Source organism: Notechis scutatus, chromosome Z (genome assembly GCF_049901735.1).
Source record: "Notechis scutatus isolate UNSWTSFEM ecotype Mainland chromosome Z, rNotScu1.2, whole genome shotgun sequence".
NCBI classification, from domain to species: Eukaryota; Metazoa; Chordata; class Lepidosauria; order Squamata; family Elapidae; genus Notechis; species Notechis scutatus.
In genome coordinates, this window is record NC_142025.1 from 34,397,133 (window position 1) to 34,651,894 (window position 254,762).

At 38.8% G+C, this 254,762-nt stretch overlaps 5 protein-coding genes and 2 long non-coding RNA genes across 14 annotated transcripts; 3 read left to right on the forward strand and 4 right to left on the reverse strand.

Moving 5' to 3' along the window:
• The first annotated feature begins 27,080 nt into the window (after positions 1 to 27,080).
• LOC148128816 (uncharacterized) lies at positions 27,081 to 29,511 on the forward strand. The gene is made up of 3 exons (XR_015745610.1): positions 27,081 to 27,418; positions 27,848 to 28,410; positions 28,808 to 29,511. It is a non-coding gene; the product is annotated as an uncharacterized LOC148128816 (long non-coding RNA).
• A 21,005-nt stretch (positions 29,512 to 50,516) lies between these two features.
• On the forward strand, positions 50,517 to 128,292 carry IGF2BP3 (insulin like growth factor 2 mRNA binding protein 3). Of its 2 annotated transcripts, XM_087946410.1 has the most exons (16): positions 50,517 to 50,643; positions 51,013 to 51,212; positions 52,901 to 52,961; positions 79,218 to 79,266; positions 91,568 to 91,619; positions 91,707 to 91,770; positions 95,775 to 96,053; positions 97,688 to 97,822; positions 104,543 to 104,665; positions 110,741 to 110,876; positions 111,907 to 112,038; positions 114,995 to 115,114; positions 119,480 to 119,554; positions 120,597 to 120,728; positions 121,518 to 121,631; positions 125,662 to 128,292. In XM_087946410.1, exons 2-16 carry the CDS (start codon positions 51,038 to 51,040, stop codon positions 125,767 to 125,769), a joined length of 1,755 nt encoding a protein of 584 aa, XP_087802536.1. In that variant the 5' UTR covers positions 50,517 to 50,643; positions 51,013 to 51,037; the 3' UTR covers positions 125,770 to 128,292. The 2 variants fall into 2 exon arrangements, with proteins under 2 accessions (XP_087802536.1, XP_087802537.1); XM_087946411.1 differs by lacking the exon at positions 50,517 to 50,643 and having other exon boundaries at positions 50,692 to 51,212.
• Positions 128,293 to 133,328: 5,036 nt separating this feature from the next.
• Positions 133,329 to 142,149, reverse strand: MALSU1 (mitochondrial assembly of ribosomal large subunit 1). 2 transcript variants are annotated; one of them, XM_026677994.2, is made up of 4 exons: positions 141,739 to 142,149; positions 140,892 to 141,070; positions 138,366 to 138,447; positions 133,329 to 134,208 (listed from the first exon to the last, which is right to left on the reverse strand). In XM_026677994.2, exons 1-4 carry the CDS (start codon positions 141,992 to 141,994, stop codon positions 134,051 to 134,053), a joined length of 675 nt encoding a protein of 224 aa, XP_026533779.1. In that variant the 5' UTR covers positions 141,995 to 142,149; the 3' UTR covers positions 133,329 to 134,050. The 2 variants fall into 2 exon arrangements, with proteins under 2 accessions (XP_026533779.1, XP_026533778.1); XM_026677993.2 differs by having other exon boundaries at positions 141,712 to 142,099.
• Positions 142,150 to 144,310: 2,161 nt separating this feature from the next.
• GPNMB (glycoprotein nmb) lies at positions 144,311 to 175,173 on the reverse strand. 3 transcript variants are annotated; one of them, XM_026677992.2, is made up of 11 exons: positions 174,887 to 175,173; positions 169,188 to 169,340; positions 157,375 to 157,518; positions 156,805 to 156,978; positions 154,592 to 154,750; positions 153,936 to 154,241; positions 151,732 to 151,866; positions 150,110 to 150,212; positions 147,909 to 148,114; positions 147,034 to 147,127; positions 144,311 to 144,973 (listed from the first exon to the last, which is right to left on the reverse strand). In XM_026677992.2, exons 1-11 carry the CDS (start codon positions 174,963 to 174,965, stop codon positions 144,820 to 144,822), a joined length of 1,707 nt encoding a protein of 568 aa, XP_026533777.1. In that variant the 5' UTR covers positions 174,966 to 175,173; the 3' UTR covers positions 144,311 to 144,819. The 3 variants fall into 3 exon arrangements, with proteins under 3 accessions (XP_026533777.1, XP_087802009.1, XP_087802010.1); XM_087945883.1 differs by lacking the exon at positions 157,375 to 157,518 and having other exon boundaries at positions 174,887 to 175,164; XM_087945884.1 differs by lacking the exon at positions 169,188 to 169,340 and having other exon boundaries at positions 174,887 to 175,085.
• Positions 175,174 to 191,879: 16,706 nt separating this feature from the next.
• On the reverse strand, positions 191,880 to 198,876 carry NUP42 (nucleoporin 42). The gene is made up of 7 exons (XM_026677998.2): positions 198,613 to 198,876; positions 196,417 to 196,612; positions 195,864 to 195,958; positions 194,615 to 194,691; positions 194,429 to 194,515; positions 193,100 to 193,178; positions 191,880 to 192,970 (listed from the first exon to the last, which is right to left on the reverse strand). The coding sequence occupies exons 1-7, from the start codon at positions 198,734 to 198,736 to the stop codon at positions 192,450 to 192,452; spliced, it is 1,179 nt and encodes a 392-aa protein (XP_026533783.1). The 5' UTR covers positions 198,737 to 198,876; the 3' UTR covers positions 191,880 to 192,449.
• Positions 198,877 to 210,354: 11,478 nt separating this feature from the next.
• On the forward strand, positions 210,355 to 210,992 carry LOC148128817 (uncharacterized). Its single transcript, XR_015745712.1, has 2 exons — positions 210,355 to 210,439; positions 210,877 to 210,992. It is a non-coding gene; the product is annotated as an uncharacterized LOC148128817 (long non-coding RNA).
• Positions 210,964 to 224,410, reverse strand: KLHL7 (kelch like family member 7). Of its 4 annotated transcripts, none has more exons than XM_087945882.1 (12): positions 224,103 to 224,410; positions 222,767 to 222,869; positions 221,745 to 221,838; positions 220,240 to 220,364; positions 219,631 to 219,806; positions 218,603 to 218,777; positions 217,314 to 217,426; positions 216,348 to 216,588; positions 213,668 to 213,869; positions 213,274 to 213,371; positions 211,351 to 211,553; positions 210,964 to 211,099 (listed from the first exon to the last, which is right to left on the reverse strand). In XM_087945882.1, exons 1-12 carry the CDS (start codon positions 224,220 to 224,222, stop codon positions 211,040 to 211,042), a joined length of 1,710 nt encoding a protein of 569 aa, XP_087802008.1. In that variant the 5' UTR covers positions 224,223 to 224,410; the 3' UTR covers positions 210,964 to 211,039. The 4 variants fall into 4 exon arrangements, with proteins under 4 accessions (XP_087802008.1, XP_087802005.1, XP_026533781.1 ...); XM_087945879.1 differs by having other exon boundaries at positions 217,314 to 217,456; XM_026677996.2 differs by lacking the exon at positions 210,964 to 211,099 and having other exon boundaries at positions 211,131 to 211,553; positions 217,314 to 217,456.
• Between the last annotated feature and the right edge of the window lie 30,352 nt (positions 224,411 to 254,762).

Consider the following 254,762-nt stretch of genomic DNA (forward strand, 5'->3'; position numbering starts at 1 on the left):
TGTGCAGAAGCATGTTTTGATAATCATTTCTCACAAAACACACTTATTCCATGCAACATACATACCATGCATTGTAATTCTACTATGTGCATATTGTAATTGATCAGCTTTTTTCAGTAAATATTCTGACATTAATTCACTTGGTGTAGTTTTTTCCACAATTTTTATTAAATGGCAAACATTATGGTTTTATTTGTAACTTTTTATGGCCTGAAGTTGCTCAGCATGTGGGCTGCAACAGAAGAGGTCTGCCATTTTGTTTACTCCCCATGCACTTCTTGCCTGAAGAAGACTTACAACAGGCAGTCTCAATCCATGCTAGGATTGGATATACTGATACAATTTTGTCTAATGTATTCTCGTGCTGTGTTGTAGAAGACTTTGTAAGTGACAAACAGCTACCACATAGGAATCTAACATAATCAGGAAACAGGCTTTTCAGTCATAAATAACCCTTGATCTTCAATATGTTTATTTATTTAAATTATTTATAAAATTTATTGGCTGCCCATCTTACCATAGGATAACTTGGGGGGACTTAAAACACAAAAAGACATTAAAACCAAACACGCGGGGGCGGAGGTGGGATCTGTTACTACTCAATCAACTATCTCCGTCGTGCTGTTCCCCCACTGGGGCCCCAAACCAACTGGCACAGCCATGACTTTAGGCCTATATGAAAACATGTCAAATTCATACTCCTTGTTGCATCATTCAGTCTAACTCACTGCTAATCAATTGTGTTAAATCAACAAACATACAGTTAAGCTTCTTATATTTTTCAATGACTTGGTAGAGAGTAAAAGTATGTTGATCCCTTTTGACAGGGGTTCAGCATGCCACTATTATTCTTATATAAATCTTTATAAAGGACTTCTAGCATTTCATCACTTTCATTTCAAATTATTTCATCCTATTTATTTTCAATATTATTCATTCTGCTGATGATCCACTCCATCTTTTTTATTTTCATCAAAATCTCTGCATGTTCTCTGTCTTTTTTCTCTATCCACAATACGTCTTTTTCTTAAATGCATTTTTGCAGCAAGTCATTATTCTTTGCATTTATCTTCAACCACAATGATAAAGCTCACTTCACTTTTATCAAAGACCTATATTTCTCATTAGCAGGACCCCACAAAATGGTGTAGCACTCTGTAACATAATTTTTAGTCTGCTACAGACATATATCAATCTTCTTTCATTACATCTACTCTTGAAAATACTGTTGACTGCCACAAACAAACAAAAGGATCATTGAACAAATTGATCCAGAGTTCTCTCTAGTTACACTAGACTATTTCCCCCAACAATCTGAGTTCTCATTTTATTGACCTTGGAAGGATGGAAGGCTGAGTCAACCTGGAGTCAATGAGAATCAAACTGCTGGCAGTTAGCACAATTAGCCTGCAATACAGCATTATAACCACTCTGCTGGGATGTATCACGCCCAGAATGGCTTGCATTGGGGTAGGTCCTACCTAATATCTAATGACTGGTGGAATTTGCTTAACCATGGCAATGGGAAATGCTGGGTTTGCCTTTGTTAAGGGATTTGGTTATACGACATCAGACTTTATAAACATCACAGTGATGGAAATTTCAGAGCCAATTGGGGTTTAGGTTGAGATCAACTTGTATATATTTTGATTCTAGTCCAAGATAGTAAACAATTTGAACATAATCAGGGGTGGGATCCCACCGGCATAACAACTGGTTCGGGGAGTGCCTGCATGCACGCCTGCATGTGTGCCAAATGCGCGTGCGTGCTACCAGCTCCGGCGAGCATTTACCTTCTCCAGCTGATGAGCAGCACTCAGCTGTGCTGCGCAAAGCAGCTGAGAAGGTAAAAGTATAGGATAAAGGACAGCCTAGAGCCCGGGCAGGTGGGTGGGCCAAACAGATAACCAGTCTTTGCAGTGAACTGGTTCAGTGTCAGCTGCTCTTTGGAGCTACCAGTTCTATAGAACCAGGTCGAACTGGTAGCATTGCACCCTTGAACATAATCCAGAAAGGGATGTAAAGTTGTGCATTCTTTACCCTAGAATTACCAGGTTATACCTTTATTCACTGACTCATTAACATTTGTTTGTTCCTGAGTACTAAGTCTGTTGCGTTAAATATTTTGTGTTTAAAATTTATGAGATAAATATTTGCTGTTAGGTTTAGCCATGACTTTAGCTTATTTTATCCAGCTTTTTAATATAAGATGTTTATTTCAATAATAGCTTATGGAAAAAAAATACTGTAGGAAGGCAATCTTTAAAACCGTTGTATATTATCTATTGGAAATTAATCTCTTTAAACTTGAAATGTTAATGTATATAGAACAAAATATACAATTTTATTTTAGACAGAATGAATGTCATTCTATTGTTGATATTAACCAAAGCAGAAAAAAGTTATATTTTTTCAGAGATATTGAGAAAGCTGGGCAGGGAACGGAAGAGAGTGCAAACAAAAAAATAAAAAAAAATAGTGGACAAGTCAGATGATAGCTTATCTCATAAATGGCAACTTTGCGCAGGTGAAAAGGCATTCAGAAAGAAGTGTTTCAAATCATTCAAAGGCATCTTTGTAATTCACTACAAATAAGACTGGACAGCCTTAGTTTCCAAGATTCTATATTTAAGATTAGCATAAAAGGTACTATGCTGAAATATGTATAGTTTTTGTTTCTTTAATCTTGCCTAGGTATGTGAGGCTTGAGATGTAACCATGACTGGTGCAAAGCAGCAGTTAAATAGTATATATTGCTAAGTTACACTTTCTTATTATAGTGATTGTTTACAAGTAATCTTCAGCCCACAGTATTTTTTTTCTTTGCTTCTCTTTACAAAGCCCTGTGTATTCTGATTACTAGTGAAAATATGTGCAAATAACTGTCAATTTTTGTAAACAAAAACAAATCACTGCTTTTTTGATATTCTTTCCAACCACAATAGAATGCTATGAAGGCATTATATAAATAAGCTTGACACATTTACAGTACACCTGCCATCAATATGTTAAATCTCTATACAAATAGAACAGAATAGACTAGATCTGATGTAGAGAGAAGCCAGAAAAATAAAGACTGACTTCACAAAGAGGTTGGCTGGAATTGACTGGAGACTGTGGAAGAAAATATTCTGCAAAACATTCTCCTGTGCATCCATATGGGAGAAGCAGTTAGTGATATTACCTTAAATTGTAGGCTTTATTGCTATCATTTTAATAAAAGTTATACTTTAGCATGGCATCCATTCTTTTGAAGTTTAGGAACCATATTTTTCCTTAGAGCCACAGCCATTTCCTTTGAGGAAATGGCCCTTCCTTTGGCCCTTTCAGGAATTGTGAATCAAACATTAGGGTTGTATTCTGTCATCCTTGAGTGTTATAAGTGGTAACAAAACAAACTGGTGCAAGAAAGGAGAAGATCAGAGGTGGTATTCAGCAGGTTCTGACCAGTTCTGGAGAACTGGTAGCGGAAATTTTGAGTAGTTCGGAGAATCGGCAAATCCCACCTCTGACTGGAGATTTTACAGTATCGTTCCCCTGCCACGCCCACCAAGCCACGCCCACCAAGCCACGCCCATAGAACCAGTAGAAAGAATGTTTGAATCCCAGCACTGGAGAAGATGCAACACATATTTTAAGGGTCACATCTAATCAATGTCTTTTCTTGTTTGATTTATTGTTTTTTGACAATCACATCTATTAAATGTTGTTTCTGAGCCCCATATAATACTTGATATCCCCACACCCCACTCCTTTTGGCTGAAGAACCTATAGCTTGCATTAGATAAGGAGATGACACTTTGCAAAAGTATTGGGTATCTTTCATATTCAGGGACTAGACTCTTTCCAGCTCCAAGCCAAATCAGATGCTTGATTTTTGTTGGCAACAGTGGTATCTCAGGAACTGTTTCCTCCATCCTAAACTCCTATCCAAGTCTCCTTATTCAGAGCTGGACCTCAGCATGTACTTCCTATTTCATAGAATATACGAGATGAAAGCATAAGCATGTGTACATCAAAATGGAATGTAGATGCATCTGCTCCCAAGAACATATAGGCAAGATGTGCACAACCTTAGGCCCCAAAGAGAAAGTTCATGCCTACATACAGAGGTATAGATGTAATGTGTCTTCATCACACGGAAGAAAATAAAAATGTTTTCTGTGGCCACAGCTGATAATTCAATTGGAAAAAATTCCAGAAGCCATTCTTGGCATGCTGTCCCCAACTTGCTTTTAATGCAACTAATAGGATCATTTAGTGGCAAAAACATTTCCTGCTTGTACGTTATACTGCTGTGCTGTCCAGCCCATCCCTCTCCCAACATCAACATCTGCCAAATCTCTGATAATCCATGTCCAGCAAATGCATATTCATTCATACAATAAACACCATTGCAAAAACCAATTCCAACCACAAAAAAATTCACTCAAGACCAGACTTATCCATACTGCAAAGAATCCACTCCCATGAACTCCGCGAAGAACTCAAAAACCATCTAGACAATGGAGATAAGGATCTATACATTGACTACCGAGCTGATTGCATCAACAGAAAGTCACACAACCCACAACTCCGCATCCAACTCCATCCCATCCAATCCAACATCGCTCAAAACTAGGCATGCACAACCCTAACTACCTCTATTCCAACAACAACTGGCCTTAAATGCAAACTACTCAATACAAGAAGCCTTGTAAATAAAATGCCTGAATTTCTCCTCTTACTAAATATGGCTAAATTCAACATTATATTTGTCTGTGAAACATAGCTCAACACATATCTCCCTGACTCCATTACCTCAATAAGAGACTATCATGTTTACCGATCAGATCGTGAAATCCGTAGAGGAGGTGGTGTTGCTATCTTCTATAAAAAGTCCCTACATCTAAAAAACATCCAAGTTACCCAGGAGCTTGCTATTCCTGAGACCATCGTCTGTGAACTGTCCTTAAATACCACATTTCGGTTCTTACTGTTACAGAGCCCCTGATTATGACATTAAACATGCAAACAAGCTAAATGCACTACTAACATGGGCAGCATCCTGCGCACACGCTTTTATCTTTCTTGGTGACTTCAATCTACCTCATATTAACTGGACCCTTAACGAATGTACAACTGAACCCACACATGCAAACTTGTACAATGCAGTAACAAATCTGGGACTGGAACAACTGGTAACCAACAACACTAGGCTTAACAACTGCCTCGATCTCATCTTCTGCAATAGTTTGAATTCAATTTACGGAATACAAATTAAAGAACCCTTTTCCAACAGTGACCACAACATGATAGACTTTTGTATCAACATACGTCCACACAAAAATCATCACAATGACAGAATCCCCAATTATAATTTCAAAAAAGGCAACTATGATCTTATAAACAACGATCTCTCATCCCTTGATTGGCAATTTCTATTCACTGGATGCAATACTGTAGAAGACCATTACAAGATATTTTTACTTGAAGTCAAAAGAGTCATCAAACTATATGTACCATTAACAACTCCCAAACCCAGAAAAAAACAAATTACCCAAAACAATAAGGAAGCTTCAATCCAAAAAGAAATCACTTTGGTCGAAAAACAAATCTGGTCACGTTGCCAACTTCAAAAGCTGATACAAAAATTGATGCCACCAGATAAAGACTGAATGCACCAATTATCACATTAAACAAGAAGAAAACCTTCTATGCACCAATTCCACCCACGCTTTCTACAATTTTGTAAACAACAAACTAAAAGACTCAAGGTCCATCCCACCCCTGAAAGGACCTAATGGTAAAGACTGCAACAATGGCACTATTAAAGCCAACCTCTTTAACACATTATTTGGCTCAGTATTTGTAAACAGCAATGGATCATGCCCAGTATTTCCTAGACAAACCACAGACAACTACAATGAGCTAATACATATCAATTTTACAGAAGACAATGTTGAAAAAGCACTATGCTATCTAAAACCATCTCTATCTATTGGGCCGGATGGAATATGTGCCTACTTCTTAAAGCTATCCACTGCCATAGCTGAACCTCTAAGCATAATCTTTGAAAAATCTTTCAGGACCAGCTCCTTGCCAAAACTACGATCACAAGCCACGGTCATCCCCATCTTCAAAAAGGGAGACCTCAGCCTAGTTGAAAATTACAGACAAATCTCTTTATGCTGCATCACCTGTAAAGTCATGGAATCAATTATTAACCAATCCATCATCCTCCACTTAGAAACAAACAACCTACTCTCTAATAAACAATTTGGTTTCAGGAAAAAACTATCATGTAATCTACAACTTTTACACTGCAAAAACATATGGACTACACAACTCGATCAGGGCAAAGCAATAGACGCAATCTACATAGACTTCTATAAAGCCTTTGAATCAGTGGTACATGACAAACTACTCCTAAAACTAAAATCTTACGGTATCTCTGGACACCTGCATAACTGGATAGAAGCAGGCCTGTCAAACAGAGAACAAATGGTCAAAATTGGGAGCGTCCTATCCAATTCTGTATCTGTCAACAGTGGTGTCCCTCGAGGTAGTGTTCTAGAACCAACTCTTTTCATACCCTACATAAATGACCTCTGTGATCATATTAAGAGCAAGTGCATTCTCTTCGCTGATGATGTAAAGCCATTCAACACCACAGACAATACTGCTACCCTTCAAAAAGACCTTGACTATGTATCAGAATGGTCAAGAAAATGGCAACTTCAAATCTCAACAAATAAATGCTCTGTCCTACATATTGGCAAAAAAAAATATCAGAAAATAAATAGTCTGAATAGTCAAGACCTTGTTGATGATCCAAACTCTGTCAAGGATCTTGGAGTGCTCATCTCTAATGACCTCAGTGCTAGAACTCACTGTAACTACATAGCCAAAAAGGCGTTAAGAATTGTTAACCTAATCTTATGTAGCTTTTTCTCTGGTAATAGTACACTAATAACTAGAGCATACAAAACATTTACTAGACCAATACTCAAATACAGCTCATCAGTCTGGAACCCACATTACATATCTGATATTAACACAGTTGAGAAAGTCAATGTCTGGAATAGTCTACCTGACTCTGTGGTTTCTTCCCCAAACCCCAAAAACTTTAATCTTGGACTGTCTACTATTGACCTCACCCTTTTCCTAAGAGGTCTGTAGGGGGTGTGCATAAGCGCACCAATGTGCCTACCGTCCCTGTCCTATTGTTTCTTTTTTTTTCTTATATGTATCCATGTATTCATAACTATGTTTTTATTTATACCTATTATCTTGTAAGCAATTGACAAAAATAAATAAATAAAATGAAATAAATAAACATTCAAGGCTTTTGTCTAGAGCTGGATGTGCAAGTGTCTATCCTTGCAACTATTCACTGTGTTGGACACCAAAGAGAGGGACTAATTCACAACCCAACACAGGAGAAAGGATTTGAAGAGGCATACAGACAATTCTAAATTTGATGACATACCTCCTTTCACAAAATGTGATGCTTCTTCAGAGGAAGCTATGTGAAAAGAAATTTTGAGAAAATGTACAGGTAGTCCTTGGCTTATAACCACAACTGAGCCCCAATTCCCATGGCTAAGCAACACAGTTGTTAAGTGAGTTTGCCCTACTTTAGGACAGTTCTTGCCACAATTAAATTAATCACTGCGGTTGTTAAGTTAGTAACACAGTTGTTATTGAATCTGGCTTCACCCTTGACTTTGCTTGCCAGAAGGTCACAAAAGGTGATCACATGACTCATGGGACACTGTAACCATCATAAATACATGCCAGTTCCCAAGTATCTGAATTTTGATCATGTGACCAGATGGATGCTGGTATGGTCATGTGGAAAAAAATGGTCATACGTTACTTTTTTAGTGGTGTTGTAACTTCCAACGGTCTCTAAACTAATGGGTTTAAGTTGAGAACTACCTGTAGCCATGATAGATTGATACTCTTCCATTAAGCCATTTAATTAATGCCATTAATTGACAGGTAGTTTACTATCTTGAAGTCACCAAACCTTCAAGCATCCGAATTTCAGTTGCTGCCAACTGTTAAATAGTGATATGGTACTGAAGTATTGTATGCCTTCATTTTATTGTTTTCCAAAATAAAACTCCCAGTTCATCAATCTGAATATCTCAGACCAGCCCACTTGAAGAGTTTGAAGCTGAGGTCCCCCTTGTTTTGGCCCTTTGCACCATCTGTATCCCCACTAAAAATTTTATGTAATGATGTTTAAACCAACTTATAAGGTTAATATCATGCTAATCACATTATAAAGTTTATCTTAAGTGTCCTCATCTTTTTACTTTTACAAATTTGTAGCACAGCTACTGTTGGGGACAGTACTTTTTTTCCCCCTCCACTCAGCATTCTGCTTGCAGTAACAATGAGACAGATAGGGAATAAATCCTTTTAAAAAAAAAACCTTTTTTCTGAAAACAAAGGGATTGTGTTTGATGTATTCCAATAACTAAACTAACTGAAAGCAAGGCAGAAAAAAGTTATAGCAAAGGAAGAACAAGAAGGTTCAATGGTAGCAAACTATTTATGATTCTGAATGTTACCAAAAGTCCCAGCAGCTGAATGAGAAAATCTTTCCATGTTAGGCTGAAAGGACTTATATAGGTTCTAACAACTTCTTGGTACATTAATGTTTTTTCTTAAAGAAAAATTACTCACTAATTGGATTTGCCAACAAATATGTGATTTACACTAAGTAAATCCATTGCTTTTGCATTTATATACTTTTGTAGGTTCCATTACCAAACGAGTATAATTATCAGAATTCAAAACCGGCATAGTTGTGTGCTCCATGATACCTAGCAGTAGCAACTTCTAACTTCTAATTACTTATTTCAGAGTTATTTTAGGTACTGGCACCAGAAATATAGCCATAACTCAGCGATATTTTATTTTAAACAAGTTTTATTCATTTTTTCCGAAACAAATAAAAAAAAAAGCTCTTTTCAGCGTACAACATAATTCCGGGTCTACTACTCTTACATGCAAATATGACAATAATTATATATTCATTTTCTACATTCAACTCCCTATCTTATCCATTTTTAACTTGATTCTATTATTACCTCTCCATTCCAACCTTTACATAAGAAAAGGAACAAACAAATTAATCCTGTTCACCGATATTACTTTCCTTCTAAACATCTTCTCAGTTCATTTCAATTTATTTCAAATATTTCTTAAACATTGACATTTCTTTTAAGCGTGACCTTTTCTGTGATACTCTTTTCTCATTTAAATCACTAATAATTCCCATATCTTCATACTTATTACCTTTTAATTCTTTTATCTGTCAGATTTGCAATTCCATCGCATATTCTTTCCATAGATTCTAGATTAATACAAGCATTTACACACAAAATAGAACATCAATTTCCCCTCCCCTTACTAATTTGGAAGTGTCACCTCAGTGGTTTAGATATACCTTAATTCTCTCATCTTAATTCCCAATAAAGATGTATTTTAATTAGTTATAGTAATAATCATTCCCTAAAAAAAGAACTACATAACATTGTACTTTTTAGTCAGATTCCGCAGTGTATTTCCCCCCTTTACTTCCACAAAGTTTTATTTATAATACCAAAAAAAAATAGAAGAAAAAGAAACAATTAATCCATTTAGCTAGTCCTGGTCACTGATATTAATCTCATTTTTAAACATCCTCACAATTCATTTCAATCATTTCAATATATATAATAAACATTGACCTTTCTTGTAGCAATAAAAATAAGAATATACATTCATCTACTAAAAGTATCAGTGTCCCTCCCTCCTCTCAATGGTCTATATTCCCCTATTTTCTAGAAAATTTGAACTCAACAACATCTTAAAGACCTAACATTGTGAAGTATACTGTTTCTAAATTTTGGGATACAGTGGTAGTTAATGGTATAATGTATACATTATTCAAATGTTTAATCATTTTACATTTCATTCCAGTGCCAGTCCTTAAAATAATCCTATTGTTTTCCATATGGGGGTTGTTTGATAAATTCATGGGAGAAAGAACTACTGAACTAAGAATCTACTTCATAGTTCATACTGAGTTCAGGGGTACTAAATACAGCAGTTCTCGATATGTTTGCCCTAGAAAGAGTCAAGAAATGTCCTTTAACATGCCACAAGCCAGTTTTGTCCCATCACATTTTCACATTGTATAGGCTATTTTTGTTTGTTGCCAGGTTTATCTGCCTAAATAGTAGAGCCATCCCTGATTCTATGCCGTTAAGAAAACAATTGCAGAAGTTAAGCAGCAAGAGCTCTGTTATAAGATACACATAATCCTCAACTTACGCCTGTTGCTTAGCAGATATTTGAAATTACGATGGATTTCCCAAAAGATACTTAACAATCAGTTCTGAAGTTCTGACAGCCCCCTCCCCGTTATGTGACTACATTTTGAACAGTTAGCATCTCACTTGCATTTACAGTCATTTGCATGTCCCATGGTTATGTGATCGTGATTTACATTTTTGCCAAAAAAACAACCTTGACATTTACTTCTGGTTTTTGGCAGCAGTACCTCATAGTGAATAATAAGTTAACTTAACAGCTACTGCATTCACTTAATGACCACAATGAAAAAGTCTGTAAAATTGGATCAGTCATGGGATGACCTGCCTGATGACCATCATGACCATTTACCATAATGGGCATTATGGTTGTAAGTCAAGGACTGCATAAATATGTACATTTATACAAACCCAAACAAGGTTGGTGTGCTAGGAAAAGTAGACCATAGATCAACCACAGTAGGTGGAAAGGGTTAGGATCAGTGGTGGTATTCTACCGGTTTGGTCCGGTTTTGGCGTACCAGTAGCGCCGAAGAGCAGTGGAGACTGAATCAGTTCTCTAAGACGCTCTGCTATTGGGCCTGCCCGGGCTCCCATACAGACCTTTATTTGCTGCTTTTGAAGTGTAGCTGCTTTGCCCGGCACAGCAGATTGCGCATGTTAGCTGCTGAAGCAACAGGGAGAGTGCAGGATTGCAGAAGGTGAGTCGGAAAGCCTCTGCGCCAATGGTGGGATGCAAATATTTTTTCTACCGGTTCTGTGGGCTTGGCTTGGTCGGCGTGGCAGGAGAAGATTGCTGTAAAATCTCCAGTCAGAGATGGGATTTGCTGGTTCTCCAAACTACTCAAAATTTCCACTATCGGTTCTCCAGAACTGGTCAGAACCTGCTGAATACCACCTCTGCGCCTGCACCTGTGCAAAGTGCGCATTTGGCACACACGTGCATGCAAAGCACACCCACCAAGCCATGCCCACCGAACTGGGAGGTAAACGTTTTTGAAACGCACCACTGGTTAGGATCTGGACTGAGAAGTTCTGGGAGTTGGTCCATATATTTTATAGATGCTGTTGGAGCAAGTGGGTCTATAGGCTGGGAATCCTAGCACCAAGTTTCTTCTCTTCCAATATGAACAGGTACATTGACTTCACAAAAGAAAGAAAAAAGGATTGGTGTGTATGTTTTAATAAAAGAAACATTGCTTCTATTTCTGCTCTGGAATAATTTAGAATGGATTCTATTTTATACTGTTAGATCATCAGTCCTTGATATTATCTATTCCAGTACTTAAGTTGAGAGTACTATACTCCAGTTACAGTACTAAATTGGGAAGAATATGTATGAGAGAACATGGGAGTGTGTTATTTTTACCTTTACCAGTTTTTTTTCCCAGAGTTCCTTTCACCAGCTTTTGCCCTCTGGGATAATTAAGCTTTGTCATGTTTTTTGTTGTGGGCTCCTACCCATGAACTGTCAAATCAGCAAGAACACATTTCTTTTTAAATAAATTCCTTGGATTTTGCGTTATCTGCACGAATCTTCTAATTTTTCACAACAGTTTCTGTACCTTAAGTAGAGCAAATGTAGGAAAACTTTCTATTTGGAGCAGGAGATAAATCAACCTGGAGGACAAAACAAGGCAGCACATATGAAAGACCATCAGACTTTGATCTTCTGGAATTTCAGGTTCAGGTTTAAGGTTTAAAAGTAACTCCCTGCAGATTGTGATTGCTTATATTGGAATAATTTCCTGGAACATTAGGCATCCTGAGTATTAGTATTAGTGGTTCGTATTGATCAGGTTTACAGAGATGGTATATTTGCGTCTTAAAATTGGACCTGATTGAAGCACTCTATAAGCTTGAATAACATATATGTAAACAAATACATACATACATACATACATACATACATACATACATACATACATACATACATACAGTACTGGAGCAACTATCGTTAGGTCCAATAATCCTATAGCAGGTCTTTTCAGATACTATCACAAGATATAATTTGAATGCTTTCAGGCTTCTGAAGGAGGTGGCAGATGTGATCTTGGAACTACTGAACAAAATCAGAGTTTCTGGAGCATGGGGGAAGTGCCAGAAGCCTGAAAAGACCTAATATGGTTCCAACTTTCAAAAAAAGGAGGGGGAAGCGGAACTAGGAAACTACAAACCAATCAGCTAGCCATCAGTACATGGGAAAATCCTAGAAAATATAATTAAGTAGTGGATTTGTGGGCATCTAGAAATGAACAAAGTGATCAACAGAAGCCAACAACAGATTGTGCCATACCACCTTATTGCTTTCTTTGACTAAACTAGTGAATCAAGGAAATGCTGCGGATGTAGTACACTTGCAGCCTATTTCTTTGTAAGATAGAACGCGAGACAGACAGTATTCTGTCTTTTGATTCACTTGCTGAACATAAAGACAGATAGAATAACTCTCTTTTATTGGATTATATTAGGTTTCCTCAAGGTAACTCACAGTTATGTCGAGATGCATCTAATGTCCAATTATTGCATAGTTGAAATCATAGTGTAAAATGATAGTAATCTTTCTATCTCATATTTCATCCCATAGTAGTAGAAGCAGGGGGTAGAGATGCTACCATGAGGCTGTGTTCAGGCAAGAGTGAAGAAACCTCCCTCACTCCACCAAGGGTCAATTCAGTGACCAATCAGGGTTACAGATGTGGCCACATGACATGAACTACATTTCCCAGGAAACCTTAACTACATTTACCATGATGCATTCCCTTAAGGGGACAGCTCTCAATTCCTAACTAACTATCCCAAATCCCATTAACTCTAAACTGTCTGGACAGCACAGACAGTATCACTACCAAATGGCTGAACAAACACACTCATTACATAGACCTCAACAAAAGTACATCAACAATGAGAAAACCATATAGTGGAGTACCTCAAGGTTGTTTTGGGCCCAGTGTTCTTCAATAACTTTATAAATGATATAGATGAGGGGATACAAGGAGAACACATCAAATTTTCAGGCGATACCAAGCTAACCAGGGGATTGTTAACATTTTGGAAGATAGACTCAAGATTCAGAAAGATGTTAACAGACTTCAGCAAAGAACCCATCCAATAAGATACAGTTCAGTGTTGAGAAAGATAAAGTCCTGCACTTAGACAGGAAAAATCCAATGCATAAGTTTATAATAGGCAGTAGCTGGCTTAAGCAGTAATTTTGAGGGATCTAGGAATCCTAGTGAACCACCTCTTAGGTATGAGTCAGCAATGTGCTTCAGCTGCCAAAAAAAGGCAATGAAATCCTAGGCCGCATCATCATGATTATAAGACTCAACAGTATCAATCCATACTGCACTAGTGAGGCCACACTTGGAATACTGGATCCAGTTCTGGTTGCCACAATACAAAAAAGATGCTGAAACCAGTGGTGGGATTCAAATTTTTTTTACTACCAGTTCTGTGGGCTTGGTGGGTGTGGCTATGTAGTCATGTGACTGGGTGGGTCAAAAGACAGAAACTCACTTTAACAGTGCTCTTGCTTAGCAACCAAAATTTTGGGCTCAATTGTCATAAGTCAAGGACTGTCTCTGCCTAACTCTGCATGGCAGCCTTGCCTAGTAAACTCCTTCCCTTTTCTGGGAATTTCTCCTCTGTGTTAGAGGCATCAAAATAACCGAGATGATATAAGGTCTCCTGCTGGAGCATGGGGTTGGACTAGATGACCTCTGAAGTTCCTTCCAGCCATGGATTGCTGTGCTGTTTCAAAGCATCCTCTGAAGCTGTTTCTAGTGCCAGGGTTTGTAGCCTTTCCTTCTTCTTTTTCTCTCCCTCCTTCCTTCCATCTATCCATCCATCCATCCATCCCTTATTCACTTTCCCTTCCCTTTCTCTTTTCCCTCCCTCCCTTTCTTTCTCTCTTCCCTGCCTCTTTCTTTCTCATTCCTTCTCCCCTCCCTCCCTCTTTCTCCCCTCCCTCCCTCCCTCTTTCTCCTTCTCCTTTCCTTTCCTTTCCTTTCCTTTCTTTCTTTTCTTTCTCTTTCTTTCTCCCTTTCCTCTTTTTCTTTCTCCTATCCCTCCCCCTTTCTTTTTCTTTCTTTTGCAGCATCCCCGTGCCCTGGTTTGGGTCTAGTAAGCCTCCCTCCTGGAAGCAAACATGGGATGTGGGAGGGCCACACCCCGCCCGCACCCTGTTTTTGTTCCCAGGAGCTGCAGGAAGGCCTACTAGGCTTAAAATGGGGCGGGCGGTGGGCTGCACCACACCCCCGTGCCCCATTTTGGGCCTAGGAGGCCTCCCTGCAGCCACAGGAGAGTGAAAACAGGGTGCGGTGTGCCCCCCCCCCGCACCCTCCTCCGTGCCTCATTTTGGGCCTAGAAGACCTCCTGCACTTACCTGGAAGCCAGAATGGAGCACGTGGGGACTCCTGGGTGGGAGGGGCCAACTGGTTGTAGGAACTACCTATGTGCCGAACTGGATGAAAAATTAACATCCGGTTCACCCAAACTGGCTGAATCCCACCCTGGCTGAAACCATAGAAAGAGTGCAGAGAAAAGCAGTAAAATGATAAGAGGTTGGGAGACTAAACATTATGATGAATGGTTAAGGAAATTAGGTATGTCTAGGTATGAAGAAAAGGTTTAAAGGTGACATGACAGCTGTCTTCCAGTGCTTGAGGGGCTGGCATAGAGAGTCGGGGCTTGACTTATTCTCCAAAGCACCTGAAGGCAGGACAAAATGGAGGTTGGTATAATTACCTGAGAACACCCTTTCTATCTCCGCTGCAAGAGAGTCCAGGATGGTATGACTCCTCCCTCTGATGTCATAGAGCTGAGTGCGCCACTATATAAAAAGCCAGCCCCTAACTGGCTCCCCAGCTTTTAGGCAAAGATGCGTGACAAAGGTAAGGTGCCTCTGGAAGATAAATCACAACAATTAATTTATCCCCCTCCCACCGGGACCAGTCGCCTAAGGGTGGGGCTGGACTGTCTTGTAGCATAGATAGAAAGGGCATTCTCAACGCCCATTCTCATCCATGCTGCAACAAGAGTCCAGGATGGGACATACCAAAGCCTGCATGTCCACGGGAGGGTCATCGTCTGGTCCACTCACTCCGACTGTGGGATAACCTTCTGTGGTACCCTTTGTCCAAATGCCGCCTCAACAGAGGCAAAAGAATCCAAGCGATAGTGCCATATGCATCAAATGGTCAAACAGACATCAAATGGTCAAAATTGGGAGTGTCCTATCAAATTCTGTACCTGTCAACAGTGGTGTCCCCCAAGGCAGTGTTCTAGGACCAACTCTTTTCATACTCTACATAAATGACCTCTGTGATCATATCAAGAGCAACTGCATTCTCTTCGCTGATGATTTATTTATTTATTTATTTGATTTGCCAATTGTTTACAAGATAATAAGTATAAGTGTATACATAGTTGTGAATACATGAAATGGATACATATAAGAAAAATAAAAGAAGAATAAGAGAAACAATAGGACAGGGACGGTAGGCACGTTGGTGCGCTTTATGCACGCCCCTACAGACCTCTTAGGAAAGGGGTGAGGTCAATAGTAGACAGTCTAAGGTTAAAGTTTTTGGGGTTTGGGGAAGAAACTACAGAGTCAGGTAGAGTATTCCAGACATTGACCACTCTATTGCTGAAGTCGTATTTCCTGCAATCAAGTTTGGTGCGGTTAACTTTGAGTTTGTATCTATTGTGTGCTCTTGTGTTGTTATGGTTGAAGCTGAAGTATTCATTGACAGGTAGGACATTGCAATGTATGATTTTATATACCATGCTTAAATCAGACCGAAGACGGCGTAATTCAAGGTTTTCTAGTTCTAGAATTTCAAGTCTGGTGGCATAAGGTATTCTACAACGAGTAGAGGAGTGGAGAACTCTTCTTGTGAAATATTTCTGGACTTTCTCAATTGTGCTAATATCAGATACGTAATGTGGGTTCCAGACTGATGAACTGTATTCGAGTATTGGTCTAGCAAATGTTTTGTATGCTCTGGTTAGTAGTGTGATATTACCAGAGAAAAAGCTACGTAGGATTAGGTTAACAACTCTTAATGCCTTTTTGGCTATGTAGTTGCAGTGGGCTCTAGCACTTAGATCATTAGAGGTGAGTATTCCAAGGTCCTTTACAGAGCTTGGGTCATCAACAAGATCTTGACTATTCAGCTTGTATTTTATTTTCTGATTTTTTTGCCAATATGTAAGACAGAGCATTTATTTGTTGAGATTTGAAGTTGCCATTTGTTAGACCATTCTGATACATAGTCAAGATCTTTTTGTAGGGTAGCAGTATTGTCTGTGGTATTGAACAGTTTTACATCATCAGCGAAAAGAACGCAATTGCTCTTAATATGATCACAGAGGTCATTTATGTAGAGTATGAAGAGAATTGGTCCTAGAACACTGCCTTGGGGGACACCACTATTGACAGGTACAGAATTTGATAGGACGCTCCCAATTTTGACCATTTGTTGTCTGTTTGACAGGAATGCTTCTATCCAGTTATGCAGGTGTCCAGAGATACCATAAGATTTTATTTTTAGGAGTAGTTTGTCGTGTACCACTGAATCAAAGGCTTTACAGAAGTCTATGTAGATTGCATCTATTGCTTTGCCCTGGTCGAGTTGTGTCGTCCATATGTTTTTGCAGTGTAAGAGTTGCAGATTACAGGATAGTTTTTTTCTGAAACCAAATTGTTTATTGGAGAGTAGGTTGTTTGTCTCTAAGTGGAGGATGATGGATTGGTTAATAATTGATTCCATGACTTTACAGGTGACGCAGCATAAGGAGATTGGTCTGTAATTTTCAACTAGGCTTGGGTCTCCCTTTTTGAAGATGGGGATGACTGTGGCTTGTGACCATAGGTTAGGCAAGGAGCTAGTTTTAGATTGCGTAGTGCTTTTTCAACATTGTCTTCTGTAAAATCGATATGTATTAGATCATTGTTGTTATCTGTGGTATGGCTAGGAAATACTGGGCATGATCCATTGCTGTTTACAAATACTGAGCCGAAGAATGTGTTAAAGATGTTGGCTTTAATGGTGTCGTCGTTGCAGTCTTTACCATCAGGTCCTATCAGGGGTGGGATGGACCTTGAGTCTTTTAGTTTGTTGTTTACAAAATTGTAAAAAGCATGGGTGGAATTGGTGCTTAGAAGGTTTTCCTCTTGTTTAATGTGATAATTGGTGCATTTGGTCTTTATCTGGTGGCATAAATTTTTGTATCGGCTTTTGAAATTGGCAACGTGACCAGATTTGTTTTTCCACCAGAGTGATCTCTTTTTGGATTGAAATTTCCTTATTGTTATGGGTAATCTGCTTTTTTGTTTTGTTTCGGGAGTTGTTGTTGGTACATATAGTTTGATGACTCTTTTGACTTCAAGTAAAAATATGTTGTAATGGTCTTCAACAGTATTGCATCCAGTGAATAGAGATTGCCAATCAAGGGATGAGAGATCGTTGTCTATAAGATCATAGTTGCCTTTTTTGAAGTTACAATCGGGGATTACATCATTGTGATTTTTGTGTGGGCGTATGTTGAGACAAAAGTCAATCATATTGTGGTCACTGCTGGAAAACGGTTCTTTAGTTTGTATTCCGTAAATTAAATTCAAACTATTGCAGAAGATGAGATCGAGGCAGTTGTTTAGTCTAGTGTTGTTGGTTACTAGTTGTTCCAGTCCCAGATTTGTAATAGCATTGTAGAAGGTTGTGTGTATGATTTCAGTTGTACAATCATTTAGGGTCCAGTCAATATGAGATAGATTGAAATCACCAAGAAAGATAAAAGGGTATGGGCAGGATGCTGCCCATGTTAGTAATGTATTTAGCTTGTTTACATGTTCGATGTCATAATCAGGTGCTCTGTAACATAGTAAGAATCGAATTGTGATATTTAAGGATAGTTCACAGATGATGGTCTCAGGAAGAGCAAGCTCCTGGGTAACTTGGATATTTTTTAGATGTAAGGACTTTTTGTAGGAGATAGCAACACCACCTCCTCTACGAATTTCACGATCTGATCGGTAAACATGATAGTCTCTTACTGTGGTAATGGAGTCAGGGAGAGATGCATTGAGCCATGTTTCACAGACAAATATAATGTCAAATTTAGCCATATTTAGTAGGAGGAAAAATTCAGGTATTTTATTCACGAGGCTTCTTGCATTGAGTAGTTTGCATTTAAGGCCAGCAGTAGTTGGAATTGAGGTAGTTAGGGGCGTGCATGCCTAGTCTTGGGTGATGGTGGATCGGTTGAGGTAGGGTTGTGGTTGAGGGTTAAAGCTGAGTTGCAGGTTGTGTGGCTTACTTTTGATACAGTCAGCATGGTAGTCAATGTACAGGTCCTTCTCTCCATTGTCTAGACGTTTTTTGAGTTCAGCGCGGAGTACACGGGAGCGGGCACGTTGCTGTATGGTTAGGTCAGGGCGACAACGGAGGTTCTTATGGTTGGTGTTGGTTTTGGCGAGTGAATTTATAGTGTATAATGATGTAAAGCTATTCAACACCACAGACAATACTGCTACCCTTCAAAAAGACCTTGACTATGTATCAGAATGGTCAAACAAATGGCAACTTCAAATCTCAACAAATAAATGCTCTGTCCTACATATTGGGGAAAAAAAATCAGAAAATAAAATACAGGCTGAATAGTCAAGACCTTGTTGATTCAAACTCCGTCAAGGACCTTGGAGTACTCATCTCAAATAGCCTAAGTGGTAGAGCCCACTGTAACTACATAGCCAAAAAGGTGTTAAGAGTTGTTAACCTAATCTTATGTAGCTTTTTCTCTGGTAATATCACACTAATAACTAGAGCATACAAAACATTTGCTAGACCAATACTCGAATACAGCTCATCAGTCTGGAACCCACATTATGTATCTGATATTAACACAGTTGAGAAAGTTCAGAAATGTTAGATCGTGGGAAAGGAGACTCGAGACCAGTGTGACTTTTCAGCTCTTTATTTAATATATAGACCTGTACAAGATCTTGGAGCCACGGCAGCCCTTCATATAGGGATTGTTCGTGGCTCGCTAGCCAATGACAGCTCTTTGAATCTCCCGCGATCAGTCCTGCCAATTGCGGTTGATTCATAGCGAGCCAATCACGGTAGTTCAGTTACCCAATCATCTTGTAGTGTGTGTGGACCAATCAGATAAGCGTATTTGGCGTATGCTAATATAGAACAAGAAATATTTCACAAGAAGAGTTCTCCACTCCTCTACTCGTTGCAGAATACCTTATGCCACCAGACTCGAAATTCTAGACCTAGAAAACCTAGAACTACACCGCCTTCGGTCCAATCTAAGTATAGTATATAAAATCATACATTGCAATATCCTACCTGTCAATGAATACTACAGCTTCAACCATAACAACACAAGAGCAAACAATAGATACAAACTCAAGGTTAATCGCACCAAACTTGATTGCAGGAAATACGACTTCAGCAACAGAGTGGTCAATATCTGAAATACTCTACCTGACTCTGTGGTTTCTTTCCCAAACCCCAAAAACTTTAACCTTAGACTGTCTACTATTGACCTCACCCCTTTCCTAAGAGGTCTGTAGGGGGCGTGCATAAGCGCACCAACGTGCCTACCGTCCCTGTCCTATTGTTTCTTTTATATATATTTTTCTTGTATGTATCCATGTATTCATAACTATGTTTTTACTTATACCTATTATCTTGTAAGCAATTGACAAATAAAAAATAAATAAATAAAATATATATGGCGAAGGAGATGCCCAGGTAACCGCCCTGCAGATTTCTTCAAGTGACGCCTGAGAATTCCAGGTAGCGGAAGTAGCCGTACTTCTAGTGGAGTGGGCCATAACGTTCTTGGGTACCGGCAAGGACAAAGTCTGGTAGGCCTTGGAGACACATTCTTTTTTTATTCTTATATAAAAGTTTTTATTTTTTAAGACAAACATATAAAAACATAAAGCCATCTTCCATTTTATATACATACAGTGTGTCATGTCTTTTTGTCCAACTATTGATAAAACAAATCCCATATCATATAAAATTGTTTATCCTCTTGTCCTCTAATTTCAAAAGTCAATTTACTCATTTCGGCATAGTCCATAATTTTCTTAATACCACAGACACAGATCTAAGAGGTTCAAACAGGCTTCCTGTAAGGGCCTGCAACACTTTAGGGCCGTGGTCCCCAACCTTTTTTGTACCAGGGACCAGTTTCAAGCACAAACACTTTTTCAAGGACCGGGGGAGGAGGGGAATCCGAGTTTGGTGGTTTGCTTGCAGGCGTTTCATTATCTGACTAGGTAACATCTGATGTTGTTACCTAGTCGGGTAATAAAACGTCTGCCAGCAAACCACCAAGTTCAGGAGCGCCTCGGCCCTGCCTCCTTAGCCCCATCCCTCAGGTGTCTCCCTCCCTCCCTCAGGTGTCTGCCTCGTTCCTCTCTCAGTCGCTCTCTCGCTGCTCCACCAGCCCAGGAAGAAACTACTTTAAAGAAGCCGGGGTGGCTTTTCCTGTCGCCGCAGCTCCTCCGAGCGCCCGTTTACCCCCACCCGCCCGCCCGCGTGCGGATTCAATCCCACAGTGCTCTGTTCTGCCTGCCTGCCTGCCTTCTTCGTTTCGGAGCAGCTTCGGCTGATAAAAAGAGGCGAATAGTTATTATTCTCAGCCGAAGCTGCTCCGAAACGAAGAAGGCAGGCAGGCAGGCAGAACGGAGCACTGTGGATTGAACCGTCTGGCGGGTGGGCGGGGTGGGGTAAATGGGCGCTCGGAGGAGCTGCAGCGACAGGAAAAGCCACCCCCGGCTTCTTTGAAGCAGTTTCTTCCTGGGCTGGTGGAGCAGCGAGAGAGCGACTGAGAGAGGAACGAGGCGGAGGAAACCGAAGCTGCTGAGCCAGAGAGCAGGACAGGCTTTGGTTGCTTCCTCCCTCCCCTTCTCTCATTTGTGTCCTTGATCCCCGATCCCAGCAGGATTCACCAAAGGCGAAGAAAGCCGCCATTTTTAAAAAATTTTTTTCTTTGTGGCCCAGTACAGAGTGCTCCACGGACCGGTACCGGTCTGCGGCCCGGTGGTTGAGGACCCCTGCTTTAGGGAGCTCCCATGTGGGATACCTATGAACCACCAGGGGGCAGAGATTAGAAGCTCCCTTCAAAAACCTGCGAACTGAAGGTGGGATAAGGACAAGTAATTTTCCCAGGACAACACTGATGACAGAGCTGCCACCTGACGGTGAAGAGTCTTAGGTGCTAGCCCCTGATTTAACCCATCTTGAAGAAACATTAACACATCTGCAAGAGATGCTGAAGAGGAGTTTCGGGCTAACCTAGAACACCAAGTACAGAAGATCTTCCAGGTAGCATCGTATATGTGGTAGTGCAAGGCTTACGGGAAGCCTGGATGGTGTCCGCTTTGGAATCCTTATTAAAAGCTGCCACACACTGGTGGAGAATGGAAGTAGCGGTGGAGGATGGAATAGAGGATGAAACTATTGTTGTTTCAGTAGACAAAATAGAGGGGGAAATGCCAAGGTCATTCTCTATGGCTTAGTAAGAATTATAGCACAAGGTTGATTGGTACATGTGATTTATGAGGGGGAGAAAGGGGTGGAGGTAGGCTTAGTCTTGTGGGAAGTCTGGGAGGAGAACATTAGTTCTGGAATTCCACAGACGTGCCATGTTCCTGTTTTAATAAATCACTTTGGGATTATGCCTGTCTCAGTCAGAATGATTGGAATGGATAATTCATGGAACCCTTACATTATTCTGGAACTGTTTTGCTACTAAAAGGGGCTGCTGAAAACCCCAGGACTTTTTTTCCAGAGATGGAGAAAGCCCAAGAATCAGCCAGCACTGAAGGTGAGACAGAAGGAACTTGGGGAGGGCCTTCAGAAGAATTACCTGAATCCCTCAGCTCCCCTTTGGAGGAGATGATGGATGCCTTTAGAATTGCAGAGGAGAGACAGGAATTAGAAGCCAGACCAAGATGCTCAAACTCATGGGGGGAGTTGTCGAATGACATTAACCAGATGGCCTGAGGAAAAATCCTTCTTGAGCCCTCTGTATACAGCAAAGGAGGCAGACTGGGGGGAGGAGGCCAAAATTGAATCGGAACCATCTCAAGATGACAACCCCCAGATTTATTCTGGGATTATTAGCAGAATTACCACAACAACTCCAGCAATTGAAAGTGGGAAGTTTTGTCTCAAAGCCACAACCTATCTGGCCGAGTTGGAGCCTGGCACAACCCACCTTCTCTTTCCCAAGTGTTATAAGGGAAGAGAAATCTACCCAGATGCCAGTTGGAGAGGCTCAGTGTGACAGCCCAAGGCCACAAGAGGTGCTGACTACAAGAGGTAGGTTGCAACCTCAAAGTCAAACTCCCCAATACCCAGAAAGAAGTTACCCCCTGCATAAAGTATCCCTTCAGGGTGGGGATTTCATCCAAGCCAGGGGTGGATTCAGTGCCAATGGATGCCAGCACCAACAGAACCTTGGTCCAAAAGGGAGTCAGAAATCCCTGCTCCACAAAGGGATCTGCACAGACAGCAGACAGCAGCCACTCCCCCTCCAACCAGGCAGAGAACAAGGCAATACCCACCTTCCTCATGGCAACCACCCATTCAAACCCCACTTGAAGCAACCCTGCAGGGGCCCCTCTCCCAGAGAGACACAACCCAGCCAGGCTTCAGAGGACCTCCCCAATCTAGATACACACCCCATCAGGCTCCTTTCATTCCAGCTCAACCTGCAGGTGCCAGGCCAGTACCACCTCCCCAATCATGACCCAGACCAGACCAGATGCAGTTCAAGGCCGTTTTTGATGGCCGCCATGATCATTTTAATTATTTCATCACCCGAATCTGGTCCCACATAGACCAATTTGGAGACCAATACACAACAGAATGAGATCTGGTTACTGCGATAACAGATGGGATGAATGAGGGGGATGCTTCTGACTGGGTGGCCCAACTACACAATGAACAAGCCCCATAATTACAAGATGTCAATGGATTTATTCGATTATTGAGACTCAGATTTGAAAATCCAGATAGGGTGGCAGAAAATGAAGAGAAGTTAATGGAAATGAAACAGGGCAAGTGACCCTTATCGGACTTTATTTGGGACTTTAGAAGAGTCGCAAGCCATCTCATGGATTGGCCTGAAAGAATGATCTTACACTATTTTAAGAATGCCATTGACCCAGAAGTAAAGAAGGCCTGTAACATTAGAGAGATACCAGAGACTGTGAAAGCATGGTTTGCCACCACCCTCAAATTAGACCTTATACGCTTTATAGTGGCTCTATAAAATTAGTCATATTGGGACTTGCTTGGCTAGATAAATGGGCCTCTACCATCGTGGGAGGATAGGTTCAGAAAAATCATTATTGGGGTGGGCCCATTGCCCCTACTTCCTCCCACTAAGAAATCACCACCCAAATTGGATCTAACCGCTGAAGCAGCAGCCACAGCCTCGAATCTTCTTCCAGGTACTCCCCAAGTACCCAGACAGTATAGAGACTTAGCTGAGGCATTCAGTGAAGAGGAATGTAATGTTTTACCTCCTCATCGACCCATGGATTGTGCCATAGAATTAGAACCCAGGGCAAAGCTGCCAAAACCAAAGATGTATTCCATGACACCAGCTGAAATGACTGAATTGAGGAAATACATTGATAGTAATTTGGAAAGAGGTTTCATTGAACCTGCCAAATCTAAATTGGCTGCCCCCATGCTGTTCAAAGAAAAGAAAGATGGTGGGTTGAGACTATGTGTTGATTTTAGGGGCGTGAATGCCATATGCGTCAAAAACATGTATCCTCTCCCACTTATGAAAGACTTATTAAACCACCTGTCTAAAGGCAAGGTCTTCACCAAGCTAGATCTGAGAGAAGCTTACTACCGAGTCCACATAAAAGGAGATGAATGGAAAACAGCCATTAACTATCCTTTGGGTAGTTTCCAATTCAGAGTCATGCCTTTCGGACTTCAGGGAGCCCCCGCAGTGTTTATGCAACTCATCAATGAAGTGTTACACCCACACCAGTACCGGGGAGTTCTCGTATACCTGATTGACATCCTTATATTCAGCGAAACCATCAATGAACACGTCAAATTGGTCAGACAAGTCCTGAAAAAACTTCTAGCCACCAAATTATATGTGAAGCTGTCAAAATGCAAATTCCACAAGGAGCCGCTGGATTACTTAGGCTACTGAATATCCAACCGGGGAATTGAGATGGACCCTGGGAAAGTGAAAGCCATGCTGGACTGTTAACCCCACAAAACATGAAAGCAACTTCAATGCTTTTTGGAGATTGCCAATTTCTATAGACAATTCATTCCTTCCTTTGCTAAGGTTGCCCTCCCTCTGACAGAGTTATTAAAGACGGACCCTTCACCCACCAAACCGAAACCCAGTCAACCCCTTGCTTGGACCATGGACTGTCAGAAAGCTTTTGAGATGTTAAAATCAGTTGAGCCCATACTCCAGCACCCAGACCTGAATAGACCTTTTATAGTCCAAGCTGATGCTTGTGATGTGGCAGTAGCAGCCATCTTGCTACAAAAGGACTCTCAGAACCAACTGATGCCTTGTGCTTTTGTGTCCAAAAAGCTAACGGACACAGAGAAAAGATGGGCGGTCTGGGAAAAAGAAGCATTTGCAGTATGATGGGCTTTGTTAACTTGGAGGCATTTCTTAGAAGGGGAGAAGGAGCTGTTTGAGGTGTGGACTGATCACAAGAACCTCAAGGCTCCAAAGACCCCTCGAAAACTATCACCCAAACAAGTCCGCTGGGCTCAATACTTCAAGTGGTTCAACTTCAACATGAAATATATCCCCAGAGGGAAAAAATATTGGCAGATGCCCTGTCCAGGAAACCCCAGTTCGACAATCACCGAGAGGAAATAGTGCAGGCTTTGATATCAGAACCTCAATCGGCAGGTCAAGTAACCACTTGAGGCCAAGCCAACCGCAATCCCAAGCGCCTGGAAGACAAATTGACCTTGGAGTTGAAAGTGGCCCTATTGATTGATCCCTGGTTTGTGGAACATCAAACCAACTTAACAATGAATGAGGGATTGGCTTGGAAAGGGACTAAACTTTATGTACGCGTAACCCTGAGACTAACAGTACTAAAGTGTAGCCATGACTCATGGCTAGGGGGACACTTCGGGTTCTTAAAAACCCTACATCTAGTCAGGAGACAGTTCTGGTGGCCAAAAATGAAACCTGATGCCGAGGACTATGTAAAAAGCTGTTTAATTTGTGCCACAATGAAACACAGAACTGGAAAAACCCCTGGTCTCCTCCAACAAGTAGCTGAACCAACACAGTCCTGAGAAAAAATCACAATGGACTTAGAATCGTAGAATTACCTGAAAGTGGAGGGAATACAATCATTTGGACTGTTATTGACTTGTTCTCTAAGCAGGCCTACTTTATGGCCTGTAAAGGGCTTCCATCTGCAAAAAAGCTTGCAAAACTGTTCATGAAGCATATTTATAGACTACATGGAGTACCCCATAGAATTATATCAGACAGAGGGGCACAATTTACCGCTAAATTCTGGAGGGAGTTTTTAAAGTCTATTGGGTCGTCCCAAGGGTTATCCTCAGCTGTAACGGAGCAGCAGAAAGAGCAAATGCCATGGTGGAACAATACATTAGATGCTATGTAAATTATCAACAGTAAAACTGGGCTGAGTTATTACCATTTGCAGAGGTTGCTTATAATAATGCAGTACATAGCAGCACAGGGTTTACTCCATTCCAAATCAACACTGGCATGGAATTTGTCACTATGCCGTAATTACCTAGAGAACCTCCTACATCCATGTCTGTAACAGAATGGATGAACATTAAAAAAAGGTTGGGGTAATATGAAAAAAGCTTTAATTTAAGCTGCAAAGAATTACAAAAAGCAAGCAGACAAACATAGAACCCTTCACCACCATTTAAAGTAGAAGATAAAGTATATTTGTCAACCAAATACCTTAGATTGAAACTTCCTAGTAGGAAGTTGGGATCTAAATTCTTAGGTCCATTCCCAATTTCGAAAATAATCAATCCTGTCACAGTCCAATTGAGTCTTCCCCAGCTGTTGGGAAAAATCCACCCAGTGTTCCATTTTAGTTTATTAAAACCAGCTGTTACATCAATGATAAGACCAATCCCAATTGCTCCCCCTAAACCTTTTATAGTACAGGGTGAGACACATTATGAAATAAAAAAAATCCTTGATTACACCGAGGACAGTTACAATATTTGATCTTATGGAAAGGTTATCCAATATCAGATGCTACTTGGGTAAAAAGTTGGAATGTACATGCAGATAGATTGGTTAACCAGTTTCATCAGGAATTTCCCAACAAGCTGAAAGGTCCTCTTGGAGGAGAGGGGGGGTTAAGACATAACATTAACCCATTTGTATTTGTTCTTTATGTTCTTTATGTTTTTTTAGGAGGCGAAATTTTCAAGGGGTGTTGAGGTAATTCCCCATTAGGAGAATGAGCGCACACAGCGAGACATAGTGAGAGTGGTGAAGAATAACACACAAACAGCACACAGCTACACTGTATAGTAAAATGTAGGTTTTTACTTCCAATAAATGTTTAAGCAAAGTCCAAACAAGCAGTCCAAGTCATTCACAGTTAAAGTAGTCAGTTTTCAGTCCAGGGATAATCCAAATAACAAAGTCCAGTATCAAAAACAGTTCAGTAACAGACTTTCCCATGTCAATTAATAGTTGTTTATAGAGCCTCCTCGCCGACGGACGGTAGATCGCAACTCTCTGCGGCTATCGTTCATGCTCTTTCATTGGAGAGCCCCAATCATCCTGATTAGGGGCTGAAACTGCCTTGGAGGGGCAGCGGAGTAAGAGGAAGCAGCAAGCCTGATTGTGGGGAGCCGCATCTCCCCCCCCGGGCTTGGTTTTTTTTCCTCCTGAAGACGACTGCAGCAATGGTCTAAAATGGCCATCCCGAAGAGGATGACTCAGCTCGACTAAGATTTGTGTAGGAGGGAAGAAAGAGGTGGATAACATCTGAACCGGGACAACTGGGCAATATAACCAAATAAAAGTACCCCGGGATTAAGGTAACATAGAATTTTTAAGAAAAGAAAAGTGAGCGGCGAAATTACAAAGGGACAGAGAAAGGAAGAAAAATATTTTTGACAGCTAGATGGGGCTTCGAACCGGGAAAGGAAGAAGCTGGAATTAAAGATTTAATGAAATTGGACTAAAATAATTTGGGAATAAACAAGTATAAAACTAGAGCTGGACTTAAGATTGTCAAAGAATAATAATAACAAAGTTTACAAATTGGAGACTGGATTGTGTTGGAATATTGAGGTTCGAAAAACCTTAAATAAAAATATAGGGGGGAAAAATGAAGACTTTGTATAATGGAGAGTGTCACCTTTTGATAAAAATTTAGTTCAAATAAAAGGGAAAGCATCTTGTTTTTGAATGAACTGGTGTGGATATAACATTACAGAAATGTTGAAACAAAGTAAGAATTTTAGAAAGTGAAAGCAGAACCAGAATAAAGGAAAAAGCAAGGAAGGAAAGATTGTTTGTGGGACTGATTGATGTTTTTGGTATAAACCCTGGACTGGAATAGCTGAGAACTTTAAAAAACTGAAAGAAGAAAGAAGGAAAGTAAAAGTGGTTTCTTTTTGTGGACTTTAATGATCATAAAATATAAGAATGATGATATCTCTTCGGGAATTAAAAATGGAACTTAAAAATATGAGAGAATTACTACAGGAAAGAGGCGAATCACTTTGCTCTGTGCTAGAAAAAATGGAAATGGCGATTGAAGAACAAGAAGAAAGATTCTCAGAGGAGGAGGAATCGACTCAAGGAGAAGACATTTTAAATAGACAATTAACACAAAGAACGCTACAAAGAAGTGGGGAAAGAAGGAAGGTTAAAAAGTTGAGTTTCAAGAAAGCAATTAAAAGAGGGAATACCTGTGAAGTCAGAAAAGACAGGAAGATTCAGCAGAAAAGGGGAAAGGAAGATATTAAGAAAGAGATAAATTGGAATGAGAAAAGTTATGGGGAAAAGAGGGGGAGGAGAAGCAGTAAGAAACAGGCATGTGAAAGAAAGAAACACAGAACTACCGTGTTTCTCATATAATAAAGCTGGGTCTTATTTTTTTTTGAGCCCCGAATAAATGACTAGGCCGTCTTTTCGGGGGTGACTTAATTCCCCCCCCCCCTTTGCATCTTCGGGAAGGCGGGCAGCGATGGCTTGGATGTTGACCTCGGCGTTGGTGGGGCACTTCGTATTGGGATCAACGCAGGCAGCACCATATCGGGGTGTGCAACAAAAGTACTTCCTAATGGCAAGCCCCCCCACCATTCCCCCCATTTCGCATGTTTTAATATAGGCCTTAATTTGGGGGGAGGGCCTTAATTTCATTTCATGCCTATAAAACATGCTGGGACTTGCTATTGGGGGAGGCCATATTGTTGGAGAAACAGGGTAGTAAAAGGTTGAAAGGAAATTGTTTCTTTACAATTAAAAGAAGGAATACTTGTGAAGTCAGGAAATGCAGAAAGACTCAGCAGAAAAGGGGAAAGGAAGATATTAAGAAAGAGATATATTGGAATGAGAAAAGACATGGGGAAAAGAGGGGGAGGAGAAGCAGTAAGAAACAGGCATGTGAAAGAAAGAAACACAGAACTAGTAAAATGCTGAAAAGAAATTGCTTTTTCAGAGATAATGGTTGATGAATTAAAAAGGGGATTCTGCAGGGTGACAAGGGGTAATAAGAATATCTCTGCAATTAAAAATATTTAGAAAATAGGGTAATATAGATACTGATAACTCTTATTAAAGGGGGAAAAATATGCTGTGGAATCCAATTGAAAAGATGTAATGACTAATGGATTATTGGGAATTAAGATGAGGGAATAAAGGTATATTCTAATCATTAAGGTGTCACACTCAAAATAGTAAAAGAGGGGAAACTTATACTTGTTCTTTTTTCTTTTTGTGTGGGTGTGTTAAGATCTGTATTAATTTAGAATTCATAAAAAAATGTGTAATGGAAAGGGAATATGACAGACTAAAGAACCAGCTAAATTAATAAGTTTAATATAGATTATTAAAAGCAAGGAGAGACATTGGTAACTTCATTATTACCACTATTAGGCAAATGTATATTGTTTATTTTTATTTTTAAAATAAATATTAAGGATTATATTTGAAATAATTGAAATGAAATAAAAAGATGTTTAGATTGAGATTAATGAAAGAATTTAGAATTAAACTTTATTATTATTTATTAGGCAAACACATATTGTTTATCTTTATGTTTAAATAGTTGCTTATAAAAAACTAAATCTGTACACAATAAAGACAAACATGAGAATTCAGCCTCCATTGTTGAAAAATTTAAATGTTTCTGTCGAATAGACCTCCATCCAATCAACCCCTTTCCCAATAATACTACAGTACCCAATGTTGATTTAATTGTATTTATGTCTGTAGCAAAACTTGCATCAGCATATGCAGTTAAACTCAGTTCATCTTTAGGCTCCAAATACAATGCATAATGCATTGTTTGTTTCAGATATCTTAACACACGCTTAGCAGCTTGCCAGTGCCTTTCAGTTGGCTCAGCGTTAAATCTAGCTAATAGGTTAATACAGTATGCTATATCTGGCCTTGACCAATTACTGAGATAAGATAAACTACCAATCAAGGACTGACAAATGGTCTTTTCAAAAACAGGACTTTGAACATCACTATGGTTAAACTTCTGGCTCATCGGTGTTTTAGCTGGTTTACAAAGTTCCATTTTAAAACTTTTTAGCAATTGGTTAATTTTATCTGCCTGTGAGATCTTGTATCCTCCCCTAGTTCTATCTATTTTTAATCCAAGATATTGTTTAATTTCTCCTAACTGTTTTATCTTAAATTTCTTTTCTAACAGTGATATTATTTTAGTAGCTTCTTGTTCAGTTTTGGTGATTAGTGCTATGTCATCACTAAACCATAGCAACAGTGACACTACACCATTACTTTCCTTTTTAAACAAACATGGATCAGCCATGCCAGCTACAAAACCTATCTTAGTTAATTCTTTAACTATACACTGGTTCCACTCATATCCTGATTGCTTCAAGCCATAAAGACTCTTTTTCAACCTCCAGCAATCAGTTGTATTATCATTTTTGATACCTAAGGGTTTCTTTAAATATATAGTATGTTGCAATGGTTCATGCAGATATGCTGTCTCTACATCTAAATGATTTATAATGTATTTCTCCTTTGCTGCCCACACTAATGCTGCTCGTAATGTAGTAGCCTTCAGACTAGGTACAAACACCTCATCATAGTCATTTGCTGTTTGATTGAACCCTTGTGCTACTAACCTGGCTTTATGGGTAACAGTCCCATCCACACTAGTCTTAAGTTTATAAATCCATTTACATCCTATGGCATGTTTACCAGATGGTAACTTAACATTTTCGTATACCTCCAACTTTTTAAATAATTCCAGTTCCTTATCTATTGCTTCCTGCCAAGCAGCCTGATCCTTAGCAGGATACAGTTTTAGTTCATTATAGTTATTTGGAACTGTATTCACTTGGCATACAACACTAGCCTGATATCTATCAGGTGGTCGTGTTACATGGGTTGAACGTCTTGGTAATACAGGGCTAACTGGTGGACTTTTCTGTGCCACCTGCTTCTGTTCTTCTACCTCCTCCTGTGCCTGTTCTTCCTCTTTAATGGATATTCGTGGTTTAATTATTTCATCTTTAGGGACCATTTTAGTGTCAATAATAACATCATTGCTGGATTCCTGTTCCAGTTTATTCCACCCAATGTGCTCAAGAAATTTTGCACTAGCGCTACAATAAACATGAGCTGTGCCTGGATCCCAAAATCTAAACGATCTATGATTGGTTCATAACCTACAAAAAATAATTTCTTAGCCCTATGTTGCCCTTTCATTCTTACTTGTGAGGGAATATGCACCCATGCTGGTGCTCCAAATGTGTGTAGGTAACTTAAATTTGGTTTTCTGACATGCCAATGAGTGAATGGCACTTCTCCAGTTGTTGTGTTAACTACATTGTTTAAAACATGATTGCTACACATTATGGCCTCACCCCACAGTGTTTCAGGAAAACCTGAATCAGATAACATAGTGAGAGCCATGGCTTGTAACGTTTGCCCTCTTCGTTCTACAAACGAGTTATGTTGTGGTCTGTAAGGTGCAGAAAGTTTATGCTCAACACCAGCCAATTTCAGGATTGTTTGGAATCTCTTGTTAATAAACTCAGTCCCGTTAGCAGTAACTAAAGTAATTACTTTACTCCTGATTTTTCTCTCAGCAAATCTTAGCCAGTTAAAGAAATGTTGGAATGTTTCTGTTTTGTTTTTCATGAGGTAGCAGAAACCGTACCATGAGTAATGGTCCATTATACTCAAAATATAGCAGGCACCTCCAAAACTAGGTTTCTTAGGACCAATTATATCAGCAAACACCACCTCTAAAGGTTCTTTGGTCTTAAACCCACTCAGTCTGTTTGCTGGAGTAACCTTACTCTTCTCCTGGCTACAGGCATTACAGTTTAAATACTTGCTACAGGGTTTCAATTTTACTCCTTCTAACAATTCAACAGTTTGAGCATTTTGAAATTAATGTGCCCCAGAGGTCTATGCAATAAATGTATGCATTCATCATGTGGCTTAACATTGTTATAAACCAAGTTAGCCATCTGCAACTGGTCATCATGTATCACATATAAATCATTCTCTAAATTAGCAATAACAGTTTTACCCTCTTTCTCTATTATACAGTTATCTCCCCTAAAGGTTACTACATAACCAATATTAACTAAAGCCCTTACTGATAACAAATTACATTTCAGTTTAGGTACATATAACATAGTTAAATGATCATTTATACAAGAACAATGTGCAGTACCTTCACCAGATGCGTTCATCTTCCATCCATTTGCCAATGATACATGTTGCTTACTCATGGACATCTTTACAAACCTCTCTCTATTTTTAGTAATGCACTGCGATGCTCCACTATCAACAACCTACAAATCATGGTTTATAGTTGAATTGCTAGACATAGCTAAACTAACATTCTTCTTAGCCTTCTCGTGATTACCAGTATTCTGTTGTTTTCCCTTCTTACAGAATTTAGCTATATGTCCCCTAGCCCCACAAGAAAAACATTTCCTAACAGTATAGGCAGTTGAAGACAAATCTTCTTCTTGTGGTTGTTCCTTCCTCAGTTGAACCCTATCCAGCCATCTTCTTGCCTCTTCTAACAACCTTCCGGTTATGTCAGTCAATGTCAGTTTATCTCTGGGCAGGACTTCCAGTAAAGATACGTAATTATCATAACTTCCATCCAATGAGGAAAGAATTATGTAAACTTGATGCAGCTCTGAAAATATCAGTTCCTTTTCATGTAGCTCTTGAAAAGTTCTTTTCATGAAGTTCAAATGAGCTAACATATCTCCACCTTTCAGAAGAGGTGCTCTAAACAGTTTACGTGTAAGATGTATGTGTGCACCTACACTGTCACAAACATAAATCCTCTTCAAATTGTCCCAACACCTAGCAGCAGACTCTTCTCCACAAATATGGACTAGCTGCTGGTTACTCAGTGTTAGTCCAATTATACAAAGAGCTCATTCATTGTTCTATTTAAAGTCAGCAAGCTTCTTGGCATCGTCCTCATTTTCTGGATCCCAAGCATTTACATCTGGTGGGTCTTGAACTACATTGCATAACCCTTCTCTACGCAGAAGTAGACTGCACTTCATAGACCAGGAAACATAGTTTGTTCCATCCAACCGGGTTATTAGTGATAGACTTGTTGAAGTGTCTTGTGCCATCTTTACCAGGATAGTAACCCACGATTAAACAGTAAACAGCTTTCTGTATACAGTACTGTGCATTCACACCAACTCACAGTTATCTGAGCCAGGTATGGCCTGGGCCCATAACCAGTGTTGAGGTAATTCCCCATTAGGAGAATGAGCACACACAGGGAGACATAGTGAGAGTGGCGAAGAATAACACACAAACAGCACACAGCTACACTGTATAGTAAAATGTAGGTTTTTACTTCCAATAAACATTTAAGCAAAGTCCAAACAAGCAGTCCAAGTCATTCAAAGTTAAAGCAGTCAGTTTTCAGTCCAGGGATAATCCAAATAACAAAGTCCAGTATCAAAAACAGTTCAGTAACAGACTTACATCAAATCCAAGACGAACTATGATCAGTAACATTCAATAGGAACGGCAACATTCTCCAGAACAACAGAACAGGACTAAACATCCCAGGTTTCTGGCTCCATCTTATGGCCTTTTGAGGAACCACACCCAATTACCATTTTAGCATTCCCTTAAAGAGACAGTATTAAAATGTCTATCCTGGTTTATATATTTTCCAACCCAACTATTAGGTGACTTACATTCCTAACAAGGGGGGACACCTTTCAGCTTTGGAATCCTTATTAAAAGCTGCCACACAGCGGTGGAAGATGGAAGCAAACTATTGTTGTTTCAGTAGACAAAATACTTGGAAAAATGCCAAGATCATTCTCTACGGCGTAACAAGAATTATAGCACAAGGTTGATTGGTACATGTGATTTATGATGGGGAGAAAGGGGTGGAGGTAGGCTTAGTCTTGTGGGAAGTCTGAAAGGAGAACGTTAGTTCCAGAATTCCACAGACGTGCCATGTTCCTGTTCTAATAAATCACTTTGGGATTATGCCTGTCTCGGAGTCATTGATTGGAATGGATAATTCATGGAACTCTTACAGATAGTGTCTGTCAGGGAGGTTAGAATCCCTCAGAGATTGCTGCTCAAGCACCAAATGGCTAAGCAAAACTACTGAGGGTCCGGGTGGAGTAAAGTTCCTTGATGGAGGAAGATCCTGTTGGCTGGAATCCTCCATGGCTGGGCTACAGATAGATTCACCAGGTCAGCGAACCAGGGTCTCCTGGGCCAATGGGGCACCAGAAGTAGTAGCTCTGCCTTTTCCTCCAACATCTTCTGAATGACTGCTGGAATGATCAGAAGAGGGGGAATGGCATAGACGAGGCCTGGAAGCCATTTGCTCCAAAGAGCATTGGTCCCCTCTCCTCCCTGGGTTGGAAACCTGGTGAATAATCTGCTTACCTGAGCATTTTGAAGAGAATCAAAGAGATCTACTGTTGGAGTTCTGCACCTGTGGGACAGATCCCAGAACAAGGAAGGATGGAGACTCCACTCTGATTGGTTGACTCTGGACTGACACAACCAGTTGGCCTGGGTGTTGTTCACCCTCAAAATGTGGTCCACCTTGATGGAAAGAAGGTGAGTCTCCGCCCACTGCCCCAGGCATTCTGCTTTCCTCATCACTGCCCTGGACCTGGTCCCCCCCCGCCTGTTGACATGTGCCTTTGTAGCCACATTGTCAGTCATGACCAGTATGTGACAACCTGCCACCCTGCTCTGGAAACGCTTCAGGGCTAGGAAAATGGCCAATTGATGGGACAGGCCCTGTCTACCTGAGACCAAGTCCCCCGGGCAATTTCGCTGGCTAGATGGGCCCCCCAGCCCTTGAGGCTGGCATCTGTGGTGAGCAGGATTCTGTCTGGTTCCTTGAATGGAAATCCTTTCTAGACTGCCAGAGATTGCCACCACCTGAGAGAGCGAAGGATCTGTGGCAGAACCTGAACCCTGGTGGAAATGTGAAAGGGCATTGAAAGGGCAGCAGGAACCATTGAAGAGCCTGGGCATGGGAGATGGACCCACAGTACAATGCCAATGCAAAAAATCATTTTCCCTAAGAGATTGGACAGGTGGGACAAGGGAACTGTGCACTACCGTTGGATCTGAATGATGAAGTCGTTGAGGCTCTCCCCATGCTCTGGGGAAAGAAAGACCTCGCAGAGAAATGAATCGATGATCACCCCAAGATGAAACAATCTGATCATTGGAAAAAGATGGCTTTTCTTGAAGTTGATAGGAAACCCATGGTCTTGCAGGATCTGCAGCGTGATGTGTAGGTCGCGATGGGCGGATTGAAGCAGTGTTGACTAGATCAAGATGTCATCCAAGTAACACTGGACCCTCACCAGAATTGCTCGAAGCGAAGCCGCCAATGCTGCCAAGATCTTGAAGACTCTGGGGGCCAATGAAAGCCCGAAAGGCAGGGTCCGGTACTGGAAATGCTTGTTCTGGTAACAAAAATGAAGAAACTGGTGGTGATGAGGCCAGATAGGGATACGGAGGTATGCCTCCGTAAGGTCTATAGAAGAGAGGAGAGCGCCCTCCTGAATGCTCTCTAGTATAAAATGCAAGGTCTGTATCTTAAAACATCTGTAAGGGATGAATTTGTTCAAAAACTTGAGGTCAAGAATGGCTCGCCACCCCCCCAAGGCCTTTGGGATCACAAAAAGGCAAGAGTAAAAACCTAGCCATTGTTGATCCACTGGAACCGGCTGAATGGTTCTGATGTCCATGAGATGTTGAATAGCCAATTCCATCAAGGCCCATTTCAAACTGTCCCTAGAAGTCAGGCAGCAGACAAAAAAAGCTGGTGGTTGGAACAGGAACTCCAGCCAGAGACCTGACCTAACCATCCTGAGCACCCAGGCACCTGATGTTGACTCCTCCCATCTGGAGGCGAGTCAATGCCAAATGACCTCCGATTCATGGGGAGAAAGGGCATTCTCTTAGAGCGTTGGAAAGAACGACCTCCTCCTCCTCGAAAGGGCTGTTTACCTGTGGTCTGGTGCTGCCTGCCTGCAGCCTCAGGTTGTTGTTCCTGATGAGGAAGAAACATTCTCTGGCCCCTAGAGAAATGAGTAGAAGACTCCAGATGGAAGGAAGAAGGTTGGTAGTACGGTGCAGGACGATACTCTGACTTCTTCCCTACCAAGGAAGAACTTCTTCCCTACCACCTTTCTCTTGTCCCTGGTTTCCAGTGGCATCGCCAAACAGCTTTTCTCCAGCACATGGAGCAGAGGCCATCTTCCATTTCCGGTGAGAATCAGACTGCCAATTTCGCAGCCAGAGGAGCTTCCTAGCTGCCACCAATGATACAATGGCTCTTGATGCAAATTTGGCCAAAATCAGTGTAGCATCTGCCATGAATTCTGCCACCACAATGATTTTATTAAGGTCTTGATAAAACCTAAAATCGGTGGTAGGAAGCTGATCTTGCAGTTGGCATAGCCATCACAGAGATGCCCTCATAAAAAAATGAGGCTGCTGTGGAGGCCCGGACTGCCCAAGCCGCAGCCTGGTAGGTGATCTTGAGAGTTTGCTCTGATCTTTTGTCCGTCACCTTGAGCATGTCCTCTGGCTCAGTGGGGGTGCCTGAAGTTGAAAATGAGGCAACCACCGGGGCATCCATAGTGGGAACCAGGAGACCGTGGGCCAAGGAAGAGCCCACATTGTAAAAATGCCTGTTGTGTGATGAAGGCTGAGGCCCTGTCCCCAGGGAGGCACACTGCTCCTTGAGTAAATCCAGAAACAACAGAGGAGATGGAAGTACTTCTGTATGGACCACTGGCTTTGAGAAAAGAGAGTCATTGTGACTAGAGGAAGCCAGTTGGGGTTCAGGAGCCACCTCCTCAGGACCTAATTGGGCGGTGACTAGGGCCTTGTGCAGGAGCAGTTTGAACAGTTTAAAGACCACTGCTGAGGGGCATTGATCAAATCTAAGTCCCTCTTCTTCAGATAAATTGGGATCCCTGATCTCCCCTTCCTCCTTCTCTGACATGGAGGAATGACTGTGATCAGAGGGGTTGGAGTAATCTGTCTCCTCATCCTCACCCCAATCTGATTGGGTAGATGGGTAACTGAACTGTTGTTGTCTGGGAAAACCCCTCTGAGCTGGAGTGACCCCTTGGGAGTAACAAGGAATCAAAGACTGACCTCCCTGATGGGTGGAAGAATTGCTGAAACCCCTCAACGAGACCCTGTCTGATGGCACTGAGACCATGTCTCTGACATTCTCAGGTCTGCTCCACTGGACACAAGCCTGCAGCAGAGGGGGTGTAAGTCGCCTCAGGTTTAGGCCTAAGGCCTCTTTCAATAACTTGGCCTAGGGAGTAAGAGGGACCAGGGCCCCAGGCAATCTGTCTGAAGTTGGGTCCAGACCTGCTTAAATCCTGGGGTAAAACTTCTTCCTCCACCCTCCCTGGAGACCAAGCTAAAAGATTTCTGGCAGAGTTAGATTCAGCCTCCCCTGCCCTAGTCGTAACTCCTGGGCAAACCTGTACTTCCCCTGACTGAGAAGTATGTTGGATCTGGTTTCTCATCTGTTCCAGTGTCTTAGCAAACTGTTTTTCCAAAGTAGCATGTCTTCTCTTCTCAGCCCTGAATTCGGATTTGGATGTCTTTTGGGGGGCCAGGGCCTTGGCCCTGATCTTTGCTGCAGGCTTTCTTTTTGCTGAATGGCCTCTTTGTCTTCTTCTCTTCCTCATTGGGACTTGAGAACCTTGAGCTTCTTCCAGGCCAGTGAGGTCTGACTGGGCCATTCCACTCTCCATTTTGCTAACAGAACAGATACAAGAGGTGCCTGAAGCTTCCCCTGTGAGAGTGCTGCCTGTTGCATGGGCTGGGTGATCAGTAAAAACTGTGAGGCCCTGGTAAAGGCCGCTCCACAAAACAAAATGGCCACCTGGCTTCCAAAATGGCCACCTGCCGTGTGCGCTGGTCCTGGGATGGCCTGGTCACCTCCTCGCTCCCTAGGCTCTTACCAACCTGGAATTAAGAGGAAATTTCCTAACAGTGAGAGGAATTACCCTCTGGAATGACTTGTCTCTAAGTTGTGGATGCTCCATCTCTGGAGATTTTAAAGAAAAGATTGGATATCCATTTGTCTGATATGATATATAAGGATTCCTGCCTTGGACAGGGGATTGGACTAGAAGACTAAGGTCCCTTCCAGCCTTATGATTCTATGTTTCTTTTCATTACAAAAGCATGGCAATTCAGGAGTAGGTATTAGTTCTGAGGTTTAAAATATAGAATTTAAAAAGAAAAGTCACAGCAAGCATTTGACTTCCACCAAAAGGAATGTACCTCTGTAACAGAGTACAATCAGGATTCCCACAATTTTTAAGCTATAAAAATGTACAACTCCACTTTGGGGATACCCTGTATATTAAGGTGACCAACTTTTTTACAATGAAAAGGAGGACATAAATAAATTGAAGAAAAAAAACAAAGCCACTTGCGCATGGCGCACTATTGTGCATGGCGCATCCTTACACATGGTGCACTCTTGTGTGCTACACACTCTCTCAAAACAATTCTCCTATGTGGAGCACATGCATCTCATAATCGCGTTTCACCGCACTGTACCGAGCCTTGATGAATTGTCATGTCAAATACAAATACGTCACATCACACACAATGGATTGGATCAGCATCAATCAAATATGGAGATTTACAGATTAGTCTTCAAATATCAAAAAGGAGGACATGTGGGAGGACACTTTTTGAGAGAGGACAGAACTTACAAAAGGACTGTCCTCCTTAAAGGAGGTTACCTTATGTATATTATATTGATGACATACTTCCAGTTACAAGTAGGTCCATGATGAAAAAACATCCAACCAAATTTTAGGCAGCTTCGAATTATCCCATAGGAAGAAGAGCAGGTAAAGGTAACTACCATAGATCTGGTTATGGGAAGCAAACCCTAGAAAATTAAGTGACAGATAGGCAGACAAAATATGGATAAGCAAAGTCAGTTTTTATTAAGCAAATTTTATATTTATATATTTACTCAGTGCACATTGCTTCCTAGCTCCAGGGTTAAGGTGAATGCTAGTAAACAAGTTAGTGAAAATGAGCAATCAGCAAGTGGTCACTTTATATACCCAATTAAATTGGCAAACCCCTACAGCTAATAAACCCTTGGAACATGTCGGTTAAATAGCTCATTAGGGCAATTAAACCTGAATTAATTTGATTCTATAAACTAGTTGGCAAGCAAGCATTTATCATATTTAAGTATTTCTGAAATTTCCAAGGAGAGGGAATGTCAAATGTTTCTGTCAAAGCTAAATATAAAGATACCATGTTCTCTTCAAGCACACACAGGGGTAATGAAATACAGTGTCATTTTAACATAGCACAACTCAGAACATATGGAATTGCGAACTTGTTTGCTTCTTTAATATATTTCTTGATTTTTTACTGCGACCAAAATACTTCGATGGGGCTGAACTAAAAAGAAAACATATAAATATGTATTCATCAAAACACCCCATTAAATTTTCTGCACCAAAAGCGTACAGAAATAAAAATATGTTCAATAAGTAATGTAAGTAACCCCAAATTTCCAGCTGCCTTTAGATTACCTGTACAATTGGCTTTAAAACATGGAACCTGTTTCATAGACTTCCCAATGTCATTAAATGTGCTGAATTTTAGCATTACGTGTAGTTTTAATTCAGCTTCCATTCAAGGGTGAGCAATTTAAATCTTGACTGGCAGAATTGCAGTTTTATAGATCATACAAGACATTGTGGTTACTATTTTTTAATGGTTAGGAATTTATCACCATACTTACATTACAGAGAAAGCCACAGTTGTTTCATATAGCATCTAACTTCAAAACATGCTACCGATTAAGCATGCTAAATTCTCTAAAACAGAGGACAGCCAATCAACTCCTCAGGCACAAAACTGACTCTGATTTTAGTCTTATCAATATACTATCTGCACATTTTTGCTAGACTAGAAAGAGAAGAATTAATCTGTTTCAAAGAATTGTACAGGTAGTCTTCAACTTATGAAGATAACTGCGCCCACAATTTTTGTTACTAAGTAAGACATTGTAAACTGAATTTTGCCCCATTTTATGACATTTTTGCCACAGTTGTAAAGTGAATCATTGAGTTATTAAATTAATAATTAAATATTAAATTAAATTTATTAGGTCATAAAAGATGGACATATGTTCCTGGTATATTGCAATCATCATAAATATGAACCAATTACCAAGCATCTGAATTTTGATCACGTGACCACGGAGTTGCTACATTGGTCTTAAATGTTTAAAAAATGGTCATAAATCACTTTTTCAGTGATGTCACTTTGAATGGTCACTAAATGAACTGTTGTAAATTGAGGACTGCTGTAATGAGGCAGAAGATTTCAAATAATAAGCATTTCCTTTGGAAAGTACAACTTTATATTTCAATACTGGTAAACTGAGTAGTAGATTTATAGCAGATTTATAAAATTACTTGTAATAAATAAATTAAACCTGCATGCATTTTCCATTATCTCTCTGGTGAAACTGTTGAAAACAAGCATGCTATCTGATTGTTTGAGAAAGACTAAGATTTTAATTAATTCTTATTTTTGTTAATTATTTTATTCATTTTTTATTTTTTACATATGTTATATTTGTAGGGTTTTCAGGAGAGTTTTAAATTTGTTCTGCATTAAACTATTACCATTCATGATTGCAATTATTCGTTACTGACATTAACATTTGAGAAATGCCTCAAATGTCTTTGTCCCACTACCACACAGCTGATCTTCAACAGATTGATTGTAGTTTCATTCTTTCAATTTATACAGCTGTCCATCTCATTGTCATCTCTAGGCAGCCAACAGTTTTTTTGTGTAACAAAAAAAAAGGCCCACAAAATTGGCAGCTGAGATAAAACCAAAACCAATCACTAATATAATGATCTTCCATACATTGCAACCCAATGTTGCTTGGTTTCATAGCCAATTCCATAAAAGACTAAATATTTTTGAGACCAATGTAATCTCTAGGGGCATGTTGTTCTAAGCTAGGGGTGTCAAACTCAATTTCATTGAGGGCCGCATCGGGGTTGTTTTTGACCTTGGGAGCCAGGGTGGGCGTGGCCAGGATAGGTGTGGCCAGCTCAACGTCCCTTGTGTTGGCACCTGTGGTGGTCCGAGTGTTCTGCCAGCGAAAACGGGCTCAATTTTTGGCTGCAGCAGCCTCCTGTAACCTTCTGCCAATAAAAACGTAGCTTGGGAAGGCAAGTCTGTGGTTGTTGTATGCTCCATTTTCAGATTAAATGACCTCCTGCAACCCTCTGCCAGTGAAAATGGAGCTCTGGAAAGCCAGTCCCTTGCTGTTTCCAGGGCAGCCTCATGGGCCATATCTAAGATCCCCCGGGCCAGTTCCAGCCCCTGGGCCTTGAGTTTGACACCTGTTCTAAGCTAAGGAATAGGCACTATGATAGAAAAGGTTCTCTTTTTCAGTTTAACCCTAACAGGAGCAATTTTAAATTCCTGGAATCAATTTGAAAATACCTTTTTATAGTTGCTGATTTCTGACTGGAAATAAGTAAAACAGTAATGTCTGTTCATTAATTTAAACCTTCTTTAGGGAAAACAGAAAATATGCAGCAAAATCGTAATATGATCATCGAAAGATCGAGTGCATCTATGTGGAGCTATACAATTCTGGAGGAACACACAATCAGACAATCCAGTTCTATATTGTTTTAATTTTTCCAAAATGACATGTCTGTTTATGAATCCTATCTTTCTGTATTGTAGAAACTAACCTAATTTAAATTATTGAAAATATTTATATGTTGATATTATTTTATTACAATTAGACAGCTTACAATAGGAATAGAACAAAAAGGAAAGTATATTTAAATTCGATTATATGAAACTCCTTCTACAAAGAGTGTTTGAGTCATATTTGTGAAGCATCAGCCTTTGAAGACGCTGTACACATTCTCATCAACTGCAAATCGTACAAATCTCCAGAAGGGGTTGTTTATTTAGAACTTTATTTAAAAACTAAAAAATATTGGGGCATTTGGGAGAAACAATCTTACTTATTGTAAGGAACAAACCTGCACCTCATCACTAAGATTGCAGTGTTCATTTCAAAAGCCATAACCATAACAGAAAATCCTGATTAGATTGAAATTAATTGTAGGCAATCTATTATGAAGTTTTCTTTTCTTTTTGTCTATTTATACTTTTGTATCACTTTTATATATTTGACACAATTGACTTAATAAGTCATCTTCTACTTTACCTTATATGATTTTTTTTATCTTTATCTTACTTACTATATTTGATTCTATTTTATGTCATCATAGTTATTTCATCTCATCTAACTCTATCTGTTCTCATTTTATTGTATTTTACTGTGGCTGATGCTCATTTTTGATATGGTCAATTGATTAATCAATGAAGTATATTGTATCATATAATGTTAATGAAGGTATTTCTTATCTTTTGTAATATAAACAATTTCACCTGAACTCCCCAGAGGTTAGTACTGCTTTTAAATCTGGGCAATGTATTTTCCTTGTTCAGCAATAACATTTCAATAGAGCTACAACTTACAGATGGAGAAAGAATGGAAGCATTCCCTCAGTTTCAAGTTCCAAAATTATATTTTTATGTTTTGTTGTGTGATCCAATTGTTTTAAGGTTGGTTTAAGGTTGGTATTTGAATAATAAATGGTGAAATCAATACATGTTTACAGCAGCATAAACAAAATACTTTCATTTATTTTCATTTAGTGAAAATAAACAATGTTGTTTGAGATTAAAATTAGTAAAGCAGTTGCCTCCAAAGAATATTGAACATTTTTTCTATATATCTGTATCTGTTAATTCCACTATTAAACCATTTTAATTTCAATGGCCTCAACAGCTTGATGATCTTTAAAGTCTCAGACTTTATATATAAGAAATGAAGGCAATGAGAATGATTTTACCATTTTTTAGTTTAAAATTTGATATAAAATGTATAAATTGACCAGGTATGATTCCTCCTTGCTTATTCATACTGAAGAAACACTTAAAACTTTCGTTAGTGTTTAAGAGGAAAAAACTTTTTCTAGTATTTAAGTGAAAATTTGAAGAGTTTTCTAGACGTTGAATCATGACAACTGAAACATTTCGTTGCTTATCCAAAGTAGCTTCTTCAGTCTAAAGAAGTGACTTGGAGGAGCAGCGAAATGTTTCAAACCAAAAAGAAAAGAAGTCCAGTTGCCATGATGCACCTTCCAGACAATTCTACCTGGATGACTAATAGTCTTCATCAGCTCAAGGAAAAAAGTAGTTACTCACATGAAAAGATGACAATAATATAAAGAAACTATTTTTGAGTTCCATTTTTTAAAAAATATTCTACTGGGAGCATAGAGGAATAGGATTTTTATATTAACTAAACTGCCTATTTAAAGGAATCAGGTTCTCTAATATATTATTCATGTATATACCAATCCATGCTATTAATTAAATTAGATTTGGTTAAAAACTTGACACTGATATCCCTTAAACAGCATTTTAATCAAAAGGGGAAAGTTGGGTTTTTTTTCCTTTGCATTATAAATCTGCTGAAACAAAACAGAATTTCCTGTGGCCCCTTATACTATTTGAACTTGCATTCTGATAAATCACTATCCAAGCTTGAAAAATATTGAAACCAGAGAATATGTTTAGCTAAATCAAAAATTCATTTACTGTATCCCAGGTCATTTACTGTATCCCAATCTATATACAATTTTACCTTTAAAATGGCTTTATTATTAATAAAATAAATTCCTACTTATATAAAAAAATTACAACATTTAGATTATGTAGATTGGGAGGAAGGGAATTCAGAATTTTAGAATTAAATAATAATAATTTAAGTGTAACAAAGTGCTAGGAAATGCTAGCCAAACATGTACACTGGGAAATTTCAGAGTGTAAAACCTATCATCTGAAATGTGGACATATTGTTTTCAGGAAATTCTAGTTACAAGGTTTCATCTATCTGTCAACAAATTTGAATGTAGTGTTTTACATTTTAGAATTAAATTTTATTTAAATTAAATTAAATTTAGCTGTAGTGTTTTACATTTTAGAACCTAAGTAAATCAATAGTACCTAGCTTTTAATACTTATATTGCTGAGATCACAATTAACAAATGTGTTGTAATCTTTTTGTTTAGTTTTTTTCTAGCTGAATTCATCCCATTTGCAACTTAACACATGAGAATAAATTAAAAAGAAACCTAAATTAAACGAATTAAAGATTTTCAGAGAGTTGTATTTGAAACTGATAAAAATAAAAAGCTTGCTATTTGCTAATTCAGTTTCAAATAATCAAGCTATGAATTATCTTATTTTATATACTCTCAAATGTAAACTTCAGCTGGTAACAAAGACAGAATTCATTTGAAAGGCATTTATTATGCCTTTTTACTAAAGTACATAGAACATTGTTGTATAGAAAATTATTCCTTGAATACAAACTACATAACCAAAAGTCCTAGTTGCATTGCAATTTCAAGCTCCAGATAAGTGGCTATTCTGAAAGCAAGAGAAAAACCACATTCCCATTCAAAATGGTTCAGGTGTTTCTTAAATAAACCTGCAAAACACTGTATTGATAGTCTTACTTTTCCTGGAAATAAATTGGGAAAACACTTAACAATTCTTAAATCCATGCAAGTAACTTGATCAGAGACAGATCCACTTTCTGTCTTAAAATTGCAACTCTACAGGTATATGCTCCACTAACTCAATGGATTTTGTTTCTAACTAAATGCGGTTAGAACTTTAGTATTTTTTAGTAAATTGTGCAACAATACATTATTGTACCTCAATTTACCTGTCCCTTTATTAAATAATGCAACAGTATATTAAAATGTTAGTGATCTGGTATGTTGAGCTATTCTTGATCTAATTGCATAATAATGTTTTGAAAAAGCATTAAAATATCATATAATGTATTCCCAAAAGTATTAAAATGTTTTCTGAAACTTGTCACTTACCCATCAAATCAAAAATAATTTCTAATAACTTAATTCCAGTCAGCTATCAAGCATTCACATTGTGAAGTTCTGACCTTCTTTTTGACAGCACATTTCACTGAATAGGATATACTTTTAAGCAAATCTTCACAGGGTTCTTCCACATAACTATAATCCTAAACATATTTAAAGTTTAATGAAATTTACTCATTATATCTGAAATAACAAAATGATTCTTAAGGATAGCGGGGAGCACATTCATTTCAATGGGATTATCAATTAAATATCCTCATTTTCAAATCAAATAATTAACATACAAAACAGGCTAACGTTGTCTTTATTCAAGTACAAAACAAAATTATGTTTAATTTCCAGACATTTGTGTTGTCTGCACCAACCCAAAACAATGTTATTTTATAAACTTCCATGTAAACCCCACACATTTCAACAGATAATCAAAATGAAATGCTAGGTAAATATTTATGATTTCATAGTAATCTTATTCATTACAAATAAAAATTATGTTTTCATTTCTTCTGCAGCTTCATAACATGAGTTTGTTTTTATTGGGATCACTTGTTTCCAATATTTTCAATATTTTGTTACGTGCAAACCTAAAGATTCAAACTGAAATTAATTATACACAATTTTATTTTACATTTGGTATCCAAACTAAGTAAAAGAGATATATCACACACACACAGCAACATGGCTATTAGTCCATTAAATAATCTTCTGTGTAAATACAAATTTTTCTTGGATAGACAGAATATCAGTTTCTTTCTTATAATGGTTTAAATTCCCATTATTAAAAGTAGATTAATATAAATTTTAAAATAAATTTAATTTCTATATTTAATAAAATATACAATTATTTTGATGTGTTTTTTGCTTAGATTCTTCCCATAATAGCCTCTTTACATAGCCCAAAATAAAAATTAGACAAATATTCATAATGCAAGTGAACATGTTATGGCTAGAGAATAGATTATACAATTAACTAATGCTCTATGTTCATATTGCTCCAACATTAAGAATTTTCCAGGTTTTGTTTTTCCCCCTTCTCAACTTAAATAAAATGTTCAAAAATTAACGTATTTTAAATTCTTTCTAGTCTTCAATTGTCTGTGAAAGTCGAATGTTTTGTAAAATATTTCTGAATCTTTAGTGGTCTCATTCCCTTCCCCTATCATTAACATTTTCTTGAAGATTTTGCTATGAACTTCTTCTTTTTTAACTCTGGCACATTTTTAGATTCACAGTTCTAAAAAACTGTCCCAAATTCCAGACTCGTGGAACATTTTTGGTCTTTGCTTACGAAGTATTCTTGATGACAAACGCATTAACAGGCGATTCGTCTCTTTGACGTTTGCGATCCAAGTAAATCGCACTGAATGGTAGAGAAGACACTAAACCATTTTAGCGAGGTACAAGCTCCATTCTACTTAGTATTAAAGTCCTTCTCTAAGAAAAAGCCGAGCAGACACAACTGTATGTTCATGTAACACTGCAAACAACCTTTAAGCCCCGACAGAACCGCTCCTCCATCAGAAGTGCGAAAACGACATTGCAGGAAAAACTCCTAAGTTACAAACGTTTCCATCTTTCTTCCATCAATTCGTTCATTCCCCTACCTGCTTTATTTAAAAGGAGGAGGGGATAGATTTTGCCTTTATCAGCATAAACAGGGTAAGCCTCTAAACCACCCTACAAACCATTACCCTATCAAACAAAAGAAGTCCCAAGAATACAAAAGCACGACCGCGCGAGGAGAGACAAGCGACTTTCGCGCCACAGCCTGAACAGCACCAAAGACTGCCCAAAAAGCCCGTGAATGGAGAGAAGCGGGAGCGAATCAGAAAGCTGCTGTCGCCAGCGCTACTGTGATTGAGCACTGCGATAGGTAGACGCATCGACCAATAGGACGCGTCCCTGTTACACATAAGCAAGAATCCGATCCTAGCGCAAACACGCGGCTTGCTACTATTACTACGGCCACTTCCCTGCAGCTCGCGTTGGCTGGTGAAGTGCAGCCGAGTGTTACGTGACGAGTTTGGCTGAGACCTTTCCCACCCCTTCATTTCCTTCTCTGGGGGTGGTGGGTGGTGTACTTCAGTATCAGTTAATGCTCAAACCAGAAAGTAAAACAATAAAACGGAAGGGGGGGGGGGAATAGCTTGTTTTTAATATGTCTTTTTTCAACCTTGACAAATTGGGGGAGCACGAAGCCATACGTACTTCTGGTTTGCATTCAAGGCATTCTCTAGTTTTCTTAATAGTAAGCTACTTGGAACTCGGAGGCCCTTAACTTTTAAATAGACTCGCGTGGGATTATGCTTTGTGATATTAACACCGAATAAAGAACGGATGTTCATATGTGAATCAGCAGCGGATACTTTTGAGCCGATTAAATGTATCCATGACCTGCTATGGGAAGTTATACTTATGCTAAATTCAGGCTGGAGGCGGAGAGGAAAATAAGGAAGAGGAGGGAAAGCAAAGCTGACCAATGAAATTTTTTCCAACACTTGAGAGTTCTGCTTTAGGGTTATTCCCCCCTCCCCACTCTACCCCCATCCCTGTAATTTCGGGAATCCATTTTCTCCTGTTTTCCTTGTTTATCTGAAATCAGAGGCTTTAAAAAAATTCTATCTTTGCCCCAAGAATTATCTGTGAACCGATTTACCAGACTCCTAGAAGTAGCACTAACGATAGCTATATTAAAATATTCATCCAAGGAGTTGAATTCTGTAAAAATATATCAGAATTCATTATAAATCTCAGTTCTTCAAATAGAGACTTACCTTTTCCGATTGCAAGAACCGTTACTGTACTTTGTGTGCCTATACCTAATAGTAAATTTTAGTGTAACTCAAATTTTCAGAATATTTTTAAACATTCTACCTCAGCTTTGCTACTGTTCTTTCAGAACTCAGATCCTTAAGATAATTAAAAATTTAAAAATGTTAATTAAAATGTAAAACAACTGAATCAATTTTGACATCAAACTTTATTACTTTCAAGTATAAAAACATATTAATATAAAAACTTGTAATTAGATTGTTAAAAAGTAAGAATGGAAAATTCTGGTATTGTTTTAAAGTAGTCATTCCATTGTAATTTCAGTAACCATGTATTTTTTATCAACTGAACATTTTAAAAGCAACTGAATGACACATTGAAATGTTAATCTATAAACCAGCATTTTGATTGTAAATTATGTGAGCAAATATTTGAGATGTACCTTGTAATTTGTCATTTGAAGGAGTTAGAAGAACAATACATTTCTTAGAAATAGGATCTTTCATCACAAATGAAAAATACTCTTAATCATTAATATGGTAAATCCATATTTTATATTTAAAAATATTGTCAATGAAAATATAAGCTACTTATTTGATAGAAATTAATTCGTGGGTCTTACCATGTTCATCAATTCAAAACTCACCCAAATATTTCATAAAGTAGCTGATTTTATAAATGCCTGATTAAATCTAAATATGTCCTAAGTTTAGTTTTTCAGTTTAGAAAATATTAAATATTAACAAAACACCTGAAACTGTTAATTTTTGTGTCACATTTATAGAAACATAATTGCATGTATATTGTATTCATTGTTTCTAAAATTACAACTTTGAAATATGATAAATTCCTATTTTAACTTGCTTTTATTTAGAATGTTATAGAAAAATGTAGCATTCAAAAAGACTTATGTTCACCTAATGTTTTTATTGGAAATTGATCTGACCTAGAAGTTTATCTGTTAAAATACATGCAAATACTTTATACCTAAAAAAAATGTTCCAAAACAGAAAAAGAATGTTAATTAATAGAAAACTGTTTATTAATAACAGTGCTAAAAGATATCAATTTATCCATACACATTTGCTTCTTAAGTATGTTCTGATACAAATGTTATCAAAACTATGATGAGGTATAAATTCTATTTGATTATTTTGACAAAAGCATAGACATAGCAAAAGTGTTAACTAAAAAGTAGAGTATTTTTTTTCAAACTGTCATTTTGTTTACCTGCAAATATATGTATTACTATTTTCTGTATATTTACACAAAAAATAGTGCAGGGATTGTCATTGTAAACTAAATCAAGTGCTGAACCGTTTTAATTTACCCATTATAACTTCCTCCATCTATGCAGAATAAATGAACCCTTTCAACTAAAGGGAATTCTTAAAACCTACTGGATTCCTAGCTATAAAATACAGTGCTGGCTTTCATTTCCATACTCTTCATCTTCAGGCTTCATTTTGTTTGCCCTGGAACCAGGCTCCACACATTCTACTCCCCCCACCACAAACCCACCATTGTACATGTACAAATGTTGAAAATTATGAATGGTTCCTTGAACCAAAGAGGAGAGGAGACTGGGGGTAGATGGATTCCTCTGTTCTATGGAAATTGCAGGGCTATGTGCTCCAATCACTCCCATTTTCTGAGCCAGAAATCACCATTACTTAATTTGAAATAATGGAGGAAGGAAACAGCTTGGGAAGGGGGAGACATCCAGAGGAGCACATTGTCCTCTCCCCCTGCGCACTCCCACTTTTTAATCACCCTCCAACTGGCCTCCACCCCCTTTGTCCTCCGATTCATAATGTTGAGCTCTAGTGTCGATGCAACGAACGCACATCAAACTGCCAGAAACATTATTATGCAGGAAGGAAAGGGGTGGGTGGAAGCTGTTTCAAGGAGACGTCGTTCCTCCTCCTACCGCCCCCGGCAAGACCCCTTGGTTTTTCTCTGGCGTGTAGCCAATTGCGAACAAGGCACTACACAGAGCCACCAAACGTGAAATCCCGGGCAAAAGTGGCGGTAGCGCATCGTCCATGAATTTGTGTGAAAGGCGAGCTCCCAGTGTTTTGCCGTTGTTATCCCACGGAGGTTCCTTAGGAGCTACAATAACTAAACTCAGCAGACTCAGGCACACTTTGGGGAACCTCAGCGATTGCGGGGAAGGCGAACGGGTGGCCTTTGTGTTACATTTGACCTCCTCCCTGCTCTTCTGCCTTTTCCCTTAGATTAAAGGTAGGGAGGAATTTCGCCTCTCTTGACCCTTTGTCCCGATCCAGTTGTACAGTTGTCGCGATCCAGGCGAGGGAGCTTCTGAGCCTCGGAAGGCAGAGAAACTTGGCATACAGGAGATAGTTCGTATACACAACAACTAAATCCGAAGGAGAGTAAAAAAACAGGGGAAAGAGCACGCGGTCAGGAGTCCTAGCTGATCAAATATCGCTCTTTAATAATAATTTTTTAAAAAATGCTCTGAACGGCCAAAGCCAACTCGCTTTCTACTCCTTTGTGACTCCCCGAGCTTAAATCTGCTGTTATCTAATTGAGGCGTTCGTATTCCTCACGTGAGAAGTTGATTGGTAGTATGAACACGTGGCTCATTCAAAAAGCCGGACTATTCAAGTGATTTCCCCCCCCTTTCCCCTCCTCCCCCGCTCTCTTTTTAGAAGAGGCGGTGCCTGCGTTCTCGTATTGTAACATTTTCATACTCCGCCTGCTGCTTGCAAGGGGGCTTGGGGGTAAGACAAAAAAAGTAGTTTCCCCCCCACCCTCTTTCTCCTCCCTTTCTCTTTTTTAAAACCGCCATCGCAGTTCCGATCGCATCGTGATTTCTACCGTAGCTTCGGGTAGCGCAGCGAACGTTCAGTATTTGATCACAGGCTCTCTCTTTTTTTTTTTTTTTAACTCTGTGAAGCGGGAGGGAGGGATGGGTGGGTGGGAGACGGACGGATAAAAGCTGCAGTTATAAGTCTTCTTTCTCCCCCCTCTCTTTTTGAACCCGTCCTCTTATTTTGGTTGCAAGAATCATTTGAGGGTGGTTTTTTTTTTTTGGTTGTTGTTGTTGCTTCAAAGTCAGCCTGTACATGTTTTCTTTAATTGTCGTTAAGCAAAGGTCTATTTTTCGCTAAGAAGATGAACAAGCTCTACATCGGGAACCTGGGCGAAAACGTGTGCCCTCTGGACCTGGAAAGTATCTTTAAAGAGTCCAAGATTCCTTTCACCGGTCAGTTTCTTGTGAAGACGGGATATGCTTTTGTGGACTGCCCCGACGAAAATTGGGCTATGAAGGCCATCGAGGCACTTTCAGGTGGGTGAAGTCCCCTCAACCACCCCAGTCTTAGCTTCCTATTACCCGTACGCTCAATTAAGGGCGATATCCGCTGCCTTCCTCTACTCCAATAATCCCCTAGTAAGAATTCTTTCTGCCCCACCCCTCTGCGTATTGCCCTCGTCATTTTGGTTTAAAATCCCTACTCCCGGATTATAATCCCTCAATTTGGTCCGAAGACTCCTCCGGACGGGTTTATTTCGGTGCAGGGTTCGGGTATATTAGGCTGCACTTATTCTGAAGGACTTCAGCCGCGCTGTTCGGGGGCCCCCCGAGAGAAGCACTGCTTAGATTCTCTCGAGGAGATTGCTTCTCTTTCCTTGCAGCTTGTCAGGTAACGCGGTAAATGGCTGGGGTTCCAATCCGTTTCTTTGGGGTGGGGGGAAGGATTGCGACTAGAAATTGCAAGACAGCTTGGCTCGGAGAATTTCCTGCTCTTTCTCTCCCACCCCTCTTTAAATGCTTAAAATAGCATTCCAAATGTGTTCGAGAAAACGGCATGTTGGAGAGGGAGAGAAGACGCGCTAAACGTCGCCTACAGTAGTATAGAAAAGGGAGGCGCGCGCGCAGAAACGCACAAGCCAGGGCCCAACTAGCAGCCACCCATTTCGTGGCGCAGGGACTCCTTTCTCTGCCTAAACGCTTGCATACGGAATACCGCGGCAGAGAGAGATGTAAGTTTCCAGTTGTCCGTGGGGCAGGTGGAAATGGAAACACGAGCCTTTCCATGGAGGCAACGCGCGGCGCCTCAGGCTTTGCTGGAAGTGCAAAACGTGCGCGTCCGGAGATTCTCGCTGGCTTCTCTAAATTACGTCTCTCTCTCTCCCCCATTTATTTCGAATTTGTGAAGTGAGAGTTGTCGAATGTGGGGCTGTTGATTCTTTTTCACATTAAAAGCCAAACTTTAGCTGTTTAAAAGAAAAACAAAGGGACCCTCCTCCTCCTCCTCGCCTCTTTCAGGAGAGAGGTCGAGGCCTGAAAGCCCAATTCGCCGCTGCTTCTGGGTGTCATTTCGGTTTTCCTTTGGCTCTCAGGCATTAACTGGGCATCTCGACCATCTTCTACATCTTGTTTTTGTGTGAAAGACGACTTGGCGGATTGAACGGGGGTGGGGGGAAGGCTGGTTAAACTGAATGATTTCATTTGAGTCCTGTTTTCGCTCTCTTCCACCTCTGAGTTGGGGTGGGGAATCTTGTCTCAGCCGGTGACTGTGGGAGTAAGCACATGAAAGAAGACATGAGAGGGTGTATTTCCAGGAAAAAACGCGTGGGGAGCGCGCTCATTTTTCACTGAAACCAGCAGTTCCTGTTTCCTCGTGACAAGTTATTAGAGGCCTGTTCGTTTAGTCAAGGGAGACATACATATGTATATGTCTTTGTGTCGTTAACGTTTCAACGTATCATTTTGGAAAGCATAGGTTAAATAATAAGCATCCACTTTGAATTAAGAAAGACTCTTAGTACTAGTTCGAGCATTTATCTTGGAAATTGGCCTCTTCTAAAGTTACTTTGTGACTTTCCCACTACCCAACAACATTTTCAAAACACATAAGTTGTTTTTGTGATGTTTTGCATCATTACATATTCCGTTCAGGAGGGCATTAGAAGATCTGAAGGAGTGGGAGAGCACGTAATTCATTCTATAATGAGTTGTGTTACTGTTTGCAGGTAAAGTGGAGCTGCATGGTAAATTCCTAGAAGTTGAACATTCAGTTCCCAAAAGACAAAGGTATTTTATTACATACGCATAATAGTTTAATGTCTAAATTGAAAAGTTCATTATTTATAAGAGATTAAGAAATTAATCTGAAATTAGTAATTATATTTAACGGGAAGCTATCAAGAGAGTTGTGATTGTAGAGAAATTTGTTACAATTTACAATAAAGTTTAAATATTAAAATATTTTGTAATGCAATCAACTTAAAAGAAATAATTTAACATTAAGAATTAGCATGTTAACATTTTAAAAGATAAATGAGGTCTGTCATCTTTCAAAGTTGGTGGTCTGAAATTGGAGAGGATACTGTTATTTTGTAAAAGGGCCACCTTGAAGTATTTTCTCATCAAAAGATAGTCTTATATAGTAGACAGTGATTAAATTTTTTATGGCAATAAATGCTTATATATAATTAGCCTTTTCTGAACTTGGTGAAGGGAGTAGGTAGTGATACAACTTTTATGGTGCTGATACATTTGAATCTACCTATTAGAGCAACTTAATCCTAGGACAAGTATATCTGTTTTCAGTTCCTGAATGATCAGGGTTATAAAGTATTTCAGTTTTTAGAGAACATAAATGTAGCATGGTTGTTGTTATTCTTATTAGGATTCCTAGTTATGAATATTAACTAAATGAAAAATCTTTTTTAAAAAAATCTTTAAAGAATCTTTTAAAAGACCTTTAGAAAAAGTTTGAGGCCCATAAATTGGATTATCTCACATTGAGAATTAAAATATATAAAACTTATTTAAAGAATTTTAGTTGGAAATGTAAGAGTTAGGTAATTGGCAGAATACCAGTGTTATTTGCCATAGCTGTTGTATGTTAAATCTACTAGTATTTATTTTGCTATGCTTACTGAATACTTCTGCACTCATATTTCATTTGTAAACTCACAAGTGATATTCATTATATATAGGCTTATTTAAAAGTTCATTAAAAAATAAGAATGTTCCCAAGTATACACTACAGATTTTGAAAATATACACCATAAATACATTTCTTAACATACACAATTCAAATTGGTATCATGCAAAGTAGTACAATAGCCAATATTAACATTATCATATGCTATAAAATGAGAAACTATAATGATTTTATAATACATTTTTATTACTATCAACAGTACCAAATATTAAAGGATTGAAAATTTATTTGATACATTTTCATTTTTTCTTCATTGTGTTAATTGCTTTGAACCTGAGTATGAAGAAAAAGTATACCAAAGCATCTAGTTGAAAAATATTTGCAAATACAGTTATTTTATTTGCAAATTCAACGGCTTTGCATGGGAAATATTTTTGCTAAATTTATTTAAAATGCCATCAATGATTAAAATATTTTTCAAAATACTATTTAAATGTTTAAATGCTCAATGCATATGTATAATATCTCATATGAAGACCAGATAAAAAATATAGCCTATAACTCTATGCACATTTGGAAATAAAGTCTTGTTGAATTCAGGAAGACTTCCCAATGAAATAATGTAAACAATTTACAACCATGTACGTGGTAAATAATGTTTATTGTTACCACTTAAAAAGTGTATAATTCTCTTTAAGTAAAACACTAACATTCTCTGAGAAGAAATATTTTTCATTGCTTGCTAATAACTTTTATAACTTCTTTTAAGTTCTTTGTATAAAGATCTGTATAAATAATTGAATATCCTTACAGCAAAATATATGTTTAATTGATATTTTAGATATTTTAAGTTGGCTAAGTTTATTACTAAGATAGTAATAAAAATGTATTATAAATTCTTCTTCCTTTTTCCATTTCTAGGAAATCTATATAGTTGGTATCAATTGATCTGGGATCTGATCTGATTGGCTAAATATTTCAAATGATCATTTGACAACTATATATATTAAGAGAAACAGAAACATACAAAATTGTTTTAAAAGTATTTTTTGGTGAGATAAAAATTCCAAACAATTTAGTGATAAGTCTATTTCCATATAATTATTCTAGTTTATGTTCCCCTCTTTTGGGTGTTTCACTTAGTCACCAAGGGTATATTGTTAATCCATCTATTCTCATGTTAATGGTTTCAGTATTGTTAATATTGTTATAAATATAAATTACATTTGTAGGGCCAGTTATTGCAAGAAGTACATCTTTTTCTATGGAAAAAGAGTTTCAAGAACTCATTGCATTCCACTAGTTTGAGCTCCTAAATTAAAAGAATGTTGTATCAATATTTACAGAATTAACCTTTATATTTTTTTATGAAAAGCAGTATAGAACTTCAGTGTTCTTGAATGCTCATTGAAGTCCTCAGACAGGGAAATTATAAATTTTGTGGGATGAGAGTAGTAGTGGTTGGCATATTCCAAATATTCCAAAAGAGGAAACACAGGAAATGGAGAAGAACAAAGTATTTATAATATAGTTACATTAAGAAAGCAATTTCTGTCTTACTTGGAAACTTCAAGGGAACACAACTTTATAGAATAATAAAAATACCTTACTATATTATGTAAATTTAAGTTAAGGTTCAGGACTTGGAAATGACATTGTAACAGTGCTGCTATTTTAGCCACATGTTTGAAAAGAATGTGGAGTTTAGTTTGCTTCAACAGCTGTTACTTGGTTGGGTGATATACATACCAGAGACTGATTGTTCAAATAACCTTAGTATCATCTGAATAGTATAGCTTTGGAGTGGAACCTGATTCTTGCGGACTAGGGCTACTTTATATTGAATCAGTCCTTGAGGAGTATAAATATTATTTAATCCTTGCAAATTTCACAGATATGATATTTATCCCTAAAATTAGAGTCTTCTTGAAAGTACTACTCTTATTTTGAGGGCAGATGCTAATCTACTTTACATGTCATGGTGTGTTCTGGGGGTGGGAATGTGTATCTGTGTTACTATCCTAACCATGTACCTTTAGTTTGTAATATATGATTAGAAGTGAAACAAATATGCTCAGCAATCTCTTTTGACTCCCAGCTCATGTATAACAGTGCCTGGTGGTATTTTATGAAGTGTTCCTGCACATTAAAATAAATATACAAACAATCTTCTAATTCTTATAGTTCAAGTACTAAGGCTAAGCCTTCCTTTTCTTTGTCTCAACATTTTATAAACTTCTCTCCGCCACCCAAATTTCCAATATTGACTAGTGCTCATAAAACGTAACTTAGGAAGTTGGAAAAGGGAGATGACTCAAGAGATGAGACTCTGCTTGTTGATCTCTTAATTTAATTTTTTTTCATAGTAATCATGTCAAGTGTTGTATAGGCCAAGAACAATTATGAGAAAAAATTGCTGTCTTCATCTGCCATTTCATTTGGTAACATTTATATGACAGATATAAATTTGGTGATAAAAAACAAAGCAACTTTAGTATTTGTACAAACCACTTGAAGGATATACATAGACCACAGGTTGCCACATATATACTGTATTCAGATCAGATTTCTGCACAAAATGTGGTGTGTTCTGGTTGACTGAATAATTAAAAAGCCAATTTAAACTCTCTAATAATTTTTTTAAAATATATGGGTGAGAAAAATAATGAAAATCTGATTGATCTTTAAAAATATTCTTAGGAAATATAGTTCTATGAAAAGGATTAAAGGTTTTGAATGGTCTCCCCTTATTCACTTTCATATTAGCAAAATATGTCTAAAGGAATAGCACTGCCCAACTGACTGTGGATAATCCCAATAGATACGTTTTGTTGGTTCTGATTAGTACATGGAGGGAGATTGCCAGGGAATGGTTAACTGGACTGGAATTGGAAAAAGATAACAGTACATTATTTTAATAACACAGCCAAGAAAACTGCCAAAATGCAGTTACTAGTGTCAAGAGCATCTTTATCTTTTACTTTATAATATACATAACCAGGGTTTATAAAATGCAAGCAATTGAAAATACCGGTATCATGTTTTCATAGAAATACAGTAGAATAGCTTTTGACATACGTTATAAGATATGCAATATACTTGCAGAATTAATCAGTAGTATCTGTGTATGCTAATACAAAATTTAAAGATTGGCTTGTATACTTAGAAGGCTTGTATACTTAGAAGTATACTTAGAAGGAAAAGGAGGTTAACATTCATCCCATACTTCCTATATGAAACAGACAAATATAGCCAAACTAGTTCCATCATTAGTACAGTCGCTGCCCTTTTGACCTATAAATTAGTTATATCCTGTAACACAGAGTGATTTTCTATTTAAGTCAGTTACATCATACACTGTAAGCCTGCTGTTCTTACAGTAACTTTATCCTGTAGAATGTAATTCCTGAGCAAAAACAACAACAATATAACTATACACATTCCCTTAATTTTCTTGTTCTTTCCAACGTTTTGAAAAAAGCGAATCTAAAATCAAAACTGCTTTTAATGCAAGTACTTCTTAGAATAGGATGGTTTTACAGATATGAAGTGGAAATTTAAATATTAACTCAATTTTGTAAATTAACCATAAGTAGTTATAGTGCACTGACCTGTTTAATACTAGTAGATTACAGCGGTAATCCAGGAGGAGGTATTTCTAGTATACTTAACTTGCTTCTGCCTTGTAGCCATGAATAGAAATATGGAGAAAGAAGTTGGTCAGGCTTTGGTTGTATGTGTGTATTAATGTTGTAAAAGGATTTTGTGGTAGTCCCTGGTTGTGCATTTGTGTGTCTTCTAGTCTGAGGAAACAGACATAACAGTTCTCACATAATACTAAATTTCACTAGTGAGGTTAACTTAGCAGAATGATCAGGTTTTATCTATTTATTAAAATATTTTAAAAATATATATTCAATCCAATTCATGTAACAAAACATTTCAAAACTCAGTGATATAATACAGCACCATAGGGACTGCCACAGAAAAATGACAATGTTGACAAAAAATATCAATAGCAAAACACTTTTATTATTGATAACTAATAATTGGGAAATAGATTTGGGGGCTAGTCAGTATAACAGGATTGGTAAAATTATTATTTCTTCTGTAATGGCAATGATACTGTATATAAATAGTTTGAAATTGCTGTTTTCAACTATAGACCTCTGATAAAATGTTGAAGGAAAGGACAAGAATATTATGCAGGGAAAACTAAAACAAGGCAACCATTTTACCCACCTATTCTTCTCCATTGCCCAGCTCCCATCAGCTGCTCATTTATTTGGCAGAGAAATTGAAGTAATAGCTGTCCAGTTTTTCTGAATGAAGGGTAAATGTATGAACTTCCCCTCTCTCCCCCCAGATTTGGCTTCAGGACCAGCATAGTGGTTCTTATTGGGAATTAAGGATACACACATCTACTGATGTAAGGGCATTCAAAAAGGATTCACTGGTTTCAACTTTGTCATATTCCTAGGAAAAGGAAACTAGTTTACAGAATAAATGTAAAATAATTTTGGGAAATGCACCTTTTCTAGAATCAGTTTCTCTTTGTAAGTTGGAATTTTCCTCATCATATGAGAGATTCTGAATGTAGGGACAAAAAAGGCATCTTGCTTTCCTCTTCTGCACTTGGAGGCTAAGCAGGATCGCAACAGGTTAATGCTTGGATGGGAGCGACCAAGTAATACATATAGTTTTCAGCTTAAAGACTGTTCATGTAATGATGATTTGAATTATGATGGCTTTGGAAAAAGGTACTTTGAAATATTATAAGCATTTCAGGCCATGGAAGAATAATTGTACCACCTCCACAGTCATGTGATTGTAATCTGGATGCTTTGCGACCTATTTTGTACTGATGATCAATTACCACGCACCACAATATTAAGTGATCACCATTTGCAATCTTTCCTGACACTTCTCCCAAAAATCAGGTGGGAAATGGATAGGGAAGGTTGCAAGCTGCTGCTGCCTTTTCAGAGGACTGACTTGTCTCTAAGGCGGGGGTTAGGGGTGGGCATTAATTTTCCCAAGTAGCAACATGAAAAGCTAGGGTACTGTGAAGAGTTGAACCAATGTAATTTAATTTGATCCTCCGTTCTGAACTTTAACTGTGCCAGGTGAAAGCGCTGCACAGGTGCAGAAAAGCACTTTCTGCAGCCACTAGCCAACTGAAGGAGTGCACAGTGATTGCACAGAGCTGGATCACACCGGGTTTCTCCTCTTGTCTCCTGCAGCGTGATTTACATTTGATCTCTAATTTCCTATTGCCCTCAAGTGAGCTGAATATGGCCTGGGCTATAAAATGCCCAAGTCTGCTCTAGAGGCTAAATGAAAATCCTGCCAAAAGAGCTGACTTATGACTATAAGATATATCTATTAAGTTTTATATTAGATTGAAAAAAAATATAATGGTAATCTATTTATAAAACTGCTAAGACACTACATAGATGTTTCCCTGTATTTACCAGGAATTGGTATTTGATTTAATAAAGTACTTTTACAGTCTGTGGAACCATTTCTTCCCTGAATTGGCAGAACACAAGAAATAGGTTGCCAATTTCAACAGACCTAAGCTCTGTGATTTCATGCAGGTATATGGAGACGTTTATTTATTTCGCTTTGGATGTGGCTGGTATCTTTTCTTACTTCTGCTTGATAATCCTATATCTTATATAGAATAGCCCCCAATCCTTGATGGCCATACTTAAAATACAATTTACACTTCTGCTTTCCCATCCTAAAAGAATAAATGTAGAAATTTTAATAAACTGTTTCCTTATAAAGAAATGCACATTGTTGAATCCTAACAGTGAATGGAAGTGGAGAATGGCACCATCTTTATAGAACAGGTTTCTTTTTGATTTAGATTTTTCCTTCTTGGTGCAGGTTTTTCAGAAAGCAAAGAAGGCATTTATTTAACAGGGACTTGAGTGGTCTATTGTCATTTTGATGGAGGAGTTTCTTGATTTTGTTAGGACTTGAATTTATTGATTTGAGTTTACTGAAGATGGTTTTACTTGGATATTTTACCTATTGTTTATTGTTTCTACTTTTAGATATGTTTCTTTTGTTGTAAAATGGCAGGGTCCTACTGGATTTGATAACATAATTTTAATACAAAAATAAATAAAAGAAATTATTGAAACTCCTATTAGGGATAGTTATAAATTAATGATAAACTGTCTCCATTATGAGTTTCCTATGATAACTTGCCTAGAAATCAGACTGGACTGGATTGTTGTAGATCTGTTTTTCCTCTCTTGTTGAGTTGTGTCTGCACAAGTAATTTATAACTTTCCACGAGTAGATCTATGTTTCATGTTTGCAAATCATGTTTGAACCAAGATTCAAAAATGAAATAACAATTTTAATTGTAATCAGACTACTTAAGGTACGTTATGAAAAGCCAACCACAGCTTTGTGATGCTTTAAACTCACTTTTATATAATAAATATAAATATTATCTAAGATTAATGGAAATGAAAATATGGCTATGTACAAACATTGCTCATGTGAAAAGATGCATAAAATTTAAAAAATAAAAAACTTTTGGAAAAAAAATAAACTCACTTTTATATCCAAGTTTGTAGATCCAAAGGCTCCTCTTTGGATGAAAAAAAATTGTTTTACAGGTATCAACCTACAAGTTCCTATAAAATATATATATGGGTTTGTCTTACGACTATTTGTTTTACAACCATTCAAAGTTATGGTGCTGAAAAAAAGTGGCTTATGACTGGTCCTCGCACTTACAGCAATAGCACTAAGATTTATATACTGCTTCACAGTGCTTTACAGCCCTCTCTAAGCTGTTTACAGAGTCAGCATATTGCCCCCAACAATCTGGGTCCCCATTTTACCCACCTCGGATGGATGGAAGGCTGAGTCAACCTTGAGCCTGGTGTGATTTGAACTGCCAAATTGCAGGCAGCTGGCAGTCAGCAGAAATAGCCTGCAGTACTGCACTCTTAACAACCACTGCGCCACTGCAACTCATTATATGATAATTGCAGCATTTCCATGGTCACATGATCAAAATCTAGGCATTTGGCAATAGATATTTACTCTGGATATGTAATCCCAATTTGTGACCTGCCTAGGAACTTTCTGACAAGCAAAGCCAATGGAGGATTCGTTTAACGACTACATGAAACAACTATGGCAAAGAAAGTAAATTGGTCGTAATTTATTTAACCAAATCATCATTTAGTGATGGAAATTCTAGTTCAATTGTGGTTGTAAATCAAGGATTACATGTATCATACTAATTATATCACCTGCTTACTGATTTGAGATAAACACGATATAATTATATAAACAGGATATAATCAATTTTCTATATGTTAAGTGTTTTATGCAGATGCATGTCTTTTAACTGAAGTAAACAGTATTAAACATGCTCAATGCATACTCTAGACTAGCTCATAGAATACAGTACTTTTTATCAGTGATTAAACAGATCAGTCCAGGAAATCAATTCCATTAGAAGGCTAAAACTACTTTTATTGAGACTGGCTATTATAGCAGAACCTTGTAAGTTTGTTTATGATGTACTTCCTGATCCTCCTTTTTATAGTTTAGTGAATTAGAGGGGCACCTGTCTGAGCTATTTCTGAATGTTACCTGCCTGTTTAGACTTCAAAAACAGTCCAGTCCTTTGGGTAAAGAGGGTTCATAGAACCTCTTACATGGTACTTGACCATGGCATCCTTTTGGAAACAGTCAGAAGATTGGGGGTGGATGGCACAGTATTGATTCAACTCCTTTCTCCAGGATTGATTCCAGTCTTGTGTTAATTGGAGAGGAAAGATTCTATCCTAGGTCCCTATTATGTGGGCTGCTGCAGAATTCAGTGCTCTCTCCTTTTTAACATTACATGACACCATTGGGTGTGCTCCTCCGTTGCTGCAGGGTGAGATATCCTGATGATATCCTGCAGGGTGAGATATCCTGATGATATCCTACTTTAAGGCTCTGACCTGATGAATTAAGAAACTCCATGAATGTCTTAAACCATTGCTTGAAGACTGTTAGGGATTGGATGGGAAACATCAGGTTTCAGCTGAACTCTGACAAGCAGAGTGGCTCTTGGTTTGGGGGTTGAGTGATTCCAGGATTATGCCACCTTTTCGATCAGGTTGCAATGTCCCAGGTAAACCCAGTGCAAATTCTAGAATCTTCCTGACTCATGACTTTGCTTGAAGAAGAAGGGACAGTTGCATTTGGGAAGACTGTTCCTGGATCAGGAGACGCTGCTAACAATGATATACCCCCAAGTTAGATCCATATTGGATTACTGGAATGCTTTCTACACAGGGCTGCCCTTGAAGATGCAGAATACTGTGGCCTGTGTGCTTCTAGAACATCACATGTCAAACTGGCTTTGATTGCCAGTTTGCTTTCAGGCCAAATTCAGATAGCTGGTTTTAACTTTTAAATCCTTTCATGATCTGAGGGACTGCCTCTGCCTGATTATATGAGCCTGTCCCATTAGATCAAACAGAGATGGTATGCTGCAATTATCATTTGCCAGGGACTTAAATTTGATGATTTGAAGAGATGATCTTTACCATGCTTGCAGACTTGTGTAGCATTCTCTCCTCAAAGGTTTGGTTAACTCCTCTAACCAAACCTTTTTTTGGTCTTCTCTAGTTCCTTAAATCATCAGGTTTGTGGTCCAAGGGAACCAGGGAAATGGTCAGATGGTTACATTACTGAGATAGATATATTCTCTTTCTCCATACTTTGGGTTTATATGTTTTAATCTTTAACATTATTTTAGTCCTGATTTTTAAATTTCAAAAAAATCAAGGGAACACTTAAACAACACAATGTAACTCCAAGTCAATCGCACTGCTTTGAAATCAGACTGTCCACTTAGGTAGCAACACTGATTGACAATCAGTTTCACATGCTGTTGTGTAAATGGAATAGACATCAGGTGGAAAGCATAGACATAGACATCCCCAATAAAGGAGTGGTTCTGCAGGTGGTGACCAGAGACCACTTCTCAGTTCCTATGCTTTCTGGCTGATGTTTGGTCACTTTTGAATGCTGGAGGTGCTTTCACTCTAGTGGTAGCATGAGACGGAGTCTACAACCCACACAAGTGGCTCAGGTAGTGCAGCTCATCCAGGATGGCACATCAATGCGAGCTGTGGCAAGAAGGTTTGCTGTGTCTGTCAGCGTAGTGTCCAGAGCATGGAGGCGCTACCAGGAGACAGGCCAGTACATCAGGAGACACGGAGGAGGCCATAGGAGGGCAACAACCCAGCATCAGGACTGCTACCTCCACCTTTGTGCAAGGAGGGACAGGAGGAGCACTGCTAGAGCCCTGCAAAATGACCTCCATTGGGCCACAAATGTGCATGTGGCTGCTCAAACGGTCAGAAACAGACTCCATGAGGGTGGTATGAGGGCCCGATGTCCACAGGCGGGGGTTGTGCTTACAGCCCAACACCGTGAAGGACGTTTGGCATTTGCCAGAGAACACCAAGATTGGTAAATTCCCGCCACTGGTGCCCTGTGCTCTTCACAGATGAAAGCAAGTTCACACTGAGCACATGTGACAGATGTGACAGGGTCTGGAGATGCCGCGGAGAACGCTTCTACTGCCTGCAACATCCTCCAGCATGACCGGTTTGGCAGTGGGCCAGTAATGGTGTGGGTGGCATTTCTTTAGGGGGCCGCACAGCCTCCATGTGCTCGCCAGAGGTAGCCTGACTGCCATTAGGTGCCGAGATGAGATCCTCAGACCCCTTGTGAGACCATATGCTGGTGCGGTTGGCCCTGGGTTCCTCCTAATGCAAGACAATGCTAGACCTCATATGGCTAGAGTGTGTCAGCAGTTCCTGCAAGACGAAGGCATTGATGCTATGGATTGGCCCACCCATTCCTCAGACCTGAATCCAATTGAGCACATCTGGGATATCATGTCTCGCTCCATCCACCAATGTCATGCTGCACCACAGATTGTCCAGGAGTCGGGGGATGCTTTAGTCCAGGTATGGGAAGAGATCCCTCAGGAGACCATCCGCCACCTCATCAGGAGCATGCCCAGGCATTGTAGGGAGGCCATATAGGCACATGGAGGCCACACACACTACTGAGCCTCATTTTGACTTGTTTTAAGGACATTACATCAAAGTTGGATCAGCCTGTAGTGTTTTTTTCCACTTTAATTTTGAGTGTAACTCCAAATCCAGACCTCCATGGGTTGCTAAATTTGATTTCCATTGATAATTTTTGTGTGATTTTGTTGTCAGCACATTCCACTATGTAATGAACAAAGTATTTAATAAGAATATTTCATTCATTCAGATCTAGGATGTCTTTTTTTTGCGTTCCCTTTATTTTTTGAGCAGTGTATATTTATATGATGGTTATTTTTATGTATGTTGCTTCATTAGATTATTGTACTCTGCTCAGTCACTTTTAATGAGATAAACATCCATATAAATCTAATAAATACCAAATAAACATCAGAGAAAAGAATTTCAGGGAGGAACATTCATGGAGGAAATCTCCCCCTTCGTACTTTTTATATATTTTATTGCCAAATCATCGTTCATCTCTACATCAGAATTCTCTCACTTGATATCTGTTGTGTTCTAGTCATTTTGAATGCGTGGTTTGTATATTGCTATGGATTTGGGTTATTGTCTGACTTTTTTAGCACTCCTTTCTTACTGACTCAGCTGTGGAGGAAGATGAAATTAAAGATTACTCATTACAATCAGGAAAGAGAATAATGTTCTTTTCTAGTAGTCCAAATCACAAACTTCATGATCTGAAAAACATTTCCAAATCAGAAAATGAGTACCATTTTTCTATCTGGGACTTAAAAAATGCTCGTTTTCAGGAGTCCATTACATCTGTTCCTTTTATGTTGATATTTTCTTAGCATTCTATTTTTGTTATCATATTCATAGATTGCATTGATTAAAGTCATGAGAAATATTTTGTAAAGATAACAGGCCTAGAGAGAAAGACGGTCGAAGATGATTTTTTTGATATGAAGTTAATAATTTGAACTAATGTCATTTTCAGTTACCTTATACTATATATGATGCTCAGGATAATCCTTGCTTGAAACAAATGTAGCCATATGTTTTTTCACTCACCACAGTCATTTGGGCATTTTCTACTGATATTCCTAAAGTTCCTGTGTAAAACCATACCGAAAATTTAGCACACTTGTTTTAATATTCACAATTTTTATGGGCTTGGGTATGCAAACTATATGCTGAAACAGCCTGTATATCCTGCATAATGATACACTAAATGTTTTGGATGATAAAACTTACATGTACTTTTCAGAAAATTAATCTTTTGTTCATGAAATTGGTGCTAGGATTATGTGTTTGTTTTTAAGGACTAAATAAACCAAATAGCAAAAATATGATAAATAATCATGTAACAACATGTGGTTGTGAATCATAATAATACGTAGATAACAGAGCAATTTTTCTTCTTAGTTATTGCAAAGGGATTCACGGATTATATATGTAGTTAGATTTTGGAAGATGGATGATAGTTTTTCAATATTTTTAAAAATATTACTGGGAATCTTGTGGCTTATGTGAGATTTATGCTATAAGAAGAGATGGAAAGCTTGCAGGTCATGTTTAATTTTGTAGTAATTTTGAATGGGAAGGAAAACTCGCAATCAAAGAAGCATCAGGACCACTCTCATCAACATTGAGAAGGCAAGCCACTAGTATATAAAATGAGAGCAAACCCCACTCCCTTCTAGCATTGATTAAGTTACCTAGCTTGGTAATGAAATGTATGCAAGAAAACAACCAAGCACAGAGGATACCAAGGAGCCACACAATATATATGTCATTTTTAATAGTGATAAGTCATGGTACAATTGTGGTTCAATGCACATAGTTATTAAAAGTTTGAAAAAGAATATGGTAGAAGATCATTGTGAACAAAAATGGAGAAGATAGCAAATCCTGAAGTTTCCTTTCTTACACTATTTTCTCTATTCCTTTCTTCTGCCTTTTTCATCTTTAATTTTATGGTATGTTTTTGGTTACTACAGAATAGAAAATGTGATTGGTAAATTTAGATTTAGGTCCCGGCCAGTATGTTTCAAAAGGCAGCTTAATTAATTCCAATATATGTGCCTAAGAGGAATTGACCTTCTGCTCTGTGCACACTGGAAATCATTTCTGAAATTGAATCAAAGCATCTGTGTTACAGCACAGTGAGAATAAAAAAAAAATTAAGTGTGTGCCTTGGGCATGTCTAAAGAAACTATTTGGCTTCCATCCAAATTGTACTTATAATTGAGCAAAAAGACTTGCAAGTTTCTAGTATAATGTTTTATTTTTTTAAAAAAGTAAAAAGTGAGGATGGTAACTATCCAAAATTGAAATTAAAAGAGATAAAGTATGTAAATTTCAAAAATTATTATACAGAATTTATCTTCAGTGCTTTAAGAATAGCATGTCAACAAGGGATTGTACACACAGGTACTTTAGAAAGGGCATTTCACAGCATCTTTGTCTTTAGAAAAATGTTTTAAGTGCTGAATATACTGTTCTGGGAAGTAGGTCTGGTCTTGTTCTTTCAGGTACATTTTTAATCTAAGGCAGAAAAATAATGATAAAATATAAGATAAAAATATATTTAAGTAAAATACCATTATGATAAAACAGAAATGTTCACAAATGAGCAAAGACAATAGGAATTATATTGTGCAAATCAATAAATGAAAGCATGAGATACTTTAAACAAATGTTTCTACTGAAATATATTTATGCATTTGTAATAATTAACTCTCAGGGAAAGTCTTTTTCATCAGATATAAGGACATGAGCAGGCAAGTACACAAGGAAGTTATCCATAAGAAATACTGAGACCAGATTATTTAGGATGTGGCAGTGTTATTGATAAATGCTTGGAATTCCTCCAAAATAAAAACTAAGTCGTCTGCAAATGCTTGTAATTTAAATGTTTCTTTCTTGATTTCTAGATCTTTTTGTGTTTTTTTCCTGATTATCCTTGTTAACACTTCCAGGGTTAGTATGAATAATAGTGGGGATATAGGGCATCCTTGTCTTGTTCCTTTCTGGATTTTATTTTATTTTTTGTCATCTCTCTGTTTATTATTATTTTGGCTTCTTGTTTGGAATATATTTTATTTTGGAGGAACCACAACAATCGGGACCGAAACTTATAAAGATACTAGAAGATTATTGTGTGATTAAAAATAAAGAAAAAATCAAAATGATAGTCAAGAATATGACGAACAAACAAAAAGAAAACCTCGCCAAGGGAATAGATATTTAAATAGTTAAAAGAAATGAAATATTTAGGGATTAACATGTTGGCAAGATGCACAACAACCAAAGAGGATAACTATGGTAAATTAGTGAAACAAATAAAAGAAGATCTGGAAAGATGGAGAAATCCGAGGCTTTTCCTAATGGGCAGTATAGCTGTAATCAAGATGAATGTATTACCAAAACTACTTTTTCTGTTCCAAAATATACCCGTAAAACTAGATAATTTTTTGGGGGAAATTTGAATAAAATGACACTAAATTTCATATGGCAAGGAAAAAAAACCTAGGATCAAATTAAAACTCCAACAAGAAGCTAAAGAAAGAGGTTTTAGCTTACCAGATTGGAAATATATTATCAAGCAGCAAAGCTCACCTGGGTGAAAAATTGGATAACCTTAAAAAATAGAAGATTACTATCACTGGGTTGGCATGCATTTTTGTGGTATGGTAGGCACATAAATATTTTCAAAGACATCATATTAGATAAGCATTGTTTATGGTATGGAGTAAAGTCAAACAGCAAAATTATATGGAAATTCCAGCTTGGTTATCCACTTTAGAGGCGTTATTTGAACCAGTAAAAAATTATCACATACAAGGATATTATAAATGGAAAAAGGGAACTGAAATCCAGACAAGAGCTAAAAGAAGGGGTAGAATTGGAATGGTGGGCCTACTTACAAATTCAATCAAGATATGGGAAAGACCCAAAAGAATATGGGGGATTAGTAGACAAGCCACAACACTAGATGCAATTATATTGGGGACAGATAAAAAAATTGATAAGGAAAATTGATATAAATTGATAAGGAAAATTTATAAATTTTTATTGAATTATAAGATGGAGGAGAAACAGGTAAAGAAAACGGTGGTATGGGTCAAAAATTTTGGACATAATATAGATTTGGATAAATGGCAAGCACTATGGGAGCAAAATAAAAAGATCACATTGGCCACATTGTATAAGGAAAATTTATATAAGATGTTTTCCAGCAAAATTGGCTAAAATGTATAAAAGCCTGTCACCAAACTGTTGGAAATGTGTAGATTATGAACCAGAATTACTTTTACTTGGAATTATGACAGAAAGATATAGTAAAGAGGAGATTATCTAATTGTACACATTATCACGGCAGCAAGAATGACTTTTGCCAAAAAATGAAAAGATAGAGAAATTATCGACAAAAGTAAGGTGATAAAGAAGATATTGATATGTGTTGAAATGGATAGATTGACTCTGGAATTAAAAAATAAAGATGGGACAGAATACTACAAGATATGGAATAAATTTTATCAAAGGTGGGGGAAAAAAGGAAGGACCCAGAATAAAAAGTAGAATCTAGAATGGGTAATTATGGATAGAAACGAATTGTATAAATGTATATAAAATATGTATTCTATATTATAACATGTATGGCAAAAAGGAATGTCAGGAAGATCACACCGTGTCCAATGTTTTAATAATTTAATCAATAAAATATGTTAAAAAAAGATAAATGCTTTGAATTGTGCTCAGAAGACATAAACATTTCAGAAAAACAGATGATTCCATGTACAGAAAAATATATAACTCCATTGTTACTGCCACACTCTGAACTAGTTGAAGTTTCAGACCATAGTTCAGTACTTGCTCAGTGTCACTCACATTGTCCATTTAAGTATAACCAAGGCATGTGTCACCAAGTTACATTTGGCTTTTTGGAATATAGTGGTGTTTAAAACTTTGTGAAACCTTTTGAATTTTCAATATTTCTGCATGGTTGACTTAACATGTCCTCTTCTCTCAAATCCTAAAACTAGAAAAAGACAATGCAGTTAAACAAATACATCAAAAACAGTGTATACATATGTATTCATTGATTTATTGAAAATGATCCAAAACTACATATTTGTGTATTGCCAAAGTATGTGACCCTCCAGGAATACAGAAAGTACTTAATTCATATCAATTCATTTAGTGATCATTCAAAGTTACAACCACATAGAAAATGACTGTTTTCACACTTAATCACCATTGTAGCATCCCCATGGTTACATGATCAAAATTCAGACACTTGGCAACTGACTTACGACGGTTGCAGTATCCCGGTGTCATGGAATCACATTTTGTGACCTGACAAGCAAAGTCAATGATTCACTTGACAACTGTGTGACTAATTTAACAACTGCAGTGATTCAGTTAATTGTAGCAAGAAAAGTTGTAAATTGGGGCAAAACTCACTTAACTACCTTGCTTAGCAACATAAATTTTGGGCTTAGTTGTGATTGTAAGTGAAATACTACCTGTATCAGGTCATTTAAAGGGGAAAATAGAGACAACTGTTTCAGTCACAGGGATGATAATTTGGTAGGAATGTGGAAATCTTACATTATTTTAAAGAACAGAATTCTGGATATTCGCTATCCTAATCTTCACAATCAAGGAATGTAGAAGCGGGTCATGGCTCAAATTATGGAAATTTCTGAGAATCTCCCAAAAACAGTTGATTCTCACCAGAATAAAATTGATTATAAAACTATTTCCAAAGATTCTACGATTCCACTGCCAGACAGATTTTGTACAAATAGAGGGAATTTAAACCATTGTAACTCTTCCTCAGGAATGTCTGCCAAGATCACAACAAAAGCAAGGCTTGTAATACTCAAGGAAGTTTCAAAAACCTCAAAAATAATGTCTAAGGACTTCCTGCTTTGAGCTTCCCCAAAGACGGACTGCTGACCGCGATCATGCGTAGCTTTGGTTCGTGCTTCGGCATCGGAGAGCCCCAATCCTTTGGATTCGGGGCAGAAGCTACCTCATAGGGGTGGCAGAGGAAGGGGAGACAGTCAGCTGGGTAGAGGGGAGTCACAAATCCCCTCCCCGACTTGGCAATTGCTCCCCCCCGAAGACGCCTGAAGCGGTGGTCTAAAATGGCCACCCTGAAGGGGAAGATTAGACTGGAATAAGATTGTGCAGGAGAGAGAGAAAGAAGCAAACAGCAGGAGGAATGGGACAATATAATCAAATGGAAGATACCCCCAGGATTAACATTTCAAAGAATCTTTAAGAAAGGATCTAAGCGACGAAGAGAAAGAGAGAGAAAAAGTGTGAATTGCTTTTGATAGCATCAGGGCTTCAAAACCGCAAAAGGTAGAAGCTGGAGAAGGAACTATATAATCAACTTGGATAAGTATACTTTGATTTTATATTGGCATTAATAAAGCTGAACTATAGACTGTTAAAGAGGAAATTTAATATCAACTGGATTTTATCTTTTTCTTATTGGAAAATTGTGGTTGAAAAAGGTCTGAATAATAGAGAAGAAAAAAGAAAAGAGGGGGTGAACACTTAGCACAATAAAGAGTACCATCTCAGTTAAACTCAACTTGTTTTTCTTTTTTAAAAAATCTTGTTTCTTGAAATTGCATGGAAATTGATACAATAAAGCAAGAACTTTGAAAAATTGAAACATTGTAACAAAGAAAGAATTAGGAAGATTCCGCCTTTGGATTAGTTGCAGATTCTGACATGAATTTGGCACTGGATTAGCGGAGACTTAAAAACTTGAGAGGAAGAAAAGTTGACTGTTGGAAATAAACTTTAAAGATACTATTTGGATTAAATTGTGAATCAGAAAGTTGTAAAATGACGATTTCTCTTCTGGCATTAAAAATGGAACTCATAAAAATGAAAGAAACACTACAAGAACGAAGTGAGTCGCTGGGTTTTGCTTTAAAATTTATTGAAAATGCGGCAGCAGAATATGAACAACAAAGACAAAAGGCAGAAGAGGAGGTGGAGCAAATCATAGAAGAGACCATCTTTAGTGATCATCAAGAACCAAGAACTCTTGAAAGAAAGAAGAAAAGAGTTGGAAATAAATACAGGAGATTTAAGAAATTAAATAAAAAGGGGAATATCCGAAAAATTAAAAAAGGGAAAAAGAGTCAGCAGAAATTCAAAGGGCAAAAGGAAGCTATAAATAGAGAGAGGGATAAAAACTGGAGTGAAAGAACAAAGGAGAAAAGACAGGGAAAGAAGGGACAAGAAACAGGATTTGGAAACAAAGAAATATGGGAATTGTAAAAAAATGGGGAAATCCTAAATTGGACACAGACATAATGGGTGATTATTGTATAAAAAGGGGATTCTGCAAGGTCTTGAGGGGTAATAGCAATAAATTTATAGTTACGAAATAAGGACTTATAGACTGACAAGATGGAAAAACAGAATTGTTATTTTTTGGATAATGGAATCTAATGCTCTTCCTCTTTATGTAGAGAGATACTTGTAACAAGTAATGGAATAAGTATATATATTGAAATATTTATAAGATTGGAATGTTGGCTTTTTTGGTTTAAATATGGAATAATTAATGGAATATGTATATTAAATAAATGGAAATAAATGATATAGGAGGAGAGCTGAAATGGAATTAACTTTAGGGCTTAGGATTGTTTTACTGTTTGAATGAGTAGATTAATATGTCCTTTGGGGGGGGGGGGAATTTAATGAAATTTAAAAGGAGAAAAATCATGCAGAATCTGATTTATATATGCTATGTAGGGATTATTTAAAGGGATTATTAAATTTAATGTTTTAGGTAATAATGTTAAACGTTTCAACGAGATGTAAAAGGGGTGAAAATAAATGAATTTATAACTTAGAGGTGGCGCACTTATATTGAGATTTCAGGGGGGAAACCAATTTATAGAAGAAGTATCTTTTAAATTAGAATTTAAGATGAAATATACAAATGTGACAGTTAAAAGTACTAAAGTATAATGATTATGAAGTTATCATAAGTGAATTAAATAATGAGATAAATATTTGGAATAATACAGTAAAATAGAAAATGTATAAAAGCACTGTTAAGATAAGGAATTGGATATAAAAATTGAATATGTAACCATGGTCATATTTGTATGTATATGTGAAACCTGTAATCATGCTGTTCACTAAAAAGAGATGTTAAAATATGGAAAACTGAATAAAACCTGTTTTTTTAAAAAAGAATAATGTCTAAGGAATTAAGGGCCTCTTTTGTATTGGCAAATGTTAGTGTTCATAAGCCCAGCAAGGAGAAAGATACCACTCTTCAAAACAGCATTGTTTTCCATCTGCAGTTTGTGAAAGACCAGAAGAATAAGACACAAGGCTTTTGAAAAATTGTTCTATAGGCAAGAGAAGATCAAAACGGAGCTTTTTGGCTTGAATGAAAAGCATTATGTTTAGTGAAGGCAAATACAGAATTGTAACGTAAGTTGTGAAATATGGTTGTAATATCATTTGGGCCTACTTTGCTATCAGTGGGCCAGAACCATTTGCCATTGTTGATGGACCTATACATTCTGAATTGTAGTGGCAAATATTACGGGAAAATGTCAGAGGAATCTGTCTATAAACTGAAATTCAAAAGAAAGTGGGTCATGAAGAAGATCCAAACCACACAAGTCATATGACCAAAGAATGATTACAGGGCGGCGGGGGGGGATTAGTGTTTTGGAATGATCAGGTTAAAATCCTGATATTAATTGTATGGAAATGTGTTACGGAAAAACCTGGAGCCCATCAAAGAGTTGAAGCTATTCTTTATGGAATAATGGGCTAAAACTTCTCAAAGCCAATATGCAGAAATGATTGACAGTTATTGGAAACATATTACTGCTTCCCAAGAGGTCACACTGCTTATAATACCAGAAGCAAAGATTCACATAACTTTGCTATACAGAAATATGGAGCTTTGGACCATTTTCCTCAGTAAATCACTGAACCACATTTTTGTTGTTGTTTTGATTCATTCATTGAATTTGCCTAGTTTTAAGACTTGGGTAGAGAATAGATTGTTTTAGCAATAGCAGTAGCACTTAGACTTATATACTGCTTTATAGTGCTTTACAGCCCTCCCTAAGCTGTTTACAGAGTCAGCATATTGCCCCCAACAATCTGGGTCCTCATTTTACCCACCTCAGAAGGATGGAAGGCTGAGTCAACCTTGAGCCTGGTGGGATTTGAACTGCCAAATTGTAGGCAGCTGGCTGCAGCAGAAGTAGTTTGAGGTACTGCACTCTAACCACTGCACCACAGAGGCTCCTTAAATAATTTTATTTTTATATAATTTCTTTACATAATTATATGCAGAAATATTGAAAATGTAAACAATTCACAAATTTTAAAAACCATTATAGATTCAGCCTAAAATGTCAAAAAGTATACCTGCATAGAGTTACGCCTGAGCAATCTGATATTGTCACAAACCAACAGAAATATATACTGCTAACTTCTTCCTTTTAATAAAAGATATCGTATCGCAAGAATCTTGAATTCCTATAACTTCATTTATCTTCTGATGCTGGCAATGACATCAGGGAACAAAAATACAGTCAGAGCATCCAAAAATCTTTTTAACCCAAATGTTTGGGAGGGACTGATTCAGTTCTTTTATGGCCTGTTTAGAATACAATAGAAAGTAAAATCTACTGATAATAATCCACAGATTAATGAAAAGCCATTCCTAGATGAAGTCTCCTAGAAATGTTATGAATGTTATGAAATCCTGTATATCAGAGTCCCCAACTTCCAGTCCATGAACCAGAATTAGCCCACAGCCTACCAGAGAGGATCACACAAAAGTGTGAAGCCCCATCTGTGAGATACAGGCAGCACATGAAACCACACCCCTTCTGGTCCACAGAAAAATTTATCTCCACAGAACTGGTCCTTGATGCCCAAAAGGTTAGGGACCACTGATCCCAAGAAGTTTTATAGTGACGCTTTTTCAATCCTATTCACAAAGAAGGGCTTTGCTAAAATTACCTCCCGTAGGACAACTGATAAGATCAGCAATGTATATTAAGACTGACTGTACACCTGTCCTTTTAGGATTTAGTTTAAATTGTTACTGGGTATAGTCCTATTAAAATATATCAATATTTGGAAGATTTTTGATTTCTGTACTTATTTGGTACAAGCATTTAAGAGTGGTATAATTTAAGCTTCCCAAAAAACTCATTACACAACTGCATGGATAAGATATTTTTTTTGCCAAGTTGTACATCTTTAAGACATTGTGAATTCAGAGAAGAAAGGAAAGAAAATATTTAGTGTTTTTCAATCATGAATTAATATTTCAATGTATAAAATCATGCCTAAACATTTATATGAAATCCTGCTGATTATTGATGAATAATGTAATTATAAGTGCATTATTGTAACAAAACATCTATTGAATATTTACCAATTTACTATATATATATCAATAGAAAAATTAATGGAGATAGTGAAATATTGCATGAAAAATCCTTCACTTCTCAAATTACAATGATTATAACTCAATCAGCATTAATTATTTTGGTGTCCTTATGTTTGATCTGATTACTGGTGACTATACGGACAAATGCCTTCCATCTTGACTAGTCCTTGTCTTAATCCACAGCCTTTCCTGGCTATTTCCACTGATATCATTGATCCCATTTGTTTATCTTATCTATTGTCTGTATTCCCTACTTCCCTTACTAGCTTACCAAACACAGTTCTTTTTTGTACTCCATCCATTCACATGCCCAAAAGAATGTGAGTTTCTGCTTGCTAATAATTTGTCTCAAGGGAGCAGTCAATCTTTATTTCCTTCAGGACTGAAACATTGGCTGTTCTTGTGCAGGCTGTTCTTAGTAACCATCTCCAAACAACAATTCAAAGCTGTCTCTCTCTGTTTCTCAGTGTCAAGTTTTCAGCCATACATGACTGCAGGAAACTTGTTGAAACTATTCTGTTTTTGGTTACCAAAGGAGAATCTTTATCCTTTATCAGCTTATCTAAGATCATCATGTCTTCCCTTATACCAATCTCTTACTTGACTTCAGCATGTTATCCATCTGGTTTCTGTTCCTAAACACAAGAAAACAAGTGTCTAGCCCCAAATTTCTTCTTCAGCAACTGAATCCAATAAATAAGCATACTTTATAATATCAGAGACCAGTTTTATTGGGTGGGTGGGATTTTGCACGCAACCTACCGTGTTTATCATATAATAAGGCCGGTTTTTTTTTTTTTGAGCCCCGAAAAAATGGCTAGGACGTCTTTTCGGGGCTGAATTAATTTCTCCCCCCGTGCACCAGCACCATCTCCAACAACAGCATCTGAGTCGCTCCCGCTTTTCCCCCATCCCTGTAACAACAGGAAAAAAAAGATTTTGAGGTACCTGGGAGTGCCGCGTGCTGCGTTTCGGTTTAATCCCGAGCGGCTGGGTGGGCGTGACGAGTAGCCGAGCGAGTGTCTCTGTTGCTGCTACCCTTGGTGCTCCAGCCTCAGGCTCTGCAAGTTTGCAAAAGTCCCGCTGCGCAGCCCGTTCCTGCATTCCAAGCACCCAGGCCGAGCTGCAGCTGTCCCTCTCTCACCAGCACCATCTCCAATAACAGCGGCAGCAGCGGCGGGAACCATGGAAGTTATGGAGGTGGCTCCCTCACCCGAGAAGTGGCTGAAATGCTTCCACGGTTCCTGCCGCTGCTGCCACTGTTGTTGGAGACGGCGCTGCCGAGGAAGGGACAGCTGCAGCTCAGCCTGGGCGCTTGGAATGCAGGAACGGGCTGCGCACTGGGACTTTTGCAAACTTGCAGAGCCTGAGGCTGGAGCACCAAGGGTAGCAGCAGCAGAGACGCTTGCTCGGCTCTTCTCACGCCCACCCAGCTGCTCGGAATTAAACCAAAATGCAGCATGCGGCACTCCCAGGTACCTCAAAAAATTTTCCTGTTGTTACGGGGATGGGGGAAAGGCGGGAGCGACTCAGATGCTGTTGTTGGAGATGGCGCTGGCGAGAGAGGCGCCAGCACCAGTGGGAACCGTGGAAGCTATGGAGGCCTGAGAAGTGGCTGAAACGCTGCTGGACATCCACGCCGACGCCACCCGCCTGCTGACCTGGGTAAGGGAGCCCTCCGCGCTCCACCATGTTTGGCTGTTAGGAGCGGCTGATGGTTAGGCATAGCTGCCCGTGGGGCACTCCTAATAGCAAGTCTCCCCACCTTCCCCCCCCCCCAATTTCGCATGTTTTAAACTAGGCCTAAATTTGGGGGGAGGGGCTTAATTTCATTTTATGCCTAGAAAACATGCTGGGTCTTCCTATTGGGAGGGGGCATCTTGTTGGAGAAACGCGGTAGATTCTGTGCATGTGTAGATTAAGCGGTAGATTCTGTGCATGTGTAGATTAAGCTTTGCTCAGTCACCTGCTGCTTATGCTGCTCTGTTCCTAGCAGGCCTTGGACCAGTACTGGTCCATGGCCTGGAGGTTGCAGACCCCTGGTTCATACTGTTTATAGAATAAAATTTATTCTTCAGTTTTATTAAGAAAAAAATGTCATTCTTTTGAAGGTCCAGTCTTTTCTTTTCTTGGAAGTAACAACCAACTTTGGTGAACCAGCTGAGTATTTGTATCTTTCTTCAAATACCTGTTAAGAGCAACAATATTGCAAAATCTGTATGTGTGTACACACACACACACACACACACACACACACACACACACACACACACACACACCAAACTCGCAAACAATAAATCACTCAAACAAAGGCTGCATATTGTAGAAGTGCTGTTTCAGAAATGCGTAATTCTTTGATGACAAAGCCTATGTAAAAAATGTATGGAGCCACTTTGGAATCACGTAAGGCTTTTAAATGTAACAGACTAATGAAGCTGTGTTCTACAAATTAATGTAAATGTTGCAAGTACTTAATATCAAGCAACTTTCCAGAGATAAATGAAGTTCTCTGAAGTGGTTTTTCTGCTTTAGAAATGACCATGAAGGAAAACAACACTTTCTTTCCAAGCTATAGATTGTATTTAAGTCAAATGAGAATTGACAGTTCCCCAGGGCTGTACCTGTAGCAGATACTTTTATCTTTCCTTCTGGACTATATGCCATCAGCTAAACTATAGGAAGAAATCTAGAAGAGAGGGAGCAGCCAAGAAAATACAGTCTTAGGATTCCTCTGCCTGTCCTATACAAAAGAGTTAGATGATTTTTTATATTAAGAGCATTGTTTCAGTTTTCTCTTGTGCCATCACTTTGCTGAACACAAGCCTGTCTTATGTCTAAGTATATTTACTCATGTTGTATAGCTGTACTATTATTATACTTCCCGTCTTCTCTGTTGGTATCATGGTTATTATCATTTGCATGTACATTGGTGCCTTTTGCACGGGAGCTGAATTCCTTTTGTGTCTAATCACACTTGGCCAATAAAGCTCTTCCCTACTGTACATTATTGTGATGTTGTATTGTATCTAGAATATACACATACATTTAATTTAATTGCTTTTTATATTCCAGAATAGATAGAACATAAATTCAAACAAATACTGGGTTGATTGGTTGGTTGATTGTTTTCAGAACCCTTAATGTATTAAGATAAGGTGTAATACAATCTTAAGTTCCATGCAATTAATGCAGCTAGCTAGAATTTCTTAATTTATTTTCGTCTTGAAATGCTGATGCTTTGTTACATTTATGTAAAAAAAAGAGCAGGCTGCCCAGAAAATGGCAAACACTGGTGCTGCGTTTGTCTTGTCTCTTTAAATTCTCTCCTGATCAGCACTGCAACCTTGACTATAAAAGCTGTACTCAGAGACAGCTGGTTGTGGTGTGTAGGAGACAGCAAGAAGAAGGTATGTCTTGATAAAGTAGTCTGAAGCAGCTAGAAGGAGATATTTTTCTCTAGAATACTCAGTGAAGTAGCACAACTCACAAGGGATAATACCTGAAGTTGTAGGAATAATAATAGCAGTGGGGAAGAATGGACTAGTGGTGAGTAGTGATCAATAGCTGTGAATGCTTCTTTGTGTGTGTTTGTTAGGAACTTGTCTTATTGGTCTTTTTATGTTTTATGTTTGCAGCACAGTAATTTGGATATAGTTAAAAGAACTTATGACAATTTTGTCTAGTGACACTAGGAACAGCAGAACTCACTAGGGTAGTAATTGGAGTTGTTGAAGGAGTAGGAGTAGCAGTGAGAAAGAATGGCGTAGTGGTGTCTAGCGAGTAATAGCTATGAATGCTTGTTTGTGTGTATTGCCTAGGGATCTATTTCTTGTTGGCTCTTTTGTGTTTGGAGCTCAGTAAATTGGGTATAGTTAAAATGGGTATAGTTAAAATGTGACAGATTAGAAATATCTTCAGCATTGTTGCTTTATCTCATCTCTCTCTCCCTCTCTCTTTCTAAAGAAGAAAGAAAAGATTAGATAAGTAAAAATAATAGTACTGGATATATCTTCTAAAAACTTACTGAAAGGTATTTCTTACTGGATTCTTTGTAATAGATGTAATATGTAACAGAACATAAATTTCAAAAAAAAAAAAATTCAAGGACTTTTTGTTTCAAAGCATTGAAACCTATTATATCCAGTATGTTCTACTCTTATCTGTGTTTATTTATGACTTTAAAACGCATTCATTTCTTGGATGGTGCTATAACATGATTCCATGTTCTGGTAGGTCCTTGAGGTTACAAGGTACATGAGTTTGTTTGAGAATAGATATCTGGTTTTTGGCCAAAGCAGTTATGAGACAAGAAAAAAAAAATATTGTAAGATCTTGCTGTACTGTTAGAGATAAAAAGCTTTCATATCTGGATGTGTGTTTAAGAACAGATGAGAATGTAATAGTCAATCAGAATATGAGAGACATGAAATCTTAAAAATTTAAGTGCTAATTAAATTGATGCCATTTTTGGGAACTTCAATCTTGGCAATAAATTACAAATTATTGTTTGTAAGTGCCCAGAATCACTGAAAGTGGGCAGCCATACAAATCCTCTAACTAAACAAACTTTTATAAGTGTAAAAAGCAGTTAATTGCATATCTAAACAATATGCATGGGGAAGTTATATTGAAAGAAATGCATTTCTAGAAATCAATATTAGTACATCAATAAAACAGTATGAAAAGCAGTATCTTAGATAGTCCATTCTGTAGGATATTTTTAAAGAAGCTTGAGATAGGACATACTTTCTGTCATAATATTTTCCCCATATATTGTTTGAAATATTCAGTAGTGCTTTAAATTTATAAATTGTCTTAACAATATTTCTCTCCCCACCCCCAACTTCTATCACTAGGAGTCGAAAACTTCAAATCCGAAATATTCCACCACACTTGCAGTGGGAGGTAGGCATTCATCTTTAAATGTTAAATTTTCAACCTGTTTATAAGAGGATTAATTGATGGTATGCCTTTTGCCTATCAACTTGCCTCTTGTTCTCTCATTTTTTTTCTCTTCTAACTCTTCGCATATGCAAAATTTGACAAGAACAGTTTTTTGTTTTTGAGATGTTAGTTTGCAACTTTGAACAACAGAGACATCCAAGTATTTATTTCAATTGCCCTCAATTGGACAGTTGAAGTTAAATGGAGGGCAATTAGAGTTAAATGTTTTCAGAGTTATACAGTGCAATCCTAGGTGATTCTGATTTATTCCCATTTTAAAGGCTCGTTAGTGCTTTCCTGATCTTTAGAAACATGAACATTGTGATGGAATTTGTATAATTAATTTTCTGTCTCTAAATATTTTCAAAGCAACATGCTGGCTGAAGATTTTATAAAATCAGGATAGAAATTATCACAAGAATATGAAAATACCTTTCTATTTGTGCCTCTTTCTCATGCTGTAGGTCTCCCAGATATATTTTGTAAAATTTATATTTGTTTGCCTAAATAATTTATTTGATAGGTTTTGGATCCTGAAGAGCTGTTGAAGTCTTTGAATATTTGTATTTATCAAAAATAGTATCTTATTATTCCCCACTTCCCCCAATTTTTAGGGAGACTGTACCGTGTAATAATAGTAGGATGTGTCAGTTGTGTCAGTAAAAATAAAATACTTAAAATATCTGGAAAAAACAGAATTTTTCATATAATAGTGGTAACACATTGAAGCAGTTGCCATTAAAACATTCGTATAGAAAGGTAAAAATAATGTGACATAGTGGGAAAGGAATTTAATTGGGATGAAAGAAGGTTCATAAAATAAAGTTAGTGTATATGCAGATTTATTGAAGATAGGCAGGTAAGTACCCACAGGTGGTGTCTCACCTATATTTATATCCTAAAGCTTGCATGCAGCTTTATTGACAAATTACTTTTGAATGTATGAAATTGTAAGAGATTGTATATATACATTCTATACGCATACCATTTAAATAACCGGCATTAATGCTATGAATTGAAATCTCTACTAAGCCTTACAGATCTGAAATAAATATACCATATATCACAATTTGTACATAATATACATTAAATATGATGTGTTGAACAAATCTGGGATCATAAAGAGCAACAAAGTTTGTATGCTTTGTGATTTGTTTACTTGACAACATTTCAACAATCCCCAATTTGATCATGAGTACTCAGTATCTATATTGAGACAATTAGCTCTGGGGCAGGAATGCTTCCTGCTTCATGATGTTTATATGTAAGATACTGCTTAAAAGTTCATAAATTCTTTCAAATTTTAAATATTTTTGCATAAATGTGACCACAAACATCTATTCTCCATATAAATTCTGAAAGTAGATAAAAAGAAAACAGATAAACAAATTTGGGATACACATTCTTAATCAGCTACCTAAGATACAAGAAGCATTTGACTGCAATTACTGAGCAAAAAGCTAGAAATGATGCAACTAATTCCTAAATCGAAAGGGTGATTATTATTTTTTAAATGTGGGCAGTAATTTAACAAGCATGTTAACTTACTTGTTTATAAAATAAACGAACAATGCATAAAACATTGCTGTTATTTGTTCATTCATTTTCTTTATGTAGAACTCACATGAAGAACACATAGATGCTCAAAAACTGACGAAATCTAAAAGGGCTGTTGCATTTTCACAGAACTATATGTTTGATTTCAATACTTAAAATATTAATACAGTATTTGCTTAGATAGCTCTTTGTTAAAGATAATTGTGGCTTTTGAGTGGGTATAGGGTAACACTGTTTATAATACTATATGACTTGGCTTTCATTATCTGATGAATGAAAGCCTATAGTATAAAAACTGCAGCTTCTTGTGTGCAAGAAAGGTATCTGTGTTATAACAAGAGGAGATCCCAATTAGACAAATGCTAGAATTCCTACATAAAAAAGGAATACATTATTTTCTAGCTAGAGTAAATACTCACAAAAACAAACTTTGCTGTTTAGTTGCTCATCAAGATTAGTATCTCCCCACTACCAGCTTGGCTAGAAATTCTGTTATTGCCCAACAAGGCTGCTGATGTAAAGATTGAGAGGCAGATGAACAATTTAGACAAAATTTGTTTTTAGAGTTAAGTTAGAGGGCTTGTTTTTTTAGGAATAAAAGTAAAATGTATTGCACTTGATAAAATCAAATAGGAATTGGGAGTAGTTATAAAGCATAAGAAAGATCTAGTTAGTAAGGAAGTTAGAATACCAATGCAAATATTTCTCATGCTTTTCTTGGATTTATTCATGTATATTGATTTAAGATGTGAATTTAGAGTATGAGGCTAGAATTACTAAGGTTATGATTTGAGATTTAGACAAGAATATAAATTCCTTAGTTATTTTTCTTTATTTTGTTTTTGCATTCAATCTTTAGTAATTTTGTCTTTATAGAATGCTGCTTATATTGGAAATGGTTTTCACATTTACTGATGAAAAGTATGTCTATTTATAAACTGATTGCACTTAATTTCTCCCCATCCTTCCACAAAGACAGAATTTAAGAATCATGATGGATTAAGCCAATATTAGACAAAGATTAGTATTAAAAGGAAGGTACTGTGTCTGATTCAAAAATAATGGCTGGATTCAGGTTTAAATTTGCATCCCATTGACTTTGGGTGTTTATTGTAGACATGAATTAAGTGTTAATCTACCCAATTGTTTTCTTCCTTTGAAGGAGTGGGCAACTAGTAGGCATATGATTTTTCATTTCTTCAGCTCAAAAAACAATTTAACTTAAAAACTATGCTTATTATAATTCATGTTTTAGTGATCAGCTTCAAGGCATTAGGAAAGATGCTTTTGATGGGTTAAAAAAGATTGTAAATATATCCAATAAAGTCCTTTCAAGAGGTTTCCTTCTACATAAACCTTATTTGTTGCTTGACCAGACTAGGTTGCACTTGTAAAAGGGAGTAAGGTGAATTCTTATTTAAAATGAACGAAGAGAACCCAATCTTGCCTCAGAAGACTATTCTTTCTGTCTCTCTCTATGAAGTATTTAAGTCATGGTAAAATTGCTAGCTATTGTAAAATTTTAAAATAATTATAACTACTGATTAAGCGCTGCCTGACTTGAAAGGTTACATTCCAGAATGTAAGGAATTTTTCAGCCTAATGAAGTTAAAAAAATAATCACTTGCTTGTTGCTTTCCCATCCCCCCCTTTAAGCACACTAACTCAATTCAGCTTACTTTTCAATAAATATTCCTGTAAATATTGTAACTAATTGTAAACACCTCTATATTTATTTATTTATCAAAATATATTATCTATTATCTATTAAATTCTTGACTATAATAAGCAGTTGAAATATTTTTAAATACCATTTTAATACAATTTTAAAAACCATTTTTCTAAATAAGCATGGTTTATTTTGAGTTTGAAGAAAATTATAGCAATTAGAAAGCCTGCTTCAATATGTGCTGATTTAAGACTCAACCCTACTTTTTCCTGTGTTAATCCTGTGTGAAGAAATGTAACTTAAATGGTCTGTGTTCAATTGTATGTAATCTATTAGACATCTTTGCAGTCCCTTTAATTCTCCTATGAGCTGCTCAGAGCATCCAGTAGTGGGAGGTGCTTCAGTCTCTGCATCCATAGGCTGAGCTTTAATTGAGGAACGCTCCTCCTCCTCCACATGACTCCTCCATGCGTTCCCCAGTTTTGGCTCAGCCTCGTGCGAGACAGGCAGTGCTTTAATTAGATCCTTGGCCGAATCAGGATTTCAATTGCATTTTAACCAGGTTTGATTCTTACAACCTTTTCTTAAGCGTCTTCACAATTTCTCAGTTTGCCAGACTGTTTAACTAGGGGAAGCGCCGTTGCGCCCCCAAGGAAAGCGGCGGGAGGCTCCGTAGCAGCTTCGCGCTACCCACCCCACAGCCGGAGCGTTTCCTTCTGCCTTATTGTTTACCGCTCTGTTTATTTTCGCTCGTTTTGTTAGCGGCTTGTATTTCTCATTCGTGCTGAGTCGTATCGCTTTCTCCCCCTCTCCGAACGCCGAATTAAGTGGAGAAGATCTAATCTCTCCATTCTCTGGCCGCCTTCGACTTAAGAGCTTTGGCTTCGTGTTTCAGGCGGGAAGCCGTCGCTGAGAGGCGCACGAAGTAAACTTTCGCTGGCGGACGCCATTTTGAGTGCCACCTCGTGGCTGTGCGTTTTTTTTCTCTTACACTCCTGAGCTGTGTGTGGCAATTGGACTCGAAGTGGAAGGATCCCTCCTGGATTCTAAGAGTCTTTTAACCTCGTTTTGGCCAAGTTGCACTTGAGGTTATTTCTCCTCTTTAACATCTATTGGCTTAACCCTCACAGCTTCACCCTCAGCGGCACAGCAGCAAGCACCCAGGCCTGTGCCAGCCTGTGCGGGAAAGCTGCTATAGGCCCTCCTTTTAATTTTCTACCTGGGCCTTGGTGTTCGAAATTTGGCTGATTGTTGTTCTCTCAATAATATATCCCTGCTCATAGGAGCAATAATAAGCACAATCGTACCAACAATATTATATTATTTATTACAAGTATAATAATCAACAATACATTACCTGACAGTATAATATTTTAATTCGATAAAATATTATCACTGAGATACGACTATATATATATATATATTTATTTATATTTAGGTACCAGTAAAAAAGGGGGGGGCATTAAGTACTTTATCAGGGCAACCGTTCTTGACTCAGATCGGACCCTGGGCGTGCCAACCACCGTATCTTGTTTCATTTCCAAATTACTGCAATACAAGTTAACAAAAATGGCAGATGGTAACACCTCTCAGACCCCTTGAAGGCAAAAGCCAAAACTCATCATAAACGCAGAGTAAAGAGACTTCTAAAGCTTCAGAAAGGGACGCCTTAAGGCGCCATAAGGCCTTAGAAAAAGAGATTGCCAAGCGTACCAGGGAAGCACACACTGTGCCTCAGGGCTTCCCACCCTCCAGTCCATCTACTTCACACACCCCTCCTCCCCCAGATCTCTCCTTCTCATCCAGGCGCAGCTTACCCCCACAAGGACAACAGATCCAAGTTCCAGGGACACTGGCCAGAAGGACTCCAGAGGCCACCTTCACCCCAACAGCCGCTGGCCTCCGCCAGGGTGAAACCCTCATTGAGGAGGTACCGGAAAAAATGAGAGCCTGGATGGAGCTGGCCATTCGCCAGGGGATCGCAGCTGGGCTTCAACAAGCAGCCATGCCCAGACATTACCCCGGGGTCCCTGACCTAGAGTCACAATCTCTGAGGTCCTTGCCCAGGTCGGACCAGCACCAGACCCAAGTATATTTACAAGGGGAGAACCCCTTCCAAGGGCGGGAGGAGGAGGAAGTAGATCAGATCATGCAACCAGATGAGTCCGAATTGGGGTTGATGCAGGATAGCGAGCCCCTGTCAGAGGCAGACCCCTTAGAGGGGGAAATGTCTGAGGACGAAGGGCTTATCCCTGACCAGCCCGTTTTTACGGGCTTATTTCGGCCACAGCTCTTCAAATCCCTACTGTTTAAGGCAAAGAACATCGCACGCCTAAGCAAGCAATCACCATCTGACACCCCTATCCAGAAGACCTGATCTTCAACCAACCGGTTGTTGAGGCAGAGGTCATCCCAATCCCACCCATGTTTTCTGACCGGGTGCAAAAGCAGTGGGCTTCTGCAGCGGTGTACTCAGCCCCAACGGGCTACGATAGGAAATATTTCAACCTGGACACCGATTTTTCAAAACTGCTCAGTACCCCCGAGGTAGACGAACCCATAGTGGGTTTAGCGTCCTCCTCTATTCCCAGCGATGCCCTGGAGGTCTTAAAACCAGAGGAAAAACGGGCTGAGCTAGCCCTGCGCAGAGCGCATCAATCTGATGCATGGGCTATCAGATCTTCTATGGCCGCCTCCTTTTTCACGTGGTCATCCCTTAGATGGCTTCGCCTTTTGAAGCAACACGTCCCTACTTCCAACATTAGGACGCACCAAGACATCGCCAAGCTCACAGCTGCCGCTGAATTCTCCGCTGACGCCACATACCACGCGGTCAAGTTTTCAGCGAGGGCCATCACATCTCACATCACAGCACATCGCTTGCTATGGCTAAGGCACTGGCAAGCAGACTTTAAACATAGATCCAAGCTGGCTTCCTCCCCCATAGTGGGAGACAAACTGTTTGGCCCTTCCCTTGATCCATTGTTAATTGAAACCCACAGCAAGAAGAAATTCCTTCCCTCCTTCGCTCAAGGATCAGATCCCAGAAACCCCCAGTCCTTTCGGAGGCGATCCTTCCGACCCCTTTATCAGGGACCGTTCTCTCCCAGATACCAGAGACCCCCATCCTTCAGATCAGGTCAACAACAGGATAGGTCCGACTCAGGGGACAGGAGTAGAAGGGGTAGCCAACCCAAAAGGGGTTTTCGGGGAGCAGGAAACAGGCCCTTCCGGTGACCAAGATAACTCAAGGAACCCATCTCCCATTGGCGGACGCCTTAAATTATTTGCGGACCAATGGGACCTTTCTACCTCTGATTCTTGGGTCAGAGACACGGTTAGATTTGGCCTTGCTCTGGAGTTTCAATCCACTGCCCCAGATTTCTTCATGTCATGTCCTCTTTCCAGAGATCCGATTAAGTGTAATCTCATGGATTCCGCTATCCAACATCTTCTGGAAATAAGAGCCATCCAACCAGTAGCTACCAAGCAACGAGGGCAAGGTTTTTATTCACACCTTTTCGTTGTGCCAAAAAATTCGGGTGGGGTGGGGTGGAGAGCGATATTAGATTTGAAATGTCTCAACCGTTTCCTGGTATATCGCAAATTTAAAATGCATACCCTCCAATCTATATTACTGGGCATCAGACGGGGGGACGTGCTCACGTCCATAGACTTGACGGAGGCGTACTTGCATATCGCTATTCGGCCTTCCCATTATAAGTTTCTGAGATTCTGCTACAATAATCACCATTTTGAATATGTGGCCCTCCCATTTGGATTAGCCTCTGCCCCCAGGACCTTCACCAAGGTCCTCGCAGCGCTAGCTGCCCATCTCAGGAACATCCCCGTTCGCCTCCAGTGTTATCTGGATGACATCTTGATTTTATCTCTTGTTATAGACACTCAGACCACATTAAAATCCCTACAAGAGCACGGATTCCTAATAAACTGGAAAAAGAGTCAATTAACACCATCCACTCGAATAATTCACCTAGGGGCTGTTATAGATACAGTGGAAGGCAAGGTTTATCTGTCACCAGATAGACTAAATAGCATTCAAAAATCAGTTAAGGAGATCAGGTGGCTTAAGAAGGTGTCCTTATTGGATCTATCAAAATTGTTGGGCAAAATAATATCATGTATTTCTATTATCCCTTGGCCCGCCTTCACACTAGATCCCTCCAGTGGTTCCTGCTACTGTACCAGAGATCCGGCCGAAGCAACTCCAAACTCAAAGTCAGGGTACCACCCAAGGTCCTCATGTCTCTCCTCTGGTGGTCCAAGCCGGTCATCAACAGAGGCTGCCTCTTCAAGGAGCCACAAAGGCTCACCATCACCACAGACGCCAGTCTGTTTGGATGGGGAGCCCACGTCCAGTCGCTCACAACCCAAGGCAGATGGTCTGCAATAGAACAGTCGTGCAGCATAAACTGGCTGGAACTTCACGCAGTACACCTGGCCCTTCGCAAATTCCTCCCCCAGGTACGCGGTCAGCACATACTGATTCTGACAGACAATGTGACAGCCAAAGCTTACATAAACAAACAAGGGGGCACACAATTGAAACAGCTAATGAGGGAAGCGGAGCGTCTATGTGTCACTGGGCGGAGAACAACCTCCTTTCCATCAAAGCAGAACACATTTCGGGCCTGTCAAATACACAGGCAGACTGGCTAAGCACGGCCACCATAGATCACTCAGAGTGGCGCCTCCACCCATCCCTGTTCCAAGAAGCAGTTCGGACATTTGGTCAACCGATGGTGGACCTATTTGCTTCCCCTCTCAACACTCAGCTCCCGAGATTCTTTTCCAGGTACCCATCCCAAGGGGCGGAGAATTACAACTCGCTCCATTGCCGATGGCCTCCGGGGCTCCTGTATGCATTCCCTCCACTGGCTCTGGTTTCCAGGGTCATCCAGAAGTTACTAGACGAGAGAGTGGAACTACTTCTAGTGGCGCCTTATTGGCCCAGACGGCCATGGTTCGCAGACCTCTGCAGCCTCTCAGTAGCCCCACCCTGGAGAATCCCGCCAGACAGAATCTCACTAACTCAGGGGCCCCTTCATCATCCAGACCCTCAATGGTTACAACTGACCATCTGGAGGTTGAGCGGGGTGGATTGAAGAGCGAAAAGCTCTCCAACAGAGTTATCAACACCATCCTAGCTGCCAGACACCCCTCAACAATTCGCATTTGCAACGCCACATGGTCCATGTTCTGCAAATGGTGTAGTAGGTTTCAAGTTGATCCTGCCTCCCCATCTGTCGCTCAGATTCTAGAGTTCCTACAGGAAGGACTTGATAAAGGGCTGTCACCTAATACACTAAAAAGACAGGTAGAGGCCTTGACATCAGTTATCACTTGCGAGGGTCTCAGTTCTCTCTCACATCACCCACACATAAGGTCCTTCCTTAGAGGAGCCACCAATTTACGCCCTCCAGCAGTGCACCGTTACCCCACATGGGACCTTAACAAGGTCCTTGTCACCCTCACTAAGGGGCCCCTCGAACCCCTGAGGAAGTCAAGCCTCCAATTCCTGACATACAAAGTAGTTTTCCTTGTAGCGATCACCTCCGCTCATCGTATCTCAGAAATTGCAGCCTTGTCTGTCAGACAAGATCTCTGTGTGTTTCATGCCGATCGAGTGGTCCTTCGTCCCGATCCCACATTTATGCCCAAGGTCAATTCGGCCTTCCATAGGGCACAAGAGCTCATTCTTCCAAATTTTTGCCCCAGACCATCACAGGCGATGGAAAGACAATGGCATAAGCTTGATGTAAGACGCGCACTGTGAATTTATATCAAGCGTACAGAGATCTTCAGGAATTTGGAGGCCTTATTTGTGTCCTTTCAGCCCAATACCCAGGGTCACAAGGTATCACCATCTACGATAGGCCATTGGATACGGGCGGCAATAGCTAAATCATATCAGTCTCAATCTCTGCAGGTGCCTAAGGGCATAACAGCTCATTCAACTAAGAGCGCAGCAACTTCGGCAGCTTGGGCCACACAGGCACCAATAACTGAAATCTGTCCGGGCGGCGACTTGGGCTTCCCCATCGCCCTTCATTAGACATTATAAAATTGATGTGTTTGCCTCTGTGGAGGCCTCCTTCAGCAGAAGAGTTCTGCAACGGGTCCACAGGGACCAGGAGGAGATTCCAGACCAGACGGAGTCCCTCCCATAGGACAGGCCAAGCTTTGGTATGTCCCACTACTGGATGCTCGGAGCAGCTCATAGGAGAAGGGGCGTTGGTACTTACCTGATACGCCCGTTCTCTTTGAGCTGCGAAGAGCATCCAGCCCCACCCCTTTTCCGTCTGGTGGGGCCCTGTTTCAGCCAACGAACGTTTTTAGGTCTTGAGGATGAGAGCACTTATTTCTCTCGTCTTTGCAAAACCTGGGGAACGCATGGAGGAGTCACATGGAGGAGGAGGAGCGTTCCTCAATTAAAGCTCAGCCTATGAATGCGGAGACTGAAGCACCTCCCACTACTGGATGCTCTTCGCAGCTCAAAGAGAACGGGCATATCAGGTAAGTACCAACGCCCCTTTTGTTTAAATCTTGAATAGGATAAAGATTTATTTAGTATGCATTTAAAACAAAATCAGTATGCTAAACTATTATGGATATAATCTAATTCTACCGTGTTTCTCCAACAATACGGCCTCCACCAATAGGAAGCCCCAGCATGATTTATTGGCATAAAATCAAATTAAGCCCCTCCCCCCAAATTAAGGCCCTTTTTAAACATGCAAAATGGGGGGGGGAATGGCGGGGGGGGCTTGCTGTTAGGAAGTACTTTGTTGCATGCCCGGATATGGTGCTGCCTGCGTTGGTGGAGCACTTCATATCGGGAGACCTTCCACCACCGTTGCTTTCCCTTCTCCCTTGCTGCCGTGGCGTTACAGCAACGCCGCGGTGTTTGGCGCAGCCATGTGCAGCCAGTCAGGGCTCCTCCCTGCAACCGGAGCCCTGAGGAGACACTTGGCTTCAGGCGCTCCTGTGGCCGCCTTCCCTTTGCCTTCAAAGGTAAGCGAATTATTTTAAAAACCTCCGCTCATCCCATCAGGGCCGCGCCGGAGCCGTGCGAGCTGGGCAGAGCCAGGAAAGCAAGCCGCGGGTGTTTCCTGGTTCTGCCCAACCCACACGGCTCTGCCGCGGCCCTGGCGGGATGAGCGGAGGTTTTAAAATAATTCACTTTACCTTCAAGGCAAAGGGAAGGCGGCGACAGGAGCACCTGAAGCTCAAGTATACCAACAACAAAAGGCAAATCCTCAAGGTGGGCTGGAGGGAGGTGGCTACGTGCCCCCGGGCTGCTTCAATGCAAGGTCCTGACTGGCAGCATCCTGCCGTTGCCGCCGCGTCCTTTTTGCCGCCGCCTCCCTCTCCGACTGCGAAACTCGTGTGCTCGAGGTGAGCTCTTTCATACATAGAGAGAGTGGGGGGGAGACGCCGGCGTGCTCCGAGAGGCTGGCTCTTTTCTCTAGCCGAGGCTGACATCTGACTGAATCTCTATCCCGCTCCTTTATCCTCACGACGGGGTCAGCAGCGACGCTCTCTGGTGCGGCCACCTCAGCTTGCCAGCCTTGCCCGCTATGAGATGATACTGTGACAGCCGCTCCTGCCGCACTGCCTTCTCTTTCCTCATCTCTCCTCCCTTCGCCGGCAGGAGTGTGCGCGCCTGCTGCCACTGCCGCCGCTCCTGAGGCCGTCTGGGGCGGGCAGGTGGGAAAGCAAGCAAGGTGGCTGCGCTGTCTTCTTTTTCCCTCAGCGAAGCGCCGCCGCCACCGCCACCTGCGATGGGCGAGGAGGCGGCGGAGGCACCCGAAATGTCACCAAGGCAGCGAGTGCCTCCCGGCGGGCCCTCCGCTCATCCCGCCAGGGCCGTGGCAGAGCTGTGCGGGCTGGGCAGAACCAGGAAACACCCGTGGCTTGCTTTCCCGGCTCTGCCCAGCCTGCATGGCTCTGCCACGGCCCTGGAGGCACTTCCTGTCAGCCTCGGCTAGAGAAAAGAGCCAGCCTCTCGGAGCATGCCGGCGTCTCCCCCCCCCCTCTCTCTATGTATGAAAGAGCTCGCCTCGCCTTTGGCGAAGCTTACCACGAGTTTCGCAGTCGGAGAGGGAGGCGGCGGCGAAAAGGACGCGGCGGCAATGGCAGGATGCTGCCAGTCAGGACCTTGCATTGAAACAGCCAGGGGGACACGTAGCCACCTCCAGCCCACCTTGAGGATTTGCCTTTTGTTGTTGGCATACTTGGCTTCAGGCGCTCCTGTTGCCACCTTCCCTTTGCCTTCGAAGGTAAAGTGAATTATTTTAAAAACCTCCGCTCATCCCGCCAGGGCCGCGGCAGAGCCGTGTGGGCTGGGCAGAACCAGGAAATACCCGCGGCTCGCTTTCCCGGCTCTGCCCAGCTTGCACGGCTCGGCGCGGCCTGATGGGATGAGCGGAGGTTTTAAAATAATTTGCTTTACCTTCGAAGGCAAAGGGAAGGCGGCCACAGGAGCGCCTGAAGCAAGTGTCTCCTCAGGGCTCCGGTTGCAGGAGGAGCCCTGACTGGCCGCATGTGGCTGCACAAACGCCGCGGCGTTACTGTAACGCCACGGCAGCAAGGGAGAAGGAAAAGCAACGGTGGTGGAAGGTCTCCCGAACATCCAAGCTGTCGCCGCCCACCCACCCGAGGATGCAACGGGGATTAAGTCACCCCCGAAAAGACGGCCTAGCCGGTTTTTCGGGGGTCAAAAAAAAATAAGGCCCGGACTTATTATGTGAGAAACACGGTATATTTATCTACTCAGAAGTAACTACATACAATTATCGGATTCATTTAATTCCCTGGGGATCAAATTGAATGTGGAAGCTTCATATTCAGAAATAAAGATTATTAAATTTAAGAAAAACACAGAAAAAGCTATGTCACTAACTTTGTAAAACCCAAACATAATGGGATTTATATATATTATGCTGAAAGGTTATTATATAACTTTGTATAACTTGTGTAAAGTTTACATTGTACTTTGTTTCTTTTTAATAGGTCTTGGATGGTTTGCTGGCACAATATGGAACTGTGGAAAACTGTGAACAAGGTGGTATAATATTTAAATAGTTGTTTAAAGGAAATGATCAAAGGAAGTTTTAATTTATTTTTTTCAATACATCCTTTTTTATTCTAGTGAATACTGACACAGAGACTGCTGTAGTAAATGTAACATACGCCAATAAGGACCAGGCCAGGCAGTAAGTTCTCATTTATTCTTAGTTTTTTTTCCCTACGTTTAAAATAATTTTTCTCTTATGTGTTAACATTTGGTACAGTCTCTTATTTGTCATTTATTTGATATTTACTTTTTAAAATAAAAATACTAAGGTTACACTCTTTATCCAACTGCTTATATGTAACCCTGCATGTTGAGCTTAGCTGGATTACCTTTTGAATAGAAACATATCTAGTTGCACTGGAGAATTGCACTTGTAAACTTTTATGAGGGAGTAAGGTGATTTAACATCAAACATCTCCCTTGTTAATTGATGTATTCAGTTTCCTGATGTCTCTGACCAGATGTCCTTTTAAGAAGACTTGATCCGTGCAAGTGAAAAATGCTCAGATTGAAGACAACTATAGAAGGATTTGAGTTTCGATGAACACTCATAGAATTTCTTTTTAATAGTAACAAAATCAAACTTTGGGAAGATTATAGTGTCTTAAAGCAGTTGAAAACTGTTGGCATTTGCCTAAAACGGAGGTATTTCTTCTGGTTTATATAATATAAATAATATAATATGTGTGCACCTCCACACATTCCAATTTGACCCTTATTTAACTCTGGGTTTACTGTACTTTATTATTATTTTAGATGCAAGCCCTTTTCACTTTCTAATTAAATATTTCAATATTGCTGAATTGGAAGCAATAAAACCTTCATCTGAATATTCGCTGACACTTTATTAGATTTATAAGGCAACCTGATCAAAAAAAGACTCAATGTGGCATGTAAAATTAAAAAAAAATGTAAAACCAAGCCAAAGAAGTAAAAGCAGAAATACCAACATATTACTGTAGAGAGGTGTAGAAGTTAGCAAACCCATTCATCCTTTATTGGATTTGCTATTTTATGTCTGTAGTGGTTTATTGAACGTTTGGTGGAATTTATATTTTAAAATCTCTTCTGCCACAAATGCACACATTAACATAGGAAACTGGACTTCTAGTTGGTATAGTTGGTTGCATAAAATAACCACAGTTCAGAATTGGCTATTACTCTAATAGAAGCAAATTCTACAGCAGTAGGCACCAGTAAAAGTTATATTTGTCTACATGCTCTGCCCTATTTTTGTTAAGTCAAGTGAGGAGCCACATTTTATGGTTTAGAGATAGTTCTCAACCTACAAGTGTTTGTTCAGTGACTATTTGAAATTATGATGGTACTGAACAAAGGGACTTGTGATCCCTACCCAAAGCTGTGGCTGAAATAAAACATGATCACATGACTCTGAAATGTTGCAAATGAATATAAATGCAGCCATTTTGCTGAGTATCCATAGTGCAGTCATGTGAACACTGGGTGAGGAAAAGAACTGTTGTAACTTTAGATCCATGTCATAAGTTCCCCAGTTTCTGAACCGAAAAAGCTTTTTTGATGAGAAGTGAAACGTTTTTAAAGAAAACACCCAAGAATGTCCAGTAACTTTTTGGGAAAAACACCTTTGGGACAACCACAACCTGGATGATTGAGAATATCTGTAGATAAGCCCCTTTTTTCTTAAAACACTGACTGGTTATAAATCAAAAACTACCTGTACAGCCTTTATAATATAAAAGTATTATTGGTGATAAACAGTTGTAGCAAGGATACATTAACTTTTCAAAAAATGTGATATGGACCCAAAGCTGCATCAAAGAAAACCATAAAATTACAAATGTAGATGTGTAGAGATACCTACATATGCACAACAATTTTAGTACTTGGGTATATTTTTTTTCAATTTTATGACTTGTAATATTTTGATGTCTACATTTGCTTGGTAAATCTGGTGTCATTCCACTACAAAAGGAAAATATTAAAATGGAACTTTGTGCCACCTAGTGGCTAACTGAAATTAATAATTTAGTTTCCTTTTTTTCCCTGTATGGTTCCCTACACATTTACACTTGCTTTTTGCAATAATTTAGTGCTATGGACAATTTTCAAAGAGCCTTTATAGAAGTAAGGTTCCTAGAATTGTGTGTTGTAAGAGTTGGATGAACAATGTATCAGATCATTTCCCTACAAGGAACAGTTTACCTGTTAAAGTTAGAAGATTCTTTAGTAGACCTTGCTTTCAGTACATATGACTCTCAAATGGGTGAAGTAAGCTGCTGTTCACATCGGGTTCTGTCTCTCGTCTCTGGGAAATACATATGTGGGTGCATGCGTGTGCATGTGGATTAAAACTTTAATGCTGAATCATAGATATTTAATGATTTTTTTTGTAGTGTACTATGATTTCAAAGTCATAACCATTTTCCTAAATTCACTTTTCATATAAGGTGAGCTAGTTGTTTGGTTAGGTTTCAAATGTACCAAGACTTTTTTTAAAAAGTTACAAATTGGCCAGTACTAACCAATTGATAATTTCAATTAATTTATACATTATTGTAATTAGATATTTGCCTAAGTGAGTAACACTTGCCCCCAGGCTGCCAGGTGCAGTTCATGAACAGCTGCATATAAGCAGAAAAAGGGGGAAAGAGCAAGTTTTGCCAAGACAGATTGGCTGCTTGCCCTTCGAAAGAAACAAAATAAGGATGCTTTCACTACTTGTATTAGTTCTCTTGTCTGAAATGAGCTTGGTATGAGTGAAGGATTAATGTTATAATATGTTGCTATACTGATTCAAAAATGAGTTATGGAGGAAGCAGGAATTGTTCGGTTATGAAGACAAATGGTTTAAATAGACCCATAATAATATAAATGGGGAACTCTGAGAAACTCATGTTTGAGTTGAGAGATGTTGGATTAGATATTTTAATTGTATATAGGTTTTTCTAAAACTTGGTGATTTGGGAAAGGCAGAGAAGGAAAAAAGAAACCTCTTTCCCTTCCTATTCATGCAGGATTTGTAGTTCAAATTAAAAGGCAAATTCTTCACTTAAGAGCATGCAATAAAACCTTACTTTCAGATTTGTTGTCTAAACAGTCATATAATGTGAAGGAAAAAGCAGAAAGGAAGAGGAAAGAATGACAATTCAGATTTAGACAACTAACTCAGAATTATCTTTGAATGATCACAGCTAAGATTGGCAACTCTGCTGTGTTATTGTTTCTAAGTAAAACGTGAACGTGTCCAACTTCCAACTTGAGTTCTATCATTGTTAAGTAAATCACCCATGGTTGCTAAGCATAGTCACATAACCACAACTTGTGACTTGCTGCCGGTTTTCCCAATGACTTTGTTTGTTGGAAGCCAGCTGAGAAAGTCACAAAAGGTATGATTACATAACAGCAGGACATTTCAAATGTCAGAAATGTGCACCAATTGCCAAGTGCCTGAATCAAGACCAGGGGGATGTTTCAACCATTGTAAATTCAAGTACCAGTTGTAAACCTGCTTTTTAAACTCTGTAGTAAATTCAAATATTATTAAACAGGACAGTTTCAAAGATTATTGAACAGAACTGAGGATTACCTACTTTTAGAATTTGAATTTCTTGAGCATGCTGGAGAATAGGATCCAGACCAAAGTCCAGTTCTTTTCCTTCTACTTGTAATGTCATAAATTAGGACCCAGAGTCCTTTCCTGTTATCATATTGCCTACCTGCCAATGATAAGCAGTTTTAAGATTCCAGCCAATCATATCTTCATTTGCCAAAGGGCTCTTTTTTGCCAACTTATGCCTATCTGTAAAGAGAAAGGAGTTAAATGTGACTCTTCAAAAGCCAGCACTCAAAACACTTTAGAAGTGGGAACACTTTCAGATGCTGGCTCCCAAAGTACTTTTTGCTCTAAGGAAATAAGAAAAAGGCAGTACTTCAGAGAAATTCTGCTTCAAGTTGCTATTTATGCTGCTTTTGAGTCATCTTAAGGCATTTCCCCACGAGGAAGGAAGGAGATAATATTTAGGAATAAAGAGAAGGGTTATTTATGATCTCATGAGTCAGATGGGACAGCTTACCATTCCCAGTGAAATGCTATACCATAATTGATTGGCTTTCTGTTCTGCTTCATCTGCAACAACTTACTTTCTTTGCAAACTTATACAGAGCAATAGAAAAATTGAACGGATTCCAGCTTGAAAACTATTCATTAAAAGTTGCATATATCCCTGATGAAATGGCAGCCCAACTACCTCCTCAGCAGCATCCTCAAGGTAGACGCGGATTTGGGCAGAGAGGTCCCCCTAGACAAGGTTCACCAGGTGCAGCAACAAGACCACAGTCTGATGTTCCATTACGGATACTTGTTCCAACCCAGTTTGTAGGAGCTATTATTGGAAAAGAAGGAGCCACAATTAGAAATATCACAAAGCAGACACAGTCAAAGTAAGTCACTATATGAAGTATTATTTTTAGTATAATTTAAAGTGTTACATTGTTGCATTTAAATTATTGAAATACAATTTTTAATTGGAAAAGAAGACTGACTTCATATGATCTTGCTTCATGAGTATTCAGTTGAACTGAGATGTGCTAACTGGATTGTAGTGCTATTAAGAGTTCTTACATTTAAGAATCCTGATAAACATTAGAATGTGTCACATTTCATTATATTGTCTTGCATCTATATTTCCCCAATCTGGATATTAAGGAGTCAGGTAGTCAAGAGGATAGAAAGGAGGAAAACATTAGGGTCATTCAACAGTTCATTCTTTGATCAGCACAACGTGGTTAGAAAGACCGTGTTATTACTGATTTGGCCATAGCTGACATTTTTGCCCAGTTGTTCTATTAGTTAAATTTAATAATATTTAACTTACTTGTTTGGTAGATCATTGTTAATTATTTTTAAAGCTTGAATGGGTATTTTAATAACTTTTGAGGTAGAGTTTTTTTAAAAAAAATTAAAAAGTGCATTCAGTACGATATTTTAATACATACTTTCACTTCTTTTAAGAATAATTTAAAAAAAATAAAAATAGACTTCTGTAAGTTGAAATGGTAGAATACTGAAAGCATAATCAATTTGTGAATTGAAAATTGGAGAGCTGTAAGATGTTTCCAATTATCAAAACCATAATCTAGCAGAATGAAATCAGCCAATATGGAGATGTAGTATTTTTGCATTGAAGAATGTCCAATGAAAACTATGCATTTCATTGTACTTTTCCTGTACTGTCTTTTTTGAAGCAAATAAAATGAAGGATTTTTTTAGCTGTATTTAACTGTATTCAGGTTTTTGTATTTTATTGCTTATTTTGATATCCATTTTTGAGTGAACTTTTAGGATTGTTTGAAAGCCAGACATAATGTCCTGTTCTTCACTGAAAATGGGTCTGAAAATGGCACTGAATTAAGGTAATTCTAGAGGTGCAGTACAAGAAGTATTGAGATGGATGGTAAGCAGTTGATGAAGGTTTGACACTACACTATGTTGGCACTACAATGAGAGAAGAATTTGAAATTTTGCAAATCCCAAAGTAGGGAAAATATAGCAAATCATTGATATTTCTTCATATGTTAGATGACTGGTCAAATCACTTCAAAACTTTAATTTTGATAAGCAGATCTTATAACAGTGGATGAATATGAGTTATTGTGGCTTTAAAAAGGTAAGTGTAATAGATCATTTGAAAGTTACAGGACTTCTGGGGAAAAGAAATCCGAAAATAAGATGGTGGCAAATCATTTCCATGGATACAAGCTCAATTTCAGAGGGATTTTGTCTAAAATTTGATTGGATTAAAATATATACAAATTACACTTGAGGATTTGGTTTCATCCCTCAAAGGAGTTTTTGGATGAGAAACATCTTCTGTATGCATATTCATCTTATGGCAGATGCAAACTAAATGAGGTTAGACAACAAGACCAAATGGATTGAGCTGAACGTATCATGGTATTAATGAAAAGGCATTAATCTGTCAGTATGACGTTTGAATTTGGTTCTATTGGTTTATTTTCAAGGACTCGGATTTTGAAAATCACAAATATTTTTAGATTTTTTTTTCTCTTTTCAGGATTGATATTCATCGTAAAGAAAATGCAGGAGCTGCTGAAAAACCAATTACAATCCATTCTACTCCAGAAGGATGCTCAACTGCTTGTAAAATTATCATGGAAATAATGGAAAAGGAAGCTCAAGACACTAAATAGTGAGTACAGGTGTTTTAGTAAGTCTACCTTCTTGTGTGTGTCTCAAATACAGGTAACCCTCGAGTTATGTCCATCATTGAGCCCGAAATTTATGTTGCTAAGTGAAACATTTGTTTATTGAGTTTTCCCCATTTTACAACTCTCCTTGCCACAGTTGTTAAGTGAATAACTTCAGTTGTTAAGTTAGTCACACTGTTGTTAAGTGACTCTGGTTTCCTCTTTGACTTTGCTCGTCAAAAGGTCGCAAAAAGGATCACATGACCCCAGGACACTGCAACTGTCTTAAATGTTAGGGATAACATTGGTTGCCTAACTTAGTTTGGGTAGAATAATATATAAACTATGTTAGTGAGTTTAAGTGTATGTATCACTTTAAACTGTAAACCAAGTATTTTGGGTGCGGTTGTAAAATCACCATAGGAGGGAGCAAGAGAGCTCACTGTTTGCTTGGCTTTTACTGGAATGCTGACAATGAAGGATTGATGGTGATAAACTGCGTGTTTGCTGAAAGAAGAAAAGGGGTTTGATTTTTCTTCATATCTCTGACTGCAAAAGAGATATATCACTGGACTGATTGATTGTAAGTTTAATGAACTCTTTTTCGACACTGGACTTTGCAAACTGAATAACCCCCGGACTGACTGAACTTAGTGTATGACATATGGACTATTTGACTATGCTATAACTCTTGCTGGAATAAAAACTATTTAACTTGCACAGTGTATCTGTCTTACTGAGTGTAAGCTACTACAATGTTTTATCTCACATATCTGCCTGTCTGCTAGACTGCCGTTGCACGTTCTGCTAGGGTGTATATCCCTAACACTGGTTACGGGCCCAAGTGCATAGTCAGACTAACCAGGATATTACAGGCTTATTTAAAGTGAGAGTTTGTGTAGTTACACAATACTGTAAACAGACAGCTGTGTTTTATTAATTATAGTTTTCATATCCAGATAAAGATGGTACAAGTCAATTTACAAAGTTTGTCTCTAATATCCAAACTGGATGGAACAAACTATGTTTCATGGTCTATGAAATGCAGCCTACTTCTACGAAGAGAAGGTTTGTGGAATATAATTCAAAACCCACCAGAGGTAGATGCATGGGATCCGGAGGATGAGAATGATGCCCAGAAAATACAAGAATATGAAGTGAAGAATGAGCAAGCTCTCTGTATAATAGGACTGACACTTTCTGACCAACAGCGTGTCCATATTCATGGAGAAGAAACAGCTGTGAAATGTTGGGAGAATTTAAAGAAGATTTATGTTCGAGACAGCGTAGGAGCACATATAAATCTTACACGGAAGCTGTTTAGAACACATCTTCAAAAGAATGGAGACATGCTGAATCATATAAACTCTATGAAGAGAATTTTTCAAGAACTGCATGAAAAGGAACTTATCTTCACAGTGCTACACCAAGTTTATATAATTTTGTCTTCTTTAGACGAGAGCTACGATGACTTCGTAACTTCACTTGAAGTTCTGCCAAAAGATAATCTTACATTAACTGACATTACTGGCAGATTAATTGAAGAAGCCAGGAGAAGGCTTGAAAGGGATCAACTCAGAAGGGAACAACCACAATGTGAAGAAGAAAAAAATATCTTCGTCAGCGTATACAATTAGAAAATGTTTTAATTGTGGAGGAAAAGGACATTTGGCTAGATTCAAGAAAGCAAAAAGCCAAAAAGCCAGCCAGAATGCTAAAATGCATCAAAGGGATAAAGAATGCATAGAGTTAGCCATGTATAGCAACGAAACTGTGAATAGTAATTTATGGGTGGTAGATAGTGGAGCATCGCACTGCATAACGAAAGATAAGAAAAGATTTGTTAAGATGTCCATGAGTTCACAGCAAATATCGTTAGCTAATGGATGGAAACGTAAGGCTAAAGGTCAAGGTATAGCATATTGTTCTTGCATAAAAGAAAATGTAAAAATGTTATATGTACCACAGCTTAAGTTTAATTTGCTTTCGGTTAGAGTTTTGGTTAAACTAGGTTATGTAATTACCTTTAGGGGAGACAATTGCATAATTGAAAAAGAAGGTAAAAGAGTGACTGCAACTTTAAAAGGTGAATTGTATGTGTTAAATGATAATTTAGAGGTGGCTAACACAGTTTATAATAATGTTAAACCTCATAATGAGTGCATACATCTGTTACACAGACGTTTAGGGCATATAAATTTTAAAATGCTTAAACAAACGGTAGAATTATCTAAGGGTATAAAACTGAAACCTTGCAGTAAGTATTTGCACTGCAATTCTTGTAGTCAAGAGAAAAGCAAGGTGATACCAGCAAATAGAGTTAATGGATTTAAAACAAAAGAGCCTCTAGAGGTAGTATTTGCTGATATTATAGGTCCTAAAAACCAAGTGTGGGAGGTGCTCGATATATACTAAGTATAATGGACCATTATTCCAGATATGGTTTCTGTTATCTAATGAAAAGCAAAACGGAAACATATCAAAATTTCTTTAATTGGCTTAAATTCGCTGAAAGAAAAACTAAAAGGAAATTAATAACTCTTATCACTGATAATGGTACGGAATTTACAAACAATAAATTCAAAAATAAACTGAAAATGGCAGGTGTTGAACATAAAAAGTCTGCACCATATAGGCCACAACATAATGCCTTTATTGAGAGACGAGGCCAAACATTACAAGCAATGGCTCGAACTATGATGTCAGATTCAGGATTACCTGAAACTTTGTGGGGAGAAGCAATAATGTGTGGTAATCATATAATGAATAATGTTGTTAATTCAACAACTGGTGAATTACCATTCACAAGGTGGCATGACAGAAAACCTGACTTAAGCTACATGCACAAATTTGGAGCACCAGCATGGGTGCATATCCCTACACAACTGAGAAAGAAAGGGCAACATAGGGCTAAAAGGTTATTCTTTGTAGGTTATGAATCTAATCACAAATCATACAGATTCTGGGAAAAAGGTACATCTAGAGTTTACTGTAGCGCTAGTGCACAATTCCTAGAACATGTAGGATGGGAAAAACTGGAGCAAGATTCAAATAAGGAAGTAATTATAGAACCCTACAAAAGACCAGAAAAAATCAGTAATAAGAAGAGTACAATTAAAGAGGAAGTAAAAGAAGAGCATATAGGACCAGAACAGGAAGAAATACCAGAACAGGAAGAAATAGATAATCAGGAACAGGTAGAACATGTAAGTCCACCTGTAAGCCCTGTAATATCTACACGTTCTACACGTGTAATCAGACCACCTGATAGGTATCAAGCAAGTGTAGTTTGCCAAGTTAGTAAAGTTCCAACTAGTGTTGAAGAACTAAGGATGTATCCTGCAAAGGATCAGGAGAATTGGCAAAAGGCAATGGAAAAGGAATTAAATTCATTAAAGGAAATGAAAGTATATGAAAATACCAAATTACCTCCAGGTGAAAAGTCCATTGGTTGCAAATGGATATTTAAGTTAAAAACTGGTAAAATGGGACTGTTACCCATAAGGCTAGGTTGGTAGCTCAAGGATTTAATCAAACTGCATGTGATTATGATGAAGTATTTGCACCAAATTTAAAAGCAATAACCTTGAGAGCAGCTTTAGTGTGGGCAGCTAAGAAAAATTATATTATAAATCATTTAGATGTAGAAACTGCCTATCTGCATGCACCATTGCAGCACACTATATATTTAAGAAAACCAGTAGGTATTAAAGATAATAAAAATAATAATGACTGTTGGAAACTGAAAAAGAGTCTCTATGGATTGAAACAATCTGGTTATGAATGGAACCAATATATTGTAAATGAGTTAAACAATATAGGATTTAAAGCAGGTTTAGCTGATCCATGTTTATTCAAGAGAGAGACAAATGGAATAGTGTCATTATTATTGTTGTTTACAGATGATATTGCTTTAATAACGAAGACTAATGATGAAGCTACTGAGATAATATCATTATAGCATTTAGGAGAGATAAGACAGTATTTAGGATTGACAATAAACAAAACCAATAGTGGCTTTAAGATATCACAAGAAGATAAAATTTACCAATTGCTAAAAATGTATAAAATGGAACTTTGTAAACCGGCAAAAACTCCAATGAGTCAGGATTTTTGTCGTACTGATGCTCAAAGTTCAAAATTTGATAAGACTATTTATCAGTCATTAATAGGTAGTTTATCATATATAAGTAATTGGTCAAGGCCAGATATTGCTTATGGCGTTAATCAATTGGCGAGATTTAATGCTGAACCAAATGAACGTCACTGGCAAGCGCTAAAGCGTATATTAAGGTATCTTAAAAAGACAATGCACTATGCATTGTATTTAGAGCCAAAAGATGATTTGATTTTAAGTGCATATGCTGATGCAAGTTTTGCAACAGATATAAAAACTAGGAAATCAACTTCAGGCATGGCTATACTATTAGGTAAAACACTGATTGGTTGGAGGTCAATTAGACAGCAACATACCGTGTTTCTCACAAAATAAGGCCGGACCTTATTTTTTTTTGACCCCCGAAAAAACGGTGAGGTCGTCTTTTCAGGGGTGACTTAATTCCCTCCCCTTGCACCCTCGGGTGGGCGGGCAGCGACAGCTTGGATGTTGACCTCGGCGTTGGTGGGACACTTCGTATCGGGAGACCTTCCGCCATCGTTGCTTTCCCTTCTTCCTTGCTGCCGTGGCGTTTAGAGCAATGCCGTGGCGTTTGGCGCAGCCATGTGCGGCCAGCCAGGGCTCCTCCCTGCAACCGGAGCCCAACAGAGACACTCGGTTTCAGGCATCTCCAAATGCGCCGGCAGCTCCAAATGCTGCAGCGGAATGGGCATCAGGCAGAGGTGCTGACTCGGCACGGCTCAGCTCGGAGGAGGACGCTGGGTGGGCGCTATCACTGTCTCGGGCGGCTTCTCCCGGTGGCCCCTTCGGGTTCGGGCTGGAGGGACTTGGGAAGAAAGCCAAGCTTCCTTCAGGAATAGGACAGGACAGGATTAAGACCTAATATTCCTTTGTATATGTTTGCCATAGTTAAGTATAAGTGGTCCTCAACTTACAACAGTTCTTTTAGTGACTAAAGTGACCTTTAGTAAGTAAATGAACTCACAACAGTTCATTTAGGCTCTGAAAAAAGTGACTTATTACCCTTTTTTACATTTACAACTGTTGTAGCATCCCCACGGACACATGATCAAAATTCAGGAGGCTGGCAACTCATATTTAGTGTTAGGGATATACACCCTAGCAGAACGTGCAATGGCAGTCTAGCAGACAGGCAGATATGTGAGATAAAACGTTGTAGTAGCTTACACTCAGTAAGACAGATACACTGTGCAAGTTAAATAGTTTTTATTCCAGCAAGAGTTATAGCATAGTCAAATAGTCCATATGTCATACACTAAGTTCAGTCAGTCCGGGGGTTATTCAGTTTGCAAAGTCCAGTGTCGAAAAAGAGTTCATTAAACTTACAATCAATCAGTCCAGTGATATATCTCTTTTGCAGTCAGAGATATGAAGAAAAATCAAACCCCTTTTCTTCTTTCAGCAAACACGCAGTTTATCACCATCAATCCTTCATTGTCAGCATTCCAGTAAAAGCCGAGCAAACAGTGGGCTCTCTTGCTCCCTCCTATGGTGATTTTACAACCGCACCCAAAATACTTGGTTTACAGTTTAAAGTGATACATACACTTAAACTCACTAACATAGTTTATATATTATTCTACCCAAACTAAGTTAGGTAACCAATGTTATCCCTAACATTCTCCCCTTTTGGTTAATATAATAATATATATATATCTATTTACAATTTCAACCCATAGTTTTCACAATGTCCCTTGTGCTTTACTGCACCTGGGGCTTTTGTAAATCCATCTGCAAAATTTTCTTCAGTTATGCAATAAACCAATCTTATCAGACCATTTTTTTACAGATTGTCTAACATTCAAATATCTAAGGTCAGTGTGCTTAGATCTAGTCTTTACAGCAATATTTGTAGCCAATCTTATGGCTGCTTGATTGTCCTCATAAACTACAATGGCATCTTTAACAGTTATTCCCATATCTAACAACAACTGTTTATACAGAATTAAATCAGTACACAATAAAGATAGACATGAAAATTCTGCTTCCATTGTGGACATACTTATACCCTGTTTCTCCAACAATACGGCCTCCCCCAATAGGAAGTCCCAGCATGTTTTATAGGCATGAAATGAAATTAAGCCCCTCCCCCCAAATTAAGGTCTATATTAAAACATGCAAAATGGGGGGGAATGGTGGGGGGCCTTGCCGTTAGGAAGTACTTTTGTTGCACACCTGGATATGGTGCTGCCTGTGTTGACCCCGATACGAAGTGCCCCACCAACGCCGAGGTCAACATCCAAGCCGTCACCGCCCACCCACCCGAAGATGCAAGGGGGGGGAATTAAGTCATCCCCGAAAAGACGGCCTAGCCATTTTTTCAGGGCTCAAAAAAAAATAAGACCCAGCTTTATTATATGAGAAACACGGTATAAAGGTAAATATATTCAAAACAATTTGGAAATGATGGGCTTAAAGCTTCAACTTTTATTCTTGAGCAAATTTAATTTTCCAGGATAGTTTGAGAATTTCTTGATTATATAATAAACTTATAAACTTGATCATGAAAAAAATGACTGTTTCTTAATTTGAGCTTGCTAAATTATGGGACTTTCATTTATACACCTGTCTGGAATGTTTACAGCACAGACGACGTTCCCTTGAAGATACTGGCACATAATAATTTTGTTGGTCGACTCATTGGTAAAGAGGGACGGAATTTGAAAAAAATTGAACAGGATACCGACACAAAAATCACAATATCTCCGTAAGTATTTGGTCTTTTATGGAAGTATGTAACAAATCTATCCTAAAATGCTATACTTGTTAGATCTACTAACTGCCTGCAGGCTTTTAGAAAAAAAAAAAATATTAACTGCATTCACAGAGTTGCTAATTCCATTAGGTTATATCTACGCAATAATCAATATATTTTATTTGCATAGAAACATCACGTTACACCATAAACCTATCTTATGCACAAAAATGCAAATAAAGATTATGATTATATATATATATATGTATGTATGTATGCATGCATGCATGCATGCATACATATATATATAGTGTTTCTCAGGTATGCAATTCAATATATTGCATTTGAAAAATGTTACAGAATTCCCAAGAGATATGTTTTCAATGCAGTGCATTCTATTGCATCTAAATTTGAGTAGAATTTCATGACATACTCATTTGTATATTATCAAATTCCATATTTTCCATTACTGCTTCTGTTAATATGGAAGTTCTTTGCACTAGTTTTGATTTCCTGAAGTTTTTAATCTTGGGTTACTTCAATTTCCCTGTTCCAAGGAAGGTTCTTGTGAATTCATAGTGAATTCATAGGGATCATGGGGTTTATTGCAAGCAATTGCATCCCTGGAACACATGACAAGGCACAATGGAGCTGGTCTTTACTTCAGAGCAGATGAGATGTTATCTCAAGATGAACGATACTGACATCCGTGGTCAGATCACTTCCTCATCAAATTACAGATGAAAAGATCAGGACTTCTGCATGGAAGCCAGGCCCTTTAGAATAGTCTACTACTGCAAATAGATTTAGAAGGATTCCAGAAAGCACTTGGAAATTTTCCTGGCCACTGGCAGAAAGTTCCATTGCTTATCTAGGCCAGTTTCTGTAGGCTAGAGAAGAAGGACAAAAATGTGCTGGATAGAGTGGGTCCATAAGGCGTCTTCCTAGTTTCTCATTCCAAGCAGTTCCTGAGTTTCCATGAAATTGAGGGAAATGAAAAGAAACTAGTGTGATGGAAAGTGGTATAAAAATCAGAAGTGAATGTGAACAGAGCTCACTTCTGAGCTTTCATGGTAGTGATAAAAGGGGCAAAATATTGCACCTACATATTTTTGACCCTGTTTCTTTTAATTTGGATCTTTTGAAGAAAGATAAACAGGCAAAACACATACAGGTTCAAAGAAGAATTTGACAATTTCTTGACAACCTGCTTTTAGCTGGTTATCAGAGATAAAGGTATAGGTTGCCTCATTAGCAAATACAGTTGGAATTGACAACCCAATCACTAAGTGAAGCAGTTACTAAGTGAGAGATCACATACCCCATTTTGCTTTCTGTCTTGAAAATGACAAGAAACCTTAGCTTTTGTTTGCCTTCTAATTATTTTCCTGTCCTTTAGAATAATTGGCCCCACAGATAATTTATAAGTTTGTATTTATAAGTTTGTATAGTCTTTGGAAAGAAATGAATTAGAAGAGTGTAAGCAGGTGCACAATGGGGGGAATGCATATCGAAATCAATCTGTCAGTAGCCTGAAGTGCACTCAGCATTTTCAGAAAATTGGGTGGGGGCATTGCCCAAAGAAATGGTTTGATAGGCGTTTCTTTTCCAGGTGGACAAATGGAGAATAGGAGTTGTGGTTGGTATGTGGAAGGGGGAAAAGACCAGGCAAGCACTAAAGTGACTTTGGTGCAGGAGAGAGTGAGGCAAATGGAGGTTTCCTTTTTGGCAGACCACAGGAGATGGTGTATTTGGACAGGAGGGAATCAGTGAAAAAAGAAGTGGAGGCATCCCTGGCTCCTTATGGGGGAAGCACTGAATGGGGGAAGCACTGAAAGATGGGCTTCACAAAAGCTCTGTTGCACAAACTGCCTTGCTACTCTATTTTACTTGGGAGCTGCACAGTAGGGCCCTTGGCAAAATACTGTCCTTCACTGCTTTCCCAAAAAGTTTGTGACATTGGGACTGAGACTCTCAGCTGCTCCTTAATTATTAGATTTTTCTTAGGGCAAATAAAGGTCAGGTTTCAAGCAGCTTTTTAATTTAGGCTATGCAAAAAATTTGAGCCGTGGAATGGCCAGTTTGGATGCCCAGAAATAAGAGGACAGAAAAAGCAAGCTCAGGAGTGTCCTATATTGGTAGTTAAGGAGAAAGAAAGAAAAAGGAGTAAGGAGCAAATAAGCCTGTTAGGTAAACCACATTTTATTTAAAGCATGTTGGTGGCGATGGAAAAGAAAGGAGCTAGCAAAATTAGAGGGTGGGCTGGTGCACAGACTATGTTGACGAAGATGAGGTGGAAAGCAGGACAAGGCCTTATCTTATTCATCACGCCAGAATTTGTCTTAGCTGAAGCCCAAAACCAAATAGTATTGAACAAATGAACTGACCAAATGTCAAAACTGTTTTATTCACAAAACATTTTTTTCCATGTCATATGCATCTATATTTGTAATTGTTTACTATTTTAACATAATTTATTATCTCTTAAATATTTTTATTTCAGTGCTGTGTTTGTTTTTTTATCCACCACTATGAAGTTACAGTAATTGGTGGTATTCTTTTACATAAATCTCATGTTAGGGAAAATAACAGCTGCTGTTTTTCTTCTGTGTTAGTGAACTTTGACTCAGTTTGACTATGACTCAAATTTCATAATCACCTTTCAGGCATTGTAATTTCTGAGTCATATTAGAATGGAGCCGATGAATGAGATTTCATCTTTATTTTCCAGATTCGTATCTTGTTTTTTTTTTAAAAGAAGTCTTAATCCCTCAATGTAGCATATTTCCAGATTCTAGAAAGCTCACTAGATAAGTGTTTGGTACCAGTTTGAAAGACCCCATAGTGTTACTTTCTCAGCTATAAGCCCATGTGTAGTGAAATGCCTGCAATGTTATCATGATCTCACAATACAAAACTATCAATAGAAGTATTGTATCTGTTACGTATTTTACTCATTATGAAGAGAGATCTCATTCTACCCAGAGTTCTGCATCTGATTTTGAGAGGATCTTCCCCCATTCCTGACGTGCTTACCCTGCAATTAAAAGATTTATTCTCTCTCAAAAAAACGAATAGTTTGTGGAACAGTTTTTCTCAGCACTGGGAATAGGCAGAGAAGGAATGCTGCATTTCTTGTTTGGGTTAGGTGTAGAGTGTTTCCTTCTGAGGAAATAGACAGCTACCAAGGCAACAAAAATCTACTTGAATGCCTCCAATTCGAATGTGAAAAGGATCACGGAAGGTCAAACACTTCTCTAATAGCTCTGTTTCATTGGGTATTCATGGTTTAAGTCCGAGGAAAAGAATGTCAGAGGTTGCTGGCAGCCCACAGGGAATAGTACTTTATGTTTGCCAGTAGGGATTCTTCAGATTTCCTAGTGTAATTGTGTTTCAGAGAAATGGCTGTTGCCTGAACGTTGCATATGTTACTAGAGTTTATGGTACTGAGATTTCATATCAGCAATGTAGTCACTTTGTTCTTAAGTTGCCTGGGGGTTGGTGTCTTGACATAGTTGCATTGGCTCATAGAATTGGAGATGGAATCTGCTTTTTTTTTTTACAGATGCAAAAAGATACATTGTTTTACAAGTGTAAGTAACCTAAAAATAAAATAGTTGTTCAGAAACATCTGTTCATATTTTATGTTAAAATGATGTGCTCTTCTGGGTATTAACTGTCTCTCTTGCTTCTGTTTTGATACTTGAAAGAAGAAAAATTGGATTCTTATACAAGAATCCAAACTATTGGGGTGGGATGGGGATATATTGTTTTACGTAATTGTCGGTTTCATTTTGTTGTGAGTCAGGAATGACATTGTACTCACCAGTAAAGAATAATTTGAACTAAAAGTATCTACAAACATCCATGTCTTAAGGGTGGATGTCTGAGACATCAATGCATTATCCTTTAGGGCAGTGGTCCCCAACCTTTTTTGTACCAGGGACCGGTTTCAAGCAGAAAATTTTTGCAAGGACGGGGGGAGAGAGAAGAGAAGGGGGGCTTTTCCTGTCGCCGCAGCTATTCCGAAGCACCCGTTTCACCCCCACCAGCGCGCGCTTCGCAATCCACAGTGTCCCGTTCTGCCTGCCTGCCTTAGTTTCTGGTTGTTTGGGAGCAGCTTGGCTGAGAATAATAACTATTCGCCTCTTTTACTCAGCCGAAGCTGTTTCGATTCAACCATTAACGAAGGCAGGCAGGCAGGCAGGCAGGCAGAACGGAGCACTGGGTTGAACCCAGCGCGGGCGGGCGGGAGGGCGGACGGGTGGGGTGGGGAGAAACGCAGGCGCTTCGGAGCGCTGCAGCGACAGGAAAGCCCCCCTGCTTCTTTGAAGCAGTTTCTTCCTGGGCTGGTGGAGGAGCGAGAGAGCGACTGAGAGAGCTGACCCAGAGAGAAGGACAGGCTTCGGTTGCTTCCTCCCTCCCCTTCTTTCATTTGTGTCCTTGATCCCCGATCCCAGCAGCATTCACCGAAGGTGAAGAAAGCCGCCATTTTTTAAAAAAAAATTCTTTGCGGCCCGGTAGAGAGTGCTCCACGGCCCGGTACCGGTCCGCGGCCCGGTGGTTGGGGACCCCTGCTTTAGGGTATACATGTAAGGCCATTACTGTATTCAGATGTTTCTCAAATCCTTTCACCCAGCTGTACATAATTCTGTAGCAAGTTCTAGCAGTAGACACTGATACATGAGTTAAGGGGCAGTGTTTTCCAACCTTTTTGAAAGAAAGGACATGAACCTATTTTCATCAATCACAGTTTTGGGGGCTACTGCAAATTATTAAGAGATATTCCTTTACCACAGCTCCCTATGCCCCTCAGAATAAAAAAAATTAAATAAAATTTCTTTTGTTTTGTTCTCCATTTCTCTGCATTGTTCCTCGTATGTTTCTTTGTTGGAGTTGTCGGATAATAAAAGAAAACACTTCAGTGCAGTTTTCTTAATTTTTTTTATGGCACCCAATGGACTACAGCTCTCAAACTGGGTGGGAACTCCCTCCCACCTCCTGAGGCAGGAAATCTAGTAAGATCAGCTTTGCTTCCAAGTACATGGGAGGAAGAACTCTCCATGACACATTCTGCAGTAAGTCCAGTATTCGGTGGTAAACTCCACAGGGATGCTGAAATGATTTAAACTATACATTTTAAAGGTCTGCATCTGGAAATCCAGGGGAGTCTCAAGTTTTCTCCCATCTTTTAAGTCAGTAGCACAGAGAACAATTGATCCTCACTTTTGTGAGGGAGGTTTTTTTGTTTTTTTTTAAATGGAAAAGTTGTAACAGGTAGTACGGTATCATTTGAATTGGCCAGTATGTTGTAGTTAAGATATATTTTGTCTCCAGTCTATTTTAATAATTATTATATGTGTATGTCTGTGTTTGCATGTTAGATGGAACATGATTAGGATTCCATATATTTGTGAAAGCAAAAGTAATTTTATCCTAGTGTGTTTTATTGTCAAAAGACTCATATTTTGATTTTTTTGTAATTGTATTCATTTTTGGATTTGTTCAATTTTGCAATAAATTGTTCACATCAGTAACATGAATTGAACAGCGAAGCCCTTTGTCCTTGAAACAGCTATAATGGTACATATAGCTTAAAATGTTAAACACTGAACAACGTGGTGACATGTTAAATATGAGGTTTTTAATATGCATGAATACAACAATCACTTAAATAATCAGATTTAGAAGAGTAGAAAATTGTTGAACATTATCTTCTGAAGGTAGAAGACATTAAAAGGGAGGCTACATCTTACTAGCTTCTTGCCTACTATATGCTTGTCTTCTCAACCAATCCATGTCTCCACATTACTGCACTAACAAACCATATTTTGTTAAATGACTGGCATTCTAGTTGACTATTCTAGTTGACTATATCACTCATGAAAATGGATTGGCTGATGGTCAGGCATTCTTGGACCTGAGTTACTAATGATACATCTAGGGTCTATATATTCTAAGATTTTGTCTACAGTTTATCTGAAGAATTATAAATACTTAAGTTTATTTGAAGAATAATTATTTTCAGTTTCAGCTTTATATATTAGCTATTACATGCATATCAGTTCACCCCTTTTTGCTATGAAGATTGCAGGACTTGACACTATATAACCCAGAACGAACCATTACAGTTAAAGGCAGTATTGATACATGTGCCAAAGCTGAGGAGGAAATAATGAAGAAAATCAGGGAGTCCTATGAAAATGATATTGCTGCTATGAATGTAAGTGAATTTCTTATGAATGTAAATTCTCTCTCTCTCTCTCTCTCTCTCTCTCTCTCTCTCTCTCTCTCTCTCTCTCCCTCCCTCCCTCCCTCCCTCCCTCCCTCCCTCCCTCCCTCCCTTTTAGTATTAGAGCTAAATCAATTTCAGGAAAAAAAAGTTTGTATTTTGTCCTTTCTACTGAGAAAATCTAATAAGGCATACATATAGATGAAATCCAAATAGAAACCATCCTGTTATTCCTAGTCGCAGTTAGAGAATCCCAATGAATCATCTTAGAAAAGCCTTGGCTGCTTACTTCTGTTTTAAAAGTAAAGTTCTATATATTCCTGATTACATTATTAGGGTACTTGGGGTCTTTGAAAATAATTTGAAAGATGCTATTCGAACACGTGTGCATATGAGTGCAGCTTTTCTTTAAAGGCATGCCCTTTTCAGGCTAATACCTGAATCAGAAAAAAAGATATAACTCTTGGAATGGGTCACATTGATGTATTGATTATGATACTTTGCTAATGGTCCAGAGTAGTTTGTTAGGTAATCCAGTTGCAAGTGCATTCATTCTCTCTTGATCATTGTGATTGAAAAGTGCTGTAAGCCATTATATTGAAAGGCATAATAAGCAGAAAATTTCAGCCCAAGGTGATTTCATGATAATTTCAACTCTTTTAAGAAGACAATTTTTATTTCTCCTTAGTGAATATTGTAATAATCTTTCTTTGTGTATTTAATTATCTGTGAAGGCTAAACATGCAGATTAAAATGTACAATAGGAATTTAATGGAAATATTTCATTAATATGTTACATTATTTCATAGAATCAATCAGTAATTGGTTCTGACAAAATAGTATATATATTGTTAGATGTTGATACAAGATTATATTAATTTTTAAATTAATTATCTACATGAAATTTCACTCCATTTAAATTATTTACATTTTGACTTCTAAGCAAGAAAGAATCCTTTATTTAAGATAGTAATTATTTTTAATTATGTTGCTGAACTAATGATCTTCCATATTATTCCAGCTTCAAGCACATTTAATTCCAGGGCTAAATCTGAATGCCTTGGGTTTATTCCCACCTTCATCTTCAGGGATACCACCTCCCACAGTGGGTGTTGCTCCAGCCACTGCTTCCTCTTCATATCCTCCATTTGGGGTAATTCTATCTCTTTGTAAATTTTGGACAATAGGTTATAACTGTTCCTATTTATATATTGCATGACAGATATGTTAGTTTTCCAATTTAATGAAAATATCTAGGATGACATTTTATAATATTAAAATCTTGAATTAGAATAGCACAGCATATAAAGAAAATGACAATTCATAGAATATTTAGCGAATATATATATCAAAAGAAAGTATCTGAAACCAGAAATAAATCAAGAAAAATTGGTTTTTATGAGAGCATAATTCTTATTCATATACATCTTGTTAAAGAATAATCAAATATGAGCCAGCAAAAAAGCCAATGAGTCCTAGGATGCATTAACAGAGGCAAACAATCAAGATCACGTGAAATATTAATACCGCTTTATAATGCCGTGGTAAGACCACACTTAGAATACTGCAGCCAGCTTTCGTCACTATGTTATAAAAAACAACAATGTTGAGACTCTGAAAAGAGTACAGAAGAGAATAACAAAGATATTAGTGGGCTGGAGACTAAACTTATGAAGAACGATTGCAGGAATTGGGTTTTTGCAGTCTAATGAAAAGGACTAGGAGTGACATGATAGAAGTGTTTCAATATTTGAGGGGCTGCCACAAAGAAGAGAGGGTCAACCTATTTTCCAAAGGATCAGAAGGCAAGACAAGAAACAATGGATAGAAACTAATCCTGGAAAGAAGCAACTTAGAACTAAGGAGAAATTTCTTAACAGTGAGAACAATTAATCAGTGGAACAGCTTCACTTCAGAAGTTGTAGGTACTTCATCACTGGAGGCTTTTAAGAAGAGACTGGACAGCCCTATACCATAGGGTTATAGGATTTACTGCCTGAGCAGGGGGGTTAACCTAGAAGATCTCCACGATCCCATCCCATTTTATTATTCCATTATTCTGATAAGTTTATTACCATTTGAAAATTATAATGTTTATCACTGTCCTATTGGAATGTACAACAGTTATTTTCCATTATAGCCTAGCCATACTCCTTTGTCTTGCACATTGAAGTTGTTTGTTTAAAACAATATGATCAGGGTCCTTTAATTTTAGTGTTTGTAATGTGTTTGTTTGTGTGTGTGTGTGTGTGTGTGTGAGAGAGAGAGAGAGAGAGAGAGAGAGTCAGAGAGTCCAACAAAGAGTTCCAGGAAAGTAGTCCAGGAGTTATGTCATTATGGCAAGAATGTTATGGTTCAGTGTATCTTGTATAAGGTACTTTTGTTTGGGATTATATTGTGCTCTCATTTCTCTTGGGAGAAATGACTTCCAATAAACATGATTTGGGTTAAAGAAAACACAAGAAACTCTCTTATGCTGAAGAAGATGAGTTATCTAGTTCATGTGATCTTCTCTAGTTTTCCTGAATTTGAACTTTAGTTTCCAGAATTTTCTAATCAGGACAGCCATTATTTAAAATGACTGTTGGCAGCTTTCTCGATTTCTGACTGCCCTAAAATCCAAGCCCATATGTGATTTATTGCTTTTAAAAAAGGAATATGTTGCACCAGAAGCTTCTCAACCAACAATCAATAGTGGTTAGCATTAAATAAGGGTCCGTCGCTATCAAAAGGAGTTGGACTTTGTGGCTACATAATAACTCAAAACTTTTATTCCTTCCCCTAGTTCTGCCATTTTCTCTCCTATAGCTACAGATGCCAGGTACTGAATCAAGGATTTTTTAATGCAAAGATTAAATCGTTAAAAGTATTGTTAGCATTTGCATAGGTTTTGTTAGAGACAAAAAATGTATATGTGACACTTTCTTTTCATTTTCCTGTGTTTATATAAGTAGTCTTTTGGTGAGATATTGTTAAGGATGGTTATTTCTATAGTTAGTCTTTCAGTCGTTTTTCTAAAACAGCTTTGTTGATTGTAAAGGTTGATTACTTGTTTCTCTTTGACACAAAGAAATGCAACATACCTATTAAAAAGATAAAAATTAAATGCCATGCATTTGATCTTAATACTGGTAGAACAGCTGTTTTAATTTACTACAGATGAATAGGTTCATCCATTTGAAAAACTTGTAAAATGATAAAACAAGTATTTAAGTATACCAAAAATGGTCTTGATTAAATTTTATAATAAAAATAAAATCAGACTTGATTATAAAGTAAAACCCTTATGCCTGAATATATTTGCTGTGCAAAGAATGGTTAAAATCTCACCCTTGGTTTTAAATAAACCAAATTCAGGATGGTCTTTAGGTTTTCTTATATCCATTAATAATATTTGAAAAATGGTGTATATGGGCTTTTTTAAAAATCAGGGGAGTGTCCTAGCATTATGTAAATTATTAAAGATCTCTTGAAAATCTTAAACTTTAATATGGAATTTGCAATTTGTATCATTGGAATTCTTAGTGACATTTAATTCCTTTAAAAAGTGTTCTTATAAATCACATAGAATTGATAAAAGAGTTTAATGTGGCTCTGCTGCTGATCGAATTATGTGTGTGTGTGTGTGTATGTATTTATGTGCTTTAATGTAATTGTGTTTGGAATGTTTACAGTTTTTATACCTTTTTTTTAACTGTTTCTGCCCAGAGTGACATCTTGTGAGACGGACAGCCATATAAAGACATTAATCAATCACAACTGTTATGGCCTTTATAAAAATTATATTAAAAAAAACATGAAACATGTGAAAGACATTAGCAAAAACTGATAAAATTCTCTATTGAAAAGGCTGCAGCTATTTTAAATATTTTTACTGCATATATTCTGAATTTACTGCCCACCCTTCATTTTAACCACTGCTTTTTTGAAGTTAATGATTTGTGTGTTTTTGTCTGTAATTATCCCTCTCCGTTATGTCTTTGATTTAAATTGTATATTTATTTATGTTTTTTAAACCTAATGTTTGTAGGTATAATCTTGTCTTAAGAGTAATTTAGCCTTGTGGTTGTTCATAGCCTGCCTGTGTTTTCTTTGATTTTGCATTCCAGCAACAACCAGAATCTGAAACAGTGCATCTCTTCATACCAGCCTTAGCAGTGGGAGCCATTATTGGCAAGCAAGGGCAGCACATCAAGCAACTTTCTCGTTTTGCAGGTGCATCTATTAAGGTAATGTAAGTTATTTATACCACTGTCTTCTTGACTCTTACGATCAAGTTTTTACAGGCCCTCTTCTGTGGCTACCTTAGACTCCATGCCTTGCATATCAAGCAAAAACTGGTACTTCCTGTTTCTAGAATGGGTATTCCTGGCTCATTTAGAGACAAGATAATTACAAGAATATTTTAAAAAGTTATTTGAGAGGTGAAATAGAAGTTGTTTTAAAAAACCGTCTTGGTGGTCGAGACTTTTAGATAATTGTTCTTAGCATGAAACCTTTAGGCCATGTTTTTGAAGTACAGCTTAATTGTTTCCACACAACTTTTAATGTTTAATTCAAAACAAGACAAGCAAATGGTTTACTATTTGAGAAGTCCATTTGCCTAGACTTCAGTTCATTTCACATAGTTCAAGTTCAGGCATGTCTGCTCTTTGCTGATTAAAGAAAAGCTAGTACCAAAATGGTAGATGTCTGATAGCAGGATGTATATTTATATAAAGATATGTTTGATTCAAATGAAGAAGTACCTTAGAAAGACTGTTACTAATAGCTGTACTGTAAAAATCCATAAACATATTTTAAAAATAATTTTATTAAAGAAATTTTATGAATAAAAACAATGCAGATTTTGAAAGACAAAAGTAAGAAAAGTAAAGAGGAAGTATGTGAAAAAGTACAAAGAAAGAAATATAAATATAAAAGAGAAAGAAAATAGCTTCTGGTCATATAAAGTTATATAGATGCACTTTCCACTTGTTTAAACTTTCAGGTATTCTCTGGAATAAAATGACCACAACTGATTGTGTGAGAAAAATCATGTAATGTTCTTGGAAATCTTGGTCAACATAAATAACAGTAATCACAATGAATGTAAAAAAAATCCCTGGTGATACTTTATATTGAGCTAAGTGTATTTGTCCGATTGATTCCATATGCTTTCAACTGTTAAGCTAGATTCAATGGGGATTCCCACTCTCCTGTTTCCTGAGGCACAGATCTGGCTCTTTCTGGACAAACAAGAGTCTTCGTGTAGCATATTGTAGTAAAAAGCCAGACTCTCTCCAAATTTGTTCCCTTTCTTGACCATTGATCATACTGATTGGAGGACTTTGTTCCAAACATAACTCTCCCATAAAATATTCTGAAAAGGCTAGGTCATGAATCTAGGATGGACAGGATCTGAGGCTCAACAAACTTAGGATGGCACAATACCTGTAAGTTAGCACAAAATATAATATATAAAAAAATCACAAATTCCTTGAAAGAGCACACTAGCATATCTTGTTCTCAAGTCTGCCTATCACTTTTGCTTTACCCTAGAGATAGATTCAACCACTTTCTCCAGCAAGCTGTATCTGACTAGTCCCTATGTCTCAAAAAGATTGCAATTTTGAATAAAAGTTTTAGCAGCATTGACTCCCTAGAGATATCCGGACAGTTGTTTGGCACTTTTTTTTACCCCCAGCCCAGAAATATATAACAGCTCTTAGCACTGGTCTCAGATTTCTTAGGGCTGAGCTGAGAACCTGTTGGACAAGCCAGGGCAAGTTTCTTTGTCTGTACCCCTTGAGATTTGGATTTTGCAGTCTTCTTAACAACAGTTGTAAGTAGATTTATATTTTATCCCCCCTCTTTAACAGTACAACATAATTTCCTTCTATCCATAGTCAGTCCTTTCTAATCAAACCTATAAATCATTTTTTTCTTTTTCTTTGTCCAACAAAACAGTTTATAAGGAAATTCCAGTCATTAATAAATGTACTTATTAACTTTTCTCTAATCCAGTGATCTGCAACCTTAAATACTCAGAGAGCCACTTGGACCCATTTTCCAAAGAAAAGAACACACGGGGAGCCACAAAACCTGGGTGGGTGTGGCCAGTTTGACATCACTCACTCCCACCCAGTCACATGACCCCCCCCCCAACCATGCCTACCCAGGTTTTGTGGCTCCCCATGTTTTCTTTTCTATGGGAAATAAGTATCTACCCCCCACCCTCTCTTTCTGCCTGCCTCCCTCCCTCCTTCCCTGCCTCCCTTTCCTCCCTGCCTCTCATCTTTCTCCCTCTCTGTCTATCTCGTGCTATCTCATCTCTTTCTTTCATCTTCCTTTTTTTCTCTCGCCCTCCCCCCCTTCCTTCCCTCCCTCCCTCCCATCTCTCTTTCTCCCTGTCTATCTCCCTCTCTCTCATCTTTCTTTCTTTCTTTCTTTCTTTCTTTCTTTCTTTCTTTCTTTCTTTCTTTCTTTCTTTCTTTCTTTCTTTCTTTCTTTCTTTCTTTCTTTCTTTCTTTCTTTCTCTCTCCCTCCCTCCCTCCCTCCCTCCCTCCCTCCCTCCTTCCCTCCCACTCTCCACTTCCCAATCTAAACACCCAGGGAATAACTGTAATGAAATTTGACCATGTTCTCTCTGTTTCTAGAAAGATACAAAAATAAACCTTGTGTTGCCAGGCTTAAATCACCGCATGCACTTCAGAGAAGCATTATCCCAAGCAGCAGCACACTCATACAAGCACGCATATGCAACTTGGTCCAAAGTGGCCAGAAAATATAGTCCCTGGGTGTCTCCAAAGATGCTTGGCAGGCAAAGTATGGAACAAAACTCCCCACACCCATCACCAAGGCAGTATCTGCTGAATTCTTGCAGAAGTGGACAAGGCGGAGAGAGAGGAGAGCAGACAGAGACAAACCAAGCCAAATCTGTCTCCCTCTCTCTGTCTCTCTCTCACTGCCTGATTGGCGGGAAATGGTGGGTGTCTACTTCTGGCTTTGTTGGTGCTGGACGCTTTACCTGCTCTCTGCCCCGAGAGAGAGAGTTGCCAGGGGCAAGTAGAGCAGGGTCACATTGTGTTGTAATGGACTCCAGGAGGAGGAGGGGATCCAGTCTCCCCCATTGTGAAGCGTGCTTTCACTGTGCTGTGCAAGGTACAGCGGGAGCAGCGGACAGGCCATGTAGGGCGTATTGTAGAGCGTATCTTCCCCCTACCCCACGCTAAAGGAAAGCTAGCCAGGCTTCTCCTTCCCTCCATCCTTCCCCCTGCTCTCTTCCCCCCACTCAATCCTACTTCAGGACAGAGGAAGGGTGTCCTGGAAACGCATGTTGAAGCGATGTCGGAGCACATCTTCTGACCTGGTGCTCGCCCACAACTCTGTGCACTCCTCCAGGCCCAGCTTGCTGTGGGGGAGGAAGCCCTGACGCCTCTGCTGTTGCCCCCCCTCCGCCCCAGCCATCGCTGCCCGGGAAAGGCACAGGAAAAGAAAGCGAGCAGAAACATAGCTCTTGCTGGGGCGAAAGAGCCGAGATCTTTTAAATTTGTACAGTCCTCTTTATATTTTTATAACTTAGTCAAAATCTTGTTAAACTCTGCTGTTGTTTTAAATTCTGTTAAAAATATTTCATTTTTTGCTTTAGTTTCTATAATTCAGAAAGAAAGTTGAGAATCACTGAAAGTTGTTTTCTTTGTCCCACTGTTTTCAAAAGCTTCAATTGGTTATATTCAAAACTGAAGGTTTGAGAGTTTGTTATCCCTTAAAAGGCTGTGGCTTGTATAAGGAAGCATACTTTCTTCCTTGACCTTCTGCCATTCTACTCTCAAGAAAACCTTCCATCTCCTCATGATAAACAGCGGTCCAGGGGGCAGGTGGACAATTTGTTAGTTCTTTATCTGGAAAAACTACCAGCTATAAATCAATGCTGACTGCTGTTCGCTGCCACAATCACACATCTCTGCTTGTTTGGGGACATCTGGTCCACCATTGAATCTTACCTGGATGCCCACTCTCATGAAAAGGTTTTTAACCAATGTTTTTAGAATTAAAATAAGTGTGTTTTTTAAAGTGATTTTATTTCCCTTTAAAGCAGCACGTTAGTCAAATAACCATCCCCAAAATCAGAAAGCCATTAACTTCAGCATGCTACAATGCACTTCCCACAACAGTTTTGGATGCCTAATACAAAAAAAAAGTGCCATATTAGCTGAGACTCTGCCCCTGTGGACAAAGGGCCATTGAAACTATAGCTCAGATCCTGCTATATTACATCTTCTATAAGGACTCATGGCCTCAACTTATAACACATTATGTAATAAAATATCCAGGAAATACTGATCTCTCTTACATACTACAGTTGTCAGATCAATATAAATAGTTTCTCTGAATGTGGCCAAATTCTGTTTTGCTGTATGTAGAATTAAGCAGACTCTGACTGCCCACTGATAATCCACCATGAATCGTAATGTATTATTGTGTCTTTTATTTTTAATGCTTTTTATTTGTAGTGCTGATCAGTGGCCGTAATAAACATTGATTGATTTTGTTAGAGTCCAGGGAATAGAAAAGGATCTAATAATATCTTAAATATATCACGTACATTCCAGATAGCACCTCCTGAAGGACCAGATGCCAAATTGAGAATGGTGATAATTACTGGACCCCCTGAGGCACAATTCAAGGTAACATTTTATAGTTTCTAATGTTTTTTTGTTTGTTTATAGCGCAAAGATATGCAAATAACATGTCACCCTCTTTTGCAGTCTTCCGTACCCTCCCAATCATCAACCTAACATTTGTGACAAATTATCAAATATGTGATTTCATTTCATTTCTAGATCATGGGAAGGAAAACTCTCTGGCCATCAGAAAGGCTCTCAACTGCTGAGAAGTTTTCCTGTACCTGGGATAGAGAAACAATGGCTATCTCTAACTATAGCATTTTGGATACCCAAAAAAGCTGGGCATTACTACATTTCTGAACACAGTTTCAACATTCTGCTTGAGTTAGATAATCAGACACTACTAAGCTGCTTATAAGTACAAAAATGTTGCACGGTAAACTAAAACTGCCATTGTGATTTTAAAGGTGTAAATGTTGAGGATAATTGGAGAACTTAATTCTGTTAAAAGATGACAACAGTGCCAAAATTGCATAATTTGATTCTGTTAAATAAAGGCCATATAAAGTCTTTAATACAATAGTAAGATATGAAGGATTTTTCTACATTTCAAACAGTTGCCTGAGGCAACCAATGGTTTGGAATTAATTAAAGTTTCGGATATGTTATGTATGAAGCAAAATGTGCCCATATTTCTTCACTTATGGATAACTTTTAATATTTATTACTGGGCATTTTTTGTTGTAACATTCAAATTGGAGATTATATCTTCCCAAAAGGTGATTTTAAAAAATATTGAGAGGCATATTCTATTGATCACTGTGCCATTGGCTGCTTGCAGATTAATCTCTGGAAAATCTGCTCCAATGTTCCATTATCCTTATAGGAAATCACATTCTAATATTCTTGAGCTAGTTGGTGGGGGGGAATTATTTAAAACTTCTTAAGGCTTGGGATTTATTTATGTTGTTTGATATTGGAAAATGAAAAGGCTGGAATGATGAAAAAAAACCCATAATCTTATCTTTATGTACTATGTTCTGGAATTTAGTGTTTGGTAATATTGACTTATTTTTATTTAATTTTTTTTTTTTACTTAAAGGCCCAAGGGAGAATCTATGGGAAACTTAAGGAAGAAAATTTCTTTGGACCTAAAGAAGAAGTGAAACTTGAAGCACATATAAAAGTGCCATCCTATGCTGCTGGTAGAGTTATTGGTAAAGGTGGCAAAACGGCAAGTATTAGAACATGGAAAAGTATTTTATAAAACAAAAATGTCTGATTTGAGGCCGAGGAACAGACTTTCCTCTCCCAAAGCTAGCTAACAAGCCTGCTTGCATGTTTGTGTACTTATTTCCTAGCTGCCATGTATGTGTCCTGTCCTTTATAGATTCTGGGTGACAAATTCCAATCAAAATAACATAACATCATAAAATTATTTATTACTGCTCTGAAAAGGGCTACCACAGGAATACCAGCCAAAGTTCCACCTATTGAAGGAGGCACAATCCAGAAAGACCCCATTAGTTACAGACTACCTCCTTCATATGGAAGGCGACCCCATACATAGTGAGTGTAAAAGGAAGTAAGAGAATCAATTGGACAGTTGCTCTGTCTTGTCCAGCTCCTTACAGCCTGAAGTAATTTTTGGGATCTTCAGATGGACTAGGCAGACCTTTGTTGCTATCCCTGTACTTTGGAACATCCTATATTGTAGTGCAATTTTAAGAAATTTGTTCCCTCCTGACAATTCATAAAAGTGTTACAACAACACAATTGTTTTTACTTGAGTTTTCATTCTTCTGGGAACCATTTATGGAATTTCAGTGATGAGTTTATTCTAGTTTGTATGGTTCTTTTACTTTATTGTATGCTATCCAGAGTCTATATTGATTCACCTTTCTTGCAAACCTTTTTACTTCCACATTTTTTACATCTATTTTCTTGAAAATATCCACATGTAGGTCTCAGTTACAAGATTTGAAAAGCCAATGCAATAATTTTACTTTTTTTTTTTAAACAGGTAAATGAGCTTCAGAATTTAACAAGTGCAGAAGTTGTTGTTCCTCGTGATCAGACACCAGATGAAAATGATCAGGTGGTTGTGAAAATTACTGGTCATTTCTATGCATGCCAGGTTAGTGGAAGTTTCTGTTTGAAATAGAATTCTTTCACTTTTTCATTGTTCAATAATTACAATCTCAATTGCATTTCCCATTACAGGTAGTTCTTGACTTAACAACCGCAATTGGGACCAGAATTTTGATCACTAAGTGATACGGTCTTTAACAAAATCATGATCGGACCCACATAAATGCAATCTAAAGTGCCCAAATTGCAATTACATGACTGGGGATGTTGCAGTGGTTATAAGGATGAGCCATCACTTTTTCAGATCCATATAACTTCAAATTTATCTGTCTATCTATCTCTATCTATCTATCTATCTATCTATCTATCTATCTATCTATCTATCATCTATCTATCTATTGAACTTATATTGCTGCCTATTTGTCCATGGCGACTCAAGACGGCTTACAAAATATAAAACCTCATTTAAAACAAAATTAATGAAAAGAATGATATAATAATATCATATAATATCACCGTCCATCCCTCACCCTGGCAACAGCAGATCACGAGTCATTTAATGGGCTCCATCCTGCTCTGGGTTCCCTAGGCCCGCTGGCAGAACCAGGTCTTTAGCACCTTCCGGAAGAGTATTAGGTTGGGGCCATTCTAATCTCTGGTGGAATGATGATCTAGAGCAGCGGTCGCCAACTGGTGAGCCGCAGCCCACTGGTGGGCCGTAAGAAAATTTTGGTGGACCGCAGAGAAATCTCACCCCCAGAGCACCTCCCCAAAGCAATTAACCCAGGCTGTGCAGAAACACAAGGCTACTCAGCCCACATGGCCACAGGAACCCTCCCCACCCACTCACTCCTTACTCAGTAAACTTGTCTGCTAAGTTGCTATTTTTCCTTTTTCCGACCGTCATCTGTTCTGCTGTGCCGGGAGATTTGGATTGAAATGGTTGGATTTCTTGCTTTCTAGCTAAGCACAGCCGAACCTCCCTTAGGACTGAAGGTTTGCTTGCAAGCAAATTCAGTGCAGACTCACGGCAAGCAAATTTGAGAGACTGAGCTAGCCGATGGCAGATAGATCACTGAATAATTCTGTGAACAATTCAATCTGGCTGCTTTGCCTGATTTTGGATAAAAGTTGCTTTTTTTTATAAAAAATTCAATATTTACATACACGGTGAGTTAATTTTGTGAGTTTGCTTGCAAGCAAATTTTGTGTGACAGACTGAGCTAGCCAATGGCAGATAGATTTCTGAATGAATCTGAATCTGTGAGCAACTCAATCTGCCTGCCTGCTTTGCTGATTTTGGGTAAAAATTTCTCTTTTTTTATTAAAAAAATCTATATTTATATATTTATAATATTTACATAAAAGCCATGCCCAGCCAGTCACATGACCACCAAGCCACACCCACAAATTAGGCCATGCCCACAGAACCAGTTAGTGGTCCCTGGGATCTAAAATTATGAGTTTGGTGGTCCCTGAGGTCTAAAAGGTTGGCCACCCCTGATCTAGAGAGAGGGAACCACCATGGAGAAGGCCCTTCTTTTGGGTCCTACCAGGTGTATCTTCCACGGGGATGAAACCTGCAGCATTCCCTGCCTCCCCGCTCTGATGAGTTGGGTAGATGTGACCCACAAGAGATGGTCCCTCAGATAACCTGGTCCCAAGCCATGAAGGGTTTTAAAGGTGACAACCAGCAACTTGAATTGCACCTGGAAGCAAATCGGCAGCCAGTACAGCTCCTGCAGGAGAGGTGATACATGTGCACACTGGGATCTGCACAAAACCATGAGCGCTGTTGCATTTGGCACCAGCTGGAGCTTCTGGATGCTCTTCAAGGGCAGTCGCATGTAGAGTGCATTGCAGTAGTCAAGATGTGAAGTGAGTAGAGCATGAATGACTGTAAGTAGGGATTGTTGTTCCAGGAAAGGGTGTAATTGGCGCACAACCCGCAGTTGCACTAAGGCCCTCCTAGCCATGACCACCACCTGCTCTTCAAGCAGGAGCCGTGAGTCCAGGAGAGTCCCCAGATTGCACACAGGGTTGGTTTGGGGTGGTGCCACCCCATCCAAGACCAAAGGTGGCAATTCTCCCTGAACCAACGAACCCCAAACCCAGAGCTACTTGGCAAGGGTTTAGTTTCAACCCATTGCTCCCATCCTACCCCTAACAGCCTCCAAGCACTGTGAGAGGGAGGACACAACAACACTTAACTCACCATGGGCTGAGACATACAGCTGTCACCTGTATGGAAGCTTTCACAAGCCAGGAGGGACGTGGGTCTAAAACACAGGTGCTTGCATGCATACTCCCTATGATCCTGTCCACTTCCTCAGGAGCAACATGGTCAAACTGTTCCCAGATAACAGGGCAAGAACCTACCTTGGGAGCTTCCACCGGACCAACAACCATGCCAGCATCTAACTGGGAATGAAGTCAAGCGATTTTGTCTTCCAGAAAATTCTCAAATTCCTCAGCATGCCCCTTCAGGTGGACCTCAATCTCCTCCTTCCTCAGGAGGATGTGGCTCACCTTAAAGAGGGTCACTGGGTGATTATCTGCACGCGCAATTAGTGTGGAGAGGTATTTACACTTCGGCACACAAATTGCCTCAAGATAGGCCTTAATAGCAGTTCTTACCCATGTTTGATCAAGTTCATCCCTTGTCTTCTGCCAGTGGTGCTCTAGAAAACTTCTCATGTGTTTCATTCCTCTCACTTCCTCTGTATGCCATGGTGCACAGAGAGGTCTATGTGTGAAGAGAGGTCGCATGGGTGCAATTCTATCCAGAGTCTCAGTCACGTTCCTATTCCAAACGGTGACTAAGCTCGGCTGTACTGTACAGTAATAACCCCCAGCTATAACCCCAAACTCCTGGAACGTATCCAGGTCCATTAGTCAATGCGACCCAATCTAATGGGTCCTGCCTCCCTGCAGTGGGTTACAGCTCTTATGAAACTCATTGCCATCAGACTGTGATCCGACCATGACAAGAGGACCAAGGACAGGCCCACCAATTCCAGGTCACATAGGCACTGCTCTGACAAGAACACCAAATCGGGTGTATGACCACTATTCCTATCGGTCCCTGGATGACCTGGGACAGGCCCATAGAAGTGATGGTTTCCATGAAATCTTGGGCTACCTCCGCCTCCAGGGATAGCAGGTTGAAATCCCCCAGTACTATAAGCCTGGGGAATTCCACCACCAACCCCGTGGTGAGGTCCACGGTAGGGAAGCTGTCATGCAGCAGGGAGGCTGGTACAGCAGCAGCAATCCTACCTGATCCTTGAGCCCAACCTAAAGGGTCTCACAGCCAGGCACTTGTGGACCAGTGTCCCCGGAGGCTACTAGAGGTTCTCTAGTAACAACAGCCACTAGAAGTTTAGAGTGGTGCCATATTCGATAACCCACTGGGCACATTCTATGAGGGGAATGCCTCCCTCAAGCCAGATCAGCCTTCTCTTCGAGGATCAAATCGGCAATAAGGCTTAGTCTTATTGCAGCCTGATTTAAAAGCAGCAGCCTAAGACAGGGCCATCACAGATCTGCTGACTAGGTAAATGAGGTCAGTGCAAGGGGGCAGAACATGAGATTGGTGCTAAACACCAGGGTCACACTTCCCATGTGTTAATTGTTGTAAATGGTTGTAAATTGAGGATTACCTGTATACTAATTTTTGCATTTTCTTTTGAAGTACCTTTTAGAAAAGGGAGTTTTAAAAAGTTTTTTAAAGTAGCGATCTATGTGTAAATGCCAATGGGTTATTTTAAATCATGAAAATCTTTCTTGCCCTCCTGTTTTGTCTAGCAAGGCTCACTTTGACAATGTGGTGGTATATGAATTTCTTATTTAGGTGGTTTCTTTTTTATTTACTATTTTTTTTAACTTGTCCAAAAATGGGTTTAAGAATTGGAACAGTAGTTGTAGTCATTCTTGATGAAGTATTTCAAACACATAATGTGCTGTGGGTTACACAATTAAAAGTTACACAATTTCAAATGTTTTTGAGAAATGGGATAGCAGTTAGATGAAAAAGGCATTAAATTATCTAATGACAATTCCTCTCTGTCACATAGCTTGCCCAACGAAAAATTCAGGAAATACTGGCTCAGGTAAGAAGACAACAACAACAACAACAACAGAAAACAGCACCAAGTGGACAGCCCCAGCAGAGAAGAAAATAAAGATTTACTAAAAGACCCTTCAGAGACAGATGCCAAACCAAAGAGAGAGAGAGATACACACACACACACACACACACAGAGAGAGAGACTAAACTGTAATGGACAGGTTATGGGCACCTGTTGGAATGATATATAAAAGTTTCACCAAGCCAGTTTGTTTGAGGACCAGGCGCTGTTGGCATACTGTCTCTGAGAATGTATTCTTTAGGCTCTCTTTATTTTTGAAACCCAGCTTTAAACTAAGGATCCCTTCACTTCCCTTTTGTTCTATTCTCACAGTTTAACATAAACTTGCTAGTTTTCTTTCATGGTTCTTACTATTCCCCAGCAATATTAGGCATTGATTTAATGAAGCTTTCTCTTTCGAGTTCATTGGTATAAAAGTAAAGGCATTGCTCTTCTATTTGACTTGTAAAAGAAGCAAAAATAATGGGAAGGTTTGATTTGGGGATGGGACTGGAGTTTAGATAAGGGCATTAACAAAGAGGTTAAGTGTTACTCCCAATGTTAACCAAGTGGCTTTTTCTTAAAAACCCTTTTGGCTGCATTTATACACAATACTGCCATGTATAAACTAAGAGGTTTCAGTGAAGTTGGCCAGGCATAAAAAGATGAATATGCATTTTACTAAACTACCTCAGGCATTTAATACCTCAAATAAGAAATTATTCCTTTTTCGCCTTTTTTTTTTTTTTTTTGCTTTTTTGTATTTTGTATACTTTATAAAGCTAATAGTTTTTGAGCATTTTATTTTTTTAAAAAATGATAAATTTGATCAGCCAATAATCTAGGAGTGCTGCAGAATTTATTGAGATGGAACAAATGTTGTGGGTGACTTCTAGCTGTTGGCTGACTGGAGTGAGATGGAAAAAAATTAGTTTCAGATTATATATGAGGGTGTCAACACAATCATTTTTTGGGGGGTGGGCAGGGAATCAGTGAATGTTCAGATTAACCTAAACAAATGCCAATATACTCATTGCAGCAATGCCATTATTTTTCTGTTAAGATGGGATTAAAAAAATTGATGGTACGTTATTGGGAACAGAACAAGGAAGTGATGGCAAGAGGCTGGGACTTCTGGGTAAACACTAGGAAGTCTGTTAAAACTGGACTTTTTTTTCTTGTATTACTTGATTGAATGCATGAACCCTTTGTGCCTTTGACCATCACTCTCTGCCTACTAATACTAGAACATTTGCAGCCCATTTATATGTTCTTTTTCAAAGAGCAAGCTTCATCTTGAGTTTTTGGTAATGTGCTTGATCAGTTAGAGCAGTTTGGAGGCATGGGTTCTCTGCTTTCCAGCAATTGCTTCATACTCTTTTCAGTTGTTGTATTGGGTGTTGGATGAGGGAGGTGAGATCAACATTGTTTGATGATCCTATTGAAAGATAATGAAAGGCTAAGTTTACATATCCTCTATTAAAGGCCACGCTAAGCCACTTCGAAGGGTTTTTTAAAAATAAAAATAAATTCATACAACCTCAAGCTTGGCTTACAAACAAGGTACAGCAGCATTTATGCACATTCTGCAACAACCACAAACTTAAGAACATGTACTAAAAAGCAGGGATCACAGAAAAATTATATATTTTTTCTTTAATTTCAGAATGTAATTTGAATTGTGATTGTGGTAATATGCATTCAAGTTTCTACACAAACTTCAGTCTACCTCAGTTTAACAATGTGGCAACACATGGTGCATAAAGACTGCTGTGCGTGTGCATGCCTCCCCGGGTGCACGAGCCATGCTATTACCTCGGACCCTTTTGTTTGTAATGTTTCTGTGCATGAGAAGATTGAGACTGCTATGCTGCACTGTTTGGAGGGGCACAATTAGCAAAAACAGTTTGTTTCACCATTTTGTTGATCTACCTCTTAGATTGATAAGAAAATAGAGGCATTTCTACATAGAATAGATCATTTGCCCAAAGATTATGATTATACAGATTAGATAAATGTTTTTTTGGGGGGGGAGTTTCTTTTATTTTACTGCATTTTTCTTTACTAATTGGCTTAAAAATACAAGTATATGTTGTAGTTTAGCAGAAAGAAAGAAAAACAAGTTTCTTGGGGGCTTGGAAGGGGGAACAATACTTTACCTAAACTTTAGAATTTTTTTTTTCTTATAATGAACTTTTACAATTACTGAAGTAAGAAGATGGACATAATGATTTTTAAAAATCTGAGTCCAATATTATTAATTTTGGGAAAAATTGATATGATTGTTTTCCTTAATAGCTTTATTTTTCAAAATAAGTGCTACATTTACACCTGCTGACATGAATATTGTCATTTTTCTTTAAATTTGTAGGCTTTAGTATGGTAAAATCATGCCTTTTAGTTTCAGTTGATATGGCAATATGAAGTATTTCATATAGCTAGGAAGTGATACTTTAAATGATTTCAGTGTTCAATAAAGTATTGATCATTTCTTCTCTGTAATGTGCCCCCTATGCAGCTTCACTTGCCAGATGCCTCTGAATGGAATAAAGACTTCAGTTCCTACTATCAGATAAATGTGTCTTTGTTTTATTTGTAAGAGTGAGAGGTTAAAAATCCTGAAAGAATAGAGATCTTAAGCGCTTATGTCCATTTAAAAAAAATGTATTGATTGATTCATGGGGTTGAAATGGAAATCCTTGCCGGAACAGAATAATTAACAGGGCAATTCACAGACTGGTAGTTCAGATATATTGCATATTTACTCTTATTTATAAGATGCCTACAGAAGAGGCTATACTAACAACTATGATTCTAAATACACACAACACACAACTGCAAGATTCTGAAGTTTGCTTCATCAGAAGTAGAATGAACTGAAATTGATAATGTCCTAAGCGAACTCAAATGACTCAATATTGATATTGTAAAATTGTGGGATCAATTTGCCTTCATGCCTAAAGACTTAATTTGGAAATTTTAATACTGATAAGAGATGAGTTCTCTTATAGTTTCCTATAATTAGAGGAGACTGGCAGGCTGCTTTGTGTGCACCTTTGAGCTTAACGCTATTAAACATGTAAATAGTTTTGTTAACTAAACTTTGTGAGTTTAATAGCTTGCAGTGATAATAAAGCAGAAGTTGAGCAATTTGTTTGATCTGCTTAAGCAATTGGTTGTAAAATTAGTCTGAGGTGACTTTAAATTTTATGTTTATTATCAAATTTAGATATTACCTACCAAGCTTTCACAGTGACTTTGAAATATATCTGTAAGCATTAGTTTATGTATATATAAGCATTTTTCAAATATAGTTTTATTAAGAATTTAATTACAATAATATAAACAGCATAAACTGATACAAACATAAACTTAGAAAAAGCTTTTTTCTTTCTAGCATGAAGAAAAAAGAATGTGATAAAAGGGATATATAAGAAGTGACTTGAATCCTCATTACAAGAAGTATAAACAAATAACTTCATCCTCTATAACAGGTGTGTCAGGCTCTTGTCATGTGACATATGACTCTCCCCCACTTCCCTAAGCCAGGCATGGACATGGCTAGTAGGTGATGCATCTGGGCTGCGGGCTGCGAGTGTGACATCACTGCTCTATAAGGTTAAATAGAGATCAACTTTTCAATCTTGTGTCAGCAATCATTGACATTTTTATCTTGATCAAATAAACCAGTTTTATATTCTAACAATTTTTAATTCAATCAAATGTCAAAATAGGATTTTATTTCTCTTCAATTCTTTTTCCCACAAATTTTGAGATTTTTAATAAATCTATTTTGTGTATCCGGTAAAGGATTCTTTTCCAAATAATTCTCCTGGCCTATCATTTGTTGTTCTACATTCTGTATTACCTCTTTCAGATAAAATTTGTTCCATTTCTGTCATTCTTTGTATATTTTAGGCATAGTTTATCCATAGAAGCAGACATTATTATTGACACTGTTTATATTGCAGTTACTAAATTCTGATTCTGATCATTTTTCAAAAGTATTTAATATTTTGACTTATAACATTTTGTAAGTTGAAACATTGATTGACATTAAGCCTTTTTTCCTTCCTACCTGGCTAGAAGGTAGCTACATTTGATTTTGTATGTTTGTCTGTTTTTATTTCAATCATAGACCAGCATAAAACATACTCCCCCCAAAAATAGTACAATATAGTATCAATTAGATAATTAGCATAGAATTAAAAAATATAAAATACTAAAGAAAAAATAAAATCAAAATTTATAATAAAAATGTCATAAGTAGTTAAGGTAGATAAATTATTATAAATACATAAATCTACTAGACATAATTTAAAAGTAGGCTAATTTGTAAGAGTCCAATATCTGCTGTAATTAGGATTTGATTGGGATTAATGCAACAATACTCCAGCCAATTAGAAGCAATACAGGTATTTCTTATTTAACAATTGCCTTATTTAGTGACCATTCACAATTGCGACTAGTGATAAAAAATAAATTTATGCCCTGTCTTTGCTTTTATGATTTAAGCAGGCCTGTGAAACAAAGGAATGGTAAAGTAAGATTATAAGCACACTTGCAGTTTCAATTAGCAACGTTTTGCTGAGTTGCCAGTCCAAAGAGGTATTCTTTACCTGTACAGAATAGTATAAATTGGAAATGTATTTTTAAGAAAGAAAAAAATGAGATATTGAGTATGGTAACTTCGGGTTTAGTATTGCCTCAATGCAAGTCATTTGCATTCAATCATAGCTTGAATTCTAAACTGGGGAACACTGCCCGAAATCCTCATGTTCTGGTCTGCTAGATATGATAATCAGTCTCTGTCCTACTTGGGTATTGTTTTATGAAGAGGAAAATACATCTATCTTGGAGGGCAGATTAAAATGGTAGCATAACCACAAGTCCCAAAGTTTCAATTTTCCCTTCATTCCAAGGACAGAATTGCTCAGGTATCGCAAGAGTCTTCCTTCCAAAATGATGGAAGGGCATTGCAGCAGATAAATGTAAAAACTCTTCCAATATTTTTTAGAAGTTATATTGTATTTCTAATGAGTAAGTTCACTATTTTTTTCTGCATTGAATGGAATAATATATGGTTAGATTGCTTTCCAGGCAGTAATTGGCTCTCCTGAAAATGCTTTAGCCTAAGCATATCTCATTGGAATCCACACGAGGAAACTCCACAATTCTTTAGGACTACACTAAACAGTTTCTGCAAGGAAGTCTGAAATTTGTCTTGAAGAGTTAAAAAAAAGGGGGGGGGGACCAGATACCTTTGGTTTAAAGATTAGCTTGATCCAGTAGCTAACGAGCTACTTGGTACAGGTTTAAATTGGAATTATTCCAGCCTCTGCTTAAAAGTCTGGGTTAGAAACAATAAAAACAAAAAACAACTTCCTTAAGAAGCTTGACTGAACAATTTCAAATGGTTTTAAATTATATGAAGACATTTGGAAGTCATAAAATGGTTGTGATATTATTTTGAAATATTTTAGTCCACCTAGTATATGCCTTCTATGCAAACAAAAAACAAAATAAATGGATGGTATATTTCTGACCTCTTGGTGATTGAATTTGGGGCTTCTGTAAACCAGTGGCAAGGAAAACAATTCCAAAGTATTGAATTTGTTTGACATTATTTTTATAAGTAACCCCTATTCCACCCTTCCGAGGTGGTTAAAATGAGGACCCAGATTGTTGGGGGCAATATGCTGTCTCTGTAAACCACTTAGAAAGGGCTGTAAACCACTGAAGCAGTAGATAAGTCTAAGTGCTATTGCTATCTCATTCAGCAACCAGTCAAAGTTGTGATGGTGCTGAATAAGAGATATTTATAATAAGCCCACTTACATTACATAATGTAGGAGTAATAATACAATAGTCTTCCTGTTAGGTTTGGATGGAGATTTTTAATTAAAATCCTGTTGCCATAGCACTGATACAAAAATTAAAATGAAAGGAGGTGGAATACAACTTTGCTTTAAATAGTTATTCCATTGCACGAACAGAGCCTGTGAATTAATGTAGAGGTTTTTTTTTTGCTGTTTATTATATGAACGATAGCAACAAAAGATCGTTAATGAAGCTTTTTAGCTTTGGGGGGGGAGTTGATTCAGTAGTTGCATGCTAGGGAAAGACCTGAAACATTCACTCCAGGCAAAGTCTAAAAATAATTTCCTATCATCAGATTTAGGTTTCACATATTTCAAAATTTACGGTCACTTTAAATGCTTTTTTATATTACAGAAGAATAACCATTGGAAGATACTTTGGGGGTCATCTAGCCAACCCCTACAGGGAAAAATTATACCATTTCAGACAAATGGCTGTATAAATTCTTAAAAAGTTCCAATATTGGAGCATTCACAACTTCTGGAGGCAAGTTGTTCTAATGATTATTCCCTCGTCTTTGGGGCAACCCCTTCATTATTGCAGCACTGTATTATGTCACCCCTAATCCTTTTCATTACATTAGACACCCAATTCCAGCAACTGTCTTTATGTTTTAGCCCCCAGTCCCCTAATCATTTTTGTTGCTTTTCTCTTTATTCTTTTCCAGAGTTCATATCCTTTTTATAGTATAGGGACCAAAACTGGATACAGTATTTCAAGTGTGGTTTTACCAAGATATTATAAAGTAGCATTAAGAGTTCAAGTGATCTTGATTTTATCTCTCTTAATGCAGCCTCGGACTGCATTGGCTTTTTTAGCAGCTGCAGCACACTGTTGGCTCACTGTTGGCTGATTATCCTGTAGGGTTCCAAAATCCTTCTTCTGGTTTCTACTATTGAGCCAGATAACACCTATACCTGTGATGGCGAACCTATGGCATGCTTGCTGGAAGTGGCACGCAGAGCCACTTTTGCCAGCACGCAAGAAGTCACCCGGAAGAACCCCACTGCACATTGCGCGTGCCCCTCCGCCAGCCAGCTGGTTGTCGGGTATCTTGTCGCGCATGCGTGGGGGGAGACGCATGTGTGGGAGAAGTGCACGCATGCACAGAGGCATGCACTGTGCGGAGGGGGTTGCGTGCACATGTGCAGAGGCGTGTGGTGTATGGGGTCACGCGTGCATGTGCAGAGGCGTGCGGTGCGCATGCAGGGGACCTCGTGCATACGCAGGGGGAATCACGCGTGCATTGCATTATGGGTGCATGCACGCACTTTTGGCACGCAATGTGGAAAAGGTTTGCCATCATTGACCTATACCTGTGTATTCGTTTTTTCTTGCCTAAATTTAAGAACGTAAACTTTTTCTGATAGCTTTGCAAAGAATTCTGCTGAAGCCCTATTTGATACTTGAATAAGGAAAAGGGGAAGTGCAATTTTTCAACTTGATGAAATGGTATCCTGTTGTTAATTATATTAGGAAAAATAGAGATAATTTAGAAGTTGACATCAATTTGTGGAAAATCTAGGTGCAAAGGCAGCGGTTTATTTTCACTACATCTTGCACAAAACTGCTACATCTACAACTATTTTCTAGATACTTTGAATATCAGCATGAATGATACCAGTTCAAAGTAAATTTTCTCTACATTGAGTTTCTATTATTGGAACCTACCAGATTTTATGGGGGTAACTAACAGCAGGCATTAGAAAAAATATACCAAAATAAAATTGAGATTAATTTTAAAAATATTTCAAAGCAATTTTATTTAACTGATGACATAAGTAGCACAGCAATCAAAAAGCCACTAACCAAAAGACCCCAATGTCAATAGGAATTATTCCTAATAACTATTATTCATGTTAAAAGCTTTTGCCTTTGCAACAAGAGCCACTGTCTTTCCCACAGGCCATTACTTCCCACTGATAAGTTCTATTGCAGGTAGTCTTCTATTTAATGACCACAATTTCTGTTCTAAGCAAGACAGTTAAGCAAATTTTGCCCCATTTTATGACCTTTCTTGCCATGGTTGTTAAATGAATCACTGTAGTCAGTCAGTCACATCGTTGTTAAGTGAATCTGTCTTCCCCATTGACTTTGCTTGTCAGAAGGTTGCAAAAGATGATAACGTGATCCTTGGATAGTGCAACCAGTAAACATGAACCAATTGCCACACATTCAAATTTTGTTCATGGGACCTTGGGGATGCTGCAACAGTTGTGAAAAACAATTCTAAATCACTTTTTAAAGTGCATTGTAATTTTGAATGGTCACAAAATGAATGGTTGTAAGTAAAGCACTACCTGTACTTATCAATAGTACCTAATGATGACAATTGGTAGTTGCAGGTTGATGTGCTCCATTTCGTCTTGTTCTTCCCAAGAATTGGCTCAGTAACTCAGCTGACCAAAGAATTTTTTGTGCAGAGTTCCTTCTGATCCTTAGATGTGAGGTTACATCACTGCAGTTTAGAATCTAGCTCAAACACAAAGTCATCAGGTAAAGATTCTGGAACCATCTGTGTCAACTGATCGTCATGAGAGCGCAGTGTCCACAACTTTTCCAACTCGTAGATTTCTCGTGTCTCTGGCAACATGAAATGGACAACAATATTGCCTGCAAGATGATGGAACAGTACAATAAGTAAAGAATGAGATTAGAACATCTGACCCACTTCAAGTTAAATACCTTTCATAGTGTGGCATTCCACCTAAGGAGAAATGGCAAGCACCAGAGTTTCTATATGTATAGGTCATATTAAATTAGGTTTCAGGATCTTAAAAAGTCAGACCATATTGGAACAAGTCATTTACAACCACGACTGGGACTGGGATTTCCTGTCACTAAGCGATGCACTTGTTATGTAAAGCATCACATAATTGTATCGCTTAGCAATCAAAGTTCTCATAGTACAAATTTGCAGTTGTTAGGCCAGGACAGCACTATAATTGGAGGAGGACCTCATGCTGCTTCTGCCCTGCCATGCTCCGCTCACCTAGTTCCCCCCATCTGTTTTCTTGAATTCTTCCACCTTGAACTCTGCCTCATATTCCTTCTGCCCACAGCCAACCCTCTGTCACACACTAAAGGTAGTCCTCATCTTATAACTTGCCATTCAACCACTACTGGAAGTTACAACAATTTTGGCCATTGTAAAATGTGGCACCCCTCCCTTCCACAGTGATGTGGCCATATTTTGGGTTTGGTAACTGTCTATAACATTTACGACTGACTGTAGTGTCTCATTATCATGTGACTACAATTTGTAACCCTTTTTTTGGGCCAGTTTACAGCAATATGTCCTTTAGGACAGGGATCCCCAACCTTTTCGACGCCGCGGCCCGGTTCCGACATCAGCTGGGCGCCGCGGCCCGGTACCGGCGTCAACTGGGCGCCGCCATCTTTATGGCAAAGGCGCTTCCAGTGGCGTCACGGAGCGCTGTTTCGTCATAAAAGATAAGCGGCGCTCACGCTCTGGTGAGCTTTTGGGTAGAAATGGCTTTCTACCGGAAAAGCTCACAGCATGCGCCCTCATCTTTTATGGCGAAACAGCGCTTCGGTGAGCTTTCTACCCGGAAGCGCTTTTTTAAAAAAGATGGCGGCGCCCAGCAACCAGCGGCCCGGTAAGGGTTGTTCCGCGGCCCGTACCGGTCCGCGGCCCGGCGATTGGGGACCCCTGCTTTAGGAGAATGGAGTCAGATTTACAAGTGTATTATGGGTAGCCCTTGACTTACAACCACAATTGAGCCCACAATTTATGTTGCTAAGTGAGTTTTGCCTCATGACTTTTTTTTGCCATGTTTGTTAAGTAAATCACTGCAATTGTTTAAATTAGTAACACAGCTGTTAAGTGAATCTGGCTTCCCCCACTGACTTTGCTGGTCAGAAGGTTGCAAAAGGGAATCACATGACCCCCTGGGACACTGCGACTGTCATAAATGTGATTCAGTTGCCAAGCATCAGAATGTAAATCATATGACCATGGGGATGCTGCAGCAATCATAAGTGTGAAAAACTGCCAAAAGTCATTTTTTTCAGTTCCATTGTAACTTTGAACAAATAAACTGTTGTAAGTCGAGGACTACCTGTATTCACGTAACAACATAAAATAGTTGTAAAATTGGGTCTGGTCACATGAGTGCCTCAACTTACCATCATTACAACATAATCAAAATTCCCAGTTGCAGCCTTAGGTTAAGGACTACTATATGTAGCTTTGAATAATTTTCAATTACTAAGTAAAATGTTTTTTGACTTATTTAATTGGGTTCTCTTGTATCTAGTTTTATGATTTGTATGGAAAACAGATTAAGTTTGAGATCATATTTATGAAAATTTAAAGATACTCACAAAGTATTGCAAAAACAATATTGTAAGAAATTACTTCACATATATCTCTTGGGTCAATCAACCTCTGAGTTCAAAGATAATATTATGCTAGTATGCAAACTCAAATGTCATTTGTCATTATGGCAAGCATGGGCAATCCATAGCCCTTTGGAACCTTGTGTTATGGTTTCCAAAGCACCTCAAGTCTGAAACTCTGACAGTGAGGTGAATAATGCAAAATAAGAATGGGAATACAAAATCTCTGGGAGATGAAGCATTCCCTGTTTGTAAAATCAATCATATATAACCTGATTTTTGGTCTGATTGAGAACCTTAGTGGTTGTACGGAAAAGCAAAGAAGTAGCAGCTCTAGAACAGATCATGCCTGAGTAAACTCTACACTATGCCGAGGATTTCCAATGCTCCCCAATGTACATAATGAAACTGAGTAAGCTTAAATATGCTAACAACTAGAATACATTTGGCAAAAAAGAAAAAGAGAAGATGACTGGACACAAGCTAGAGCTCCTAAAGGCCTATTCATGGCGGTAAGAGTGAAGAAACATAACTATTTTTCTGCCCTTACTGCGTCTGCCAATAATTGCCCAGTGGCCGTTTCAATGATTCAGATATCAGATATTCAATACCAAAGTTCACCTAAAGTGTTTAAGGAATATTATGCATGAGGGCTGTGGCAGATAAAGTCATGCAAATTCATTCTTCTTAATTAAAGCAGAATCTGTGGAAGTGATGGGGGCTATTTCTGCAAGTTGCCCTGAGAAGTTTGAGCCCATGGAACCTGAGGAAATGGATAAAGTTTTCTCAGCTGCTAGTATAGCCACTTTTGTATTAGATCCATATGCTTCCCATTTTTTAAAGAGCAGGTGCTGGATTGGATTTGGGAAGGGGATAGTTAATTCCTCCTTGAAAGAGGGAGTGGTCCCACCAGCTCTTAAAGAGGTGGTAGTGCACCTCCTCCTCAAAGGACTATTGCTCAACTCAACAATTTCACCCAGTATCCAATCTTCCCTTCTTAAGGTAGAATATGGAGAAAATAGTCATGTGGCTGCTGCAGAGAACCTTGGCTAAAGCAGATTATCTAGCACCCTTTCAGTTGGGGTTCAGGTATATATGTATCAGAGTATCATCACTAGGCTGGCTCCAGGAGTTGGGAGTGAGTGACACTGCATTGTGCTGGTTCTCCTCCTTCTCCCAAGGTCAGTTTCAATCAGTGTTGATAAGCAGGCGATCCAAGGCTATGTTCCCTATTTTGTGGGGAGCTTAAGGATTCAGTTATCTCTCCTCTGTTATTTAACATTTACATGAGGCTACTGGGTAAGGTGGTTTGGGTGAGGTATCATTCAATATGCGGTTGGAACTCAGGCTTCTATCTCTATTCCATGCCCCTTGAATGATGCTATGCTGTGTCTAGAGGATGTTTGAGTCTAAATGAGGGAAACAGGCTCTGACCCAATCCTAGCAAAATGGAGTGATTGTGGGTATTTGGACCTTCTGCAGACAAATTCTTCCATCTTTAGATGGAATGGGATGACACTACCCCAGACAAATCTCATAAGCAATCTCAGGGTCCTCCTAGACTCACAGCTCCTTGAAGAGCAAATAGCAGCTGTGACTAGGAAAGGCTTTTCACACATTCAGATAGGGCGCCATTGGCACCCAATCCTGGACCAGGAGGCTCTGCTCATTCATGCCCTTGTTAGCTCCTCTTTAGATTACTGTAATATGCTCTACATAGGGCTGACCTTGAAGAACATTTAGAAACTTCATCTGGTGCAAAATGCAGCTGCACAGGTAATAAATGGTGTTGGATATACAGCACATTTAACACTTTTCTACGAGCTGCACTGCAGGTGTATTTCCGGATGCAATACAAGATGCTGGTTGTCACCTTTAAATCCCTACATGGTTTGGGTCTGGGTTATCGGAGGATCTGTCTTTTTCCAAGAATTTCTACCCATTCAATCTGATCCAACAGATTGGACATGTTGCAGATCCCATCAGCCAGAGCGTTAAGTAATGAGAACCAAAAGAAGGGCTTTTTCTGCTATAGCTTCTGCCTTCTGGAATATTTTGCACTCAGAGATTAGAATGGTACCAACCCTGTTGACTTTTTGCAAAGCTTTGAAAAATTGGTCATGTACCTGGGCCTGAGACTCAGAATGTGTTAAGGACCTGTTCTTGGCTTTACTATTAGCTGATTAATCATCATAGCTGCTGTTTGTATTTTTTATTTTGTGAATGTTTTTATTGTTTTGTTTTAAAACAATTCAACAATAAAAACATTGTTGAACAATTAATTTTAAGTAATTATATTTTAATTATTCTATAATTATATCCACCCAGAGTTGGGCAGCTACAGAAATGAATGAATGAATGAATCAAATCACTTGTATTCTCTATTTTATCAATAATAAAATATTTACCAAAATCAATGCATAGCCAGTCATCAGTCTCTTTTCCTTCTATCAGAACATGAGGATCAGTATCATTCTTCATATGCTTGTACTGGAAGACAAGTACAAGTAAAGATACAGGTTACTTTCCTGTGAATATCTGCGCACATATAAAAAATAAACAGAATTTATTTAAACTGTTGGGGCTTCTGGTGAGATTGTGACACAGCAGGCTGCATGTACTTGAGTTCTATGTGATAATTTTATTTTATAAATATAGGATGGAAGGTTTTCTTAATTGAAGCAGACAGCATCCATATCAGCTGTGGTTTGACCTGATAAGCTATGTTTACTGCAGAAGCGCTGTATGCTGATAACAAAGAATATAAAATAAAGCTGGAACTCCAAGTGTTTTATCGCATAAAGCTAATTTAAGGTCTACTATAATACAGGCAGCCAGTTAATAAAGTTGAGAGTACTTACTGCAGGTGGATGGAAGAATGTAAAGAGTAGCAGGTATATTACTATTCTTATCTTAAATACTTAAAAATTGTCCTTACAAGTGGCCATGGTTGATTACAACTGAGCAGAGACTGGAATAGTAGAAGATTACAAATAGGATAGAAACTAAGCCAAGGTCACATTTTTCCTCATCCAAGACCTTCATCTGACTCTTAATGACTTAAGTATCCCAACTGAAGGTCGTATGATAAAGTAATTGCATGACTGGTCATTAGAGCTTCACTGCACATTTACAATAGTTGAAACCAGCCACAAAATTTGCCCTTATGAATTAACAAATTCATGTATGGATAATAAATGACACTCCTGCAGAGTGGGACTGGCCAATGTCAGTAGGTAAGGAGATTGAGGATTTAAATGACTTTCCAGCTCCAAGCTTAACAATTGAAAATTCTAATGAATCATTATAATTAGGTTTGCTAACTTTAACCAACATATTTAGCAAACAAAATCGGGATCTAAATAGACTAGCTATACTTGAGCTCAGGACATCAGCACAATGATCTTTTAAAGCAGAATATAAAGACCTTCTACAAACATTTAAACTGTTCAATTAATCCTACATTTATATCTCGTTATGCAGAAATAGGCCCTATTCATTCAATGAATATTCTAATCCAGTGAGCATAAGATTACTGTATAAAGTCCAACTTCTTTAACGTGTCACATCCTAGCAGGATATGCTAAGATTTTCTTTTAATACTTTTCAAGTCAGTTCTGACTCCTAGCAACTGATTGGACAAGTCCCTGCAGTTCCTTCATGGCAAGATTTTGGAAATGGTTTGTCATTGCCTCCTTCCCAGGGCTGAGAATGTATGACTGGCCTAAGCTCACAGCTCGCTTTATGCCTAAAATGGAACTACAACTCAGTCTCCCAATTTCTATCCTGGTGCTTTAACCACTGCATTAAACTTAACTCTCTATAATTTTTTACCTCCGTGTTTTAACTACTGTCCTTTATCTCCCTGAAAGGATGCATTTCAGTTGCAATGTAATATAAAAAGGTTGACTGAATGCTGGCCATAATTTTCTAGCTCTAGACCATGGGTGTGAAACTTGATTGTGTCATGTGACGTACCCCTTTTTTTGTCTTTGCAGAGCTGGGGTCGGCGTGGCCTGCATGTGAAGCATCTGGCCCTCAGGCTGCCAGTTTGACACCCCTGCCCTAGACAAAGCCCCTGACTCAAATCAATGGGACTTCTTAATCACGAATACTCCAGGATTCACTCATAACAATGTTTCTATTCAAAGTTTGGTTTAATCTGGATATAATAATATATTAGCAAAATATTCAAACTTGTCTTTGAATTAAGGATCTTCACGCACTGCTATTTTCAACATGTGGAGTTGGCCACAATTATCACTACATTTCTGCATTTATTAAGACTTGCTGATCTTGGTATTAGTTATACAGGTGAAATATGTTGCCAATAAATATGAAATACCTTTTAAAATTCAGCAAATGAGAATCATCACCATACAATAACATTCATTAATGTTACAGTAAGAAGATATCTTAATTCAGGCGTGTCCAACTTTTGGCTTGTTTGAGCCACATTGACCTATGAAGAATTAATTGTCTTGGGACGCACACATAAGATATATAATTAATGTATATAAATATCAAACTTCCTTTGGGAGGGTTTTTGCAGGGCTGCATTAATAGCTGTCCAATGTTGCATGCAGCTTGTGGCTTGGACACACCTATCTTAAATCATGTTGGCTTATTCCACAAAAATGACCTTGCTGTTTTAGGAACAGTAAAAAATCAGAACAGTTTCTATAAAAATGAAACTTATATCTGCTGAAAAAACATTTCTCTATTATGCTTAATATTTATAAACATTCACTAACAGACTTTATTTCCCAAGCAATCAAAACTAATCCTTCTTTAGTTGCAGCTTAGAAATACTATCTGCTTTGATTAGCCAGCACTCATATTACAGCATCTACTACTCTCATCTCTTAACTGGCCATCCAATTGTAGCTCGTAATTTTTTTTCCATATCTCTAAAAGAAAAAAAAATGCCGTACGGTTTTAACCAAATATTGTGCCATGGCATGAAGGTGTCTTGCAGAAGATCCACTGGCAATTATAAAATAATTGCTGTATTTTATTTCTGGAGGCAAACTGATAACACAAATATCTTTGGCATTTTCTTGTCTCATAAGTGATACCATATCATCAATGCTGAATACTGAAGAAACAGGGTCTGAAAAAGATAATGCTTAAATGATTAAAATGTAAATTATGCAGAAAGGTAAGAGGTGAAAGATCTTGAACTAATGAACAGGTAGAAGAAACAGTTCTCAACCCCTTTCTCTCCACAATAGCCTTTATTACACTTAGGATGAACATCCAATTTTCTAAAAACTGCAAAGTCTTAAGAAGGGAACACATATAAAATAATTCGTTGTCATTCAGGATTGGCAGGAGTTGAATCTATGTAAGGTACAATCCTACATTTCTACCACTCCAGTTTCCACTTAATGATTGGCAGCATCGTTATCTGTGTTGCTATTTACCCACTGCCCTCTGCAAGCCATTTCCCCCGCACCTCTACGTTCACATAAAGTATTTTTGGGGCTGATCATCAGGGCTTATAAGGATCGGTAGGTTTAGGTGGAAGCCAGGAATTTAGTCTGCAACACCATCACCACCGTGCAAAGTGGCCCTATTTCCGCTGATTTACATCTCCCAGAGCCGTGAGGAGAAAATAAAATACATCGCTTGCCTGATCCGCCAGCCAGCGGCATATACCGGAGGCTACCCAAAGCCCTACCACTAAACGGGTCGCAAGGTCGACTTGGCCGCGACATTTCTTCACTGAGGGACTCCCAGCTCCATCGATACCTGAACTGATGCTCGATTCCTGCTCACCTCTATCCACTTCTTGCACGTTTTGAAGCTCCGCTCCGGCTCCTCCTTCTCCACCCGAGAGCTCAGATTTCTCTATAGTGCTAAACGTTCGCAACCCTACCAGGGAGATCCACGAGGGAAAGAAGGAAGTTGCCGTGGCCTCTCGGGTCACGGCATCAAGCCATCCTTGGGCACCTTTGGGGCTTCCAGGGGCAGCAGCGCTTCCCCGAGACTTCAGCGTCTGCAACAGCCGCAGGCAGAGGCTGCCCCGCCACATAGCGCCCCGCGATTCCCCGGGGAAAATCCCGATGGGGCAACAGAACGTTCGAACTTCCAACGTCCCAAAAGGGGGAATCTAACCCGGAAATTCTTTCTCCTCACTGATTGGAGGGTGTATATTCAACAGCTTTTAGGGATTGGCTGCGTTTCTCACGTGACAAGCAGGACTGCTGGCGCAGGCGCTGTTTGGTAAACAACGCTAGGTCGGATGGGGTTTAGCAGTATTTTGTTAAATGCAGGGCTAATCTGGTTTCAACAAACACCAGGGCAATCTATTTATCGCCATCTATTGGTTGTATTTGCACCCGATACATTTACAGCCTTCCTTTTATCCTTACGAAGTGGTGAATTTGTTCCTCGGACTCCAGACCAATAGTGAGTGCGGACTAACTCTTTTGACCCCAAAGTTTGGGGTGTTAAAGTCGGGGGCTGTCGGTGCAGTATGAGTGCCATTTTTCATGCCAAACAAACAGTTTACAGGTAGTTCTCGATTTAACGACCACAATTGAGCCCAACATTTCTACTAAGTGGGTTTTGCCCCATTTTACAACATTTTTTGCCACAATTGTCAAGTGAATCTCCTCAATTGTTAAATTAGTAACTCAATTGCTAAATGAATCTGCTTCCCCATTGATTTTGCTTGTCAGAAGTTTGCAAAAGGGAATCACATGGCCTCAGGACAATGCAACCTTCGTACATATGATTCAGTTTTCTAGAGTCTGAATTTTCATCACATGAGCATGGTGATGCTGCATGCAACTGTCATAAGTGTTAAAACGGTCATAAGTCACTTTTTTCAGTGTCATTGTGATTTTGAATAGTCACTAAACAAGCTGTTGTAAGTTGAGGACTACCTGTATCATGCTTTCTAATACTTCTACTGTAAATTTGGATAGCAAGTATTCTTTTGTGCTAAGATTCGCCTGAGTAAAATACTTTCCTTTGAGCACTTGTTTAATGAGATCTGTGAACCAAATCACTAGGTTTTGTAAATGTCTTAACCTAATGTTCAAGCCAGATCATAAAATAGTGCAGGACAATATCATACTAAGATAATATTGTATTCTGCTGGAGAAAGTGTTGTGGGTGTGTGTCTTGCATAGCCACAGACGGATAGATAGATAGTATGGAAGAATTTAAGCAATTTCAATATTAATAAATGCTTTAGCATGAGCTTTTGAGAAAGGGCTTAATCTGTTTCAGAAAATATTTAGCAGCAAGCAGGCTTTATAATCAATTATGTTTTTAATTCATCATTGCTTGAGAATAAGTACATTCTTTTTTTTTTCTTCAGGTCTTCCTATGAAGTGTTACTGAACCTGTTTTTGTGTTATTTGAGCTGCATTTTCAAATCCATAATAAGTTTTGGAAACTGAAGATGTCCTCTTTTAGTGCAGAAAACAGATTTCAACTTAAATCTGAAGGGCCAAGTGAGAAGGGAGAGAAAATGTGTAAATCAAAATCAGATGAAAATAAATTCACAAGTTCCCTCTTTTCTCCCACAATTGTGAGAGTCCACCTAATCTTTCATAACAGTTCTAAAAAGATATATATTTAGGAAGTAGAGACAAAGCTACTGGTAGACATAGCCACTTTATCCTCCTCTTAGTGTATAAGAAATTCTCTTCTAATGCAGTAGAGTGAATGTTAAAAACCAAGAAAATAGAACAAAAAATTATACATCTTTATATTGGTCTCCAAGTTGTGATTAAATTGTATATTAGTTAAACAATAAGGAATATCCAGAGCATCCAGCTAATAACTGCTGTCCTAATACATGATCACAATTAAACCGTAAATTTCTGTTGCTAAGTTAGACAGTTGTTAAGTGAGTTTTGCCTCATTTTACAGCTATTTTTGCCGGTTATTAAGTGAATCATTGCAGTTGTTAAATTAGTAACATGGTTGTAAAGTGAATCTGATTTTGCCATTGATTTTGTTTGTCAGATAGTTGCAAAATGACCACATGATCACGTGACTTTGGACATTGCAACCATCATAAATATGAGAATTGACAAGGACTGAATTTTGATCAATTGACCATAAGGATGCATGAAAAATAATCATGTCACTTTTTTCAGTATAAGTTTGAATGATCACTAAATGACCTGTTATAAGTCGAGCCTTACCTGTAGTTTTCAAACTAATTTTAAAACTCATTATCTTGAAGCTGACTGAGTATACAAGGTGAAGGAACTTTGGATTGAACCAGGATCCTAGCGTGCTGGCACAGAAATAATTTCCTTTAAATTCAGTAGAATTCATTGCAAGTTTAAATTGCTTAGTAAAAGAAAAACACTCAACCAAGCAGACATTTATTGAACCTCAGGAGTAAATAATTTTATTTATTCATTTATTTATGCTTTTCAGGCAATATTGATGCCTAGTGACTATCTAGACAAATCTCTGCAATAATGTAATATGTTGGTATATAATCCCCAATATAATGTACCCATTATAATGCATGTGTTGTATCTGTTTGGTTAGATATACATTTTCTCTTGAAGAGCAGGAAACAGAAGTTCATTTTTAATGTGGGCTAGTGTGCTCACAATAAAAAAAATGACAATAAAAGTTATCTTATACATTGTTCATTAACTGATACATTGTAGTATATTCAAGATAAGCAACTAAAATATCACATTTTCTTGATGTTCTGATATTTTATAATTTCAAGTGAATTGAATGATAGTTTTTATTTTATTTGTATGTAATGCAAGTATGCCATCTTTCCTCCCTTTTTAAGAGCATTCCTACAGAAATTGTAGTTCAGTGTAAAGCTTGAAATTTTAACATGTGATTTTAAAATGTTATTCTGAAGAATCAGACAATCCCCAGCTTGCTTTTCAGCAGAGGATCTCTCTCATTGCCTCTTGGGAAAAGAACAGCCTTCACATTATTGAAGTAAACACTTAGTCCTTCTCTGGATTTCTCTTGACCTGATTTTCTTTCAATAGGTTTATATTCTTTATATCTCCTGAAAAGAATGCGAGATCAAGTTATTAAAAGGTTTTCCTGCTGTATGAATAAAACCCAATAATTTCTGGGTTGCGTTATTCTTCTCTGTAAATTGTTCTTGCACATTTATATTTGTGAAAAAATCGGTGGAAGAAAACTTTTAGTATAGCTCTAGATAACAGTTGCTGAGAATATATATTAGGGTGACAGGAGAGACACCAAAAAGATAACAACCTATTTTATGCTTATAGAAATGTACTGTATCACTAATGGAGTATACTACAGTAGTAAGTAAATGTTTTCAGAGTTCTTCCATAAAGAAAACAATATTATGCCATTGCGAGATATATTCTTGTTGTGAAACCTTTTAAAAAGCAGGGACAATGGGATATTGCAGTTACAGACTTATAGGAAACAACTATGGTTCAAATTGTCTTTCACTCCTGACACTGAGGGATCTGTGGGGTCATTAGTATTCTTTGAGCTTGGTTGTTTTCTTGCAAACATTTTATGTCCCAAGTAACATCATCAACTGCATCCTTTTTGCTGATGATGTAAAAATTTTCAACACCACTGACAAGGCTGCTACCCTTCAAAAAGACCTTGACTATGTGTCAGAATGGTCAAATAAGTGGCAACTTCAAATCTCAACAAACAAATGCTTCTGTCTTACATATTGGCAAAAAAAAATCAGAAAATAAAATACAAGCTGAATGGACACGACCTTGTAGATAACCCTCACTCTGTTAAGGACCTTGGACTACTTATCTCTAATGATCAAAGTGCTAGAGTTCACTGTAACAACATAGTCAAAAAGCATTAAGAGTTGTTAACCTAATCCTGCGTAGCTTTTTCTCCGGTAATATTGTATTGCTAATTAGAGCATACAAAACACTTGCTAGACCAATTCTCAAATACAGTTCTTCTGTCTGGAATCCGCATTGCATATCTGACATCAATACAATCAAGGGAGTCCAGAGATATTTCATGAGAAGAGTCCTCTACTCTTCTACTTGCAACAGAATACCTTATGCCACCAGACTTGAAATTTTAGGCTTGGATAACTTAGAACTACGCTGCCTTTGGTCCGACCTAAGCGTAGTATATAAAATTATCTATTGCAATGTCTTACCTGTCAATGATTACTTCAGCTTCAACCACAACGATACATGTGCACACAATAGATACAAACTCAAGGTAAACCGCACCAAACTTAATTGCAGGAAATACGACTTCAGCAACAGAGTGGTCAATGCCTGGAATACACTACCTGACTCTGATTCTTCCCCAAACCCCAAAAACTTTAACCTTAGACTGTCTACTGTCTACCTCACCCCGTTCCTAAGAAGTCTGTAAGGGGAGTGCATAAGCAACACCAATGTGCCTACCATCCCTGTCCTAATATTCCCTTTTATTCATATCCATTTCATGTATTAATAATCATATATATACTCGACAAACAAATAATCATGGCTACATGGGATCTCTGTTTGCTCTCTCTATACAAGTGGTTTACTCTATTAGTATTGGTGGGAAAATTGTTAGTAGTTTCTTCATTAGATTATTGTTTACTACTTGTAAAGAACAAAAGAGCAAACTATTTCCTTTTAGTAGTGTTGATATTACCTAGTTGGGTAATGAAATGTCTGCAAGAAAACAACCAAACTCAGAAAGCACTAAGGGCCCCACAGTTCAATTCTGAGCTACAAACATTCTCCTCTATTGATTTAGAGATCTCTATGATTTTTGGATTATTATCTTCCACTCCTCAATAGCACACCCAAGCACAGTTGCCTCAACCTCTTATAGAAAAAAGATAGACAAGCTTTGATATTATTGCCATCCCAACAAGCATAAATATATTATATGCTCTATTCCAGTAATAGTTGGAAGGTTCTATGAATAATTTAAAAAATAAGCAGAGAGGGAATGCTACTGGATTTTTGCTTATTTCCTATGGGTAAATAGAATCTACCTTCTGTTACAAATGCTTACATCAGTATTATTTGAGTTTGAAATTTTTATAAATCACTAAACCAATGATCTGATCCATGTTAATGACTATACTGAACAACTTACTTGTAAAGGAAGAAAGTCAGGAAACCACCAAGCACCACCAAGAAACCACATGTAACCAGAATTCCTTCTGCTGTTCTTGAAAAGGATGCTTCAGCTTAAAGAATAAATTAAGGGAAACAGAATAAAGGGAATTTAATCAGTGAATAATAGACTTATAATGCTCTAGATGTTCTACATTGTTTGATATTGTAATCACATTGAGTTCAGTATACCTGTCTCCTAATTAAAACTAATATCTTTATTGTTTTAAATATTTTAAAATTATTTTTGTTTTGGGGTGGGTTGGTGTTATTTTGTTATATTGTTTTGTAACTTCATTGTCACTCAGAGTCACATGAGATGATCGTATATATATTTACTAAATAAATAAATAATATAAAATACAAAGATAAATAACTAGTTCCCCAAACTTATTTCAGTTGAATTACTTCCATTTATTTAGATATTACTTTCTATACTTGACTGAGTTTGAAAGGTAAGCAAGAACAACAACATTGCTTCTCACACAGCACATACAATAATGATTGAGACTCTTTCAATCTATATTTCTTCAAATGTAGATATTTGGAAAAGTGTGGCACTAGTAGAATCATTATTCAGATTTGGGCTGATAGTGTTAGGAAGGACCAAGAACTTCAGATGAAAAAGTTTGCTATGCATATTTACCATAAGAAGCACACTTTTCTTTATCTCAGTCATTCTGTACTAGTATAATGTTACACATATTAGTGTAATGTTAGAATATTAAAAGATTATACCATTTTACAAGCATTTGTTAATCTGTCAAACATGCAGTATCCCTTTGAGTTGAATATTTAATATCTCTTGAGAAATAACTATGCTAACTTCTGATTTTAAAAAAAGGTAGGATTTACCTCCATTGATGGAGATCAAAGTACTTGTGAGTGCTAGACTTGTTGCATCAGCCAGTGTGATGTTGACACAATAGGTTCCAGATTCATTGAAGATTCTTCTTATGGTTAGGAAACATACATCAGCAACATCAACAGGGTGACATGACTCACTCTGTAACATCGTACATGTGGGATCAGAAATTAATGTGCAGGCATCTGTAGGTAGACTGGGGGAAAAGACAAAAAGAGATGAGGTAGTTAATCAATTTGGGTTGTATACAACCAATGAACTAATTGATATGTAAGTTTTTTTTTATAACTCCCCAAAATGGTTCAGATCTACTGTATTATTCTTTTTTAAGCATAGCACATATGTATTTAAAATAATATGCCATTTCAGTTCAAACAATAAAGATGACTGAACAGGAGAAGTAAAATATTGCAATCACACTATGATCATTATTATTCCTGAGGAGGGTAACTCTTTTAAACCTTCTAAAAATATTAATGCTCCATTGAATCTTTCTGTTTATAAATCCTACTACACCGTTTACTGAATATATTACAAAGAAAGCCAGATCAACTGCAAAAGAGAATACTTGGGGCTTTTCCATGTGGCAGCCTTTAGAATCTTTTCTGCATCTTGTAAACTGCATCTTGCAAACTGCCTAGAAATAAATCCAGTTTAAGAAAACATCTTCTGGATTTCATCCTTTTTCTCTGCTTTGTCCTGGAGCAGAATTACCATGGCTCCTGAATGGTGGTTCTCTCCCACACACATCAGAAAACTGTTTTCCCTTGTATCAGCATGTCTTTTGAGGACATTTTCCTATTCTTTCTTAAACTTGGCTAGAAGGAAAAATTGGCTGAACTCGTCAAACTCGAAGGAAGGAAGGAAATCTCACCCTTCTGCTGTTGTGTTAAATTAAGGTGACCAACCTTTAGGGTGACCAACCTTTAGGGAGGACAGTCCTCCTTTTGTAAGTTCTGTCCTCTCTCGAAAAGTGTTCTCCTACATGTCCTTTTTGATATTTGAAGACTAATCTATAAATCTCCGTATTTGATCGATGCCGATCCAATCCGTTGTGTATGATGTGACGTATTTGTATTTGACATGACGATTCGTCAAGGCTCGGTACAGTGCGGCGAGATGCAATTATGAGACGCATGCGCTCCACACAGGAGAATTGTTTTTAGAGAGTGCGCTGCATGCATGAGTGCACCGCATGCAAGTGTGCGCCACACGCAAGAGTGCGCCACACGCAAGTGGCTTTTTTCCCCTTCGATTTATTGTGTCCTTTTCATTGTAAAAAAGTTGGTCACCTTAGTTAAATACAACACACACTCTCTCTCACACACACATTTTAGTCTTTCTGACACTTACTGTAAACTATAAGGGAAAGTCTTGTCAATTTCTAATTAAAAGTCTTGTCAATTTTTACTTAAAAAGGAAAAAAAAGGCCAGCATTTCACCATTTCTCTGCTCAGGCCTCTAGGCCACAGCCAAGTACACACTGGTATTAATCATATCCAACCCAGCTCTATTTTTTTCAGTATCAGTCATGGTCAGCTAGATGCTATCCCTTGCTGAGGAACAGAAGATAAATCTGGTGCCAAGGTATGTGATTTATCTACACAAATAGTATGGTTCAACTGTCTCCAGACCAATGCCAGTCCTGTGAGGTAGGACAGGTCAGGAAACAGATCAAGTCAGCATTATAAGAATGATACTTCATTGTTCTAAGATCCAATAACAGAATATTGAAAACCTGACAGAGTTGTCCCCTCCTATACCAAAGATATATTTTAAGTTTCCTTCTCGTGCTTTCTCTTTTCCCAGGATGAATAGGGGTTTCATGTCCCATAATTGCATAAATGCATAATATTTTCAAGATTATCTTTATATTCCTCTACATCTAGTACTATCCATCCATGCTGGACTGCAGCTGTCTTATTTCTCAGTCCCTATGTGCAGCAATACACCAACACAGTGAACCACAGTAAGACAATTCAGTTACACTGGTATTTCTTTCAGTTAGCTGAGAGGAATTATTTAAATGTATAGTATAAGATGCCAGAATATGTAGAGGTTTTTTTAAAATAAAAGCTAGGAATATATGGAAAATGTGTTGGGGGAGGGGGTGCACAGAGGGAGGCTCAGCCAATCTCATTGTGTACATTGTGTACTCTGACAATAAAGGTAATAATAATGAAAAGCATACCTTCCTTGACAGGTTACTATGAAATCAACCATGGAACTTCCAACTTGAGTGGCTGTCATCTGGACGCTTGTCATTTGGACAATGTTTACCTCAAGGATCCCCTCTGTCAAAAATAAGCCACTGATAACATACCAAGATTTCTTACGTGCAAAATTTGACTACAAGGAAAAGAAGTATTTTTTCTAAATCTTAAGTGCAGGAGAACTAGCTTATAATTTCTTGTTGACAATAGTTTCTGATTCTTAGACGCAGCAATAGGCAGAGTCATCAAATCTTATTTGTTTTTGGTCATTGTATTCGTGTTTTTGTTTCAGTCAACCAGAAAAGTTCATTTTAATTTTTTTTTTGTTGACATGTAATTATTACAGAGAGAGGTTCAGGCATTTGACAATTTAAAGCATCTCAGATCATTAAATGTTTAAATTCCAGCCCCAAAGAATGACATGAATGATTCATAATATATAACAAAAATACTAAAAAGATAGGTCTGAAGCTATGGGTAGTTTTTTAGTTTAGTTTACTTTATTGTCATTGCACCTCGTACAACGAAATCAAACACCATCTTCAGTGCACATCATGACCATGACCATGAAAATAAGCACAAACACACATCCTTCACCATTCACACATTGAACTGGAAACCCCTGCCACCATACCAACACTGCGCTATACAGCAGAATTCAAAAGAGCTACTTTATTTTTTTTACTTTATTGTTGCAAAAAGATAATACTGTCTGATTCTTATTTTTATTTTTTTTTAAAAAACAGCAACAGAATTACTCCCTGTCTTCCACACCATCATATAGTAAGTTACAAATGAGAGTTTTTTTAAAAAAAATATTGTGGTCAGTTCCAATAAACTAGATCCTTGGATTGAGGTTTTTTAATTCTGTGTACTTGTATTGTATAAAGCTGATTTCAGGTACTTGCAAAAAAAAAATGGAGTAGAATTTAATAATTTTGTCCACTATTTCTGCTAAGGATATGTACATCATTACATTCAGAGTGTTACTTTAAGATTAGGACTCATCTTTCTTTTAAATTAAATATGTTTTTTTTAACTCAGTGGTATATTCATCTTATTTTCAGAATGAGTCCTTAAGTTGAACTTGCTGTAGCAATCCAGGGATTGTATTCTTCCTGAACAAGATGATAAAATTGAACACAGCAACAATAATACTGCATACTGAAATTTGGGTAGAAAACATGCGTGTGGTGATACTGACCCAGCCAAACACGAATATTACTGATGAGTTATTTAGTTAGATATTCCACAAAGGATATTTAATAGAGTTGCGTCCTTTCTATGAATGGAAAAAGTGGACAAAAGGAGTCTCCCTCCAATGGAAGAAATCCTACTGTACAAAGAAATCTCTTTTTGTTCATGGATGGAAATCTTTAGCTATAACACTATTGATAATATGATTTTCAAAGCAAACAAAATAATACTATTTTAAATCTTCATTTCAAAATGGATTCTACAAAGCTTTCAGCCCTTTATTTACAGAAAAATTCTACCATAGCAGGAACCCCAAATCCATTTTAATTATGTAATGAATGTGAAACACTTCACATACTCTCTATCAAAATGATATTTGTTGCTTACTGATGTAGATGCATACCTACAATGGTAAGTGTTGCTTTGTAAGTTCCATATCGAGTGATACTGCACCTTTCAACAGGAGGCTGTCCTGTGGGCACCTCGGTAAAGTTAGGGAAGGTGGGGGTTGTATTAAAAGGCAATTGGGTAGTGAATGCTAAAAAAAAAAAAAGAAAGACAAGAGTTGTGGAAAGACTTTTTAAATTTGCATCTTAGAGCAAAAATTTTTTGAACAGTCTATTTATACCAAGATAAAAGATGTATTACATTTATTTGACCATCCTATTTTCATACAGAAATTTAAACTAGTAATGGAGAATATTTATAGCTCAGGATTGACCTGAAAGATCCTTGAAGCTCTCTGAGCTTGGTGGTTATTTTGAAGTTGTTTCATTGCCCAAATTAGGTAACATCATCAGTGCTAGTGATTATCACTGATGAAGTTACCTAGTTTGGGTAATAAAATATCTGCAAGAAACCAAGCAAGCTAGAGAGCACCAAGGACGCCTCATATACCACACACCTGTTCTTAGGAATCAGAGCTATGATCACTATGAGGAAAATCACTCCATTTATTAACAAATAGTTCCCTTTGGAATAAACAGTCCTACTGTTGCCTCTTGCCTTTTAAGTCACTTGATTTTGGCATTATATATCTGTGTTTTCCTGTTCTTCTAGAGATTTACACATCGGAAGTTTAATCTAATCAACGGAAGTGGAAAGCTTCTTTACTTACTTATTTATTCATTTGTTTATTTATTTATTTATATTGTATGGCATCTATCAACATAAAAATAAATCACACTCTTTCCACCAAGATACCAGAACTCTCCCAACTGTTAATATCACGATTCAACTCCATCCTAATCCAGTGCTTGAGAGAAAAACCAGTCTTCAAAACTTTCTAGAAGACTAAAAGAATAAAGCACTCCCAAATTTCAGTGAGAGGTTCTTCCAAAGAACTGGTGCACCAATGAAAAAGTTCCATTCAAGGATCCATTGGATGACATCATCCACAGGAATAGAATGCAACCACCTTGTCCAATCTAGTAAAATGAGCTGTTGCCCTCAGAGAGAAGCAGTCCTGCAAATACCGTACAGGTAGTCCTCAACTTACATCCACAATTGAGCCCAAAATTTATGTTGTTAAGCAAGGCAATTGTTAAGTCCCATTTGTTCCATTTTATGATCTTTCTTGCCATAATTAAGTGAATCCCTACAGTTGTTAAGTTAGTAACACAGCTGTAAAATTGAATCTGGCTTCCTCATTGACTTTGCTTGTCAGAACGTCGCAAAAGGTAATTGCGTGACCTTGGGACACTGCAACTGTCATAAATATGGATCAATGAGCATAGAGCTGTAAGGGACCTTGAAGGTCTCCTGGTCCAACCCCTTGTTCAAGCAAGAGACCCTACACTATTTCAGACAAGTGATTCTTCAGTCTCTTTTTTAAAACCTGAAGTCATGAAGCACCCACAACTTCTGATGACAAGCTGTTCCACTAGTTAATTGTCCTCACTGTTAGGAGGACATAAAACTGTTATAAAACAGTTGCCAAACATCTGAATGGGGATGCTGCAATGGTTGTAAGTGTGAAAAACAATCATAAGTCTTAACTTTTTCCAGTGTTGTTGTCACTTTAAATAGTTACTAAACAAATTATAAGTTGAAGACTATGTGTATTGTCATTCCATTTCATTCAACTCGTACTTGAGGATTGGTTTTTATTCTTGATCATTTTTCCTTTGTGTTCAGCAATGATCAGAAGAATAATGGGTTTTTCCAGTAAGCAGAGAATAACAATCCAATCATTATAGGCCTAAGTGTAAAATTATTTCTTACAGCAAAGTCCAGATGAAAAAGATGGCTTTTCTTATTCTGCACCAGCACAGAATTATGAATTAAGCATAGACATTAAGAAATCAATCAATCATATATTTATTATTCCAAATTATTGAGAGGTGCAGGACAGAGATGAATTAGGTCCTATAAAAAGCAAGTGCTGGTTGGATTAATATATACGCCATCAAATAAAATTCTGGGTTTGCATTATATTATATCACATATATATTATATCACATATGGCTGTAGTGGCAAGTTTATGTAACAAACCATGGCAAAACAAAGCAGTGTACATTATATCTTATTGTCTTTCATGAACCAGACCAATGTGTCTTCAATGAGCAAACATGTAGGGTGGATACTACAGTTGTCATACACACTCACCTGGAAATGTAGGTAAAGGAGAAGCTGTCACTGGTCCACAAGGTACTGGTATAATAGCTTGAACAGTTAAGTTAGCACTGAAATTTCCCAGAAGTGTGTATGTATGTGTTGAAATAGAATTGTTGGAAACAAATGATCCACTGCCATCTCCAAAATTCCAGTGGTAAGAAATATCAGAATGATTCAGATAGTGGCTAGGATCATGAATCTGAACATCAAACATAATAGGGATATCCTTGATGAAGATAAAATCTGAAACATTGCGATTGTTCTTCTGTGATATATTCACATAGAAGGGGATTTGATCTGCATGTCAAAAGTATCCAAAAAAAGGTGAAATTGTAGCTTTATACACAATAGACAACACTAGACTAATGCAGCTTTTACTAGAGAAGTACTGATGTATCAATGAATTGTGTCTTGTTTTTTTTTGCCTAATCTCTTCACCCCTGCACACATAATTTGAAGTGGTTTTTTTTAAGTTTTAAAATCTAAACATCTAAAAACCTGATGAAAAGCAGGAAGGAAGGTTGTGTAGAGAACATTGACTCTCTAGATGTTTAGACTTCTGCTAAGAATTCTGGAAGCTGAAGTCAGCCAGTAACTAACATAAATAGTTCACATATGATTATTATAACTTAACCTTGAAGACTCACCAGTTACAACATAAACAGTATTTGATGTGGTTACAGGTACAAATGAGCGATAACCTCTTCTGTAAACTGCCAGCTCCATTAGTTGTTTACCAATAGTGATATTTGTTGTGTTGATTGACATCATAACTGATGAACCTCCCTTTATTTGATAGTATTGTCCTAAAAAGAGTAAAATGTAAAAAAAAAGATGGCAGTACTACAAACTTTTTTTTTTGGGGGGGGGGGGACACTATATGGTTGCTCTTTGCAAAGGGAAGAAATGTGTTACTCTATCAAAAGGGCAAAATGAATAAATGTAATGCTTCCAAATGAATGTTTGTCAGTCCTTTTTATAAACAGCCCAAAAGTATGCACATGATTCTATCATTTTATGTCTAGTACCATAATTGTGTTCCTTTTCCATGTTTTGTACATTTACACAAACCACTTGACAAGTCACAACAATAGTAAATTTTTAAACTAAACTGGGCTAACTTTGATTTGCAATAAATATTTTTTATATTAATAAACTATTTACACTTATATTCATATACTTATATCTATTACACTTATATGGATAGTGCCATTATATGGTTCACCACTAGATAACACAGGTTTTTTTTTAACCCCAGTCATGTCTGAGCATACCAAATATAATGCCACTCTATTTTATTCTCACTGGAAAGAGACAAAAAATATGTGGTCTAACTGCCTGACTGATATATCTTCTAAGAGCCATAAATTAAGTCAGTACATAACATCATTCAACCCAGAGTTCTCATTTGAGCATAAATGACCCGGAACAAATTATCATATTTTGGACACATCATGCAATCACTCAGTTCTCTGGAAAAGGCTGTAATGCTGGGGAAAGTAGAAGGAAATAGAAGAAAAGCAGCAAGATGGACGGAGTCAGTTACAAAGGCAATGAATGTATTATTAGGAGACATAAAAGAACAGATTGTCCTGGAGAAAATTCACTTATGTGGTTGCTAGGAGTTGATTTGATGGCACATAATCAATCAAAATACTTCATAAGTAGAAGGTTCCACATTTAACTGCTAATGAAATGGATTGCAAATAATAAGCCTGGGAAATATTTCTTTCTGGGACAAAATATATACAAGAGGCAGAGGTGGTATTCAGCAGGTTCTGACCAGTTCTGGAGAACCTGTAGCAGAAATTTTGAGTAGTTTGGAGAATTGGCAAATACCACCTCTGACTGGCCCCGCCCACATCTATTCTCTGCCTCCTGAGTCCCAACTGATCAGCTGGATCTTCTTTGGTTGCCCTGCACAGGAAAACAGAGCTGGAAAGCAGGTTAGTGGGGTGGGGAGGGAATGGAATTTTGCAGTAACCTTCCCCTGCCATGCCCACCAAGCCACGCCCACAGAACCAGCAGTAAAAAAATTTGAATCCCAACACTGGCAAGAGGTAGGCAGCTTAATGGCTGCCCTTCAACTCCAGCTAGAATATTTCAGTGTTCAGGGATAATAAAAACAAATCCAAAACTTCTGGAGATCTGATTTTTCTGTGAGTCATTTGTCATTCCCCCACTTGGTAGTCTCATTTGCCTACAATTCTTTCAATCTTTAGAAGAGGAAGGCAAGAAACCTCTCTTCAGTTAGCATTTACATATTTAAAAATTTAGATGCCCATATATCTATCATTTAAAGACTTGTCCTCCCTCCCTTCCACACCATTAGCTGCCTAGTATGTTTCCAGAAGTGGAAGTCAGAATAAAGGAACAAATACACTACAGAAAACAAAAACAATTTTATAAATGAGAAAACAAAATATTCATTTCTGACAGAAAAGCCCTTAAAGATATGAGAAGTTGTAACATAAATGCTAATTTAGACCTACATGTTTTAGTAGCTGAATATTTATATATTTAATATAATTCACTTCAGAAAAGTTCTTCACAGTTACTGTCTTTTTAAAAACTCTGCTTCAATTGTACAATTTATTGTAGAAAAGGTATTCAGAACAATTTACTATAAGATATGAACATACCCTATCTCAGCTTGAAGGGCTGTGAAAGATGTCTATTTCCCCAAACTTAACAGTCAGTAAACAGCTCTATTTTCAATGCAGCTCTGAAACAATGTCTTTCTCAGAGTGCTACCAATTTTTGCTCATATAATTCCTAATGTTGCAAATAATTTCGGATCAAACTGTATTAAAATAAAAAATTTAAAAATCAAATCTAGAAGTACATTTTAAAGACTAACCAAGTGTGTGAAATATGAATATGAAATTCCTTCTCCTCCATCCATGGTGATAAGGAAAAGATTTTCCGTCTGGGAAAACATTATAGCTGTTGTTATATGTGCAGTTTATCCAGCTACAGTCATCAATCCATTGGGTCCAATTATAAACATATTCATCAGAAAGTACTAAAGAATCTAAAAATAAAAAGGAAAAAATGGAGATGGGGGGGAGAAGCAGAACAATTTTAAAAGCATTTTCTTCTGGCTGATGCCTTTCATATATTGGAATTTAATTTCTTCATTTCAGTAGAATGTGAAAAACTTCAGATTGGGAAATAAGGATCAGTTTATCAAGGCTGCAGTCCTAAACATAATTACTAAGAACTTACTGATTAATATAGATTGTCTTAAGTAGATAAACAAATTTCAATCATGTTAATACAGTCATGTGGTATCTATGGTATCTAAAACTAGCTAGATTACTTGATCCCCTGAAACAGAAAAATCTCACACCTTCTTTAACAGTAAAATAACAAAATAATAACAACAGCAATAAAACTGTGACAGCAATAATAAAAATTAATTACTTACTGTTTAGGCACTTTCGATCATATATTATATTACTGTCATTATCTTCCTTCTGACATCTGGGAAATTTTAGCATTGCAATAAATGTCACATTAGAGCCTACAAGAGCTGGGCTATCACTGGTCAAACTAGCTATTACTCTACCCCCTGAAAAGCAAAAAATAAAATAAATTTATTACATATTTAATGCATGCGTGCTCCAGCATGAAGCACTTAATTTAGAACATAGAGAACATAGAATAATAGAGTTGGAAGGGTTAATGGCTGTTGGCAGCATGCCCACGCTTTCAATTGGCATGAGCAGCTGCTGTTAGTTTCCCTCTCACCTGCTGCGTTTGCTTTGGGTTTGACTATTTTTAAAGGAGGAATGGTTTTTTTTTAAGTTTTCTGCATTGTTTTAGTGGTTCTTGGCACTGTCCTTTTGGGGAGTACTTCCCTCACTGTTTTTGAAAGCCTCTAGGATGGAGCAGCCACAACTTCTGCAGACAAGCTATTCCACTGGTTGATTGATCTCACCCTTAGAAAATTTCTCCTTAGTCCTGAGTTGTTTCTCTCTCTGATTGGTTTCCATCCACTGTTGTGCCTTTTGGTGCTTTGGAAAATAGATAGACTCTCTCAATTTTGTAGAAGCCTCTCAAATTTCCTGACATAACAATTAATCAGTGGAACAATTTGCCTTCAGAAGTTGTAAATGCACCAACACTGGAAGTTTTAAGACAAGAGCGGATAACCATTTGTCTGAAGTGGTGTAGGTATTCCTGCCTAAGCAGGGCTTTGGACTAGAACAGGAGTCGCCAATCTTTTGGACCTCAGGGACCACCAAACTCATAATTTTAGATCCCAGGGACCACTAACTGGTTCTGTGGGCATGGCCTAATTTGTGGGTGTGGCTTGGTGGTCATGTGACTGGCTGGGCATGGCTTGTATGTAAATATTATAAATATTTATATAAATATTGAATTTTTTATTAAAAAAGAGCAACTTTTACCCAAAATTAGGCAAAGCAGGCAGGCAGTTTGAGTTGCTCACAGAATCACAGATTCATTCAGAGATCTATCTATCTGCCATCGGCTAGCTCAGTCTGTCACATAAAATTTGCTTGCAAGCAAACTCATAAAATTTGCTAGTAAGCAAACTCACAAAATTAACTCACAACACACCATGTATATAAATATTGAATTTTTTATTAAAAAAGAGCAACTTTTACCCAAAATCAGGCAAAGCAGGCAGATTGAGTTGCTCACAGAATCATTCAGTGATCTATCTATCTGCCATCGGCTAACTCAGTCTCTCAAATTTGCTTGCCGTGAGTCTGCACTGAATTTGCTTGCAAGCAAACCTTCAGTCCTAAGGGAGGTTCAGCTGTGCTTAAAAGCAGAGCCGAATATTTAAAGACTAGCTAGAAAGCAAGAAATCCAACCATTTTCTGCTTCCTAGCTAATCTAAATCTCCCGGCAGAGCAGAACAGATGATGATCAGAAAAAGGAAAATTAGAAATTTAGCAGGCACGCTTATCAGGTAAGGAGTGAGTGGGCAGGGAGGGTTCCTGCAGGCCATGTGGGCAGCACAGCCTTGTGTTTCTGCACAGCATGGATTATTTGCTTTGAAGGGGTGCTCTGGGGGTGAGATTTCTCTGCGGCCCACCAAAATTTTCTCGCGGCCCACCAGTGGGCCATGGCCCACCGGTTGGCAACCGTTGGACTAGAACACCTTAAGGTTCTTTCCAACTCTGTTATTCTACTAAATATTGGAACAGTGTTATTTTATTGTGAGTTGGATTAAGGAGAAATTTCAAGTTGGCCACGCCCACTCAGAAACATGACCACCCAGCCACGCCCACCCAGTCATTAGAGCAGAGAACAGGTTGTTAAATTATTTGAATCCCACCACTGACTAGAGATCAGGAGACTGAGAGATGTTCTCCTGCCTTAGGACAAAGCCAGATGGGTGACCTTGGCAAATCACTCTCAATTTTACATCATCGGTGAAGACGATGCAGTTGCTTTTAAAGTTGTCACATACATCATTGATGTAAAGCAGAAAGAGTGTGGGTCCTAAGAGTGTGTGAGCCTTGAGGGATGCTGCTATTAACTGGTGCTGGATTTGTTCGGGCCTTCCCTATTTTGGGAATATCAATTATATTAATATTAATATCAAACCACTTCTGAAACCCTGCCAAGAAAATTGTAGGGACTTGCCCACGCAGTCACTAAGGTCAAAAGTACTGACTCAAAAATTGACATTATCAATATACATACATGCACAAAGATAGATAAACATTATATAGGTAGTCCTCAACTTGAGACCACATGAGCCCCAAAAGAAAAAGAAAATGTTAAGCGAGTTTTATCCCATTTTACAACTTTTCTTGTCATATTTGTTAAAGAAACAAGCAGTTGTTAAATCAGTAACATGGTTGTTAGGTGAATCTGGTTTCTCCATTGACTTTGCTTATCAGGAAATTGCAAAAGGGGATCACATGACCCCAGGACACTGCAACTGCCATAAAGATGAATCAGTTGTCATACATCCAAATGTAAATCACATGAACATGGGAATGCTGTAACAGTCATAAGTGTGAAAAGTGGTCATGTCACTTTTTTCAGTGCTTTTGCAAATTTGAATAGTCACTAAAGGAACTGTTGTAAGTTGAGGACTACCTGTACTGCATTTTTCCAAAATGTTTCATGACTTAGAGACTTTTGTAGCATGAACCAGTCTTTTCACTTAGAAAGTGAAAAGGTATTTAATTTTAATGTCATATCAAATACACTATGACACATTCTATTTGCATAAATTAAAATATTCAATGCAAATTGTATAATAAAATTATGCAATACTTCTTGAAGCTAGCTAGAAATGAATAAAATGGGAATGTATGTTGGGATATTCAAAAAGTTTTCCAAATGCAAAACCACTCCCAAAAATATAACTTCGGGAATAGGAAAGATTTTACAATAATTTAAATATGACTGAGTATCTTCTAGGAGCATAAAATGTGAACTAATTTGTATTAAAGCTTTCTTTCAATTACTTACACACACATACACAATTATAGATGTATGTGCATGTATGTATAATTTTGTGTTTATAAAGTGGATTTGAAAATGTTCCCCCTTCATATATAATGATTGAATAACTATTAAAGCTTGTAAAATATTATTGGAAGTGAATTTTAAAGTATGTATGTTAAGAAGATGTTAAAAGGTATATTAGAATTTACTGATTTTGGAAATGTTTTTAAAGAAAAGTTTCATCTTTTAAAATGAATGACCTTTAACCTTTAAGTTTAAAGAATCTGAAAGAATATAGTGAATTCTGTTAATATAAATAATGATAGTCTATAAAGATTAATAAATGAAAACAGAAATAGATATTATTTCCCACAGCAAGGGGAAAAAAATCAAAGATGGTTAAACTGATTGCTTTATCCAAATAAGAGAATATATCTAATTTTGTTTCTATTTGGAAATCACCTCTGGATTTTGTACTTGTTATAAGAAAAAAATGAAACTTTGATTCTGGTTTTGCTAATTAGATAGATTTGTTATTATAGACATGGCTAGTATATGTTCTCTGAAAAAGTAAAAAGCTGAAGTTGTAATGTTATTAATTTCTACTACGTTAAAGAGAGTTGGAAGTCAACATCTTTTTTTTCTTTTTCCCCTTCTATCTCACATTTTCTCTTCTTCCCTTTTTCCTAGTTTCCCATTATTTTTATTTTCCTATATTCTGATAAACCAATAAAATTTTCAAACTCCTCAAAAATACTAATTAATTTGGGAAATGAGGAATGAAGAATTGGATTGGAAGATTCTACTGAAGAGTTTAGAACAGGCATGTCCAAAGTCAGCCCAGGGGCCAATTGTGGCCCATTTTCAAATTTCGAGCGGCCCGCAGCCTCTTGTCCCCACCAGCTCAGCCTATCATTCATTCCTGCCGGCCGGCATTTTTCCCATTTAATGTTAATGGTTCAAAGAATGTCAGGCTGAATGGTCGGCCTTCACACATTTTCACCTCACCAAATCTAGCCCTCCTTGCAAAAAGTTTGGACACCCTGGTTTGGATGTATGTATGTATGGGTGGGTGGGTAGGTGGTGGGTGGGTGGATGGATGGATGGCATCATAAATAGGAACGTTCCATTTTTGGTTCTATCCAAATTATTTTTAAAAAAATATTTCAATGACGCGCCCGTAGGTAGACTATTTATTGAGTAATAGGCAAAGTAAGGAATATTCTAATGTTCTACACTGATTTTTATCCACCAGTTAGATTTCAATGGAGGCACTGTGTGAGAATTGTCCCTGGGCTTTCTTCATAACAGACCCATGAAAATTCTGGGAGATGACAGAATGACAGTGAAATCTGCAACAGTAGAGAATAATCCCAGTATCCTCTATTTCCTCCGGCAAATGCAATAAATCAGATTGGCATCAAGTCTTGCTTAGTTCTCTTTTTTTGATAAATCATACTCTATGTCAGGCACTCAAAGTGCCCAACAATTAATGTTTTGAAACTTAATTGAAAAATAAATCAATAGAAAATTATTATTTACATAATTTAAAAAGCCTAACTTATGATCTCATACCAAACACGTATGTATGTAGGACGATCAAAAAAATGAAAATGATGACTGTGATCATGAGATTGTAGCATCATCTCTTGTTTACGAATGTCCCAGTGTAACAGGTATGGGCTTCTAACCATGTGATCTTGGCTAGCATGAGTTTTTGGATCCCTCTGTAGAGGCCATTTCAGTAGAAAATATACGGACTAAGTGTAGAGTTGTAATTGCAGGAATGTCTTTATCTTGGATGGCAAACCTCAGAGAAAAGAATGTTTCCAAGCAAATACAACTCAGGCAAACAAAGTTACTCATCTAAAGGAGGATTAAAGAGAGGAAGTAAACATACGTTGGACTTTGACTAGAGATCATTATTTGTGTTAGTTACTATGCTGAACAATAACGAAAGTCAAGCAGAAACTAAAGTTAACCAATGTTGGAGGATAACTAAAAATGTGTATAAATGCAAGACTAGACTCCAATAAAGTTCATCATGATTCAGTTGATCATGATCAAACACCTCGACTGCCTCGTCATTACAACAAGTGGCGCATGAACAGGGACCCTCTTACTTCGTCCGGCAAGGATTTGGTGCACCTTCAACCCTTTGTGGTTTCTTCAACCTTTTTGGTTTTTGTAAGTATGGGGTCTTCGCTTTCTGAGGAACAAAGGAAGCATGTAGATGAATTAGGCTATTTGTTGAAGAAAAATAATACTGAGGTACCACAGAAAAATCTCTTAAGGCTGGTCCAGGAGATTGCAGCTCAGTGCTTATGGTATCCAGAAGAGGGGTCTTTAAAATTAACTGATTGGGAATGTATAGGGAAAACATTGCATACTGAACCTAGAGCAAAAATAGAAGTTTTGCAGGTGTGGCATTTATGTAGACATGCAATTGAAAAATTTGGTCACAATGAACTTTCTCTTTTAACACCTCTACCTTCACATTATACTAATGCTGTCATTTGTCCCCCTTCTTCACCTGAATATATGTCTTCAATACCCTCAGCTTCTGCAGATACAGAGCAAAAGCCTCCTGACTCTATTGTTCAGTCTTCTTTTCAGAAAATGGTTGAGGCTTGTAAAAGTGATGCCTCTGTCTCAGGAACAGAACTTGCAGAATTACTGTCTGTTTGTCCAGTACAATATTGTCCTGGTCAGGGGCCACAGCTTGGACTGCAAGTAGCAGAATGGGAGGGTCTGCCTTATCAGATCTTAAGAGAATTAAAAAAGGTAGTTACAGACTATGGGATTAGTGGTAATTTTACAAGAGGACTTGTAGAAGGAATAAAAAATGGTTATACAATGATTCCTGAAGATTGGAAGCAAATATTACCTGACTCCTCCAGCAGTCTATCTCACTCCTCCCCAGCCACAGCTGATAGTGCTGGGATTGATTTAATCACTCAAGAGGAAATTGAGTTTAAATTTCCCTTGGAAGTTAAAATAGTTCCATCTCAATTTAAAGGACCTCTTCCTTCAGGATTAGTTGGCTTAATCTTGCCTCGTTCTTCTGCACACAAAAAGGGCTGTTTTGTTGTGCCTGGGGTAATAGATTCAGATTACACTGGTATCCTTATGATTCAGATTTGGGTGAATCTTCCTCAAGTTCTTCCTTGTAATTCTGTTGTTCAATTGTTTCTTCTTCTATATGAAAATCCATATCCTGGTATAGGTAATCGTGTGGATGCAGGATTTGGATCAACTTCTTTATCTGTAGGCTTACTTCATCAGCTGAACTCCTCTCTCTTCCTAAATAAACAACCATTTCAAGGGTTATTGGATACTGGAGCCGATGTTACTGTCATCTCCTCTTTACAGTGGCCAGTACAGTGGCCAAAAATGACAGTTTCTTCATTGTGGGGAATAGGAGGTTCTACAGCTGCTTGGCAGAGTGTTCAAGAAATTAATGTTACAACACCTGCTGGTAAGTTCTTTTTCCTACAACCATACATTCTAGATATTCATACTAATATTTGGAGCCATTATATCCTTTCTCTTCTTAATGCCCATTTGATTCTTGATGATGGCTCTTCCTCTTAAATGGCTCTGTTCTACGCTGGTTTGGGTGGAACAATGGCCATTATCAAGGGAAAAACTTGCTGTTTACAACAATTGGTTCAAGAACAATTGGCTGCTGGTCATATAGAACCTTCTACTAGTCTTTGGAATACTCCTGTTTTTGTTATATGATTTCAGAATCATATCAGATAGCATTTTCTCAATATGTGGGAAACTTGTTGTATTCTTTACCCAATGATCCTAGAATAGTGGTTACTACTACTTTAAATCTGGCCTTTTCTTCCATTTTTGTGCGAAATCCTATTTCTAAAGCTCTAAAGTTTTTACTTATGGCTCACCTACAAGGGGTGTGGTCGTCTGGCAGATTCAACAACAATGGTATTCTAAATTTACTGCCATGCAGACTTCACCTCAACGTGCTGAGCTGGCTGCTGTGATTTTAGCTTTACAATTGTTCAATGACCAACCTATTAACTTGATTGTTGATACTCAATATGTGTATTTAGCTATGCAATCTCTTCTCTTTTCTTATTGTGCTCTCTCTTTGGATAAGAATTTGTTATCCTTGTTTTTATCTTTAAAGAATAGTTTGGAAACTCGCTTGTATTCTTTGTATGTAGAACACATTCGGAGTCATACTCCCTTTACTAATGCCTTGACTGAAGGAAATCAGAAGGCAGATGAATCCTTAAAGGATGTTGCGTCTTTGTTTGTTGATCCTGTTGATAGCCATTCTTATTTTCATCAAAATGCCAAATCGCCTGCAAAGCAATTTAAAATTTCATTATCTCAAGCTCGGGATATTGTCCATGCTTGTCCAGCTTGTCAGCAACTGGCAGTTCCCTTTCCAGTGGGTGTCAACCCACGAGGAACCCAAGCTAATCAAATTTGGCAAATGGATGTAACTCAATTTTCAACCTTTAAGCCATACTGTTATCTTCATACATCTATTGACACTTATTCACATTTCCTTTGGGTTACAGCTTCAAAACATGAATGTACTTCAGATGTTATTTCTCATTGCCTATCCTCTTTTGCTGTAATGGGTTGGCCTTCTCAGTTGAAAACTGACAATGGCCCAGCTTATATTAGTAAGGAATTTCAAACCTTTTGTCAGAAATGGAATATTACTTTAGTGCATAGAATTCCTTACAACTCTCAGGGTCAAGCTATAGTTGAGCGAGCTCATCGTACTTTTAAGGCATTGCTTCAGAAACAATTACAAACTGAGTCTGGCCCTTACCATCTGCAAAAGATTCAAAATCTCATTGCTGTAGCATTATATACTTGGAATTATTTAACTTTTTTAGATTCTCTTGCAGACTCACCTGTTAATTTACATTTTCGAACTACTGAATCTTTAGCAAGGCCTTTGGTAAAGTATCGCCAAGCTCCAGATCCAACCTGGAAAGGCCCTATACCACTGATCACCTGGGGTCGCGGTTACGTTGCCGTGGAAGATCCTTCTACTGGACAAGCAGTGTGGCTTCCAGCGCGCTGTGTTCGTCCGTATCATGGCATGGCATCAGGGCCTTCGCAACCCGATTCCAGGTTTCAATCTTCATCTGAACACGGAAGTCTGTCTTCCAAGGTCGAAGTGCCCGCAACCCATCACTTGGGGCCAGGTTAAATCTACTACATATCAAGCTCAACAACAACTGCAACAGGCCTCATTACCTCAGACTCCTGAAAATCTTGTTGCTGCTGTTTTTGCTATTATTACTGCTAATTCTGTTACAATTTTACTTTGTATTTTCTTGTTTATGGTTAATGGTGTTTCTGCTCAAAATGACACTTCTGTGGTTCATCTTAACCCTAATTTGTGGGTTTGTCATGCCCAATACATGTTTATGACCCATGGCACAAATATTACTTTATACTATGAGCCCCCAACGGCATTTGGTCAAATTTCTTTTACCCCTAACTTGATCATGTCTTCTACATTTATTGTCTCACAACTACAATCTATTTCATACTCCTGGCTATTTTCTAAACCCCCTATGCAATTGAATTCTGTCCGTTGGCATTACTTGAAAGTTAGTCAATTTACAAGGGGTCTGTGTTTCTGTTGTCACGCTAAACACACTTGGCTTCATAATTGGTCTGATTATGATGCTGCTCAGCACATATTAAAAAAGCTAGGGAATTATAGTTATTGTTCTAACTACTATTGGTTGTCAGGTACCTTTAATTCTTCTTTGTATGGACTTAATATAGCTCCTGATATGTATCCTGACAATTTTCCTATTTTTAATGCCTCTGATCTAATACAGGATCGATATGTGTTGGTTGGCAGATTAAAGATCCTAATATGTGATTCTTTTTTGATAAATATGCTACTAATGTTCATCCTCAGAAATTTTCATTCTTTGAATAAAACTATTGAGGATGAGATTGCCAATTTACAATCATACATTCAAAATAATATCCATGCTCAGTACTCACCTTTTGAGTGGCTAACCAATTGGCTCCCTGATTGGTCCTGGCTCAGACAGTTTTTCCTTTATGTTATTATTATTATTGTATTAATTGTAACCTGATGTTTTATTCAATGTATTCCAAATTTATTTGCATTGTTTCGTCCTGCTTCCCCCTCTCTTACTCCTTTACAATTGCGATACATTCATAAATCTTTGAATCCTCCATTAAAAATAAAAAACGAGGATATGTAGAATTGTAATTGCAGGAATGTCTTTATCTTGGATGGCAAACCTCAGAGAAAAGAATGTTTCCAAGCAAATACAACTCAGGCAAACAAAGTTACTCATCTAAAGGAGGATTAGAGAGAGGAAGTAAACATATGTTGGACTTTGACTAGAGATCATTAATTGTGTTAGTTACTATGCTGAACAATAACGAAAGTCAAGCAGAAACCAAAGTTAACCAATGTTGGAGGATAACTAAAAATGTGTATAAATGCAAGACTAGACTCCAATAAAGTTCATCATGATTCAGTTGATCATGATCAAACACCTCGACTGCCTTGTCATTACAACAACTAAGTTCAAATTTGGAAAGAATACATTTTTAGTTTAGAATCAACAGAGAAGAAACATTTATTTCCCATGTTGAACAGTTTGAGATATCAATCTTTTAATCTTCTAATTGTTTTATACTGTTGTTTATGACATTGTAAGCTGCTCAAAGTCACTTGATAGACAGAGGCATATAAATTTAATAAATAAGTAAATAAATAAGTAAAAGGAGCTCATTAATGAAGATATCCTTCCCATTTATAGCAATGCTGCAATGGACTGAACTGCAGTGCTGAATGGATTCTAAAATCCTTTAGAATTTTAATAATTGAAATTAGTACTTTAAACTGTTGTAACCCCTCCCTCCTGAAAACCTGGCAATAGTGTTGCTTTTTTTTAGCAAAACCTTTTTCTAATATCATGCATCTGCTACCAATACTAGCTCTTTTGCATCAGTTTGCATCAGGAGAGTAAGGTAGCACTAAACCTAAGCCATAAATTCATGTTATCCTGAACCAAGATTCACTAAAATAAAATCTCAAGGAAGAATACCAATCCTAATTTAAAGTTCTTTCTAATGCCAATAACAATTTTTAAACCTGAGGGTTACATCTAAACAACTTGTGACACAGGAGAATTCTAAGCCTAACCTTAAGCATAAAGCTTTACTCTAAAGCTAGCCTTCAAAGTATTTTAACTAGAAATCTCAAACAAGCTAAAACAAGCACTAAGCATAAAAAGTAGTCCTAAGCAAACTATAATACTAACATTAGCCTACAAACTCAAGAAAGCCTGATGCTAACCAGGGGTGGGATTCTACTGGTTCAGACTAGTTTTATAGAACTGGTTGTTATGATTCTGTGGAGAACTGGCAAATCGTACCCCTGCCCTTCGCCTCCCCTCTCTGCCTGTCCTTCCCCTCCCCACCCAGCCAGCCCTTATCACGCATGTGTGATATCACGTGCATACCTGACATTGCTGACTGCATTCTCCCCCGACTAGTTAATCCTTAAGATATTCCACCCCCCCATCCTGACGATCAGCTGTTCCGATAATCATCTGTCTTACTGCTTCGCTCAAGAGGCTTCCCTGAGACCCAGGAGAAAAAAGAGGTGCGGTGGGGGAAACAGGGTGGGTGGGTGCTGCATGGGGCCCTCCCACGTTCCATTTTTTGCTTTCCTGGGCCCCAGGGAAGCCTTCTGGGAGCAAAAACGCCCTCCCCCCAGGAGGGTTCCCTGAGGCCCAGGAGGCAAAAAAAAACACCAGATGGGGGTTTTTCTGCAAAAAGCCACACCCACCCAGTCACACGGCCATGCCCATCTAACCACGCCCACAGAACTGGTTGTTAAAAAATTTGAATCCCAACCCTGATGCTAACATTGCCTAATTCTATTAGGAAATTTTAACCCAAAGCCTGCAGTTTCAAATTGTGTGTTGGGGCACTCCATCAGCTACTGCAAGATCATATTTTGTAAAATGTAAAATGTTTTTTTGTGATGTTCATTTACAAAGCTGGGCTTTGCAACATCAATTTCAGTGGTGGGATTCAATTTTTTAAACTACCGGTTCTGTAGAGGTGGCTTGGTTGGCACGGCAGAGGAAGGATACTGTAAAATATCCAGTCAGAGGTGTATTTGCCGGTTCTCTGAACTACTCAAAATTTCTGCTACCGGTTCTCCAGAACTGGTCAGAACCTGCTGATCAATTGTGACATATCTTTCTGAGAAAGTTCGGGAACTGAGAAAGTTTGGGATCCTGTACCATAAGCATTACAAATTAAAATTAGTTGTATCACAAAAGAGTATAATTGCTTAAAAGTCTCAGGAAGCCTAATCAATTCCAACAGATATTTTAAATCCTAAACTTAAAACATGAATTCAAAAGCATGCTCCAGTCTAATTTAAGACTAATGGTGTGTATGTTTAAGTGTATAAAGGCAGAACTCTCGTTGCTCCAAATATTTGGCTAATGCTGGTGCCAAGTCATGTGGGCAGTATCAGAGAAAAGTTTGATAATATTTAGTTACATGCCCTTAATTTGTGTAAAAATAGCTAAACATTTTCACAAACAAAAAACCATTACATTATAAAAAAGCAGCCAAAGATTTTCACAAACAAAAAAGTTCATTATTCTACAGAGAACAAAAATATCACTCTGGCCAAGCTGCATTTACACTTTATCATCCATGTTTTCTATAGTTGCGTTCACTTCAGGTTGATTGCCTTTCCCCACCGTATCATGCACATAGAAATACCTTTCCAGCAGTTTTTCCATCTGGGGTCTCCTTTCTCCCAGGTAGGATAAAGCTTATCATTCCAGTTATTATGATCAGAATACCAGTGATTTAGCCTGTGGTGGTATATGTTATGAGAATATGCTTTTCCATGAGTCATCACATCTCGAAATCCTACACAGAAAAATTCAAACATCAACAAAGTTAAGAATTTATTTGTTTTATACACATGTAAAGAAGGTTATTACCCATGTTCATGTTGAGGCACATCAACTCATAAAATATTTCTATCGTCTTTTTAGAGTTGCCAACAGAAAGGGAGGGGGAGCAGTGCGGCAGCTTGGAAATTGAAAGTGCATTCCATAAATAGTTTTCAAAGATAGTAACTAATTGACGGAAGTTTCTGCCATGCAAAATTTTAACTGGAGAACATGATTGATGATTCTTAGCTATGGATGTGTATGTACCATTGGAGAATTATGATACACCCAGCGGGTGGGGGAAACCAGGGTTAAGGGTGACAATGAATTGACTTGGCTACATCCAGGCAGTGCCGGACATGTTAATTCCCAATAAATCCTTTTGAAGTTTTGGAAGTTTGGCTCGAGACTCAAAATTTAATTAGGGTAACTGCCGGAATCCTGACAGCTAGCCGATTCTGAGACACTGGAATCCTGACAGCACCCTCATTCAGAAAACGGTAAAAGTAACTTTTTTCGGAGTTATGCAATTCTGCCTTTGGATAGGAGATGCCAAAAATCACCTTCTGCCCCAGCTTGCTTTACCCCTGACCATACTACATTGAGGGCAATATGCAATCCTGAAATATGGTTACATTGTGCCAATCCCTTCTTCACAGGATTTTAGTACTCCTATTCACTAAGTATTTAATCATGAATACAACTGCACTAATTTGAAAATATAACCTATATCTAGGTGTACTGATGAAAATCTGTTCACTCTCCACAATCACATTATATATAGTGCTTTGAAGGATCTTTAAAGCATATCCCATTTTGACCAATAGACCAATAGTGCCACAGAAGATTATTTTCTTCTTTTTAATTGTCATTAAACGCTGAGCTTGTCTATCAGAAAGGTTGGCAGTTTGGCGTTCTAATCCCTAGCGCTGCGTAATGGAGTGAGCTCCCCTCACTTGTCCCAGATTCTGCCAACCTAGCAGTTCAAAAACATGTAAAAATGCAAGTAGAAAAATAGGGACCACTTTGATGGGAAGGTAGCAGCGTTCCGTGTGCCTTCGACATTTAGTTATGCCGACCACATGACCACAGAGATGTCTTCATACAACACTGGCTCTTTCACTTTATAACAGAATGAGCACTGCCCCCTAGAGCCGGAAATGACTAGCACGTATATGCAAGGGGAACCTTTACCTTTACTAATATTCAAACATTTGAATTAACATTTATTTTTAAAAATTATTACTTTGTGCCATTATACGAGGGTTAATTAAAAAGTAATGCTTCCAATTTCACTAACAGATGCCAAGATGAATGCGTTAGAAGATCTGGCATGTTGAACATCTGTTCTTTCACTTCAGTCAATGGAAAGATGCTGTGAAAAAAGGTTGTGCTTGTGTTGCTTGTATGCTTTAAGCAACATCCTGCAATTGAAGTTTTGACGCCTGAAGTTTTGACGCCTCCAACTGAAATGCAGTGCAAATGCAGATTAAGGCAATTACTGTTTTTGATGTAACTACTCTGTGTCACTTTTATACTAAGTGTCTCTCACACACAAAAACATAAAGACGGTGAGTTGGAGATAATTGTTTTGTGTAATTAAGAACAAAATATATAATTTATAAATGCAACTAAAGAGTTTCACTTTAGACAAATGCTGATTAAAGAAAACTAATATCAATTAAACTACAATTAAGCTTGGCACTTAGGAGGAGCATGTGGGTCACATTACTGATGTTTTTTAATATCAGAAGTTTTGTGCCATATGAGTTCCTTGCATGCTGATGGCAGAGATTAAAGTTTCAAGAGTTTAAATTTACCAACAATTTTCATACTAGGAAAGGAGGGGAGGGTTTTCTTCACAGCCTCATGATAGCTAACCAAACTTGGGCTCGTCATAATTATCTAGAAATATTACCAAACCTATGCCTCAGCAGGAATCTCAACAACTTTAAGAGGTGTGGAAGTCCAACTCCCAAATTTCCCCAGTGTGCAAGCAATTCTCCCTCCCCACCAAATCTTAGAGTTCTAACATTTTGCATATAACAGCCCTTCATGTAACGAAATTGTCAAGCTCTTATATTATTCATAGATAAATAGTTTTTTAAAAAGAGTGCTCTTACTTTTATTGAAATATAGGATGTTTCATAAAATGGTTTTGTTTAAGCCTCAATAAGGAGAAAATAAGACTTTTTTTTTCTTATTATAAAAGTGTTGCAGTAAAATAAAAACTCATATGTCAGAATACACAAATTCTTTCCAGATGAAGAAAGGCTTAATTCATTCAACATGGCAAAATTAAGGTTATGTTGATGAATGTCAGAATTTTCCCTGACTTATTTTATTCAAAATATTTTTCATATACCATGTCCTGCATTCACCTTTTCCACAACCTTCCCTAAGAATGGGAAGCTGGAAACTGGATAAAAATTATCCAGATAGGTGGGATCCAGTGATGGTTTTTTTAAGGGGGAGGTGAACCCAGGTTTGCGTAAAAGCATCTGGAAATGTCCCCTCCTCTCATGACATATTAATCATGTCTGAACCTACCTGCTAGCCACCATCCTGAAGGCTTTCACCATCCAGAAGGAACAAGGATCTAGTTGACAGGTGGTGGCACTGACAACATCAAGAGCCCTGCCCACTTCATCGGGGCCAACTGAATCAAACTGTTCCCAAATAACAGGGCATCTCACATGGACTATCTCCATGCATGGAGTCTAACTGGAAACGAATCTGGCCGACTTTGTTCATCAAGTGCTGAACAAATTCTTCTGCCTGCCCTGCAAAAGATTGCCTGAGCCCCTGACCTAGGAGGGAATGGATGACCCAAAACAGGGCCTCCAAGTGGCACTCTGAGGATGCAATAAGAGCAGAGAAATACTGGTGTTTCACCACTCTTACTGCCACGAGGTAGGTCTTAATAGTAGTTCTAAGTCATGCCCCATCAGAGTCATCCCTTCCAGCGGCGCTCTACGTCTCTCTTGGCCCTTTTCAGAACCTGTAGCTCCTCTGTAAACCAGGGGGAGGGTTGGAAGCAATGAGTCAAGAGAAACCTGTCCAAAGCCATGGCTGCCACTGCAGTTTCAGCAGGACCGTGCAGCAACATTTCCAGATATCCCCCCAGTTCCCATCAGGGTCTATGAGTCACAGGGGTCAGACCATCCAAATGGGTTTAGCCTCCCTTTGGTGGGGGCCAGCATAGGAGAGCCTCATGGATTTCAGGGTGTGATATGACCATGATAAGGGGGATAATCTTACATTCCCCTCACCAGGTCACTTTGCCATTGCTCTGACAAAAACAAACAAACTCAAGACTGGCATGTGACCACTGTTTCGTGTCAGTCCAGATAATCTGGGATGGCTGCCATGGTGGCCATGAACTCCTGGGCTGCTTCTGAGGCTGCACCAGATTGAAGTCACCCAGAACCATAAGTCTGGGGAGCTTCAGCCCTGAGATGGTCTCCAGCAGTTCAGGCAAGGAGGTTGCTGCACAACAGAGAGGCTGGTATATTAGCAACAATCCCCTCTGATCTCATGAACCCGATTTTAGGAACAAGGTCTCATAACCAGAGCTCTGTGGAGCAAGGATCCTGAAAATCAATAAAGACTTTCTGATAACTACTGCCACTCCACCTCCCCTGCTTTGGGATCTTGGCTGATGCCAAACCTGAAATCCGGCTGGACACATCTCTGGGAGGGAAAACCTTCACTTCCAGTCTCAATAATGCATGCCAGGTTGGCTCGCTCCTCTTCAATAAGATCTTGAACAACCTGGTCATACTTGCATCATATCTCATACAAAGGAAGGCAAATCAAGATGCTTGCAGGTGAAGTTGACTCCTCCTATGAGCTTGTCAGCTGTCCAAATAAGCTACTGTTAAAGGAAAAAGGAGGTGGGCTTCTGTGCTATGTCAAGTCGTGCTTCCTGGAAAAGCATGTGAAATCAGCAATCTGGATAAGCCTTCAGATGAGCCCTGCTACAGCTCAGTATCAGCCTTAGCTAGAGTACCTGTAAGATGTCTATTTCTGGCTTTAGCAGGACAACTAGGTCTTGCTGATATTCTCTTATGAGTGAAAATAGGAGTTGGCTGAGAATAGCTCAAGTGTGCAGATTGCTACTTTGAAAGAATCAGAAAATGAAAATGTTCTTCATATAATCCGGACAAAATTTTAGCTTTTGGAGATTAATACTGTAAATGGAAAGTACACAGATTTCCATAAATATTTCTAGGGTTTCTGGAATGCATTCAGCCCATACATTTCTGGGCCAGACTCATGGTTATGAGGAAATGTGGTTTGAGGGTTAATTTGAAGAAGGCAGCATATATGACCTCAGATATGTCCTTAAGAGAGTAAAACATGTCAGATGATAATGCAAAAACAATGCCCCCATTACTTTTAACAGGAGTTAATAACTGCTTTTGGGGGAAGAAATTAAAAGTAAAGAAGAGGTCCAAGAATATGATTAACTCTTCCCTTTGATGTTTTTCCATTTCTTAAGTAATTTCTTAACCAGTAAAATTCAGAGTGCATGCTTGTCTTCCCAAAAAGTATTTCAAAGATGTAATGTGGCAAACTGTAATTTTTATGCAGTTTTGCATCTTAAAAATTTCCTTTGTCAAAGTGACCCGGCTTTGAAAATGTTTCACCATTATTTCTTGTACTGTGTAAAGTATTAAGAAGTATCTTAGTTTCTAAAGATCATGAAAGTATGGTGTTTTACTAATGCACTGCCAGGAAAAGAGGTAGCCATACAGTTTGAGACAGAGTAAGTTCTTGCAAGAGACAATATGATCCCAAAAGAAACACAGTTTTTGTGAGTAGTTATCTCTAGGAAAAATAAATAATTTGCCATACGTACATTCTTGGTCAGAGGTGTTTAATATGTCTGCAACTGGTACGATTACCATTACATATTCAGTTATGGTGAAGTGTCAGGATGCATAGAGAATGCAGCTTTGCAGAACACCACATGTATTCTGTAACATAGGATTCGTTTTGCTTCTCTTTTCTATTTCTCATTGAAAATACCTAACATAGAACACAACTCTCACTCTGAATAAACCAGGAATGAACAAAATATAAATATATATCTGTTTTACACATAGGACTTTAATATAAAAGCTAAAGGATGCTGAGAAGAAACTGTTTTGGACCATTTGTTCCAACATCTTATAACCTCTTACAGGTTTCCTCTGAAATGTCCTTCCTGATCTTAATAAGATCTTCTTCAACATAAACAAGTGTGTAGAATTATAGACCATCTTGTAGTGCAGTACAGTAGAAACAGAACAAAATTTTTACACTTCCTTTTCTTTAAATTTGGAGAATCTCTGCATTCTGAAGCAGAATCCCTCATTCCCAAATTGCACTTGATTCCTCCAAAGTTGTTTTAGAAGTGTAAATTAAGGGCAAACTTGCCATCATTTCTATATCTGATTCTCCCACTCAGAATTGGCAATTCTACAGCCAGTTTTCATATGGAGAAGAAAAAAGCAGAAAAAGCAAGGAACTCACGTTTGGAGGCTGTAGCACTCAGAACATGTTCACCAACAAGCAGGTATCCAAGAAGGAAGAATAGGCAAGTCCACTTCATCCTGAATAGATAGAGAAAGACACACACACTACAGAACTTGTATAACTTGACTTGATGTTCCTCTCAACTCTTCAAAGTAAGACTGGGATAAAATTTCCCTGTTCTCCTGCTCTCTTTGGTTAAATTAAGATCTTGGGGCTCATCATGTGATGGGCCTGGATTAAGAAGAAATGCATGATTTTGTTTTTTTCTGCCTCCCTCCCTCCCCCTGCAGCTCATGTGCTTATGAATCATTCCTCTCACTTTTAATATTCACTAAGGTTTTTATGCAACTCTGTTTAGCACTTTTGCCTTTCAGGAATTTCTGGTGCATGTTCGCACCTTTAACAGAGAAGCCATAATCCTGTATTGTCTGCTAATATTTTAATTCTTACAGTGATTCAAAGATGGACAGGTTCTACACTTTCCAAGAATGGTGTCTACAGAAAAGAGAGTAGCTGAGAATTACATGTGCTTCCAAGAGTTCTGTAACAGTGAAGTCAGGACTATCAAGGTAGGCTTTCATATTCCAGGACCAAATGCAATTCAAGCATATTATATATCAGTCCCATAGTAGAGCAGGAAAACTATGTTGGCCCTAGTTTTGCAGCTTGTAGAATCTTCCCTAAGGCAAGCAGGACATGAATCAAGCATTTGTAGTGGGGCAAAGGATTTGACAGATGAAAACGAGTGCCTTAAAGCTTAACGTTCCATTCGAAATTTTGAAAACTGATTCTGATTTTTTGTGTGTGTGTGTGGAATGCAGCTACTAAATAAGCCATGGAAATGTGAAGGAGATCCTCAAACAAAGTCACACACCCTTGCCCTTGAACATCAATTATCGAAGTCTGGTCTGAGGATCCCTCTGGGTCCCAGCCATTACAGGGAACTGTAAAGTCAAATATATATTTTAACATTTCTCAGTTTTATTTTCTAATATAATAAATACAGATAGATGTAACTCACATAAACCAAAGTTCTTTGGAGTCTTCAATCATTTTCAAGAATGTAAAAGGATCCTTTGAACAAAATGTTTTGAGAATTGCTACCCGAGAGAAACAAACCATTAGAATATGAATTGGTCTTTGTGTTCCTCCCATTTTCATGTGTGCGTTCCCTTTCTCAGTGTCTCACCTATTTTTTTAGAAACAGATGTTATTTTCATTTCATCTAAAAAGGTCTAAAAGCTTAAGTAGGCCGCCGATTTCCCTACTGTACCTAGCTAAATGCCATACTAGATTCAAGGTCACTAAACATGACACAAAATTGTGAGACACCCCTTTAACTAACTCTAATTTTAATCTGCTAACCCCAACCTGAAACAAGAACTCTTTATTCAACCTTTATCATGATGCTTTTAAAAAAACATTCTCAGACAGGAAACGCTTTTAAAGGTTTAATAGTTAAGTGTTGTAACTAGAAATCATCATTAGCTAGTGGCATAAATTGGGGAGGGGCATATATTACCTAAGAATAGGGAAAAAAATGTGGTGGCATGTTACAAATTTGAAACTATACACGGCCAGCTGTTTCCTATGCTCTCCCTACATAAAGCATACTTTCTTCCAGAGTTTAGATGGCGTTCACATGATTGCCAAGTGACTCATTCTTTTACCCTGGGAATCATCCAGTCTATTATCCTGTGTGTTGAATTTTAATTCCCATCAGCTGACAGCTGGCACAGGCAAAGCCTGCTGGGTTAATTCTGAGAATCCAACTTATCAGATGTTGGAAGTTATAACCCATCCCTCTCCTAGAAAAATGAAATATTTTAGGATATACTAAAAAGGCAGAATATTTCCCCTAAAAGAGAAGTAGAATCTCAGAGAGACAGAAACTCACCTCCCCACCTTTGTCAATGAGCCATTAAGGCCTGAGCCAATCTATTCTACATAACAAAGATCTACCTCCTCCAGGTAGAGGCATAATAGGAATTGCTCAAAGCCCTTTCATTACATCATCATCCAGCAAGGCTCAACCAAGCCTGGGATTCAGGACAGCCTTCAGAGTTACCCCTGCATAGTCCCATGGGAGTCTGACAACCAATCAGAATACCAACTCAAATTCAAATCCCAACAGAGGGCATAAAACTCAGGCACGCTCAGCATCTCTGCCCTTTTTTTCACTCAGGAGCTCCAAGTCATGTGATCCTGTCCACCATTAAACTATCTGCATGTTTCCAGTGTCTTTTCCCCCCACTTGGAACTGAACCCAGAAGGATATTTTCTTCCAACACAGAAGACTATTAGATCGAAGAAGGCTAAACGTTACAGCTCTTTCTTCACTGCCTTTGAATGTCATCTGTCACATGGTACACTCTACTAGCTTAACTATTAAAGACAATAGGCCTTCTCTTCCCAAAGAAGAGAAGGAAATTGGGCTCCTTTTATAAGTTAACAACAACAAGTCCTGTCATGCGGGAGCAAAATATGAGTCAACATCACAGCTTGACACAGTTAAATTTGATTAGCAAAGGTTTTCTTCTACCCCATCTCTGAGAATAACCTTGAAATAAGGTATCTGTCTTTCTGAATAAAACAAGTCAATCTTGTGTCACCTACTTCATTACCAAATCATTTGTTACCAAATATCCAGCTGAGCCCTCTACAACTTGTGTCCTCTCCAAATATTCCCAACATGCATCAGGCTTCATGCTGGACAACACATAAAGTATGTCGCCACACAAATTATATAAATTGAATTGCATAAATATTATTAAAATGTTTTGAAAGATGCTTATAGCTGAGAAACAGTTGATGCAGGGCGTTTACAAGATTTTTAGAGGTTCAGAGATAATATATGACTCTTCTCTTCAGTGTTGGAATTAAAAAAACATTCATACAATCATATATCTTAGTATTTCAATATTTCTATTTCAAGCACTGGAGTATTTAATTGCACAGCCATAGCAACTCTTCGTTATAATTAGAAGCCAAACTTCAGTCACAAGGTTTCAGGATCCAATCTGTGTTGGTCACGGGACCAGAGATTTTTTCTTCCAAGCTTTCAGATTGTCATACCCCACATCCTCAGGAACTTCTCTGTGTGCTTTGGACTGTCCTGTTATGATGTTTATATGATGCCTGTTGTGTGAAGGTTTTAAGATATAGATTGGGGTATTGATGGCTGCTATTAAGTTGTTGCTGTTGTTTCCTTGTGCTGCCCAGCCTTCTCCTTCTAAGTACTTGATAAAGTGGGGGTAAATCAACACACACACTGACAAGCGGCCTGTTTCCCAGGCTTCAATCACTTCCATGGCTGTTTTTGTGCCTGCTCGTCCAACAATCTCAGTATCTGCAGATTTGAATGTATGTCCTTGGGTATTGCAATATGAGGCTACCAAGAAAGGCTATGATCAGAGGATGTGATCGAAAGGAATTACATAACCAACAAGCAATCAGAGAAAGATGACAGGAATATGCAGAATAATTTTACACAAATGAAAAAGAGGCTGTAAGAGGAGAGAAGCTCACCTACCAGAAATGGAACCAGATCCCTTGGAGGAGGAAGTAGTGTGAGCATTTCAACTAGTTGCCTAACTGCAAAGTCCCAGAAGTTGATGGAATTCCTGCAGAGTTGCCGAAACCAGTGCCATTGAAAGCACTGGCAGTGCTTTGCCAAAGGTCACAAAAGAGGATCACATGACCCTGGGACACCTCAACCATCAATCATACATGCCGGTTGTCAAACAGCCAAATCTTGATCATGAACATGGGGATGCTGCAATGGTTGATCCCTAAACGGATGCTTGCAAGCCGAGAACTACCTGTATCTGGTAAAAACAGATATTTAATAGAAGAAATATTAATATTCTGGATGAGAATTTAAAGCCAGAAACAAATGAATAATGTTTAGAATAAAGCAATATTTACAGCCTATGCTACAGCTTTAAAAAACTTTTTTATATTAAAGTATAGGTTCAAATCTATTATGGAAATTAATACCTTTTAAAATTCTGGAAAGTAGATACAACAAAAGTAGACAAAAATAGGAAAATATTATTTCATTATATTTGTTAGGAAAAACACCAGCAATGCTTCTTATTCATTAAAATGTTCAGTGTGAACAAACAGCAACCATGAAAATCAAATTAAAAGCAAAATAATAATAAAAGGAAAAATAATTTAAAAAGGGGCAGAGATTATGACAAGTACCAAATGAGTAATATGCTAATAGAATTGAATTCCTGTTCAAAATGTATTAAATAATGAAATTCTTCCTGCACTAGACAATTCAGCCACCATGATTTGTTTCACTTCATATTATACTGAGTAGAAGAAAAATGTATTACAATCTGAAAGTCACAATTAAATTTGTTATTTGCTCCTTCCTGTACTTTTCTCAAATCCTGGAAATAAGTTGAACTGCAATCTCCAAAATTCCAAGGCAACTTAGCCTAGATGGAAATTCTGGGCATTGTAGTCTCAAACATGTAAACACAGCTCTTTGCCATAGCTCAGTATTTATGTTTTTGTTGAGAAGATATTCCACATTTTGTATGGGCAGAGTTGAGATAAATACTTCAATTACATAATGTTTAAAACTCCTACAAGGGCAAACTGGAAAAACCTCAGAAGGGGTAGAAAAGGAGACAGCAAAATAAGGTTGTGAATGATGAAAATTTTCATTCCTCTTGTAATATTGTCTGTTTTCCTCTTGTCTTTTTATAAATATGAATAACAAAACTGAACAATGAAATAATATTTTACTCTCAAATAAAATGTGATAGTAAATTAGGTAACTATAAAATGTATAACCATCATGAATCCATAGTTTGTAGTTATGCATTGGTAAAGAAATATTCATTTAGATAATAAAAAAAACTCTAATGGACTGCATACTTCTGTTTATCATTTGACCTATATTAAACCATCATGGTTTCTTTTGAGTGTTTTTAAAATAGTCAAGCTTCAAATCCCCCAGATTAGGATTGCAAATGGCTTGTGTTCATTTTTTTTGTCTGTCACTGTTCTGTACGATCCATTAGCATACTTGTAAACACCGCGCCCTGATTGGCCAGGGCGCACGGCGACCTGATTGGCCGAGCGAGCCGCACCGATTGGCCCGCTGCGAATCCCCGCGATTGGTAAAAACTAATCGCGGGAGATTCAAAGCGGTGCCATTGGCTTCGCCCATTGCGGCCAGAGAATATAAGCCGCCGCCAATCTCCTGAACCCCGAGTCGATCTCGGGACCTAATAAAGAGCTGAAAACGGTCACTGACTCCCGAGCCTTCTTTCCAACGGCGAACTTAACACTGGCGACGAAGGTGGGATTGCGGAACTGATACCCACCGAGCACGTGGCACCAAGGGACACAAGATCGACGAGATGGCCAGCATCGCACCGCCCGCACCCTTTAACCAAGCTACTGAGGACTGGGAATCGTACATTGATCGGTTCCTGATGTTCTTAGAAAGTAGCAACCTCAAGGATGCAAATGGGCAGAAAAAAAGGGCCGTCTTCCTGACACACTGCGGGCCCGCAGTGTTTAAAATGGCAAAAGTCCTCGCAAAACCCGAGGACGTGAAGGCGATGGACTGGACCGACCTCGAACCGCTGCTACGAAGCCACTATGCTCCCGCCGTGCCCACCCTCATCAGGCGGCACGACTCCTACCGGCGAGACCAGCAACCGGGTGAGAGCATTAGTGATTTCGTGGCAGACCTGCGAAACCTGGGAGGCATGTGCGGTTTCACAGACATGGACGAGGCATTACGAGATCGCGTCGTCCTCGGGCTCAGGGACCCTGTCCTACAAAGTCGGCTGATGGCAAAGGGCGACATCTCCCTCACAGACGCTCTTGCCGAAGCCACCGCAGCCGAGGCGACCCGGAATTCAGCGGCCCAAATGCGGAGACCAGACACCGGGGACCGAGCCACGACCTCCGAGGCGACCCCGACGGCCGAGACGCATCCAGAAGCAAGCTGCCGAGCGACCACCACTACCCACCATGGCGACCTCGACTCCGTTTCCGACACCACGGACGAAGAGGAGGACATCCATCGACTCCAAACAGAACGAGACTGGCGCGAACGGCGGAGTCGTAAGTCGGGACTCCAATGTGCCGGGTGCGGAGGCGACCATCCCCGATCGGAGTGCCGGTTTTTCGACGCGATCTGCCGGTAGTGCGACAAGAGAGGCCACATTACCCGAGTCTGCCGACTCAAGAAAGCTTACAGCCCCCGACAGCGAGACAACAGCGGCCGGAGATGGGACAGCACCCCCCCCAGGACAAGGGACTGCCAAACCGAGAGTCGTTGGAACTGGGACGGACGGGGCCGACGGAACGGCGAGAACCAACAGAGAGAGGAGACCCACCAGACGGTCGTCATCGGCTACTCATCGAGCACTGACGCCTGAAAGGTATACGTGGAGGTGGGCATCGAGGGCAAGCCATGCAAGATGGAGGTGGACTCCGGGTCCTACCTCTCCATGGTTGCATGGCGGGAAATCAAGCGCCTGGTGCCCGCCATCCACAAAAGAGGGCTGGAAAGCCAGAAGTTAATCCTAAAGGACTACCAGGGGAACCGCATCCCCATAGTCGGAACAGGACACTTTGAAGTTACATTCAAGGGGCGCACAGCAAGGCTTCCCCTGACAGTCGTGGACAGAGACCGACCCAGCCTTTTGGGACTACAGTGGTTCGCGCCGCTCGGGATCGAAGTAACGGGCATCGACCACGTCGCAGAGGCAGACTGGGAGGAACAACTCGCGAGGACTTCCAGGAAGTGTTCGACGGCACCCTAGGCAAGTACCGAGGGCCCCATATCTCCTTCATCTTAGACCCCAGCGTTCCCCCGATACGCCTAAAACCACGGCAGGTACCTTTTGCACTCCGGCCCAAGATCGACGAGCAGATAGACAAGCTCATCAAACAGGGGGTCCTAGAGCCAACCGATCATGCCCGGTGGGAAACCCCATAGTCACCCCAGTCAAGCCCGATGGGTTGGTGAGAATCTGCGGGGACTATAAGGCCACCCTAAACTGTGTCTTACAACAAAGCGCCTACCCCGTCCCAGTAGTGCAGCACCTTCTACACTCACTGGGGGGAGGCAAGGTCTTCGCGAAACTCGACCTGGCGCAAGCCTACCAACAGTTACCGGTCGACGTGGAAACCACCGAGGCGCAGACCATAGTGACCCACCGGGGGGCTTTTCGCTGCAAGAGGCTCCAGTTTGGAGTCAGCGTAGCACCGGGAATTTTCCAAAGCCTCATGGAGAGACTCCTGCAAGGAATCAAGGGGGTGGTGCCCTATTTCGACGACATGTTGGTGTCAGCAGCCAACCAAAAAGAACTGGAGGGTCGCCTGAGGGAGGTACTACAAAAATTCAAAGACGCGGGGCTAAAAGTCAAAAAGGAAAAATGCCAGTTGCATACCGAGAGGGTCGAGTTCCTAGGATACCTCCTAGACTGGCACGGAATTCACCAACCGAAAAAAAGATCAGAGTCATCAAAGAAGCCCCCAGACCAAGGAATAAAATGGAACTGCAGGCGTTTCTCGGGCTGATTAACTTCTATAATGTTTTCCTACCACAGAAGGCAACCGCAGCGGAACCGTTGCATAGGCTGCTGGATAAAACAGCAACCTGGACCTGGGGGAAATGAGAGGAAGCCGCCTTCAACCAAACCAAGGACCTGCTCACATCAGATGCCGTCCTCATCCAGTACAACGAGACCCTCCCATTGACAGTCATGTGTGACGCATCACCATTCGGGATCGGGGCGATCCTCAGCCACACACTCCCGAACGGAAACGAAGCACCCATCGCCTTTTACTCGAGAACCCTATCAAAGCCGGAAAGGAACTATAGCCAACTCGACAAGGAAGCCCTGGTAATCATCGCTGCCGTCAAAAGGTTCCACGAGTATCTCTACGGCAGGACATTCACCATCATCACAGACCACAAACCGCTATTGGGCATCCTGGCAGGAAACAAGGCCACCCCAAACATTCTATCTCCAAGAATGACAAGGTGGTCTGAATTCCTCGCTGCCTACAGTTACCGGCTGACCCATCGACCCGGCAAAACAATCACACACGCAGACGCCTTGAGCCACACCCCATTACCTGACCTGGACGCCGACCCAGCACCCACAGCATCCACCCTGAGCATCGAGGCCATACCCAACCTCCCCCTAACCGCGTCAGACATTGCCCACGAAACAAATAAAGACAAACGTCTGGCGCGGGTGTTGCAATGGGTGGAGAAAGGGTGGCCGGAAAAAGAGGACCTTCAGGAACAAACAAACGGAACTTTCCACCCAAAAGGGTTGTATACTATGGGGGACAGGGTTGTCATCCCGGAAAAATTACAAAAAAGGTTCTTGGACTTGTTACACGAGGGGCACCCGGGCATCGTCAGGTCAAAAGCCCTGGCCAGAAGCTACGCATGGTGGCCAGGGATGGACAAAAAATCGAAGCCTGGGTGGCAAACTGTAAGCAATGCCAAGAATCCAGGCCAAGCCCACCCGCCGCCCCAGTCCTGGAATGGGAAACCCCCAGGGGACCATGGTCCAGGATACACATAGATTTCGCCGGACCCACAAAAGGACACACATTCCTCATAACGGTAGACGCTTACTCCAATTGGCTGGAGGTAAGCAACATGAGAACTACCACCACCGAGGCCGTCATCAAAGAACTAAACAGACTATTCTCAACCCATGGCCTCCCAGATGTAATTGTGTCAGAAAACGGGCCACAGTTCACTGCACTGGAATTCGAAAAATTCCTAGTGGAGCGGGAATACGGCACGCCCTGACAGCGCCCGGCACATCCGGCGGCGAATGGTAGGGCGGAACGAATGGTCCAATTCACCAAAAAAACAATTCAAAAAATTGAAAACGGGGACATGCAAGAGAAAATAAATAAACTACTTCTTATCCAACACATAACACCTAACACAACGACCAACAAGAGCCCCGTAGAGCTACTAATGGGGAGGAAACTAAGATCCCCCCTAGATAGGCTGCACCCCACGTACAACCCCGAAAAACCCACCGACTCATCAAGCAGGTACCGAACATTTGCACCAGGAGACGCGGTATACGCAAAAAACCTTAGAGGGGACCCCCTCTGGATACCGGCAACGATAACCCAGGCAACAGGTCCACGCTCGTACCGGCTACAAACAACCGACGGACGAGCATGGAAACGACACATCGATCAAATAAGATCGAGAACAACCACGGGAAACACAACCGACATGCAAACAGACAGAGACATAAACCCAGAAAGGGAAAAAAAACCCAGCACCAACCAAGAGGGGAGGGAAAGCCCCAGGAACCAACCGCAACCAGAAAGAAACCAGGAATACTCACCAACCGAAGCAGAAATAGACAGCCAGCTCGAAGCCTCGCCAGGAAGAAACAGCCAAGCCAGCTCAACCAGCCTAGAAAGACCGGGCAGGAGCGGCAACACCAGCAGCTTGACCAGCCTGGGTAGACCGGGAGGAAGCTGTGATGAAAGGCCCGGCTCACCCTTCCAGGCGGTTCCATCTACGAGGTAGAGAGCAGCACAGAACCCGACCGAACCGCCTGAAGGCCAGACATCAACTAACCTGCGCAGGTCAAGTAGGCAAGTACGGAGCCCCGCCTACTTGCGGGACTACGTCACGTGGGACCGTACCAAGAGGGGAGGGGTGTTCTGTACGATCCATTAGCATACTTGTAAACACCGCGCCTGATTGGCCAGGGCGCACGGCGACCTGATTGGCCGAGCGAGCCGCACCGATTGGCCGCTACGAATCCCCGCGATTGGTGGAAACTAATCGCGGGAGATTCAAAGCGGTGCCATTAGCGCGTGCCGCCCGCGGCCAGAGAATATAAGCCGCCGTCGATCTCCTGAACCCTGAGTCGATCTCGGGACCTAATAAAGAGCTGAAAACGGTCACTGACTCCCGAGCTTTCTTTCCAACGGCGAACTTAACAGTCACAAATGTAAATCCATTTTTTTGCCTAATCAATTGATGCAGTAGCCTTGTTGTGATTGTATAATAAGAACATAAATTTGCACAATGTCAATCACCTGAGTGATAATTTAACCCTTACCTAGCTTTAACACTAAAACCATGGGGGGGGGGGGGATGAGGTAGCCAAAATAAGCAGATGTAATCAATTGGTGCTGAAATTCACGAGCAGACAAAAGCTTTCCTGTGGGCAAATTTGCAAGAGTCCTATGCATCTTCAATAAAATGCCTTATCTGGTACCTTCCAAATATGTTGGGATTAAAACACTCTAAATTTTTGGCCATACAGATTGAGAAATTAGTTATTTGATTTACCAGCTAGTGTCAACTTTAATGTAAGATCTTTTTAGTAATGTATTTGTGAATGTTGATTGATTAAATTTACTGTAAATCATTTTAGTCATGTATGAAATAATGGAAAGAAGGGAAAGGTGTTTTCTTTCACAATTCCTTTCTCTGTCATTTTTGTCTGCTGTTACATATTATTTTACAGATCTATACAAGTCTCAAAAAGCCAATTTTTGTTAAGACTGTTAAAAAATTCAGTTCTGTCCCTGCCTCCTCTGAAGTTCCAGTGCACTAAATAGAACTTAATCCAATGTTTTGAACTGCAACCAACTGTAATTGATCAAACACTTGAGGGGGTAGGACTTGTCAGCTGTTCTGATTAAAGAAAAAAGATTAACCTATTCATTTCTGAAATTTTTATTCTGCATTTAAAAATAGTTACTAAAGAAAAACTACATTTTGGCCCTTCATTTACATTTTTGGCCCTTCATTTACATTTATAAAGGTCCCCCCCTCTTTTGTAAAAGAGGGAGTATATTTATAGAGGGAACAGGGTCACATGTTGGCAAAAAGATTTATTTTAGCTTGAGTAATGTGTTTTATAGAACTATGAAGTTCAATTTTCAAAGTGTTGAACGTGAAAAAAATTCTTTCCCACTTTCTCTCAAAAAGCCTTGGATTGATGCTTCTTCAGATACAAAGGCATTTTTTGTATTTGTGTTTCATGGCAAAAATTATCATAGCCATTTCACACTAAGAAAATGCTCTGAATAGATACCAACTGAACAATTTGCTTACTACAATTCTGAGGAAGTTCAGAATCTACGGATAAGCTACAGCAGGCTTTATACAGACAGTCCTTGACATATGACCGCAACTGGGCCAAAATTTCCATTGCTAAGCAAGACAGTTGTTAAGTGCATTTTGCCCTGTTTTATTTTTCTTGTAATAGTTGTTAAGCAAATCACTGTACTTGTTTTGTTAGTAACACAATTGTAAATTGAATCTGGCTTCCCTCTTGTCTTTGCTTGTCAGAAAGTCGCAAATGATGAACGTACGTCCTTGGGACACTGCAACCGTCATAAATATGAGCCAGTTGCCAAGCATCTGAATTTTGATCATGTATCAGTTTGAAAATGGTCATAAATCACTTTTTTTTGGTGCCATTGTAATGGTCATTAAACGAATGGCTGTAAGGAAGGACTATCTGTTTTCTCTCTCTTTCTTTCCCTCTCTCAGGCTCACCCCATTGACTTGACTTGCTTGGGCAGGTCCCTCTGGTGCAGCAGGCTCAATGGGGTGGACCTGCGGGGCCGGCACCTAGAACGCGGCAGTGGTAGCATGTTTGAAAAGTAGAGCAAAGCCAGAGGTCGGTAATTTTTGCTGCAAAGAATCACAAAAGCTTCTGGGTTGTGCACAAGAAGGGACACACATGTCAATGCAATTCAGCAACATAAATAAAGAGATACAAATCAAACAAATCAACAAAAATCGGCAAAGCATCTCTGATTAGATTTTATTCACTACTAGAATCTAATCAGAGATGCTTTTCCAATTCTAGTCCAATGACCTGCTCCAGCAGGGTTAGAAGGGTTAGAAGGGAGTGTGTGTGTATATGTGTGTGCATGGCTGTCAAAACTCCAAAAACAGGTCAAGTATCTCTGGGGAGGCCAGTCATAAATTAGAACACTTGCTAAACAACCGGCCATTAAGTGAGGACCACTTGTTTGCCAGTCACCTGGCCATGCCCACCCAGTGACATGACCACCAAACCACACCTACCTGGTCATGTGACCAGTGAGCCATGCCCAGCCAATAAGCGACGCCAGCCAGTCACATGACCAGCAAGCTATGCCCACCCAGTCATGTGACCACCAAGCCATGCCCACCCAGTCACTTGACCAGCAAGCTACACCCTCAAATTAGGCCATGCCCACAGAAATTTGAATCCCACCCCTGGGTGGGGGGCACCGAGGATGAGTTTGTAGCACCAAGGGCACGGTGGACTGAAAAAGTTTGGGAACCACTGGTTTATATTATGCAAAGAAAACAATTTAGTTTGTGTTTTCATCACTGTGAGGGGAAATCTAATTTTTAAAGAGATATTGCAACCAAATAGGTACAGCATCTAAATTAAGATTAAAATGGGTTTTCAGTCTGCCAAATTGCTTTTAACTCTGTAATGTCTTTTTCTCATCTGACTTTTTTTAAAACCAATTCCTTTAGGGTATTGGCAGTGGTACAAAAGAGAGAGAAAATGTGTCTGGGCTAACGGGATTCTACTGTGTAATCAAAAGAAATCTAATTACCTTGAACATATGACAGAGCACATGCTGGGACTATGTTTCATGTGATCTAGAACAAAACTTCATAAATTATTTATAGAAATGTGACTAGCTTGCTGACAGGAAAACAGACTGTATAAACAATAAAAATGCCTATTCATGCTGTCACAATATTAAAGCAGCAATTTTAAAGATATGTTTAAAGTGATTAACTTTGTAGAACAGTTTTCCCAATTTCTTGCCTTCTAGTTGAGTTTTACCAGGTAGGCTAGACAAGAGACATGACCAAATAAGTTAGTTCATTATTGTAAAGCTATTAATAACAGAATCCTGCAATTCTGAAAGTACAGTTCTCCTGCCAACACTCTTTGTATTTACACATAGAGAACTTTAGGAGCTGTGGTAGCAAAGTGGCTAGAATGCAGTATTTCAGGTTAACTCTGCCCATAGCAGGAGTTCAATTCTGACCAACTTAAGATTGACTTAATCTTCCATCGAGATTGGTAAAATGAGAATCCAGATTGTTGGGCACAATGTGCTGACCGTGTAAACTTCTTAGAGGGTGCTGTAAAGCAGCAGTTACCAACTGGTGGGCTGTGGCAAAATTTTGGTGGGACGCAGAAGAAATGGCCCGCGAAAGCAATTAATCTGGGTTGCATGGGAAAACAAGGCTGCTCCGCCTACATGGCCACTGCAAAACTTACTTTGACTAAGACTGAGCAGCAGAGAGCCACGTGAGCTGGAATTTGAAGGTAAGACCAACAGCGGGAGAGGAAAATCCGCCCCGGGGTGGCTTGCTGACGGTGAGAAAGAAAGGTGATTATGAACTAACAGAGTGACTACACTGATACACAGTTTACTTTAGTTTAGGTTACTTTACTGTCATTGCACCTCGTACAACAAAATCAAACACCATCTTCAGTGCACATGATGACCATGACCATGAAAATAAACACAAACACACATCCTTCACACATTGAACTGGAAAACTCCGATACCACACCAACGCTGCACTATACAACAGAGTTCAAAAGAGCTACTGCTGTGGGATAGAAGCTGTTTTTCAGCCTACTTGTCCTTGTTTTGATTATTCTGTACCGTCTGCCAGATGGTAATAGTTAAAAAAAAAAGGAGTATCAGTGTAGCCGTTCAGTTAGTTCATAATCGCCCTACCTGAAGAAGGTGCTGAAGGAGAAGGCAGCAGTAGTGGAGAAGTAAGCCAGGCATTAAAGACCCGGGAAGAAAGGGAGCAGCTGCTGCTTGTGCTTCTGCTGGATGCCTGCAGCAACTACCTTTTGCCTCCAGTGGGTGGGGTGGGGGTGGAAGGGAGAGAGAGAGAGAGAGAGAGAGAGAGAGAGAGAGAGAGAAGGGAGCAATCCAACGCTGCTGCTGGAGAATTGAATTCACAGGGAGAGCTGTGAATGGCTTGACTGCTACAGAGTGACCTATATCAGGAAAATGTTAGATAGTACTCTGCATTCAAATGTTTGTAATGACTGGAATGAAAATGGAGTGGAAATGTTTTGATATTTTGTAATAATTGCACTAACTTTAATAATTTTGTTACAATAAACATTTTATTATGATTAAGCATTTATGATTTTGTTATAATTATATACACACATACACACACACATACATATAATTAAATTTATAAAAATTTATAAAAAAAATCATATTATATTATCTTTTTTTAAAAAAATCATATTAGTGGGCTTTGGGATTTAAAATTATAAGTTTGGTAGTCCCTGAGGTCCAAAAGGTTGGCGACCTTTGCTATAAATCAATATAGGGAGCGGTATATAAATCTAAATACTATTGCTATCTTCTGACCCTTTTGCTCCAACCACTATGCAATTTCAGACTATGCTGTCTCTTATCTGACCCTTTCCAAGACCCTTTGCTCATCTCCCAGGATCTTTCCCTCTGAGCCCTCTCTACCAATTAACATATTGGAAATTGTAACTTAACAAGTTTCTTAAGAGAAAATTGCTATAGAACAAAAAAATAACTCCATAGTTTAGTTTCTATATCTGAAATACAGTATCTTAAAACATGTAGGATTAGCATGGAACATGCTTGATTGTCAAGGCAATTGATTGTGTTTGTTTGCGAGGGGCAACTGGGTTGGTTGATTGGTTGGTTGGTTGTCAAGGTTTGTCATCGGGTGCTTGCCAAAACCCACCTGTTGACATCCTAAAAATGTGGTCCTATGTTGCATATATATTTCTCATACTGTTCAGTTGCTAGTTCTGGTTAAGAGAGCAGTAAATGAAGAAAGGGAAAAGGAAAACAAACTTCTGGCTATCTACCCTTTTCTTCAGGCTGCTTGCCAAACTAGGCTCAAAAGAGAGGCAAAGCAACGGAGAGGTCACAATCAGGAAATGCCCAGTGATACAGCTATTCATCTACCATTTCACACACTACAGCCATCTCTTCAGATAAGACAAACTGCTTTAGAGTACAAAACACACACGAGATTGTATAGGATAAGAACTCCAAACTTCTCAGCTAGCTTGAAGGCCACCAGACTGAGGCAGGCTATTCTAAAATGTGACCTTCCTTGCCATATAACCTTTAAGGAACTTCTTCCTTGAAGCTGTGTTTACAAAAAAAACACAGAAATCATTGGGAACCAATATTAAGCTCCTCTTTATTCATTAGTTTTACTTAGTTGCTGCTCTCTTTTCAGTTAAATGGGTAATTCATTTGAAGAGCAATAGCAATATTGAGATACAGAATGTTTCAGTGAACACTTTACTATGAATGGGAGTCTAATTGCCCCAGTGCCTTCACCCATAAAATGATTGTCAATAAAAGCAATTAGATGTGCCTTACAGAATGCGTTTTCTTTGTACTCCCAATGTATGCAATGCATCCCTCTAGTGCTCTATAACTCTTTTAGCTTGGAATAAGTATTAACTGACTCTTCTTATTGTGCTATCAGAATTCTACTTCCCTAGTCAGGTAATTAAATAGTAAAACACTAATACTTCCTCCCCAAGAAAGCACCATTCAAAGGATTTCATTAGTTAATTTATGAATCATGATTATATATCCTTTGCAAAGGTATCTGAAGACTGTATTGTAGAATAAAAACAAAAAGCAAATGAATACAGATCAGTGAAAGATCTGCAGCAAAATGGTATGTCGTCCGTTTTTAGAAATGCAAAGAAATAATTTCACTGAATGGCTACTTTAAAGTAGGAATTCCGTAAGTCTCTTCTTCTCTTCCTGAAGTTATGAATTCCTTCAAACTAATTTGTCAGATGCATACTTAAGAGCTTTACTGGCATCCCAAAGAAAAATGTTTGAGTTACTAAGATGTTTTTACTAAATGCTTCTATTCTGGATCCAGGGGGAAAAAAACTCAAAATTACACTCCTGTAGTGGGCTATTTTATCTGTTACATCATGGGATACAGCTCCATTTGGTTTTGTTAGCTTTTGAAAGTTAAGTATAATATCCCATTTGCTATTCACATCCTTCCATTTAAAAGTAATCCTCCAGTATAAAAGTATTTTGTTTCTTTTACTTTCCATTATAATCAATGCCAAATTTACTGCCAATGCTACTGACTTTCTTTAATACTACTAGTAGCAAGCAAAAATACAGTGATCTATAGCTAGAGATCAAGTTTCATTTGAGAGCCAATTGTTATAGTGGCTAGGATAGCAGATTAAAAACTGGGAGACTGTGAATTTTAATCCTCCCTAGGTACCAAGCCAGCTGAGTGACCTTGGACAGTCACTTTTTCTCAACCCTAGGAAGGTTTGAAAAAGCAAACCACTTCTGAAAATCCTTGCTAAGAAAACTGCAGAGACTTGCCTGGCGGTATCTGAGAATTGGACACAACTGAATGGAAAAAAACCAGGTTATTTTAAATACTGTTCAAAACAATGATATACAAACCACAGTATTCTTAGTTAATGTATATTATATTGTATTCACATTGCACTGTTTTGCTGAGAGCTTGAGATGGTATCCCTTAATTTTAATACCATAACAACATATGGTAGTAAGCTAAGTGGATTGAGTGAGATTGGCCATGAGTTAGCCAGTGAGCTTCATTAGAAATTTGCCTGCATTTTCTTGAGCAAAGCCAACACCCCAGCCACTATTCTGTAGTAGCCATAGTAGCAAACATTAAGTGTTCTGTAATTTCAAAGTGGAAAAAATGTGGAAAAAATATAACAGCATATAATCACTTTTCAGCTTTTGCCCTATTTCTAGCAAGTCAAGGCATTCTATTTATATTGAAGGGAGTGACTATTTAGATACTCCCCAATCTTTTAGGATGCGAAGCACTTCAATAGCTCTGAACTTTCCCTTCATAGAAAATTCTAGTATACAAGCAGATGCATGCAAACATTATGAAAGACACCAGGACAGATTTGAACAGTAGTGATTTTATTTTTCTTCCTTTGCATTGAATAAAGCTGCCTTAACTAACCCTTTGAAAATTTATCATTTATACTCATATGGCTATATCATGAAGAACAGTAATAAGCCTGACTAATATTATATAATCTAGGCAGCACAAAAAAGGTTTTCCATATCCAAAAAATCCAAGTTTACCAATTCCATCTGATGTTGTAGCAACATCACATATACCATTAAATTAACCTGCTAATAAATCTGACAGATTACTAAAGCCAACTGCACAGGCAGCAGCCAAAGAAAATATAGCACCTTGGATACTAGTAAGATTTATTACTAAATTTATATTCAGATTTTTAGAGTTCAGACAATGAGTATTGAATAACTATTATTTCAACATGTTTGTTTTCAAACTAAACATTTCCATTTTGGTATTAATAAATCAAGAATATTCATTAGCAGAAATAAATCCAATAATTCTGAAGCATTGGTGGTGACCCATAAGGAAAATTAAACTTAGTCCAAGGATTTGGTCATAGTAGATCTGTAGAAAAACAAGTAGAAAGAGCATCTGAAGCATGTGCTACATATTAAGAAATTCCATGGGTGGAGGTCTTAATGGGACTTTTCCCAAAACGAATTTGGTTGCTTCAAACTGTTTTACTTCTTCTGTAGACAGTTGAAGCTGGGAAGTAAATAATTCTTCTGAAGAGCCAAAAGTTGGAATTGCTGGGGATGTTCCTGTAATATTGCTTGCAAGATAATGTGCTGATTCTCCAAAGAGCGTATATGTAGAACTGAAAGCAGGAGGCGCAATTGATTTTCCAAATACTGTGGCAAATGTTGTGTCTGGTAAAAAATTTGCAGAAAACGGTTCTCCAAGTCCAGAAAATGTAGGTGTTCCAATTCCATCTGATGTTGTAGCCATATTAAATGAAAAAGAATTTGCTGAAGAATCTGGCATATTAAAGCCAACTATAGAAGGAGCAGCTGAAAGAAGTACAGCACCTCGGACATCAGTAAGGCTTCCAGATGATACAGCAGCAGATTCAAATGATTTGAAAGAAAAGGCTTGAACACTATTCCATGTATCTGTAGGAAAGCCTGCAGTTATAGCATACAGAAAAAGTTGTAAGAATAGTTGCAATATTAAGAATACTGCACTAAAGGGGAAACTAAGATAATCAAAATGAAGCATGTGGTAAAATGGATCAACCAAAACAAATTCCTTACTTGATGTTCTAGAAGGCAGTGTCTGCTGTTGTTCAAACCCAAATGGAGGAGATTGGTGACTAGTCACATTCTTCAATTCCTTAAAAACAAGCATAAGTTCTATATTTCACATTTTGTTTTATGGCTTCAGATTAAATATTTTGAAATGCACATACATACTGGTATTACTTAACAGTTGGGTACTTAATGACTGTTCAAAGTTACGATGGACCCCAAAAGTTACAACTTAAACTTGACTTTATGACTGCAACCCCTCCCCTCTGTAGCTATGTGACCACTTTTTAGCTTCTTGGCAACCAGATCCTATTTATAATTCATTGCAGCTTCCAACTGTCATGTGACTGAAATTTTAAGTATTTTGCTTGTTTTTGACAAAAAACATTCATTAGGGAGTATGTATTCACTTAACAACCATATGGTGACCGTCTTAATGACAATGATTTTTGACTAAAACTCTGGGCTCAGTTGTGGTTACTAAGTGAGAATTATATTAAAAATCAAATATTTTTATTATCTATTTTTTCCTACTTACATTGTTGTAAAATCTTATTTCACATTTATTTGCTTTAGCAGCAAGTTGCATTTTTTTCTGTCCTGTACTCCAGAGAAACTTTCTGTTTCTGCTCCTTTATTTTCCAATTTGGCAATTACCATCAAAAAGAAAGCCTGGTTCTTTTATAAATGTGCTGGCAGGGGAAAAGGAACTTTTTCTCAGAGACCTAGGTATGGAAACTCAGTAAGACCTCAGGCTACCCCTGGCTGAAGGTGAGGCAACACTTCACCTTTGAGAACCTGGAAGTCTAGTCCAGTTTCTTATCCTCTAGAGCAACATTTATATGGAGGGAATGTGATGTTCAAGCCTTCATCTACTAGTAAACCTTTGCCTAAGAGCCCAGAGAGGCCTATCTTATCTGATTTGTCCTTTGTAATAGCTCAGAATGAAAACTCAAACAAGTATTTTATCTGCCTTGGATACAACATGTACAGGTTTGGAGAAAATAAAAACTTGGTAGCTTCCATAGGGAATTCTGATTATTTTATTATATTTCTATGCCACTATTTTTCTATAAATTCTCCAAATGCTTTTAAGTAAAATAAATGCTGAAAAGATAAGCTAAAATTTTGCCTACAATTTTTAAATGTGTTTATAAAGGCTAACTAAACCCAGTTATCTAAATAGCAATAGTTAAGTAAACTCAATCCTTCTTATCGCTGAAGCCTTCATCTGTTATTAGCTGACTTAATGCCTTAAATTATTACTGGTTTGAAAATCAGCAACAAATATGAACATGATTTTTTTTAAAATAAATACTTTCCAGTTGTACTCACCATTGCAGTTTTAGTAGAAGGAGTTGCATTCTTCAATTCATGCAATCTACCTTTCCACTGACTAGCTAGTTGCTGGACTGAATTGACCTGAAAAAAGGAGGAAAAATTATTCACTACTGCTTCACATTTCAAATAATTTTCAAAAAAGTGCTTCAGCCTTCTATGTTAAACAATATAGACACTTACATAAGCTTGTGTGCTATTGTTTGCTTTACAGTTATAATACCCAAGACGTAACTCTTCTGGCAAAAAGTCAGAGAAACCTGTAAGGATAACAATCAGACCAGAAAGGGAAATATTTTACCCCCATAATGCAAGGCTAGTAATTATACATACAGATACAATTTGTGGTTAAGAAAGACTGGCAAAATAATTCATTAGGCAAATAAAAATACAACATTCGTTTTCTCTCTTAAGCCCCTATAAAACCAAGTCAAAAATTTTGCCTCATCTTCCAGCAAGTGACCCATTCACAATACTTGCTGTCTCCTGGTGTTAACTTTTTTTCCTCTAAAAAGTGTGGTCAATCAATTGCAAACTCTAGATCTGAGATGCCTACTTGAGATGTGGATATCACAGATATGATTGTCTCCTACATCTGATCCCATACTAGAATAAAGGTGCCTTTTGTCCTGATTTTTAAATATATCTTATAGTGACAGATCCCTATATTCACCAGACAATAGTAATTTTAAGGAAAACAAACTATTGACCTCATATGCTTTCCATTTTCTCCTGTGAATAGCTCCCAAGTTATCTAGCCTTCAATGAAGCATAAGAGTCTAGCAACAAAGTGTGTGTGTGTGGGCACTGTCCAGAAATAAGAGACATTTGCAGATAATTAGGAGATATGGGGATGTAGATCTTTTAGATTTGAAATATTCTCCATTACAAACAGAACTGTTCTGTCCCATATAAGGCCTTTTAAAAGTTGGTCAAGGAATTTTGTCTGGCGGAGTCCAGGAGAAGACCTATTTCTACTGTGGCTCTTGCCATCTGGAACAGGGGTGTCCAATCTTGGCAATTTTAAGACTTGTGGACTTCAAATCCAAGAGTTCCTCAGCCAGCAAAGATCCATCCCCCACTCTCTCAGCCTTCCAACAAGACCTTAAAACCTGGCTGATTAGCCTGGGGCCTGGATGTGGGTATTCCTTTCTGAAAGTGGTTATTGGATTAAATTCTTTTTAACCCACTCCAATGTATATTTCTGCCATCTTAGCTAATTCTTAATGTAATGTTATACTTACTGTTTTAGTATTTTATAATACTGTTTTATTATATTGTAAGCCAACCAGTTGACTTATTGCAAGATGGGCAGCAAATAAATTGAATAAAAAAGCAAATAAAAATAAGAACTTATTTTTCATAGTGCCTTAGTTACACAGATATGTGCAATGTCTCATCCAATGAGACCTGACAATAGAGTAATTTGTACCTGAAATATTAGGTTTTTCTTTCATTGGTGAATAGGAGGAAAACATCCATTGTCCAGAAGATTCCCAAATCTCCATGTCTTTCATTATTATTTCACTGAATAAATGATAATGGAAAGTTGTAACCCATACTAAACTGATGTAAAATAAAACCAAGCTAATCTTAAGGGTTCATTGTTTTTAAAAATGGAGACAAATCAAGACTTATTGAGCATAGTAAAAAGCATAGTTAATTTTATGATTTAACCACAATTCTTTTTCTTGCCCAATGCAAAAACAATAAGACTTGATCTAAAATTAGACAACAAAGTAAGTTGTGATGAGAATGCTGCTCTACTATCAAGAGACCCTACCAGTAGGATAGTGCCTTTGTCTCAAGGGTCTCTAGGTATACCTATAAAATGTCTACAAGTCAGTTTGCATATTCTGTATGCAATTATAATATTCAATTCAATGAACTGTATAAACTACGGTAGCAAAGAACTGAAGTTTAGGATTGTTATTTTTAACCACACATTTAAATCTCATAGTAATTAAAGGAAAAATGCCAAGTACCTAAGTTTTTCTTCTTCAGGTTTATTATCGTTATTCACATGTTCACTTGAATCTAACTCAGCAAATCTATTCTGAGAAAAATTTGAGGATATGGGGTCTTTGTTGCTTTTCCACTTAGAAGATTTTGAGTAATTAGATGCCTGCATGCTAAGAGAATAATGTTGCTGTCCACCCCCTGCTCCTCTTCTGCTGGAGTCTGAATGAAAGAGAACATAATGTATCAAACATCTTCTTTGCAGTAAAAAATAATTTGATCTATATCACAGAATTAAGTAACAGAAATGGGCCTACAAAAGATTTGACAGGGTACAAATCCAAAATCTATAGAAAATAACTCAAATGCAGATCCCTAGACAACAAAAAGCAACCATAATATTACAAGCTTTGTACTCTAACATACTTATTTTACAATGTAAATGTAAGATATTTCTATCCACCAGATTACTTCAGAACTGTGACAATCTTTATTCCTGTAATGTGTCCCTTCTGGTGACTATCTCTTTAAGGAGGTCTATCAGTCTCCTACCCTGGTCTCATCTTGCTTCTTTCACATTCCAGCCTATCTGACCTTTTGCTTTTTTCATGTTAATTTGGTGTAAATTCTGATAAGAGGTCTAATTTCTGCAGCTAGGATGCATGTCAATTCCTGCAAAGTCTGAGGCCTGTGAGAGGCAAACTCCTTTCTTCTTTTACAGCCCCTTTCTAGCCAACACTTTTTTTTAATGTAATGTTTATTTAACTCCTTTAGTTTAAGCCACCTCTACATGTATGGTTAGATATCCCACCTTTTGGGTATCCCAATCACATATATAAGAGTGTCCATGACTAAGGTATATCAAGTTCCAATACTTAAGAACCAACACACACCACTCAAAGACTAGTATTCAGTACTTCACTCTTTCCCTCTTCTACTCCACCTCTACCAAATACTACTTATAAGTCATATTGATAAAGAACAGTATATCTGCTTAGTAGCTGCTTTAGGTACACACACACCTCTCCGAAACCATACACAGCTGCCTCTCTGCTCAGTTTTTATAACAATTGCTATACCAGCATAATGAGAGGCCTTAAAGAAACAGAATAGTAGCACAAGTGCTGGCCATTTTGTAGGCAATCTGTCCTCATATCTGTGCTAGACTTTAAAATTCTGAGAATTTGCAGAGACCACAATGAGCCAGTGAATGGCTGACTAAGAGAAAGTGTATATAAACTATCATTTACGCTAAATGGAAACAAACATTCTTTTAATTGTTTAATTTCTATGGCTGTCCAAAAGCCCAACAAACTTTAATAGCATCTCAGCATTTTTGGAACCAGGTGATTTTTCTCAATTGTAATTAATTACACTTTGTTCTGGCAGCTAGAGAACCCTAACCCTAAATAAATAGGCTACTCAGGTGGAATGATTTTAATTCTACTTAAAGCAGATCCCTCACATCCTGGACATAAACTGTTTCAACTCCTACCCTCAAAACAATGCTATAGAGCACTGCACATCAGAACAACTAGACAACTAGAGTTTTTTCCCCCAACGCCACCACTCTGCTAAACAATTCCCTCAACACTGTTCAACTATTTACAAAGTCTGCATTACTATTACTATTAATCTTCTCATCTCTCATCATCCATCCCCTCCCACTTGTGACTGTATGACTTTGTCGTTTGTAACCTTATGATTTATATAGACTTTCCTAGTCTTTCCTTGATTGCTTATTGTACCCTATGACTATCATTGTTATACCTTATGATTCTTGACGAATGTATCTTTTATTTTATACAGAACGAAGCTGCATTGCCCATTAACCTTGCTTTTGTAAGGAACCTTGTTTTAATCTTATTTATTGGATTTCAATATTGTTGAAGACCGTTTTAACTTGGTTAACTGCTATACAAATTGTTCTTTCGCAAGGAGAGCGGAAAATAAATAAGACTAAGCGTCCTAATTAAAAAAAAAAAAACATATGGCCATGTTTGATTTCAACCCATCACTGTCAAAGAGGCTGGGGTGGTGAAGAACAAAATACAAGCAAACTAGTTTAAAAACATTCTGGAAGCCGAGTAGGCTGGGGCGGACCTTCCTCTCCCGAGTGAATCCATTAGGCAGAGCCACGTTCCCCCCACCGGGAAGAAAGTCAAGAAACTACAAGTGGCAACCCTTAAGCGGCTAACGGGGAACCCAAATCCCCTCCGTACCTGAGTTTTGGCCAAAGGCCTGGCTGCCTCTGCCACCGCGTGGATGTTCATACCAGCATCTATCACCGAAACGGCAGTTGCCCTGTAAATAGTAAGAGCAAACCCAACCAGAATTGTGAGCCATGAGAAGCAACGTCTCAACGCCACCAATACAAGTTTCCCGCTTTGCTTCCACTACCGTATCCGCTCCGCGATATTTTCTCTAGGGCTACGCAGTATTTATAATACGACTGGGGCGTGCCTGGGCACGCAGCAATTAGGGCGTCTAATGATGACGTAAAGACGACAATCTACCCTTGGCGGAAGTAAATGCATTGGCAAATTGCCCTCCAACATCTTAAAAAGTAATTGTCTTTTTTTAAATCTGATTTTAGATTTCTCGTTACGGTTAATTAAAAAAAAAAAACAGGCACCCAAATATATAGTAGTAAGAATTCAATGTGCCTCTGAAGGCGACATTCAGCAAGTATAGGTACAGCAGGAAGTCTCCGTATGGTGCTGCTAATACCTATTCCACTTTATTTCATATTTTGATGAAATTAAAAGGATTGGGAAATGGAGAAGAAAGACCTATCTTTTACACAACATGCTCAATCATAAACTGGCCAAACTTTTTTTTAATGTGTGTTGAGCAAGCCTAGCAACTAAACTCATGGTAGCTGTTTACAAGGTTTATGATATATCTCTAGAAATAGTTGTATATATTTAATTGAATTTGGAAGTTACAAATAAAGGAAGAACAATGAATTGTACTGAATGTTGGGGGCAACAAAATGTTTTTGTTATGGTAGAAACATTGTAAGTCTGAAGTCTGAATCTTGGATTGATTTGTGTTCATTCTTCTTTTGAGTGACAAAATTGAAAAACTGATCCATTTTACTCCGTGTGGTCATATTTTAATGGTTTTTTAATCGAGTTGTTTAGCATAAATAAATGTTCCCCTTTTTGTTTTGTTACTGTTTATTATTTCAAATTTTAAAGTTTGCACTACTAGTTTCTTTTTCTTACCAAAGCAAGGACATTTAAAAAGTAGTTCAATCTGAAACGAAGTCATGCTAATGTTTCAGTATTTTATTACCATTATAACATATGTCCCCATTTATCTTCCTTGGGTGCTCCAAATGATAAATGCACAGTAGTAGATAGGTAATAGTGGATTTTGGCAGCTAAGTTTTCCGTGAATTTGTAACTGTAAAATGTATATTTCATCACCACTATTGAAACGCTAGGGGCTTAATTTTCTAAACGTAGACACTGTTAAATTATAATTATGTCCCAATAGACCCATTCCTCCTTTATTTTCTCCACAACCTGTGAGGTAGATTGGTATTGAGAGAAAGTAACTGGCCCAAAGTCATCTGGCCAGCTTTAAGCTAAGGCTGGACTTGAAACTTGAACTGACAGGCTCCTGCTTTTCAGCTGACTAACTTGACTAATTTTCAGCTGACAACTTGACTAATTAGCTCTTCCATGCGACTTTTATTTTCAGGAATGCTTTTAGATCCAAATAAAAATACTAGCCAATTATAGTTCTATTAAGCCCCTTATTTTGAACTTTAAAGCAAGATAGTGACAGAGCTTCATTTATGTGGAAAATAGTTGTGGAAGATGGTGCTGTGGGAAGCCCTCCCCCCCAAAAAAAAGAATGAAATATTTTGGGAAATATTAAAAAGGCAGGATAGAATATTTCCCTAAAGGAGAAATGGGGAAAAAACCTCAAGGGAGGCAGAAATCAGCTGAGTTTCCTGCCCAATCAAAAACTAAAGAGGCCAGTTTATAGAAATACAGATTTGGTAATCCATTCAGAAAGTCTGGGTCAGGCAGAAACTTCAGATAAGCAACACAAGCCAAAGGTTGACAAAATTAGCTCTGACAAACATTTAGGGTTTGCATTTCCCCTTTTGCCTATAGAGCCAGTAACTATCCATACATGACCCCATAGGAATCCTAAAGGTATAAAACCTACTCATTCTAAACTCCATTTTGTCAGCTGTCCCAGAATCATGTAGTTAGTGGTTCTGCTTCCTTTATTTCCAATCAGTCTCCAGGTTCCATTTTATTTCCAGTAGCTTTCTCCCACCTTGGAACTGGACCTAGATATTTCTTACAACAGTACTTTATGGTTTGTAGGGTAGGGACTGATATTTACCATTTTTCATTTAGTGTTTTGTCAGGGATATTGTTTGTGGTTGTTGCTTCAACTCTTTGATTATCAATCTGTATTCTGTAAAACTGATACAGTACTATGCTGTGAATTTTGAAATCAAATATTAAAATAATTTGGCATAGGTTATATCTGAATTTATGGTTTGTGAAGTAGGAAACTCTCCAAAACAGTAGAGTAAGCCTCCGCCCCATTGTGTTTTTTAGTAAAGTTATTTTGCCTTCTAGGAAAATGTTTTGTGACTGGCCATGTCCTTCAGGCACATATTTTGGTACAGGAATCTAATACTGTGTGAATTCACTCATCATGCTAAGCCATAGTGTAATCTGCTTTGTTTTGGCTTAGCATATTTATGAATTTAATGATGTGAAACCCAAGTGTGTAGCATATGTGAGATTGTTTTACTTTCATAAAGTATGGCAGGTAGGTACTTTATGAAAGTAAAATGTAAGATTGTTTTACTTTCCTAGTATGGAAGGTAGCTCTCCAATGGTGGGATTCAATTTTTTTTACTATGGGTTCTGTGGGCGTGGCTTGGGGAAGAATACTGTAAAATCTCCATTCAGAGGTGGTATTTGCCGGTTCTTCGAACTACTCAAAATTTCTGCTACTGGTTCTCCAGAACTGGTCAGAACCTGCTGAATACCACCTCTGTAGGTCTCCAAGATCAAGGATCAGATGCAGGATATAAAGAGATTCCTACATCAAAATCTTGCCAAAATAATCTCCATAGTGCATTCTGCATGTTGATTCAAAAATTACGTCAGTGGTATAGATTTTGGAATCTGCTCATATCACAAACTGGTTCTCGGCACGCTTAGAAAAAGCTCTAGCCAAAACAGTGGCTTCAACTATTAACATATCTGTCAAGTCTTGTACTATTTAACAATTTTCTATGTGTATGGGACACAGTTAAGAAAAGTACAGGATTTGAAGCAATAGTACATAATATATATATATTTTTAACTTCACTTTATTGCCTGACTCCAGGGCGATTTCTGGATGGCTCATAGTACAACAAACAAAGAAACAAAACAAAGCAAACAATAAAAACAGAGCCAGATTAGAAAAGAAAAAAGATGGTGAATCCATCAGACCATAGCACCAACATCTGGTGGAAAGGGAACATTTCAGCCACCTTTGGTTGAGGCCAGAAGAAACAGCCAGATCTTTAAAGCTCTCTAAAATACCATTGGGATATTATTTAATGGATAATGATTGCTTGGACCATTGATATGACAAACAGTAAATAAAAACAACACATTTTTAGGAACAAATATTTAATAAAATTAACTGACCACAAAAGCCTCATTGAGGTATTTATTTCACTTTCAAAATTCTGATACATAACAAAATTATTCAATATACAAGATTTTTTAATAGATGCCCAGGACACAAAAACTTATCAAGAAAACTTTTTACACATAATGTTCATAAACAATGAACATTCACAATGAAACAAATCTATCACATTCTGCCCAGACAAATATGGAGAAATGTAAACCTATGGAAAACAATACAGCTTGCATTAGTTTACATTGTTTTTATGAAATTGTACCTGTTTCATAAAAGAAATAAAGGAACAATTTTGTTAATGACCTGGATTAAATTCCCTATTGTATCTATTAATATTTTTTAATTTTTGGACAATCTATTAATTGGAAAAAATGCTCCTCAATTTGCTTAATAATTTATTTTTAAACCCAACTTAAAAGAATTAAATCCAATTAAAATATTAAATCCAACTTAAAACTGATGTTAGAATATTAAATTTGTATCCCTCTTTGCAAGCGTACAGAGCTGTTTAAGTACTGTTCAGATTTTCATGACAAGCCAATTCTAAGAAGACACACAAATATATACCTTGATCAATATACCTTTCAATCTAGAAGCACTTTCAGTCCCTTTTAACTGCAAAAATATATTGAAAAAAATTAGGAAAGCAATGTATGCTTATATCCCAAAAAGTTGTATACGTGTTATCATTCAACTTTCTCATATGCAAGTTCATAAATGAGTACTTTTAAAGTACATAAACATTATAGTTTTGAAACCTTACTGCAGTCTTATTATTTGAGATGTAAGAAATGATTATGAATTTTTATAAAAAGCTTGAAGAAAGGAAATCATATCAAAACAATGCAGATTTTAAGTACTGTAGCATAGATTTCAATTCATAAAAAACAAAAATAAAATGGATTGCAGTTCAGGACAAAACTTTAAAAACAGAATTTGCAAAAAACATTTATGAAATTTTCCACTGTAGTATACTATCTACAGGTGAGCTGTAAGCCATAATCATCTTAATTATGACAAATCATGGCTTGAACTATCTTGTTTTGCGTGTAATGAGTATCATATATTAGTCTCACCTTTTACTGAAATAAATGAATTTTTGCACGATATTCTAATTTTTTTGAGTTTCACCTGTACATCCACTTGCAAATAAAATAAATTTACCATATTATCTTGTTTATACTTGTAATATTTCAGAAAGTAGATGCACTTACCAAAATCAGCTCCTAGATGCATGTTTGAAAGAATATAATGGAACTACACTCGAACGAATAAAGCTTTGTACAGATAGAATTAAGAATGTCTGTTCAAGAAATTATTTGCCTCTTCCTTGATACCACTTTGGTTATGTGATACAAGCATTTAAAGATAGAATGCTCATGTACAATAACAGTATTTTGTTATTGCACTAAGTATAGAGAGAAGATTAATAGTACTGGAATTAACTTAACTACCGTATATACTCGAGTATAAACCGAGTTTTTCAGCCCATTTTTTGTGCTGAAAAAATCCCCCTCGGCTTATACTCGAGTCAGATTCCCTCTGAAAAAAAAAATGGTGTGGAGTCGCTGCCGCCGGAGCGGCGCCAGTCCGCCGCCTCGGGAAGGGAAAGGCAGCGCTTTTGCCTTTCCCTTCCCGGCTGGGGCTGTTGGGAGTCGCTGCCGCCGGCGCGCCCCAGTCCCGCCGCCGGAAGGGAAGGCAAAGCGCTTTTTGCCTTTCCCGGCCCGGCTGGGGCTGTTGGGAGTCGCTGCGCCGGCGCGCCCCAGTCCCGCCACCTCGGGAAGGGAAAGGCAAAGCGCTTTTGCCTTTCCCTTCCCGGCTGGGGCTGTTGGGAGTCGCTGCCGCCGGCGCGCCCAGTCCCGCCGCCTCGGGAAGGGAAAGGCCACAGCCGCTGCGCTAGAGTTAGGTATAACATTGATACCCAACAAGGTTTGGGTGGATAAATATATAAACTAAGGTATCAGTAGTTTAAGTGTTTGTAACTTTAAGCACCACACTGCATGTAATTAGCCAATTAAGGGTGCGGTTAGAAACTGCAATAAGAGGAAGCAGGAGAAAGCTGGAAAGCTTACTGCCTATTGTCCTGCTGCCTGCTGCTTACTGTCTTACTGCTTACTGATTACTGTTTGATGTTTACTGCTGGATACAACTGTTTACTACTGTTTTACTGCGACTGTCTACTGTTTGATCGTTCTACTGAATATCCAGCGTTATCCTCTGGAGAAAGGCATCGGAGGAGGAGAAGATATCTTTATCGGCTGATAAAGATATAGTAAGGACAATTACCTGGACTGAGTTAGTGAGTCTTACTGAATGGATATATTGTGAATGACATACGGACTGATTGACAATGCTTAAACTCTAAATGGATTAAAAACTATTTAAACTACAAACAGTGTTTGTGTTCAGTGTGTGTATACTCTAAAACCCTTCCTCTCTCATTTGGCTGCCTGGCTTGACTGCTGCTGCATACTCTGCTAGGGGTTTATCCCCAAACACTAACACTGGTTATGGGCCCAGCTGCACAGTCTAACTAACCAGGATATAGCAGTGAGAGTTGGTGTGAGTTGCACATTACTGTAAAAACAAACTGTTTTTATTAGTTTAAAATAGTCATATATCTGAAGAGTAATGGCACAAGTAAATCTACCACATCTGTCCCTGATATCCAGGCTGGATGGAACAAACTATGTTTCATGGTCAATGAAATGTAGTTTACTTCTACGTAGAGAAGGTTTGTGGGACATAATAACAAACCCACCAGATGTGAGTAGCTGGGATCCTGATGATGAAGAGGATAACCAAAAGTTACAAGACTATAAACGGAAGAATGAGCAGGCTTTATGCATCATAGGACTGACTCTCTGTGACCAGCAGCTTGTCCATATTCGTGGAGAAGAAAATGCTGCAAACTGCTGGGAGAACCTCAGGAAGATATATGTTCGGGACAGTGTAGGAGCACATATAAATCTTACACGGAAGCTGTTTCGAACACATCTTCAAAGGAATGGAGACATGTTAGCTCATTTAAACTGTATGAAGAGCATTTTTCAAGAATTACAAGAAAAAGAGCTTATCTTTAATGAGCTGCAACAAGTATACATTATATTATCTTCATTAGATCAAAGCTATGATGACTATGTGACTTCGTTGGAAGTATTGCCTAAGGATAGCCTCTCATTAACCGAGATTACAGGCAGGCTACTAGAAGAAGCCAGAAGAAGGTGTGAACGTGATCAGCTGAGAGAAGATAAATCTAAGAAAGAAGAGAAATTATTTTCAAAGCTTGATAGAAACCAGCTTAGTAAAGGAAAGCACCCGGAAGAAGAGAATTTATCTTCGACGGCATACACAATTAAAAAGTGCTTTAATTGTGGAGGAAGAGGACATTTGGCAAGTTTTTGCAAAAAGGGAAAAAGCCAGAATGTAAAAAAGCCCAAGAAAGAACTAGCCATGTTTAGCAACTGTGATGTGAAGAATGATTTATGGGTGGTGGACAGTGGTGCATCCCACTGCATCACGAGAGATAAGACAAAATTTGTAAAAATGTCTACAAGCTCTCAACATATATCACTTGCTAATGGCTGGAACCTGAAAGCGAAAGGAGAAGGTACTGCACATTGTCCGTACATAAATCAGGATATAAAAATGTTGTATGTACCGCAACTAAAGTTCAACTTGCTTTCTGTAAGGGTATTAGTCAAACTAGGTTATGTAATTACATTTAAAAATAATAATTGCATAATTGAGAAGGATAAAAAAAGGGTAACTGCAGCTTTAAATGGAACGTTATACGTCTTAGATGATAGTAAGAAAGGGGAGGCACAGACTGTATTTAACAATATAAAGCCTCATAATGAATGTATCCATTTATTGCATAGGCGTTTGGGGCATGTAAATTTTAAAATGCTAAAACGTACAGTAGAGTTATCTGATGGAATAAGGTTAAAACCTTGTGATAAATATTTGCGTTGTAATGTTTGCTGTGAAGATAAGAGCAAAGTATTGCCTGCAAATAGGTTAAATGGTTTCAAAACCAAAGAACCTTTAGAAGTGATATTTGCAGACATCAAAGGTCCAAAGAAACCCAGTATGGGGGGTGCTCGATATATACTGAGCATTATGGACCACCATTCTAGATATGGGTTTTGCTACTTAATGAAGAGCAAAACTGAAACATATAAACATTTTTTCAACTGGCTTAAATTTGCAGAAAGAAAGACTAAACGGCAACTGATAACCCTGGTGACAGATAATGGTACGGAATTTGTTAACAACAAATTCCAGAACAGACTAAAGGTAGCTGGAATAGAGCACAAGAAGTCTGCACCATACAGGCCAGAACACAACGCATTCATAGAGAGAAGAGGCCAAACACTACAGGAAATGGTTAGAACAATATTAACTGATTCCGGATTACCTGATTCTTTGTGGGGGGAGGCTACAATGTGTGCTAATAACATATTGAACAACGTTGTTAACACAACAACAGGTGAAATACCATTCACCAAGTGGCACGGCAGGAAACCTGACCTAAGTTACCTGCACACATTTGGTGCACCAGCATGGGTGCATATCCCTACACAACTCAGGCATAAAGGGCAACACAGAGCTAAACGATTTTTCTTCGTTGGTTACCAGGCAAACCATAGGGCATATAGATTTTGGGAGAAAGGCACATCTAAGGTGTTATGTAGTGCTAGTGCCCAATTTCTAGAGCACGTAGGATGGGAGAAGTTAGAACAGGATACCAATAAAGAAGTAATTACTGAATCCTATAGAAATCCCATTAGTTATCCCTGTAACTTTAAGAATAAAGTAAAGAGAGAAATACAGGAAGAAATAGAGCCCATAAAGGAAGAAATAGATCCAATAGCTGAGCAGGATGAGGAAGATGAACAGGTAGTAATTCAAAAAAGTCCTCCTGCAAGCCCTGTAATTCCCAGAAGAACTACACGAATACCTAGACCACCTGATAGGTACCAGGCTAACACAGTGTGCCAGATTAATAGAGTTCCATGTACTGTAGATGAAATAAAAATGTATCCTACTAAGGATAAGGAAAGTTGGTATGCAGCAATGAATAAGGAACTGAACTCATTAAAGAATATGAAAGTATATGAGAATGCGAGATTACCTGTAGATATGAAGTCCATTGGCTGCAAATGGATTTTTAAGGTAAAATCTGATAAAGATGGAAATATAATCCATAAGGCACGATTAGTAGCCCAAGGTTTTAGACAGAATGCCAATGACTATGATGAGGTGTTTGCACCTAGTCTTAAGGCAGCAACCTTGAGGGCAGCTTTAGTGTGGGCAGCTGGCAAAAAAAATATAATTAACCACCTAGATGTGGAAACCGCTCACTTGCACGCCCCATTAAGACACACTATATATATGAAAAAACCTGTTGGAATTAAAGTGAAATAATAGATAATAATGATTGTTGGTTGTTAAAAAAAGCCTCTATGGTCTTAAACAATCAGGCTATGAATGGAACCAGTATATTGTAAAGGAACTAAACAATATAGGATTCAGAGCTGGGTTAGCCGATCCATGTCTATTTAAGAGGGAGACAAATGGCAAAATATCATTATTATTGTTGTTCACTGATGATATTGCATTGATTACTGAAACTAATGATGAAGCCAATAAAATAATAGCATCATTAGGAAAGAAAATAAAGATTAAGCAATTAGGGAGATAAAAAATATCTCGGTTTAAATCTACAAAAAACACAGAAGGGCTTTAAGATATCTAAGGAAGATAAGATATGCAAATTGCTAATAGATTATAAAATGGAGCTTTGTAAGCCAGCTAAGACTCCAATGAGTCAGGAGTTTAGCAACACTGATGCACAAAGCCCGGAGTTTGATAAGGTAATTTATCAATCATTAATTGGTAGTTTGTCTTATATTAGCAACTGGTCTAGACCAGACATTTCGTACAGTGTGAATCAGTTAGCTCGTTTCAATTCTGCACCGAATGAAAGACACTGGATTGCAGCTAAAAGAATATTAAGATATCTTAAAAAGACAATGAATTATTCATTGTATCTAGAGCCAAAAGGTGATCTAATTCTGAGTGCTTATGCTGATGCTAGTTTTGCATCAGAAAGAGACACAAGAAAGTCGACTTCAGGAACAGCCATAATGCTGGGTAAGACATTAATAGGTTGGAAGTCAATAAGACAACAGCATATAAGTTTGTCAACTATGGAGGCAGAATTCTCCTGTTTATCGCTATTATGTATAGAATTGATTATGTATAAGCAAATGATGAATGATATAGGCATAACTGTGAATTATCCTATAATTATACATGAAGATAATCAGGCAGCAATTCAAATGGCCACTAATATTGCAGTCAAAACTAGGAGCAAGCATACAGATTTAAGGTACCTAAACGTTAGACAATCTGTGAGAAGTAAAATGATACAGCTGGAGTACTGCATGTCGGAGGACAATGTAGCTGATAATTTTACAAAAGCCCAAGGTGCCAGGAAGCACCAGGAGAGTTGTGAAAACTATGGGGTTAGATTGTAAAGGTATTATATATTTATATCACCCAAAAGGGGAGAATGTTAGGTATAACATTGATACCCAACAAGGTTTGGGTGGATAAATATATAAACTAAGGTATCATAGTTTAAGTGTTTGTAACTTTAAGCACCACACTGCATGTAATTAGCCAATTAAGGGTGCGGTTAGAAACTGCAATAAGAGGAAGCAGGAGAAAGCTGGAAAGCTTACTGCCTATTGTCCTGCTGCCTGCTGCTTACTGTCTTACTGCTTACTGATTACTGTTTGATGTTTACTGCTGGATACAACTGTTTACTACTGTTTTACTGCGACTGTCTACTGTTTGATCGTTCTACTGAATATCCAGCGTTATCCTCTGGAGAAAGGCATCGGAGGAGGAGAAGATATCTTTATCGGCTGATAAAGATATAGTAAGGACAATTACCTGGACTGAGTTAGTGAGTCTTACTGAATGGATATATTGTGAATGACATACGGACTGATTGACAATGCTTAAACTCTAAATGGATTAAAAACTATTTAAACTACAAACAGTGTTTGTGTTCAGTGTGTGTATACCCTAAAACCCTTCCTCTCTCATTTGGCTGCCTGGCTTGACTGCTGCTGCATACTCTGCTAGGGGTTTATCCCCAAACACTAACAGCTAGCATCGGATCGGGTGCGCCGGACGGTTCCGACCGAGCCCCGAGCGTCGTCTTTGGTGCCCGCCCAGCACCGCGGAGCTCCCTGTACCGGGAGAAGGGGAAGACCCCCCCGGGGCGGGGCAGGGAGAGGAGCTTCTCCCGCCCGCCCCTCTTTCCGCGCCCGTTGTCCCCGCAGGACGACCCCCGCCCCGCAGTTGCTGCCGCTTGAAAGAGACGGTCCGGGGGTGGGTAGAAAGGCGCCGGGCGCTCTTGGAGGAGAAGGTCCCGCGTTCGCCTGTCTGCCCGCGGATGTCAGCGGAGCTTTGCCGCTGCTTCGTCCGGGGTCTCTGGGCAAACACGTCCACCCGAGCGGGGCTTGTCGCCTCCGGCACGCAACGAGCGCTGCCATCGGATTCCCTGTCCGGTTGCCCCCTTTTGAGGGCGATGGCAGTAAACTGTTCCCGTAGCAGCGGCTGCTCCGCTGACATCCGTGGGCAGACAGGCGAACGCGGGACCTTCTCCTCCAAGGGCGCCGGCGCTTTCTACCCACCCCCGGCCCGTCTCTTTCAAGCGGTGGCGACTGAGGGGCGGGGGTCGTCCTGCAGGGGACACCGGTGGGCGCGGAAAGAGGGGCGGGCGGGAGAAGCTCCTCTCCCTGCCCCGCCCGGGGGTCTTCCCCTTCTCCCGGTACAGGGAGCTCTACGGCGCTGGGCGGGTGTCAAAGACGACGCTCGGGGCTCGGTCGGAACCGTCCGGCGCACCCGATCCGATGCTAGCGCAGCGGCTGTGCGCAGCTTCGCTCCAGCGGCGGCCTTCCAAGCTGTGGCCTTTCCCTTCCCGAGGCGGCGGGACTGGGGCCACGCCGGCGGCAGCGACTCCCAACAGCCCCAGCCAGGAAGGGAAAGGCAAAAAGCGCTTTGCCTTTCCCTTCCCGAGACGACGTGAGATAGTGAGATCGTTTCCCAAATTAATTATTTTTATTTTTGAAATTTATCAGTAGCTGCTGCATTTCCCACCCTCGGCTTATACTCGAGTCAATAAGTTTTCCCAGTTTTTTTTGTGTAAAATTAGGTGCCTCGGCTTATATTCGGGTCGACTTATACTCGAGTATATACGGTACTTCAATTATTGGAAACAAAATTACAAAACTTGAATTCTGTAATGAGGTGGCACCCTGAACACTAGTTCGAGCAACATATACCGTATATACTCGAGTATAAGTCGACCCGAATATAAGCCGAGGCACCTAATTTTACACAAAAAACTGGGAAAACTTATTGACTCGAGTATAAGCCGAGGGTGGGAAATGCAGCAGCTACTGGTAAATTTCAAAAATAAAAATAATTAATTTGGGAAACGATCTCACTATCATGAAAGGTTTAATTGATTCACTAACCCAAAAGAAGAAGAAGATGATGACAGCGGGAGGCAGGAGTCACTCTCTTCCCCTCCCTCGGAGGCCCCCTGAGTTTTGCCTTTCCCTTCCCGAGGCGGCAGGACTAGGGCCGCGCCGGCAGCAGCGACTCCACACCATTTTTTTTTTCAGAGGGGAATCTGACTCGAGTATAAGCCGAGGGGGATTTTTTCAGCACAAAAAATGGGCTGAAAAACTCGGCTTATACTCGAGTATATACGGTAGCTTAATATTTTGTTTTGGGAGTTTTCTACTTGAAGAATGCCAGTGCTTTTAATGAAAAATGAAGATTAATGAAGAGGTTATTCTTGAAATAATTTGCAATGCATATTAGTCAGTTGGTTTTTTTTTGTGAAAAAAATTATTGGTTGGGCATCTTGAGAAATTTTCATTTTCCTTCACTCCTCATTTGGAGAAACTGAAATAATTCCAATGCATAGAAAGGGCCCTAAAGAACAGTAGTCAAATAAGAAAACTCAAATTATATGAACAGTGAAATAATAATGAAAACCACACTCCAATTTTCCCCATATTATGTACTGGCAAGACACAACTAAATGGTAGAACAAAACAAATAGCAATTTCTTTCAGGAGTACTTTTTGATAATACTAAAGTGTTTAAGTTTCTAATGTCTCCTCATTTGCTCCACAAGTATCCACTACACAAATTAAACAGCTGGTTACTGGAAAAGCACGAACCTTAGAGTTTGCTGTCCATTTGTCAATTTCAGTGTTATATTCAAGGATGTGCCCCAAGCGACCCACACCCTGAAATCCAGCTAGAACATAAATTGTGGAACCCACAGCAGCACATTTTACCGTTACACCTTTCCATGACATTGGGGAAACCATCTTCCATTCATTCAGTTTAATGTCATAGTATTCCACACTGTCTAAGCCACCTTTAGAAGGAAGAAAATAATTATTAAGCTAATATAACTTTGTCATTATCATTTTAGGATTAAAACTTTTTCCCCAAGAAATTTAAAATATTGTACCAATATAATAAATTAGAAGTTAATTGAATGGTTTAAAGACACATTTACATCTACTACAGAAATAGGTAAAAATATATACCGTATATAATCGAGTATAAGTCGACCCGAATATAAGCCGAGGCACCTAATTTTACACAAAAAACTGGGAAAACTTATTGACTCGAGTATAAGCCGAGGGTGGGAAATGCAGCAGCTACTGGTAAATTTCAAAAATAAAAATAATTAATTTGGGAAACGATCTCACTATCATGAAAGGTTTAATTGATTCACTAACCCAAAAGAAGAAGATGATGATGACAGCGGGAGGCAGGAGTCACTCTCTTCCCCTCCCTCGGAGGCCCCCTGAGTCAGGAGTCACTACCGCCGGCGCGGCCCCAGTCCCGCTGCCTCGGGAAGGGAAAGGCAAAGCGCTTTTTGCCTTTCCCTTCCCGGCTGGGGCTGTTGGGAGTCGCTGCCGCCGGAGCGGCCCCAGTCCCGCCGCCTTGGGAAGGGAAAGGCAAAACGCTTTTTGCCTTTCCCTTCCCGGCTGGGGCTGTTGGGAGTCGCTGCCGCCGGAGGCCGCGACTCCACACCATTTTTTTTCAGAGGGGAATCTGACTCGAGTATAAGCCGAGGGGGATTTTTCAGCACAAAAAATGGGCTGAAAAACTAGGCTTATACTCGAGTATATACAGTAAGTCCTACAGAAGAAAAGTAACTTTCAAATTATATGGTATAATTATTTAATATCCTGAATATATCTTCAGAGTTTAATAAAACTTACTTATAAGACATGGGAGTATATAACCGTAAAATCTTAAATGTTTAATATTGTACAGGAACCACATTTAAAAATTCTATTTAAAATTAAGAAAAAAGAATATTGATAGTTTTATTCCTGAGCTATGCTTCATCATGAATACAAAACTTCCATAAGTAGTGAGGATGTAATAAAATTGAATCATAAAGCCACAAAATTAATTGAAATTGTAGTATCTACCTAAATTGTACTAACTTAGCTTGTTAACTAAGTTCCACAAATTTTATCATTTTTACTTCCAGATAAATACGTATAGAACTGAAACATAAAAGACTATTTACAGAATATATTGGGAATATAAAGTTACATTTAGAAAATGAGTACCACAAGACCTGCAAATTAATGAACATGTATTATATTTATATAAGAAAGGTTAGAAATATTAAAATTAAAACTATATTTTGTTATTTTATTAGGAATATTATCAGAATATGGCTACAGATATTTATAAGGAAATAGTTTAATCACTATTGTGTACCTAGCATCTGTGTTTTATTTATATGACATTTTAACCTATCATTAATATGAAAAAACTCCTGGATAAAGAGCATTTAATAATCCCTGTTTATGGAAAATCAGGATGAGCTTAGTTTTAGGGAAGTACTTTCTGTTGAATTTAAGCCTTCTGGTGCTGAACAATGTTTTACCATTTATATCAATCTACTTGAAATACTGTGATAGCTATTTAAAGCCTATACTGCAAGCATTGAGAAGGTTGATGTCTTTATCTTTCAGAAAGCAGAACTTAGGGTTTTATTTATTTTAATACTGCAACAGTCCATAGAGCCCCATGACAGTTAGGTAGAATAAATTATTAATACATACCTAAGCTATTTTGCCCCCCTACAGCAAATATTTTATCTTTCACAACTACCAAACCATGGTTCTTTCGAGCTTCAAGCATTGGACATAGCTCAGTCCACCTGCAAATATTTAAAATGCACAATTTCAACCATATTTTTCTTTACATTAAATGTCATCAAGACTTAATGAGAAATGTTATAATTAGCTGTTAGTTCTCTTATTTCAGTAAAGCCTGGCAGATGGAGTATGGTTCTTGGGTGGCTCTTTTACATTTTTCTCCCCAAATAAGAAAGTAGTTTCAGTGTTTTGAAGGGCGAGATGTATAACTTAGAAATCAAACTTTTCTACCATTTCACAATGTGAAGAAACCTATTCCTGATACGCGCTTTTGACAGGGAATAAAGTCAATACTTACGTTTCCTTTGCTGGATCATAAACTTCACAGGAGCTCAAGACTCTTCCAGAAACATTGTTCCCTAAACTTCCTCCGCACACATAAATAAGGCCATTTGCTTCTACCATCCCATGACTGCATCGCTGAGTCAGCATACTGGGCTTTGTGTGCCAGCTTTCTGTTCTTGTATCATAGCATTCAAATAAATATAAAGCAGAATTTCCTTTAAACAAAAAATACAGTCACTTAGACAATCTGAGACCACCTGCTTGTTAAGGTAATGTTCTTAGGCAAATAACATAGACAATAAACTCTCAGTAGTGGCCCAGATTTTGACACACCATTTTCAGGGAAATGCTAACTTGGCATCTCCTTCTCAATTTCTCAACACCAAATCAGATTATTTGTATTGAGGACAACATCTGATTAATGAAAGAAAAAAAGCACTGTTTTTATTGCAAATCTCAGTAGAAGCACAGAGAAAACAAAGGAGAAAATGTTTGTGTGTCCCCCTTTAATGTGAATAAAATCTAAGAATATTTTTGCCATGCTAGCAGTGAGAAAACTTGAAATATGCATGCTCTCCCTTCAGTGACTCAAGGGACATAAAAAATGGCTCTCCAATGAAAAGGCCAGTGAAAAAATGGCTGTAATTACATGCTGCTCCTAAAGCAAAAGGCCAGGAAAGAGGTTAAACAGATTATTTGACAGCACTAACATAATGCTACTGGGTTATATGGCTAATATTGTGGTTGTACTGGATATGTGTCTTGTGACAGATACAGGCTTATTTATTACCATGAGTAATGAGAAAAGAATTTAAATCCAAAGAATGTTTTTGTATTTGGATAGATAAAACATCTACAAGGAATACTTCTAAAAATTTCTAAAAATATAATCAAGAAAATTATCAAAAAGCTTTGCAAAGAAAGAGCTGCATTTTATATGTTTATCAACACATTAATAAAACCAATGACAGTCTTATTCAAGTCCAATGAGCTAAGGCTCAATGCGCTAAGTGAAAATTATTTCCATACAAATATGTATGTATGCACAGCTGTGGGAAAAAGTTCTGCATACTTTACGGTTTATGACATTTTTTGGATAGGCCATTGATTTTATGATATTTTGTGCTAACTACTATGCAAATATTGTTATATTTAAATAAATACTAGTGGTTTTTAAGTGAAAAGCAGAAACTGTTTGCAATTTGGTGGTGTTTGGATGGGGATTATGAATTTTCTTGCATGCTTACAATGACTATAAAAACAGATTAACTGATGCATATCCAGTGGCATACGTGTTGCAATTAGTAAGGCCGATGCTAGTGTTTTGTTAACATTTTTATTGTTTGTGGCCCCGAAAATGACCGTTTAGGTAACCAAACATGGTTTCTAATATGAAATTGGCCAGCCCTTATTGCTTATCACCAGGTGGCATCGCTTCGGCATAGAGTGTACAGTATGCCAAGTGGACCAACGAACAGTGGGCCAAGGTCATCTTCAGTGGCAAGAGCAATTTCTACTTGACTGGGAATCAGTGCAATAAGCATGTCAGAAGATTTCCAGATGAAGAATTTAGGCCGTACTGCCTGAATCTATCTGTGAAGCATCCATTGCACGTGATGATCTGGGGCTGTATCGCTGCTTCTGGTATTGGTCGGATACAAATCGTGCAGGGAATCATGAATTCCAAGCAGTATGTTGAAGCGTGGAAAAGATCATGCTTCCTTCAGCTCAGCAACTTGTAGGGAAGGACTTTTTTTACTTCCAGGATGACAACATTCCTTGTCATTGAGCCAAGTCCATCCAGCAGTGGATGAAGAAGCATGGTGTTCGACTCCTGGATTGGCCAGCTCAGAGCCCAGTTTTGAACCCAATTGAGAACTTGTGGGCCAAGATTGGTTATGAAATAAGCAAGAAGCATCCGAAGACCAAGCAGGAGTTGACTGAATCCATTATTGCAGCCTGGCACCACACTGTCACCAAAGATCACATGCAAAGGTTTATACAGTTTATGTTGAAGCGATGCCGCCTGGTGATAAGCAATAAAGGCTGGTCAATTTCATATTCGTAACCATGTTTGGTTACCTAAATGGTCCTTTTCAGGGCCACAAACAACAAAAACATTAACAAAACACTAGCATCGGCCTTAGTAATTGCTACACATATGCCACTGTGTATGCATCAGTTAATCTGTTTTCATAGTCATTGTAAGCATGCAAGAAAATTCACAATCCCCATCCAAACACCATCAAATTGCAAAAAGTTTATGCTTTTCACTTAAAAACCACCAGTATTTATTTAAAAATAACAATATTTGCATAGCGGTTAGCATAAAATATCATAAAATCAATAGTCTATCCAAAAAAAGTCATAAACTGTAAACCATAAAGCGTGCAGGACTTTTTCACACAGATGTATGTGTGTGTGTGTGTGTGTGTGTGTGTGTGTGTATGTATGTATGTATGTATGTATGTATGTATGTATAGAAAATAATCCAAGTTGTAAAACCTTCCATTCTATTAGGGGAAATACAGTTTAACTAATGCATGTAGTATTACTGTGCTATCATGTGGATTCAAAATTGGCATAATAGTGTTTACTATAACCTAGTTCTTTTAAAAGAAATATTTTGCAACAATATAGTACCAAATGTAGCATTTAATCTTCCCACAGCCATGTCCATAAATGTGTCTTACCTACTTCTGAACCGCCAGATGTGTAAATTTTACCCTCTGCTGCACATGCTGCAAGGCTATCACGAGGAGTTGGAGGACCCAGCTTGGAGTACCAACTGTCTTTAACCACATTGTAGCAATCCATTCGTTTTATGGGGAAAAGCTGGGAACCACCCAAAATATAAACTACATTATCCCAGAAAACAGAAGCTGCATCCCTCCGCTTTTCAAAGGGACATCGGATGTCTGTCCAGCTGTAATCCTGCATAAAAATAAATCAAAGTACTATAGAATATTTTCAGCCATGTCCTTCTTAAAAAAAAATGTCTTCAGTTTTAGAATCATTAATATTTTATTTTTATTCCATTTTTTGTCAAAGGTTTGAGAATAACATGAATAACATTTGTATTATCCTCAGAACATGATATATTAAGGTGAGAAACCACAAAGGAGCCTGGAATGTTGCTTATAAGTCAACTGTAGTTGTTAAGTGGGTGATCATGTGAACTCATCTGATTTTATGACTGCTTTTACGATGGCTATGAAATGAAACATGGATGTTAATAAATCATGTGAACTATGTCAGACCCATGTCCCTGACAGTAATGTTATATATTTAAAAAGTGTTAAATTGCTGAAGCAACCTCAAAATAGAGGTGCACTCTAGAAACTTTAATCTTCCAATGTATCATTCTTTAGGACCCTGTTTTTCCTATTTTAGGAAAAACAAAATGTGGCTTTTTGTGTGTGACATATCAAACATGTAAAAAAAAGAGATTATATTAACAGCAAACACCTGCAATTTAAGTACACCCCTCAGCTTTTCGCTCTTTGGTGTATAAACTAGGTTCTGCTTGAAATAAAAATAAAATAACCGTAACATAGACCCAAGTCACAAAATGCAGGCATATAAGATTACGCATTAAGTAAAGATATACTTTTATATAGTACATCTAATCCATACAAACAATGGAAGATCAGAATTACCTTTGGATTGAAGTATCGACATGACTGGGGCTGTGATCCTCCAAACAAGGCAATACGGTACTCATGCTTTTTCCTTCTTGGACGAGTCCCATCCACCAATTCTTCTCTGTCTTCTGGAGAAAGGAGATGGTATCTCATTCCACCTAAAGAAAAAAAACTGATTTTGGGCAGTTTTTTTATTTGCAACATAAGGTGGCATAATAAGTATGCACACTTTTGTACAAGGGGTCATCAAGTAAAAGAGGGCATCAGTTTCTTCCTTCTGTGGAGCACTTATTTCCTCACCCTTGCATGTCCACACACATAATTAAACAGCAATTTTAATTTATGAAGACCTCTCAGAAAGCAAGGCCATAACTGTTTTTCTTTCTTTCCAGTCATTCTGCTAAAGCTGAAGTTTCACCACTATCCAATTACTACTATTTTGAGAACACCAAAGTACCAGACCACCTTGTCTTGAAAGGAAAGGAGGGGTACTGACTGAATGACAGGATATTGCCAAACACATGGATCTAACTCTTGTACTTGGACATTCTATGGAGAGAATTTCACAAGCAAAACACTCATTACAAAAAAGGAAGTCTAAGGATTAAGGCAGCATTTTGGATTGCCTAATCCCAAGTAGTTCAAGAAGATAATCTCAAATTGTACCTAAAAATAAACTGAAAGACAGTGAGGAACTTTAACACTGCTGAGATACATTTACCATAGTGAATCAACAATATAGCTTTTTTATCTAAACCTGCTGGCTCCTGAAAGATTTAAAGGCAGATCAACGTATAATTCATTGAATTTGTCTAACCTGTACTGAACAAAACTATAACTAAATCATTTCAATTGCACAATTGGCATTTTAAAATGTGTAACATGCTTTGTGCAGATAGCCCTGAACAAAACAGAAAGCTCCATTAAGTAGAATGTCAAAGGAACTATCAAAAACATCACAGCAATGACTGTTACTTGTTTTATAATTAGAATTTATCAGTGTACCCCAAATCATCCTTGTCCAAGCAGGTGTGGAACTTCTTAAAAAAGGTGTTTGAAATCCAAAGAGAGTATGGCCTGTGAAATAACATTTCCCTGAAAGAAGGACTGACATTTAAGAACGTTTTTCTTGGAAGGATAGAGCTAGAATGTAAAAGACATTTGGTTTCTTGCCCACTCACTCCCAAAGGATAAAATTATCTCTTTTCAAGGGGTTATTTTTGAAGGGTTATATGGTGAAATAGGCAGCTCATAGAGGAAATCAATATTAGGATGTCGAAAAGACATTTTGATGATAAACTTACTTATAACCATTTTGAGACACTCTGGGTTGTCTTGTATAAGTGGCTCTGCCTGTACAGTTTTACTAAGGAAATTCTTTGAAATTAAAGGAAACCTGACTTTAGCAAGGATATCAACCATGTAGGGCTGGCGGTTTGGCTCATCATATTTTAACCAACGAACAGCAGCATCATAAACCTGGAAATTAGGAAAAAATATTTAACTAGACACATATACATAGAAGTCTATTTTAGAAATGGCAAAGAAAATATTATTTAAAATAAAAAACTCTAAAGCTCCAGTTCAAATGCCAAACTTAACTTTGGACGTTTAGCAGAAGATACTATTATCTGAGACATTTTTTCATCTCTCACCACTTGTCAATCTCAATTACGAGTTCTTTTTTTCATTCAAAATTGGTAAAGAAACTTAGAAACCAAACATTGATATTAATAATAGCTGTTCTGCATTAACTGCTAACATTAAGAAATTTCCTTATGGACTTTAGAACTGTGCATCAACTAGACCTGAACGGAACTCTGCATCAACTAGGACCTGGATCCTACCAGCATAACAACCGGTTCGGTGAGCATGCGCTTTGCATGCATGTGCACACAGTACTTGCAAAACAACTTTTCCTGCAAGCAATCACCATCTCCTGCTGTAAGGTAAGGTAAGAATAAAGGACAGCCTAGAGCGCGGGCGGACGGATGGGCCCAACCGAAGAAAAGATGATCTTCAGAGAGAACCAATTTGATGTCAGCTGCTCTTTGGAGCTCCTGGTTCTATAGAACTGGGCTGAACTGGTAGAATCCCACCCCTGGACCTGAAGGAAGAACTAGATGCAGAAAGTAAAGGCCAAAGTGATCCCAGTGATGATAGAAGTACTTGCAGCATGGCTTCAACAGACCCCAGGAATGGCATCAGAGCTCTTTGTCCAGAAGAGTGCATGCTGGGAACAGCTAAGATACTGTGCAGGCTTCTGGTAGAAGACCTGAGATTGAGGAAGACATGGTTTTAAAAAAAGTGTTGTGTTTTGTTTTTAAATTACCTGATCTTCAGCTCTCACAGTCAGAGTATCTTGATTGAGGAGATGTGTCACACGTTTAACATCTAACTGCTGAAACTCATCAGTCTTGTACACCTCTGTGAAGTGCTGATAAATATAATCATCCGCAGTGGCCTTCAGTTCTGGGCAGTCAAGGCACTCTGCTAATACACTTATACCTAGTGCAAGATGGAGAAAAGAAGTGGCTAGCTTAGTGACATATATAAAGTACACATTATTTTTGTACCTTTGAGTCATTGATGCTTCTTGACAAGTCCCTGCAGTTTTCTTGAAAAGACTGCATAAGTGATTTGCCAATGCTTGATTCCTAGGCTGAGAGAAAATGACTGTCCCAAAATCACCCATCTGGCTTTTTACTAGAACTCAGTCTCCTAATTTCTAGTTTTTAACCACTACACTAAATGGATTCTCAAAAAGCAAATATAAGCAGATATAAGCCTCAATGTTTTGATATATGCATATTATTTTCAAATCTTAACAAAATTATATATTGTAAAAATTGTTTCAAAAATATAATACACAATGGACAAAGTTCTTCATTCCAAACTTTGGAAATCTTGTAATATCTTTAACAGGAAGGAGATGCCTTACCAAGACAATTTGTAGCATCCACTTGCTCTTTTAAAAACTCTACACACATTTTTTTCACAGGTTCAATTTGATATTGATTTGCTGCATCCAACAATGATTGGACATTGTTGCTGTTCACAGAAATTCTGTAAAAAATGCTTACACAAGTAAACATTTTAACAAATATACATATAAACTGACACATACTTATCTATAATAAAATCTATAAATAGCATTTAGTTTAGTTTACTTTATTGTCATTGCACCTTGTACAAGGAAATCAAACATCATCTTCAGTGCACATCATGACCATGAAAATAAACACAAACACACATCCTTCACACTCCACATATTGAACCGAAAACCATCAACACTGCACTATACAGTAGAATTCAAAAGAGCTACTGCCCTGGGATAGAAGCTGTTTTTCAGCCTATTTGTGCTTGTTTTTTATTATTCTGTACTGTCTGCTAGATCAGGGGTCCCCAACCACCGATCCGCGGGACCGGAACAACTCCTACCGGTCCGCGGCTTGTTGGGGCCGCCATCTTTTTCATGAAAGTGCTTCCGGTGAGCTTTTCCGGGTAGAAAGCTCACCGGAAGCACATTTTCATCAAAAAGATGGTGGCGCCAGCACTTTCAGTGAGCTTTTCCGGCAGAAAGCCATTTCTACCCGGAAAGCTCACCAGAAGCGCTAGGCGCCATCTTTTTGATGAAATGTGCTTCGCACCTCACCGGAAGCACGTTTTCATCAAAAAGATGGCGGCGCCCAGCTGATGCCGGCACTGGTCATGCGCCCAGCTGATGCCGGTACCGGGCCGCAGCGGCCAAAAAGGTTGGGGATCACTGTGCTAGATGGTAATAGTTCAAAAAAAGGGTGCCCAGGATGAGATGGATCTTTGAGAATGTTTTCAACTTTCTTAAGGCAGCAGGAGCTATAAAGCTCCTCCAAAGAGGGGAGAAGGCAACCAATGATTTTCTAGGCAATGACGTTAACTCTCTGGAGTGCTTTCCTATCTGCCACTGTGCAATTGGCAAACCATACAGAGGTGCAGTAAGTTAAGATATTCTCTATGGTGCAGCGGTAGGTCACCAACAGTTTTTCAGTTATTGTCTCTACACCATGAAAGCAATCGGTCCACCTCATCTCAGTAGGCAGACTCATCTCCCCTGGAGATAAGTCTCACTACTGTTGTATCATCTGCAAATTTAGTAATAGTATTAGTGTGAGTGGGAATGCAGTCATGCACATAAAGAGTATAGAGTAAGGGACTCAACACGCAACCCTGTTTAAAAAGCATCTTTGAGAAGATTTTCTTAACAATTAAAAAATGTAGAAATACAGACAACTATAACATTTGCTTATAAAATTAATGTGAATATTTCTTGCAACATTTAAAATAACATTCTATATTAGATATATACTAATATTTGGTACTTGAATGGCTAATTTAATCACATGAATGAAGTTTTCTAGATTTGTATTTGTAGGTGGCTAGCAATAGTGAATATTGTGATATACTTACCTTGCGGTATAAGCAAATTCCACAAGCTGTTCAATTATATCTGGCTCAGCATCCTTTAATTCAACTTCAAATGACTTTGATTCAATCATATTTGCTGTAATTAGATAATATCAAGAGTTTTTTTAAAAAAAACCTTGCAGAGCTACTATTCTGATATGTGAAAGGGCAAACCTGTTTCTTTTGGGAGCTCTTCTCAGATGCAGTTCTGGAACACTCATTATATCCTCCTTTAGGTACTTCCAGTTGTGATTGTCACTCACAAACACTATTTACCAGTAAGCCACATCTATCACATTTACAGCTACCAAGAATTATGGCTCAGAGGACTAAGTAGCAGTACTGTATCAGATCCACAATCCCTGTTGTGACTACATTTGTTTTGGGGCAGGAAGGGAAGCTGATCACAAGTGAGAAGGGATGCATCAAAGTTTACTCTCCATTTCTCAGCTTAGGACATTTATGAGAACATTGTGTACTATAATAGTTTAGCAACAGCAGCAAAGCTGATGACACTGAGCAAAGCAGAAGCTCTTACCAGTAGGACAACTATGCACCCCCAAACTCCACAGCATTCTGTTTCAAAGTGAACGTTCTATCATGCTTCCAGAAGCACAATTGAGTCAGTGGCAATGGCACAATGCTTATTTGCACTTGATCACCTATTTGTGGCCAATTTAGAAATAGCTGGTGATCCAGCCCCATGTAGGATGGGATGTTAGGCTTTATCCTGAAGGATATAGCCTAACATTTTCATAATTCTTCTCACAAACACTCTGTCATGGAGGCGACATTACTTTTTCCAGCTATCTATTGATAATTTCCTATGGGTAGTTTTAAACTATAGAAAATGAAGTACTGTATGAAGGCATTAATATCATGGTTTAATTAGGATTATAGAAATTATAGTAACAAGACTTGTTCAATAGTACTAATTAAAATATTCTTCCTTTTTTGCAAATCTAGAGATAATAAATTGATATTCTAAAGAGACTATTAAAAGCTGAACTGGAAAAAAACCTTACTGGTAAACATTAAGTGAAAAAAGTGACTGGCTGAAGCAAGTACAACCCGATGAGCTGGGATCCTTCTTTCCTGGACTATCAATATAACGTCACATAGTGTTTTCTAAAATAGAACCAAAAAAAGCACAAAGTTATGATACAGAAATATATTTCTTGTATTCAGAAAAATTGGTAGAAATGTTTATTTTCTTCACTAAACTAAGCCTAAGTTTACTGCCTGGCGAATTCTGAAACTCCAAGATATGAAAGTTACCAAGACGGAAATATAAACACTACCTGCAGGATAGTATCGTGGCACATTGTATTATCTTCTTCCAATATAATTTGACTACAAAGTTAACATAATTAACAGTAACATTTATTTTTGTCAATTGTTTACAAGATAATAGGTATAAGTAAAAACATAGTTATGAATACATGGATAGATATAAGAAAAATTAAAAACAAAAACAAAAGATACAATAGGACAGGGACGGTAGGCAGGTTGGTGTGCTTATGCACGCTCCCTACAGACCTCTTAGGAAAGGGGTGAGGTCAACAGTAGAAAGTCTAAGGTTAAAGTTTTTGGGGTTTGGGGAAGAAACCATAGAGTCAGGTAGAGTATTCCAGACATTGACCACTCTGTTGCTGAAGTCGTATTTCCTGCAATCAAGTTTGGTGCAATTAACCTTGAGTTTGTATCTATTGTGTGCTCTTGTGTTGTTATGGTTGAAGCTGAAGTATTCATTGACAGGTAGGATATTGCAATGTATGATTTTATATACTTAGATCAGACCGAAGGCGGCATAGTTCTAGGTTTTCTAGGTCTAGAATTTAGAGTCTGGTGGCATAAGTTATGTACCAAGTGGAACAGACTGGGTTATAAAATCACACCTTTACAATTCTTCTAGAATATCAGAATTGCATTTTGTATGTAAAAGAATCAGATAACTACACTAATGTAAAAGATTGAGCGATAAACCAAAATGCTGCTAATTCAAATCCCCCCAATTAACCAGCAGCTTTATGCCTGCAGCACCAGGCACCCCATCGACGTCGTTTGCCATAGGGAAGAACGATAACCGAGACTTGGCAAAATAACAAAAGAATGCCAAGCCAATCCCTTCAAAACTGGGCCCTTTTCCTAGGGACATTCTTCACTAGGAAGGCAGCGCTGGTCACTTGAAACTGCCATGACTTTGATCCCTCGATTTCGAGCAGGGGATCCGACCCATAGTCCCTACCCCAGCGCCGGGTTTTTGCTGGATCCCATAAGGCGACAGGCTCCGCCAAGGGTTCTTTACGGGAGGCCCAGTTCACCCACCTTACCTCCGCCCTCCCTTCCTCCTCCACTTACTTGCTTCCTCATATTATTCATGACCGCCATGAAACTAGCCAATAATTTGGCTTCCTCACGAACAGCCAGCTTTTTCTCCGTTTTCTTCTTGATGTTTTTATCTGGCGTTGATGCCGCCATGCTCTGCTCCCTCTTCTTTCCCACCTTCTGCCTGTTCTTCTTGACGTCGAGATTACGAGGACTTCTCACGCCAACGCGGGTTCACACAAGACAGTAACCGGCGCGAAGCAACGAGAGCTTCCTCGACCTAAGTGGCAAACGGCAGAACTGAGGCACTACCGCACTGACAATCAGCGGACAGCGCAATCACGTAAAGCCGCACCGCCTTCTTTTTTTATGAACACTCTGCCCAATCAAGAGGCAGATCGCGAAGGTCTCTTACCATCCCTTACAGCCAATCTCGCCGCAAAGAAGGATTTGGAGGGGTCGGAAAGAGGAGGGATGTAAACAAAGAATGAGCAAGCATGTCGTCATCGCGCCCTACTAATATACAGGCAGCTCGAGATTTTCTTCCAAAAAAGAGGAGGTGGATGATGGATAGCGAATGTGTGTATGGAAACTCAGCAAGGCTGAGCTTAGTGAACCATGTTTAAATTTTAAAAAAGAATTTAAGCATCAATTAACTGGAACAAAAGCAACTGTATATAGACAGATTTTAGCCATGTATTTACCTCGATCTGCTTTTCTGTTAAGAGTTTCAATAGATTTTGTCTCCAGATTCTTTAGAGACATCAAAGAAAAACGGAAGAAAAATAGTATCTTGGGAAATAAAGCAAATATTTTTTTAGCACACATGCTCAGGATTTTTGTCTGGAATGTATTAGGTAAAGTGTTAATTCAATTAAGAAATGATAACCAAATTTCAGTAAATTTACATTTTTGTCGTGTTCTTCCAGAGCTTTCTTTAATTATCAATTGCAGCATTTCCCACACTTTTAATATCACTGGATTAATTAACACTGAGAAATCTGGCAGATGAAACTCAAAAACTGAATCTCTTTTATATCTTCAATTGCTATGTATACTTGAGAAATGGTCAACAATAAACAAACAGAAGAAACCATAACTACACCTATATTTCAGTATTACCCTTGTTTCCAAAGCTGCCTTGTTGATTTAGAAAGCAACCATCATATAGACTGATTTCTAGTGTCCCAGGACATGTAACTTTTTTTTTTTTGCAAAACTATAACCATTAAACAGTTTTCACCAGATACTGGAATTTTTATGATTTTCAATATAACAGCTTCAACATATCAATAAAGAGAATGGGACTCAAAGTAACACCAGTAATTTAAAGGCAACTAGATATGAGCTTAAAAACTGCTGTAACAAGCACTTAAAATCAACAACTGTTACAAAATTTAATTCTTGGTTTAAAGTTGTATCATCAACATATCAGCATATAATAGTGACAATGAAAGATTTATATCCAGTTTCCTAAATTAAAATAATGTTTATAAACCAGATATAGCAATGTGATTCTTTCTCTTCTCTTATCAAGTTGCTTCAGAAATGTATCAAGAGCAGTGGTGGGATTCAAATTTTTTACTACCGGTTCTGGGGACATGGCTTAATGGACGTGGCAGGGGAAGGATACTGTAAAATCTCCAGTCAGAGGTGGGATTGGCTGGTTCTCTGAACTACTCAAAATTTCCGCTACCGGTTCTCCAGAACTGGTCCAAACCTGTTGAATACCACCTTTGATCAAGAGATGATGCATGAAGATATTTTCCACAAAACCAACTGCAACACATCTCTTGGAAGAAAACCATGTATACAGAAGTTCAAAATTAGCACTGAAAGCAGAATTATGTTTATAATAATGTTGCCCAAGGAACTTCAGAAATTTTTTTCATGCTGTTGTGAACAAGGTAAGTTAATGTATATTGATTTTTTTAAAAATTAAAGTATTTCTATTATTTTTCCTATACTTCAGAAATACAAGACAAATATAGAACTTTAGAATTATCCCAAAAATGATTACTCATTGGTGAGGAAAAAACAGTTTATTGTTTTTAAAAAAATACACAACTGAATTTCTTTCACTATTGTGCTAATCTCTGATTATAGAAATTATTCCCACAGTAACCTATGTTGAACTTTGATTTAGATTCTTTTAATATTTAGATAAATAGACATTGTTTTAATGGATTGCATAAAGAGTTTATTGAATTTTGGTTCCATTAAATTCAATAGGACAAAGTAATTGTGATCTTGGTTTACTTGAAATCAATGCAAATTAAGGTACAGCTATAATGTTATGCTGTTCCAAGCACATGAAATCTTTTAATTGTATAAGAATGCATAGGATTTGATTGTTAGTTCAATTAATGATCCCTTCAACTGATTAGGTGAATCTGGAGTTGTAACAAGTAGGAACCTGTTAGTGAATATAGTGTTCTGCTTCTTACTGGTTCTGTGTATACTATAGCTAATATTCTATTTTAATGAGACACATGATAAATATTATTCTGATCATACAACTTTGTGATTTTAGTAACGGTGGCCTATATGCATGCCACCTGTTATTCATTTTGTTTTTTTTCTGGAATATTTTCTGAACCGCATTGTGATTTGGGGATCCCTGGTGATCTTTGACATCCTTTCAGGAGATCTGCAAAGTCAAATACATATCTTAAAATTGCCTGTTTTTAATAGATAATACAGTAAATATTACTCTACCAATTGAGGTTTTCAATTATTTTTAAGAATGCAAGAGAGTCTAAGACCAAAAATGTGATAATTTCTTCTCTAATTTAAAAAATAACTACACACACATGTAACTTTTTTATAGGAAAAATGTATTTAGAGGAGTAAAGAAATAAGCAAGACTTTTATAGCTACAAAAACTTTATGCTATAGTTTACTTTAATATAGTGAGATTAAAAACTGCAGAAGTAAATCAGATAATACTAAATGTCCTAGAGTACACTTACTACTTATTGGAGTCATAAAGGGTTGACTCCTTATTGATTTAAAGCTATCACAAATGTTTTTCAAGACAGACTCTAAAGAAATGCTTATTGTAACTAATTCTCTGGACATTGCATAATTATATGTCATCCTTCCCAGGTAGATTAGACAAGAATCAATACCAGATGCATTAATTCTATTTTATTGTAAGGCTGTATTAAACCAATCTTGCAGATCTATAATACAAATCTCCCATGTCTCTTTTACAGCCTGAGAAAGTAAGGGAAGTTCTTTATCTGCTTTTTAAGTAACTGCAGTGTGCAGGCCATTTATCTGCAGGCCATTTATCTGATTGTTCTCTGCACAACATTTGTCCCCGTTCATCTGTCTCATTTACACATACCATTACATCAGCCTATTTTTTTCTTCTTCTATTTAGTTAACATTAGAAAATCTTTCTCAAGTGATTGACACCAAAGTTCACTGTTGTAAAATATGACTTAGCATACACACTTAGCACTGGCACAATCTTTCATATTACAATCTGTAACTATTGCAGCTGCTGTGCTAACAAAGGGGTGCTGCTCTATGAAAAAGGATTAGGTGAGTGGTTGAAAAGCTCAGTTCACAGGACACTCTAATAAGTAATATGATTCATTTCATTTTGGCCTACAGTATTACATAAACCCAGTTGCTATAATTTGGTTCATGGTTTAGCCTATTGCGTAGATTCAACTGTGTTGAATAATTCAATAATTCAATAAACTATGGTTAACCAGGGAGAAGCAGACAAGAGGTATCAAATGTTTGGCTTATGTATCTTTGGTGCCATCAGAAAGATATAGAAATAATAGGGTTAAAAGAGTATCAGCCCTGAAGGAGTGTATACTTCTACTGATAAAAAGTTTTTTTTCTTAAGTATTCAGGAACTGCTTTTACCAGTAGATGTCATTATAGCAATGGTAATAAAGAGATAACAGATTAAACAGATATAAGTAAGTCTAGCAAAATCATAAGGCAAGTATATTTTATATGTACTTTCTTTAAAATGCAATTTATACTACTTAGCAACTGTTTAATAAAGCTTTTAATAACATATTGGACTCTATTATGTTTCTATAAAAAGGACTTATGAAGCAGCAATTTGTTGGAGATGTAATCAGGGTAATGCTTGTTTAAAATATATGTTTTTACAATGTCCCATACTTACTAAGTTCGGGGAGAAAGGTGGAACCATACAAATGTGATCTTGTGGCAAAACCTAAAATTATCAGAATAATATTCCTTGAATTATATACCTAGTACATGGATTTTAAGCACTGGACAACTGAAATGGATTCTGCATGCCCTCACTGTAATGAAAAAAAAAACTAAAAAGATACTGCAGCATTGAAAAGGTAAGCAATTTCAAAACTGTGTTTTCCTTTATCCACTTTATAAAGTGACCCGAAGAGAGTAAATATGTATCTTAACTGGAGAGGAAGCTTTTTTGGCTGCAGTCAAATGCGTATTTAACATAGATATAAATCCTATTGAATGAGTGTGATTTACTTCTGAATAAATGTAAGATTTCATTGCATTCCCTGCTCCTTCTTCCTCATTTTGTACTTTTGTGTTGTTTCCCAAGACATCCTCCTATTTTCACTGGGGAAGCATAATAAAGCTCTTTATTACTTTTTTACAAGCCATCTCCTATATTTGTTATTTGAATATTTATTTATACAGAATATGTTTCACTGTGATTATTAAATGTTAGAGATTATTAAATGTTAGCGATATCTTTGGCATTCTACCTACATACATTCAGTCATAATTTCAAGGTGACAATTGAAATTATTAGAACAGGGATGGAGTGTCAGTGTTCTTCTACACGTTATTGAACCATTTTCCAAAAGCTTAAGCCATTATGGTTACTTGGAAGCACTCTAGAAACACTGCTTCAGCAACACTTGACTTGCCACACAGTATGTCTCTCGAGCAGGTCAAAAGAAATGCTGGTTAGTTTTACTTGGTGTATATACATAAGAACCAGCACTTAACAAAATTACTGCCAAATAAACTATTGCTATTGTTATGAACTAATAAAATACGCCTTATTAAAAGTTAACAAAGCTAGCTAGAAAAGCAGGCTCGAAATCCTGCTTTTCTGATTGGCCCATCAGAGCAAGTTGGGATTGGTCCATTCCGGGCATCCTGATTGGCTTACAATGGGCCGTTCCCATTGGACAGAAACCAAAGGTATTAAACATAGTTCATTGGTTAATGGGACAGCAGCCAGCCCTATAAAAGGGCTGCTGCTGTCCAAGGGTTTTCGCTCTGTTCTGAAGTCACTTAATAAAGAGTTGAGTCACTACCGATGCCTCGTCTCCGTTCTTGCACCCACGCCTCCGAACTTAACACTGGCGACGAGGATGGGATTCGGAGACAATAGAGCCAACTAAGCACTCGCGGTGCACCAAACAGACCACATGGCTTAAAGAGCGTCAACAAAGGCAAGATGGCCAGCGGCACTATACCACCCGCTCCATTTGACCCGGCTAACGAAGACTGGGACTCGTACATAGACCGGTTCCAGATGTTTCTGGAGACCAATAACCTGAAGGACGCTTCGCCTGGCAAGAAACGAGCTGTCTTCCTGACCCTTTGCGGGCCTGCCGTTTTTAAAATGGCAAAGGCACTTGCAAAACCTTCAGAGGTGAAGACGATGGATTGGGATAACCTCGCTCCGATACTGCGGGCCCACTATGCACCCGCAGTGCCTACTCTCATCCGGAGGCACGAATTTTACCAAAGGAACCAACGGAAGGGCGAGAGTGTTGGAGACTTCATCGCCGATCTCCGGAACCTGGGTGGTCTCTGTGGTTTTTCAAACCTCGAGGAAGCCATGAGAGACCGAATAGTTCTGGGATTAGATGACCACAGAGCTCAGAGCAAGATCATGGCCAAAGGGGACATCGATCTTGCAGATGCCATCGCTGATGCTACTGCGGCAGAGGCAACCAGGAAGTCGGCCGCTCGAATACGCCGCACCAACGCACCGCTCCGCCAACTCGCCCAGGATGCCTCACCTCTTCCAGAGAGGCACGCTACAACGGCGCACCATGAAGACCTCAAGTCTCCATCAGACAGTGATGAAGAAGAGGTCAACTGACTCCGTTCTGAATGCGACCAGCAAGATCAGCGAAGCCGGAAGCCTTCACGTCAATGCGCTGGTTGTGGGGCAAATCACCCACAAGCAGAATACAAATTCCTCGACGCACTCTGCCGCTCCTGTGGGAAGAGGGGCCATATTGCTAAAGTATGCAGGAGCAAGCGGGGTTCAAGTCCAAACCGTAGAGAAAACAACGGCCGCCAAGCCACGGGCAGCCCGCCCGTGAACCGGGATCGCCCGAACCACCAATGGAACCACTATCACTACAGAAACCGAGCACCTCTCCTGCGTCGACTAGACGAGAGGAGACGCACCAAACCATCACCATCGGCCACGCTTCATCTTTGGATGCAAAGAAGATCCGAGTGAAGGTCGCCATCGAAAATCACCCTTGCGTCATGGAAGTAGACTCTGGGTCATCCTTATCCATGGTCTCGTGGAAGACTTGCAAACAACTGATCCCGACATCCGTCGTCAAGACCTCAGCACCCAGAGAATCATATTAAGAGACTATCAGGGAAACCGGATTCCCGCCGGGTCCCGTAACGCCCAAGTCTCATTTAAAGACCGCACCGCTACACTGCCTCTTACCATCGTCAATCGGGACCGACCCAGTTTGCTGGGTTCGCTCCGCTGGGGATTGAACTAGCTGGCATACACCAGACCGGGAGCGGTGACTGGGAAACAGCCCTTGTCCAGGAGTTCCAGGACGTATTCACGGCGCAACTAGGCAAGTACAAGGGGCCCCCATATCGTTTAATCTCAGCCCCAAGGTTGCACCCATACGCCTTAAACCCCGTCAAGTGCCTTTTGCGCTCAAACCTAAGATCGATGAACAATTGGACAAATTGATAGCCCAAGGGGTTTTATAACCAATCGATCACGCCCGTTGGGAAACCCCGATAGTAACACCAATCAAGCCGGATGGATCGATAAGAATTTGTGGGGATTATCTTCTTGCCTCAGAAGGCGACTGTAGCTGAACCCTTACATCGTTTGTTAGACAAGAAGGCTTCCTGGGTCTGGGGACAACGGGAAGGGAAAGCGTTCCAGCAAGTGAAAGATCTCTTGACTTCCGACGCTGTCTTAATGCAGTTTAACGAGACTTTGCCTTTAACCGTCATGTGTGACGCCTCACCATTCGGGGTGGGAGCCATCTTAAGCCATGTTCTACCGAACGGCAAAGAAGCACCTGTTGCCTTCTTTTCCCGCACATTATCCAAAACCGAAAGAAACTATAGCCAACTCGATAAGGAGGCTCTTGCTATTGTCGCTGCTATTAAACGTTTTCATGAATATGTTTATGGACGATCATTTACCATAATTACGGATCACAAGCCGTTGCTCAGCATTATAGCGGGGGACAAGCCAACACCCTATATACTGTCGCCAAGAATGACACGCTGGTCAGAATTTCTAGCGGCATACAATTACCAATTACAACACCGCCCGGGGAAATCCATTCCCCTTACGCTGACGCCTTGAGTCATTCCCCACTTCCGGAAACCGTTGTCAACCAAGCTCCGTCCCTCACAACGCTCCAAATAGAAGCACTGCGCTCACCGCCATTAACCGCGAGAGACATCGCCGCCGAAACCAAACGATATCCTATCCTAGCACGTGTCCTCAGCTGGGTCGAACGTGGATGGCCGGTCGACGAAACCCGCAACAATTTCGCGCCGTTCAAAAGCCGCCAGACTGAATTGTTCTCTCAACAGGGTTGTATTCTATGGGGAGACAGAGTCGTCATCCCAGAGAGGCTACAACGAACCGTATTAGAGTTATTACACGACGGACACCCTGGCATCATGCGTATGAAGGCGCTTGCGAGAAGTTACGCGTGGTGGCCGGGCATTGACAAGCAGATCGAAGCCTGGGTTAAATCTTGTCCCAAATGCCAAGAGTGGGAGAAACCTCGAGGTCCATGGTCCCGTATACACATCGATTTCAAGGGACCCACCAAGGGACACACCTTTCTGCTAACAGTCGATGCTTATTCCAACTGGCTCAAGTCACCAGAATGAAGAGCACCACCACCGAAGCAGTTACAAAAAACTCAATAAACTATTCGCAACACATGGCTTACCGGATGTTCTAGTTTCGGATAACGGGCCCCAATTCACCGCCTTACCATTCGAACAATATCTTGCGGACCGGGGCATCCACCATGCGCTAACCTCGCCAGCTCATTCTGCCGCCAACGGAAGAGCCGAGCGAATGGTTCAATTTGTTAAAAAACTCTGCACAAGGGGACATCGATGAAAAACTAAACAGAATCCTCTTGCTTCAACATATAACCCCACACAGCGTCACCAACAAAACCCCAGCTGAACTGTTAATGGGGCGGAAACTTCGCTCCCACCTCGACCGATTGCACCCTGCCTACACGCCGGAGAGACCTTTTCGCTCCAGCGGAAATGCCGCGAATTCCAGGTAGGCGACTTGGTCTATGCCAAAAACCTTTCCGGCGACCCATTGTGGGTCCCAGCAACCATAACCTACCTCACCGCCCCAGATCTTACCGCTTGCAAACTGCAGATGGCAAATCCTGGAAACGGCACATAGATCAGTTATGCGTTCCAGATTGCAACCCAGCTCACATAACTCCCCGGGAACTCTGACTAGGGGGGGAGGAAATACCGATACAGATGGGTCCGAGGACGAAATGGACGACAACGCCATTATAGAAACGCAACAGCCAAGAAACATGCCACTGGAAAAAGAATCAAGGAGGGGACTTGCCTCACCGCGGCTTGACTCCGTGATGGAAGCAGGCCCACGAGACCCCGGAACTAACCCCAGGAACCTGGCTGACTACAATGAGGAGAGCGAAAATAACAGCGCCGAATCGTCTCCCGGAGAAACAGAAGCGTTGCTACCGGACATTGCGGGAAGCGCTCAACCGGAGCCAAACCGCGAGCAGAAACTGATGGAGCAACGCAAGTCGACCAGGCAGGTTAAAAACCTGCATACCTTCAAGAATACATCACCACCCCGTGTAAACGGAACCTGGGGGAAGGGGTGTTATGAACTAATAAAATACGCCTTATTAAAAGTTAACAAAGCTAGCTAGAAAAGCAGGCTCAAATCCTACTTTTCTGATTGGCCCATCAGAGCAAGTTGGGATTGGTCCATTCCGGCATCCTGATTGGCTTACAACGGGCTGTTCCCATTGGACAGAAACCAAAGGTATTAAACGTAGTTCATTGGTTAATGGGACAGCAGCCAGCCCTATAAAAGGGCTGCTGCTGTCCAAGGGTTTTCGCTCTGTTCTGAAGTCACTTAATAAACAGTTGAGTCACTACCGATGCCTCGTCTCTGTTCTTGCGCCCACGCCTCCGAACTTATCAGCTATCTGACTATTAGACAGAGAAGAAATGGATAGCTTCAGTTTCAAGTACAGATTGGTACTTGAAATTAGTTTATTGTTTATGCTGAATTTCCTCATAAGGTCATGATCCAAATACTTAAATGTTTTAAATCTAGCCCTCTCCCTGGTTTTGTTTAATGTTATTATGATAAATCTTAGAAAAACTTTTCAATATAGTTTGGTTAATCTTAGAAATACAGTACTGGAAATTTGTGCCAATTTATTTTGAAGGTACGAATATACTTGTCCATACCAGTATCCTAGTCTGAAGGAATGCATCTTGTAAATTTCACTGTATTCCAAGATACTTACTTCTAAATTAATATTCACATGAGCGTAACTTCAACTACAGGTTACAACTGTTCTTCTCAATATACATTGTATTAAAATAGTCTAAAAACAAATGCTCCAAAAATGAACCTTTATTAAAATGTTTGTTGTATGGATAATAATACACATAGGCACATAACCAACAATGGATATTTAGATTAATTTCTTATTTTCTGCAGAGACAATCAAATGACCTTATTAGCTGGAAGCTCTGTGTTTCCAAAAGTCTCTTGGCTTGGTTTGGTTTAAAACTGGTTATATAGGTCTTCACACATTTTCAAACTCTTAAGAAGCAAATATTTTTCAAGCTAAAAATAGCAAAGGAGAAAAAGGTTGGGCAAGGTCCTCTCCCTGAGTAAATGTGCAGTAATACTGTGGAAAGGAGAAAGCGGTAGATATCTCAAATATAAAATCTTGTTTATTTGTGCAAATATATATAGAGAGTCTAGTTGAAAGGTATATAAATATAATGTAAAGTACCAAAAAAATAATAATCCTCAATTAAAAACTTAGTTGGAGCATTTGTATAATAAGAGTAAAAACAAAATACTCATACCAAAATTTACTAACATACTGTTTTTAACATCAGAAGGAAGAGTCAAGTCTTCAGTGCTTCTGAAAGGCCAACAGAACTAGAGCCATCCAAGCTGCTGAGGGGAAGGCAATCTGGAACAGCAAAGCTGTACTTCCTGGGTCATATCAAGTGACATTGCTTCACAAAAGGGACCCAGAACATGTCAATAGCACTGTGTAGCACTGTAACTGTGATAGACAGCTAAGCAGAATCAGTCCTGGTTAGTTTTTGGAAGAAAGAAAATGCCCAGGGCTGTAGACTGGGAGGTAAAACAAAACAAAACAAAACACCCCCCCCACCAAAGAATATGTTGTCAATTGAAAGGAGACTTGACTTCTTTTAACATAAATAAATGCGTATCTGCTTTTCCCAATTTATGATGTTGATGTTATCCATTCAGTTGTGTCTGACTCTTGGTGATTCTATGAGCCAGGTCTCTCCACATCTTACAGTCTTGCACTAATTCTTTAAATTGTTCCATGTTCTGACTGATGTCAGCTATAATGGTGTCCAGCCACCATGTTTTTGGTGACCTAGTTCCCTTTTACTGCTAACTCTTCCAAACATATTTGCTTTCTCTAATCTATGAACTCTAATCAATGTACTTGCAATCTGAACACATTCTGGAAGGGCAGTTTATAAGTCTGGTGGTTAAATGGGAAAGCAGATATAAGATCTACATTTCTATTAAATTTGGATTGAACTGTGGAAAGGGAACTTCACGAAGACAGTAGTGTCACAAAAAACAGGAAAAGCCCAAGGGGAACATCAGGTCAGCCAGAAAACAAACTTACATAGGAAAAGGAATCAAATAAAAAGTATTAAAGAATCCCTACAGACAAAAGCCTAAGTAATTAAGAAAACTAGACAAATAGGAAAAGGAAACAAAAGATAATTTAGAAAACCCTTACAAACACAGGACATACCAAATAAGCAAAACAGACAAAAGACACAAAATATAAATTACAAAAGGGACAGACAGGAGATTGCCACAGAACAAATATGAAAAACTATCTTAAAGCTAAAAGAGATTACAGAAAACCAATAATACAATCTGGCCACCCCGCGGAGTTTGCCTTCCGCACCCCGCGGAGTTTGCCTTCCGCACCCCGCGGAGTTTGCCCTCTGACAGAAATAAAGACAAACTCAAACAGGATTTGAAATATTAGGCACAAATACAAACACTCACACAATATCAACTTACAAAGGGAGAAAAGGGTATAAAAAACTAGGGGCTTACCATAAGAAACTAGCTAGCCCAGGAACGCAGACTTCTCGCTGTTCTCTGCCTTCCTGAAAAAATAAAAAGATCCAGCTTTCAAGCAGTTGTCTGTATCCTTGCACCGGAGTTCTCCCAGCGGGAAAATCGAATCCTCGAAAGAAAGGCATTTTGACATCTTTCAACAGAACCATAACAAATACATTATCCAGCCTCAACTTACAGATTTTCAGATGTGTTTAATTATATTTTCTAATGTTTTTAGTCAGGATGGTAGATTCAATGTTAGTTATGAGTACTGCTCCATGTCCTTTGTAACTAAATAGTATTTTCATCATAAGGATATTCTGAGAACTATAGTCCCAACACACATGAGTGATACCAGATTCAAAAAGTAAATTATACAGTTTAAGTACAGTGTTAATTTTAAGTAAATTATACAGTTTAGGTATAGTGTTACAATGCTTTTATATGGGAGAAGAATTCCAGATCTAATTTAAAGTGTATGTTAAGACTTACAAATAGCATGGGCCCAAAATTGCTGCTTCTGTCATCTTTGGTCTTGAGTTATTTTTTTATAGCATAAAATCAAGTAAGGATCTTTACATGCACTGTATCCAGACTTCAAATGCAATCCTGCCTGCCTTTTTTTCTTGCTTTCCAACTTACTGTGATGAGTTACTGTCTTATTCTTGTGATAAATATGTGACTCCATATTATCTGAATTCAATCCTCTGTTTCTCTTTATTTTTAATTGGTTTTGCCTATCAGACTTGTTTTTCTGACAGGATTTCATATATTTTTATAAAGGGTTTTTTTAACTGTCTTGACTGTTTGGCAGTCTCTAGTTCAAAAACAAGGTCTTTAGATTATTCCATAGTAGAGAAGTTTTTTCTCTCTATTTCAATTAGTCAATTAGTGTTTTGTTACACATTGATGATTCTGACAACAGTTTATACATAGATGCATAAGGTAGGACTAAATTGTAAGATCCATTCAGATAAAGCATATTCTGAATCTTTAAAACATGGATTGCATTTCTCAGGCATGATGTGCATTTTCATTAAAAATACAATTTCACTCCAAAATAAGCATGTCTTTAGTTCCTTCTGTTTAATATCTAGGACAGCTTATCTATGTATTGACATCACAGCAATTATCCATTTCCGCCTTTCTCTACCACCACTGAGTGGGAAAATATAAAATGATTCGGAAAGAGATATGAATACCTGAGGAGATGGGGAAAAGAATAAAAACACCGAATCCTTAGAATAATATGAAATATTCCTAAAATAAAGGGTTAAAACCTTGGAGCATTAAATCATGATTTGGAATTAGTCTATTCTGGCTCATTACAATGAACCAATTTCAAAAAGCAAGTAAAAAATTGTTAGGGAGCAGTATTTCCTTCCTTTCCCAGTCAATGTTGGTTTTCCTTATTATCTGATTGTTGGAGCATCATGGAACTTAAGGAGGGTATGCTACTAGGTATATGTAGCCCACTTTGGTTGTGCAATCCTGTGCTATAAATTCAAACTCTGAATTTCTTTGTACTTTCAGTTCAAGAAGAATTGCCTAATAACTGATTGCATTATTAGCATATTTCTAAGTGCTGTCACAGTAAGATTAGTATCATCAGTCAAATCTTTTTTTATCTAAATTGGAGTTAACAAAATGATATCCTGCAAATTCCATCTCAGTGCATTCTCACTCTCCAAATACTTGCACCAGACTTATTTATTACTTATTTATTTTTATAAACAAGTATTGCAAAATTTCCTTGCAAATACAAAAAGCCATGGTTGATGAACCTTACAAAACATTTCCTATTCAAGGGTAATTTATAGTTCTTCCTTCAATAAGTGAATGGAGCTGAACAGACTAGGATGTTGGGAGGAATTCCCATGTCCAATTGTTTTAGCTTTTACATGTAGAATTGAGTTTTCTGAGCAGACACTCTGGCTTAATCAACTAGAAAGTATTATATGAATGGTATATTCATATACTGTATGCATTAAGTTGTATATTTTAAAAACATAGTTTTCATTTCAATAAATGTAAACCTCAACTTACAACAGTAATGAGGATTGTCCATCATGTTCATAAGCTATGATGATTATAAAATAGCATTCCCACCATCCAGTCAGAGCTGAAAAAGCTTCTTGGATGAGAAGCAAAATGTCTTCAAAGAAAAACCAAAAATCCAGTTGCCTCTTGAAAAACCTTTGGGACAACCATGATCTGGATGACTGAGAATCATCATAGACATAAATCAATATCTTCATAAATGATTTAGATGAGGGAATAAAATGGGAACTCCTCAAATTTTCAAATGACATTAAACTAAAAGGAATAGCCAACACCACAGAAGATAGGGTCATCATTCAGAAACTTCTTGATAAACTTGAACCATATCTAACAAAATAAAATTCAGTTGGATAAAAGTAAGATTTTACACTTAGGCAAGAAAAAAAAACATTTGTATAAGTACAAGATCAAGATCCTATGAATTATTAGTACCACTTTACAAAGCCTTAGTAGGACCACACGGAGTACTGCATCCAATTTTAGTCATCACTATATAAAAAGACACTGGAAAGAGTATAGAGAAGAGCAACAAGGATGATTAGGGGGCTGGGGGCTAACCTTATGAAGAATAGTTGCAGGAATTGGGCATGTCTAGTCTAGTGAAAAGAAGTACTATGGGAGACATGACAGCAGTGTTGCAATATTTGAGGAGGTATCACAAAGATAACAGTTTCAGCCTATTTTCCAAAGAATCAGAAGGCAAGACAAGAAACAATGAATGGAGACTACTCAAGGAAAGAAGAAACCTGGAACTAAAGACACATTTCCTTAAAACCAAGAGAATGACTTGCCTTTAGAAGTTGTGGGTGCCCCATTGATGGAGGCTTTTAAGAAGACACTAGACAGCCACTTGTCTGAAATGGCATAGGATCTCCCTCGAACAGGGGGTTGGACTAGCTGAACTCCAAGGACTCTTCCAACTCTGTAATTCTATGTTCTATTTATATGTACTGAGATGCTAAGGCTTTCAAGATTCTTTATGTAGGAGGCTAGCAGCTGATCAGTCAGAAAGTCTGCTTCTTGGGTATTCATATACAACTCATATTGTGCTACGAAAGTTATCATCCTTTCTGATTTTCTTCCAAATCATTCTGGCAAGCTGCCCTGTGTTCTTTATAAAATGGCAATGTTGCCAGTGAAGGTGTGGGGATGGAGCCTAAGTCAAATTCTGCATTGGAGCTGACATTGTGCATTTCATTTTCCATCCTGGCATAGAACAACATCCAATGTGACTTGGTCAGCTGCTGTTCTGGTTTGTGGTTCATATAACATGTTGCTGTTTTTTCTTGAAAATTTTTGTGAGTTGAGAAGATTAATGTCAAATACAAAAGACCAGGTCCACACATGAAGACCCAGTTAAATTGATTTATTGTTTTAAAAAAACTTATGCAAAGGAATTTTCTCAACTAATGGTTAGCATCTGCTTATAGATAGATAAGTCAATGGAATTGAAAGGTAGGGTTTGGAAAGTCTGCTTGTAGAGTTTCTAGGCTCATCCCTATTTTAACTCTGCCTCCAGCTCTACCACTTCTTCTCCCACATACTATATATATTCAAGTGACATACTCATTTATTGAATTAGCCTCATTTTTGAGCTAACACAGAATGAATTCCAATCTTTCTGTAGAGTTTATGTATGCACAAATTGCTTGATTGAAAATAAACATTGTTGTTTTTAAAGTATTGAGTACTTTCAACTATAACTTTAACATTCTAGTTTGTTTAGTTCCCTTCATTTATTTAAGGAAGGACTGAAAATTATCCTTGAATGGAAAAAGTTTTGTAATATTCATCAACTATGGCTTTTAGCATTTGCAAGGTGATTTAGCAATACTTGCTAACTGAACTACAAATTAGTCAATCACATTTTAGCTTATATTATTATCGTATTGGATACTTATGGGCATATGAATAGTGAGACTACAGCCTCTTTAAGATTTAATAAGAACTAAAACATCTAACACTGTTACTACTAATATAAAATATGATTCTTTACTCAAGAATAATTACCATTGTGTTCAGTTAGATTTACTTCCACATAAATATGGTAACAGAATTAGTTTGGTATAGTGATTAAGGCATCAGGCTAGATTCTAGAAACTGGGAGATTCTGAGTTCTAGTCCTGCTTTAGGCACAAAGAAACCTGGTAATTTTGAGCTTTCTCCCAACTTTGGGAAAAAGGCAATATGGCAAACCACTTCTGAAAATAACTTCACCAAGAAAACTGCAGGGACTTGTCCAGAAGTTTTGTCTCCAAGAATTGAGGAAAGTTGAACAGAAAAAGAATTGTTAAGAATTTCAGAATTATACTTTTACTAATCGTTATTATTGTTAATTGTTATTACCATTATTGTCAGAGTAAAACATTGATTGAGATTGGCTGAGCCTCCCTTCGTGCATCCCCCCAACACCACTCACAGTGAGGACAGAAGTCCCTAACCCAATCCCAATCTTATTACACTATGTGACCTTGTTGCACATCATGCTGGCCCTGCAAGTCTATCATACTATGTTGACATGAAGTTATTTTCCGTTCAAAAGTCTGATAGCCCACGGGTAGAAACTGTTCTTCAGCCTGTTGGTGTGGCTGGCTGTGCTTCTATATCTCCTACCCAGTGGTAGGAGAGTGAAGAAGTGCTGACCAGGGTATGAGTAATCCCTGAGAATTTTCCTCACTCTTCTAAGGCAGTGAGCCCTAAGGATATCATCTAGTGGTATCAGGGAACAGCCCACAATGTTTTGATTACCATAGGTTTTAATTTTTAAAAGGGCTAGATTCAGTTTTTGGAATTTGTATTTTCATTAGCAACCTAAGAAATTAGGTCATCCCTGACAACTCAGCATTCATGCTGTTGATTCCAACTGTTGCCCAACTTATCTTCAAATACTTTTCCAAGCTATGATAGAACTAGTTAGACAACTTTTTCTTTCATGGAATATTAACTCAATTGAGATAGATTAGCGTTCCTGTCCATTGGAAGAGTATCAAACAGAGATTGTCTTCTTTGTGGTAAACTATTTTATCATAGAGAATGTAAAATTCTTGACTGAACTTCCACTTTGGGTGTTGCTCCCAAACAGTGGTGGGATTCATTTTTTTTTTACTACCGGTTCTGTGGGCCTGGCTTGGTTGGCATGGCAGGGGAAGGATACTGTAAAATCTCCAGTCAGAGGTGGTATTTGCCGGTTCGCCAAACTACTCAAAATTTCCACTACTGGTTCTCCAGAACTGGTCAGAACCTGCTGAATACCACCTCTGCTCCCAAAGTACATTTGCAGGATATGAGTGTATTGCATGTCATATAATATGGTGAACAATTCTTGCCTGTTCCTCAGATAAGCAGGCTTTTTGAAGATGGCAATCCAAGGAATCCTTTTCACTTAATCTACAAGTGCCTTTTGTAAATGACCATATAATTTATTTCCCAACCTGCATTTTTTAAATTTAACATTTTAAGTTATCATCCCAAATTCTTATTAGGCCCTAATGAAAAAAGGCTTGCATAATCCAGAGAGGGAGTAGTGCAGAAATAGATACCTGCAAATCAATTTTGTATTGTTGCCAAGAAAATTACATGGGTGTGTCCATGTAATCACAAAAGCAAAGTCAACTTGAGGGAGGCTTTACTAGAAGAAGAGCTTTTTAAGCTGAAGTCCAATATTGTGCAATGCTCTTCCAAAAGGTTTATTGTCCTTTTTCTGTGCTTTGACCAAGTGTTCATAATAATTACAAGAAACTGTTCTCAGAAGCTATAGGTAAAAATCTTTTAAAAGTCCAAGTACAGAATATTTCTACTGGATTGCCCTATCCACTTACTGACATTGAGTTTAATTCTGAAGAGGCTAGGTTCTGTTGGAAGAAATATCCTTCTTTGTTCAGTTCTAAGTGGGGAAAAAGATACTGGAAACATGGAGGCTGTTTGGAAGGTTTAATGGTGGACAGGACCACATAGCCTGGAGCTCCAGAGTGAAAAGGAAGGATGATCACATGCTTCAAGGTGAAGGAAGAGATCAAGAAAGGGACTGAGGTGCTGAGAGTGTCTGGGTTTTATAACCTTTGTTGGGATTTGAATTGGAGCTTGTATTCTGATTGATTGTCAGACTCCCATGAGGCCATGCAGGGGCAACTATTGAGGAAGGCAAACAGACTGGAAGGGCAAGTGGGTATTTCCTTCTAGTGCAAATGCTTCATCTCACAGAACATACATATGTAGAACCTCTGGGAAAAAAGCATTCACAATATAATAGTTTACAAATAATTGTCCAATTTTATTTAGCAATATGTTTTATGTGCTTGATAAATAAATCTTTGGTATGCTTCCACCAATGTTGTGGAGACAGATAATAAAATCAACTAGACCAGTGTTTTCAAACTTTAAAATGTATGAACTCTCAGATTTCCCCAGCTAGTATGGTGAACCAGACTATAATTTCATTATTGTTCTAATATCCCACCCCATTGCAGAAAATCTCTACAAATAGTTCTCAATTTATACCATTCACTAGATCATTCAAAGTTACAGCGGCACTGAAAAAAAAGTGACATATAGCCGTTTTTTACACTTACACCATTGCAGACCCCCGTGGTCATGTGATCAAAATTCAGATGCTTGGCAACTGGTTTGTATTTATTATGGTTGCAATGTCCCGAGATCATGTGATCATCTTTTGCAACTTTTGACAAGCAAAATCAATAGGAAAGCTGTTATGAACTAATAAAATACGCCGTATTAAAAGTTAACAAAGCTAGCTAGGAAAGCAGGCTCGAAATCCTGCTCTTCTGATTGGCCCATCAGAGCAAGTCGGGATTGGTCCATTCCGGGCATCCTGATTGGCTTAGAACAGGCCGTTCCCATTGGACAGAAACCAAAGGTATTAATCGTAGTTCATTGGTTAATGGGACAGCAGCCAGCCCTATAAAAGGGCTGCTGCTGTCCAAGGGTTTTCGCTCTGTTCACTCTGTTCTGAAGTCACTTATTAAAGAGTTGAGTCACTACTGATGCCTCGTCTCCGTTCTTGCACCCACGCCTTCAAACTTAACACTGGCGACGAGGGTGGGATACGGAGACAATAGAGCCGACTAAGCACTCACTGTGCACCGAACAGAGCACGTGGCTTAAAGAGCGTCAACAAAGGCAAGATGGCCAGCGGCGCTATACCACCCGCTCCATTTGACCCGGCTAACCAAGACTGGGACTCGTACATAGATCGGTTCCAGATGTTTCTGGAGACCAATAACCTGAAAGATGCTTTGCCTGGCAAGAAACGAGCTGTCTTCCTGACCCATTGCGGGCCTGCCGTTTTTAAAATGGCAAAGGCACTTGCAAAACCTGCAGAGGTGAAGACGATGGATTGGGATAACTTCGCTCCGATACTGCGGGCCCACTACGCACCCGCAGTGCCTACTCTCATCCAGAGGCACGAATTTTACCAAAGAAACCAACGGAAGGGCGAGAGTGTTGAAGACTTCATCGCCGATCTCTGGAACCTGGGGGGTCTCTGTGATTTTTCAAACCTCGAGGAAGCCATGAGAGACTGAATAGTTCTGGGATTAGATGACCACGGTGCTCAAAGCAAGATCATGGCCAAAGGGGACATCGATCTTGCAGATGCCATCACTGATGCTACTGCAGCAGAGGCAACCAGGAAGTCGGCCGCTCGAATGCGCCGCACCAACGCACCTCTCCGCCAACTCGCCCAGGATGCCTCAGCTCTTTCAGAGAGGCACGATACAACGGCACACCATGAAGACCTCAAGTCTCCATCAGACAGTGATGAAGAAGAGGTCAACCGACTCCGTTCTGAACGTGACCAGCAAGATCAGCGAAGCCGGAAGCCTTCACGTCAATGCGCTGGTTGTGGGGCAAATCACCCACGAGCAGAATGCAAATTCCTCGATGCACTCTGCCGCTCCTGTGGGAAGAGGGGCCATATTGCTAAAGTATGCAGGAGCAAGCGGGGTCAAGTCCAATCCGTAGAAAACAACGGCCGCCAAGCCACGGGCAGCCCGCCCGTGAGCCGGGATCGCCCGAACCACCAATGGAACCACTATCACTACAGAAACCGAGCACCTCTGGTGTCGACTAGACGAGAGGAGACGCACCAAACCATAACCATCGGCCACTCTTCATCTTTGGATGCAAAGAAGATCCGAGTGAAGGTCGCCATCGAAAATCACCCTTGCATCATGGAAGTAGACTCTGGGTCGTCCTTATCCATGGTATTGTGGAAGACTTGCAAACAACTGATCCCCGACATCCGTCGTCAAGACCTCAGCACCCAGAGAATCATATTAAGAGACTATCAGGGAAACCGAATTCCCGTCGCCGGGTCCCGTAACATCCAAGTCTCATTTAAAGACCGCACCGCTACACTGCCTCTTACCATTGTCGATCGGGACCGACCCAGTTTGCTGGGTCTACAGTGGTTCGCTCCATTGGGGATTGAACTAGCCGGCATACACCAGACCGGGAGCGGTGACTGGGAAACAGCCCTTGTCCAGGAGTTCCAGGACGTATTCACGGCGCAACTAGGCAAGTACAAGGGGCCCCCCATATCGTTTAATTTCAGCCCCAAGGTTGCGCCCATACGCCTTAAACCCTGTCGAGTGCCTTTTGCCCTTAAACCTAAAATCGATGAACAATTGGACAAATTGATAGCCCAAGGGGTTTTAGAACCAATCGATCACGCCCGTTGGGAAACCCCGATAGTAACACCCATCAAGCCGGATGGATCGATAAGAATTTGTGGGGATTACCAAGCCACTCTAAACCACGCACTCCAACAAAGCGCTTATCCAGTACCGGTGGTTCAACACCTTCTACATTCTCTGGGTGGCGGAAAAATCTTTGCAAAATTGGACTTAGCACAAGCATACCAACAGCTACCCGTAGACGCAGAGACTGCTGAGGCCCAAACTATCGTTACGCACCGTGGTGCGTTTAAATGCAATCGGCTCCAGTTCGGAGTTAGTGTAGCCCCAGGCATTTTTCAAAGCCTGATGGAGCGTTTACTACAAGGCATAAAAGGGGTCGTGCCTTATTTCGATGATGTTTTAATAGCTGCCCCAAATAGAGAAGTGTTGGAACACCGACTCAGAGCGGTCCTCCAAAAATTTAAAGACGCAGGGCTTAAAGTAAAACAAGACAAATGTCAACTCTGTACTGAGAGGATTGAGTTTCTAGGATACCTCCTCGATAAAAAGGGGATCCACCCAACCGAAAAAAAAAAAATAACGGCCATCAAAAATGCCCCCAGACCTAGGAATAAAACGGACCTACAAGCCTTCCTAGGACTCATTAATTTTTATAATATCTTCTTGCCTCAGAAGGCGATGGTAGCTGAACCATTACATCGTTTGTTAGACAAGAAGGCTTCCTGGGTCTGGGGACAACGGGAAGAGAAAGCGTTCCAGCAGGTGAAAGATCTCTTGACCTCCGACGCTGTCTTAATGCAGTTTAATGAGACTTTGCCGTTAACCGTCACGTGTGACGCCGCCATTCGGGGTGGGAGCCATCTTAAGCCATGTTCTACCTAACGGCAAAGAAGCACCTGTTGCCTTTTTTCCCCGCACATTATCTAAAACCGAAAGGAACTATAGCCAACTCGATAAGGAGGCTCTTGCTATTGTCGCCGCTATTAAACGTTTTCATGAATATGTTTATGGACGATCATTTACCATAATTACGGACCACAAGCCGTTGCTTGGCATTATAGCAGGGGACAAGCCAACGCCCTATATACTGTCGCCAAGAATGACACGCTGGTCAGAATTTCTAGCGGCATACAATTATCAATTACAACACCGCCCGGGGAAAGCCATTCCCCACGCTGACGCCTTGAGTCGTACCCCACTTCCGGAAACCGTCATCGACCCAGCTCTGTCCCTCACAACGCTCCAAATGGCTCACCGCCATTAACCACGAGAGACATCGCCGCTGAAACCAAACGAGATCCTATCCTCGCACATGTCCTCAGCTGGGTCGAACGTGGACGGCCGGTCGACGAAAACCGCAACAATTTCGCACCGTTCAAAAGCCGCCAGACTGAATTGTTCTCTCAACAGGGTTGTATTCTATGGGGAGATAGAGTCGTCATCCCAGAGAGGCTACAACGAACCGTATTGGAGTTATTGCATGACGGACACCCTGGCATCGTGCGTATGAAGGCGCTGGCAAGAAGTTACGCGTGGTGGCCGGGCATTGATAAACAGATCGAAGCCTGGGTTAAATCTTGCTCCAAATGCCAAGAAGTCAGCACTGCCCCACCGAAGGCAACTCCAACCGAGTGGGAGAAACCTCGAGGTCCGTGGTCCCGTATACACATCGATTTCGCGGGACCCACCAAGGGACACACCTTTCTGCTAACAGTCGATGCTTATTCCAACTGGCTCGAAGTCACCAGAATGAAGAGCACCACCACAGAAGCAGTTACAAAAAAACTCAATAAACTATTCGCAACACATGGCTTACCGGACGTTCTAGTTTCGGATAACGGGCCCCAATTCACCGCCTTACCATTCGAACAATATCTTGCGGACCGGGCATCCGCCATGCGCTAACCTCGCCGGCTCATCCTGCCGCCAACGGAAGAGCCGAGCGAATGGTTCAATTTGTTAAAAAAACTCTGCACAAAATGGATCCAGGGGACATCGATGAAAAACTAAACAGAATCCTCTTGCTTCAACATATAACCCCACACAGCGTCACCAACAAAACCCCAGCTGAACTGTTAATGGGGCGGAAACTTTGCTCCCACCTCGACCGATTGCACCCTGCCTACACGCCAGAGACACCTTTCGGCTCCAGTGGAAAATGCCGCAAATTCCAGGTAGGCGATTTGGTCTATGCCAAAAACTTTTCAGGCGACCCATTGTGGGTCCCAGCAACCATAACCTACCTCACCGCCCCAGATCTTACCGTTTGCAAACTACAGATGGCAAATCCTGGAAACGGCACATAGATCAGTTGCATTCCAGATTGCAACCCGGCTCACATAACTCCCCTGGAACTCTGACTGGGGGGGAGGAAATACCGATACAGATGGGTCCGAGGACGAAATGGACGACAACGCCATTATAGAAACACAACAGCCAAGAAATGCGCCATTGGAAGAAGAATCAAGGAGGGGACTTGCCTCACCGCGACTCGAATCTGCGATGGAAACAGGCCCACGAGACCCCGGAATTAACCCCAGGAACCTGGCTGACTACAATGAGGAGAGCGAAAATAACAGTGCCAAATCGTCTCCCGGAGAAACGGAAGCGTTGCTACCGGACATTGCGGGAAGTGCTCAACCGGAGCCAAACCGCGAGCAGAAACTGATGGAGCAACGCAAGTCGACCAGGCAGGTTAAAAAACCTGCATACCTTCAAGAATACATCACCACCCCGTGTAAACAGAACCTGGGGGGAAGGGGTGTTATGAACTAATAAAATACGCCGTATTAAAAGTTAACAAAAGCTAGCTAGGAAAGCAGGCTCGAAATCCTGCTCTTCTGATTGGCCCATCAGAGCAAGTCGGGATTGCTCCATTCCGGGCATCCTGATTGGCTTAGAACGGGCCGTTCCCATTGGACAGAAACCAAAGGTATTAATCGTAGTTCATTGGTTAATGGGACAGCAGCCAGCCCTGCTGCTGTCCAAGGGTTTCGCTCTGTTCACTCTGTTCTGAAGTCACTTATTAAAGAGTTGAGTCACTACTGATGCCTCGTCTCCGTTCTTGCGCCCACGCCTCCGAACTTAACAAAAGCTAAATTCACTTAACAATTGTGTTTACTAACTTAACAACTGCACTTAATAACTGTGACAAGAAATATTGTAAAATGGGGCAAAATTGACTTAACAATTGTCTTGCTTAACAATGGAAATTACCACTCTATTTTCATCGTGAGTTGAAGAGTACCTGTATTGGATCTCAGACTTCTATTATGGACGCTGATTATAGATATAAGTTTGAAGAAAGAGAAAACAAAGAACAATTCTGGTCACAGTTTCAAGAGGATGTGATCTTAGCAACTATGATCACAGTTATAAGAAGATGTGGTCTTGCAACAAAGGAACAACAGCAAGTATTAAAGCTTAAAATATCCAAAACATCAGCAGGTATTATGTTCTGCAGGGAAAAGCCTCAAGACCACCTCACCCGACCTAGAAAATTAGCCCACCCATGATCTAGAAAATCTCGTTAGCATCCTAAAATACTCTCTCTCATATGAGGTAATTTCATCCCTTAAGGTAGGAAATTGAGACAGTAATGAAATCACCTCAGACATTGGGAGAAGGCATTAATTATATACACCTGAGCATTAAGGAGAAACCAATTATAGCACTTCGCTTGTTTCCTATGATAAACTACAAAAAGCCATATATGACTTATTGATTGCGAGTCATCTCTTTACTGTTGTGCATTGATAAAAGTGTTTTAGGTCACAGTTTCACATGTCTGGTGAATTTAATTGGGCATCATCTCTGGGCAGAAGACTATGGTCCAATCACCTGAGTTTATAGATATGACAAGTTACATATTGTTTTGGGAGAAATTTCATATTTGACATTTGAATATCTATTCAATGAGTATCTTTTGTGGTCACTTCTTCATTTCAATTAGTAAACATCTAGCATTTATTTAGTGGTTCATAGTTTGTCAACATTTAGTTCTCTGTTCCAAAAAGGTCAGCAGACATTGTGGAAATATAAATAGCAGCCTGGCAAAAGATGGTCCCAAATGGACAACAGCAGTGGCATACCCAGTCAGTGTCACTGGGAGTTGAACAGCATACAGATTTGATAGATAGATAGATGATAGATAAATAGCAGATGACCCAAAAGTGGCTACACCAGGGGTGCCAAACTCACATAGTCACATTGTCATCACATGACATATTATGACTTTCCCCCCCCTTCGCTAAACCAGGCATGGGCATGGCCAGTGCATGATGCATCTGACCCATGGGCCGGGAATTTGATAGCCCTGGGCTAGAAAATGCTGCATTTTCACTTTCACATCAGGATCTGAGACCAATTTATTGCAGAACACAATAATGCAAAGGAGAAAAAATATATATTTTGTGGTTATTTGGAGTATACATATTCATACTTATTAGAATGTATAAATGATCCTTACTAGTTTAATTATATTAAATATAACTCTGCACTCCTTGACCGTTTCTAAAACTACTCTCTTTATTTTTATTTAGAGAGGCCCTGAGGTTAGAATTTTGAATCATGTATTAAAAGGACCCACCTCTCATAGTTGGAAGAGCTTAAATAAGTGATTTATAATTATATAATGGTGCATATCAAAAGAAGAGATCCATTGGCACAACAGCTAAGATGAAGATTATGGGAGTGGCAGTTACAATTGTTGGAGGAGACTAAATTATCTAGCCTGAATTTATATACTGATTTGTATTAAAAAATATTGCCATATTAAAGCTTTATTTACAAAAATATCATTTGAGCAATATTTTATTAGGGCCACTAACATATTTTAAAACAATGAGATTTTGAACTCTCAAAATGTATAAATATATTATACTTCTTTAGAGATTAAAAGTCTATGAAAGACATTTTAAAGTTATAACTTTTAGAATAGGAAAATCTTTAAAAAAACTACAAACATAATTAATCTGTAATAATTAATTGTGATTAACTTTTGAGCAGATGATTCGCTGCATAGGCATGCTACATATCAAGAGTGTTCATGAATGGTTTCATTTCTGATTGGAGGAAAGTATCAGGTTAATTGTCAACCTTCTGGAGCCCTGTGCCTTTCAACATTTTTTTATCAAAGACTTGGTTGATGGAGATGAGGGGCAGTTATAAAGTTTGTAGGTAACATAAAACTGGGAAGGGTGGCTATTGCCTTTGTTGAAAAAAGATTTTTTAAAATGTTAGATAGGTCTGAGCACTGGGCTGAAAAGGAATGGGATGGAACTTAACTGGGAAAAATATAAAGTCCTGCAGCTGGGTAGGAAAGCATAAAGCACAAATATAGGATGACGGCAACCGGTCTTGACAATGGAACATGTGAATAGTTATGGATGTCATTGTTGATCACAGCTTTAACATGAACCAATAGGGCAGATGCTACTAAAATGGACCAAAAGCATAAAGAGAGCTATCAAAATGGTGAAAGGTTTGGTATATATTCTACCAAAAGGAGTGTAAATGAACTATCCCCCGTTTTAATGAGTGAAAGAGAAAAGAGTGAACTCCAGTTCAGATCAATCCTAGTCATGATTCCGAATACTAGCTATGAATGGATATGCTGAATCGTTCCACTTTTGTACCATATATTAAAATGCGCAAAGGCTTTATCCCATCATAATCCTTAAAAATCAATGAGGGAATATTGAAAAAAATTAATGCACAAGCTTTTAAAACTGTTTGTAATATTTATTGTAAAATGTGTGTAACAATAACAATGTACATTCATGAAAATATTACATTTCAGAAGTATAACAAATGTAAATGAAAAAAATTTTCAATCTGTTTTTATGTAAAACTACAGTATCATTATATATTAGAGAAATCAAGCAAGTCCATAGTGGGAGATATCAGATGTTTTTTCTTAGTAAGCTTAAGAAGAAATTGTATACTGCTAATTGTTAGTACTTGTGATGTAGAGAAGAATGATTCTTTTGTAGAAACCAATCACTATATTCAAAATTCTGAAAAGAAATATAATATTATTTGATCTGTTGTCCTTGGTAGAAAAAAAGTAATGCCTGTCAAAATTAAAACTATTAACAATTTGATAAAATTATTTCAGGTAGTGGTGACATAACAATATTTTGTCCTTCATGGGTTTTAATTAATTTTCAGTTACTTACTTTACATTTTGACTTAATTACTAAGCAGATGCTATGGTTATAATTTTCAAAACGAATGGCTTTTATAAGAAATGTACTATAGTGATTCTTTCCAGATTTCTACCAGTTTATATGTATTTATATGTATTAAGTACAGGTGAAGCTTTACACAGAAGATATGCCCTGTTACTTATTTTAATGCTTTGGATACCATAGAAAAACAACCTTGTATTCTGATATGATCATTTTTCAAGGTCTTATTATGAAGCCAAGTAATCCTTTGGATACCATAGAAAAACAACCTTGTATTATGATATGATCATTTTTCAAGGTTTTATTATGAAGCCAAGTAATCCTTCTATTTATTTCGCCTATTTCCAAAGCTGGAAGGAGAATTTCATCTCTCTCCTTATCTTCTCAACAAGCTGTGGATTCAGACTAACAGGTCGATGAAGATGTCACCTGTTAAATGAAAAATGATTTTTTTAAAAAATACTAATTTAATGTAATAGTATCCTACATATTTTTTTCTCGCCGTGTACATTTATGCATCTTAACTAGACTGTGTTGTTTCTCTCTGTCATATATGTGGTATATGCATATTTATTTATTTATATTTTTGTCCTGTTTATTTAGTGCATATTGGAGGTGGTGACCCTTTGAGAATTGTATGCAATGAAATTTCATTTTAATATATGCCAATTAGTGTATATTTAAAGTGACAATAAAGTTATTCTATTTTAAGTCTAAGTCAGGGGTGTAAAACTCAATTTCACTGAGGGCTGCATCAGGGTTGTGTTTGACCTTGGGGGCCAGGGTGGGCTTGGCTAGCTCAACATCACTTGTGTCAGGGGTGCCTGTGGCAGCCCAAGCTCTCTGCCAGTGATGGGCTCCCGAGCTCTATTTTCACTGGTTGTGGCACTGCGGGCCAATCCTTCACTGTTTCCAGGGCCTGATGGGCCAGATCTGAACAGCCCATGGGCCAAATCCAGCCCAAAGGTCTTGAGTTTGACACCCCTGGTCTAAGTCATTTTGCTAATACAATAGTCTAGTCAATTAACTGACTTTCTTTCAGTCCTAGGAAGGAGACAATGGAAAACCATTCTGAAAAATCTTGCTGAGGGAATTGCAGGAATTGCCCAGGCAGGCTCCAAAAATTGGACACAACTGAAGTGAAAGGGGGAAAAATTGACTAAGTAGGAATTATATTTAGTTGTACAACATATATGCTATAGGGCATGATCAATAAGTTACAATGTCTGGATTTAGGTGTATGCTAAGTCGAATTAAAGAAACCTTAAGGTGTCGCAAGATGTCTAAGCTTCAAACTATAGATGTATTTATGTTGTACATTCCAACACAAAATAGTAGAGCAATACCAATTTAGCAAGCTAGAAAAGACTTAGTAAAAAAGCCTGAGTAATTTTCTTTAAATTTAGGATACTTATAAACATGTTGTGTGAGTCTAAGAAAAACAAAGTGAACCAAGCCAGAATGTACTGTGACTTAGCATTATATATGAATGCAGACACTTATGAGGTGTTCACCAAACAGTGGATTAGGGTAATATGTGAACCTGGTCAATTTCCCTAGGGAGGGAAAATAGTGAAGGATATTTATTAGTTAAAAATTAGGGGAGAACCACACTGATGATCCAGCAATATATAAAACAAGGCTAGTTAGCATAAAAAATGCACGTGAATTATAAGTAGTATTGTACTGAATCACAATGCTGAGGTATAAAATCCTATACAGTACTTCTTGAATTATGACCATTTGTTTCATTGTGGTTCACAGATACAACTGCCTTGAAAAAAATGATTTACAACTTCTGGTCATCTGGATTCCCAGGAGAGAGAGAGAGAGAGCGCATTCCAGAAAAGTAAGAGACAGTCTAGTTCAGTGGTTTCCAAAGTGGGTGGTACTGCCCTCTGGCGGGGGGATGACTCAGGGGACACTAAGAGGCAAGGGGGCTGGCAGGGGGTGCTAAGAGGCGGCAGGGTGGCGCTGGAGGAGTCCATGCTGGAGGTTTTTCGCAGGCACAGGAGATCAGCGCAGCGCAGCGCTGCAGGCGGGATTCACCCTTCCCATCCCGGAAGTGTTGCCTACACTGAGCCGTGACAGGTCCCCACATGGGCCGGGTCAAGCCAGCTGTGAGGAAGGTCTCCCCAAGGAAGCAAGGTAAAAGCGCATGCACCCTCGTAGTTGTGTTGCAGGAATTACGTAGGGCGGGCCTTTCAGCATGTTGAGCGTTCTTGGTGGAGTTGAATGTTGGGAGGTTTTGCTTGGTGGGCCAAGGCCTAGAAGTTTGTGCGAAGTGATGTTGAGGATTACAGGAGGTGGGACGGGCTCTGCTCGGAAGCGGCTGCTGAAGGGGGTGCTAAGAGGTGGCAGGGGTTGTTTGAGGCACCGGCACCACAGTCTCATCCCATTTACTGTTGCACCAGAGCGGGGCAAGGGGCTCAATGGTGTTGAATGCAGCAGCGGCAGCACATTGGGAAAGTCACTTTGGCTTTGCTCTACTTTCCCAAAGTGCCGCTGCTGTCACGTTGTCTGTCTGTCTGTCCATCCAAAAGGTCTGTCTGCCTGCCTGCCTGCCTGCCTGCCTTCCTGCCTACTTACCTACCTGCCTGCCTGTCTACCTACCTACCTACCAATATAGATCTATCTACCTACCTACATATCTATCCATCCATCCATCCAAAAGGTCTCTGTCTCTCTGTCTTCCTGCCTGCCTACCTACCTATCTATCTACCAATATATCTACCTACCTACCTAGGAGGGAGGGAGGGAGAGAGAGAGAGAGAGTGGGGGGGGGGGAGAGAGAGAGAGACCTGATGCATCAGATTGAAATGAGGCCTTTAGATTGAGGCCCTTTTCCACATTGAAACATCTTTGGCTTCTATTAAAGGTTTTGTGGACGAAACATGGTCAAGACTATCAGGAAGCTCTCACATTTTGTTGAGGCTTTAAACAGGATCCATTGAACCAGATCTCCACCCTAAAAATTACTTTTCCCCACTGTATTACAGTGCCAATTCTGAAGAAGGCAAAACCAAAATGTACTGGTAAATTACAAGAACACACACACACACACTCCCTTCTAACCCTGCTGGAGCAAGTGATTGGACTAGGATAGATATCTCATTATCTTTCTCCTCCCTCCTTCTTTATTTCTTTTTCTTTCTGTCCCTTCCTTCCACCTCCCGCTTTCTTTGTCTGTCCCTTTATTGTTCTTTCCCTTTTCTCTTTCTTTTCTTCCTTCTCTCTTTCTCTTTCTCTTTCCCTCTCTCAGGCTCACCCCTTTGATCTGGTGCACTGCTTCGCTTGGACTTGCTTGGGCAGGCCCCTCCGGTGCAGTGGGCTCAGTGGGATGGACCTGTGGGGCCAGCACCTAGAACATGGCAGTGGCGGCACGTTTGAAAAGTAGAGCAAAGCCAGAAGTCAGTAATTTTTGCTGCAAAGAATCACAAAAGCTTCTGGGCTGTGCACAAGAAGGGACACACATGTCAATGCAGTTCAGCAACATAAAATAAATACAAATAAAACAATCAACAAGAATTAGCAAAGCATCTCTGATTAGATTCTATTCACTACTAGAATCTAATTAGAGATGCTTTGCCAATTGTAGTGTAATGACCTGCTCCAGCAGGGTTAGAAGGGTGTGTGTGTGTGTGTGTGTGTGTGTGTGTGTGTGTGCATAGCTGTCAAAACTCCAAAAACAGGTCAAGTAGCTCTGAGGCCAGTCATAAAGAACACTTGCTAAACAACCAGCCATTAAGTGAGGACCACTTGTATTTGGTTTGCCAGTTACCTGGCCATGCCCACCGAGTCACATGACCACCAAACCACACCTACCCGGTCATGTGACCAGCAACACACGCCAGCCAGTCACGTGACCAGCAAGCCACGCCCACCCAGTTGCGTGACCATCAAGCCACGCCCTCAAATTAGGTCACGCCCCCAGAAATTTAAATCCCACCCCTGGGTGGGGGGCACCGAGGATTAGTTTGTAGCACCAAGGGGGCAGTGGACTGAAAAAGTTTGGGAACCACTGAGCTAGTTTGTGTGAGAGAAACAGAGTGAAGACAAACCCTCCCTATAACTTTATTCTCTAAGTACAGATTGTGTAAATTCTGTCTAATCTAGAGATGTGGAACAATAAAGAAATCTACTTGGAAAAATCACAGTGTCATTC

Coding starts and splice junctions, on each gene's coding strand:
- KLHL7 (XM_026677996.2), bottom strand. CDS start 224,222: ATGGCGGCATCAACGCCAGATAAAAACATCAAGAAGAAAACGGAGAAA. Junction 217,457..218,602: donor GTGTCTCAAAATGGTTATAA/GTAAGTTTATCA, acceptor TTTTTTCTTTAG/GTGGAATGAGATACCATCTC. Junction 211,554..213,273: donor AGGGGGGCAAAATAGCTTAG/GTATGTATTAAT, acceptor TTCCTTCTAAAG/GTGGCTTAGACAGTGTGGAA.
- IGF2BP3 (XM_087946410.1), top strand. CDS start 51,038: ATGAACAAGCTCTACATCGGGAACCTGGGCGAAAACGTGTGCCCTCTG. Junction 51,213..52,900: donor GGCCATCGAGGCACTTTCAG/GTGGGTGAAGTC, acceptor TACTGTTTGCAG/GTAAAGTGGAGCTGCATGGT. Junction 91,620..91,706: donor TGTGGAAAACTGTGAACAAG/GTGGTATAATAT, acceptor TTTTTATTCTAG/TGAATACTGACACAGAGACT.
- NUP42 (XM_026677998.2), bottom strand. CDS start 198,736: ATGGCTCACAATTCTGGTTGGGTTTGCTCTTACTATTTACAGGGCAAC. Junction 196,613..198,612: donor GGCCTTTGGCCAAAACTCAG/GTACGGAGGGGA, acceptor TCTTTCATTCAG/ACTCCAGCAGAAGAGGAGCA. Junction 194,692..195,863: donor AGAAAAACCTAATATTTCAG/GTACAAATTACT, acceptor TTATCCTTACAG/GTTTCTCTGACTTTTTGCCA.
- MALSU1 (XM_026677993.2), bottom strand. CDS start 141,994: ATGTGGCGGGGCAGCCTCTGCCTGCGGCTGTTGCAGACGCTGAAGTCT. Junction 141,071..141,711: donor GGAATCGAGCATCAGTTCAG/GTATCGATGGAG, acceptor TATCTTTTTCAG/ACCCTGTTTCTTCAGTATTC. Junction 134,209..138,365: donor CTGGCTATGCATTGATTTTG/GTAAATATTTTA, acceptor ATCATCTTGCAG/GCAATATTGTTGTCCATTTC.
- GPNMB (XM_026677992.2), bottom strand. CDS start 174,965: ATGAAGTGGACTTGCCTATTCTTCCTTCTTGGATACCTGCTTGTTGGT. Junction 156,979..157,374: donor TGATCGAAAGTGCCTAAACA/GTAAGTAATTAA, acceptor TTTTATTTTTAG/ATTCTTTAGTACTTTCTGAT. Junction 151,867..153,935: donor TCCTTTACCTACATTTCCAG/GTGAGTGTGTAT, acceptor TTTTTTTTTTAG/CATTCACTACCCAATTGCCT.